At 40.7% G+C, this 288,358-nt stretch overlaps 2 protein-coding genes across 4 annotated transcripts; one reads left to right on the forward strand and one right to left on the reverse strand.

The window, feature by feature from the left end:
- Nucleotides 1-54,850: 54,850 nt before the first annotated feature.
- On the forward strand, nucleotides 54,851-134,956 carry GADL1 (glutamate decarboxylase like 1; the record flags this gene model as incomplete). Its single annotated transcript, XM_082311364.1, has 15 exons — nucleotides 54,851-54,881; nucleotides 63,135-63,304; nucleotides 64,114-64,240; nucleotides 65,943-66,033; nucleotides 66,738-66,844; nucleotides 68,302-68,417; nucleotides 74,142-74,221; nucleotides 74,337-74,391; nucleotides 77,827-77,943; nucleotides 84,163-84,227; nucleotides 84,489-84,570; nucleotides 92,171-92,370; nucleotides 96,798-96,849; nucleotides 99,903-99,992; nucleotides 134,783-134,956. The coding sequence occupies 15 exons, from the start codon at nucleotides 54,851-54,853 to the stop codon at nucleotides 134,954-134,956; spliced, it is 1,557 nt and encodes a 518-aa protein (XP_082167490.1).
- Nucleotides 134,957-152,102: 17,146 nt separating this feature from the next.
- Nucleotides 152,103-213,686, reverse strand: TGFBR2 (transforming growth factor beta receptor 2). 3 transcript variants are annotated; one of them, XM_082328654.1, is made up of 7 exons: nucleotides 213,339-213,686; nucleotides 185,899-186,070; nucleotides 184,052-184,242; nucleotides 170,135-170,934; nucleotides 166,095-166,236; nucleotides 158,082-158,209; nucleotides 152,103-154,550 (listed from the first exon to the last, which is right to left on the reverse strand). In XM_082328654.1, the coding sequence occupies exons 1-7, from the start codon at nucleotides 213,430-213,432 to the stop codon at nucleotides 154,371-154,373; spliced, it is 1,707 nt and encodes a 568-aa protein (XP_082184780.1). In that variant the 5' UTR covers nucleotides 213,433-213,686; the 3' UTR covers nucleotides 152,103-154,370. The 3 variants fall into 3 exon arrangements, with proteins under 3 accessions (XP_082184780.1, XP_082184782.1, XP_082184781.1); XM_082328656.1 differs by lacking the exon at nucleotides 213,339-213,686 and adding an exon at nucleotides 209,388-209,409; XM_082328655.1 differs by lacking the exon at nucleotides 213,339-213,686 and adding an exon at nucleotides 188,045-188,265.
- Between the last annotated feature and the right edge of the window lie 74,672 nt (nucleotides 213,687-288,358).

Consider the following 288,358-nt stretch of genomic DNA (forward strand, 5'->3'; position numbering starts at 1 on the left):
AATCATATTATTTGGGGCACTGGTAAGAAAACTTGGCCGGATATCTTAACAAGGCAAAGATTAACATTCACCTGGCACACACATGCTGGAATAATGAGTGTCTCTTCCTCGCAGAGATACAGATCTGAATAGCAAAGGCTTTCTCCTTTTGTTTGGATTTGCTATTCACCTCTGCTTTGATTTTATGTTCTGTAAAGATATTCCAGAAACATTTTTCTCTCTAATGACTAGCTAAATATAAAGGAAAGACTAAGTCTTAAATCATTCCTCTAAAACCCAAGCTATCTCTCTGAATATGTTTCTGGATTAAATAGCTTTTTTTCCTGCAATTCATTTTTTTCCAGTCCTGTTAAGTCTTTTGTAGTAATTCTAGAGGTACAGTGGCATGATATGCCTACCCATCACTAATTTTCTACATGGCCAAGAAATGTCGGGGATTTAATACTGGCAATATCTTTGGAGACCAATTCAGATATAAACTAAAAAGAATCCTGGTTTACAATTGATTTTAGTGAAGTAATTATTTCCTAGGCATCATTATTGTATACAGTAGGAAATGGGTACAGCTATTTCCTTAGAATAAAACAATTTGTGAGGCCTGTCATAAAAGGCTAAGAGAATACCTTCTTTGCTTCACATACCTTTTAACTGCCTCCATAAAATTTAAGGAATTGCAATAAAACTTGGGAAAGTGCTTTCACTGGTGAGCTCTATTTGACAGTACTTAGGAGATTATCTTGTGCTCAAAACCAATTGGAATGTTTGCGCATAAGGAATTATTTAAAATTATATTTCTTTTCTGGCCTTTTTCTCCTTAGCTTAAAATATCTCTCTCGGTCTGTCTCTCTTGCTCTCTCTCTTTCTTTCTTTCTTTTTTTTTTTTTTTTTTTTTTAACAGAAAGATCTTTAAACAGTTCGCTGCCTCCTTGGCATTTCTTCATTCTGCTTTTCATTTCATGTGAAGTCTCCTGGGCTCTGACCAGTTCAAAAAGCAACTTTGTAGTTTTCTACGGTAAATGACTGACAGTATTGGAAACTATGCTTTTTGTCTGACAGACAACTGCATTCACACTGCTAAGCATTTGGACTGAACTTTTAATTTAACCCTACCGACTTCTTTTTCTCCTTCTCTCAGCATTGTCTGTATTGTATTTCCCACCATGGCAAAGTATCTTCTGTTTCTGAAGCAGCTGCATTTTTTTCTGTGATCCTAAATCAGCTTTGGTGCACAGTTTGGGATCTGATGAAGACGTGCTTTGTGTATGTGCTGTTGTATATAATAACCTGAGACATTCATATCAAAGCCAGTTAAAAGGTGGCCAATGCCAGTAGAAATGGAGCTTGTTACACTTTGATAGCTGGTAGGTGACCGATACAGTGTCAGTCTATTTACTAATGAAACAAAATGTGCTAGTAAGAATATCAGTTTTGTGGAAATTGTAAGTAAAACAGCTAAAGGATGAATACAACTGGAGCTTGAATAACTCTCCCATGTTAGTGTCTCTGAGCCAAAGTTGTAGCATGTTGATAAGATAGTTTGGGTATTTTTTTGACATGCTCTAAATACTGTTGTAGTATCTCACCTTAGCAGAGTACTGTGAAGAGGTCTCATTAGTTCGTATGCTTAAAATTACACACATACTTCGGTGCTGCCGGTCCACCCAGGTCCAGATAAACAATGTTGATGCTTAACGAAGTAAAGAAGCCAGTCCTTGGTCCCACGTGAAAAGTACGGGCAATATGTAACCTTTCACAAGTACTTGATTCACTTTAATAATTGGGAAATGTGAAAAGGCAGAAATCTTTTAAATTAACAAGGTGATGAAATATTTGTGTATATATAAAATAGTATTAATTTAGTATCTTGCACAGACAGCATGCAATATTTTCATTCCAGTATAGAAATTTATGGCATTTGAAAGAAATTATTCTCTCTTACCCATATGTCTCTCTTCTGCAGCACTCGATTTTGAGATATGTATGCATTAGAATCTTAAACACTGTATTATATTTGTATAAGTTTTATCTGTGCATGTTGCAAGTAAGTGTATAAATGTCTCCTGAATGTTGTCAGTTACAGGTCATATCTTTCTTCGAAACGAGAAGTACGCTAATAGTATTTTAGAAGTTTCAAGTTCAAATACATAGTTCACAGAATATGATTCCAAGATGCCACAAACCTCATTAAAAACCCAGCTTTATTTTGTTTCTATATCTGCTTGCCTAAATGCAATCTGTAGACTGCAAATCTCGCATCTACTCTTGTTATATCAGATATGTTTCTAGTGTAGACTATAGAATACCTACACAGTGCCATGCAGGTCTTTTTTCTCTTGTGTGTCAAAAGATGGCATACAATGCCAGCGATGAACTAGGCTTGACCATCCTCCATTATGCTATCCTTTTACAGTCAAAGGATGACAACATATTCCCCTATACTTGTACTTGTCGGTACTTGCATGGCATACAGAATGATTCTGTACTATGCTATAACTAAGCAGAAAGCCCAGTTTATCTTGAGATTCGTTTTAACCACAAATGATAACTCTTCTCAGATTGTGGAATCCTGTGGTGTGCTTGAGATGCAAGGGTGTGTGGGGAGCCGAGATGCAAGAGGTGAAAACCTGAGACTGTAGTCTAAAGCAGCCTCAGGAACACCCTTTCCAAGCAAACATGAGCAACTCAAAGGAAACAGTGATGACTGGGACTGGGAGATATTGTATTTATATGCATACTTGCAGTATAATAAATATGGTATGAGGTACCATACACCATACAGTCAATATTAATAATCATATTAGCTATATTTTGTTATATTAGCATGATATAGTTGTCTCTTTATACATAAGCCTGATAAGGACTTGCACAAACAGAACAGGTTTTTTGCCTATATGCATAGTTTTAGTAAGATATTTAACCAAATAACCAATAAATGTATTTATTAATCATACAGAGCAGGTGAAGGCTAGCTCCTTTTGTATGCAGCTGCTCTCATGAGCCTTCTGGACACAGAACATGAGTGAAGATCATTAAAGGGCTCACAGACTGCTTAAAAGGATATTACCCTGTTTCTGTACACTGCCTATTGTAGAGCTCACACACCTCAGAATACATTATTACTAAATTACTTATTGATTCTGAATAAGGCATGTCAACGCATCTGCAAGTCTGATTTTATTTATGGGGTGGTTCTGAAAGAACAATGCAATTGATGTATCTATCTATTCAAGCCAGTGGAGAAAATTTATAATTCCATATTGCTTTCTGTAGTGGTTTAAAAATCACAAGTCAGTGTTTGAAACTTTCTTTTTGTATTTCTGCATGTACTCTTTTTTAGCTTCAGCTGACCAAATATTAATGTGAAGAAGGTCCCTATTCACCCTATCTTTCTGATCTCCCAAGTAACATGATGTAGTACATTTGTTTTCTAAGCAGCATACTATAAAGACTGCAGAAGCCACTGTAGATTTCAGAAGGTTCGTGGCAGTGCTGATGATAACATTTTGTAGACTAAACCTATAATTTATTAGATGGAAAGAGCAGACATAAGAGGCAGTCTGAATTGAAGAGGGTGCTGGGAAGTGCATGGACTTTTAGGAGAGGGATATGCTCACCCACTTCCCCATTCCATGGCCAGCATTTTTTCCATTATTTAAATGGTTCCCTGTCTCTGGCTGCCACTTGTCCTTTCTTCTCCAAGGTGCTTGTGTTTAATTTCTTAGCTTAGATTCTGTGGACTTTAAAAGACTGAAGGGTTTGTTAGGAGAAGGAATGGCAAAGGACAAAGACTGGAAGGAGAGGGAATTTCAAATAGGCAAAATTGTAAGGGAAGCAGGGATGATGAGATGATAAGGAAATTAAGACCTTTTCATTACGAAACTTTTCATTATGAAATCTTGTCACTTCTTTCCAGCTTAGTCTTCCTGAGATAGAATCTACCTGTTCTCTTGACATTCAGTCCTCTTCAATAGTGTCATTGATGTCATTGATGTTTTCTCAATAGCAGAAGAAATGTCTCCCCGGTCTTCAGTTCTCTCCATTCAGCATGTGACTGCAATTGGGCTTCACATGGCTGTGAATCTGTAGCTTGTCTGACTGTTATGATAATTGCATAGACCATTTCTTTGACTTTCCTAATGAACTGGCTTATACAAGCTCTCTGCTTTCCCAAAATCCCATAGTTGCCTGCAGTTCCAAGGCATTGTTTTTGCTGGCAGGTTGCAGTGTCCCTTTCTGCCTAGAATGTAGTAAGATGAAGCTTTTGCCGTGTCTTAACTGGTAGGTACCTCCTTGTACAAATAGCATGATTGTTTCTGAGCCACATTCGGCTTGCACCTTGTTATGTTTGTGGGAGAGTTTATAAGTAGAAATAAAATCTAGAGCTACGTTTATTTCTCTCAATTGGCTTCAACAGTTGTTGGTTGTGCATTTCTTATTTTGTCTTGTAAAATAATGAAGCTTTTGATTGACATTATTACACCAGGAAGACTAGAATTATGTTTAACTCCACAGTGAATACGCAGAGCTATAGACAAAATGTACAGCATTTTGACTATTTTTCATTACCTTCATATTCTCCCATCCTCGAAGAAAAGTAAATGAAAAGCAATGAACTTAATTTGGAAGTTGTAAGGTGCTCATATTCTATAGTGATAAGGACTTATAAATAACCAGATAACATAAAAATATATACCTACAAACATTTCAAGAATGTTTTCTGAAGTATTATTAATGACACATTATTTGTAATATTAATGAACTGTTGAAGATAATTTTTGTCATATCAACTTATATATTGCTACTATTATGCTAATCTTAATTGATTCTCTTATAAGAATTACAGTGGCTAATTCGGTATTCATAGTACATGAATTTCTTCATTAGCAATTATTTTATGGCTCATTTTAACTGTGAAAGGACATTTTCACTGCATTTTCTTTTCCTTTCTCTTTCTATCTTTTTTTTTTTTTTCAGTAACACCTATATGGAAATTCATCATGTCAAACTTCCGGAGAGCTCTGATTCTTGTCTCCCTCTTAGCCCTCAGCCTGTTAGCCAAGCAAATGTGATTCAGAGATCATATTGTTAATCCTCTGTTGCAAAGCTAGTCTGCATGGTGCTGCTAAGCTACAGATGTCTAAGCATGAAGGTCTGCAACGTACTGAAATGATGTTGTTGTCAGAATTGTTATTAGCACTGATTTCTGCATTTGCCTCAGGAGAAGTTAGTGACAGAAGGACCAGCTGACAGGCAGCCCATGAAAACCTGTGTCTTCTTATACCCAAGTGTCTCTTCTGGTAGAAAGTAGTCTTGTCCCAAGTAGACAGGGAGATACACAGCATTGGAAGCACCTAAAAGCGAGCACACCAAACTGCTCACCGAGAACTTCGTGCATGGGAAGGTGTCTGCTATTTCTCTCTATTGTGGATTGTTTTTTCGGTGGTGGTGATGGTGGGAGAACTATCATTTTTTGCAGCTTACATAAGTAAGTTTGTTGTAAGGCAGTGATATTTGCTGGATATAATCCGAAGGGCCAGCATTCGTCTTTTTTGCAGGGTGGTGGGTGGAAGCACATTTTCCTTGCTTTCCCTTGCTTGGTCTGAGTGGACCTGTTGTCCTTGCCATGTGTGCAGTAGTAAATGGAAACACTGTTCACTGATGAATGATGATGCTTTATGGTGGTAAATTTGACTCTTTTTATTTTTTTTTTCTGCCTTGTCCTGTCTTTCATCTACCTTCCCTTAAAGCGAGAGCAAAAGTCAGAAACATTTAGCTGATTGTGATTTTTTTTTTTTTTTTTTTTAAATGCTATTTAGAATACAGGTTCACTGGCACGTATGTGCAGTATATACTTCTGGTAAACAGAAATGGATCATCCACATATCAGCTCATTTTTCCCAGCAAGGAGATTTTTGAAGACTTAAAGAGTTGAAAAGAGCAGAGCAGGCGAAGCAAGGGATTGTTTTATCAATCCCTTTCACACTAAGCACGTGATGTTTTTCCGAGCAGTAAGAAATTTGTTTTCAAAAGATATTGTCAAGTTCACTGAGATTCATTGACTCCTGGTAGCAATATAAGCTTGAGACAGTAGTGACAGGCTTTCTTCCAGGACACTGCGTATCATACAAAATAAGCTTCCTTCAACTGGAATGATGCTTGGGTTATGGTAGCACTGTGAAAATCAACGGCCATTTAGATCAGCCAAGCCAGAAGTATGCAGGATTTCTGATCAGTCACGTACAGTTCCTCTCAGCTTTGCTGGTGATAATTTCCATAGGCAATGTCTGCAGGGGGGTGGGATCCGGCAGCTGAGCATCCCTGGCTCCCTCTCCAACCTGTCCTTCCAGGAATTGCAGAGAGAGCGGAGTGCTGCAGCAGTACTCGGGCACTAATTATTTTTTCCAGAAGTGGCTCATTTGGCCTTTGATTTTGAACTAACAGTTAATAGATGGGCCTGTTTCAGGACTGAGTGTGTTTTACAGTACTTGGCAAATGACTGCCTGACTCACAGGTATGCTTTGCAATTGCAGTGATATAAAACATCTCTCTGTTTACTCTCTTTATTCAGGATATGTGTTCACAAAAAAAATACATTTTTTTCAATACGGTGAGTGGTGTATTGGCATTGATAAGGTGAACTTTACAGAAAGTAATTGGGCAAATGTTATTATCACTGAGTTACAGGCAGGAGCTGTGTTTGCATTCAGCTGCATACGAGGTACGCCTACAGGGAGGAGCAGCCTGAGGCAACCTGGTAAAGTCTGTAGGGGCAGAGAGCCTACAGTATGGACTGGGGCAGCTGGAGCATGTAGGGGTCCATGGCTGTGTCTGTACTGCAGAAGAAACTAGGACCAGGGAATCAACTGTTGGGGCTGCTGACTGTCCCTCATGCTTAATACTCGTTTCGCAGCCTGGCACCGTTTTGTGTTGTCAGGACCAGTTTTGTTTTCCTTACCCTCAAACGATATCCTAGGATGCTTTGCACCTTCGAGACTTCTGCTACATCACAGAGTGTGCAACCTATAGCCTCAATTTCGTGCTGATAAAGTGTTATTTTGATGAGTTATGACACAGCCATCACATTATTCAAAATGCTCTGAACTGAGAATAATATGCAATGAAATAGTGTTTATGCATTCAGGCTATGAGACGACTACAGGGGACCAAAGGGAAACCCTGGGCCAAATATTAGGTAGGATGGCCAGGCAATGCCACTTGGGGCCTTGAGCTTTATTTAGCAATATGTATAAAGTCTGAATCCTCAGCTTGGTGCATCTGAGCTGATGTAAGATGCTGTCTGGTATGAAGTGTGTTATCTGCAGTCATTTTTGAGCAGTCAAATGAAGGTGGTAAGGTGGGCAGATCAAGGTGCTCACTGCTGCTTCTGAAAATACTCTGAGTTAAGCTGGAATCTCATAAACTGGTGCGGGAGCAAGAACTGAAATTTAGGACCTCCAGACTCCCAGTCCTTGTGCTCCTTGTCTCCAGAAAATGCTACACTGCAATACAGTAAAGGAGAAAAAAAGCATCCAAAGAAGGTAAGATTATGGTTCCTGATGACATACTGTTTCTGTCGTCTCATCAGTTCAATAGAGAATTGCAGTAGAGCAGGACTAGTTCTGCTCTCTGGAGCCTCTGGGAGTTTTGACTTTTTTTTGCAGTTGAAGTTGGACTGATTTCTGAAGTAATAAGAAATTTAAGTCAAATGCATTACTAAAATTATGTGTTATGGATGCATGAGGGATTAAAGAGTTTAAAAACAGTGATTTACTCAAGTCAGCCTTGAGGATCAAAGCTTTGGCTTTACTGCTGTCTCAAGGTGGACGTAGTACCTCATGGGATAGTTTCATGGCTCAGTGCAACACAGATAATTTGGCATTCAAAGCTGTCAACAGCATGGATTAATAAAGCACTTACAGTATCTTTAAAGTTATTATTGCAAGCCAACTCTCATACCCTTCCTGTGTGCAGCTGTAACTGTTTGTTTCTGAATGCAGTTTCTGCTTTTTTTTTTTTTTTTCTTCTTCTTCTTTAGGGAAAATATCCTTGAAAAGATGGGGATAGGCGATTAAAACCAGCAGGAAATGTATAAGGGAATTGTTGGTGGTCTAATCAGGGATTTAGAGACTCCAGCAGGGGAGAAGTATTTTATAAATTTAATACGAGGGTAAATAGTATTATCATCATTTTGCAAATCCAAGAACTTATTCAAGATCATTATTCATAGCCCAGGAGTTTTTGTGTTTCTTTTCTTAGCTAACTGCATCATGCCCCTGTCTCCAGCAGAAGGGCAGGAAGATGCATATAAACTGAACTTCTTAGCTGGGATTATCTCATAAGGCAACCTTAAATTTTGGCAGCAAGTCAAAGGTTTACAGCGCATCAGCAAATGAAACATGAGGACAGTTCATGGTACTACTATCAACTCTCTCTCTATCAACTTCCAACAAGCAGAGGTCAGAGTAATTATCTCCTTGTCACTTTTGGGGTCTTACTTTGTAGCAAATGAGGCGATCAAACTGTGCTATGGAAGAGCATTATAACGCTTGGGTAGTTTCAGCACAATGCAGTTCCCTTGCAAGGCTCCGTGGCCCTCGCACAGCAAGCTCCTGGCCTGCTCTCAGCTTGCGAGGAAATGATCTGATGGTCAGCGTGCCTCGTTCCTCTCATTCAGCCTTTTCCAAAGTGGGAAATATCTTATGTGCTTCCTTGCCATGCACTTGCTGGAACAGAGTTCCAATCCTTTCAAATGTGCCTCTGAGGAAATTAACACACCGCATATTGAACACTGTACTTTGCATGGGTTTGGCGCCTTAAGCAGAAGATGCTATAGACAGACCAGTGGAGTAATTGACAGATGTATGGGTAAAATTTAACTGCTAACTTCTAATGTACATATGAACATTTAGACAAATTGAGAGAAAAGGCAACATGACTGCCTAATTATTATGAAAAATGGTATTCATGTTTTGCACAATTATGACTATATCAAGCCTATTTCAAGCAACTAATATGCAGAGCTGATTCAGGAGAGATTAATTGGTGATATGAACACTTAAGCTATATAATTTACTCTGATTGAAGAGGCAATACTAAAATGTGGCATTAGCAGATGTTGGATGTAGTTTTGCTCTGAATCCATTCACTGAATATGCTAGGTAAAGCTCCCCTTATTCTAAACGATTAAGTACTCTAATCCCCTAGATTTGACTTGCATCTGTGTTTTGTTTCTTTGAATTATTCTCCAAATGCTGTTGCTGTAGCGATAGCCAGTTCTGTGATGAAATGAAGCACATTCCAGATTCAGCTGGTAAGGTCTGTATGGGGGCCCTTTGGCAGGACCGACAGGGTGCTTATTAAAAACCACCTGATCCTTTCTGTTTAATATTCAACACCATATTTTCTTTCTCCACAAACTCACTGGTCATCACAGGGCATGTCTCTGGGCACTCCACTAGGTGCTGTGAATTATTCACTGCCACTCTTCTCGCCCCAGAACAGAGAAAGTGCACTTTGTGCATCATGCTGGCCCCAGCAATTCCCTAAATCCACATTTTCCGAGAAGGAAGGGAAGTTGCAAGCCATCTCCTTAATTCCATTGACAATGAACTAGTTAAAAAAAATACACTCCTTCACTCAGAATTTCATCTGCAGTGTGGATGCCCCTGAAAATTGAAGTGTGAAATAAGGGAAGAGATAGACGAATTATTACAATATTCAAATACACATAATAAAAACTGACTATGATCAGAGTTCAGTTGGGGGCTGACTTTTTCTGCACGGTATAGTTCTATTTCATTCGCTATAAGCACAGAAATTACACCTGGATGCCAGCATACATGCTATGCAAATTTGCCTTAATACAGTAAAGTCCTAAAGTATTAGCAGAGCAGGATCCTATAAAAGCTGTGTCCAAAATGCCTAACTATGTGCAGTTAACACAGATATTAAATTGAATGCTCCTCTTACTATTATAAATGACTGCTTTGCTGTCTTTGTCAGCAGAGTTGTGGCATTCATCCTGTCACTAAGAATAAGAATAAGATGACCATCTGCATTTCTGCAGAGTGATGGCTACCCAGAGTGAGTTCAATAAAAGAAAATTATGGCTTTGTGCTTTGCTACAGCCAACAAATCATGAGCAGGTCTTGTACTGAGGCAAAAAATGAAAAATAACATTTTGTGGAAAGACTATTTATAGGGTACCAGCTGAGCAGACACTTGAATTGTAATACCCCCAAAATGAACATCATGCAAAGGTGATAAGTAATGACCTGTTCATGAGGAATTGAGCACGCTGGGTTGTTAGGGACACTGGTGGATATGTGTCATGGGAACACTAAAGGTATGCTGGTGATCTTTGTGTGAAACAGTGACAGTACGTGAACACCAGCTATCAGGCCATTTTCTGATCAGCTTCCATTTTCTTCCTTCAAAATAAATCTCTTTAGTGCTAGTTCAGCATATCATTCCTCTCCCTTCTCTCTGACCTGGGGTCTTCTGCAGCAGCCTATTCCTTTAGCCTGAAAGACTTGGTCTGGTTTAACCCCAGCCAGCAGCTGAGCACCACACAGCCACTCGCTCTCTCCCCCATGGTGGGATGGGGGAGAGAATCGGAAGAGTAAAAGTGAGAAAACTCATGGGTTGAGATTAAGACAGTTTAATAGGTAAAGCAAAAGCTGCGCACAAGCAAAGCAAAGCAAGGAATTCATTCACTACTTCCCATCGGCTGGCAGGTGTTCAGCCATCCTCAGGAAAGCAGGGCTCCATCATGCGTAATGGTTACTTGGGAAGACAAATGCCATCGCTCTGAATGTCCCTCCGTTCTTTCTTCTTCCCCCAGCTTATATACTGGCCAAGACGTCATACGGTATGTGATAGCCCTTTGGCCAGTCGGGGTCGGCTGTCCTGGCTGTGCCCCCTCCCAGCTTCTTGTGCACCAGGCACAGCATGGGAAGCTGAAAAGTCCTTGACTAGTGTAAACACTACTTAGCAACAACTAAAACATCAGTGTGTTATCAATGTTATTCTCATACTAAATCCAAAACACAGCACTACATCAGCTACTAAGAAGAAAATTAACTCTATCCCAGCTGAAACCAGGACAGTCTATTCTCTGTCTCCTGGAAATCAAAGCAGGTTAAAAGATTGCCTCAGGGACCCCTCAGAGGTGGTATAGGCCTTCTTTTTAGGGTTTGAATATGCCATATTGGAGACTGGGGTTCTCTGACCAGATATATTGCTGTAAAACCTCCAGTTACCTTATTTGTCAAGTAATAAAAGCCTTTCTCAGTGATGGGGACTCTAAAATCCACTGAAACCGAAGCAGGAGTTTTTGGTCTCCTGAATCAGCTCTTCCTAAAGGCAGTTGATTTCCTGGGTTTGTTTACTCTTCCAGTCTACTTTGAGTCAGTGACTGGAGCTCTAATGCTTTCTTCCCCATTTCATTATCCTGAGTAGGGGGTGCATTACATTCATGGCTTTGCAAATGAGCAGAAATATGTACTAAATGAAGATGGAGTAAATGCTGTGGAAAGTGGGTTTCTAAGTAGAGTTTTGACTGCCATCTCATAAATATTCATTGGGGTCTATAATAGAGTCAGATATTTTCAATATAGTAGTAAACTAAATTATCATTTAAGATCTGTTTGTAGCCATTTTCTCACATTAATAGGTAATAACAGTTTAAGACCAAATTTTGATCTGAATTTAGTATGAATAGCTTCAGGGGCCACCGATGAAAGCAGGTGTAATACAGATCATACTGTGGCTCCAGACATTCAGAACTGTACTCCTATCTATTTCTTGTTCAATTTTACAGTCTCTGCTTAAATACCGTGGTGATTGTCAGTTAGGAAATGCCTCCAGGTGGATTTTCCCAAAGGACTCAGCATGATGTCAATGGGAACAGTGCTTTGGAAAACCTCAGCTTGAACCAATATCGAAAAGGACAATAATCACTAGAATTCGGTTATCTATAAACACTATTAAATGCACCGTAGGGGAAAAAGGGAGCGAAGGGGGAAAATACTTTTTTTGAATCTAAAGTTGTTATTCTTTATTGCTAATTAATGAATGTTGGGACTGTATTTATTCTCTAAAGGACCACTAGATGTCAGCACGTATCTAGGCTAGCACAACTGGAGCAACAACCATCTGGTAGTAAAAAAACCCCTCTACCCTATAACGATGTAGTTTAGATAGCATACAGTCACTGGCCAGAATAGTTTTGTTTGACCTCATAAAGATTTCAGGTACCTAAACTGTAACAGTGACTGTTTCGGCCATCGAAACAGGGGGACTTTTGTGTATGTTACTGCTTGCACTCGTTCTTGTTTTGCAAACTAGATTCGTCGTCACCTGTATTCTGCCCGTTGTCTTTCAGGAAGCACTTCTCATGTGAAAGTCTACCAAGTGCAGCTTTATAGTAAGAACGGTTATTGGTTTTTTATCTAAAGCTTTCATGGCCAAACTTATTTTAAACATGAACATGACAGCTAATTCTGTTGAAAGTGGGGAAAACCAGAAATCTGAATAAACCTTTATACATAATATTCATAGCATAATACAATGTGCAACTGTTCTGTGAGATCGGGAAAGAAAACCCTAGTGTATTCTGAATGTGCTCAACTCACCTGTATTGCACGTAAGAAATAATGAAAAAAAATTATGTTATTATGCATTCGGCCTATTTAAAACGCATAGACACACTTCACTGCTTGCATTATTTTTAAGTTAGATTAAAAGCCTTCTTGATCAATTTTGCCACCCAGTAGTAAAGATTAGTATTCGGCCATATATATATATGTTCATATCCTCTGTATTCATTTACATATATCTAGATCCAGTGTCAAAACAAAGAAGAGTTTGGGTGATTTTGACAGGCAATCCATTTTTCCTAACCATCCGTGTCTTCAGGACAATTGTGTTTTGGAAAATTAGACATATAAACTGGAAACTGTCATTTAAACAGATTTTTTTTCTAATACAGTGGAATCTGGGGTCCTTAGCTATTCTAGAAATTCAAAGAGACACTACTTCAACTGCTGCTAGCAGGAGTTAGGGGACATCACATCACCACTGAATTGGGCTAACTGTAGTGCAACCCCTGCAGCGCTATCAGTTGATTAGTTATGAATAAAGGGCTCCATGCTCCTTATTTACCCCACTTCACCAGAGGCAGTCAGTTGAAGCATGTGAGCTAGCAGCAGAACAGCTTACTTCCCTCCAGAGACTATTGGAACTGCCCACTGAAGAGCAGGTATGGAGGGAGCCTGGGGATTAGATGCTTCAGTGGAGCACCTGAAGTTAGCTGGGGTGAATCTGGGCCTATAATACGAAGTTACTATGAAATGAATTGTCTCTTGGCCCATGAGTCATTTATTAGCAGTAAACCCCCCATTTCCTTGCTTCCACCATGTCTCTGCTGTGGTAGTGGCGCTGCGCATATTCCTTGCACTGAGTTACAGGTTCCTGTGGTCTCTGTGGTCCTGTGCACCAGATACAAGGGACTGGAGAAAAAGCAGAGAGACTTTGCAGCGGTGCTGGGTGGCTTCCTTCACCCTGCCCTTGGATGTGACGTGGTGTGAGGGGTCAAGCTCTGTGGGGACCTATTTTGCCCTTGTAAAAGTCACAACCATCCGATTTGCACTTAGCATATTTTGCCTGCCGTCCCAGCATCTGCCAAGGGTTTGCACCGTATCTTTTCAGTACGCTACTGGTGGGGGGCAGAACATTCAGCAGGTTGCCAAGCTTAAGTGCATTGCAATAATCAGCCTCTCCCGTGATGGCCGCATTGGTCAGAGCATCAGCCTGTGTAAGGAGGTGCTTCATCTTTGCAAGATCTTGTTGAGGATCTGTGAATTTTTACTTGGTAGCACTTCCTTCATACTCAAGTGCTGTGTTCAGCTTTGTCCCATTTTAGTGAATAATTGTTGGTTAAAAATAAAACCAAAACGGGGTTTTTTTCAGTCATTCTATTTTGCTGCTTAGGGCAGAAAAATATCTCCCTTCCTTCCTGAATGAAAAAGATTATAGCAACTGATTTTGCATTCACATCTCTAATGAGATGGAAACCTTTAGTCTCCAGTTCAGCCATTGAGTATAAATAAAAGGTATAAGCTCTATGGGGATCTGTTTTGTCCAATTCCTGACATCAGTTGCTTTTCCTGCTATAGGTCTATGTTTATTCCTGGAAGAACCCAAAAAGGATAATTTTGAAGCAGTTATCCAAGATGGTGGACACTGGGATTCAGAGAAATAAGGTATGTGTTTCTAACAAAGAAGATAATTAATCATTGGAAATCATTTGTGTAGAATAGTGGTGGGTCCTTGCTAATTTTTTAAATCAGGATTCAATATTTTCTTTTGAAAGATTTGTTCTAGTTCACTTGCACATAATCATTGGACTTGATGCAGGAATTAATAAAGGGAAATCTTATGGCTCTTAATATTTTGAAGTTCATTAACCATTAGTCCAAAATCATCAGTTCATTGCTGAGAGGAAATAGTTTAATAACAGTGTCAATGTACAGTCCTTGCTTCTCCGTGCCAAAACCTTACTAAAAGGGAATTATAGGATCAGAAATGGATTGATTAATTGTATATTATTTTTCTGAAATGAGAACATTTCTCCACCTACATGATATTCTCTTTCTATTTATGGCGTTTTATTGTTCTGTGCATCTTGCAAAGAGGCTTATTTGCTCAAAGTAAGGCTAGTTTCATCAAATACCCATCATGGCCACATCTTTTTGGACAGGTCTGTTTGGGGATGCAGTGTGCTGCCCTGTGTGTCTATAAACCCTGAATCTTTGTGTGTCACAACAGTCATGGGCTTAGAGTGCTTTCATGTCCTAAACCAGCATAGGAACTCTGAAAGTTGAATGACTGCACTAGTGAATCCCTAGTTATTAATTCTGGAGTAGTACATGTAGCTTTAAATGATGAATCAGACAGAATGAAGTTGGCCATTAGAGTGCACTTGATGTTAATTGAAGCCATGACTTATTCATTTGCATTTTTCCTTCCCACAAAGAATGTTTAAGTGAGACCCTTTGCTCCTTTTAAGATCTTGAAATCTGTGTCTAGCTATATATCAGAGAAGCTACTGATCACAATGGTTGATCAGAAGGTGCTTTGATCTGATATCATGAGCATGTATTGCAATTTGAACTTCTTCAACTTGAAAACTGACCAGAATTTTTGGGCAGCCTGCCTTTCTGTGGCACAGTTGTGGGATACTGTGGCCAACGGTGGGATACTGAGATTGTTCTGGGTCACTGGTTACACTGCATGTGAACAGTGTCTCCTTGCCCAAGGTCTACTCATCAGTCTAGTTATTCATCATGCACACATATTGCCGAAGTAAAAGGCAACCAAAGTCAATTTTCCGTATTTCTCCTATTTTATTTTTTGTGCTGAAGATAAATAAAGACCAAGTCGTGATGAGCACACCAGTAGACTGGTTACTGTAAATACATGCAATAAGTGATAGTCCTGGGCTCAGGAAATATTCAATTTACATAGACCAGGTATCTGAAGAATAGGAAAGGAAACCATTGCAGTACAGTGACAGAATTAGTTGTACATTACCCAGCAGCCAGGGGCCAAATAGAGATCCTATCTCCACCAGGCAGGAATGGACTGGCTGGAATTCCCCAAATATGAAAGCTTTGCAACAACAGAATGTCTTTATAAAATGCATCCTTTTTTATACCCTAGAAAAAAAAATCCTGCAGTATTGTGTAGTAAGGATATAATTTTCAATCAAGTTCTGCAGCTTGCTCAAAGGGTCTTCACTAGATTTTTTTCACTTTTCTGTTAGATTCTAACAGACTATATAAACTAGAGATTAATCTGGCCCATTAAATATGAAAAGATTATCACTTTTCTCATTTTTCTCACACTTTAGAAGTGAATTACATAGTTACATTACAATCATTCTGCTTAATTTTACTTTTCATGTCATTTTTCTCCCAGCATCAATTTTGTCCATATTGCAGCATTCAGCTCGGGACATATCTCACTGTAGTCCATTCTCTGACCAGTCGAGCCTGCAACAACAGGGAATCTTACTTAATTGGAAAGATGCACTGACGCAGAAAAGGTACGTGTAACTCCTTGCACTAGCTATACCTTTTAAAAACGCATCATTACAAAGATGACAAACTGTCATCTATTCTTTGATCTGAAAGATTTTCAGAAGCTGCCAGAGTCAGAAAGTAGAAGGGCTGAAGCCTAAAATGCCTTCCATGTCATGTTATGGAACAGATGTGTAAAGAATACAGAAAGCATCAGGTGAGAATTTTTAGAAGCTTTTCAAAGCAATCAGTGAAATCTGATTTAAGAGTACCACTTCATTTTGCACTTAATAGTGTTCTCCAGATAAACTGTATTCCAATATGCTTCCCAAAGTTAAATAATACAGCTACTGAGATAAATAACAGCAGAAGGAGACAGTCACAGCAAGTTATAGGCTCGGGGAACAGCTGTTTTCAGCTTAGAGTTAAAATGAAATGGCAAAAATACAGTGCATTATTCTATACCAGAGTGGCCAGAGGTTTTCAGCAAACTCCACCGTACCTGAAAGCTGTCAAATAATAAGGAAAATTAATCAGACAAGAAGAGTGGTTGGAAGAGTTCAGTGACCTGAACCCTACTGACACAACTTCATTTGAAACTGAACCTGACTGACACTGGACTGTGCTTAGCAGAGAAGACCAAGTGTAATGTGACATTAATTTTCCACTTTCTGAACTTGCTTGACTGAATGCACTGGAGCACTTTAATTCTTTACGCTCCCATCAGAAGGTTTTAATGCAAGAGTCCAGTGGTAGCCAGTCCCTTCTGTGGCCTGTCCAGTAATGCAGTGTGAGCTCAGGCAGTTCATTCCTGGAGTATGGTCCAAAATTTGACTGTGCTTGGCAGCTGGCAGTTGTGACCTCTGCCTAGTCTTATTTTCCTTGATCCCGATACCGGAGCAGGTTTCCAAGTTATCAACTGCAAGAGCAGCATTCTCCTGGAGAAGGAAAGCAAACCTCAGCCTAAAAAATACAATAGAATTACCTCAGTTTACACCTACTGAGAAGCATGCTAAAGCAGCTGTAGCTGATGAGCCTCTGTATTCTTAGCTCAGATTCAAATCATAATCAGAAACAGTTTTAAAATTTTGAATAGTATGGGGAGAAAAAGATGGAGATATGATGATATTTCATCTGAAAGGGTCTTGTAGCTACAGTCACCAACTGTTTAAAGATTTCACCATTCATATATCTTTTTTAACAGTCAGTTTCTTTCAAAACCTATACATTTTAGATTTGACACACTTCAGGCAGAGAGGTGATATCACCACGATACCATATCCCAAGCCTGAAGAAACACAAATAATGCTATAAAAGCTGCACACATTTTACCACCATCTCAATTTTTTACTGCAGAAATGTTGATTTAGTTAGATCTTTAACTGTCTTTTCCCTGTAGTATCCTCAGCATCCCAGTAACAAAGAACCAGCTGCTTTTCCCAGCCTCCATTTAACACTCAAACAGGAGGAGTCATGCTGTGCCCAGCATTATCGGGGCTCAGGAGGAAGAGATGGGAATATGTTCAGCCTACTTTTAAGGGTTTGCGTAGCAGCTTTGGAAATCAGTGGCAAGATTCACCCTGGTGTTAGGAGCTTGTATATATAGGCATCATTGCTCATCTAAAAGACAGTTTTTAAAGTGTTCTCCATAGCTTTCTCCTTCTACCACAATAAAAACCACAAGATGTGCTCCACAGAAATTTGGGGGCGGGGGTCCACTCCAGATATGATCTGTGCTCATTTTAGAGCCTGTTAAATGTTGAACAAGGCAAACGACTCTGCAGTTATTTTCTGGGACTATGGTATTGTGTTAAAACTAATGACTCTGATGGATGAAGGATATAAACATGACATTTGATGAGGATCTGACAAGCACACCTATCTTTGTTAAACTTAATGAGCTGGTGTTGTTAATGGCATTCTGAGAATGAGAATTTGTGAAAAGGAAAATGATTCTCTGTATTTGTTGATCTTTTGTAAATGTTCACTCCTAAGCAACACACTCAATATTCAAGATGCTCTGCTTTGTCATTCCTGCAGTAGAACCTTACTTAGGCCTAATTCATTTTTGGTTTAATCTCCCTGCAGTTGAAAAGATGCATGGACTGACTTTGGCTCATCATCCCTCCCACTTATGCCGCTTATGTTAGGTTTGAATATGAACAAGAAATAAGTGTTGTACAAAAGGGATACAGTGTAATGACAATAAATACTGTGTAGCAGAGGTTTGGGTTTTTTTATTATTATTAGGGCTAAAACGATAACTGTTTTCCAGAAACTTGTTTAAAATGACTATAAAATAAATGCTCTGCTCAGGAAAATGATAGAATGCAATTGGAATCAAAAGGATAATTTCAAGGGGATAAAAATCACTGCAATGCTAAATGGAAATGTCTGATGTATTTACAAGGAAAGACATTAGCAGTATGCTGTCTGACATTGCTTCTCATTGCCCAGTATCTCAAAGTCTAACTTAGGAAAGGTATGAAGAAATGGAGAAGATTTGTAACCCATAAATTGTGGGGGTCAAGTGTGTTTATCAGAGGAGAGAGGAAAACCTGATGTATTGTAAGTAAGTATTCTACAGAACCGGTAAGTGAAAGTAAGCTTTTAATAAACATCTGCCAGAAAGCACAATGTTGAAATACACGTGGTGGTAAACATTTTGGAATCCATAAGTCATTCTGGGCTGTATTCCTATAAACTAATGAAAACAATTTTGATGTACGTTTGACTGGTGAGCATTTGGCCACCCACAAAGTCATCTGCTTGAAAGCATTGTCTTTGGCATTGCTAAGTGCCTATAGCTCTAAACAAGCACTTATTAGAAGTGAATCCAGCATGGAAGTGTGTAGGGGAAGAGAGGTAAAGACCTGGGGTACAACTTAAACAGCATTTTTAAGTAAGACAATTGTAAAGCCTAAAGGCTATCTGACATTTGCCTGAACTGGCAAATTCTTTGAGGTGAGTAATGAGATGTAGGTGAGATTGGCTTTTTCAAACCGTGAAACTTGCAGGAGAGTGACTGTGAGGAGAATAAGACCCCTTTTTGTGTCTATGTTGGTGGCAACAGTGAGAGGATATATCTTCAGAGGGCTGTGATGCTGTAGGTAATGGAGCTGAACACAGTGCTCATTGAAGCCTAGCCAAAAACCCTGTTTGTCAAAGACACCCTGTTTGCAAATATTAAATGGATATTGAAAGCACGGTTGTGAGCAATTTGTATTTTTAGCAACAGGAAAGCAGGATAGAGAACTGTGGTGCCAAGATATAATATATGTAATATACACTTCTTCTGCAACTAATTATTATTTTCTGAAACTACTGCAGAGTTGTATGCTACCATGACTGAAAAGAGGGAGCTTTGTACAATGTTAACATCAGGAGATATAGTTCTAGTCCCAGCTTTTGCAAGAAATTAGAATCATTTTAATTCCAGTAGTGCTTAGCCTCCCCATCAACACTGGATTGCCTTTTAGACTGCTTTGCCCTCTTTTAAAATTGCTAGCCTAAAAAGATCAAAGTGCTTCGCAGGAGTTCAGGAAGTAGACGCCTACATTTAATTTTACTACTGTGAAAACTGAGGCAGATGAGTATGGTAGGCTGATTTTCTAAGTACTCCACTCACTTTAATGTGTCCAATAAGATAGGTGTCAGCATATGAAGTAAACAAGAAGCAAAAGCATCTATGACACCAATAGGCTAAATTTCTGGATTCACAGCAGAATACCAAAGCTTGCTTTCACAGAGTATTTTATTCTCCTCTGTATATTTTCCTCAGCAAGAAGATTGCATCCCTGTGGAACATACATAAACAACTAAAACAAAGATCTACTGTGGGTTGTTAAAAAGTGCCCAGATCTGATTTCACAATTACAAGGTCTGGATAATTTTGTGGCCTTTTGAAGGCTGAATATAGAATATGCAATCTAGAAAAATGGGTACTGATGTACCGCAAACATTAATTGGTGAATGTGTTGCCAACACAAGCTTGAGTTTTCATCATGTTGCTAAAAACCAGGCTCAGGGAGGGGAAGCACTCGAGAAATCAAACTGACAGTGTGTGAGATATCCTACATCATCAAGGAAAGCTGGCGAAGCAAAGTGAGTGGGCCGATGCGATTCCAGCTCCCGGTACCGCTCGCTGGTGTCCGTCGGAATGTGTCAGACGACCAAATATGAATGGGCTCCGGTGGGAGGGATGGCCTTTTCCTTGCAAATATTTCTTCAGCTCTTATGTTGCCCCTCAGCAATAATGGTTGGCTTTTTATAGAACACTGTCTGATTCGTCTGCAACCTTTAGGTATTTTATTGATTTAACATTTCTTCAGAGACGCAGTGAAATATACGACCCATGGACAATGTGATTTTTTGAAAGCCAATGCTGATGTCAGGGATATGTTGCCTGGTTCAAGCTCTGCTGTCTCTGGAGTTCATTAGAAGTTGTTTTAAATATGCTTTCTACTCTGTTTATGAACTACATTTCTTTTTCCACACTTGGTAAAGGTGCTGTTTTACACTGCCTTCGGTGTATATTTCAAACCCACTTGCTGAATTGAGTCATTTCACGGTGAACTAAGCTGAATGTAAGAGAAATATGCCTTGGTTGGGACACCGTGGTTTAGTATATCAAAGCAATAAAGAGCGAGGAACAGGTTGGGAGAACTTTCAGAATCCATTTTATTTATTACTTAAAAGTAATGAAGCAAAATGTAGTTATTTGTGCCCTCTGAATGTTAATCTGCCCAGCTGCTGAAATCACAGTGAAAGGTGATAGCAAGCTCTGAAAGAATTGTGTGTAGCTCGTCTGAACATAAGGCTAGTTGGCAGGATACTGAATCAGAAGCTAATGAGCAGGCAGGGCTGGGATTTTGTGTGTGATGGAAGTGGGTTCACCACATAAGGGTTTCAGAAATAGATGCGCAGCTCTGAACAGCCAAGTTTGTGTTGAGACACGGGCAGGCTAACTGTGAAAGCTTCTGAGCATGCAGCAGCCACCACTGACCATTTGATGCCAGTGTCTAGATGTAGCTCTAACTTTAGGTTTCTGTTTCTGAAAACTCGAGCCCAAGTCTTCAGGGGTTTTTAAATTGTGCTGCACAGGACAAAGTGTAGCAGAATAGAAATAATGGTATTCGCTGCCCTTTGGCAGATACTTTGTAATACCGACATGTCAGGCTGAGCATCCTTCAGCTCCTGTTCCTGTACATCTGTATGTATCAAAAGAAGATGTGTCTGAAGGAGCTCTTACTTTCTCCCTCCCCTTCCTCACACTTCCTTTATCTCTCCAGGCATCCCCACAGGTATTAGCATTGCAGCTGCTGCTATTTAGCCAGTAGTGCTGCACAGTCCCCATTCTTCTTTTCCATTGTAGAGATGGAGCAAGATGACATTTGATAAGCTTTGAGTTGCTCCTAGTCCACTGAAATATTGAGCCAAGAAGCTAGACGACGACGTAGTATGGCAGCACTCTTCCACACCATGCAGGGGATGGTTCAGTGATGGTACTGCATAAGCGGGCCAGAAGACTGGAGTCAGTGCTTGCTGGATTTGGTGGCGGAGGCAGCAGCAGTTGCTGCTGGAAGTGAACACATGATTAGCAAGATGTGGAAATAGCTCCATGTAGAAACAGAGGGATTGCCAAAACTGATGGGGCAGTTTCATGCTAGAGCCAGGACTAGTGTAATACAGACTGAAAGCAGCTGGCCAGCTGGCCTTTCGAAATTCTGGTACAAGCTGTAAATCAAAAGGTCCTCTTACATAAGCGGACCTACTGTAACACACACGGCTCATCTCTGAGGAGCTCTAAATAGCCAAGGCTGGAATAACCCCTGTGTCACTCCAGGTTTCTGCTGACACATGATAAAGTTACACTGAGGTGGAAATGCCATGGTGAATCAGACTGGAGCACAAACAGTAATGACTTCTGCGTGTTTGCTTAAAGCCAGGTGATAGCTGGTTTTACAGAAAAGCAGAGTGTAAGTGAAGTCTTCCTCATCCTGCTCTCTGCAGTGGCCAACTTTTGTAGCCAGTGAGGACTGCATGCATTGAATAGCTGGTGGTGGTTGGACTAGATTTCCCAGAAGAAAGTCTGATGAAAACAAAACTGTGGTCTCTACCCATCCCTCCTGCGCAGGCAGCAAAGCTAAGGCACATGAAAGGCAGTGGACGTTACAGACCCTCTAAAGTGGCTCAGAATTTGTCTGAGGACTTCTGCGGCCACACGCACCCTCCCCCCCTTTCTAACAAACCTGGTGTCTTAGAACTGATTCTGATGTGTTCATCTTTAAAGCAGGAAGCAGTGAGAACAATAAAATTGAATCAAAGAGTACTTGTTTTAGCAAGTAAATGGATAATAGTGACATTTGACATTCTTACGAGACTCTATTTCTTGAACATTTGCTTAATTATCTCCCCACTTTAAAAATTCTGTTCAGATTCTAGTTTAGCAGTTCACCACATAATCAGATTCAGCTTTTCTGAAACATTTTATTATTATTGTTGTTGTTGTTGTTGTTATTGTTAGAGAGTGCATTCTCTTGGAAATGTCAAGTGTGTTGTCAAGTATTGTACTAATTTCAGTTTCCTTTGTCACAGCCCTGGACTTTATTAAGAAACTACATACTGTGAGTAGGTCATTCCAGTAACCGCCTCCATCCTAAAGGGCAATGGGATCACTCGGATCAGAGGCCAGAGAATTTCTGTATAGTTACAGGGATTCTCTTAAGGTCCTTTTTAACTCTATTTTCTGGGTTTCTTGGATCAGCCATTTATGGCAAAGGTATCTTTGCACTCCAGAGACATGCTTTTGGCAATGAATCTGTCACACCTAATTATAGTTGTCAGAAGCTAGGCATTCATCAGGCTCCCTCCTAAGTTAATGGAGGAAGAAACAGCATCTCCAGGAGGCAACTTATCCCCCAAGTCTGTAATACTTAGGATGAGTGGAATTTCCCTCTGAAAAGCCTGCTTCTCCCAGCTGATAGAGGAAACACACAGGAAAAATGGCTTAGACTAGACATCCAAGATCTAGACAGCAGAAGTTAGGCAAAATTAGGCCTGCCTGAGGGAAGTGTCGTTCTGCACCTGACAAGTTTGTGCAGGTTCCAAAAGTGACAGGACAAATGCATGGCCTAGGAAATAAAAATATATCATCAATGGTTCAGGAAGCTGTAAATTGCTGATGGCTGGCATGGTACTTTGGGACAGCGTCGCTACACATTAACTCTGTTCTTGTTCACTTTCCCAAGCATCCCATTCTGGCCCCAGTCATAGAGAGGATTCTGGCAGGAAGGACCTCTGGCCACGCCTGCTGTGACTGCTACTACATTCCTGAATTCCACCTACATCAAATATTTCTTAGTGTTCACTCAGGTGTAGTCACAAGGGATAGATTTTGTGTGTGTTTGGAGGACTAGTACAAGGACTGTGTATCATCTGAGTTTCCTTTCTGCTTCAGATACTCCATAAACCATGTGCCATCCCTCTGCATGAAGTTGGCATTGAGTCCACAGAGTGTGAGTTGGTTTCCTGAATGGATGAGAAGGCAGGTGGCAAGCCAAAAAAAGCTAGTTTTCAAAGCCTGTGACTGGAGAATGAAAGACATAGATGTGTAAAGAAATATCCATATTGTAGATCTAGACACACATTAATGAGTGTGTGTCCTAAGTATCATAGCAAGGTTATAAGCTGCTGCTTACACACAGGACAAATCTAGTTTGTCTAGCTCAAACACTGGCAGTTCAAACTCCCTCTTAATTGCAAGATTTATGCCTTTGCCTTTATCCAAAGGGCTGATCTAAAGGAATGAAAGAGTAGTTCAGTCTCTTAAGTCTCCTTGCTTCTTGTTCTCATTATCGTAAAGGTAAAGGTGCCAGTTAGAGTTGGTCAGACATGTTTATAATTAAAGCTTTAAAATTTAGTAGTGAAGCATGTCTTACACTTTGGCACCTTTGGTTGCTCCATCAAATATTGTTTGTGATCTTCATAATGAAATGAATATGGTGGGGTGCTGAAATACTTCAAATAATTTGTCCTCGGGGTTTCTTCCTCTTGATCTCCATTTTTGTTTTAAAAAATTGCTTTCCCATGGTGCAATGTTTTGTGAAGTCCTGGCAGTGTCACCCAGTAGTTCAGAGATTAGTCCTGAGTCATCCACAGGATAAGGAGTCGCAGGTGTATGTTATGCGTGGCTGGAACGCCTCTGAATTTGCCAGCGTCTCTGCCCCTTGTCCCAGGGCCAGTGGAGAGTAAGGATGGCTCATTTAGTGTATTGGTGGCAGGGCACCTGGACTTTTCATTCATTCAGAACCTGGTTTTCCTCCTTTTGGAGTTTACTAGTCTAACAGAGTGATTTCATGTTGAGGCTTGTCTCCCAGCTTCCAATTTATTCCAATTTATCTTTAAAAAGACCAGGGAACATTTTGGTCCCACTGAATTTGGTAGGAAGAATCTCAAAGGTACTCCAAGTAGAGCTACAAACGTCTCTTCTCTTGCACCTCTGACTTCGTAGATGATCTTGCCCTTTCCCCTCTTCCTCTTCCTGCCTCCTTTTCAAATACACTCACGTTTTCTTGCAGGCATTTTGTCCCCTCAGCAGTCCCACAAGCGCTTTACATGCTCTGTACTCTGCCAGTAAGTGCCCACTTGGTGGTGGTTTGTGCTGGAGTAGTTTGCTCGCTACCCGGTGTGTCCTGGCAGGTGGGGTGTCCTTCTTCAGAGGGGTGAAGAAGCACCGCTGTCCTTGCACACAGAGATCAGTAATTTCCTTACCAGTGGAGCAGTGGCTTTAGTGCTCCCTCATTGCCTGCCTACTGAGACTGACAGTTCAGATTATTGTGTACATTCAGAGAGATCTAGGAAGAACATAACAAGTTCCCGGTGCCTCGGAAGTTACTCCTTTTACAACACTGATTCTGCTAGATAGGCATATGCTGTTTATAGGAAGAAAATGAATCAGTATGTGTTTGTTTTGAGAATACAACATCGTAGAATATATTTAATTTCATTGCAATGTTATCAACATTGATAGCAAATATATTTAAGGCAGAACAGAAGGGTAATGTATTTCTTCTTTTTCTCTTATCATCTTCATAACGTTTTCCTTTCTATTTGGTCCTGCTGCTATAGACTGAGAACCTTTGTGCAAAGCACGGAGACAACTTCAGCTCTCATCAGATTACTCAGTGCCTAGCAAAACTGGATTTTAGTGGGCGCTTTATGTCATGTTGGAAAAATATTATTTTGTGCTGCTCCATGGCAACATTTTCACATTCAAATTCTTGAAAAAATGTAGTTGCATGCTGAGTGGATCAAAAACCGGATCTCACTTTTAGAAGATCTATGAATCTTTTCATAATGCCCTACTGAAAACATTGATTATGGTTGTATGTCCAGCAAAGTTAGCATACCTTTTTGAATTAAAACAAATTATGAATCTTTCTTGAACCACACTTGTTTGAAGTAGCACAGGTAACCCTGTGCACATGATACTTTTTGGATAGTATGTTTCTGCTCTGTTCCACCTAGGCAGTCAAATGGAATTGAAAGGAAAATCCTCTGGAATAAATATAAAAAAAATCCACATAGCTTTTATGGCTGTGCCTACCAAGCAGTGAAGAGGCACAGCAGGAATACACTTACCAGAAAGTATCCTGTATGCTAAGGGCACTTCTGCAAATGCTTCAGAGGAATGTACAACACCCCTCTGTTTCAAAGCCTTCATTAAAACAAATATTTTTCTGCTTACCTGTGGCATTTCTGCAGTTTTTCAGAAAAGTATTCATATTTATCCTAACCTCTTGGGATGAAATTCAGCTCCATTGAAGAGCCAGGAAAAGGTATTGACAACACTTTATGTCTCACTTAAAGCCTTGTTTTGAAGGTTTAAGTGCAATTTTCTACACAGGGATGAATTTCATTCTCCAGTAGTTCTAAGTATGCTGTTAAAATTGGCTATATGTCACACTGAAGGGACAGCTCATCTCATGGTCCCTGTGATGTTCCTTAACCTTTTTTACACATACAGTATCTATAAAATGCCTTTACCCAGAGCACAATTGCATCTTGCTTCCTTCCTTCCTTCCTTCAATAATAAATAGGCCATATTTGGTTGGTCAGAACAATTATTGAATTTTAAATTAATTCAGCAAATTATGTTGGCTGAAACAAACAAACAAACAAACAAAAAAGAAAAGATAGAAATGTTGACAAGAATAGTTCTGATATTTTCCAAACATGAGTATTTCAGCGTTAGAGATTTGATTCAGAAAGGAACTTGGATACCACTTGCAACAATAAAGAATTTTCTCCATGAATAGCCCATATTCCAGTGGTTCTTGCTTGGGATTTTAATGAGGAAGGTTTAAATCCAAGCTGAACCTAAATCACAACAGTGGTTCTCACATCTTGGAAGAGCCCGTGCCGCTCATCTCTAGGACGTTGTGTGCTGCCTCCTCCTGATGTAACGTTTTCACCGCACAGTAATGCGGAAGCATTTCTTGCAGCAGAGAAGAGAGGCCAGGTAGCTTCCTTTACAAGTAGGACTTGAAACCACCCAGACTGATTCTCTTTGCCCCTCTCTTGTCAAACAAATATTGGAATATGCTCTATACTAAAGATAATATTCAAATTGAAAAAAGAAAGGTTTAGTGTTGAGTCAAAGTGTTTTTTTCCATTTCTTGGTTTGGTGGCTGAACCAGAAAAATTGGATATTTTTGCTTTTTGTTCATGACTAGGAAGAGCTTCAGAAGAATATGCTTTTAGTAATGTACATATTAAGTATGTGCACTAATTAATGTGCACTATTAAGTGCTAGAGCAGGAAGCATTAAGCAGGTTAAACCTTCGTTTAAATAGAGTATATTATGCAGACATAGCTATTTCAGCTGCAAACTCCCACCAAAGGTAAAACTGATGTAAAATCGTATAGACTTTTAATTAACAAGATATAGCTGAATCACCTTAATGGATTGTGGCAGTAATAGAACTGGCCTGTAAAAACCTTTTCTGAATCATTTTCCAGTTTTCCAGGAATCTGGATGTAGTAAACAAACCAAGAAGTGGGCCTGTTCAAATAATTAAGATAAAGCAAGTACTGAATAGCCCTCAGCTCCAGGTTCAGTGAGAATTCTGTCATTAAACAACAGGCTGGAGGGAGAACTATTAATATGCAAATGGCTGGTCATCCTCTGCTGCAGCTGTGGCATTTGGCAAGAATAAGGTTGGATTCAGTGCCTGAGAAAGGGATCTGGTAATGATAATTATTGAAAACCAGCTGTGCTATTTCCTTCATTAAAATCCTGCTGCGTGGTAACTTTTTGCAGATTCCCAAGAAGCATTGGTTTTCATACAGAACTTTATCTTTGTTGCAGAATCAATATGTTTCATATTGTGGCCATGGAAGTTTGCTGAAGTAGGAAAAATTGCACGGCTTTTGCATTTTTTTTTTTTGTTGTTGGGGAGTGTATCCTGGAAGATACCTGAAAGTATGTTCCTTAATATAGCCTAATTTTCCCCCTATCCAGCCTCTAGCCCCAGCATTTACAGCTCTCCTCTGTCCAGCAAGTCCAGTATGTCTAAAATTAAACTTCTGATAGCATTTTGGGTAGCGTGTCTTACAAGACTTCCCTACATACAAGGTATCCTCTTTTTAACAGTTGTATCAGCTATCTTAGGTGAAGTTTACTATATACCAGCTTCTCCTTCCCTGCCTGTCACCCTCAGGAAACAACATTAAGGGCTTCTGCTTGAATTGTTACCATTTCCATTGGCTTGCTAAGCACATTTTAAATGTAGGCTGTCATTTCTTTCTTCGCTTTCTTTCTCCCTCCTCTCTTTTCCTCCCTTCGTCTCCAAGTCCGTTTGCAGTATGTTTGTGGAGTTGTTCTTCAGCTTCATTAGAGCATTGATTTTTTTTTGGTTCATTTATCTAATTCCCAGTCAAATGAGGACATGGTACTTGTAAATCATTTAGTTTCTCATTAATCTCTTCCAGTGCTGGCTCCATTTTTCAGCTGTCTTCCTATTTACTATCTCTAGTGAAAAATATCCAGTGTTCCCATCGCTTGTCACAGGTAATGTCACGGTTGCTGTGGATCCATTGGCCTGAATAATCAACATGATTTTTTTTATTAGAAATCAAAATATTTGCTGTTGCTGTAGAAAGCTACATCTTAAATCTCATGCAAGGAAGTTCACTAAATGAAATGCAATAAACAGAAGATCTAAAGCCTGCTGTGTTACTTTGTGCCAAATCTTATTCATTAGTTTTTCTTTAACAATAGCTGTAGAATTTTAAGATGCTGTTTAGAAGAGCAGAAATCCCGAGAGCTGCATCCTTATGCCTTGATACCTCTCTGGCAGAGATCCCATTGAGATGAGAGGAATAAGGACTTCAACATACACTTGAGAGATGTAAGTATCAGCTTAGTCAAACCCACAGATAAAGAATTCTCTGCTGCTATCCTCTACTATAAAACACTGGTATGACATCAGACTTACAAGCTGCTTACAGGTAGATTGGCAGGCCAGGCAGGGTGCCTGCTCATATAGCAAATTAGCAGGAAAATAATTTTCTCCTGAAATGACAAAGTGCTTTTCAGGACAATAGGTGGTAACTCCCCCTTCCAGGTCAGCACCAAACAGTGCCCCAGCAGGGCAGGAAAGAGAATTAAGCTAAATTCCATGTTGAAGAGAAGGGTATCGTTGCCCATAGCCATTACATTAGTTTTATTGTTGAGGCAGAATGGGCCTCACCTTTAATGTTCCCTGGCCAAATCTATCCTTCAGCTGCATGAGAGGAGTAGACTGTTGTGCTCCATAACATTGCTCTGTTCTATATGACAGCTTTTCAAAATGGCTTTCATTGCATTTCAGAGATGTTTGCATCTTATTTCTGTATAAGCGTATATATGCTTTGTGATCTTTAGATCATTAATCTCAGCCACTGTTATTATCTTATTTTGAAAAGAGACAGATTTTGCCAATAGACTCTTGGTGTCACTCATCCTGACTTTTTCCATAGGCTTTGTGCAGTAGTCACTGAAAACAACTTCAATGCCATGGTTATTTTAATTGCCAGTCAGTGACTCATCTTCCTCTGACTGTGATGGGATTTAAGGAGCGTTTAATGTTCTCTGCCATGTAAGGGGCAGTTACTTAGCCAACAGAATGATAAGCATCTTAGACTTACTATAGATAGAGACGTTAGGCTGATAGGAGGGATTAAAACATGTACACATTTTGTATTTGAGACAGTAAATAGTAAATATTGCCTCTTCAAGAACAGAAGTCCTATGTAGGGAAAATCAGGCCACAGCATTCATGTGCCAAAAATGAGGAGACGGAAGAAATTGGTGAAGCTTTATTTGTAAGTATGCATTGGTTAAATTGCTGCCCCTTGCTGATCGGTCTAATCCTTTTAATGAGGCTAGGTAAGCAAAAAGGAGACAATAATGATGCTGACGACTCAGAGATTTCTCTCCTGAAAGAAAACAAGCAGACGATGGTTGTGTAAACACTACAGAACAGTGACTCTCCAGGTGTCTTTTTCACCTGTAAAATGGTTGCTGGATAGCAAGCTAACCAAACTCAGAGGCTCCCAGTGTCCCTGGGTACAAGTGCTAGAATACAAAGAGTGTGAGATTTGTTATGCTTCAGCCACCCTTCAGCTTGCAGTATGCATTTTTCTTAAGCCTGGATTTGTGTTGGTCCTTTTTTTTTTTTAAAGAATGATGCAGCAGCACAACAGCTCAGAGGCTAGGACGAGCACACAGAGACACTGCACTTTGTTCTGCTCTGACAGATGGGATTCAACCCATCTTTTTTGACGAAACTGCCCTGATCTGAATATAAGGGATGGTGCTTCTTTTACACCCCCTCATTCTGTTTTTTGTAAAATAACTAAAGATTTGAGGGGTATGCTTTGTATTCGGTGATCTCCCCATGGAAAGTCCTGGGACACCATCCCTTCACCAATGTGGATTTCACTGTCTATTGTAATTTTTCATTGCAAAATTTGTAGTCACTTCTATTGACCTGGGACTGCAAACGCCCTGGGGAGAATCCTGACCACTAGGTGACAGAGTCAGGTTACTTTCCTTCACCCAGTGATCTTTTAATTTTTTACGCAAAGTGAAGCAGACTCGGCCAGAGAGATGGTAAGGACTCCTGCCCCATAAAATAGCCAGACGCTTGTTGTAAGAGCAGTTTTTTGGAGAGGCCAGTTGAATCCCATCAGGCAGAAGATGGCTTTGAATGTGTGTTTTCTGCCGCTTCATTTGCTGAATTTACCACTAGATTGTGGTACAAAAGGAGGAGCGATAGTTCATCTGTTAGCTGTGCTTCAAAAGGCAGGAGTAACACTCTTCCTTTAGGCATGCTGATAGACCACCACCTGGATCACCCACCAACGGCAACACCAACTGGTGGGACCCAACAGGGCTTGGCACTCGATTGCCAAGGGATGTTAAGTACCTGTGTGCATGGCCAGAAGTACTCTAGATACTTGGGGAACACTCACGTTTACACTTGAGTCCCTTGAGGGACTTGAGGATTTACATACCAACTGGGGAAGGAGGCAGCCAGCAGTTTTATGTATCTTAGCTTCAGGGTTGGGTGGTAAATACAGAGACAAGTGAAATGTAGATGCACTAGCCTTTTTGTGCATCTGCTACTTAGTAGCTTTATCACTTGAACAACGTGGCCTTCTGCCATTGCAACCTCATGCCAAGAAAACCACAGTAATGTATGTTTGGTGCCAGTTGTACGAGTTACACAAAGAAAATTAGTAAGAGAAAAGTTTAGAAAATCTGAATTATTTCTGCAGGGGATTTTTTTTTTTCACCTGCAAGGTTTAATTAGTAGGACTCCAGATTGTAACAGTGCAGTGCTTGAAAACATGTTGGATTGCATTGAGACATGTGCTTTTTATGGGATGCTTTCATATGCAAGTTTTGATGATATAGTGAAGTTGTTGGAAAATCAAGCAGCATATCCTCTGACAGCTCCAGCTCATGCACACTGCTTTGGATATCGGAACCCATTTTGTTGCAGGCCAGAAAGTTTCACATTTGACTTCTTTTTCTTCATACAGTTCTTACAACAGTTTTATTTTTTGATTTGTCACTATAGAAATCTACATGGCCTTTACTATAATCTTGGATAGTTGTAGCAGGCTCAGTACAATGTATGTTCAAATGTACAAGGTAGGCAAGAATGTCACATGCAGCACAGAACATCTCTGTGCTTTGCCTGGGGAGCTGTTAGCCTGCTCTGCACAAGAAAGCAGAGCAGAGCACAGTGCATTTCACAGTGCATAAGGCTAGCTGAGCACTTGGTAATATTTTTCACTTTCTATCAATACCCTATAAAGCAAAAATGTTAGTATACATATTTCTAGGCAACAGTGCATTTTTGCACATTGGTAAATACCATAATTCTCTTTTGCTTGTCAAGATGTGCTACCTACGAGCGTGGGGCTTCAAAGGAGGCCATTTAAAAACATAATTTTCCAATCTGGATTGGCACTTACATGCCCCCATAAAAGCGAGTCATTGAGACTGCAATTTTGAAATCCTGCTAAAAAAGCCAGTATCTCTCTCCTGACGTGTCTGTGCACTTACTGCTGGAAACCAGTTAAACCAAGGGAATATTTATAGCACCAGTGAGAGAATAAAGTTGGTCCTTTAACTGTGACAGAGCCCATTTCAGTCCTGTCAGCTGTCTCCTTTCTTAGCTGAACATCAGAAAGCAAGTTCCATTGAATGGTGGCTTCATGCTGCTCTCTGCTGCTAGCTGAAGCTTCAGTCAATGTCAGTGTGAGTTGGTTATTAGACCCTTCTGTCTGTACTGGCTGCAGCTCCTCCTCTTGATCCCTGATCTCTTGCATCTAACATCCACTTGCTCTTTTGATTGTGTAATGCTTCATGGAAGTTTTCTAGTCCATCTGTGTGTAGGAGATTTTAAGTATATGCTAATTTTATTGTAAATTATTGACAAGATGGATACGGAAAGATCTGTTTGTATAATGCTTTTGATACTGGAGAAATCCGATCAGATGTTTTCCATCAAGGAAGCCTCTTGTCCTGTTTTTCCTTCTTTCTGTGCTTCATTGTGAGTGTCTCCTGCTTGGCAAGTGGTCTGAGAAACTGAGAACTAGCCCCCACAGTGTTCATAGCTGCAAATACATGAGGGATATGATCAAGTTTAGGCAGCTCAGGCTGACTCATTACGTTGGTGTCTGCACGTTTGGCTCTGGTGACTATCACCAATTCCTTCCCTGCCGGTTAGGGTGGGGAGGCCCAGTGAATGCCGTCTGAGACATGCTCAAGAGAGCCCAAAGAACAGCGTTTAACGCGGTTGGATATCATTAATTAAAACCGTAAGTGCATTTCCTTCGCTAAGCCTAGTAGCAATCCTTCTTTGACCTTTCAGTTATTGTGGGTTGGTATTAGGATTATTTTTAGGATGTTATTAGGATGATTGTCATTAGGATTAAGGGCCCCAAGCTCTTTTCCGCCTAAAATGATAATGTGTTCTTTTTATTTTAGATTAAGGAAATCACAGACCTGTCAAATCTCATGATTACTCAAAGGGTCCTGCCATTGCATCACATCTCGTTCTCCTCACCTGCTCGTCCTTTGTCTTAGCCATCCACTATATAACACCCTGCTCTTTCTCCTGCTTTGTGGAACCTGGTGATGGAGGATGTGCATGACCAATGTGATCTGTAATTTGCCTGTGGTGGCACCTGGTGCATGGGTTGGTGGAGGGGCAAGGCCACAGTGCTACCATGAAGCACAGATATGCTCTCTCATGAGATCCAGTATTTGAAAGAGACTTTCAGAACTTCTTCAGTAGGAGCCTTTTGCCAAGATCTCTCCGTGCCACAGGCTTACCAGATCCACTCCTCTATCACACAATGAATATTAGGAATGAAGCAGCTTGCAAAGACTACAAAAAAACTAAACCAAAACACACCAATCTCCTTTAGTGAAGGCTATGTGAATATCTTCCTTAATAGACAGAAGTGACTCTGATATAAAATGTTTCCTATGCTAGGAGTCTGAAGGCACAATGCACAGAAAACAGGTACTTTGGCTGCATAAATCACAGAACTTGAGAATATTACCAGTGTCCCCTATACAGATCCCTGTTGATTATCTGTGTTATAGAGAATATAGTTTTTATTTCCCTCCTGAAAATTGATCTTGTACACACTTGTCTGACATATGAACTTTCAAAAAAAATTTGATTTATTTTTTTCAGGTCCAGAGGCTGTAGTGCTGAGACCCTGAGTTCCTCCAGTTAGCTGCCAGAAATTAAATCCAGGCTCTTTGATTCATGACCATGTCTCTTTCCCATTATGCCTGAGCACTGATACCCTAAACACTAAATTCTGGGAATTTGATTCTGGTCTTCACAGTCTTGGCCTCTCCATCTGTGTGCACATACCCAATGGGTGCTATGTCCTTATATGCTCTGAACGGGTATCTCTGTTTAGGGATTCCTGTCTGATATTTCTGGGACTTGGAATTTGCTCTTTTGGATTCTCTTGGCAGAGAGACCTGAACTTGGCCCTTTGCCTGCTTCCTTTGGCCTTTAGCTTTTGCAATGGTATGTTCTTCTTTCCTGAGACCTGTCTTCATCTCAGCTGTCTGGGAGAACTCTGTGACTTTTCCCATCCTTTGCCCTCTGGTTTTGCAGGGACTCTGACCTGATTGTGGTCTGCACAGGTCACTGGTATTGCAGGGAATGGTATTTCTGAGAAACCTTGCTCTTGATATTCTTGGGTTTTTTTCAATTTCCTTTCCAAGTACCCATCTTAGCACCTTCACGTTTCACTTGGCCTCAATTTAAATCACATGCAACTTCATATTTTGCCCACTTCACAACATTTCATCTACTTGATGGTGTTAAACCAATTCAAAATGTCTCACAGATCCTTGATTCAGTTGTAACATTATGAAAATATCGATATGGAGAACATTTCCTGAAGAGGGATCAAAACAAAAGAGTTAGATACTCTCTTACTATTGTTTTAAAAAATACTGAATATTCACATTTATTGCACTTGGGCATAGATTGCTGGAGCTGAAAAATATCCTTGTTAGATTAAACATTGTGGAAAAAGTTCACATGAGATCATCAATGACTCCAAAATACAACAGTTAATTTGCATTTCCCTTCCTCTTGAAAAAAATGTAATTTGGTGATCTAAACTGTGATGATCTGAAGTCTTTCAGTAAAAGTTTTACATTTCCTGAGCAGTGTCAAATGACTTCCATTGTTGGAAAATGTTCTAGTTTTATCACACCTAAATATATACCTATTCTCTTTCAGAGAACTTTTTTTTAAAAATAACACCTCTTGACCACATGTCAGTTATTAAAATTGTTACAGTCTCAGTGAGGAGACTCACTGAGCTCAGAGTGAGATCAGAGCGCTTCATCTGGTAGATAAGCACACATGTAAGTGTACTGTGAAGCCTAAGACACATCCAAGGTTGGCTTCCCTCTCTGACTACCAATGGATTTGACACAAAGCCATCTAAAGGGCTTTCCAGGTGGCAATTAGTGTGGCAATCTGGCCTTAAGACAGGCCTCTGCTGCACAGTAACATAAAGATTGTGCAGGGCCAGTGTCTCTAAGGCTAGATAAGATGGGCCAGGGAGCTTTCTCTGCCTTTAGGCCAGGTAGTGTAGCCTAGCTCCTGTTCACATGGCTAAATTCTCTTTCCCTCTTCAAATATGATGACTGAGCTCAAATGGCTTAATAAGGACATACCAATATTGTTCCACCCCAAAACCGAGCCCACATAGGATGTGGGAGAGTAGGAGTCAGCATGGGTGAGAACTGGGTTGGGAGCTTGCTAGCACCTAAATGGCATCGATGATCAAGGTCCAGAACTCAGGTCAGTACACAGTCTTGCTTAGTTTACAATATATAGTTACTAAGATTGAACTTCTTGAGTATTTTAAGTGCTATTGTAACACATTGTAATGATGATCATGTGATGGCAAGGTCATAATGATGACAATTAGCAACAAGGCTGACCAGCAAGAAAAAGAACCTTTGCTATTAATGGCTAAAAATTTCCGGCAATAGTAAAGAAACTTTTTTGTGAAGAAAAAGTGTGAGTACTTACTCCACTTACTCCGTTGGCTTTGAATTGGTTTAATGTTCTGTGACTATGAATGTGTAAGTGGGGTAAGATTGGAAGACCTTTGCTCCCTCAAGGGAAAAAAAATGATGACCACACGGTGCCTTTGCCTTAGAAGTGTTGGCCAGTTCAAGTCCCGAGTAGCTTCTTTTTGGACCAAAATAGTTTATTCCCATGGAAACTCTGCATTTGCACATTGCTGCTCTGAGCCAAGTCCTTTCAGGCTTTTGCCTTGAGGTACTCTGTCCTGTACAATTCTGATCACGTAGCCATAATCCTGTGCTTTGGTACAAGCCTTCCTTTTCATTGCTAAAAATGCATGTTTTCCAGCTCAGTTATAAGATGGCCTAACAAATATATTTCCTGTAACCTCATTTATTTTTTTAATGGTCAGTGCAGCTGTCATGGTTTAACCCCAGCCAGCAACTAAGCACCCCACAGCCTCTTGCTCACTCCTTGCTGGTGGGAAGGGGGAGACAATTGGAAGAGTAAAAGTGAGAAAACTCATGGGTTGAGATAAAGACAGTTTAATAGGCAAAGCAAAAGCTGGGCACACAAGCAAAGCAAAACAAGGAATTCATTCACTACTTCCCATTGGCAGGCAGGTGTTCAGCTATCTCCAGGAAAGTAGGGTTCCATCACACATAACGGTTACTTGGGAAGACAAACGCCATCACTCTGTCCCCCCCTTCCTTCTTCTTCCCCTAGCTTTTTATTGCTGAGCATGATGTCATATGGTATGGAATATCCCTTTGGTCATTTGGGGTCAGCTGTCCCAGCTGTGTCCCCTCCCAGCTTCTTATTGGTGGGGTGGTGTGAGAAGCAGAAAAGGCCTTGACTCTGTGTAAGCACTGCCCAGCAATAGCGAAAACATCCCTGTGTTATCAACACTGTTTTCAGCACAAATCCAAAACATAGCCCTATACTAGCTACTATAAAGAAAATTAACACTATCCCAGCCAAAACCAGCACAGCAGCCCAGCAACAAATGTCAGAAATTTCAGTCTTTCAGTTGCAGAGGAAAGAAGCAGAAATTCAACCCATGGCATGTCAGGGATGGACAGAGAAGCACAGGCCTAATTAGCATTCCCTAGGTGATTTTCGTCCAGTTCATTTTTTTATATCTTGACAGCACAGTACTGTTTTCATAGGTCTCTGATCTGAAAGTCGTAAGTGTCAAAATGGATCAGTGTTCTCTTTCTCTGTGTCGTGACTGTTATCTTAATTTATTTTTCTGCTTTTAGAAGAATAATGATCATCCACTCACTTGGGTTAAAATATAAAGGCATCTGGGAATTCCAGGTCATATTTTTTGCTGGAAAATTCCACTTAAAATGTTTTCTGATAAACAATGAAGTTTATAATATCTTTGAAATATGTGGGGGTTTTTTAGTAATACTTGATCATGTGGAGCTAAGTTTTATAGGAAGAGCTATGAGGAAAGAGCTTACTATGGTACAGCTTTGTGTGTGATTGTCTTTGGCCCCAATCCTGCAAATTGACGTTTGCAGAGGGACTTCTCTGAATGCTGTGTAGAGGCACTTGAGGTCATGGAGGATGTTTCTGTATCATGTAATGCAAATCAACACATAGACCTCTAGGGTGCTATTGGCCTGCACTCACACTTGCAGATGGTGCAGAGATGCTAGCTTCAATCAAGCAATACTGCCGAAGAGCCACTGGTTATGGTCAGCTGCAAAAGGGTTCACTGAAGTGAGGCCTGGACTAAAATGGGTGGGAGTCAGTGGTCTACAATGTGCCATATTGAAGACTTTTGTAACACTTTCAATTCCCAGCTGAGTTGTTCACAGGAATGGCCAAAGTGTTGTCAAATGCATGGGCATAGTCCTGCAAAGGGGTTTGGCTTTGACATGGATCTCCTCAGCCAGAAGAAAAAGGTCCCTCCTCCACTCTCCATCCATACACCGAGCCTGTACAGTTTAGTAACAGGTAATAAGTAGTAAGTAGCAAGTAATAAGTAATAATTCCTTCTGTCAAGGGGGAGGCTCCTGGCAGGCTTGTTCAGAGAGTGAAGAATTGATCTATTCAGCCTGCCCCTGAAGAAAGAAGAGGATGGGAGGGTGCCCCACTGGGAGACTGCAGAGCACAGTCCTAGTGGTGAACCTGAGCTGGATGCAGTGAGCAGTACAGCTGAAGGAGTAGAGAGAGGCAACCTTGCCCACAAGCTTTCTTCATCTGGAGCTAGACTGCTAATTTCCTTTCATCACAGGTAGCTCTACTCAGACTATGGCCAAGCAAGGGAATGTGACAAGTGCTAACTTATCACCCATTTGGTGAAGCTGCTAGAACTGTGTGTTTGCAGTTAAGACTAAAAGTCAGTTGTTAAGAAAACAGCTGCACTGGTTTACGCTCTTATAAAGTCTCTTTGCTGTTTGCTCCCCTCCCTCTGCCAGCAGTTACTATTCCTGTAGGAGACCTGGAAGAAAGAAATGTGTACCCATGCCTCCACCATTCCCATTCACAGTCTGTCACCTTAGTGGAAACCCACATTCTTTGGTATTGCAAGATATCAGGTGCATTGGGAGATAATGTGATTTCGTTTTAAACTTGGTGAGTGGGGTTTAAACTAACACACTTCATGTTTAAATTAACTTAAATTTTAAATTACTTTAAATTAATTGAAAATCATGCTTTTGGTTAAACTCATGTTACTTCATTGTGAAGTTAAATCCTCAGATTCATATCTGAATACTCAGAAATGTGAGCTGTTGTGGAGATTTTTTTTCTGTATCTTGGAATTAAGCATTTTTTGCAGACAGAAGTAACAGGTTTTGGTACTGCGCCACCATAAATGTATGTTACTTCGATCTTTATTGCACCAGATCAAATGCTTCTATGCAAACCGCAAAAATGAAATCCAAGAAAATTGCCTTCATTAAGGTATAAATGAAACCATTTGCTGTACTTACAAAGACATTCCCAACCTGCTTTTGGCATAAAAAGTGTCATTTACAGCCTATCTTGGCACACACATCTCCTGCCTCCCAATTATGAATGCCTTGGGGTGACCAAGTAAGCAATAATTCCAGCTGCTCCTGACAGAAGAAGACAGTGCTGCACTGCATTTTTTTCTGATGACTGTATCTTCCCAATGAGCTGAAACGGGCTTTGCATCAGCAACATCTGCAACAACAGGGATTTAGAAAGTGGGTCAGGTATATTGATGGATTAGAGAAGGAGAATGGATGAAGGAGGGTGTGTGAGAGCACATGTATAAATGTGGATCTACTTTTGTCTTCATATTTTCCTCCATATACCTAGCTAATTGATTCAGGTCCTCCAGCAGTAGTCACAGAGGGGGTTTACAGTATAAAGTGCTTTACTCGGCACTTTAGTCACCATGGCTGAAAAATCTGACTCTGTTACAGTAACTAGTAATGCATTTTCTTGACTTGTGTGGGGACAGCATTTCTCCTTGTAATTCCTAAACTAGTTCAGGGCAGGATCTAGGTAACACTGATTATACTATTTGTCCTCAGCACTGCTCTTTACTATTGGCTGTGGAATTTTGTATGTGGCAGTGATGATAGGTTGCTTGAGATTAAAAAATGTCTAAAATAAGATGACAGATTTCAGGAGGGAAAGGACTAAGATCTGCGGACCAAGGATTACAATCAGCTAGAGAAAGAGGTAAATGGAAAACCTGTGTTGTTTTGAGTCTGGTGTTAATATATCAGGCAGCCGGGTGGGAGGACGTATTGTGAAAACATCTGCAGTGCGAAGTTTGATTCCCTGGGGTGAGAAAAGAGATGGTGGAAGCAGCAGCAGCTGCAGTCAGACTGAGAAATCTCTGCTTTTGTTGTTTATTTTAACAGCAATATTGAGCTTCTGTTGTGTTGATGGCTCTGGAAACTGTCTAGTTTTTTTCTTGCTGGCCAGGCAGGGCAGATTTGGAGCACGCTTCCTGGGAGCTGCCCATTAAGTTGGCTAACGCATAAACTGGAAGGGCCACCTAAAGGGAACAGGGATCTTGAAGGAAGCACCTCAGCCATCAAATTTAGTCCTTTGCAGTAGCAGGCAGCCCTGTGATAAATGTTTAGTACAGATAAGTCAACAGAAATGCTACTCTGTGTATACCCCAGCAGCCACAGAACACTTCCCCTAAACTTGTAAGAACACAGAAGTCCATAATAAAAAAGGCAGAACCACAAAAGCACACCATACCACAGGAAAAGAGCAGAAGAAATTGGGGCATTGCCAGTGTGTTCAGACTCTAAAGTATCAGGAGAATTTGTCCCTTAAAGAAGTCTAGAAGATCCTACAAAGTAAACAATCCCTCACGCTATTGATAGAGACCAAAACCTTCCAAGCCTTCCCTGCCAATCTGCTCCAAAAGAATTTTTTGGCCCCAAACCTGGTGACCAGCTTAACCCTCAATGCCTGAGCAAGATGCATCATGATTTGGACAGCTCTTTATCCTCCATGTCCATTCAGTTCTCTCACTGGCCTCTATCTTCTGAGACAGCTAACGAGGTTCTCTGTTAGTATCAGTTATGGATATAGTGATAGTGAGACACGCTAGAAACCGACTGGAAACAGACTTTCAGACCCATCTTATGTTGACCTTTCACTCACCATTACAGAGATCTTGTCAAATCTCGTAAAAAAATATTCTGAAAGTAAGCTAACTTTCTTTTTATGTTTGTTTGTTTTCCTGTTGGACCTTCCTGCAGGGTGAAGGAGAAGGGGCTCATTAGAGACTAGCACAATCTTGTTGGTTTCCTTTCCTATGTTGCCACCATATGTGTCTATCTTCTTTTTCACTGTCGTTATCTATAGTAGCAAGGATCAGGTAGAAAATCTGGCCTTTCCTATTCATTTTTATAAATTAAACACCTCCAGGTGGGACTGCTGTCAAACTAAGTTAACTTTTAGAGTCTTTATCATAAACAATGTCTCTTAACATTACCCTATGAGGTTTCAAGACCACTAAGGGCCATATGCTTCTAGCCTTTAAACAAAACAGAAGAAAGCAGATGTGTAGACATTGTAAATGAGAAATCAAGTGAAAGCTTCAGCCCATTCTTTACACCAAAAGGTTGTACATAACATTCTGGAGCAGGGCACAGCAAAGAGGGGGCTGTTAAAGAGTCCATTAGTAGTTATGTTGTCCTGGGGCAGAAACTGGTATTTCAGCACACAAATCACCAGGTACCTTCTAAAGAGAGAAACTGAACTCTGAGTTGCAAACCTTTGAAAGTCTCATGCATAGTTCCCGATAGGTGGGAAAGATTGTGTTTCTAATGCCTTAATATACCAGAAGTTCCATATTCTTTTTAGTGCTGAGTAGATTCTGGAAAACCCTGAATGCAGTCCTGTTACCATTTTGCTGTAACCTTTTTATTGAATTGATTTTTTTTACTGGTAAGGGAGAAATACTAATTAACTCTCTCCATTTTTGATAGCTTGCCTTATTATAAAACTAATTAGTGTCTGGCTTTTATTGTTGTGAGAATTAGAAAACTGAAAAAAGCCTCAGAGTAACAAAATTAAAAATATGAGATTTTTCTAATGATTCTGTGCTGGGTCAGACACTTATGTATTTCTTCCAACAAACTTTTATTTTCTTAGGAAAGGAAAAGAAAAGAGAGTACTCTTTGGGATACTTGAAGTTCCGTTACTGCACCAGTTCTTAAAACTAGCCTCTGAGAAAATGGGAGCAGTAAAGTCTAAAAGATACTCAGGGCTAGAATTGTTAAGCAAAAAATCCTGTTTGCTATCAACAGAGGTTTCTGCTTCAAAACTAATGGCACGATTATTACCTTCATCAACCAAAGCATCCAGAATGGAACAAAAGCCCTTATTGCCACTCTGCCACTGCAAATAAACTGAGTAAGAAGGGACTAGGATTAAAGAATATATTAATGGATTTGCAGAGAAGGGTCAAAAATAGTAGCAGTGTTGTCTTTTGATGGCCAAATACTGTAATAAAAAGAAAATGGCCTTAAAGGGTCATCTTGAAAAACTGGAAGTAATCTGAGATACCTCATTTTGTTATAGTGGGTCAATTTATGTTAGGGGATCATTATATTATTGAAATTTTATTGAAAAGTTCTAAACTATAGGGATTGACCTTTGAAGAGGAATCAAATAGCTACGTGATTAAGAATTATCTATATCAATATAAGTAGCCATATTTTAAAAGGCAAAATGCTGATTTCAGCTACTGATTTAGCACTTCTAAATACCAGAGGTAAGAGAACCTGTTTCAGTGATTGTGTTAGTTTTTCTATGTCTGAACTGCCACACTAGCACTAAAACTTTGTCTAGACAAACCTTTAGAAATGGGTTGCTTATGTGCAAGATGCAACACAGCTGATGTAAAATTACATATTTTGGGTTTTATGTTGCTGTTGACACTAAATGTTTGAAGATGGTTATGATTCAGGAGGGAATGTAACTGGTTTTAATGGACCACAGTTGGTTGTGAAGTATATAATTTAATGGCATCTTTATCCCTAAATGTGTTATATACCACTCTGTATTGCTTTACATAAGTAGGCACTAAAAGAATACGTTAAAATGATGCATTTTCTCTTTGTTTAATTTTTAACAGTATGTATGCTTATACATTTTAGGTTTATATACTTGTCAGAGATTCTCTATAGTTCGGTTTATTTGTAAAATGGTACTGGCATCTTTTCTAAAACAAGGTGGAAGTTCATTTTGATTTCTTTCCATTGCACTGCTGGCCTGCCTTGCATTTTGTGACTCATTTGGCTCCATTCTTTCTGATATGCCTGTAGAGTAAGTCTTTGTATCTGTATTCTTCTGTGTTGTCAAGTACAGAAGACGTCGCAGTCTTGTCATCTCTACTATTTTGAATATAACTGGTTAAGTGAGCAATCACAGTCGGCGTTTCTTTACCTGTTAAATCCAAAGAGACCCCAAGAGAAAAGACATTTTGGCAAAGAATGCCTTACAAGTTTGAATGGAGGGTGTCTCAAGAGAAAACCAGTTCTGAATGATTAAATTAAAAAAATTCTTGGAAATAATGAATCCTTCTTCCTGCCTGAGCAGCCCAGTACCAGCATACCTAACCGAAAGAGCCAGGACTTTGAGCAATTTTCCTCAAGTTGCAACTTTTGGTTGGCAGCTGACTAAGTTTTTCTCTAATTTTCTTCCCCCCAAAATTCTCAAAAATACTGTGTGAATCGCTGTTTTCAGGAGACCAGTTCACATAATCCTAACATCTAATAGCACTCCCAAAGTGTTTGATGAGGAAAGAAATAGCAGTGCACAGGCTCCAGTTCAGCTATTCAGTTATGAATGTCTTTGCCAAAGTGAAAATGTGGCTGAAAACAGTCAAAAGGCCCTCTTGTTGAAAGTTCTCCTGTTGTTTGTTTAGACACTGCCATTTCTACACTGGAAACTCTAGTTTCTTTTTTTATTAATATACTGTTTATATTGCAAAAGGTCTGTAGGTATCCACGTCAAAACTCTACTCCAGAATAACAGTTGTGCTACGCTCATTAAGTACCACATCTTACGTTATCAGCTCCTTCCTCAGGTAGATCTGTCCTAGCTTTGCCTCAGCTTTATCAGCAGAAACAGCTGGTGCCTTTCATGGGCGCCTTCTTTGGAGGAAGCCATCTTTCTAGTCCTTAAGAAGCAGAAATGGGTTACAGCATTTCAGCAACAAGGATAGGCTTTTCTCCTAGTTAGGGGCTGGGATTCCATTTCTTTTTGCTGTGTAACAATTTAAAATTACTGGCTCATTCTCAGTCTCAAAACATGAAATGTACTCCATGTGCCGGGCACTATGTTGGATGCAGGAGACGGGAGTTCAGATCCTCAATCTCTCAGGAGTCTAGTAGGTAACTTTCAGCAAGACGTTGGCATTGACTTGACCTTTCTGTACACCATATTGTCTGTATGCAAGCTGTTTTCTTTAATCTAAGAATAGCGACTTTTGAAAAGTTATGTAAGAGCTGAAGATGCTAAGAGGGGTGAGCTGCTTAGCATAATTCTTGTCCTGAGAGGTGCTTATATTTCTTGTTTATCTCCTTTGATCTCAGAGAAGATGCTTTGTCACAAACTAACCTTTTTCCTCACTAGAAAATTGTTGCTGGAGAAATAACTGGAAAGAAAAAAAAATTGCAGACATTACTTATATGTACTGTACTGTGCCCCACTCCCAATCATCTCTGCTTCTTGGTCTTAAGTTTGAATTTGCAAGGCCAGCTTGTTGCATACGTTGCCTATTTGTAGCCAATAATGTAGTTCAGTGTTTTGAAAGCTGCATGAAAACAAGATGAATCAGCACAGCCTTGAATTGCAATTGAATGTGTGTCCATTGGAAGTAACTGGTCACTTTACTTTCTGCAGGGGGGGCCTAAATATTAAAACCACTTCCAGTTATCACAATAACAAGGTTTGGCATAGCTGTGCTTTTTAACCAACAGTGTACAGACAGACAAAAGGGCCATTGAATTACTTAAATTCTGCCTCTGCTATCATGAGAGAGCTGATAGAGGCCAGAAGTGCCTTCTGGTTTCATATAGCTAATACTGTCCAGAAGAAGTTAGTCCTCTCCCTATGTCTGCTTCATTTCTCCTGAAATACAGGAGAGTAGTGAGCCACCTAACTGAAATTGGTTCTTTAATCTAAATGCAGTATTTACATTATTTAAAACATGTTACCATTAAAAAAATACTTTGTTCTGGATGTGGGCTGGTGACATCTGTTTGCTTCTTGCCTGTGCCTAGTCTCTGTATCCCAGCCGTGACATCAACTATTACAGTCCCTGCTTACAGCAATTTCATTTTACCTCAGACTTCTTTAGCCATAACAGGTCTTCACACAAATACAAGAAATAGTGCTCATTGCAGTGAAATTGTACAAGGTCACATCAGATATGAAGATGGCTCAAAGAAGCTTTTTTTTTTTTTCTCCCTGAGTGCAGTTTCATGATGCTTGATGTACACTGTACACAGAATTCTACATTTGCCATGCAAGTGAGTGTTGGAATCATTTCATTTGCAGAACCCACAGGCTCCTTCTTTGCTAAATAACACTGCTCAGTATGGTTCTGAAATTGCCTGCTGCTTTGCATCCTTCTGAATATTATGTGGTCCATGACTTTTGTTTTGCAACAGGAAAGAATTAATATAAAATCTGTTTTGAATTGATATTGAATGGGATCTTCATTCTTTTCCTGAAATTTACAGAGACAGAAAGCTCATGCATTAGCCCTCCTTACTTAATATGGTTTCATGCTCTGAAAGACGATGTAGACGTGTTCCACTTACACTCTGCAGTATCTGTATCTGCCTCCAAATGGTACCACACAATGCCCTGCATTGGATAGTGTTAGACCTGTCTGAGTGCATTTCTTGGCTCATGTTACCTTCTGGTGGCTGCAAGTTACAAAGAACAAAAATCCCGATTTTAGAAACAATAGTCATGCCTTTTATTTTATGGCTTGCTGATGTGACAATTACAGCTTTTGCCACAAAGGTATTTCAGGATGGCATTTACTTAGCCTGCTCAAAATTTCCTAGTTTTTATTCTTTTGGAAAATCGCAAGAGATTTTGTTTTTTAGGTGGGGAACAAACATGCTTTGGGGAACAAACAAGCTACTTTATGGGGAAAAACAGGTATATAGGGTTTTCTTAAGATTCCTGACACTACAAAATGTGAAAGTGGAGAGTTTGCCCCTTCTCTGCTTCATCACCTCTACTGCTGTGCTCTTCAGAATTTATTGGCTCAAGAATATCTAGTGAAGCCTGATTCAAAAGTATCTATAAAAGATTTTGGAAAAGAGCCATTGTGGGAGAGTCTAATTGATGCAGCTGATGAGTGAAATCCTGTCTTTTTACTAATCGCATCTTCAACTTTTGTAATCTTCATATGTGGATTTTATCTCCTAACTTCCAAGATAAACCAAGGACTGATCTTTGGTCTGTTCTGCCAGCACATACAATCATCTGTTACAGCCCTGTGCATGATAGCACTCCGGCTGCAGCAGTGTGTAGCTCTGTGTGGGCCATGTGCCAAATACCCAGCCTTGAGGAAGAGTCTGCAGCTTGCCTTGAGCATTGTGTTACTTTTGCTACTTCTTTAGCAGTATCCAAGCTTGCTAGTTTAAAGATAGCTCATACATGCCCACACTATCCACAGTGGCCGCAGTAGAGCAGTACCTGGTGTTTCTCTAATTTTTCTCTATCCCTCCTCTGTGATCCTCTTTCTCTTTCTATGCTTAAAATAGAATGTTAAGATTCTTGCATTTAAAAAATAAATAAATAAAAAAGCTATGTGCACTTCTAGTATCTTTTTGTTTATTCAAAAACATCAAATATAGACATATAATAAGGATGAAAACGCCTTGCTTTTATTAGCCATTTTTCCCTAGGCTTCTCTCTCTAGAACGCAATGAAACAGGCAAATGTGAATTATATAGCTATCAAAAGATTTTGGTAATGTTATAAACCGTAAGAATGAAGCTTGTATAGTCTTTTTCTTTGTAATCAATGAGATCTTGAGATAAAATTAGAGTCTGAGATTTGAAATATCCTGATTTTTTACAATTCTTGAACATGATTTCCTTATTGCTTCTGCTTCCTCTTCTGTCTGCCTGATTCAAATAGCAAACAGAAGCCCTGCTCTAATCAGTTGATCGTCCTATTTTTCATTTGCTGGAGTGATTTAATCCCTCTGAATTACAGAAGGGGCAAGTGACTTCATAAACCTGAGTAATGAGATTTGTTAAGCATGATTTTATCATGAGGATCTTTCCTATAGCACATATCTACCCCAGGAAAATATTTGATTAAAACGTAATGGGTGAAACAGTATGCTGATTCCCAAATCCTGCACGTTCCCTCCTCCTATGAGGTTTTAAATTCTTTTGCCTCCCACCAAAATCAGCATTAGAGAAGGGATATGACATGATCTCATTTGCCAACATTGATTAAGGGAGAATGTACAAGATGTATCAGTTATTCAAAAATAGTATTACAATTTTGAGATCAGGCACCTCAGGTAGTCTACCCTTTAATAATATATGTTGCAAGGCTTCTTTTATTAAACATGGGAATAATAACAGTCAGATCTGTAATTATCATTATTGACTTGAATCAACAAAAGTCAGTCTTGAAAGGTTGCATGTTCAAGGGTTATAAATAGCCCTATTTAGAGTCCCTTACACTTTTTTTCAAGAAAATATAAATGTGATTTGATTTGAATGCACAACATGGGTGTCTAAACTGGGTCCATAAAACCACGAAAGACTTGCCAGCAATTTAAGTGAACTTCTGTTTGAGCAGCAAGTGGGGATAAAGCTAGCAACATGAGGTTGCCCCAGGCCCGAGTGGGATGTCCAGCCCAGGCCTGCAGTGGAGTGGTGGTACCTCTTTTCAGTTACTCTGACTCTTTTAGGCTGTTGTTGTTGTCTCCTGCTCATCCTGCCCCTCGCACCACCAGCAGGGACAGCAGTGGGTTCTGGTATTTGACAGCTCCTTGCCCTGCCTCCTAAGGATGCAGAGGCTTTTGCTGCTTGTGAACTGCTCCCCGTGCTTTCCTCCATCTAGACTCTTCCTAGCATGTGTGGCCTTTGGACATCTGAATATGTGATGTCCAAAAGAAGATATGGCCTATGTGTGTCTCAAGGGAACGACATTTCATCACTCTGATATGCAGAATATAATATCTGGAAAGTGTCCTGTAGCCATATTTTGCTGCTTAAATTCAGTATTCCTTCTGCTGGCTTTGTTGTCTTTGCTGATGCCTTTAGGGTCTGAGCCTCACCTACTGATATTTTGTAGTTTTGAGCCTTGATGTTCTGAACAATGTGTTTTGCCAGCCAGCTAATGTAATATTGTTCCTTTGAAGGCATCAGATGCTGCAACTTGAGAGCCTAACTACTTCTTCACTTTACTGTATAGAATGATCAGTCTTCACCTTTGGTTGGCCTCCAGTACCAGAGCAACATTATTCCTCTAGGCATCAAAAAGGTAATGAATGCCCTTCAACCTCTTAATGCTTTTTCTTCCCTGTCTCAGTTACCTGCACCAGACTACTACTGTTTGAGTTCCATAGGTGATGTTGATACCAATAGAGGTAACCATGACACTTCAATTATTTATGCCCCAGGATCTGATTTTCACAAGCACAGGGATCCTGCAGCTTTTGTTTACTCCATTTGGAGTTGGGTATTCTTTGTAATTCTGAAAATGGAGACCACAGCGTCTCCTGGGGAAAAGACACACAAAGAGCTAAGACCCTACTTTATGCACCTTTCAGGTTAGATTTGCAAAAGTATCTGGTAATTTTGAAAACTTCCATCTTTAAGACCATCTAAAGAGCCTGGCATTTTTCTAAATAATTTCTAGAAGCTAGAACTATTCACTGGGTGCTAAGGTTTGCATACCAAAATTAGGCAAAATCTTTGAGTCTCTTTTGGATAAAATTGTTTTCTTGTTTGGAAAGCACCCTTGTTTTGAATTTTGGGGTAACAGAACTGAAAAAATGTTTACATGCTAACTCCAAAGTGAACTCTCCCTTTCCCCACTTTATTCTTTCTTCCTTCAGTTAAGGAATGTATTATTATTCTACTGTTCTGTTTTAACTATTTGTTTACAGCCATTGGTTTTCTGCATAATTTAGAGGAGGTTCCTTACTTGATGAAAAGGTTGTGTCTTCATATAACAAACTTCAGAGAGGGGGACAGGTCATGAGAACGGAAGGGGCACTGAGGTGAACGTCAACTTTATAAGCAGAAGAGAGAAGATGCAGGTTCACATTCTGGCAAATACAACAATTTAAGAAGAATGTTAGTTCATTAATGTTTAAATGTAGTTCTCAATAGTTTATGTGCAACACAATTCAGTTGTGTTGTCGTGGCTGCTTCCAGAGAGGTAGGTATTACTTGTCAGTGTCAAACCTTTTAGTCTTCGTTGCATACCACAGCTCATTATGGGGGATCATATTTTCAGGTGAGGTAACTTGATTCATTTATACACAAGCTGGGCAAGAAACCCATAAATATTTAAAACTGGTGTATATTTACCAGTATAGTAGTGCATATAGAATTAGTTGTCTGGTTTGTCTGCCAGCGTTTCAAAGCTTCCAGTTTAATTATCATGTTACCTAAGTCTGATGGCCAGTGTTTGTAATGGATTCATGCTTCTGCTCTTTCCTTCGGCTTCTCCTTAAGCTCTTCTGAGCTCCTTTGTGACCCAGGTGAATTGAAATCTTGTCCGCTTAATGCACTGACAAATGAAAATAGGTGAATAATGTTGATTGTCTTTTGATATTTCATACTCTGCTTGCCAAGAATGTCTCATATGCTGCAATCATTTAAAATCCTACACACTCGGGATAGTCATGTTTTTCATAGAGACTGGTTGGAGTTGGTTGACAAAGAATATCATCTTAAGCAGGTGCTCACCAGTAGCCATTCCTTCTTATATTTACTGCGTACAACAAGAAATAATGAAGTAAGATCACAAAGGACCATTTAGTCGTATGATCTGATCTCCTTTGTATCCTATGTCATTAAATTTCATGCATGTACAAGTATTGAGGGCACTAACCAGCATTTGGCTAAAACTTGCCTTCCAGAAAGACATCTTGTCCTGGTTGGGGGACATAAAACCATTAAGAATTTCTTAGTGCCCTTGTTAGCTTGTTCCAGTGATGTATTGTCACCTTAAAAAGAAAAATTTTGTGCTTCATTTGAATTTGTCTGACTTCAGTTTCTACCACAGCTTCTTGTTATGCTATTTTCCGCTAGGTTAAAGAGCTCTTCAGAATTCAGTATTTTTTTTCTCCATAGAAGTACTTATATGCTGTAATCAAGTCAATCTTTTTGATGCGATAAACAGATTGAGCTCTTTAAGTCTCACTTAGCAGCATTTTTCTTCAGTTCTCAAATCACATTTTCAGCTCTTTATCTGCCCCCTCTCCAATTTTTCAACATTTTTTTTCAAAACATGGGCAGGAACACTGTATACAAGATTGGTCTCATCAGTGATATATCCAGAGATAAAACTGTATCTCCCCTAATTCCTACTCCCCTGATGCAGATTAATCCTTCCTGTTACCAGTGTGAGAGCGAGCGTTTATGATGAGTTGGTGACTACAACCCCTAAATCTCTTTCAGCAAGTGCCATCTCCCTCTCAGTACACAGCACCTACAATCCTTCACGCTTGTTACAGGGATTTAGTTATAGCAGATGTATTTTGTTTGACAAGGCCCAGTTTGCCGCTCAGTTCAGACTACTTCACATGGTTGCTTGGTCCTTATTACCTTCACCCTTTCTCTCCTCTTTGTGCCATTTTCAGATGTGACCCTGTTTTCACAGAAACACACCCGTTCGATGAAGGTTCCTCACTGTCAGCTGCTTTTTGTCATCATTTAGGCAAGTCTTAGTCAATTTAACATGTGCTTCAATGATATCATGGGGTATGACATTTTCTTTCAGGCTGTCTTAAAGGTCTAAATCATCAATATGCGCTTAACCAAATGAGCAATCTCATCAAAGAATGGATTTAGAGAAGTTGGATTAGACTTGGTCTTCATAAAAAAGACTGGAATTATTTCTATTCCTTTCTTTGCAATATTTTTAAATTAAATCAGTTATTCCCATTATTATCTGGGGTTCTGATGTTGGCCCATATTTTCCTGTCATTGCAATTGCCCTTTTTGACTACTAGTATAACATTAGCACCCCTTTGGAATTTCACAAGTATTCCAAAGTTTACTAAAACAGGTGAAAGAGCCCAAGTATCTATTCTGGAACTGGGAGTAAAAGCTATCTAAGTTTGCTTATAGGAGAATGGTCATGATTTCTATCTTTCTTAATTACTAGCAGGCTGGAGCAGTTCTTCATAGTCCCCTTGAGATCCTTAAACTTGTTTCTTTTGTAGCACAGAAGTACTTATTGAACATATTTACATTTTCCACATCAGCACAAACCCGCTTACGAACTACATTTACTGATGGGCCAGAATCACCACTGGGTTTTGTTTTATTCCTAACACACTTAAAATGTCTCATTTGTCTAGCTCTTACAACCAGTTTTTTCCCTGCCTATTAACTTCCCATATCAATTTTTGATATTGTAACTTGTAATTTATATCAACTGTAATTGATATAATTTCTCTTTGTTTTCCATTTTATTTCTAACTGCTACCTTTGAGCTCTTATGGGAAAGTTACTGCCTTCTGTGATTGAAAAATCACAGTGGTTTGGCCATTTAATAGAGTCTTTAAAAGAGGCCCTTTTTTCGGTGTTCTCACCTTTTTGCCTTGTCAGTTCCTCTTACTGTTTTTCTCAGTTTGTGGAAATTAGCTCTTTTGAAGCAGCAGAAATACATAGGTTTGGTTGGGGCCGTCCTTTATTTACCCACAATGAATGCGGTCAGGCCGTGATCACGTGTTCCCAGGCACCTACGAACTTTTAATTTAGTGATATCTACCATTTTTATCTATCGCAATGAGGTTCAAATGCTTGTCTCCTGCAGTGCAGGGTATCTATTGGGCTACAAAATTACCTTCTGCAAATTGTAGAAGTTATTAATGACTTAATAGAGGCTGCAGTTGAAGCTAGAAAAGGGATACATTTGTTTCCTCACAAACAAGGAAAATTAGGATACTAAATCTGAAGAAATGTTTGATTCACGCCTGAATATTTCACCAGCTTCCAAAAATCTTTGCCAAACTTTAATCAGGCCTGAATGTTAGTGGAAGACATGTGCTTTTGGGGGCTTTGCTAGTCAATTTTTGGACGCTTTCAGACCTTCTTGTGACAACAGCACTAACGCCTCTTGTCAAAAAGAAAGCTTGTTTTCATTTTTTTTTTAAAGGTAGCAATTACGAGGAAATAAAGGGATGAGAATTAAGAAGGCCTGTGTCGCCTTGAATGGGGCTGGTGTCCTGGAATAAACTGGAATAAGGAGGTCAGCCACAACTCACTCGGAGGCCTTAAAATAGCCCTTAAGGGCCGGCGGTGCCAGGCCGGGCTTTGACGAGCAGCAGGGCGCAGGCAGGGCTGGCCGCGCCGGCTGCCGCCGCGCACCCCCCGGGAAGGGTTTTGAGGCACAAACCCTGACACCCTGTCACAGGCAGCGACAGCAAGGGCCCCCCCCCGACTTCGGGAATAAGGAATAATGCTCCCGGGCGTTAAAAACCTCCCTCCTTATTTATCGCAGCCTGCCCGCCGCCGGTCCCCGCAGACGGGCAGGGAAACCCTGCGGGCGGCTCCCCCCGCTCCGGTGCGCCCGGCCGTGCCCCGTCACCTCCACCCCCGCCGGAGGAGGCGGCTGGCGGCGGGCCAGCGGCGCCGAGGGTATTAATAGGCGGCCCGGAGGCAGCGCCCGGGCGGCTGCGGGTGTGCGGGGCGAAGGCTGCGGGCTGGGCTCGGCCCCGGGCGCGGCACAGGACGGCTCGGCGCGGGAGCGGCCAGGGCCACGCCGGGGAGGTGCCTCCCCTCCTCTCCCGTCCCGCACCCGGCTCCCACCGCGAAGGCGAGATGGAGGGTAAACGCCGCCGGGGCTAGAGCCGCCTCTCTCCACGCTTCAGCGGGGCTGCGGACCCCCGCCCCCGCCGCGCCTCGGGCTGCGGCCGCCGGGGCGGCGCGGTCTCGGCCGGGCGGAGGGGCTCGGGGAGGCGGGGAGGAGGGAAGCGCCTGGCTCTCTGCCCCGCTCGGGGCTTTCAACCCCTTCTCCTGCCGGCCGCCGGCTTGCGGGGGCTCCCGGAGCCTCCCCGCCGTGGCTACCACCGGGCCCGGGGAGGACAGGGACCTCGGGGCGGAGGAGGGAGGCAGGGTCGGTTCGGGAGGGGTAGGGCTGCCTTCGTGGAGGGCTCCCGCCGCGTCAGGAACTTCCCGGGTAACGTGTGGAGATGAGCAGAAAGGTGCCTGTTGCATATCTATCTATAACCTCCTTTGTTAAAGTGCAGCAGTAATATAGCCAGAACGGTTTAATAAGGTATAGAGTTTACAACAATTATTATAAAAGCGTTGCAGCACAGTATTTTTGTGGAAATAAGTGATCTTCAAAGAGTGGTGGCTTTTTTTTTTTTTTTTTTTTTTTTCTGGCATCAGAATAAAACAGGCATGGCAATACAGTGATTTGCTTTGGAGCAAAAGGTCTCGGAAAGGGAGAAGTTAATCCTGTTTTATAAATGTATTATCAAGTTAGCTTGTTTACCTGCATTAACAGGAAGGCCTTGCATCATTATGTAATGAAAAAGAAAAGTTGACCATATGTTTATGAAAGCTGGGAACATGGAAGACCTATGGCAAATACAATAATGAGACTTCTGTAGAAGCTTGGAAAATGAGAAGAGACTAAATTGTGGTATGCTTAGGCTTTAGGTGTGCCGTTATTTGCAAGGTTAAGAAATGAGGAATTCCTTGGTTTTGTGAGTGGAAACTCGTTGCTAAGTCAGAAAATAGTAAAAGTGTTTGCAGATGGCCGTCCCCCCTCCCACAAGATCGATACTCTTGATAAGAGTTTCTTCGCTTATCCCAAATTGGGAATCGCCTATGAAAACAGTCAAAAAGGCTTGGGATCTAGTAGGTTTCCTTTAGTTTTACCCTAAGCATGGATGAGACACTAAAAAAGTTTTTACTTCGAGGTTGAGAAAGTCCCTTAGCTTGTCTCTGAAAGTTCAGTGTCTTACATTCATGGGTGACCTAAGTCATTAACACTCCATTGGTGGAAAATCTTCAAACAAAATAATATATTTGAAATTGAGAGACTATAAGAACTCCGGAAACTGAATATTTAAGGACAATGATTCCGTTTTTCTTAATTTGCTGTAAATTGAATGAGCTTTGTAAAGTTGCATGACAACTCTAGTATGCAGTAAATATGTTCTAGTGTGCACAGTAGCTTAAGGCTGTACTGTAAGAGTAGCAGCAGCAGTACTGTATGAGTGGCAGCAGCTCCAAAAGTGATTCCCTTCAGATGCAGTTTATCTTAATAATCTCTCCCAAGACAACACCAAAGATAAGCTTCTACTGGTCACTAAGACTGAGATCCTGGTGTTCCGTTCAGTTGAGTAATAGCATTCTTGTTCAAATATTGCCCAAATTATGCTACCAAAAGTCTAATTTCCTTCCAAAACCATTGGCTTGTGCTGGTAAGACAGAATGAGTCTAGTAATAACATGATCCCCACCCTTGTTGCTGCAGGTTTTTCAGTCCTTCTACCTTCCTTATGAGTAGCATCTATAACTTATGCCTCCTTTCCTCTCATCAGAAATTCTTTAGTCTCCTCATCCCCTCTTCTTCCCTTTACCTTTGGTGATTTGCTCTGTTTTCTGTCTGGTGAATGAACTTCATGTCAGTGGGGTGGTGAAGGAAGTTGGGCTGCACTGTAGCCTTTGCTGGGGATGTTGATTGTAGCCTGATTATTTGTGGATTTAGGTGATTTGGGATCTGGAGGAAGATTTTGCTCTTTACTCAGATCCATTGGAGAAATGAGGCTCCGGTTCTTGAGGTGGTAAGGTCTTCGCTACTTCCTGAAAGCTTTTTTCCTAGCAAGGTTGCATCCACACTTAAAACCAGATCTTTCTGGGTTGGTATGTGCAGTCTTTGTCCTTTCAGTACTGATTTTGTGTGCTCTTAGCTGGATCTTGTTAAGGTTGTATGGGAAGACATTTGGGAGGCACTTCCCTGTTGCAGCAGTGGCGTTGTGTTTGCTTTGCACAACTGGAGCAGCTGGCAAAGTGGACACAGTTGCAGTGAAGACTTGGATGTGTTTCGCAGTGCATAGAGTTATCCTTGCAGTGGCTGCTGTGGCTGTGAATGCAGTGGGAGCACTCTTGGGTGGTGACATTGATTTTTAACACCCTTAATGTATCTGCCTAATTTCTCTCAGACATTATCACCACTGTCCACAAGGGCAGCCTTACTGACTGTACAGGGATGGGTAAGAGGATTCTTTAGGCTATGCCTCCACTAACACAAAAGATAGCAAAATCCCACGTGTGAGTGGGCACCAAGTTGTAGATTCCTATGCCTAGCTGCAGAAACAGGTCGTGACTGCATATATCCTTCAGTCATTTGGCATCAGGGTAGCTTTCCAAGGTTGTTTTGGCAGGAGGAAAGCCCGGAGAATTCTGTATTTGGAGAAAAAAAATAAGTGAGATATTCTCTTGTGGGCCATAAAGGCTGAGTCTGTTAAGCAGAGTCTCAAGCAACTTGTTACTAGCTCATCAGATACAACAAATAGAGTCGGAGCTGGAAACCGCAAGAGGAAGGGAGCAACCAGCATTTATGCAATATGTTGCTTTTTAACTTTTTAATTGCTGGCTGCTCAATGTGTATATGTTAAGTTTGGGGCGTTATGTGGTTTGCATCTGCCAGCAGATGGGAGATGAGTCAGCAAACATTTCTTTCATGTAAGATGTTGCTGTGTTGCCATCTCAAACAGGTGTAATGTGAAGCATGGTAAAACATACTGGAAGTTAGAGTGACTTTAAGGCTCTGGTAATGTGACACTTGGGTTAGTATTTTGGTCAGAGCAGAGGGATAGGATCTCTCCTGTGTCTTAAAATCTGATCTGATAAAAAAGATACTAGGATCTTTGCTAATATCACTTCATCAGAAGAAGGGAAACATAGGTTTGCAAGAAATGAAGTTTGCATCAAATAAAGCTATTTTGTGTGAGTGCATTCATTGTGCTTTAAAATTAATAAGAATTTTCTTGGCAGTTAATGAACATTTAGTGAAGAAGCTTAACTTGACATTTGAGAAGTTCAATAAATTATTTTTTCTTTCTTGATTAAGGCATCTTTTAAGCTGTCACTTATACAAGCAAGAATTGTCACTTTTTAATGCATTGGGAGATCTTGTTGCATACTGATTCAGCTATTATTGCCTATTAAACAGTTTAGATTTCATGAGCCTTAATTTCCCTGCCCTTGGTTATTTTAAGCAGCCTGCTTCTATAAAGGCCATTCGTATTTCCATAAGCATTTATTACATGTTCAAGACACAAAAAAATGGACACATTGAAATACATGTCTTTGTATTTCTCTGACTTACCCCCCTGCCAAGGTCAGATTTGGCATAGTGAAGCCTAATGTTCATCCCAAATGTTTACAGAAACTACCTCTTCAGGCTCTGCAAAAATCAAAAGTTAAATTTCTTATGGCCTTTTTTGCTTTGTCTCATGTCACAAACTGTAGAGGTTGTTGGAGGTAGTTGTTTGTAAAGCATTGATAGCTCAAGGATACTAAGCAGGACATGGCTAAATTGGAACCATTTCCCACCTTTTTTTATTCTCCTATCTGTGCACACAAGTTGTCTTATTTTACCATTAATGGGGTTTGTACATGTGCAATGAGGGAATAATAAATATAAAAGGCAAATGGTTGTTATTTGGTGGCATGTCAATGGAGGTTGTTTCTGTTGATGATTATTGTTAGGGCTAGTCTTAGGGTAATAAAAGGTGACTTTGACCTGGTTCAAATGTATGTTTATCCATCTCTATTACTGTTTCTTGAGTATATGTGATCTTGATTTTTTTAAATGAAAAACTTGTCAAATGTCAGCAAATAGAGGTGTCTTTAAAGAAAAAGTCACTGGACCAAAGGTTTTTCAGTGCCATAAATATGATGAAGAAAGTGGTTCTTAGTGACCAAGTTTTTTTGTCAGCGAAGTAGCAATAACTCTACAAAGTAGCTGGTTAAATCTAGATAATTTGGAATAGCTTTTGGCTCTAAAGCTTGGATGTCCCTGCCCTTTGTCATGTCTCACCTTATAGTAAGCTGAAAAGCCTCATAATTATGATCTTATCCATTGGCAAGTGTCGGGGTTTCAACAAGAAAGGTTGTCTCATAAGCAGCTTGGTGTCCCTCCGCTAGTTACACTGCAAGACAGCTTGTGTCTCATTGAGCTTTTTAAACTAATTTTTCTCAAGCTGACCTGCTCCCTTGCCAGGGCCAATATATCATGTTAAAAAGCTGTTGAACCTGCCTGAAGGGGAAAGAGCAAGCAACAAACACTGTATGTACCTGGTATTTGGTTGCAGTGCTGATGCTGATCTGAAATGACTGATTAAAGTTTTGGCATGGTCAAAAAAACCCCAGAATAAGTTATCCATCTTCTGTCTTCCTTAGAGGAAAAATGGAAGACTGGGATCATGGGTGAAGTCAGACTGCAAGTGGTGTGGAGACTCTGTTTGGGCCTCTTTCAGCTGCCTTGCCTGGGCAGGGATCACATGGTTTCATTGGTGAGCCCTAGCATGCATAGCATGGTCAGATCTGTGCTTCTACCAGGCATCATCCAGGCTGTTGCCCTCAAAAAAGACTGCCAGTGTCTTCTGCTGGGACTTGCCACGGTGTATTGTCACCCAGCAGCTTGGCCTCTTGCAGCTCAGGAGCGGTTTCCCAAAACCACATAGGAAAATCAAGGCAGGCGTGACCTGGACTGATGGGTCCAGAGCCCTGCTGGGTCCCTCATCTGTATGACTGGTCTCTGCTGATCTGACCAGCAATGTTATAATAGTCTGTGCAAGGCAACTTGCTCCATTTTGAAAGTGGATTGAACTACTTTACTATATATAATATGCTAATAAATTATGAATGTCTTCGTAGGAACTAGTTCAGAGGATGTAGTGGGCTGGAAAGTTACATCCCAATTTACTATGCACTAGCTTCCTTGTGTTAGTAAGTAAGGGTGTATCTCAGAGCAATGTTGTAGACATGAATTAGTGCGCAGTAATTGGCAATCCTTTGTAGGAAACAGAAAATATGAAAGTGTTTATGATGTTAAGAAAAAGTGAGAAGAAAAAAGTTGTTTTGACTGTAACTTGAATGTAGAGGTAAAACTTCCTAAAATGAAATTTAGACTTTTCATCTGTTTTTACATTTTAACTTGCATTGAATCCCATAAAACTCAGTTTTAGTAAATTACTGCTTTCTTAGTTGATTTTTGAAAGACTGGAGATAAAAATTGTTTTTATGTTATGACTAAAAATATAGTTCTTGCATGAAATTACAGGCTGTCATGGACTCTTTTAAATCAAGTTGCAGGAATTCCATTTGGGAAAAAAAAAAAAAAGTATTTTCACTTCAATTTTTTCCAGTGGGAAGCAGCGACATCTCAGGGATTCTTTATATTCTATGTGGGTCACACATATATTCGCCACTTCTGTCTGAACTCAGCCTCATGAAGTTGTTAACTTTGCTATCCCATGCACAGTGCCTGTGATTGACTTGGATGTTGCAAATATATTCACTTTCCCCCAGAAAAAGGAACATTCATTAAATGTTCATTATCAATGTGCAACTTCTAATTAAAATAAAAGCCATTTTGTTTCTCAGATGCTCCCTACACTGTTGGCAGATGTTAAAAATTAGAACATGTGAGCTGAGAGAATCTCATTGGGGTCAGGGAGTTGGGATTTCCATTTCATAGTTGGCATCTGTTGATTCTTAGCTTCTCATCAAGGTGAATTCCAATTCTCCACAGCCTTTCTTCCTAATTGGAAATGTTACAGAGTGAATCATTCCTGCAGTTACTTGGTTAGAGCATTGAGAAGTCATTATTGAATATTAACATCAATTCCTCACGTTTGGCTGCAGAAAAACTCCTGTTTCTTAACTTTTGTCTGCTTCTTTTTTTTTTTTTTTTAGCATATCCTGCCTAGTACTGTTGTGTATAGCAAGCACTTGGCACTCGGTGAATGGGCACGACATGTCACGAGCATTCAACTAATAAGTGTGTCCCCTTGGGACTCTGGAAACCTCTCTGAAAGCAGAACCTCTCTCCTAGCGCAGACATTGCATCCCCTGTCAGATATTCGTCGCTGGGGCTCCTCTCCAGGTTTCTCTCTCTCCTCCCAACCTTGCCTTTCAGAATGGGAAATTCAGGTGTGGGACGGAGAACAGGACCCGTTTGTTGTAGTGTTGCCAGTTCAGTGCTAGCAGCATGCTCAAAGAGTCTATTGAGGAGCCTTTGAGCCTGGACACAAGACTTTTGTTTTCCTCGGGTCCTGCTCTGTAAAGGTCACGTTTGCATTTGCACAGTCAGAGGATTCCTGGGGTGGGGTGGGGGGGCTGTTGCAGACCTTCTGAAGGGAAGCACCTAACTTGTTCCCTGTCCACAGGCTTGATCCATAAACCTGCAAAACAGGAACATATAGTATAGGGACAATTGCAGGAGCCCTACCATACCCGTGCCTACTTTTTTTTCATGTGGATGGCTTTGCCAGGACACCAAGTCAACTTATACACTGGATTCTAAGAAACCCGCATCTTGTTTACTCGACATGAGGCCTGAGAAATCAGTTTACTAGGAAACAATGTATTTTTGTTTCTAAAGCCACTGGAGTGGCTTTATTTCAGTCATAGACATACAGAAAGCGGTGATTAGAGAAACAAAAGTGTCTTTAAAGGTTATGTATACCAAGGGACTCAAATAGCTGCATAGTACGGGACAGGTTTGTGGTTTAATACTTTGATACACGATATGGCACCACAGTAATCCATTAAACATGGTAATGTGGAGTCTTGACACTGAAGTTCACTTGTTTTCTTTTGCTGGACACAATGAAAGAAAATACTGAGGTATTCTGAAAGAACCATGACTAGATCATACAGAATGAGAAATTTAAAATCTGTTTCTGATTAATGTTGGCAATTATTATTGCATTTGTTACAAAGCAGAAATCAGCCTTTATTCAAAGCCAGCCTTTTGCATTCTCTTGAATAGTCAGTGGTGTTAGTACAGTGTAAACTGAACAGGATTTGGCTCTGGCATTCAAGCACAAGCTACTCTTTCACAACCACCTCCCTCTGTTTCTGCCTTTTCCTTGTGAGCAGTAAATCTTTCTGGGCATTTTATTCTGCTCTCCCAAATGTTGTCAGAATGTGCCAAGTACAAGGTTCCAGTTTCTTTTTGTAGTGCAAGAATTTAGCAGTGAAAGTTTCTATATGTTTATGGAAAGACAGATGCAGCTTTTAAAATACTTGGTAGTGCTTACATAAAGATACAGAAACATCTGAAAAAATGTTTATTTTTCTGTAAATTATTTCAACTCCAATTAATTTATGTTTTCTGCTGGGAAAATAATATTGATTATAAAAATGAAATGCTGGTTGGAAATCCTTAGGCTTCTGTAATAGAATATTTGATTCAGGATGAAATGTGAGAATTACAGGCTTGATTCTGCTGCTGCTGAAGCCAGTGGATAAATGCCCAATTGCCTTCAATTGGAGCAGGATCGAGTCTTCTCTTTTGCAGAAGAGTATCCTGAACAGTCAATAATCCTTAATCTCTGATTTAAAGCACTTCCATTTGGTAAACTTTTAGTTCTGTTTCAAGCCTGGAGCCATTTGGCTGAAATTGCATTTGATATATCTTCTGGAAGTCTGTTTTCTGAGTCTGTTTCTGTATTCTTAAATAGAAAAGAATATATTTATTGCAGCCACATCTCTAGATTGTTTGCCTATCGTGTTTGAAAATGAAAAAGGTATATGTGACAAGATGCTGTTTCTATGAAGTGAGCTCCATATGGAACACATTCCCTCAGTGTAATCAGGTGTGTTTGAGACAGATATGTAAAAGGCCCCAAATTCTTGGAAAACAATGTTTTGAGTGTTTGAGGTATGATTTTGTTTGTTTGTTTGTTTTTTTAAAGAGGCAACATGAATGATCAGCTCATAAAGATAGTCTGTGTGTTTCTTTGCTTGGATGCTGAACTCTGAGGTGTTAAAGGCATGCTATTTAACTTGGGTACTGTGACATAAAATGTGCACCTTGAATCCTTCTGGAGCTTTACCCATCTAAAATATAATAAATGGGTCATAGGATCTTTTAAAAAATGTGATAAAGAGAAAAAACAAATCTTACGGAAATTCAGATTTTTGTCATCTGCTTAGTTTTCCTCAAGGTTTTTACTGCAACCAAGAGGAAACACATTTATTTTTCAGTAAAGAAGAGTTTGGAATTCTCATAAGAACTCCAGAAGTCAGACAGTTATAAGTAGAAGATTAAGTATCACAGGATTTGCAGTAAAATCATGAGGGATGGGAATAGTATATATATCAAACAGTGGTTTGCAAAACCTGAAGACCTTTACCTCAGAAAATGTGTATGTTTGGGGCTTGATTTAGCTGCTGATTGTGAAATAGTTGTTCCTATTAATTTCCAGTAATAGTCTTATGGTATGTTCCAGGGCAGAATTTAGCTCAGCAAGTTCAGATTGAAATGCTAAGTGAGAACCAAAAAATTGAGAAAGTGGTAAATAATTGCAAGGTGTATTATTTCATGAAATATAATGTGGGTTAAGTCCCGCACTCTTTGCTGGAGCCTTACACAGGTAAATTGCTGTTAAAATGAAGCTCTTTTCTCTCCCTTCCTTCTGACCCTTTTGCTTTGCTTTTCTCTTTCATAGAGGCCCAGATGTGTTGGGACTAGGGGTAGACTATCACCCATTTTCCAGTGGATATTGTCTTCCTCAGGCTCCACAAAGTGTCCTATGGAGACTATAAAATTGTGTGTAGAGGCGAACAGACCTGCTTCAAACAGGGAGCTGTTGTTGGACCTATCACCCAGCCCCCTAAAGACCTGGTAGAAAAAGTAATGTAAAGTTCTACTTTTGCTTTTCACAGAATCCCTTGAAGAGATCATTGTAAAGTCATGGAAGTGCTAGTATCACATCTCTGTGCAAAAGTGTCAGAAATAGACCTGATGGAGACAACAACAGAAAGCTTTTGCACAGCTCAAAAGGTAGTTAGTGAGTTCTCTTGCTCCGCTGTCTGTTCTTGTCTCCTTCTGATAACGAAAGGAAGTATCAACGTCTGTGCTCTGCGATAGATATTAATCTCCCATATAGTTTTTTTTAGATCCTGTTCTCTTTCCCATAAAAACAAAACACCTTTGACATACATGGAGATGGTAGCATCTCCAGGTGATGTTGAGGCTGAGATTCTTTTTTGTTTGTGTTAAACTCTGGTTAGTACTTAAGGCAGCTATTTATGCATCAAATAACTAACTCTCAATCCAAAAATAGTTCCTGTTCTCTCTTCCCAAAGACCTGATGCCTTCCAATTCCTTGTTAATACCCGGTGTTTTAAGTCTTGTAAAGCTGACCTACTAGCTTCTGTTTTCAGAGAGAAACCTCTAAGACTTTTTCAAAGCTGCAGTTTCTGTACAGTGCGTCTGCTGTGGTGTGCTGGGAAGCATGATGAGAATTGACAGTTTTGACGTCTGTGATTTTCCTTCTTTGCCTGTTGAAGATGTAACACTTTTTACCTGCTTGTTCCATACCTGTCCCACAAGAACATTTATGCCTCTCCTATAACAATGTGCTGAAGGCTACTCTGTTCAGCAAAATTTAGTATATGGCCCCTTTGGAATAAAAATAGAAGTAATTTCAGAAATGCAGAGGGTGAGGGTCTCAGTTTTGTCATCAGCATTATGGGAAGCCTGAGGTTCCATCTCATGTTAGAATTTTATCTTGTTTGTCATATCTTTCCTGGTAAGTGAAAGTGAACAGAATAGCTTCTCTGAGTCATCAGTAAATAAAAGCTCGTGGGATTGACAGGATCTTTTTCAATCAATGGACCTCGAAGTCATGCACCTTTCTAGGCAGCATTGTTGTTCTTCTCTATCCTCCTGTGCACAAGGAACTGTAATTATGATAAGCATGATGAATGTGTCAGACTGCAGTGTCTGCAGTCTCCTGGAAATTCAGTTGTTTGTTTATACCTGTGAAAAAGCTACCTTTCTTCTGTGCTTTCTAACTGGAGCAAAAAGTAAAGCAGAAGATAAAGTTGTTTTGGGCATAGAACATTCTCGTTTATACATCTTTACCCTTCCACCATCTTCACTGTAGATGAAGATGACCTTTCAAAGTAATGCTGCCTGACTTCATAGATCTTAGCTATTCTAAGGCGAGATCAGTGGGCAGATGCTGTCTGTAACCCAGATAATTTGGATACGGTAGTTACCGCTTCTCCTTTCGGCGCTATACTGTTTCAAATGTCTGTTCCCTTGATATCTCCAAATGTATCGCTTTCATCTTTAACCTCATGTTGATTAAAACTGGAGTCCTGATCTTGCCGTATGAAATCAATACATGAAATAGATACATGGTTGCCGCTATTGGCCAGTGTCGTATAAGCCTCTTGGGTGTGCTTTCAGAAGTAATGTAAAGGAGGAAGTAGCAATGTGTTTATGGAACACATCAGGAGAGTACATCTTGTGGATAAAGGTGAGGGAGAGGAAAGAGATCATCGTTGGAGAAGTGAATAAACAAGATACTCTGCACAATAAATTACTGTAATTAGTGACTGAGGGCACTTAATAAGATAAGAGCAGGAAGGAGAGAAGTACAGGTATATTGACAGCCATCTCAAAAGGTTTTATCTTCATGGAGCATGGGTCAGTGAAACACTTTGCAAAGGACACAGAAGACTCAGAGCAATGGGACTGGGTGGTAGGAAGCAGCAGCATAAAGATATGGGAAATGAAGCTGAAAAATATTTCATGAAAAAAGGGGAGCAGGAGGGATGACATGTGGAGGGAAACACTTTCAGCTAAGAAAAATGCCTATTATCTTGCCCTTTATTTCTGTTTATTCAGCTGTATCTTGTTCTAGGCCAGAACTGTATTATCCTCTGTGTTTGGAAGATGCCTTGCATGCTTTTGTATACTACAGAGAGCAGTAGATACCATACAGTAGGCTATTATTACCTGCATAATAACAATCTATGTTTGAAGTAACACGTTGGGTTTTTTGTCTGTAAAGATTCTTCCACCAAAATCTAGGATTTTTGTACATGTGAAAAGTCCATGTGAATTTTTTCCTTAAGTTGACTAAATCTTGAGCAATGAAATAATATTTTTTTTAGTTTATGATTTAGTTGTCCAAGCCTTGCTCTAATCGTGAGTTATTTATCTTACAGTTGGTGTTTGCAAACAGGAGATGCTCCAGAAGAAGAATGCTGTTTTCGTGGATGGGGTCATCCTAAATGGTCCGATAATGGACTCAAAAGCAGGAGAGAAGTTTGTGGAAGAGGCCTGTAAGATTATAATGGAAGAAGTCATCCAGAAAGCTAATGATGTAACAGAAAAGGTAAAGCCATAGAGTGTTGTTGAGAATTCATAATGGAGATAAAGAACAGTAAATAAATTTTTTTCTAAACTGTATTTTATTGCATTTTAAGTAGCCTCAAAATTGCTTCTAGTCTGTGCCTGGCTCTGAAATAAAAAGACAGACTTACAAATTAAGAAAGATCATATTATAAAACCTTTCAATAACATAATTAGCATACATATTTGCCAGAAAATAATGAGTTTTTTCATCTTGGAGTACAATGGTCACTTTCTTTGAGATGACAAATGGGTGTAGTGTTTTTCTTGTTTGAGGTGGGGGAAGTTATTTGTTTGCTTCTCAGGGGCGCTGGTATTGGAGAAGGAGGAACAGTAGATGTGGTCCCACTGTGAAAGAGCAACATTTTATGAGGTTGCAATGGGTTTCTCTGAACCCCTGCTTAAGAGTCTGTATGGGAAGAGGAGCTGCAAATGAATCACGCTTGCCTTTGGGCATGCACTGGTTGCTCTCACCCCTTGGCAAAACAGCATCTGAAAATGCTGTGATTACAAATCCTTAGCTAAGGACAGAATTAGACCCACAGACCTCTTGCTTTTCTGCCTTCCCAGCATTCCCCACTCTAATTTTTATGGTCAAGCAATGCCTGAGACACCATAAAACCAAGATCCCATGAGACCAGTTTACCAGAGATATTTTCTGGTGGCAAGCTATCCTGCAATGGGCAGTTATGTGAAACCAGTGCTGAATGTGGTGCTTACCTTCTACCTTTAAAACCCCTTCCTCTTGGCTAACCTGTTCACTGCTGGTGTCTACCCCCTCCCCATCACTAGGTTTGTGAATGGCAAGCCCCCGAAACACTGAAGCAGATTCTTGACCTGGAAATGAGGGACACTGGAGAATCTCATCAGAAACTCTTGCAACTCTGCCGGGATGTTATACAATACAGCGTCAAAACTGGTAGGAATGTGATTTCTAGTGAAGTTATTTTGTATGCTAACTTAGGAAGACAAGATAATGTTTACAAAGTTCTGTCACCTTTCAGGAAACCGGGAGTGTGAATGTTTGTTTTCTGCCTGCCTATACAAGTACGCAAACATTTGGCCGTGTTTCCCTTGTTTCACTGAATGCTGGCCACCATAGGTTTGACTAAAATGTGTGATCATGGCAAACTAATCGAAAACTAATTCCTGTAATGCCATTGACATTAGTGGTAGATTCTGTCATTTTGAAGCCTTGTGAAAGTCACCTAGACAGGTATGATAAAACAGTCTAGCAAAACAGGCAGGAGAAGGACTGTTGTGTGTGATTCCCTGCTGTCTGAGTGGTGGAGTCGCCAGCACTGCCCTCATACGTTCTTACTGATGATTACCCTACATTTACTATTGTTCTTTTTGAGCAATAGTCTTACAAGGTGTTAATTTGCTGATAGGCAGTAATTCCTGTTCCAGACACTGTGAGAAGAGAGCCTGCAGTGTTTCAGAGACAGTACACCACATCTCTGCAGGATTAGTTCTCTACAGCTAACCTTTCTGCAGCATGTGTAGTATAATTCAATCTTAGCGAGAAGAGATGAACAACATCTGTTCAGGAAATAGCGCTGTGGATCAGTAGCTCAGGATTTCAGATGTGTCATAGCTTAGGCTGTGTTTTGGAAGGCGAGAAGGACATTTGATACAGTTAGTTGTGCATTTTCAGGGCATGTACCCTGCTACAGTCACTGTTGCTACAAAGCAAAACCGTAAAATAATTTTGAGAATGAACGCATGCCTTTGAAAACCGTAGAAAAGTAGCAATACTGATCTACAGGGGGAGTGCACTCATAATATGCAGATATAATTACTGAGTTACTGGAAGGTGTTCTGTTTATTTTACTTTTGGAAATTGCCTTTAGATTTTCATTTGTTACACTATGTCACCTTAGAAAAGATACTGTATATAAAAATATGCTGTGCAAATGGTCTTTAATCTAAGTATAAACATTTATTGAAGCCCCAGATATAGAATAAATGGAGCCATACAATTTACCTGGTTTTGCATGTAAAAGTACTATGCTGTGGATTAAAATTTAGGCGGTGATCCCACTGCTGAACTGACTTGTTTTTATAGTCAGCAGTAGTACAGCATTTTCTCATAATTAGTTATATCAGTGTTTCAAGGCAGGTAAACAAATCCTCTTGTCATTTTAAGTCTGCAGCAAGTTCTTCCAAGCTGTTATACTGCTTCTCTCTCTCAATACTGAGACTTCAGGGGGAGCACAGGCACAGCTGTCTGGGATCAGCAGGTTACTGTATTTACACTGCTTAGCAAAATTTGGCCAAGCATCCATCGTGGCCTCTCAAGACCACTGTTAAAAGCCACTGTGTATACTCAATTGTCAATCCCTTTTCTTTTTTTAATTTGTAAGGTTTGCGAACAGCCCACATTCATTCTGTGCGCTACTTACATCTCTCAAACCTTGTTTTGGGACCTGAAAGTGCTTATTAAATTTACTTTCAAAGGACTGTGTAACCTAAGAAAAGGGTAGTAAGTCCAGAAAATACTGAGGGAACAATGGAGTGAATTGTGGTTTGCAGTGATCAGTGTTCAACTGAGAGGGCCTGTGATATAGTCTCTTTTCGTGTATATCCTGTCACTGCCTGCTTTTCATCTGTATTTTCAGGTCATCCAAGATTTTTCAATCAGCTGTATGCTGGAATAGATTATTACTCGTTAGTGGCTCGTTTCATTACAGAAGCACTGAACCCGAGTGTGTAAGTGTAGTTCTTTGTCCTCTTGATGATGAATTAGCATGCTTTTTGGAATAACAACTTTTCTTGCTTCCCCCCACTTCTGATTTCTGTTTTCAGTGTTACAGAGAAGGTAGGAATTGTGCAGGAATTTGGGAGAGAAAACAGTCTGGATTGGCTAAATAGCTCACAAGAAGGTTGGCTAATCTGATGAGCCCTTTTCTTCTAGCTTGTGAGGTGGTGCTCAAGAGGAGAGACCTTTGTTTTTCAATGCTTTTAAACATAGACTTTTATCTTACTTAGTGCATAAAAATGAATTAATCATCAGACTTACTCAGTCGTTCATTTCCTTTGAAGTATTCTGCACAGAGTTGAATGCAAATGGTTACCTGTCTACTGTTTACTTGCAAATGTAAAGCCCAAACAAAAAGTAATTGTTGCTTGCAATAGATCATTATAGCTGAAATTTAAGCGTGTGACCTATATTAAAAGCAAACTCTGATTCATTACTTTGAGAATGGAAATGTCAATGTGATGCTATCAGGAGATAAGCAGTTGCTCTACTGGGTCAGATCCATAGTGTTTTTAGTTTAGAGTTCTGCTGATGGTGATCAGCTTCTGATAAATTAGAGGAAGGTGCAAGAAACCTTTTATTTAGTTTTAGCAATATTCTGTGGCATGAGTTCTGTAGTCTTGATACCAGTCATGATGCTTTTATTTTTGTTCAGATATACATATGAAGTATCACCTGTGTTTCTGTTGGTGGAAGAAGCAGTCATCAAGAAAATGATTGAGTTCATAGGCTGGGAAGAAGGTGATGGTATATTTAATCCAGGTAGGAACAGTTCAGATTTCAAGCTGAGTCATTATAAACCAACTAATACCAGTAATTTCATAAACATTGGATTCGTGTAGAATATTTGAAAATGCATGCAAAAATCCAGTGATGCACACACACAACGATTTAATCCAGGCTTATTTTACGCGTGTCTAGTAATAATTCTGTGAATCTGATCAGCGAATGAATGAAAGCAGTTCTACATTAAATATAGTTATGTGGAAATTAATTGTGTGTAACTGATGCCCTTCCTGACCTTATTAACAACAATACCAACAGCCTCATTGGACTGAGTCAAATTGGTTGACAGACAGGGAGCTGGTTGACATGCTAGACACCAGCCAGTGGTGCCTGAAGGCGCTGATCTGTGTATCCTGCCTACCAACTGTGGGAGCCAGAGTTTATCTTAGTGGGAGTGTCATGAGCTTAATTTCTTTGAGTTTTGTTAGTTTTTTTTAAATGTTATGATAAGGCCAACCAAACAAATATTTCTTAAGCTTCTTGATAATGTTCAAATGCAAAAAAGCAGCGTAAAGCAGCGTTCCAGCCCACTGTATTGAAATAATGAAACATAATTATATTATTCCACCGATTATTTGGATAACAAATTATTAGGCTAGACGTAAAGCTTTTCTATCTAATTTGGGGGTGAGAAGTTAAATGAGTATATGGATTTAAACGCCCCTCCAAAACCAAAACAAAGTCAGTAACTCTAGCCTACATGTAAGTAGTAGAAAAATAAACTAAAAATCCCCTAATTTAAAAAAAAAAAAAAAAAAAATATATATATTCATGGTATGGATTTTTTTCAGGTCAGATTTGATGTGTATTTTCAGTTGAATCCTTGCTTTTGTGGCAGAATTGCTTAATTAAAACTTTATGAGATACTGTCAAAAGATAAATGAATTCTACTTTTTTGTGCTAGTTTTATGTAAGGGTTTTTCTTATTATTTTGGTTTTGTTCTTCTAAGTGAATAAAACCTGTCCAGATCCTTACCTTGCAGATCTTCCAGTTCCCACTCACTGTGTTTTATTTCTAATGGCTTTTTTCTCCCCATAATACTCTGAGGGCTGGTTGCCCAAGAGATCTCCTAGGCTCTGTACGGTGCAGCCACAGCTGAGCTCAGTGCAGGCAGCTGAGCTGGCACTGCTTCAGTGTAAATGGGAAGGAACTGTTGCAGGATATTCTCTGTTGGGGAGGACTGTTTGGGCACAGTTCTTATTCTTCAGGAAATATCCCCAAAGAGCATTCAAACACGCTCTGTTCTCATGCATGCTGCAGAGCCCAAGGTTCATTTTATGTCTGTAGGCTTTTGGGGAGGAAATAAGCTATGATGGATTCATCTATAGGCTAACTGTATGGTTTATTTTTTACCCTAACAGGTCAAGCACTCAGATGCAGGACAGGTGCTAGGACTGTAGCTAATGTGATGTTTGCATGTCTCTTTCTGCAGGTGGCTCTGTTTCTAATATGTATGCTATGAACTTAGCAAGATACAAATTTTGTCCCGAGATAAAGGAAAAAGGGCTTTCAGGTTTGCCAAGACTAGTCCTGTTCACTTCGGAAGAGGTAAAAATAAAATAAAAAGCTTTTTGAACTTTATTTTTCAATGGCTGTAAAATTATATAATTTGCATATCTGATGGGGCACTGGTACAATAAATTTGTCATCAGTATATGATGTGGAATGTTAGAGCTAAGTGGAGAAGTCTGGTGGTAAATTTCCCTGCAGAAACTTCCTTGCTTCCGGAAAACAAACACAGATGTTCCTGCTCTTGGAAGCTGCTGATATAAGAATAGGTTGTATGTGGGGCAAACCTGAAGCAGAATGCATGTGGCGTGTTGTGGAGGTCTGCAGCATTTGATTTCCCACAGCATAAAGTCTAGCAGGAGCCATAGGTAGGTTTTGGATGTCAAAGTTTTTTTCTGCAGGTTTAATTTGTACTAAGCTGAGCACTTGTGGACCTGTGAGATGGTCTCTGCAGCTCTCACTCTGCCCTATGTCTGAATACAGATTGGTTGTGGTACAGAACCAAACCCACCATAAAGCATTTTGGAAAAAAATGCTTCATATTTAGACAGTTCTTCTTTAAATAATTAAAAATATGTGGCTAGTTTTAAAGTTTTTGAATAATATCTGCCCAAACTGCCTGTGGGAAATTGAATTATATTCATACATTTATTCTGAAGCTAATTTTTTGAGGCTTTTTTCTCTTGCCTGTCCATCCAAGTTTGAGTTTATCATTTGATTAGTACAGAGTTGTTATTAATTCTGACTTCACTATATAAAGGCCCCAATGGAAGTGAGAACCTTGTTGTACTAAGAAGTATATAGTTGCTAGAATAATTTTAGCTCTTAAGTTTATGCTCCAAACAGTTTGCAGTGTAAATAGATGAGAGGCTTATTTTGAAGAGGCCCGAGGGATGAAGGCATTGCATAAGTTGTCCAAGACAGCACATATATTTTGGAGCTGAATCCAAATGTCCCAAATAAAGGGATTTTTTTTTTTTTTTCCCCCCCGGCAAAATATATTTAGGTTTTTTTCTTTCTGAAAAGTGTGTATATGAAATGACATGCCAGTTCATACCTAATCCAGCACATTACATCTTAAAAATAGCTAAGGAGGAAAAAATGAGGTTGAAACATGTTCCGTCAACGCTTTTGAAGTGAAGCACATAAAATTTTTATCATGAAGTAACATTTTATTTCACTTCAAGATTTAACTAAGACATATACTCTTGTACTCTAAAACAAACAAGCATTTAATTTCATGACAAAAGAAATTTTATTTGACCCCCAGAGTAAATTATTTTGATGCCTTTGCTTCACCAGAAAGACCAAAACCATAAAACATAGAATTGACCAGGAAAAATAAACTGGTAAATTATTTGTAAGGCAATGTGCTTGATCTTTAATACTTTACTTGATTCACAAAGCCATGTTGTCTTTAGTATTCAATAACCACTTGCTCTAAAACTGCCACTTTTAGTAGTTAGATATTGTGACTGTTGTCGAATATCTCTAGTGTTTATTCATGGTTATGAGGGAGGACATGAGCATGTTCATATACACTTATTTTAGATCCACCTGTACTAAGTCCAGGTTACGTTACCTTTTGGAATTTTTGTTCAGATATGTCATATTGAGAATATATGTAATAAATAGCCCACACTGATGATAAGTACAGAAATGCTTCTTTTATTTAGCATTTTGTGCCTTTTTTTTTAACTGAAGGGTACCTGGAGAAGCAAAATGATCCTGGAGAAGTTAACAACCTGTGCTTATCTTTGACGTGAATCAGGCAAACAGTGTTGGCGTGGAGAAGCCATGAGGCTATAATGAACTGAGAGTATTGATAGGGAGTCAAAACACATGGCTGCTCAAGTCACTTGTTTTATTTTAGGGCTTGGCTTTAACTCTGTGTTCAAATGAAATTATTTTGCCTTGAGTTGCCAAGTCCCAAAGTTTCAGTCTGGCACTTGGCAGACTGAAAGTGTTGCCTTGCTGTAGAGCAGGGGAATGCATGGACTTGTCAGTGACTTAATTTTATGTGATCTGGGGCTATGTATTTTTTTGTATGTTCTTGGGTAACATGAAGGTGTATGTTTAACGCAGGGCCCACCCAAGGTTCTCGCATGCTCTGTTTGGCCTCCAGGAATAAAAAGGCTCCCTGTTCCTGCAAGTAAAATGCTTAGCTACTTAAAATTATGGTGATACACAATGAACACTGTTTATGCTACTAGTCCGTAGTTCTCTTGCTGGACCATTACAGAGTAATTACTCTTGAGACAGTAGCAGTAGTAGATAAATTGTTATATCCCACTTTCTTGAGGCATGATTTGTGGCTCTGTGGGAGCTGAATACAGTTGTAGTTATAGATGTCAGCCCACCTTTTTATCGCTTTTTGCTGTTTGAGTCCCATCTGAACTTTATTCTGACCCAAGAATGTATTGCATTGATCTGGAAGGTAGAAATCTGCTAAATTTGAGGTAACTGAGGGTAGAAGAAGATGTGTAAACAGTTGAAATGTACATGCTGATACGAGCAGTTTTTTTGATGCAATGAAACTAAATTCCTCCCCAGTGCAACTTGATCATGAAAGTAATAAAGTGAGAGAACACATTAACTCACCATGTCGTCCCCTGTTGAAATTACAACAGACAAAAATGAGTAATAAAACAATCTCATAATAATGTAATTGCTTTATGCAATCATGTTTCTAGGAAACTTTTCAAAATCAAGAAAATACAAATTTATCTTCTGTTTTAATGAGCACAGGGGGAAAGTACCTTGCCTTTGCAAATGTTATTAGGAAATGAAAACTATGTCTAGCTATAGTTAAAACAGTACAGCAGCACATCTTTAAATGCACTGTTCTAGTTTGAACTTGTGCTCAAAGGCATTAATTTCTTGCTACAAATGACTACAGATTAATAATGTGTCCAAACAAACAAAACTGCAAAAGACATGGCAAGAGTAATCTGAACTCACAGTATTTAAAATTATGTATATAATCTAGATACAAATAATACTTTTTCTCTGGATATTTCTTTGTCTTTTTTTGGAAGGGGAACTGTGAACAAGTGAATTAGTTGACACTGTTGTGACTGGAGCTGCTAAATGTTCTCTGGTATATTTTTTTTCTTAAAATGATTTGGTGTAATTTAGCATAATGGCTTCTAGTAATGATAGTGGGGAAAAAAAAATTCTTGTATGTTTTCTATCAGTATAATTGAAAGACTACTTTTTTCATCAAAGAAAGCATATTCCAAGTCTATGTAGTAGCATAAGTCTTGTCCCTTTTCTGTCCTACTGAAGACCTGACAAAATTTTCCAAGAGGCGCAGAAGTACTTGTGGAGGCAAGAAATAATGTATCTTGCAGCTTGTTTTGTTTTGGTATTCCCTTTGTTCTTCTCTTTCCCTCTGCTTTTTGGTATAATCTCTCAGGTGCTCAAGCGTCTTTTATCTTTCTCCCAGTCTCCCGTACCACTTTTTATAATAAAATGCATGATTTAGTGATTGCCTGTTTACTAGCATACTGAATTTGCAGGTCTACTGCTTTCTCAGTTTGGAGCAATCAGATTATTACTGGTGATTCATACCTTTCATTTGAACCTAATGGATAGAAATCAGTGATGGAGGCAACTTGTATTTTAAGTGATTCACTAATCAGTTGAAAACATCTCCAAACTTCTAATGAACAACACACAGCCACTCTACAATCATTATGACCATTATTGATGTAATGTAAGACTAATTATCTACCTATGTATCTTGTTATTCTTGTAACAGTCTAAATGAAGGATCCCTAGAGGCTTTCTGGATGTGTCATGTTACAAAATTAAACTTTCTTAAAACTACCTGATAGCATCAGGTAGTGTCTTTGTATGCCTTTATTTAAAAAGTGGGTGATGGTGGAGGAAACCTTCTTCTCAAAAAGATGATGAGCCCTTTGGGATGATCCATCTCATCAAAATAAGCGTGACAGGCTTTAATACCCTTAATATATTCATGCCCACACATTAAAATGTTGTACATTTTTCATAATTATGTTCTGCAGTAACTGCATTTGTGTGAACTCTCTGGAAGAAAATGGAATTAATTAACCACCTGGCTTCACCTCCTGTATGAAAAGTAACAATTCTAGACATCTTCATGGTTGCTGGAGTATGCGTTATTTTAACTCTTCAGTAATAATGTGAAAAACAGCCAATTTTATTTTTTGAGAAGAGCAGTGATAATCCGAAGCTTGGATGATCTTGATTCTCAGAAGAACTGTGTAGTCCTATGAAATGCTGCATACTCTCAAAACTGACTCCATTGCTATGAGTGGGTAGGCAGTTGGCACGCTGCAGGTTATTCAGACTGGTTTTGACATCTAAAAATATCTTCAGATTAAGAAGGTTACTGTATCTTGAATTCCTAGACTAATCTTGAAGATGGATTAAGCCAAGATCAGCATACACTTATTCTGGAATAAGACAAAATGTTCTTATGCTTGAATAACACTATCCACAGTAGAACAGGTCCTTATAGAGGTGGATGTTGGAAATATGGTAAGATATACCTTGAATATTTGTTTAACAGAAAAAAGCTTGTAAAAAGTACAGAGTGGCCTGTGGGCTTGAGTATCTTTCTCACCAGAGCCATTTTACCACATTCTGATTGAATAAACACCCATTTCTAACATCCTTTGAGCAGGTGAAGGGGCCTCTTTTACACTCACTTCACAGGCTTCAGACACTAATGCCCTTTATTCAGTACAAAGTGAAAAATGGGCTGCATGTATCTGTACTCATTCAAAGACATCTCTGTGATGAGACTCAGCTAAAGTTCTTTGCTGAAATAGTAACTTCATTTTCTGCAAAATGCAGACAGGTCCAGACTGGAACCTTTTGCAAAATCCATATTAACTTCTGAAGATGTGCTGAGTCCTGTCTAAAGTCCGCTTGCTTTCATTATGGCTTCTAAGATTTATGTTCATGTGAACAACCTTCACAACACTATGATTTTCAGATCCTTTTTCAGAGGTAGGGCTTTGAAAGCCTTAAAGTCCCAATTGTACCAGATCTAAAGGCTTTGGTAAGTCTTGGGACTTGACCTCTTTGATCCTATGAACAGAGTTGCTGGATCAGGCCAACGGTCAGTTTAGCATAGTATCCTGTCTCTGGCAGTGGCTAACAGCTGATGTTTAGAGAAAGCATATAGAAAAATTACAAGGATAAAGTGGTAGAGGCTTTAGATATATCATAAGATACATCCTAATTAAGAGTCCAGTTTCCAAGGACTGGCGCTTTTGGACTTTCAGACCTATTAGTTGCTTCTAGGCTGTTGAGTTCAGTAGCCTTTGGACCTTTCTTATGTATTTCCTAACTCTTACACTCATTGATACTTTTGACTCAGTTCTATTAAAACATTTTGAAGCAACAATTCTTCCCTGATGACACTTCAAAATTTCTACTTTTCATTCTAATGCAGAACCAGCTTTAAAAAATTGTATGGATTAGACCTTTTATATTTTATTTTTTTTTAAGCCCACACTTTAAACATGGTGCATATATTTTTTTGTCTTATTTTCCTCAGCCTTCAGTGTGTGTCAGTTGTTAAATACAAGATAGTCTTAGTGCTGTGTAGCTTTGTGAGTTTGCTTTTTGTGTCAGGATATGCTGTTGTCATGACTGTTAGCTACTATTAAATTAATTTCAGTGTCACTGTTCCCTATGCTAAGGAATTTATTTCTTTCATTTTAATTGCATACTTAATTTTTTTTTTCATGCCTCTCTTATTTACAGTGTCATTACTCCATGAAGAAGGCAGCCTCCTTCCTGGGTATTGGTACAGAGAATGTTTACTTCCTCAAAACAGATGAAAGGTAAGCAAGCAAAAGCCATGGCTGTGGTCTCTGAGCCTTTTTAAAATGCAGTAGTGCTGTACATAACCAACCTATTTGAATGTAACTGAAAAAGTTTTAAATCTGTGTCCCTTAGAGGTAAGATGATACCTGAGGAACTGGAGAAACAAGTCCAACGGGCCAGGAAAGAGGTGAGAGGGGGAGAGAGAGCATGAAGGAGAGGAGGAGTGTATGCAGACTGTGTGCTTGTGTCTGAGTGAAAGGAAGGAAAACTGAGAGTGAGTGGAATCTTAAAAATAGGGCAGTTAATGTAACAGTGTCTTTCTTACAGGTGCAATCTGTTTGCCACAAACTTGTGGAACAAGCCAAGACTTCTAGGTGCTACACTCTTACAAGGGAGAAAAATTCCAGAGGGTGTTTATTACTAATAAAAGTCCTGAGTACAACACTGCTCTGAAGTATTTAGCACGCTTCTTCTAGGATTTCTTTTGTCCTTGATCCTTTTTTAAATGGATGCAGTATTTGTTTTCCTTAAATGATAAACAAAAACTGTAGGTTTTTCAGTTAATTACAGCAGCTATTGCTCTATCCTCTGCAGTGAGCAAGAACTGTAACATGTGTGTCAGTCTCTAAAACTATTATACAAGCTACAAATGCTAAATTTGGTCCTTTCTAGTATTGTATCAAGAGTGCAGAGATTCCATCCTGTGACTCTTTTCCCCCAAGGACTTCGCCAAGTATAAAGTCAAAGGCCAGCATTTGGAAATGTACTGGTGTGTGTATTCGGACAACATTAACATACATTCCCACAATCTTTAAGACAGCACTTACTATAGTCAACATGATTTATTTCAGAGAGCTTGGAGGACTGAATGTGAATTCTAAGGCACAGATCATCTTCTTGTGGCTTGGTTAGCTCACCTTATTTCTCACTTCCAGTTTGTATCAGAGCAGTAGGATTCAAAGCTCAGCCTTTAGTCCACGATCTGTGAATACCAAGTCAACAGGTGCAATGTCCATGGTGTGGACGATGCCTACCATGGAATCCTACCTTGGGAAACCTACTTTTGTGTCTGATTGATAGAAGAGCCAAGGCAGTGCTGTCTTGTCATGCACTGGCATGGGCACAACAGCTTTCGCTAAGATCTGATTTAGATACATCTTCTGCCAAACAACCATCTCTTCTTTGAGTTTCACGCTAGATAGTGTAACTATTAATACATGGTGGCCCTAATAACCTAGCAAACTCTCTTGCTTGCCTCTTTCTGTACTTTGCATTATTTGTGGAAGACAACCTGTACTTTACTCATTTGAGCAGGCTGGGGGAAAAAGGACTGAAATAAAATGGAGCAAGAAGAAGCAGGCTGACAGGAGAATGAGTTCTTTGCTCTTGCAAAACCAGAGTTCTTGTTTGTTGATGTAATAATAAATTTAATGGCTATTTGAAAGAAATCATCTGGCATTTACGATTTAAAAAAAAAAGGTCAACCTCAGTATGGTGCTCTGCAATTTAAAAACAAATGTTCTATATTAAAAAGCTCAGCTTTACAGGAGAACACTATTTCACTTGCATTTTAATGGAAGTTACAGGTTTATTGGAAGGTTTTCATTTTATCAGAGCTTCAGTAAGTGTGTCTGTCCTTGATAAAGTGCTACTTTACAACTTTTACAGAAGGACACTTCAGTGAATTACAGTAAATATTCTAATGACTCTAGACAACAGAGGATGTATTTGTTAGTGACAGGAGCACAAAATGATCACTGACTATGAATAGCAAGAGTCTGAGGTCTTTTTTAGAGAATTTAGTCAGGAAGATTTATTTAACTACATTGTCAAGAATAAAAATTTAATTCCCTTTGTGGGAAAAATGTAACAGTAACAATCTTTGGAATTTGTAGAGATCCTAGACTGGCCCCCATATTCAGTCATGTTACCTACTGGCTGCTGGGGGACCTTTGACTTTGATGTAACTGCAGGAGAAAATTGGCGAGAACACTAACAGAAACTAAGTGCAGCAGATATATCTTTGCCTCACTTGCAAGTGTTTTGTACTTGAGCTTCAGGCTGGTTTGTAAGTTTGATTGACTTTTGTGGTACGTTGTACTAGGAATGAATGACCAAAAAGTTAATTATATGGGATTAATTTAAATTCATTCCAAGGTTACTTTTCACTGCTTTAGCAATTTGTAAAGAAATTTTAAAATATAAATAGATCATAATTACGTACCATTCTAACAATACTCTACACTGTTAAAGGAGTATAAAACTGTCAGAGTGTAAATGTGAATCAACCCTGTTTGTCTCTGTAGTAGATGTTTAAAAGTGGCAACAATTTTTTTTTTTTTTAAAGAGAGATCAGATTTCAGCTGAAGTGAAGATACATAAAAGACTAGTGTAGAGTTTGATTTTTTTTTTCAGCTGATGTCTGATTTCAGTGAAGCTACATTGAGTGACATCAGCAGAGACACTTACATCATCTGAGAGATTTAATTCACTGCAGATGAACTCCAGGGATCCCAGATTATACAATTTAATAACATCTTCAGTTCGTCTTCAGTAACTATATTGTTGTGCTGCGGGCCAGGTGCAGAAACGTGCAGAGGAGCTCCTTCTGCATGTATTTGCCAGCAAGTGAGACCGCACAGTTGTTGCTAGGGCTGGTACCCTCAATTTCATGAAGTTGTTTCAGACTCCACCAATTCTTTTCACTGTTTCAGTTTCTGCTCCGAAGTAGGCATAGGCACATACATCTGCAAGGGTAGGTGCCAGCTGGTATATGTGGCCTAGGCTGCTATGGTAATTGCACCCCTGGTATGAGTTGAATGGGAAAGCAGTGAGCAAAGCCACTGAAACCAAAATGGATGGCTTGTGAAGATTGTCTGAGACTGCAACATGACAATAGTTTTCATTATTCCACCTGTCTAACCTTGAAACTGTCTGAAAGGTCTCTCTCCTAATATTCAGTTACCATCTACAACCCTTCCTATTTTCTAGACAGAAATAGGAGCAAGACAACAGTGCTTTGCTGTAGACCAGGCATTGGGATCAGGTAGCAATGACTGTCCCAGTCACTGTCTGCGGCGTGCCAGTGCTGCCTAAGGCAAATCATGTTCCCTAACTGAAGGTTCCTCTTCACCAGGCGAGAATAGGGACATTGTAGAGACACAGGTGGAACCCCTAGAGGGATGAGCCCTTTCCTTGCATGGGTAACCTGCTGGCTGAGCTAGTAGCTTTATTTTATTCAGCAGAATAGCAGCAAATATGGTAGTAAAATGTGGAAGACTGAGAAATTACAATCAGTGTATAAAGAGAGATGTCAAATATCTGGTATGTTTTGATCTTGACAAAACTAGCATCTGTCAAAGCAGTCTGAAGCTGGTGAAGTCTGCCCTGGGATGGTGTTAACTGGAAATGGAAAATGCCTTTTTTTTTTTTTTTTTTTTCTTCTTTTTTTTTCAAAAAGAGTCAGCACTTTTAAATGCAGTACCTTCTGCTGGGAAACTAAAATGTAGACTGTCGCATCGTTGTCCTACATTCCTAGACCTTTTTATACTTTAGCTCTGCAGATATACTGGAGGAAATAAGCAGTGCAAGTGACAATTTTTTGTTTTGAATCCTATTGCAGGGGTCAGCACCATTTCTTGTCTGTGCTACAGCAGGCACAACAGTGCTGGGAGCGTTTGATCCTCTGGATAAAATTGCAGATATCTGTGAAAAGCATGGCCTCTGGCTTCATGTTGACGTGAGTTTGTATACTGTGTATTGTTGTTTAGCATTGCTTTTTTATGATTGCTATTTTTCTTTAACTGTTGATGTTTCTTTGTAGAAGTAAGTTGGGCTCTCCTAACTTTTTATTTTTTTGCATAGCGAACAGAAATACATTCTCATTTGTCTCTGTTACATGTGCCGAAAAACAGCAAATAATTTGGCTGTGACAAGCTGTCAAAGCTATTTTGTCATTGTCGGGTTATATTTCAAAATTATTTTAAAATCAATTTCTTCTTCTTGCTACCTCCTAAAAATGCTTCAAGGGTGATTATATACAAATATAACTTTGGATTCTTTCCACATTCTATTGGAGAATGGACGCATTAGAATTGTAGTGTATGGTTCATACAGGTTAAAATAAAGGTATATTTCTGACTCAACCAGTCATAAATTATTCTGTTTCATATTTACAGGCTTGAGTTCCCTGTAGATCTCCTTGCATTTTCCTAAATTGTTCAGAAAGTTTTCTTTTCTCATTCCTTTATAATTTTAGGTTTAGATGTTAAAATCCATTCATGAACCTTTTTGGAATAATCATTGAGCCTTTTTATTACCTGAAAGAGTTAGCTCTAAATGTGTTTTTCTAAAACTAGATCTCTTCATATTTTCTAAAATTGCATTCTCTTTATAATTGCAATGCCACAAATCCAGAATGGCTAGATTAAAAGCAATGGAGCGACGAGAGAATCTGGAGCAACATTAATGGAGAGTTTTAGACCTGCTCTAAATTTTTGAAGTGTTTGCATAATGTTGAGTATCTAAAGAAAAATCACATAGGCAGCGATGTGTGTTTCAAGTAAATGTCTCACAGACGTTAATAAATAAAGTTGCTGTATGTGTAAGTCAAAAGAGTTTTCTTATTGACTTGGAGGCAAAGATGCAGAATTTAGCCCTAGTATTTAAAGTGCCTGCAAAGCCTCATCGTGACTGTGTGCTGGGGAGAATGACACAGATGATTTTCAGCAGAAGCGCAGCGTTCACATTAGGCGGTAGTCTCTTGCGTGCCTGCGTATAGTCGGTGGAAAGAGCAACGTATTCAGAATCTGTGTTGCATCTTAGGTGAGTTGAATAGACGTGGCTGGAGCCATCTCCAATGGCTGTAGGAGGACAATGAGTAGTCACCTAACATACTCCCTGCAGCTGAATCACTAAAATTATGTGGGATGAGCCTGGGCCATATTCTGAACTATATACTTCATAGGCAGTTGATAGTGTTTTGTAAAGAATTAACTTTCTTCTTCCAGTTTTGCCTCATGTTAAACTAAGGTAAAAATGTCAGTGAATATCTTAAAGTTAATTTTCTGTTTGAGCAGTGACTGTAGTTGTCAGATGTTAATTGATTCCTAGTAGAAGGACAAATGTCCAGTAATAAATTGGGTTTATGGTCTGGAAAACCAATTGTTCTGTTAAGATGTGATTCATGTTATGAACCTCTCAGTGGTTCTCAGGAGTTCTGTCAGTACTTTTTCCATCTTTTCTTTCACCCTCTATGAAGAGTTGAGTGGATGGCTGTTCCTTTATTTTTTGTTTAAAGTTTCTAGCTGTATTTATATGAGAACAGGATATGGGGAAAAGACAGAAAGCTTTCCACGTAAGTGACATCAGGCATACATGTATATACAAATGTGCTATGGTAAAATGAGCAGACTGTAATTCATAATGTGACCTTTTTTTCACTCACAGCACCATTAGAAATAAGCTTACTAGAATAATATGTGGAAAGGTACTGTGAGACCACGCATCTGCCATTCAGAAACAGTGTACAAGAAGCATAGTGAAGAGTTGGATTTTTTTCTTTGTTTTTAAGCAAGCCTACCTCCTTCTAGCCTTATAGGCAAGAATATAATATTTTTGAGAGCTTTGAGGATCTACGTTCCTCTGAAAGGCCTGGTTTCTTGTTGAATGATTTACACGTTATGCAATCATATAACATAAATGCAGTTATTTATGAGTTACAGCAAGTGAGTACTGCTGTTTGGGCCTGCTATAACTTTGGAGGAAAAAAAGATGCAGTACAATTAAAGCAAAGATTAAAAAACAGGGGAAGTTCTGTCTAATTTAGGACTTTTTGTGTATCTTTCATGGGAATCGGGATTATCTACTGCAAATGGCCTCAAGAGCTGTTTATAAGAATATCTTATATGAATGTCAGTGGTGTTATTTCCAGATTTACACAGATGTATCTCATTTCAGAATATTTTCTGATCCCAAAGATTGATATGTTTGCCTTAGGGAGACTCTTTTCATTAAATATGAAATGATAAAGCTCATGATTCTTAAGAAGGGCAAAAGGGAGAACGTCAACATAAAATCAGTGGGTTTCAGGAAGATAAATTTCAATAAAGTCAGAAATAGTAGATAAGCTCTTACATGGAGACAAACCTGAAGAGGAAAAGGGAGTTAAGGAAAAAGTTGTTTTAAGAAGATGATACCAATAAGCCCAGGCTGTCTCAGCAGTCAAGCCATTCAACAGCCTAAGCGCAGAGACTATAACCAGGCTTATTTTGTGCACATCACAGTATTCATACACACATTCAAGTTGCTTATTGCATTCTGTCATACATCTATGATGCCTTTCTTAATGACTTGTTTTGCATCATCAATATGCACTCAAGCTCCAGCACTTATGTATGTCATGTATTGTGTTCATGTAGCTTTAAATACTATGTATGAGTATTTCTTCCCTGCTGCTCCTTACTTTGACTTTTTTTCCTATGGCTAGACCAGTACAGAAAATCAGGTTTGGCCTATTAGCCTGTGCTTAGCTAGTTAGTTTAATCACACTGTGAACACTGTGATTCCCATCGTTCAGCTGTAAGCAGTTTGTTGCATATGAAACACAGTAATTTTCTCATACCTAGTGACCAATTACATTGCATGGGATACAAGTGATAATCTTTGTGTTTTGAGCTACCCTGCATTGCTGTCATCTGGATTTGTTGTAAACAAAATGTGTCAATCTAGTTTGATCAATCTACCTTCCTTCTGTAGTCTCGTGGATAGAGGAGAAGCAGTTAACTTTATTGTGTCTTTGCAATATCTCATCAGAAAGCCAGAGAGACATGCCACGCTGCAGCTGTGGTAGTGAGTGAAAACCTGGCTGGAAAATCATACCCAGAGAGCAGTTACCAGTGGTTCAGTGCTGAAAGGGGAGAAAATTTTGAGCAGGATTCCACAAAGGTCCATCCTAGGTTAGAAGTTATCTGGTATTTTCATTAATAACTTGGATGAAAAAGAATACGCTGACTAAATTTGAAAATGACATAAAACTGCTGCAAGAGGCAGTGGGAGGACAGGATTAGAAATCAAAGAGATCTTGACAGTTTGGAGAAAAAAAGTGGAAAAACTAGGCTACAGTTCAATAAAGATAGAGCTCTAAGTTTAAGCTGTAATAATCAACTGCGCAAACACAGGCTGGGGATTGTTGGCTAGACAACAGATCTTCAGAAAAAGATCTGAGGTTTGCAGTACATCACAAATCAGCAATTGTAGGCATTTTCAAATAGGGTTAAATGTCTTTCAGAATTGAATAAAGAAGATACGTAAAATAATTCTCTCTTTCTTCTTGGTGCTCCATCTGCTTTATCTAGATTGTGTCCAAATAAAAAGCTACATTTCAAAAAGGGTAAGGACCTACAGGAGAAACATTAGAAAATAGTAAAGCAGTGAGGATAAACAGAACCATATCTAGAAATTATGACCAATGAGGAAAGATTGAAAGCACTGATGTTATTTAAACTAGAAAGGACAATGAGACAATACGTAATAGTCTACAGATGCTTTAAAAGCTGCTGCAAAAAGGAAAGGAATAACCTGTTCCTCTGGCCACTGCAGGTATGACAAGAGGTAATACTGTTTAGGACTGACATTTTAAATCAGTAGGGTTCTTACTGTTAATCACAACTTAAGTGGCTAAGTTGTGCAGCCTCCACCATAAGAGGTCTTTAAAACCAGACAAAGCCAGTGATCCTCTGTCTTCTTAGGTGCCTTCTTGTTGGTTTTGGGTTTTTGCCAGCCCTGGATCCTTAAGTGCTTGGTCTTTGAACTGGGTAAAGAAGCATGGAGCACAAATTAATCTTATAGTACTGAGTCTCAAGGAGAGATTGAAAGGTGGTGAAGAGGCCTAGATCTCCACTACTATCATGCCTCTCTTCCAGATCTTCAGCAGTAATTTTAAAAACAAAGGCAGAAAGCAGTGCCAATAGTGCTGTGGAGGCAGCAATTGCTGATGTCTCTCTGCACCTTATTTTTCACTTTGATACTAATCACAAGCTAGGTGTGTTCATTGATTAATAATCTCTAGAAAAGTGTTTGACAGAAATGAGACGGATATGGCTGATCCTGCCTTTGGGGGTGGCACACTGTTGGGACGACCTCTTGAGGGCCTTTCTAGTCCTGTTTTTCAGAGACAGTGTGAAAATGTCAACTTTTTCAAATACAGACACCTTTGGATGCAATTTTTTTAAAGATTTATTATATTTCAGTGGGTTGCTTATGAATTATGAAAATCAGGGAATAACTTAGTGACTATTTTGACTTTATTGAATCATAGAATGAGAAGAGTAAAATCTGTCTGTGAATAGGAAGATCAGTTTGATCGTCCTCCCATAACATGGCTATTTTGGGCTAGCTGGAGAAACCCAGTTTCAGTCATGGTTCTATCACAGGATTACGGTGAAGTTTGAGGCAAATAAGTTCATGCCTTAAGTCCCACGTGTAGATTGAGCAGCAGCCCTTTCCTTAGTGAGGGTGTTGTGAGCATGACAACATAAAATATGATGTGGTGCATTAATGTGCTGCATTAATGAGAACGACATGTGTTAAGACAAGTTATTAACCTTTTATTTCCCTTGTGAGCTTTTACTGTTCCTGTCTCCCAGAGATAACAGGTCTTATTCCTAATGTATGGCCTATGAAGCAAATACTGATGCTAAATTCATGGATCAGCTATCACATCTGTTTCTTTCAAGGAAAAAAAGGAACAAAAGTCAAACAAGCATGCGTTCTCCATGCTTAGATCAGGAATCTTCACATCAGTGATTTCTTCTTCATTAGCCCAAAATGTATGAATTTTTTTTTTAAATAAGCTGAGTCCAGGTGTGTTTGGTGGACTGATGCCCCCTGTGTGTCTCTGAGGAGCCTTTCTTATATCACAGGAGATTTGTTCAAGTGGATTCTGCCTGCATGAACATTGAAAATCCTTTTTTTATATTTAATAATTATTTTTCAAATGCACTGTATGACATGTCTACCATTTTTTCCATGTTCTCCCCACTCCACCCCCATGGACAAATATTATTGTTTGAGAACTGAAAATTCATAGTAGCTGGTGTGTGAAATCTGATCCTTGCATAATTCATGGATGAGAATCACCTTCCCTGACTCCAGCTGCCCAGAAGTTAAACTTGGGCAATATAAGCTTGTTACCTGGGTTCCTTCTATAGTCCATGGAGAGAGATATCTGCAAAAGGTGTCACCCAAAGACAGGTGTCTAGAATAGATAAGATGACACTCAATAAGGAGTTTCAGTGGAGATCTCCTCACTACAGAGAAGGCCTAAATTTCTCTTAGACCACATACCTACTTCTTAGATGACCTGAGGGAGATGTGGTGAGTCTTACTCCATTTTAATGTCAGTTGAATTGCTGGTAACAGAAATGCTGCTATTGTCTACTCACTGACTTTGCTTTTCATATCCAAACTGTGTGGAAAATCTGAGCCTGAACTTTGCAATTGGCAGAGATTATCATTCTGTGCTCAGTTTCCCTTGTGAATGTCTTGCAAAGGAAACAGCTAGCAGGAGGAAGATATGCAAAATGGGGCTTTCTGCTCCCACTGCTTAGGTTTAAGCTGGGGGACAGGAAGCACCTCTGATTCAGTATCAGGAATGGGCCTGCTTATTCAGGGACACTTGAGTTCATGCTCTTGCTTACACAGAAGGGACAGTGTAGTTTCTGGCTCACATAGTGGCACAAACCTTCGGGTCCTCCATTTGAGGCATAGTCCCAGGCTGACATCTTTATTTCAGTAGATGATACTAAAGGTAAAATTTAGCCCGCTGACCATGTAGTAAATTAAATTTTAAATGAGATAAAGCATCTTCAGAAATTATTAGTTGAAGCATTATCAAAAGAAATATTGTAATACATGCAATACAAATAATATTGTCTTGGCTCTATAAATGTTCCAACAGGCTTCTTGGGGTGGCTCGGCTTTGATATCAAGGAAGCATCGCAAACTTCTTCATGGCATCCACAGGTAAGTCAGTTTAGTTCATGGACACATTTACCAGGGACTGAGATGAAAGTTGTATGGCCTGTTGGCATCCAAGAGAGTTGCATTTTCCAAAACACGTATTACTATTAATTGGAGAGATTTCTGAACCTATGGGTGGGGGGAGGGAAAAGATGGGAAACGTGATTTGTCTGCTTAGATTGTGTTTGGCCATTTTTGATTCTCTAGTACCTGTGATTATAGGTGCAATTTCCACCTCCCTTTCTCCATTTATAAATTTCACAGGGCTGATTCTGTCGCCTGGAATCCCCATAAAATGCTGTTGGCAGGAATCCAGTGCTGTGCTTTTCTGGTGAAAGACAACTCTGTAAGTCTTCCTGTCCTTTTTTTTTTTTTTTTTTTTTTTTTCTTTAATGCAGTAGGCTGTCATTGCTGTAATATGGAAGTGGAAATAATTAGAAAGCAACTGCAAGTCAGTTTTACTACACTGCAGTGCAAAGGCTGAATGATATTATTTTGAATTTCACCACAAAATTAATAAAGGGTGAATAAGAGAGAGGGGTCAAACTGATCCAAGTCACTGTACTCACCAGTGGTCAAACTTTGCAGCTGGTGCCCTTGCTAGTTAACTCCTGTACATGATTTGCATTCAGAATTGAGTATTTTGTCACCTGGGTCTGCAGCACTTAAGCACTGAGCTCATCAAAGCTGTCAGAATAGCTGTCATCCATTGGGACTGCAGCAGTACTGCATCTCTGTTTAAAGTAGGCAGAGCTCCTCTTCACATCCCCTTACGTGGGTGCACCAGAGTGGGAAAGGAGAGGAATAGGAGTCAGAGCACATGCAGGTAAAGGTGCTGAGCCTTCTTTCCTCACTCCACTAGTTCTTCCTCACCACCAAGGTGATTTAGGCTTTCCAAAAGCCATGACTAATTAAAAGGTGTAGCAAGCAAACAACAGAGCTCTGGTCTCAAGTGGCACAAAAGTGAGATGAGTCTATAATGTGGTAAAAGTCCCTGCTTATATCTTTGTGGAATTCTTCTATCTTAATAAAGAAACCAGTAAGAGGTTAGTTATTTCAAGCCCCATACCAAACTCAGCCCTGCTAAAGCTTATGTCCATTCTCCACTATCAGGGTTGAATTCTAGCTTATACTTCATAGGTTATGGAACCCCTGAGGTTTGCATCACTATTTTGTGGCCATGGTTTGTAAATCACTTTTATAAATCTCTGTCAAAACAGCTGATAGTTTCCATTCAGCTGCTGGTGGTTAGCTGTCCATATAATTGGTTACTAACTCCTGGTAGTAAGATGAAGACCTGATGAGGACCAAAGATGCTAATCAGTGCTCTCTTGGAGAGCTGATTGCTCCAAGGCAGGGGTGAGACATGGCAGGACAGGAAAGAGAAATGTGCCTCGTCATTTCCTTAGATTGGAGTCCGTGGGATTAAAGAGGATTAGATTCCAGGACTACCTGTCCATCACTTTATTCCAGGATGAAAAACAAGTATAATGAAGTTATTGACTAAGATTAATATGGTGTCTTGATTGGAGGCTTGGGAAGAATTCAGTGCTATATTTTTAACTAATTAGACCCAGTACATAGATATAGCCTCAGGTAATGATTAAACTACTTGGGCTGCATAGTGGAAATTTCTCAGGAAGAAAGAGGAAAGAAACGGAGAGGAATGAAATATTCTAGCTGCCCTGGCATTTAGAGTCACTTTACAAACACTATTCCAATTTCAGGACTCTGGCAGCCTTTCTGTATTCTCCTTCCATGGAGTGTAATGTCTGATAGAGCAATCCTATTCCACTGCTAAATCACAGCTGGAAATACTTGTAGAGATGAATTCCAGGCCATTGAGGGGTGAAAACACAAGTATTACTGATCATACAATCAGATCCTGTTGTACAGCGAGACACATTCTGGAAAGTAGAAGACTTCTCTGCATGGGGAGGAGAGCGCATTTTACTTTATCTTTAATTCCTGGAAAATTGGTACTTCCATGTTTTGTGCGTGTGCCAGTGCAGTCTTTATATGCAAATAGAAGAACATACAAATTTGAGTACTTTCTTATCAGCTTTTTAAAGTGTTGGAATATAAAACTTCAAGAAGAAAAGATTAAATGCATCTTTAAGACGCTTCGGCAGAAAGGCCTTGCTTCACTTTGATCCTGTCCATACCAGATCTGGAGCAGGCAGCTGGACCCAGTTTCCCATTAAAAATGCTATTTACATGCCAGTAAGACTATGGAAGAGTACGTGTATTTGTTCCTCACTTTGGAGATTGTTCCACTGCTCCTAAATTACATAAATACCTATGGCTGCAGATGAAGCATACATTTATATGTGAACATAATTCTTTCACACTGTGCTTAGGATGCTTCAGTGGGAGCTGGAAGTTTGGCACATATTGCTCTGCTAGTGAATGTTCAAGGACCTTCAGGTAGTTTCTGAAGTGGTGAATTCTGCAAGAAATCAAAGCAGGAAAATATTAGGCATAGACATTAAGTCCCATTTGTGAGTCAAGCCCTAGCTCCCTTTGAAGGTCTGATTAAAGGAGTTTTGTTGTCCTGTCTTCCCATTTGCTTTGAGGTCCATTTGGAAACAGTTTGTCTCTCTTTCCCCCCCACCCCCCCCTTTTTTTTTTTTTTTTTTTTTTTTAAGGTATAGATTGTTTAACAAGCCCAAGCTTGGTATTTTACTTTATGTATGAAAAGGTAATCTTTAGAAGGAATCACCACCTTTCTAATGTAACAGTTAACACCCTGATTTTCTATTAAGAAAGGTAGTAAGTGACTGGTTTTGTTTGGTTTGGGTTTTTTTTGCCACATAGCATCAATAAAGCTATGTGGTTTAGCAGTGTTAATAGGCTTAAGACATGGCAGCTAGGTTATTAGCATGAATCTCTGAATCTGAATTCTCTCAGTGCCAGGAGGCACACAAGGCGCGAACATCGTTCTTCCACTTCGATCGGTCTGCGGCTGCATGCTCTGGAGTCCCAAGGGCCATAGCGCAGTCTTCTGTTGTTTTTTTCCTCAAGACATGACCGATCCAGTTCCATCTCCTCCTCCTCACTTCATTACTGATTTTCTCCATCTCTGAGTTGATGCTCATTGTTTCTGCAACTTTTTTTTTTTTTTTTTTTTTTTCTTCCCGGGAGGAGGTAGTTGGCCTCCTGCCCAACCCCCATGACTTGGAGGGCCAGTGGTTTTTCTGTCAGGGTGGCCTTCCCTTAGGCTGCGTTGGTTCGCGGCACCTTCTTCAATTTTATCCGGTGCACCCTCCAGAGAGGGATCCCCTATCCACCACCCAGGGGACGCGCCTTGTAGCCGTGCAGCCCCAGCCGAAGGTATTAGCATGAAACATTGTATTTAAATATTTTCCTATACAGGTTTTTTAAAAAAAAAAAAGGATAAGCTGCAGTGAAATGCTGATAAAAGAGTATCTTCCAGCCTTAGTGAAAAAAAATGGTAATGATTTCCAAATAAGGTAGAGATAGAAAAGAGAAATACATGTTTGACTTGATTAGAAGGGAGAAGCGTTTTCACCAAAGGGAAAGAGAGATTGGTTAATCCTCTGTAAAAGTTCAGATCAATGACAGTAGTTCTTCAGTGCTTAAAGCACTCAAGAAATGCACAGCTATCCCTTTTTCACTGCCATACCCTGAATAACTTTCATCACTTCTGTAATAAGTGACTTATCAGAAAACACTCGTATTGCTGTGGTGTGAATTGCAGTGACTGTTTAAACACAAAGCTAGATGGACTGATATTCTCAAAACATTGGTGAGTCACCTTTGTTCTTATATGTTCTTAAAATGCTTTGAATCAGTCTTGGGTTGTACATGCAGCCTTAAGACCACAGAGCTACTCCAATTTGTCCTTGCTATAATCCATATAAATGTGAATACTATCGCTGTATAAATAAAGAACTAATATTTATCACCAACGCCAAAGTTCAGTGACTCGTTAGAGTGTTGCATGAGGTTAGGTAATTAGCAATCAATTCTAGGTAATGAGCAGAATTTTCACTTATTAGTTAAAAATAAAGTCTCAAAGAATGTAGCTAATGAAATCCCAGTTTAGCACAGAATATAATTGATTGAGGTGATCATGGTAGCTATCTATAGTGTAATCTCTTCCTCATCATTAGCAGTATCACAAAGATGTCTACTTCCCCGATTTCTTTCCAGGGCAGCTGCAGGAAATACTCTAATCCCATTGCTTTCTGCTTGGGGTTAGTACCACTGAGAGCTCCTTCTCGCCTCTTGAAGTGAATTACAGGCCTTTTGCATTGCACTGCTTTTGAGAATTTTCAAGTATGCCGTTCAAAAGATTATCCTTATTGCTTCAGATGAGGCAAATCAGGAAGATGTTTGTTTTGGGGAAAAAGATGTTTTGTTAATGAAATTGAAATTCACTTTTAACTAGCAATAGAAATGGAAAGAGATTAGAAGGCGTGCTATAGGTAAGTATGTTCAGTGAGAAAAATATGTTGAATTATGAAATGAGCTCTTTTATATATTGTTTTCAGTATCAATAATTATTCATTTATTTGACATTAATTAGAACACACAACAGCTATCCATAGACTTCATCAAAACCAAAGGCTATTTGAAACTTCATAGTGGACTGGGGCCTCCATGAAAATAGTATTTCCATTTCCCAAACTTCAACAGCCCCAGTATAAGGCAGAGCCCTACCATTAGTCTTTGTGCAAAGGGCAGAAAGATAAAAGATGCTGAAGAAAGGATCTCAAACTTGTCAAATGGGGCAGTTCTAATGAAGTTTTTGCAATTCTTCTGAACAGATGGAGCAGCTCAGTTACTGTGTGGAAAACTGTTGGGGTCTTCTTGGGACTGAGAATGTTGAGTTAGAAAGCATATTTTTTTTTTTTTTTTTTTTTCCCTTCTACTTTTCCATCATTTGACTAGGAAAACTGAGATGACTTTTTATGTCTTCAGTATGTTTAGGTCTATTACTTTTGAGATGTCAGTGATCAAGGAGTAATTGCTTTCTTGAAGATAAAATTTATCTTGGATTTTTTTCCTCTTCTGTTATCCTCCCTGCCCAAACTCTATTCTGCAACATTCCCTTTCTCTTCCCTTCTCTTTCTCTTCCACCTTGCTTCTTGCATTGGTCTGGTGTATTTCTTTCTTTGTCACAAAGTCTGATGTTTGTTTCTTCTCCCGTCTGCTCTAGTGAGGTGCTGGAGGATGTCATTGTACTTGCCTCTGGAGATTGACAGTAGGCAATATCTTCAGCAGGATTTCTTGAGCGTGTTGCGTTATTAGTAAGATAAGCAGATGGAAAAGGATCATCAAGCCAGCACTTCTTGTCAGCTTTGGATGCACCAGGAGAGTAGGACAGTACCCGCTTTTTTTTTTTTTTTTTTTTTTTAAATGAAATATGTTCCCAGGAATTTGAGTTCACTCAGAGATATTGAACTATTTGTTCTTGTTGCATTTTCACTCTAGAGCATTTGTTTTTAAGCTATGAAACTCTGCAGCTGTACTGTGATCTTAGGTGAACTTCTCAGTCTTTCTGTAATATTACCGAGTTTAGGTTTCTTGTGACAAACAAAAGTTATTATTTCTCAGACGACAAGCATGAGGGGAACTAATATCCTGTGATGTCCTCTACTGTGCAGCTGTATTATATTCTGATAAGGCAGAAGATAGTCCCACATTGATCAACCCTGCTATACACTCACTGCAGAAACACTGTGCAAAATTTTAATGTCAGTAAGGGACAAAGCAATTAACTTAAATATGTGGATGTTGCTGCCTTTTTTTTTTTTTTTTTTTTTTTAAATACCATGTCTCATAAACTTGTATTTCCCCTGAAAATCAAGGTATGGAAATGTAAATGAATAGGGCACAATGGCTCTACAGACATCTGCTCCTGTTGTGCAGCTGCTACCCAGAGAACACAAAGCTGTAGAAAAACTGTAAAGGATGGATGCTTCAGTACTTGACTTTTCTTTGGTTTCTAATGTCATCTCTTGCCTTTCTTTTTCTGAGAAAGTTGGAAAGTAGGTGTGAGAATCTTATATACTGCAAAAAACTGCACCCAGCATTGGCTTTCCAGCTACAGCTATCCTGTGCTGCAGCAGCACATTATCACTCTGATGACTGCAGAGGGAGAGCAGCTGCCGCCCCTTTTTTTCCCAAGCCGTCAAGTAAACTGTCTTTTCACAAGGCTGAATGTGCTGGTCCTGTGGCTAAAGAGTTCAGACTGAATTTGCTGTCCTTTTTGCAAGCCAGTGAATTACAATGGGATTGACAAGCCCCTACAGAAGTTGTGGAGAAACCTTTGGTTTCTCCTTTTGTGCTGTATGAATAGGTGCACAGGTTGGTTTTTTGTTTGTTTTGTTTTTGGTATTGATGGAGGGAATTGAAATGGCTAGGAGAGAGGGAGACCTAATCTGTATATGCCAGTGGATTATTTCTCCTTTGGATTTTTTTTGTCTTGACCTTTTTTTCTTTATTTTATTGCCAGTTCCAAAGTTACCAATAAAGTATTGTAACGTAGATCAAGAATTGTACCTCTGTTATGGGAATATGACACTGATTAAGAATGATGTCAGATCCTGTCTGTCATTTTAAAATCAGACTTGCAGCAGATGCAGAAAAAAAAGATGAAATGTGAAATTCTTTTTCAGTTGGTTTAAATTGAAGAGTGATGTTGAATTGGAAAATGAATTGTGCTCTCTGAGATACTGTTTAGCAGCTTCTCTTATGCTGTCCACTTCTGTTCCTTGGTCGGTTCTGCACAGACGACTTCTGCTTCAGCTGTCACTTAAATACATGTTTTCAGATCTGAATCAGATGCTGTAGCCATTTTTTTAACCTCATCTGAATTTCTATTCTAGTATTATCTTATAGATTGTGGTTTATTTTTCTTACCCACTCTTAATATCACTGACAAATCTACAATGTTTTCTGTCTCCTGGGCTCCTTGCAGGGTCACCCTCATCTCTGCTCTTGTAGCCTGCTTTCTGCCAGCCCTTCTCTACTTCGTAGTATTACAGAGTATACTTCAATATTTCATTCTTCAGCCAATGGCCAGTCCTATGCCTCTTCTCTTCCCCTGCACCTTTAAACATATAACAGTCTCTGTGCTTTCTGTTTCCCAGCTTTGTTCTTTGCTGGAACTTGCCATGTTACTTATTTATCTTTGTCTGTTTTCTGCTGTTCATCTCTGCCCAGGTAGCCTCTCGGAAGTTGGAGGTTGGAGATTGCTGAATAAAAATAATTTCATTAACAAACCATAATTAGGGTATGCTAAAGTACCTTTTCTGAGGTTTATTTTCAAATGTTAAAATTATCTGAACTGTGAAAAGAGACAAACATTGGGGCTGTACTTATCTCCTCGTGGTGTTTCCACTCAAACAGTCAGATAGCCTATGCTAAATCCTCAGTGACTTTATTTTCTGGTAACGGCTAAACATTTATTTCTTGGGGCTAAAGAAAAAAGTTAGTTGCCCACCTGCAAGTAACTGTGCCATATATAAAGTTCTTCGTTTGAAAAAGAAAGAATAGATTGAGCTATGTGTGGATATGTTGTTCTTCCAATCTATAGACTGGAGCAGTGGACATAGGCTACTCCTTCTCCTCCCTCTTTCCCACCCATGTAGTCTTTGGGCAACTGTTTCTGTAGTACCCGCTCCCATGGTTTCTTGAGATCTGAGTCAGAATTCCTCTTCAACCTGCAAGTCTTCAGTGACATTATGAAGAAAATAATAACAAAAAAGTTTCCTTATTGTCATTGCTGACTTCACTGAATTCAGGTTCATCCAGGGTTCTTAAACCACACCATAAGCTTTGGATACTTTACTGCACATCCAGTTCTGTTTTACTAAGCAGTTGGTACAGACAGGAAAAAAAGGCTTTGGCTTGTGAAGATAAAAAGGTTTGAAAATGCTTATCATCAATCTAAGTCTCTATTGTGTTTCTCATAGGGCCTCCTGAAGAAGTGTTACTCTGCTAAGGCCGCATACCTGTTCCAGCAGGACAAGTTCTACGATGTCAGCTATGACACTGGTGACAAGTCCATTCAGTGCAGCAGGCGTCCGGATGCGTTCAAATTCTGGCTGATGTGGAAAGCACTGGGAACCACAGGCCTTGAGGAGAGAGTAAACAGGGCACTGGCTTTGGCTAGGTACCACCTCGCAATTTTGAATATGTGTAGTCTGTTTAATTGACTGAAATGTTGATGCTGCTGATACTCCATATCCTGGAACAGACCACATTTTTACTTTTGTCCCCTCTCCTTTTGTTTGTGTATAGTAGGAGGAACTAACAGCAATAATAATTAGTGTCATCACATTTGCTACAATATTTAATAGTAATTATTACTTTTAGCAATAAGAATAATGTTGGTAAAATAGAAGTCTAAATTAGACTATTGATCTACATTGTTTAACATTTATGTTGTCTGAACCAGACATCGGACAGGTTTACCAATACACCCGCTTCTAACTTGTAACTGTGTCTTCTGGTGTTAATGTAAAAGCACCCACCCCTATGTGCCAGGCTCTGAGCTGTGTCTAGTAAGAAGTGAATTAGCCATTCTTCTGTTCACTTCATGCCTCATGACTGAAGAAAAGCAGAAAGCTGATGATGTGGGGGAATTCGTATGAGGACGCTGTTAATGTTAGGATATAGTAGAGGTATATGAAGTCAACTTGTTCTGAGATACTGCTTGTTTTTTCTCCACAAGTTTGCTGAAGTTCTTAATGCTTACAGGATGTTCTGTTAGGGACTGAAGCAACTTTTTCTTGTGATCTTCCCCTCGCTTGCCCTGTTCAGTTTTACTAAGTTTTTGGTCTTGCAGAACTGAGTTTCACAAGTGAATTCTGCAAAATTTTTGCTAGAAGGTATTTCTAAAGTGATGGTGATCTCTCAGTTTCTGGGAAGAAACTTCCATACACAGGTTGTTTTGTCTTCTGATAGAAGAAATAATATTGAAGTAAGATAATGGCCCATTAAAAACAATTCACTTGAAGTATCATATTTGTTCAGAATTAGTACAAGATGAACCACAATGAAATCTTCACCAGTTCCTGGGCTAGCTACACACTACCATAAGTCAAATCATTAATATTGAAAAACAGTCACCCATATCATATTGCCATTTTATTTTTGATATGACCTACCAAGTCAAAAGTAATTGAATGTTTACTCCAGTGCAAATTAAAGGAATAGTCTCGCTTTAATGAAGTCGCTTAAAGAAAAGGTAAAAATACCCATGACCTAAACCCAGAGTGGATTAGAAAGGAATAAAAAGAAAGAGGGAAAACCACAAAAATCCAAATGAGCTGTGGCTTTTTTCTCTATTTTATTTCTTCAAAGCCACTCAGTGTTTGTCTGGTTAAGTGTTCCTTAATATCTTCTGGTTAAATTGCACCTTGTTTTTGTTCTGAAGCATTGTACTGTTCTGGGTTTGTACAGAGTAAGTAATTCATTCCACTATCAGTAGGAGAATTCAGCCCTATCAAGGTCACTGCCCAAGGTCGTTTGACTGAGAGTGTAGTGATTAATGACCTTTCTGGGATCAATACTCTCTTTAAACATTAGGATTCAGCTGGCAGTGCTTCTAAGGAGTGTCTCTTTTTGGGGGGGGTGTTTGTTTTGGTTTTTTTGTTTGTTTGTTTTTTTTGTTTTTTTTTTTTTCTTTAAGAAGAAATTTAATTCTTAGTCATTATCTGATGAAGTATATTCTTTACAGTAGCTGCATTGCTATCTTGAGTTTGCATGGATGTGGGCACTTCGCAGCTGAGGCATCAGGTTTACTGGGCACTATGCCAGGTTTCCTAACTACTCAACAGCTGTGCAGCCTTTCTCCTGATTTGTTACAGTAGGTTTTACTTTGATGTTGCAAAGACAGTATTTCAGTGTTCCTGAAACCAGACTTGGATTAATTCTGGAACTAGTCCATTGACTATAGAACTTAAGAGCAAGATTACTTTTTTTTTTTTCTCCGTGGCCAGGCAGAGCTACAAAGGTTTTAGGGTAATTACAGGCATGTATTTCTGTTGCATCAAACTTTGCTTATTGGCTAGTCCATTAATTTCTTCTGGTTCTGGAGAAGAATCATGTTTTCAGTGTATTAGATGTCTCAGGAACATTGTGATGCTACCTATTTGGAAAGGCTTATTTTTAAAATACCTACAGTAGAGCATCCTGCTGATCACTTCAGAAAAGGTTTTGCTGGGTTTTTTTCCCCCCAGTTATTTTTGATGCAGGGATGTTGCTTTATGAAGTACACTAAAAAGAAAATAGAAGTAAACTGCTTTTAGAATACAACTATAACCACCTCTGCGTTTTATGCTTCAGCATCTTTGCAGTTTTTCTGATTCCTCTTCTGACACCCACTCTTAGCAGACATATGTCTACTTTCATGGCAGATCTCCACCCCTCATTTTCTGCAAGGCTTAATCATAGCAAATACCACTTCTCTGTGCACTCCAGTCCTCACTGAGACTCAAGCCTTTCTGACGTTCTACAACCATGACACGATAATAAAACTCCACTGTCAACTGTGGAAAGATGCACAGAGTAAATTGCTCCACTGCCATCAAATGGTCCTGGCAAGATAAATCATGGCTGATGGATTTTCTAATGGCTGCCTTCTTAGGCTATTGGCAATGTAGTTAAGAACATGATTAACGATGTTGTGAGCTTGACCGACATCAGGTATCCTATGTCAGATGGTCGTATAAAAACCAAGGCACTTGTGGTAAGAAGGAAGGGTATTAAGCATTGTAAAATAGCTTTAACAATTCAAGACCTCAAAAAAAAAAAAAAAAAAAAAGGTGATCATACATAGGTTTCTTTTTCATGATTTACTAAAAAAAAAATAGAGGGCCACTGTCTTGTGAATAGCCTGCTGATTTTGCTGAATGTTGATTTTATGGCACAGACCAGTATCTTCTAATCAACAGGACAAAAGCACTGAGCTTGTTTTACTTAAGACAATTCCCCTACAGAAATAGGTTCCCCCCAACACGCTCACATGATAGCTAGCGTCCTACTTACCTTTCAGCATGCCTCTCTTTCAACCTAAACAGTAGTGTGGGCATTAACAGCCATGTAACAAACAAATGCATGCAGTAGGATCTAAATGGTCGTGGTAGAAAAGACCCAGAACCTTGACTTATAGTGAGAGGAAACATCTCAACAGCACACAGTGCAACGCAGCCCATAGAGCTGCGTGCCATGGGAACTGGCACTGTACCACAGCAATCATTTTGCAGGGATGTGTGCTAAGAGGTAATGAGTCACACGCACAATACTTGTTAATGATAAACAGCATGACAACTCCCCATGCTCTGTTTTGAAAAATGTATACCATCTAGGGTATTGTTTACTGCCTCCCTAGCTAACCTGTTTCTGCAGCACGTCTGCCGAATAGCAGGCGTGGCAGATACAACTGTGCTAGATGTGTCCCTGTGGGGGCAGGTTTCAGGCATGTGGATAGAACCAAGGGGGGTTATTTTGACAATATTTTTCTTCCTTAAGTAGTGGATAAAAGAATTATTTTGTGATGACCAGTAATGCAGTTGCAGGCAGGAAAATGCCAAATAAATGCAACAAAAGAACAGATTTGTACACAGTCAGTAGTTTAAGTGTCTCAGCTTTATTAGTTAAACAGCAAAATCTTCATGTAGAAGACTAAAATTCTGTTGAAATGGAAAAGCTGTGTGAATTTGAGGTGATTTCTCTGGAGATTTCCTTGGGAAGGCTTTGAGGGGGGAATAAAGAGAGAAGTCCCAGCTATGTCTAAGTGTCCTGTTTGCTTCAGAATTTCTGTGTGATGTGTGCCATGGCAAAGTTGAGGTCACGTTTTAAAAAACTTCTATAAATTGAAGCTGTTTGGATCCAAAGGTTTGATTTAAACCTGTTTTCCCATTGAAGACTTCTGTGTTTTTCATACTGACAGGTGAAAGAGAAAAGAAATACTTGTTTCAATGCGTAGGATGCCCAGGGATTATTGTGCATCAGCAGTGGCTCATTGAATGGAAATGTGCGCTGTTGTGTACAGTATGGAACAAGGCAGCACTGGGAAAATTGCTGAGCTTGAAGTACGTGGAAACTTTTAAATTCTGAGCTAAACTAAGAGGTCCTAGTGACAATAGTAGTGCAAGAAATGTCAGGGTGACCATGAAATAACATGGCAGCACAGAATCAGCACTTGAGAAAAAGAGATGGAGGAATTAATTTGTAAAGAGCAACATGAATGGAAATTTACATTGAGAAAGTTCACAGCCTGATGCAAATAGGATCAATTTGTGCCATGTGGCTCCACTGAAAATCTGTGCCTGAGGACAGAATTTGGCCTCTCCTCAGTGCTCCTTGGCTGGCAGTAGCCTTCATTTGTTTCCAGGAACTGATAGCTACTGCATTTTCACAGCAGGTAGAAATGAGGTTTAACTCTATGGTTTCTTTAGAGGGAAAAAAAAGAAAAAGAAAAAAAAAAAAAAAGAAGGAAAAAAAAGAAGTGTATACATATTCAAGACCTTTTTTGTTGTCGTCTCTATGTATTGTTTTGTTCTATGCTTTAAAACTCTGCATTTTTAATTACAGGTATCTAGTGGAGGAAATCAAGAAAAGAGAGGGATTCCGGCTTCTTTTGGAGGTAAGTGAAAATGGAACTGAACTTTTGTTGGGGGGAAGGGAGGTGTCTATTGTTTTATTTTGTTCTTTTTAGCCAATTGCCAATTTGTATTTGAAGTATATAATTTAATAAGTTTATGTATTGGAGATACACAGATATGATTGAACACACATAACATACTCTGTATTCCCTACAGTCACTTTACCTATTTTCCTAGCTTCTGGGCTTGCATTGCCTCAGGGGGTATAGATGGAGCACTTTTCTGTGAAAGTGAAGAGTCTGGCTGCAGAAAAGCAGTGCTTGCCAGACTTACGGATAAGAATATGTGTTGGATGGAAGAAAATTTTAATCCTAAAAATGGACTTTTCATCATTAAAGTCCATGTTTTTTTCCTGAATTCTCTTTCTATACCCATCTTCCTGAAAGCTACCCAAAAGTTGTGGTTTTCACCCATCTTTGCTAAACCTGTCAGGTTATTACCTGTTGGTGATCTTGCTTAGGGGAGAGTGACTAAAGGGGGCAGAGTTAAGCGCTATTTTTCCACCTATCCTCAGCTCTTTCGTTAATAAGGCTAATATCTGGGGATGTTGCAAAGACCTGTCATTTTCAGAAAAACGGTCTGCATTGTTGGATGTGTATGTGTATGAAAGACAGCTGGAAGAGAGCACATGGAGGAGGAAGGGAAACGGAGTAAGTGCCACACATGGAGATTTGGTTTACACTTGCTGATGCCATGAGCATTCCAGGTTAGGCTAGAAGAAATATGAAATATAAAAAATATTTTATACTATTCATACAATATAAACTTTTCCCTTTAACTCTGAAAACTGCTAATTTGAAAGTGCATGCTGGGAAACTTTACGTGGAGTGAAGAATTCTGGGCCAGCAACACCTGATGGGGTTACTGAAGTGGCAAGTCTGTTAAAAAGCTCTCCATTATTGTAGAGCTTAGCAGAGAGCCCAGATCCACTGTAGATGTGACCGCTGTTGGTGAGAGCAGAGACTGCTGTTTAGTTCCTGCAGGAATAGGACATCCGGATTAAAAGTCGGATTGGAGGGAGTGCTATAGTATGGGCAATAAGAAGGAGGTTGAGCAAGGGTTAAGAAGAGGTTTTCAGGAGTGCAGGAGGACAAGCAGGGAGAAATCAAAGAAAGACTGCTGGGAGGCAGCTAGGCCCAGTTATGGAGCCCTTTCTGAAAGGAAGTTGGACTTCGGACAAGAAGCTCAGGAAGATGATCCTCTGATACGTGCAGTGAGGAAAGCCCTGTAATGAGAACCACTCCATGGCCTGGAAATGCCGCTCGTGCTTGAGTCATCTTGAACTCTTCTGTGGTATAATTGCTTACCTGCTTGGACACGAGCGGCGACAAGATAACCAGAAATAGAGCGAAGCATGGCTGGGGGTAGTTAAGTTTTTCTAGGATAAATGGTATTTTCAGAGGGGGATGATGTATTTGATGTGTGAAAGGAAACTGAGATAATCAAGAAGGCAATATAGGCAATGGCAATATGGTAATATATGCCATCTGTCTACTCCTGCCATCTGATTTTAAACAGTTTTAAAATAAACCCTGTAACAGCAAGCCAGTGCTTGCGCTCATGAGGAAGTCTCTGCCTTTTCAGGTCTGTGTTTATGTGTGTACTCAATGCATGCTCTTTGGGAAAAGAAACGGGACTTTAAGAACTGAGCTTTATTTCATTCAGTGGCAGCAGGTGGCAGGTTTGCAGCTCTGTTCCTGCTGACAACGATATTCTTCTTGATGATTAAATTGTATTTAATGCATTCTTTGAAGCGAGGCGGAAAATGATATGAGCAGTTCGCAGTGCCCTTTCATGAAAGAACACGTCTCAGCTGGTGGGCTCTCCTTGTTCAGGAGACTGCCTGGGATTGTAATAGCCTCATTCACAGTGGGGCAAAGAGATGGTGTGACCCAGCTACCAAGCTCCCTTTTAACTTCTTTTTTCTTTCAACCAGTACTAATGAGGATGGCGTGTGGGAGGGGAGAGGGGTGTGTGAGTTCATAATCTATATTATAATCTAGACCCCAGTTAAATACTGTGTTGCAAATAATGCAGATCAAAATTGACGGAGTGGTTTTATGGGTGCTGTTGGATGGGATTAGAAGGCACATTGATTCCTTGTGCTATTGCTACCTGTAGAGGTAAAAAAAAAAAAAAAAAAAAAAAAAAAAAGTTCCAAATTAGCCTGATTAGCCTGGACTGGTCTGCTGGGAACATTTTCTCAATCATATATGAAACAGAAACCTCATAAGCACAAAATGCCTTATTTTATAATGCATGGTGAACAGCCATTCTTGGTGGGAGTCTTGCAGCTAACTCTGCTGAATTTAAAGGCAAAATTTCTCTGGAGGGAAGCAGAGATGTGGAGTCTCAGTCTTTGCTCAAAGGGCCTGCTTAGATATTGGATAAGATATATCCAAGATATGGCACGTACCCTGCAAGGGGTCCTGAGATTCTTATAAAATGTGGAAATTGAGAAAGCCAGCATTAACTCCAGCATCATGTAGTGGGCTGTTTGATATACGATATAAAAGGACATTGGCATTGTTCAGTAGAAAAATGACTAGGTGGGCAAGTGTTAAATGGTGACAGAAATTGAGTTTGTGTGTTTTGTGTAAAATGCCTCATAGGAAATTTCCGTTTAAAAAAATACTAAAAAGAAAAAGTATTCTTCTCTTTAAAGTTGCTTCAATTTTGAAATCTGTAAGTTACGTCTCTATGCTTCTCTTACGCTTTTTTCCTTACCAAAGTTTTTAGTGAGCAAAGCACAGTTAAATATGTATATAGGAAGAAGAAATGAAAAAGGAACCCCAACAGGTTTCTTTTTTCTGGCAGCAGGAAGAGAAGTGGATGATATGAAAACGATTTCTAGTTTCAAAAAACGGAAACAAAAGGTGAGTTGGAGAAGGAAGTTTTAATGAAAAGGGTAAAAACTCAAAGGCTTTTTTTTTTTTTCCCCCCGAAAATAAAGCAGAACTTTTTGATGAGCTATAATATGTATTCCTGTCCCATTTGTTACATCTCATAAGCCATCACTTGTTCTCTTGTTTAGCCGGAGTATGCAAACGTTTGCTTTTGGTACATTCCACCAAGCTTAAGAAAAATGGAGGATGGACCTGAATTTTGGCAGAAGCTACACCAGGTGAGTGTCACATGAACAGTGTTGTCTGTAGCTTACTGTTTTATCTGTGTGCCAGATAAGAATGTGAAATAGCCATTAGCTTTGCTCACCATTAACCTATCAGTAGCATGGGGATTTAATCCTTAAATAGATGTTGGTAGGATTTAAGTTTGTTCTCTGTTTAGACAAGGCTAATTAATTTTTTTCTTAATGTAAGAGATGCAGGCATTTACAAGTATTCAGCTTACTATCAAAGCTGTTAGCAGCTGGCAGAACTGAGAGAAGAGGAACAGTGTTGTCTGCATCTCTTGTCTAGACAGAGTATTCATTACCTGTTTCAGACACTTAACACTGTCCTTGGAACTTGTCTTGCATTATCTATGATAATCTATGGTAATGCAAGTGAGGAAGTGCTTCAGAATGCATTTCTGATGTTAAACAACCCGTAAATGATGACAGGAATACAATGGGAAAAACTTCATTGGTGAGCATTTTGGTAATTCTGGCATCCTGGTAGAAAATCATGAACATCTTGAAAAAAGCAGCAGTAAAATTTTGAAGTTACTAGTGGGGAATCAGTAGATAAGACTTAATTAAGAAACCAATAGACACTATGGTATTATGTTTTACTGAATAAGCTATTCTGTGAGGAACTAAATTTAATTCATTGTTTGCTCCTCTCTGTAGCAGCTTTAGTGCTCTGCATTTATTTTTTCCTAGTATTTGCTACTAGAATTTAACTAGAACATAGTATACTATATATATACTATATATATGTATATACAGTATGTATACTGTATATACATGCTATACATACTATGTATACATGCATACTTCCTATAATGTTTGTTCTCCTTTCAGCAGCTTTCCTTTCACAGGAATTGTTTTCAATTTATGCTGGATGCTGGTGTCTTTAGGGGTGAGGTTTTCCTTAACCCTGTTTGTATTGTTTTGGAAAGTATATTTAACTTTTGCGGTACAAAGCCACGCGTAGCCACAGTGTGGACACAAGGGGTTTGCATTTACCATGCTTTCACAAAGCATGGATGGGCTACGATCCTTTCATATGGGGCTTCCCTTCCTCTTGTTAGAGTGGAAGGTCTATACATATATACATATATATATATATGCATATGTATGTATATACACACCCTCACACAGAGGTGTGTAACAGCTCCTCTACCCATGGAGGAGTGAGGATTTGGAAGGGAGCAATGGGAAGGCATAGAAGAAATAATGCTACAACTACCACCTTTTGATTTATGTATCTAGGGAAGGGACTGAGGAGGGAAGGGATGAAGCACAACGAATGGCTTTGAGCACACACATTGTGAGTGGCTTTTTGAGTGTAACTTACTGGTTCTTTGCTCTGATGCTCTATGGTGTTTCCATTCAAGGTGGAGAATAGACACCTGGCTTTATTTTAAGTACTGATATAGATAGACTGACCCTGGAAATGCAGATTTCCTAGCCAGTGTTTTGTGGGAGAGGACTTGGAGGGAAAGGAGCTTGCGTGCAGTTTCTCCCAGAACTGAACACTGCTGCCGATCTCAACAACTCCTTTCAGAGGCAAGGTGACATTTTCTTGCTTCTTATGCCTCCTCTGACAAAGTACTAAGAAAACCAAAATCCTAAAACATAACCTATTTCTCTCCTCCTCACTTAAGCCCAAAAGAAAACCTACCACAAAACAGACGAAAACTCCCTAGCAAAGCAAGGCACCGAACAGTGCAAATTTCTCTCTTGAGGGATGGGGAGAGGAAACAACAAATGATGATTATTAGTTGCATTGCTTTAGGCACTGCTGGGAAGTTCTTCGGCATTATGGAAATGAGCTTGTTACACAACTAAAATATGTTATTTCACCTCCCAGATTCTCTACAGGGACAGGTCTGGAATTACTTTCCTTTTTGGATGCTGAGGGCCAGTTTGGGGTGCAACATGTATCGGTGAGCAGATGAGACGACAGCACTGGGTCACAAAAAATAAGGCTGACTTGACTTTTCCAGCTAATGTCAATTTGTTCTAACACTGCTGATGCAAACACCATAGTCATTATATTACTATTACATTAATCAGTACAAATATATGGCTGGGCAAGAAGCAATGCATCCTGATCAGCAAGGTGTAAGTGATAAGAAGATGAAGACTGGAGAGGTTGTTGCATTATGCCATCAACAGGCAGATGGGGATGTGTACAGTTTCTTGACTACAAGTGCTTCCTGAATATTCCCATCATTTCACTAAAATGAGCATTAAAATGTTTTAATTCACAATTTGTCTTTCCACACAACATTTTAACATCACAGTTATTCTGTTTATCCAGAAATCAATTTTGCTTCTTGGTGACCTGCATATCTGACAATAATTAAGGAAATGTATGTGTTAAAAATCCATTGAGCAAGTAATTGATTTTATTCAACTGCTTGTTCAGCAATATTGTTCAAAATAACATGCTGTCTTCTAAGGTTAGTTATGTGAGTTTTAGTGCTGGTGAAACTTGATAAGCAAATAGCTCTGATCTCAAGCCCTCAGCTTCGTGGAGAATTTGCATAGTCCTATGCAAAATAACCCTGAAGGTTTTCTGCTGTACTGGCTCTTCTCCAGCTTCCATGGCCCACTTTTTGTGGAAATGTGTCAGGGCTGACTGGATTGCAGCATGATATCTGATTCTGATGTCAGTCTTCTAGCTGTCCTACAGAAACTGTGTCTCTCAGAAGCTTTTTTTTTTTTTTTTTTTTTTTTTTTTGTGGTACACTGTTTGTTTGTTTTAAATTCTGGGGCCTTGGACTTCAGGTATAAAATTTGCCCTCTTCAGAGTCTCCAACACGCAAACCAGAAAGGTGATGGGAAAGAGTGGCCTGAAGGATTTGGGCCAGCCACTAACTGGTCATTTGAGTCATTGCCTGAACAACATGGTGCTGGGGAAGTACAGAACAGCATAAATGGTACATTACTCTGTTACCCAATGAAACTGGGAATCCTGTGCACATCCACAGTTTTACAACACTTTCATCTTTTGGGATTACAGCAGGATTTGGTTGTGTAGTGAAACTGGTTCTACATACAGTACAGCAAGGCTTTGGATGCAATTGGGTGGTCCAAGATAGCCCTGAACAGTTTGCAGTACACTGAGTGCATAACAGACAGCATAACCCATAAAGGAACCTGTGACGTAAGGTGTTTTTCAGTGATGTTCTTCACAAGTGAAGAGGGATTATTTCTTGTAGAAACCATACAAATGGGCACTCTGGTAACTGGGGAGCTGCTGTACGTTCAACTAGAAATATTTGTAAGTGGTGTTATTTTGTCGTTGCAAACCGGGGGCAGTTGTCTCTGACCTGGAACTGGCATAATTGACGGGATGAAGGAACAATTGCTTTGCCAGTACTGTATGTGCCCCCTAGTGGTATTTTTGCTCCTCTTCCTCTTACGACACAGTAAGATTTACTTTGTTTACTGCTGAGGGTGGTCAGTGCATCACAGTCACAGTGAGAAACGCGTGACTGGAGATTACAAGCCAGAAATGGAAGTGACAAGAGAAGCAAAAAATTTAAGCCCAGACCATTCCAATTTTCATATTTTTTCCATTACTGCAAATATCCATGCACATTCTTACTTGTAACAGTCTTTTCTTTAGAAATTCAAAGGTCAGCTTTCTCGGCTCATGCTGGAGTGTTTCCAGATGACGCAGAATGAGCTGGTCGTTAGTAATACTGTCTTTGGAAAGCCTCCTGGCAGCACAGAGGGTGCTAGGGCACAAGGAAAGGTTTGGAGGGATGCGTCTAGAACTATTGCCATCCTGTTGCTAACCCAGCCTGTCAGCCATGCCTTGTGCATTCTGGATCAGCTTATAGTCTGCTCAAACTCAGTGTGGTCTGGAGGACTAAGAAGGAGACACAGAAGTAACCATCTTTAACAGAGCCCTCCTCCTGCGGGAGCCTGGCTTTGCTGAAGGATCCTGGAGCGTAACTGTAGGTAGACTACTGCATATTGAATACTGCTTAGTAAAGAGGGCTAGTGGTATATTGCAAAGTACCACTTTAGACCTCAAAATTGGGGTTATAAAAGTGTCAGTAGGTTCCTGGTAGGTCTTTTATGCTTTACTAAACTTTGCCTGGTCTATAGTTCTAAACAACATATGCTGGAGTATCAGATTTCCAATGGTTCAGTAAAGCTTTTATACGTAGTTGTTAGCTCCAATTACTCAAAATTCTAGCATCTTAGTCTCGGACTCTACTTGTGTGGTGTGTTTGGGGTTTTTTTGTTTTGTTTTGTTTTCTTCCTGCCCTTTTGTGGATTTTCGGCCAAATAATACAAAATTTATTGGTTGTATTAGAAGGCTCAGGATACAATTTCATAATGAAGCCTGTATAGCTTGGAATGTCATTTTTACCCCTCACCTCTCCCCGTTAGTAAAAGGTAACCTTATTCCTGCCTTCCCCCCGCCAAGAGAAGAATATAGCTGTCTGCTATCTGAAGGCATATTTGTAAAATAGCCTGTCATGCTGACTGGTATTGTGATACATTTATATAATGAGAGGTTTTATATCAAAGCAGAAATGTAAGGAGGTTGAAGTGGTGTTGCCTTGGCAACCTCTGAATCTTGTGGTCTTTGTGGTATAAATCAAACACTAATCAAGGACCCGATTCAGTATTCTTTATGTATTCAAAATACCTATTGACTACGGGATGAGGTTTGAATGGGAAGGGAAAACAAGACCTCCAATTGGTTCTATTAATAATGTTTGCCCTGTATATTTTGGAAGAACAAGAGAAAAATGGCATAGATTATAACCACAACATTAAATGCAGCAAGCCCAGGTTTATGCACAAGAAAGGTCCCGAACATGTCACGGCAAGTGTATTGCTACCTGGGGTTTGTGTGCAAAATGTTGTTACTTGAATGCCTGGCATTCTTGTGTACTATACTTTGAGTTTTTCTTACACTTGAATGAGAAAACAATTAATATTTTAATGTGTGTGTTTGAAGAGTAATGGTAGAGACCCCTTTCTGTGAACTTTGCTTACATGAGTAATTTTTATGGTAACAAGTAGCCTACTGACTCTAGCATCTAGCTCTGTTTGACATGGGTTTCTGTGGAGGGCCGCATCAAACGACAGGAAAATCAATGGTGAGATTTACACAGAAGTATATGGGAGTTAGATTGGCTAAATCATTGTGACTGGCAGATCTGGAGCTGTTCATCAGTCATTTGTGAATACTGTATGTTGATCTAATTGTTTCTGATCCCATGTGGTTTCTTGTTGCATTGAAATAATGTAATCATGTAGAAATGCATTTGGAAAAGAACAGAAAGAAAAAGAGTGGGTCAAGTTCTGGGTTGTGGTTTTTTGTTTTGTTTTTGTTTTTTTTCCCCCCAAAATGTGAGGATTGTTAAGAGATGGTGCCATCCCTTAACCTTTTGCTTTCTCTTAAAGCAACTTACAAATCTGTTGTGGACTTCAAGAAACAAAAATCTAGAAGTGGAAGAGATTGCTTTGGCAGGTTTGAACGAAAGACCTTCCAGGAGGACGGATTGTCATTTCAGCAAATCAGATAGGGACCTCCAAAAGGGTTGTCTGAAGAAATTTGGTTTGTCGGGAAATTCCTCAGGGTCAACAGAAGCTCCAGATTCATCCTATATAGCTTGAGGCAGTTACCCAAGGAAGCTGCTTGAGGAGTTGGCACGGTTTCCTTCAATTTTTAACATGGAGAAAGAGAAGGGGAACTCCCAGATCATGACTTAGGCAACCTAAAGTCAGAAGCACCCTTGGGAAAGACTTGTCGGTCTTCATTATTCAGGAGGGGAACCTTAGGGATGCCAGGATCCTACCTCGGCTGCTTTAGTTCATAAACACAAGTAAGAAGAACCCAACACTAAATCCTCTGCATGCTGTATGCTGTTTTAGGCCTCTATTTACAGGATGCTGGAGGGAAGAGCTGCAAAATCTCCTCCTAATTCAATGGGTCCAGCTAAATTCTCAGTATTGTGTTCAAGAGGGACAGAAATGCAGCATTCTTGGAGAGGTGAGACCAGGAGGCTTGGTGGAAGCAGGGCTGTAGGCAAAGACCTTAGGGGAGAGAGGCACAGTAAGCCCTGAAACTACAAAATGAGTAATAGAATAATAACCAGAACTTATGTTGTAGTGTGACTATTCCTCAGCGGAGGATGGTGCTCAGAAATTTAATAATAAAATAAGCAGTCACTTGTTAAAGTAACATCTCTTATTTTGCAACTAATAGTACATAATACACAGCAGCAGATGAATAAAATCTTTCTAGTTTAGCTGCATATAAATGACTGTTATTGTTAAGAAGCGAGATCTGAGCTCTGATAAATGAGAAGGAACAGTACAGTGGAATATAATAGCAGAGGAAAATTATAGCAGTGTTTCAACACCTTGTTAATGAGGGATTTGCACACTTTCCCTTTTAATATGATTTTTTTTTCTGCAGTTTTATATAACTCATGAGTACAAAAGTGTCTGTAGCTGTTAATTAAAAAAGATATTTAGCATGACTGTTTTAAATGTCTCTTCTGTAGATTTGAGTTGTAAGAACACAAAAATAATGTGCCTTTTTAAAAAAATTGTTAATTCAAAATAGAGTACTTTGGGTTTTGACTGCGTATCTGCACATAACTGGAATTTATGGCTTTATTCTCTGTTATATTTATTCTTGCATGAGTATTGAAGTAGTAGTGCTAGACTAAGGGGCCAAATTCACTGTTAAAGTTTCCATCAGGAGAAGTAGGGATCAATGCGTTTTACATTGATGGTGTCCATCTCACCTTAGCATTAGACCCAGGTGCTGGCAACATTTCAGTATATATTTTACACTGGTGGGGTTGTACACTGGCTTAACTTTCAGACACATATTATGGTTTGTGAGACTGGCCTGATCTCATGCTTGCTCCTTGATGGGATGACTGGCATATCAGATGTGTGTATGGGAATAGAAAGGATGTATATTTGTATGACTGTATTGTAACCTACAGTAGATGTAATAAGGCAAGGCAAAGATGTGAACTGCTTCCAGCCCATGCTTTCTATAATAGCCTTAAGTGATATTTTAGTAATTCATAATATGGCAATTGTAGAGACTTTTGTTCTAGCTCTCTGCTTTGCCCCTCTTCCAGACTGGCTTTTCAGGAGTGGGTAGTACCAGTTGGGCTCCAGTTAAAAGAATTCCTATTCATGCAGAAATCTTTACTTTTTTTTAGGTCAGTGGTACTGTTTCAATTGAGGCAAATAGGCAAGAATCAACATCACTAAATTACCTTCCACTTCATTTTAACCATCTAAGTTTTGGCCTTTAGATAGTTGACTGTTTATATTCTACGCCTCAGTCCCTTCCCAGACTTGTAATATCAGGTGATATCTTGAATTGTTGGTATTTACATCCCATACAGCAATAATAACACATCTGGCAGCAAAACATTTCTATTGTAAGAGCACTGTTACACAGCTGTTAAAACTACCCCTCAATTCTCGGAACAAAGAGAAGAAACCTAAATGGCTTTGCTGCTGTATGGTTTACCAGATGAGAATGGAGGGCAACTTTTGTCAGAGACTTACCATTGAGCTGTGCATGTTCAAGGCCCACTGGGGACTGAGGTCTATTGATCCCTAGTGCTCAGCCTACAGAAATGATTGAAGCTGTGGGGAGGGAATCTGCTGCAGCTCCATATGTTGCATTCAGGCTGAACAAGGATTTCGTCTTCCCTGAGCCACCTGCAGAGCAAGATTGCTCAGATCTCCAGAGGTGAAGTAGGTTTCACACTAGTTGTTTCTTGCCTGAAATCCTTTTAAGGGTAATGGAGGGTCCAATCATTTCTCCATGTGGTAATACACATAATGGCATGAAATGAAGCTGGAGGGGATAGACAAAGTGGAGAAAAATATTGTGAGGAAATAAAATCATGAGAGACTGATAGATTCAAAGTAAAGGACCCAAACCTTCCAGGGAGATCAATGGAAGAGGTATTTTCATCACAGTATGTAACACTCTCTGAAAGGTACCTTAGCTAGCTCGGGTACTAGGAGCAGTATGGCCACATGTAGGTATGGTACTTAATTCAGGTTAAAAACTCTCTCACTAGGACTAGTTAGTTAACATGACTGTTCTTTCAGGACCCGAGTGAATCACCTACAATAGTGTGGTATGTTTTGTGTAGATATACTCCCTTCTTATAGGGGAAGCATAGGTTCCACTTGTCCAATGTCTTAAAAATTTTGCATACTGGCTCGTTAAAACCTGAGAGTCGTTCTAGCTTTCAGTTCAGATATAGAAAACAAACAGGCAGATTTCAAACTTTTGCACTGTTAAAAGTTTCACACATAATAAATATTTCTGTTTACATACAGGAAGCATCTAAAAAGCCTTATTTTCTAACTGAAAGATCACAGAAACAAAGGCCATGGGGATTCAGTGGGACTGCATTCTCCGCTTTATTGCCAAAGATTCAATTGACTAAAGGGTGCTTAAGCACTGCATAAGCACTTCTTGCTATTTCTGTGTGAACAAAGACAGTACTATTTAATTTGTGTGGCTTTCAAATAGAGACAGCATGTTACCCAGGGCAGTGGACATTTTGCATCCATTGTTATGAGACTCACAGATTGTAGAAGGACCAAAACGGTAAAACTAAACCCCATTTCTTTTCCAGAAAAGTGAATTTGGGGGTGGATTAAGTGGAAGTGGCACGGTTCATATAAATTAAGTAGGCAGTTGGTGACATACCTTAGAAAATGGTTCTCTCTGTGTTTGTGAAGACTTGAAAAGGTAAGATATCTAAGTGCTCCCAGTTTAGAGATAATGGTCATCTTGATTAAAGGGTTATACTAGGGTAAAAGTGAAGCATTGGAATGATGTATCCTACTATGAATGACTAAGGGAGAAAAGCAAAATAATGATCATTGCTGCGAACACAGGAACAAAGAATAATATAGCATTTTCTGTTATTAGTAGCCTATCCTTATGCTAATAGGGAAAAACAGCTAATCTGAACACTAAATCAACTCTATGACATTTTTTAAAAGCAAGCATTAAACTATTTTCAGAGTATAGGAAGCCAAAGGAAATTTACATTGAATCTGTCCCACTAGTTAACCCTTGTTATATATTTGAAAGGCGGGTAAATTAATGATGAATTATCAATATTTTACAGATAAAATAAGGAAAAACCAGCATGGACGTAAAAGCCTCTATCATCTGTTTTTTGCATTAGGGGTACTTAAACATGTCATCCTCACTTGTACCTCATCATTTCCAAATAGCATAATAAAAATAAGCACTTTTTACTTGGAGTCATGTTGCCACACAGAACAGTATTACATTTTTGTTCATTACTGCTATAGAAATGAAAAAATACATATTTTGTAATGCAATATTGTTCATATGCACTTTTTGAATATAAATATGTGTGTGTGCTCATGTGTACATGTGTATATGATTATGTATTTATATATTGAGATCATGTAAAAGAAAATTATTCTTGAAAAGGGAGAGGATGTAATAAGGCATAGTATTACTGAAGTAACTAGATTCTTAGAAAAACTTGTTAACAGAATCACAGAACAGTTGAGGCTGGAAGGGACCCATGGAGGTCACCTTGTCCAAGCCCCCTGCTCAAGCAGGGACACCAACAGTTGGTTGCCTAGGACCATGTCCTGGCGGCTTTTGAATATCTCCAAGGATGGAGACTCCATAACCTCCCTGGGCAACCTGTGCCAGTGTTTAGTCACCCTCACAGTGAAAAAGTGTTTCCTGATGTTCAGAGGGAACCTCCTGTGTTTCAGTTGGTGCCTGTTGGCTCTGGTCCTGTCACTTGGCACTACTGGAAAGAGTCCGTCTTCTTTGCACCCTCCCTTCAGGTGTTTATATGCAATGATAAGATCTCTCTATCAATCAGTCTTCTCTTGTCTAGCTTGAACAGTCCCAGCTCTCCCAGCCTTTCCTCATAGGAGAGATGCTCCAGTCCCTTAATAGTTTTCATGGCCCTTCATTGGACTCTCTCCAGTACGCCCATGTCTCTCTTGTACTGAGAAGCCCAGAACTGGACACAATACTCCAGGTGCGGCCTCACCAGTGCTGAGTAGAGGAAGGATCACCTCCCTTGACCTGCTGGCAGTGCTTTGCCTAATGCAGCCCAGGCTACACTAGCCTTTTTGCTGCAAGGACACATTGCTGGCTCATGTTCAACTTGGTGTCCACCAGGGCCCCTACGTCCTTTTCTGCCAAGCTGCTTTCCAGGTGGGAGGCCCCAGCATTTATTGGTGCATGGGACTGTTCCTCCCCAGGTGCAGGATTTGGCATTTCCCTTTGAAATTCATGAGATTCTTGTCAGCCCATTTTTCCAGTCTCTATTGTCTGTATGTTCCAGTTTCTTTTAAACATGGTCAACATTTTTGCTATCTTAATAGTCTTTGGCTACTTTTAGGAAAAAAAAATGAAACAAAGAACCCTTCAAAAGCAAACACAACTTTATACCTCGCAAATAAACACTTTCTAAGAAATGGTGACCTCTAAATCTATGGTTTATTCTTTGACAAAAATACAGTATGCATTCTTAGCCTATTTACAGTCAAATATTTTCCATTCTGAGCTATGGCAAATTGCTGTGCCCTTGACGTATTTTGTTGGTTTCAGCTAGTGCATCCGGATTCCTGACTACATAGTACTTGTTTGCCCAAACAGCATATATTTTCCTCTGCTTAAATAGGACTAATTACTCTTCCTTTCCTTTGCTTCATTTTGGAGTTAGAACATACTGACTAATATTTTAAATGGCCTTTTGTGCCTGCCTGTGAAGAGAACTGCTTTTTATAAGAAAGCAGAGTTTGAAGACACTCAACACAGTTAATTTAGTTCTGGTTGACCCTATTGACTGTGTTCTTGCAAAGCAGCACTGTGCTCCTGCATATCTGTGCACCTCTTCATTATGCTCTCTCAGTGCCATATGCACATTAATAACCAATGATGGAAGAAAAAAAAAGTTTGAGTTACAGGCTGAACTCCAAACTACAGCTTTTCTGAAAGTGTCATAGATCATGTTTAATAGCCTGTGGATCAAAATGAAACCCAATATACATCACAAGGGAACTCAATAATTGAAGCATCCCGGGAATGTCTAAGTACTGGAGTCTTGAGGTCACTGGAAGCTTCATACTGTGCTCAGTTTTTACCTGAATAAAAGCTGTCTCCTCCCCCCATCATCTTTTCTTTTTGTAACAAATGGTAATCATATTTTAATGCACTGACTGAAATGATTTTATCTGGCATTTTGGGGAATAATGAACTCCCTTTTCTTCCGCTTCCACCTCCTAATTTTCTGTGAAATGAGAAAAACAGTCATTGAGAGGTATTAGCATTTCAGTGTCTCCAGTACACTCGACTCACGGCTGTCTCCTCTCTGTGCTGGGTGGCTGCAGAATGGTCCCACCGGGGCACTGAGCATGCTCTCTGGGTCTGTGAAGCTGGTCTGCACACCAGCTCTGAATTTACTGCTTTCATATGAGAAGCCCTGGGGGCTCTCTGAAGGATGGTAACTGGTCCCTTGGTGATGAGAACGCAATAATTTGCAACCCTGGGGCTGCACAGGTGGTATTGTGTGGGTATGGGGAGGATGTATAGTTTTGTCTCGGGAAAACAGCAGTCACTGAAGGGTTTTGTGGAATTGGTGCTCTGTGGTTTACACAGGGGATAAATTCTACTCCTATGTGAAGGAGGTGGAAGAAAGGTTGACTTTTGCAGCATCCTACTGACAGAAAAAAAACTTGGAATGAAACTGTAGGAAGCCTGGCCAAATTGAGGCCCTTGGGTCTTCCTTGAGTTGTGATCGCAGGGCTGCATCATGTGATTGTAGCAGCACTGGGCTGGTGCGGGGTGTACTGGCTGATCCAGAGCCCTTGGGGTTAGAGGCAGCGAGGCAGCCGTGCAGCCCAGGGCAGTCCCACCCCACGGTGGGCGATGGTGCTCCTTGAGGACCATCATTGTTTCGCCTTGTGCCTGTAAGCTGCTCCTAGAGCTGCCCTTCCTGCAGCTGTCCAAGCTGTGGCTCCCTGTCCCTGTGAGGATTTTGGTATGCAGTTCAGAGGATCAGGAGTTTTGTCTTTTCTGATATACAGTGGGAGTTTGAACTGAATGGGGTTGATGACTGAGGAATGCAAATGAGGGAACAACAGATGATTTTTAGGTGGACACTTGCAGTGAACATTTTAGGGTGCACTAGGGACTGATGAGGTGACTGCCCAGCAGACCCTCTGCCTTATTACGTGACGGTTATATATATTCCTTAACCTTGCTAATGCTTGATATTTTGGTGCTGAAGGATATATGCAGGATAAAAGTAACATCTGCCTCTCCCATTGGTCCTTTGCATAGGGTGAATCTCATTGAGAATGAAAGCAAAGAATGTGGCCAAACAAAAATTATTTTCAGCAGTTGTTTAATTGTTACTGCATGATTTTTCTTGCTTTTGCACACAGCAAAACTGTGAAGTGGAACGGAAGCCACCATTTCTTGGCTGGCACCTCTTTAATTGCAGCCTTTCCCTCTGCAAGGGTGTGGTAACAGGAGCTTCTTTGAATGCTTTAAATATTGTATGAAGGTACTTGAGTATCAGAAATTGCAGGTGGGCTAAATGACGATCTCATGAATGAATAATGAATGCTAGTGTCTGTTGGTAGTGGCCTTTTAAACGAACCCTTTCTACGCTACACAATAAAGTTTCCTTCCAGTTACAAATCCTTCTGGTGGCATCATGACCATTCTGCCCTGCCAGCTGGTACCTGCTGTGGTTTCTGAATGAACCAAGTGTTTTCTAGTATTCTGTTAGTTTTGGCATGTTCAATAAATAACAGCAATGAATTGGCTGTAGTGCAATAATAGTGATTACAAGATAAATAGCACAGTGATTTTTTTGGGGTCATTTTATAGGGAATTGGACAGAAGGAAAAAAAAATCTTTGCGTTTCACCTTTAATTAATGGACCCCTACAGCATGAGTTACTATGTATTTGATGAAAAACAAGATTAGATATCTTTTTCCCTTATCAGCCAGAAAACAGAAGCTGCTTAACAGTATAAGCCTTTATTTTGCCTCAGAGGAAAGGTAAACTTCCACTGTAGTCTAAAACATGGGTGACAATTTCAACACTGGTTTAGCCTATCTGGGGAAATACTTCATGGTATTTGTTGTATCAGGTATAAGTGGGGAGCTCCTATGTCATGCAGAGTTGCAAAGGATATGGGCATTAGGGCATGTGCAATGTTTCTAGAAAAGAATGACAAACATACCTGGGTTACAAATATTTGATGAAAGAATTGTTTAGTGGCTGTTTTAGGGTACAGATGAAACATTTATGTCTTTATGCTTCTGCGTATGTTGGATACCTTATGTAGATTTTGTGGAAGAGTGGTAGTGCATGGAAGTGTCCTTACTTTGTTCCTGGTAGTCCAAAAGATGCATTTTTTTGGTTGCTGGAATAGGAGTGAAAGTAGTACAGAGGAAAGCATGCTCTCTGCCAAAGGGCAATGAAGCTGTTGTCCTTTCCTTGCCGTTCCCTTCTTTCTCTGCATTTCCCTGCTGTTTCCTGCAGCAGCAGCTCTTTACCAGTACAATGTTTGTGCTCTTACTCTCTGAACAGACCATGTGTGCTGGAAGAGATGCATCTGGACATGGGATGCAATTCCTCCCACCTTTCCCTCTTTTGGGGAGACCAGATGAGCCAGCTGCAGTCGGTCTAGAGATCTGTGGGAAGGCATCAGCTGGCTTTACCTTTTTCCCTTGAAAGTACACTTAAACTGAACTGAGCCTGCCGGACAGGAATGTGTTAGCCATTGTTTAACAAGCTTTAGGTTGCTGGATTTGATTTATAAAAATAAATGAATAAACTAATTTACATGTTGGCAGCTGATTTGCATCTAGCCATAAAACTGGAGCCTATGATCAAAAAGAACTCAAGGACAGAACGAATTACTTGGCCACCTCTGTATTTTGGGGACTTTTCTCTGGGTAGCCTGGCAACTTTTGTATAAGCACATCTTCTAGAAAGGCATCTATTCTTGACTGGAAAATATCAAGGAACAGTAAAACTACCATTTTCCTTGGCACCTGCTTTCAATGGCTAATTAGCCTTCCTGTATGAAAGGAGATTGAGAAGGGAGGAAAAAAAGGTGGTGAAAAAATACCTTTCCACACTAAAATAGCCTTCTCTACTCTGTTTTTCCCTTTTCACATGCTCAGAAGCTATCATCAAGTCACCTCTCATTCTTTTATTTATAAACTAAATAAATAGATCCACATCTTTAAGTCTTCATTAGCCATTCAATCATTTCTGTGGCTGTCATAAGCATCCTTCCAGTTTTTCTTTATTGTTACAAAAAAAAAAAAAAGTGAACATCTGAACTATGCATTGTTTCCAGCACCTGAGTTTCCACTACTGCATGTGGAGATAATATTGCCTCCTTAATGCCTGTGCACTTGTTTACAAAATCGTAGATGATGTTAACGTTTTTCTTCTACTGTATTTCTTTGGGAGCTCAAGCTGCCGAGGCTTTGTAAAATATAAATATTGTGATGATGAATGCTGAAATGAAAACTTCTCTTGTGTGTATAAGTGACTATTTCAAGAACACAAGAAATTGTCAAAATGTCTTGGGTTTTTTTTTTCCCCACTGGCCCATGGAAAACAGACTGACATGCCAGATTAACCAGTGGTCCTAGGATCTGGGGATTTGTGTTTAAGAGCAACCCTGACTGTTTTAAAGCATCCACATAAATGACCTAATTACAAAACTTCGTAGTCTGTCTCTTGACAGAACTTTTTAAAGCTGATTTTGGCTCTGATGTAGAGTGAAAAGAATTGCAGAGAAATCCGTTTCTTGCCAGGAAGGATTCTTGGTTTCTGATATGTGACCTGGAAGCTCATATGAATTTTCTTTTATTGTGGACTGCTACAGTCTTTTCAGAGTCACTGCTTTTAGGCTAGTCATTCATTCTGAGCTGTCTGTAGTTTTTTTCCTACATTCGCAACTTACCTTTTGGCTGTATTAAAAGCCATTGCTGGGGTGGGTTTGAGCACTCCAGGTCTGTCTTCCTCCGTTTTCTCCCTTTGTGAGTCTCTCACTCGCAAATGGTATCAGCTGTCATTTATTGACTTCCAGAAAACCAACAATGGCAGTTAGCATCAAGGCTAATCCTGATCTCTGTGGAGCCTCACTAGCAGCAACGTTTGATTGATGCCCTATTTACTACATGTGGAGATATGCTAGTTAGTCAAATCTTGCTTAGTTTTACTTTATTGCTATTGTGTGGTCCTAATTTTTTGTGCTGTTGCTGTGTGAATTGTTCCTGCTATTTTTCATCTAAATGGCTTGTGTGAGGCTTTCTTATTAATGCTCTAAGTGCAAGTAAATCATCAAGAAAACTTGTAATATCAGCAAAATAATGAAGGCAGGCTGACCCAAAAAAATGGTGTTTGGCAAAGATATAAATGTAACTGAACACAAAAGACTAAATTTTAAATCTGTTTCTATCAATTTTAAAATGCCTATGTATTCTTACCCTTTAATTCATTATAAATTAAATCCAGACCAAGTGTTTCTTTTTTTTTAACTTTATGTTCATATTGGCTTAAGCATCCTTATTTCACTAGATCCATCTCCTTACCACTTCTAATGCTGGTGCTTGTTTTCTGAAATTTCCATGGTATCCCAAAAATTATCCAAAGATTCAGTGAGCCTTTTTTAATCTTGGGTATAAGCCATCCAGGCCTGTAGATCTAAAAATTTGCCCTCAGTAGATCTTTAACATCCCAATAGCTTCTGATGGCTTGGAAAGTTCATCAGATTTGTGGTAGGAATCCCTCCATGCAGAAATTGAAAGCTTATTGAACACTTCTGCCTTGCCTGCATTTCTAATGATTAACCATAGGTAGGACTTCACTCGTCCCTAATGTACATACTAAGTGTTTCTTCTTTACTTAGTCCTGTCAGTCAAGGATTTCCTTTCCTTCTGATAAATTTTCTCCATGTCACATTTGTATCGATTGCTATCTGAGCTGTTTCCCCCTTTCAACTTGTTAAATATTGCTTTGCTATCTTCACTTTGCCAATAAACCAGCATGGGCTTTTATATAAAGCTGTCTTCTTTCTTGATTGAAAGATTGCAGCTTTTGGCCATCTAATCTCTTCTTAAAGAGCTTTAACCTTTCATCTATATTTTCCGCCTGAAGTTTTTTGGAAATTAAGTCTTTTGAAACACCCTTTGTGATTGGAACCATCCTTTTCCTCTGGCTGCAGTGAGTATAGTCAGGTTGTGATCAGTTCACAGAGGGAAGTGCTGATTTACAGACCAACGATTAATTTCTCTGTGCCACGATATGTTTGGAAATGAAGATGCATCGTCCTGGGTCCGCACCACCACTGCTGGTGAGTTGGGACAGGATGCATTGCTGTGCAAAACTGATGTTGTATGAGATGGGGACTGTCTGGGCATGCTAGGTCAGCATGTGTGATAATGGGATGGGGCGACTGGGGAAGAGAGGGAAGGCACAGACAGTTCTGGGTATCCGTGTGTCTTAGCTGCTTGAACGATGCCTCGGTTTGATTAATATCATGCGGTTTTCTACAGAGACCCTGGATGTAGCATCTGTGCTTGTGAATCAGGTTGATTTTCACAATCAACACTAGCTATGTGGTAGTTGTGTTGACCTGGAGGGCTCACTGCTCAAGCTGCCAAAGCGCTCTGCTGGCAGTGGCTAGGGGTGGTGGTTAGCACCTGGCTGTAGGACCTGCACTGCATGCCCGACTCTGGAAACCACGGATGGGAAATCTGTAGTGCCGGTAGCTGTGTCAGGGCTCAGAGCTCTGGTCCAGCCAGATGAAGAGCTACTTGTGAGGATTACAGCTGGAACATGTGTTTTTTCCAACAGAGGTTTTTAAGCCGTAGCTAGTAGTAAAGCCAGCTGACCATTGGGGGGCACCAGAACAACAGTAATATGTTGGAACTGCTAATTAGTGCACACGCTGTTAATGTCTATTTGGTGCAGTCAGGGAAAAAACCCTATGTTTGAGGAGGGGAGGAAATTTCTTCCAGTTCTTAAATCAACATGATTTCCTCAGTAATACTACCAGCTCTGTTTTGAAGGCATGAGCTGTTAAAGAATAAACTATAGCAAGCACAAATTATCTCCTACTCTCCAGGCAGCACTAACTCACTCTTTCTTTCTTTCTTTCTTTCTTTCTTTCTTTCTTTCTTTCTTTCTTTCTTTCTTTCTTTCTTTCTTTCTTTCTTTCTTTCTTTCTTTCTTTCTTTCTTTCTTTCTTTCTTTCTTTCTTTCTTTCTTCCTTCCTTCCTTCCTTCCTTCCTTCCTTCCTTCCTTCCTTCCTTCCTTCCTTCCTTCCTTCCTTCCTTCCTTCCTTCCTTCCTTCCTTCCTTCCTTCCTTCCTTCCTTCCTTCTTCCTTTCTTTCTTTCTTTCTCCTTCCTTTCTTTCTTTCTTTCTTTCTTTCTTCTTCCTTTTTTTTTTTTTAATCTTTTGTATAAAATTATGTATTGCTTACAAAGTTTAGACTAGAAAGTTATTTTGAATAAGATATTTTGAATAATTATCACTGCAAGGTCAGTGTCTAATAAAATATGAAACTGCTTGTAAAGATTTTACAGTTCTCTCCTTCCTAGGCATTTGAATGTCCTATACGGGGTCTGAATCCAGTAAGGTTCAAGGAGTTAGTATACAGTTTTAATAGCAGTTGAGTGTTGTTTTTTTGGATGTTTGGTTTTTTTGTTTTTTGTTTGGGGTTTTTTGTGTTGTTTTTTTGTTTTGTTTTTTTTTCTTTCTGAGTGACAATTCAGCTGATGGTCTGAACTTCAGACATGAAGGGATACCTAAAGACATCCCTTCTGGCTAGTTGCTCTATGTGGATTTTAGCATGGGTAGATATTGTATAAGAGTTACTATAGGCTTCTGGTAAGTCATTATGTCAAAGTATCTTTGCTCCTTGACCTGGCCTCACAAGGATTAGCAGGAGTGTGCCTGCCTTTATTGTGGGGAAAAGTAGTATTTTTCCATTTAAAAAGAAGGCTCTTCTGCTGTCTACATGCAAGTGCTTCTTCCAAGTGTGTCTTTTGTAATCTGCAATTCCTCTTGCTAATCTTTCATGAAAATTTACACTGTTATTATTTAATATTGAAGGCATGACCCTGTTTCAGTAAAGATGTATTTTCTATTTTGTTTTAGCCTTTTCAGGTTCCTCAGTGTGAAGACATTGAGTTCCTGTGTGTTGAGTCACAGGATGCTTTCTGAAAGACAAGGCTACTTGCTTGGCCAGTGCTGTTGGAAAGCATTGTACAAGTTATCCTGAGTCACCTGCAGTGATCAAAACCTAAAGCTGCCAGGGACTTTCATCCCCAATGGTATTGGCAGGCTTCCTTTGTCCAGTTGTCTTACTGATTTACTGGTCTTGAAGTCCCCATTGTGTGTATCGATGTTGAAGCACCATCACAATGTGAGTTTTTGTTATAACAAAACACACAATCCATTTTTTGCATGTAATATTTCTTACAATCTTGACTAAAAGTCAGACAAGAATGAAATGAATGTAACATTTTGACACCTGGAAAAGACACAGAGACTTGATGAAAGGACTCCTTGCCTGAAACCATGTTGCTTTTTCTCACTATGTAATTTGGCCTGAAAAAGATACTACTTCCCTGTGCAGGTCTTGCCTTCCTTATATCCCTAGACCATCACAGTCACAGCACTAGTAGAAAACGGTGTCATTATGAAACATCTGGCTTTCATCAGGCAGCTAGGGACATCTGGAAATTCCTGCTTTTTCAAGTTCACTAAGCCTATCTGATGTCTTCTAAAAATGATGAAAAGAACTGTTAATCCTACCGTTGCTTGACTTTAAATCGGGAGGTCACTCCTTAAATTTGTGCAGTTCCTCAATGCATGCACTAGATGGTGATCAAAAGCAGCCCAAGGTGTACGCTCTCTTCTGCTTACCAAACTCACAGTTGACAGTGGAAAATGAAGGCACATGAGACTGACCATTTTTCCTGCCAAGCTTTTCAACTATTTCCTCTGTCCCTGAATGATTAATCTATTTAGCAGAATCCTCTTAAAGATTAAGGTAGAAACAAAAGTGTTTAGTGGTGCTGCTAACTTCATATCTCCTGTTGGAATCAGTTGTTTGATAAACACATAGTTAGTACTTTTGTCTGTGTGATCACCAAATATTCATAAAATATCCCATAACTCCAAGCTGGGATTAGTGTTTTTTCCACAATACAGAAATTCAAATATACTGGTTCTTAAAATAATTGTTAGGGACTGAAACCCAGGATCTGAATGTAGAAATTGATTACTGGTGGTTTGTACAAGGTAGTAATGGAGAAGGGGGAGAACTACTGTGAAAACATGATTACAGATTTTTATAAGATTAAAAACAAACCAAGGAGAAACCATTTCCCTGCTGCCCACCCTGAACTTATAAAAGCTGCTCTAATCCAGTACCTTGGGAGTACCTTGGGCTTCAAAGGGAAAGATTGCAAGACGTATTTTGGATTCTATAACTGGAAAAATGAATTCAACTGAGGAGAATCAGTCAAAAATATTCCTTTTACTAAAAAATCAAGGTATAATTTTCAGGAATGGAGGCTGATAGATGGATTTAGACAGATTACGGACATGGGGAAAGCTAGTACAATACTGTGTAGAGCGATGGTAGGTAGAAAATATCAAAGGTGCAGTGTTTAGATAGTAGACGGGAATGTACAACACACAGGACTGTACGATAGCCATTATGGGCTAATAGCGTAGTTCAAATAAACAGTTGAAAGGAAGAGGGTGTCACGTAAATAGTAAGTCTTAATAGCTAGGAGACTTTTTTTGTCCTCTGTGTACATCTGTAAGTAAGGCAGCAGAAGCCTGTCTCAGGACTAGTGCTCTGAGCCACTCTTGTGCATACATTCTTCCTCTGGCAGGGTTAAAAGCTGGTGGAACCAGCCCGTTTGCTGCTCCAGTGGTCGCACAGGAGATGGCTATGGCAAAAGATACCGTGCTGTGGAGCCACCTTCACGTGCGGAAAGATGGAGGAGATATGACGATGCATGGAGCAATGGTATGGCTTAAATTAGGCTTAAAATGAGAGTCCTCTGTTTTTCTTCCTGAGCAGAACACAGACACTCAGTACTGAGGCCTTATCCCAGAAGCTGGATAAAGAGATTCCCCCTTGGGCAACAACCTCAAGTTAAATATTTGTAACTCTTTGTGACTTCTGTGAGGCAGGCAGTGAGGGCACAGATCATCAGTGGTTATGAAGCTGGATAACAGTAAAAAAGTATCTGCTCACAGGCAATTGCAGGGTTAAAAAGAGCAAAACGAAATTTGATGCAGCTACAACATGTTTTACACTAGTGATCCATGTAGCAATGAGGAAATGCATGGAAAAGCAAGATTCCAGACAACTGAGTTGATGATATGATTCATACACTGACTTTTTAACTCAGCACTCAGCCCAGTTATAATGAGAATCATCTGAGGGAAGCAAAATGACAAGTCTGAAGCTTGTAGGAGGGCAGTAGCCTGTAGCAACGCTAGATGTGGAGAGTCAGTTGCTCTGTAGCACGTTGGAGAGTTGGAGGTTGTGCCATGTACTAGATGGAGTTTTTTCTTTGGCTTGTTTTTTGTGTTTGTGTTTTTTGGAGGAGTCTACTGCAAGTCTGACTTTCATTCTAAGTTGGTCCTACACAGCTGCATGTATGCGCTTGCATGCGTGTAATATATGCATGCAAATAATCTGTGCATACGTGAAAAATGGATCTGTGCATGAGCACATAGCCAGCTTGGCAGCAGTGCACCAAAGGGATTTGTATGCATTAAATTTATAAAAACTGGCTCTGAACCTATGAAAGGAAGTAGCATCAACACAGCAAAGGCACGCCCTTATTATGGTGTTAGCACGTATTCTCACAAATATTCTTAGTTAAAGATGGCTCTTCCTCAAACAGAATCAGAACTGCAAACCTCACATTGTCTCATTCTGTGCATTTTAAGTTTTTGAGCTCAGAGAACTTAACATACGGTAGGATAATGAGGTAAAAGCATTTGTGGATTTAATCCTAGTCTGAAGTTCCTTTTCAAATTCATGCCAGATGAAGCCAGATGAACCTCCACCCCAAAGGCAGAGTTTTCTCGTGATCAGTATGCGTGTGTGGGACCAATGGGATGCTCCTGGGATCAAATGCAAATGAGTTCTTATGTATAGAAAATGATTCAAAGCGCACGTCCCCACAATTTCAGTGAAAATTGGCAACCACAGAAAAGACTTCAAAGCAGTGGCAATTCAGTGCAATGTCAGAAGGTGGCTGAATTCAGGTGTCCTTGGGACCCAGGGGGCTTCCTTTTTCAGCGCAGTAGATATGAGGTCACTGTGGTTCCCTGTCCCCAGGTCCAGTGACTACACACAATAGGTGCACATGTGCACACGTGCGTGTACACGCACACACAAATTACACAGTATACCACAGCTGGCCACATAGATCAGCACAGAGAGCAATGTCTTTACTGGCACCCCCATAAACATGTATAACGGTCATACAGATATGAACAGTATGAATCACCCAATTCTCTTCAGCTGATAAGGACTGAAATCTTGTGGGGTAAGTATGTGCACATTATGGTCTCTCTGCTAGCAAGTCTTAAATACTGAGTCTGTCCAGCTGCTGGCACCTTGATCTGCAAACCTCTCAGGTTGCAGGCACTCAGATCTCTTATCCTGTTAGCTGGCTTGTCCATCTTGAAGTTCACTAGTGTTCACACATCCACAAAGAAGAAAGAAATAGGATTTAATAAGAATATAGGATAGTTTGCTGTGTTCAGTGCAGGGTTCAGCTAGGTGAGTCTACTGACCAGCAGTCTGTTTGTATCTGACTGCCCTGTTTATTTTCTTTTCCCTCTACTTTCCCTGCACTTGTTCCTCCCCAGTCCACCTTGACCGCTCTCTTCCCATACTTTTGGTCCTTCACCTAAGCATCCCATAATACATTTTCTACAGTCCCAGAATTTCCTTCATAGCCTAGAAACAGCAGAGGAATGTGGGATTTAGATATCTTTGATTTGAGATAAACTGTCTGCATTGACTTCATGTTACTTTGCTTTAGCCGTCTAAAACTTAGGCAGAGGTCTTCTACTGAAGCCCATGGAGGAGGAGAGAAGCTTTTCCAAATTGAGCCCATCTATCTTAGATGCCTGCTGTAGGATGAGGTGAATCACTCTCTGGAGGTGCCTCATTTTCTCCGTTAATTAAAGGCAAAGCCTAGATGACTAGCTTAGGCTAGATGTCCAACTTTTAGACTGCCAAAATGATAGCAGTTGAATCCTGCTTTCCACATTTTACCTTCAGTGCTGGAGGCCATGTCTTTGGGTAACACATGATGTACAGTTCAATGCACTTAACAGTTCCTCTCAAGCTATTAGTCTCTTTAGGTGTGAGACTTTTACAGAAATAAGCAACTACCATCTGTAAACAATGCAGGTCCTGATGGAAAAATACTGTCAAGGATCAATATAAGTCAATATACAGAGCTGAAACTTGGGAACTGTATCCTGTATTACTGATGTGTGTGGCATAAAGAAGGTAGAACGACCAGGATTTGATTTTCTGTGATCCCTCGTGTCCTCGCTAAGTCTTCACCAACAGTGAAGTTCACAGCAGTCACCAGCCCTAGGTGTGTGCTCTGAGTGCATGGAGGGCTAACCACTGGAGGAGCTGTCATCTGCACTGCAAGTGGGGCACTCTGCACTGCACCCTGATGCCTGAGTTCAGCTGTGGTTCCTTCAGGAAGGAAACCACTTTGACCCAAATGGTGGCAAGTTTGTGTGTACTCTGCAAGAGTATTTGCAAGACAAATTTGCACTAGGAGTACCCTGTCCTGCTCACTAACTCACTAATGTACCTGAGTGATGCCTAGCTTTGGCAGAGAGTTGTGGTTAAGATCTTGGTTGTTATTTCCTTTCTGTGTGCCTCAGTTCCTTCCAGAGATTAAGATCAAGATGATAGTATTTCCTCTTATCTATGAAGTACGTTGAAAAGTGGGGATGGAAAGCACTGTAAAACTCCAAAATAGAAGGAATTTTTCACTTATACTTAGGAGTATGACTCCTTTTTCTTTTCTCTTTTTCTTTTTCCTGACAGCAGCTAGTTATTGATTTGTGTCCCTGCTCCTTACCTGCCTAGTGCATGAATAGTAGATGGATGTGGCTTCAGGAGTATCAGGTTTTGAAGACAAATGAGAAAGTTTAAAAAATGGTGTAGCTTAAACAGAGCTTTTGATTCCTTAGCTGTGTTGGTCCTGGCAGAAGAATGGAAGGAAGGTCTACAGCAGCATGAAGGAAGAACCCAATGAAATGTACAATAATATAGTCATGGTAGAGAAAAATAAGTATTTCTATCCCCAGATATTTAATTTTATTGGAAATTATATGATTTAATTATCAAAGCACAGTAATTATGACCCATGCAGTACTAATGACTATTGGCAACAAGGCTCATGAGGACACACAATCTAATTAGCTTTAATGGGATGGATTTAATAATACATTGGATTAACATCTGTTAGAACCAAGTATCAAGATTTATTGTTCTCTGAATAAATATTGACCTCTTGCTCTCAGGTCAATAAATCTTAAGCTTGCCTCCACTTAAATGAGTATCTATTTATTATGTTAGCACTCTTCTGTTTCCTATCACCAACTTCAGTAGAAGGAGAGGGGAGCTGTGCTTCCCTCCTGCTGCATCAAATGCTTCTTTAAGAAATGGCATGAAAGCATTGAATTTGCAAATAGAGGAAAAAAGGGTTGAGGCCTAAACTCTTTGTCCTTCCTTCACATAAAACTGCCCTTCCTTACTGTTGCTTGAGAAGCAGAAATTTCAGAAATGTTCAGAAAAAATCAATGGTTAGTAATGCCACAGAAAAAGTGTGTAGCTTTCATCATCTGCTCAATTAAGCAGCCTTTATATTTTGTGTGATGTTGTGAGTGGTGTCAGAAATATTTGGGGGGGTGAATGGGAAGAAATCCTGCTCCTTCATGTGCACTGAGATACAAAGTTTTCTCTAGGACTTCAGATTTCATTTTGTGCTACAGATATTTAAGCACAGATTCCTTTCTAACTGTAGGCGTCTCAAGAGGACTGAGATGGAATATGTTTCTTTTTCATGCCTACAAGGGAGGAATTTCTTGTTACTCTCCAAAGGGGTCAGTATGGTCAGAAATATCTACAAGTCTTGCAAAATGTCTTATAACCGAGAAGAGTTCCTCTAAAAGCAGTAGAAAATACTTGAGATTGATATCCATTCAGTAAACATTTAGACCTTCCTTTCAAATTTAATAGACTTATAAGGAAACATGTGTTAGTCTAACACTACTGCAGGTGAATTCAGCTATAAAACTCCCAGTGACTTCAATGACACACTTCTGTAGGTGAATGTTGATTAATATAGAGAATTTTTGCCTGAGCCACTGATCAATCGGAGACTTTATACATTTTGTAGGAAGATTATTTGTATTTATTGAATTCCCTGGAACTTTTTTCATAAAGGAAGTGAAATCTAGCAGACTTTAATGGATGAGTTTTATATAGTAGATCGTAACTGCTTTCAAAGATCAAAAGATTGGTCTTGCACGCGCGCTCTCTCTCATAAAAATATATATGCTGGTGCAGAAGCTTCACAAAAACATGCAAGTTTTTCACCTTTTTTCACCCTGCTATTCTTTTGCTTCTAATTGTACAATTTTTACCTTTCTGATGTTATTTATAGGTAGCTGTGGCACTAAGGGAAATTGTGGCATTTGCCATGGTCCAGAGTGAATACTCGGTCAGACTGGCGAAAGAGTAAGGTTCTCGAAACAATTTGGTGTACAGGATTAGAGGATTTAAGCTGTGCCTCTGAATGCTAAGCCATATCTATAGGGGTGTAAGATAGACCCGAGGTTAGCAAATTTTTTTATTCCATGTATTCCTTTTCAAGTAAGTATATTGTTACAAATCTCTGCAAGAGGGATGCTAAATTTTGAGCCCAGTGTGCCTTTCCCCCTCCAACTGTCCCTAAATTATCTAGGGATTGACTGCAGTCTAGTTCCATTTAGCTAAGATTTTTATTAGTCATAATTACTTATATTGTGGTTCTTTAGTTTACAAATACTTTTAGGTGCAAACCATTGTTTTCCCTTCATTTTTCTACCCTTTTAGACTGCAAGAAAATTTGCAAATTTTGAAACCCTAGGGATCGGGCTTCCTGATTGTCCATGCATGTAAGCACAGAGGTTTGTAACATATGTTGCATTTAATGTGTGGATTAAAAAAAAAGGGAAAACATGCTCACTGGGGATGAGGAGAGGAGGAAGGCTGAGCTGGAATGAACATTGTCCTGGGACAAAATGTACCTGAGGAAAGTGCTCTTGACTTTGATAGGGCTCCATGTGGCAGGGTTTGGTGGCCTTTATTTTGTGTCCAGATTGGGCTTTAAATAAATGGTCTCAGGTAGGCAAAACAACTCTAATAACTGAAAGTTAAGACACCATCCCCTCATCCACCCCAAGAGACTGTAAGCAGCCTCTGAGAAGGTCATTATGATGTTTTTAAAGGAGAAAAAAAAAAGACAGAAAAGATATCTAGTTTTGTTGCAATACTAATTTTTTTTACTCATTACTGTTCTTTGATCCTTACTGTAATGCAAGTACAGAAGGTGCTGCTACCTTATGCCAGAAGCTGACTTGTGCAAGTAGTAAATAATATCTTAACAGTTGGAAATCATTCCAAATTTCTGAAGCGACATTCCTTTTTTTACACCAGAAGTGTGTCGAGTTTTTGAACTTGTGTCACCATGTAATGTAATCTTCCTATGGTAAAGTGCTCCTCCCAGCCCCAGACATTCACATTGCACTGTGATTTCTGTTTTCCCCCGATGGAGTAGAACAGAAGCTCATCTTTATGCATACAAATTAAAATGGATATTTTTTTTGTTAGTTACTCTTGCTTTCAAGATGACAAGCTACCATTTCATCCTGGATGGAGAAGGGCAGCTTGTCTTTGGCAGGGTTGAAAGACTGGAAAACCTAGTCACTAAAATGGGAACTTAACAAAATATTGCACAGAAGAACCTCGTGTATTGCTATGAAAGCATTTAATAGAATTATTTTTATAAAACCAGTAGCACTCAGCTTGTGTTTAAACAGATCAAAGCACTGGATTCATAGCATTGTGTGCTAGCCTTTGGAGTTTTCTTAATACCTACGCTTTCCACACAGCTTGTTAATAAGACCTCAGTAAAGCAACACAGAAATGACAGCAAAATAGTATGAAATCCACGTGAATTGTCTTGAAAAGCCACATGTGCTGACAGAAGACATAGGACTGTGCACCTGGAAAACCGTGTTGTTCTCCAATGTACATTTTCGTCGTAAGTAAAAACATACACAAACATCTTTAAGTGCTGATTCTGTTCTGGGTGCTGTCTGTTCTGGCTCTTCCTTTTCAGAGGCAAATACCATTAGTGTAAAAGCCTTTGTCTGAAGGCTATTTTTTGTTGTGTAAATAACCGGCTAAAGAAGTCATTTAAGGCAATAAAAATCCAAAGCTAGCCTGCCATCTCCTATTAGTCAGGTCATTTTCAGTGGTTTGTTGGGTTCATTAATGTGTCTTCTGGCAAAAAGCAACGGGTGAGAAGATGATCTGCAAAATATGATAGCGTAGACATACTGCACAGCTCTGAGTTGAAGGTGCATGGAGAATGTTGGTATTGGGACAAAAATACAGCAGCATCTGTTCTCCTTTGATATGTTAGTTGCTCCGAAGAATGTGGAAGTGGTTACTGCTATTTTGACAAATGCGCTTAGTTCTCCTTTTGTTGCCTGGTGTGGCACATGGGGAGCACTGGCGCAATAGTGTACGGCAATAATTTATTAGTGGTTTAGGGATGTGGGCCCAGAACAAATTCTAGACAAAAGAAAAACATGTTTGGGTTTTACGGAGAGCCTTGGCTACAGGAACAAAGCTGTGATTGGGTGTGCAAATATTTGGTATTTCGATTGTCCCGGTTGGGGTGACAGCTGACAAATGGTCTGAGTTTGTTTTTAATTATCACTAAAAGGGAAAAAGCCTGTTGTTTTAAAGCCAGCAACTGATGTTGCAGCACAAGGCAAGAAAAGATATTTAACAGCGGAGGATATACTTTCTCAGTGTTATAATATGTTGAAAGCACTATTACTTCCAAATATTTATAGTATTTTGCTAGTTTTGAGATTACAACCAACCAAGGAAAGTGTTTTGCTCACTTGTATTGCATCCAAGGATCGATATTAAAATGCCAGCTACTGTTCTTAATACTGACTGGTATCATTGATATCGAAGTTATCTTCTGCAGTCACACTGGGAAATGCAGCAGATATGCTGTGACAGATGTTTGAGAGACCTCTTTGGCACAGGAATTATTTAATATATATCATGCTAGTGTACAGAGCACCCACAAGGTATCAGTGCCGATTACAATAGATGTATGTACGCATAGAGACTTCACTGCCCTGAAGGGTTATGTGCCTCCTGTGAAGGGAAAAAGAAACCTGTTCCCCAAAAGAGATGGACTGATTTTTCCAAACAGCCTCTGGCAGGGTTAGGGACCAGTCCTATTCATTGAGTCTGTATCCAGTACTTCAGCCACTGTGCTATCATTTAAGCAAGATAAGAAACAATATTGTGAAGACCCACTGAAATTAATAGCCCATATGTAAAAGTTTAAAATTGTGTCCAAATACTTCACTGAATTGTTTTGTTTTGTTTTTTTACTTTTTTTTTTTTTTTTTTTTGTGGCAACTGCTGTACAATGGTTGTTTTCTTATGAATATAGATTTATCCAAACTGGTCATTTCTTGCAGGAAGCATAACTTGTCAGACTTTGAATAGCCAATAAGTTGCCTTTTAAGTAACAATCATGAACTTCCAAATGAAAATTTGCCCCTTCTGGGGTAGCCAAAATAGATTTTTGTGGTCAGATGAGAGAGACTGTTCTGTACAAACTTGTCTTCCACTGCAAGGAATAATTGAGGCAAGAACACAAAATGTGTTTTCCATTTTTGTGAAATCATGAGAATGTGATCTTTCCATTTTGTCAAAAGGGTGACTTTTTTTGTCTGCTAGCTACAAATCTTCAGCCAATTTCTAGTGCAGTATTCGGTACCTCGGAAAGTTTCATCAAGGCTGTATTTGAGGAAGAGAAATAGTTTGAGCTGCTAATATGCTCCTGTCCTTCCAACACCGTCTAGCCTGCTTTTGTGGATCCCTAGAAAGGTTATTGATTTACTGCAAGTGTGGCTTTCTCTGGTAAAAGCCGAAGGCTGTTTGCAAACTGCCACCTGAAGCAGACACATAAGGAGGAAATTTAGATAATTGCATTCTGCCTCCATTCAAGTCCCTGGCAATTTTGAAATGAATTTCAGGAGGAGCAGAATGGGGTCCAGTGGCTGGGAGTCGCTGTTGCCAGCAGCTGGAATAGCTCTTCAGCTTTATGTTGCATAGATGTTCAGTGACCTGGGAACCGTCCAAAAGATTTGGAAAAAATGTTTCTGATAGCAGTTGCCAGTATTAACACCAGTTTTTATAGGCATTCTAACTTTGTAGCACTTGCTGGGCTAGCACGTTTAGAGTCATCCATACTACTAGAAGCTGTTCACAGGAGATTTCCAGCCAAATTTTGCCGACAGAACAGGCAGTCCCATGAATTTTCTCACACTTTCTGTCTTTTCTGGGGGCCAAAAATTCTACAGATGTTTCAGTTAAGCAGTGTCAGCGCTTTTGATCCCACATATTTATGGTTGTACAAATAATGGATTTTTTGGTTTGGCCATTGAATTAGGAAACTGGAAGCAGTTCTTGGTTTTAGTTGACCAGAAAGAATTTTTGTTTTCAGACAAGCTAAAATGCAGCAGTTTGCTTAGGTTTGGTTTCCTCAGTCCTTTTCTACTCACTGCAATAAAAATGGGTCAATTTCCAATTGAATTTAAGTTTTAATGGAAAACAATGTTTTGAAACAAATACTCAAAATATTTTTCATTTAAAAATTTAGAAAACCTTTAGGCTTTTCTGGTTTCTGTATTTTTCTGGCTAATGCTATCTTTTCACTTGGGCTATTTGTCAAATTCACAATTTTTTTTCCCCTGAAGCAAAATATTTTTGTAAATTCATTGCTTAGCAAAATATTTTTACCCAGCATTGTTATCAATTTACAACTCATTCCTGTTCCCTTAGTGTTTAAATATAAAATTTGCAGAATGTTGCTTTTAAAGAGTATAGCCTCTAGCCTACAGTTTGGAAAAGCTGTTGTGATATGTCAACATCTGGTATGACTAGGCTAATATGACTAGAGTCTGTGACAATGACAGCAGTACAAGTAGCATTCAGGTAACAGAGGTACAGTCTTAGAGGCACAGAAAATCATTTGTGATGGGACAGTTTGAAAATACTGGATTAGGTCTAAAATGAGATCCTTTACAGATTAAGGGAGGGCACAGAGAAAGAAATTCATAACCAAGGCTGGACATAGTCTTCCATTATCAGCAAGGTATTCTGCAGTTGTTCAACCTAAGCTTTCTTGCACTTTCAGCATATCTGTTAATTGCAATTGTCAGAGACAGCATTAAAGCAGAAAAATAAAGGGCTAATTAAAACCAGTAGGTGCTTATTTCTTTATTTAAGCAAGAAGAACAAGGTAGCATATTTGTTGGGAAATTCTGCTTCTCTTTAGGACAACTTATTTGGCTCTCCATACCCAGCAGCATTAGTGCAGCTGGGGTTGAGGAGTCAGTAGATTTACCTCCAGTGAACAAAAGAGCTACCTTACTCTTTTCTGTCCCTTGTCATCAGGAAGCATCAGCTATTTTGGACTAAGTATAGGACTTGAACTATAAGCTGGTAATAGTGGGGTATGTATTTTAGAAGTTAATGGGATTGTGTGATTTGAAAAACTAGGCACCTGGTTATCTTCTTATGATGTTTGGGTTTTTTCGTTTTGTTTTTTTTGTGGTTAGAATAAACTTTTACAAACTAATTCTAATTACAAATGTCCATACTGTTCATCAGGAGGCACCTGACAGTGAATGAATTCCAAAGCATAACACTGTGCCATGACTAATGGGGTGGGAACTTCTCCTATTTAACAGAGCTGCTCTGGAGATTTCACTTTACACGAGAAACCCACGTGCTAGGAAATTGTTCTTTGCTTAAGAACCAGGCTCACATAGCTTGACGACGATGAGAATGGTTTCGGAGACCTTGCTAGCTGGAAGAAGAAGAAATTGTCTCAAATAGGTCTTTCATCAAGTCCTCTGGAAGGGTTTTAAGTGTCCAAACTTGGGAACCAACTCTTGGAGATACTAGGTACATGCTTCTCCTGCTGAGAATGTGCTCAACTCTATTGGTGAGTCAGTCTTTAATGGTGGTTGCTGAAGTGTGTTATGCAGTCACAGCCTGAGCTTGGTGGAAATTCTTGAAGTGTTGGAGAAACTTGCATTGAATACCATTGATGAGTCAATTAGGAGGAGCACCGTGGTTTTTAAGGTATTGCCCTGTGGTATGATTGTGCAGAACCACTCTTCTCAAGGATAATTGAGATATGGAGAGGGAGATATATTGCTTTCCTGATCCTCCTGGTGCGCTAGATACTTCAGCTGTAGTGTCCAACCTGGTCCTGGCTGCCTATCACACTGCTCTCTGTATGTGTACGTGCTGGGAAGGAACATTGGCATCTTCCATGTGAACATCTATGAGGGTCAGCTGTGGTCTGGACTCTTGATAGAAATAGCTTAAACTTTAGGGCTAAAACTTTCTGTTGTTTGTAGTGTGGCTGAGTGCTGGCTGAGAGTGGGAGAAGAGATTATCCTGTCACCCAGGTAGATGGAGAACTATGTCATTTTTGCTCTAGTTTAAAAAAACTCTGCTATTAATAGTAAGGGAAGCACGAGGTATTACAGCCTCTGTGTAAGTCTGCACGGGGAGACTGTGCTGCACCTATCAGTCCTCAGGCAAAGCAGTTTCCTGGGCCTCTGGTTGCACAGTGCAATGTGAGCAGCTCTGCTGCAGGATGGCCTTCCACGCACTGCACCTCCTCCCCACCTTCCTAGGTGGAAGAAGGGCATGTCTGACAGCTAATACGCAGCTGTAGTGAGCATTTGAAATAATAATCTCCAGGATGGATGGGCAGGAGAGGCCAGTGGTGGGAAGCAAGAGGTGAAGGGAGCAAAGGAGAGAAGAGGACTTTGTTTTTAGGATATGCTACACTTAAAATTCCAAGACTGCTTCACTGACAGGCCACATAAAGAATTAGATTTACAATTTGAAGTAAGCTCTGTAGTAAAATAATTGGACTGGTAAAGCAATCTCACTCTCACTAAATTGCTTTCCGAGGAGCCTATCCTGAATGAGGCTGTGCAGCTCTTTCTGATATTTGAGCATCCTCAGGTCTCATTGACTTCAGTGGGAATTAAACTCATTGAACTGCTCACTAGGCAATTAGTTCCTTATAGGTCTAATTTTTCTGCTGCAAAGTGGTAGCTGCCTTTACCTTCAGTTAGCAGTCATACCCTGTGCTCCTCAAGTCCAAGCCTTAGCGTGCATGTATCATTTAACAGTTCTTTTGTGAGACATGTACTTAAGTATTTGTGCACATATTCTGTTCCTTACTGCTTTCTGTGGATAGGATCCCTGATAGTTTTGTTACACTGACTGCATCACGTTAGCAAACAGAACATGCAAAATACTTGATGGAAAGTCTTTCCAAAAATAATCCTGTCAAAAGCCCATAAGACAGTTTTATGTTTTGTTTCTTTTAGGTAGGAAGAGTTTGTTTTGCCTTCAAAAAGGGATGGATACACTTCAAATTAAGAGGACAACTTCATTAGCATGGAGGATGAATAATAAATGAGATAAGGAAAGTGAGCTTTTTCTACCTTTCCTTTCCATGAGAGAAGACCTCCTGAAATGCAGTGTATTTACAGTCCTCAAATTACTGAAGCTCTAAATGTTTTTGCTTTCATGGTCTCCATTTGTGCTACTGCACATTTTGGGATGATGGATTGTGGAGCACTGGGTGTTGAGATGAAGAGAATCAATAGTGTGATACAAAAGATGAAATAACTCTGATGGAACATCAATAAAGGCTAAAAGTTGCCATAGGGATTTGAATCTTAAAGAAGAGTTTGAGAAAGTATATTAAGAAGAATTCACTTCTCCGCTTGCACTTGTAGTGTCTTTATTCCATGAGCAGAAGTCACTTAGGGGTTCTTGTCAAGCACAGAGGTGGAGAAATTTTTTCTTTTCTGTATGTATACGGTGCCCCGTACAATGCCTCCTGGACACGATGTCTTCTGAGTATTGTCACAGCGTCATTGCGATCGCGGCCTATACCTGGCGTGAATAAAAATGGAAGATTAGAGCTCTTAATAGCCTCGTGTGCTGTTAAAGGGTTCAACACATGCAAACTGTAGGAGAAGTAGGAGAGTTTTTATCATTCCAAAGTTATTCACTGTTTAAGAGAACAGGTGTTGCAGGTCTGTTCACTAGCGTGCATAACCAGGAGTGTTCCCAACCAAGAGTTTTTCCATTTGACTCCACCACTGGCAAATTGTGCAAGAACAATTATGAAAGGCCCAGATTTTGCCCTAGTGTTAGCACTGCACAGTACTGCATTCAGCAATTTGTTAGGATGCAGTTTGGAATATTTGGTCTGAAGTAGAGAGGATTGTTTGACGAGTACATAATTTTCGAGGCAAAGAAGGCTGTCTCATGCAAAATAGCTACCATCTCTAAGCAGAACTCTAGTGTTTTGTTTTGTTTTGTTTTGTTTTTTCTTGAGTATGGACTAAATGAGGTTAATCTGATGTAATTCTGAGCTATAAAACAAGAAAACTGAGGAATCCTTGAATCATTTGCTAGGCAGACAGAAACCCAGGTGGGTGATGGTATAGGGACATATTTGATTACTTCTGTTTCTAAATGATGTACGCATTGCAGATACACAGCAGAATTGTGTTTTCATTGGTAGCTTTCATTAGGATCTTTATGCAGGAGGCGCACCTGGAGCTCCACGTTAGATTTTATGGATTTTATGGGAAAAGGTGCTATTGAATGTGACTGAAGGTATCACAGTATGCCTCTTAACATTTCTGTTGTAATTCAGTGTTCCTGTCCTCATTGTTATCTCCTTGTTTCCCAAATGTTTATCAGAACTACTTTCACAACTTATTTCTCACCTTTTGCTTGCAGCAATATGCAGAAAAACAAAATTCTGATTGCCCATTGCATTCTGAAAGAATATTCATTGCTTTCATATACATAATTCATAATGATGTCACACTCTGGACTTCAATTAGAATTCTGACTCTATCACTCTCATAGTTTAAGAAACAAACACTAAATAAACCACATAGCTTTGTGACAAAGATAAACCAAAATCAGAGAGGCAAATTAAGTTAGAACCATAAACACTTCTCCTCTGAATTCAATATAAATCTTGAAACAGTGGTAATTTAGACATGTACCACTAAACAGATATGGGAAAGCTAGGCTGTTAGTGTTGAAGACCTTAGCTGTTTCTAAGCAAACTGCATGGGACTTGCCTACTAAAATGTGCCATGTAAAAATAAAGCTATTAAGGCAGGGTTGGCATCATCATTTTTCTTTTGCAGATCAGGTGGTAGTTTCTGGCAGTAACTTTTAGAGCTGAAACAAATTAATGCAGAAATCAAGGTTAGGTCATACACTTATTTGCTCAGTTCAAAGTCAAACCGTCACAAAAGGAAGAACAGGAATGCACTGTTCTGAAATACGTTAGTGTTATTAGTAATATATTAAAATGCAACACATTTTTAAAAATACTGCTTCTGTCAAAATACTTATTTATGTTGAATTCTGTCTTCCAAGGAATAGAGTACTTAATCCAGCAATGCATTTAAGCTTATGACTGATTTCAAAGATGAGAACACAGAACAACTCACACGCTTAAAGTTAAGCACAAGATTAATTGGACAAGGTTAATAGCCCTGCTGGGAGGAGATCAAGTGTTCAGCTATAAGGACCTGACTCTGCCAATCTTACTCATGGGTTTTTTTGTGCAGTGAGACATCTATGAGATTTCATCCCATTCAACACAAGAGTGGTGTAGCCAAATGCTACTTACGCCTTAAATCTAAGAGGTGAAATCTTAAGCTCCAGGATCAGGCCTTCTCCCTTAATATTTCATCACATTGACTTCTTTGGCAGCTTAAGTTTCACAACAGTTCAATGGAGTGTCCTCTAGGGAGAGCGACTTTGCAGATGTGGAGAAGGGCTATCAAGGGCAAGTAGTCAGGTTTAGCCTAGTTAACACAAGGAGAGAAAACCCACCTTTTACCAGTTGCAGTTGATGTTCTTCCTGAGTTCAAACCTTTGATCTGAATCAGGAAGACTAGGAACCTTAACCCAAGCTTTCCCATGTCGCAGATGAATGTCCCAAGCAGCAGGCTTTTGAGGGTTTTAGATCTTGCTCTGATTCTGCCAGGAGTCCCAGAACCTGAGGTTCTCAGTGCACAGTCTGCCTCTAAACCTGCAGGTCTGAGCTTTAATGTTTCTTGGGGCAGGCAGTGGGAAGACTGGCAAGGGGTGCAAAACTCAGACACTTCAAAAAAACTTCGTAAGTCACAAAATACAGTTCCTGCCCAAATCTGCTGTATTTCTAAGTGTGACATCAACCCTTTTTTGTCTCTGCTTTCAGGTTGCTCCTATAATTAAAGAAAGGATGATGAAGAAGGGCAGCATGATGCTTGGGTACCAGCCTCACCAGGGCAAAGTCAACTTCTTCCGCCAGGTGGTGATCAGCCCGCAAGTTAGTCGAGAGGACATGGACTTTTTGCTGGATGAAATTGAACTGCTTGCTAAGGACTTGTAGCTGTAGCTCCACAGCACCAGGCGCTGCTCACGTGATATTTATGGTGAGAGAATGGCAGCAGCGTTCTGGTGCTATTTTGTGAAAGGTAGTAAAAAGCTTGACATATAGTTTGGAAACTGTCATTTTACAGAGTGATGTTGAGAGCTTTGCAGGTAGAACACCCCCTTCACAGGAAAGTATTTGCTGATGAGGGCTGAGAGTGGCCGGGGGCAGGCCAGTGCTTGCAGCACCACTGCCACCATTCTGGGAAGTGTTTCCTTGAGAAGGGAGCACTTCTGAAAATGGTGTCTATGTCCCACGGAGGGCAGCTATTTACGGAGTGCCTGTGCACAGTGTAGCTCAAACTGGTCACTTACACATGCAGGTGATACTCCTCTGAAGTTACTGTTAGGAGTGGACTTAGCTCGGTGAGCTTTAAAATATATTTTCAATATTTTAGTGTGGTACGTGTTTAAAGGTAGAGGCCTGGTTGGTAATTACACTGATAAGACTGAACATCGTGGACTTGTATGAAGCGTTCCTCAAGGCCCCTAACTAGATGGATTGCCCAGGTTTTCCACCATGAGCACATTCAACGTGGGGTTGTACAGTCGCCGTCCTCGGAGGTTTGCAGGACCCACCTGCACAAAGTCCCAGGCAACCAATATTGACGCTGCTTTGAGCAGGTGGAACTAGATGACCTATAAGGTCCCTTCCAACCTAACTGATTTTGTGATTCTATGAAATACAATGATTGGGTGCAGTCACTGTTTGCCAATGTTGCCCACCCAAAATACCACCACCACTTTAGCAGAGCTGAGAATACTGGAATAGCACTTAAAACTTCTTATCTCTTTGTTAAACAGAGCTACATGTCATTTCTGAACTGCTGTTCACCTTCCTCTGTTTTTAAAGTGTAAAGATTTATTTGGCAGCTTTTAAGATGCACTTTAAAATTATAACAGAGAAAAAATAAATATATTTACCTGAAAGATATATATTTTTAATGCATGGTGACTGTATATTGAATATAGCAAAATTACATATTTGTCATTGTCTGTCTGTATTTGCCTACAGATTTGAGATGACTCAATTTTATGTTATCAGTGTATAATTTATATTTTGGCACTGAGATTAAGGTGGTGGTGATCAGTGAAACCCTGCCTGGGATTTTAGGATATGAACAGTCTGAGTATTTTTGGTCAATCTTAAATTGCAAAATTAAATTCTAAACTTTGTGTTAAGAATTACAGTTTACTTCTGATCTGTTTTTATTCTATAAAATGATCCATTTTATGACGATAGAAATTTATTTCTTGGGGTGAAGTTCTTGCAGCAAACTAATGGAAATAACCATGTCTTCCACCTTGTAATCAATGCCTACTTATCTTCCATGTTTTGATGTTTGTTCCTTATTCTGTATTTGAGGTCACGCTGACCAATATGAACCTTTCTGCTCTAATGTTTTCTGTCCTGCTGAAAGCTGTCTTTAAACACAATGATTTCTTGTTTTCATTTCCTACATTGTACTAGGATCCAACATTGCGTGACATTCCTACTTCTGATCTCCAGGATTAAGATATGGAAAATTTAACAAAGTCGTGATACCGAGGAGGTCACACTATTAGAGCAGTAGATAGGAGCAAGAGTCACTCTGCAGCACTTGACAGATGCCTTTAGCGGTGTCCTGGAAGTGAATATTCTTGTGCTATTATAGTGAGCCACTGGACTTTAAGCCAAAACCCACATTGATATTAACATAAAAATGAATATAATGATGTTGTCCCTGGATTTTGCCCTGTAATACCCACAGTTCACTTTATCATTTATTGTCTTGTGCTTCTGGCTATACCAGCTGGGAAAGCACTTAACTAAATTCAGGGCCCATAAGGCTCATTTAGCCTCCCAGCCACACCGGGTGGAGTGCAGAGTACGCAAGGGGTGCTGGAACGATGGGATGACTTGCTGTTGCTTCTCGAGTTAGATAGGACTGTTACCCCTTCTCCTTCTCTTTTTTTGACCTTGAAGGGAAAGGCAGAATATAGCGTCAGGATGTTTTGATTATGGTCCAGATTCTTGGTGAGTACTTGATTTTTGATTCAGGGGGGAGCTATGTCACCTTCTGTCAGCTAAGAATTTGGTCCATGCTGTTTTGTGACACTGCTACCATTAAAAAAGTGTTACTGTCTTGTTTCTCGTCATGTTGTTAGTGCATTTCTGTTTCCAGCTACTGTGACACTTGCAGCCCATGTCAGACTGAAGTTATCAGTTCCTTTCTGTAGCAGTAGTGGCTATAGTATTTTTAAATGAGAGCAAAATGGAACTTTTTTAATGTTTGCAGAAAATAGGTCTCCGATCAACATGTGCACTGATTTCTTCAAAGGTATAGGTTAACCTTCCAGTGTGATGTGAGTACCTTATCTCATCTCCTTATATTTTCTATTATTGCTGACCCCTTATCCGGTCCCAGGTGCGCAATATGACGGTCTCATTTCAGGACTAATGTCATTTTCTCATACTTACCTATTTAGGACTAGTATGTACAAAATGTCTATTTTGTAGCTGGTGATTTTAATAAAAAGTGAAGTAAATGACACCCTTATAAATAAAGGTTGTGTTTGTCATTTGTCAATCTAAAACTGCAGACACATATATGCATGAGCTCTCCAAATGGAGAAACAACAAACTGCCAGCGCAGCTTTAAAATGTGAAACCTAGTCTAACCCTGCTTCAGGATGTGGTTTATCTGTGTGCTGTGCCCATATCATCTTTAATAAACATCTTGGATGAAAATGTGTCACAATTTATCTTACTCCTCCTTTCAAATGCAGAAGTTAAATCCTTTTTGCAGAAATGGCCATTTTATTTATTTATTTGCTATTCTAGCTAGATGGGATTGGCCCATGAGCTCACTATAGTAGTTACCGAGAAGTGCCATCCCTCAGGATGCTAAGCCAAGTTCTGGAAGTAATGAGGTACGGTTATAAATCAGTATAAGCTGATCCACTGGCTCTTTCAATCTTTTTAATTTCTTGTGTCTACTTTTAATAATCTTTTTTCAGCATGGAGTTTTAGGAAAGGAAGGAAGTATTTAGACAGAAGGGATACTGAGGCGGTTTTTAGTCTCAGTTGTGTGGATGCATCTTGTGAGAACTTTGGGCATTTTGTGCTGTGTCCATGTGCAAAATCACTCACAAATCATTGTGCCTAGAACAAGCAGTCCTGGTCTCAGGACTTCGAATACGATTTTCTGTGATAGATTAATACAAATCAATACAGTCTGGTTATGTATGATTTCAGTTCTTCTAATTCTCACTGAGTTAACTGGAAACTCTTGCTGGATTGAGCCCTGAGTTTTATCGCTGGGATCTTTCATTTCAACACCAGCAGTTTGGCACTCAGAACATCGCAGTTATCTATTCAAGGTTCATGCCTAGAGATTCAGATTTATCTTTATTTCTGTGAGACTGAATCGAAATGTATTTTCATTTGTATCCTTCAATGATGCATTAAGATGCTTTTCAAATATCATTTGACCCTTAAAGGACAAGTAATGTCCTTTAGGAGAAGCCTGGTAGAACTGGTAGAGTTGCATTCCCAGAATGCCACGTAAGAGTGTGTAAAAACCTGTTATGTGCCTGCCATTTCCTCGTACACACAGATCACAGCATTAGTTTATATTCAAATAATTTTTATTTTTAAATCCTTGGGTAGCATGATTGGGCTTACAAAACCGATACGAAATGTTGAAGGCAGAGGAGAAGAATAATTCAGAAATACTAAATGATAAGTCTGCTTTCTCCTATTATGTCACACATGAGCTCTATGACAAGCCAATGGTGAGCTGAAAGTGTCATTTGAGTCCCCTGTTTTCAACAGCACCAAATCTGCGCAGCCTCTCTTCCCTGCGGCCTACTTCCATGGGCTTTCAACCGGAGAGGGAAGTGTGTTCATCCTGGAAACCGCTTGTAGGTAAGGCCCACTCACACGCCTGCCCTCCCTCCTGTGGCATAATTGGTAAATGCTATAAATCATTTGAGCTTATAAGCACTGTGTCTAGTACAGTAACTGCTAAATATTGCTACTGTTACATCCCGAAATAATGCAATTGCACACATTCATTATGTCTTAATTGCACATGCTAATTGCAGGTTAGATGCAATCAAAGCAGCACTGCCTGGCAAATGCACTGTGCAAACCATGAGAAACCCTGGTGGAAGGGTTTTCTGTCTTTAAATTGAATCTACTCTCCCACAATTACATGTTTTTGCTTCAGATGTACAATTAGATGTTATTACTCTAATTCTGTAACTACACAATAATCAACCAAAAATTACTTTGAGAAGCAAAACAAAACAAGGAAATTTGCACAGCAAGAGGTACAATAAAGAGAACGTCAAAGGTTTCGAGGCAAACCCACAGAAGGAAACAATGGTCGTGCGAACGATTAACCTCTGCTAAATCCATTGTACGTGAACGTGCGGCATGGCTGTGCTGCAGGAGTGGAGCGGTGAACCGGTACCCATCGTGGGGTCATCAAAGAACTTGCATATACCCCGACACCGCAGCAATCTGCCCCAACATAGCATGGTCCATCCACTGATCCTAGACAAGCCCTTTCAGAAGGCAGGACGCTTTGTAGTACAGTAACAATTTTTGTTTGTTTTAAAGCATTCTCAATAATAAAAGTGATACTGAAAGGGTAATCTTGAAAAAGTCCAACAGAGGTGACCACTTTAAGCCTTAGTAGCTCATGTACAATCAAAGCACAATGGATCACATTTTTAAAATTCATTAAAAAAATCAGTAAAATCTTTATTTTATGAAGGATAAAAGCAAATAATAGAAAGCGAAGGACATGGACCCTTAATAGTTCTGTCAAACACAGATGTTCTGTTTTGATGAAATAATTTCTTTCTTGTGAGTAACTTGGAGAGTGTTAATTTCTGCAGAGCTATTTAAAAATGGAAAGTATGATGAAAGCACTCCCCATGAAATAGCAGAGGGCCATGAAAAATAACATCTGCCTTTGGGACTGTGCGGTCTATATTGTCCTCTGCACAGCACTGTTCTTCCAAGAAACTTTCACCCAGCTCGTCATTCTGGGAAGTGACTCCTCAAATCTGGCAGGCGCTGGCGCTGGCAGCTGCAGCTTTGTGCATCTTGCCTCTTTTGTGCCAGGTGATATGGATTTTTACTCTTGCTCTGTTTCTGTGCCCTCTCTCATGCCTGGACGTTTTTTCAGAGGGAGTCTTCCGGTATTTGGCACCATAGGAAAAATGTCAGAGTAGCAGAAGGGGGAAGATTGAAAGCTGAAGCAAAAGCAGTGTTCAGGTTGGTATCTTGAAGTGACATTTTGCCTTCTCTTTCTCAGCAATGGATTTGTCTAATGCTCAGATGACCATCACTCACTGCTCCCGTCAGAACTATGGTAACACCAAGATCAGGACTTCACTGTGCACTGTACAACATGGGAAACCAATTTAGCCTTGGGACAATAAATAAGACAAAGGGTGGGAGAAAGAAATGTTGGTTGTCCTATTTTACAGAAGAATGATGCCCAAGGAACTTAAAACTTCTATTTTTGTGAAAACTTGCAATGTGGATTTAGAAAAATTGTTGAAGGAGTCACTACCAGAAGACAGCCGTGAGTGAAAAATGGGACATAGTGTGATATGGGCTTAGCAGAGGGAGATGGTGCTAGGCTAACCAGAGAGCTTTCTGGGGAAAAAAAAATTATTTTCTAGGCTGGACTCTTACAGTATTTGATGTGGTATCATTTGGGAAAACGTGCGTGAGATGGGAAGCAAGATGGAAAAGGTAAGGTAGGTAGGACTATCTAGTGAAAGATGAGGACGACTGATGGAGAAAGGAAGATACCATTCAAGTACTGATATTGATTCTGGGCTAATCTAGCTTCATACTGTCATCACTGACCCTTTCAGAAAGATCAGACTTATGTTCATGACATTTGCTGATGAAGCTATGTTGGAAGTTTTAGAGTTTGACATGCATGAAGAACTAGGTGATTTTAAGAGCTTGTGGCAGGGGAGACTCAGTCAAACAAAGTGCAAAATCTTTGGGAACTTGCAAAAAGCTGCAGGAACTTTTTGGTTAGAGGTAGGATGTACTAAACACTTGGGAAACAGAAAATTGTGGGCATAAGTATTATGATGGCATAAATAGAAGTGTATGAGCTAAGCCTAAATACCATATAAATAAAGTCAGCCAGCCAAGAAATTTGGTGGTAAACATCAAAGCAGATCTAGTCTCTCATCTGGAGCATGGCAGCAAGGAAACCCTAGCTGGGCAGCACTCGGTGGTTAGTCCAGGCCTCTATCCCCCAGCTCTGTTGTCTCGAGCTGCGAGCAGTGAACAGTGAGAATATTAATTGGTTTTACAGAGCCAAAGAGCAGCGCTGCCTAGTCGTGTGCTCCATCTACTGGTGTGTCCTCTGGTAACCAACTTGTGCCACACACAGGATGTCTCTTCCAAAGAGCCCTCTTGGACATCTCAGATGTGGCAGCGGAGGGAATTGGAACTAAAACTTCCTGGGATTTTTCAGACAAAAATGATTTGTCAGAAAATGTTGCTTTAGGCTTTAGGCATTGGACTAGACTGCTTAGGCATTGGAACAGACTGCCCAGGGAAGTGGTGCAATCACAGTCCCTGGAAGTGTTCAAAAAACGTGTGGATGTGGTGCTTAGGGACATGGTTTAGAGGTGGACCTGGCAGTTAGGTTAACGGTTGGACTCGATGAGCTCAGAGGTCTTTTCCAACCTTAATGATTCTATGATTCTATGACTTGTTTGTCCTGTGAAAACATTGGATTTCAATGGACTTTAAGGAAATACTTGCAGACCTGTGATCATTTCTTGTCATCCTACCTAAATAATGATGGGAATGTGTTTCCATGCTGTGTAACCCATGACAACACTAGTGTGTTTGGGGCAGCCAAGCTGAGCAATGGGGAGCTCAGGGTGCCATGAAAAATGCACTTCCCTGACTCTGAGCCCCTCAGCTGAACAGTGATTCCTTACTCTTGCTCCTTACCAAGGTTAAAAATGGACTCAGGAGCATGCAAGCCGCTTTTAAGCTGTATGGCTTCAGAGTGACGAGTTTCCAGGCTTGATTTTATTCTGAAGCAATCCAAATGTCTGGGTATTTTTAACAGTTTCCTTTCCGTGAGAAATATCGATGTTCTACAGTGAGTTACAAAAGAGGATGTCCTGCCCCCGTGCCCCAGCACATTTTGGAATTTCCCATAGAACAAAATTTCCAGCTTCTGGACCACCCTGAACTCAGATCTTTGGAGACACAAACTGAACATAGAACTGCAACCCCTGTGGCAGTAAAGGATCTCCAACTGCCATTGAAACAATATGACCTCCCTCCTGAGATAGGATCAGTGATACCAGAGAACTAGCGTCTAACCTTTGCCTAGTCTATAATTCATGACCAAAATTGCTGGACATCCTGCAGCTTTCCCATGATGTTTTCTTAATGGATAATCTAGATTTTCCCTGCTTTGCTTGATCTCTCCACCATGATTAGGGCCAACACATATTTCTCCTCTTTGCAACTTCTACGTATTCAAGGAAAGATTATTATCTTATTGCCCCTTAACCATCTTCTTTTCTAGTTCTGAATACAGTCACTCCTCCCACATTTCCTCAGAGGCCACTTTTCTAAAAGTCTTCTGATTATTCTGCTGCCCAAAATAAGACAGAGCAGTCCTCTGAAACCTTGTCAGGGTTTAAAAGAGAGGCAGGATTAGTTTGTACATCTCTCAGCCACCACTGCTGCTTGTACATTGCAGTGTGATGTTCACCTTCTTTTGTAACAGCAAGATGCTATTGACTCGTTAAGTTTGTGATCCACTCTGAGCCCTAGAGCTTCTTTGGCCAACAACTGCTCTACATGGCTTTTCCCCATTAGATCTCTGTATGCTTAATTACTCCTTTCTAAGTGTCCCCACTAAAGAGGATCACATTTTTTCACCAAGCACAACATAGCTAGCTGGTCAAGGGAGGTGCTCGTCCCACTCTATACTGCACTGGTGTGGCTCCACCTCACGTACTGTGTGCAGTTTTGGGCACATAAGGAGGACATCAAACTATCAGAGCGTGTCCAGAGGAGGGTGACCAAGATGGTGAAAGGTCTTGAGGGCAAGACTTACAAGGAATGGCTGAGGTCACTTGGTTTGTTCAGCTTGGAGAAGAGAAGGCTGAGGCGTGACCTCATCACAGTCTACAGCTTCCTCAAGGTTGGCAGTGGATGGGGAGGTGCTGATCTCCTCTCTCTGGTGATCAGCAACAGGACATGAGGAAATGGTATGAAGCTGCATCAGGAGAAGTTCAGACTGAACATTAGGAAAAGGTTCTTTGCTGAGAGGGTGATTGGTCGCTGAAACAGGATCCCCAGGGAAGTGATCACGGCACCAAGCCTGTTAGAGTTCAAGGAGCGTCTGGATGACGCTCTTAGTCATACGGTTTAGTTTTAGGTAGTCCTGCAAGGAGCGGGGACTTGGACTTGATGATCCTTATGGGTCCCTTCCAACTTGAGATATTCTATGATTCTATGATTTATTCAATCTGTCAAGAACGACTTGAATTGTCAGCCCATCCTGCAGCACACATGCAGCCTCTCACAGTGCAATACAGTTTGCAGATTTAATAAGCATATATTTTAATCCATCACCTAGGCTATTATTTAAAATACTGAATATGGGCTAGACCTGGGTCACTGTGGAACTGTACTCAACATCTCCTAAGGACCTAGCCAGCTTTGCATCCGCTCTGTACTTGAATTTAGACAACATTTCCCTAGTTTGCTAATAATATCACTTGAGGTGATGTCAAAAGCCTTTCTAAGCTCAAGCCATATGATATTTATTGTATATCTTCTCCATTTTACAAGAGCTACTGCCCTGTAGGAAAAAAACCCCACATGATGAATCCATGTTGACTGCTACCCTCTTCTCATTGTTTTTCCAGTTGCCTTCAAATAGTTTGATTCCTCCCACCCTCTGTAATTTCCTGAGATGCAGGGACCTGAACGGGTGCCCTGCTTCTCTCACCCCCGTTCAAACGGTAAGTACCACCACTGCCCCTTTTGCAAGATGGGAGCAAGCTGGGTGATTGCAAGAATCCTTTCTGGGGCATGTTGCAGCTCGGAGAAATTGGTCCTCAAGTAGTTGAACCTCAGGTTGGCTGTGGATGAAGCTGAGGCTGGAGGGTGCTGAAAGGTCTGGCAGGGCCACGTGCCCAGGTGCTGATGCTGCAGGAAAGCAGGGGTCTGGGAAGGGGAGGATGGATGACCATCAAAGTTTCTCCTCAGTACAGAGCCATGATGTGGCTGGGATGTGTGTTTGGATTTGGAGTTGGACAAGCACTCCCATTTTGTGCGGGAGAGTCAGGGTAGTCAAAGACAAGCATGAATGGATCTGAGACTGCAAGGATGAGTTTTGTCTAGATCAGTCAGGCTGAAACAATACAATATACTAAGTGTTTTCCACCTTTTTCTTATCCCGTGCTAGTATGAGAATTAATCTTTTATTGTCTGATTGCAGCTAGAGAGAGGACTAATACAACCAAACAAGTACTAAACATTTTGGCCTTTCCAGCCACCCTTCTTTTCAGTTGTGCAGTTCTTCTTGAAGGGATTTCTTTTCTGGTTTTTTTAGTTTGGTTGGTTGGTTGGTTGGGTTTTTTTTGGTTTATGTTTTATGTTTTTCTTCATAAAAAATACCCATACTATTTAGTTTGCTGTGTTTCTTTAGAACTGGAAGACAAACAAAGACATTGCTCTGGTCCCAGAGTATTGAGCCTGATGAAGCAATCATATAAGAGATATTTGCATAAGACGTTAAAAAAAAAAAAGCCCCGTGCCCGATTAAGAGCCCTTCCCCCATAATTATTGTCTTAATGAAAGAACTACATGCAGCTCACAATACCTATAATTTCGTTTTAATTACTCCTGGAAGACAATTAAAGCAGTTATTTAAAAATGCAATTCTTACCAAAATGGAGTCACAAGCATACACAAGGTATTCATCAGAGCATTTAATATCCTCAAGTTAATAATTTTATTATTGCCAAAATGTGTGGCTCAAGCAAGAAATATGTTGCTATGATGGCAAGACAAATCATTCGCTCTACAGCATTCATACATTCCAATTGCTAATGCATTGGCCGCACATACAGAAAAGGAGATTAAAAAAGATGAACATCATCATTTGACCTGTCTGACCCTGTATCCAAAGCTTATTTCATGCATTTGTCCATGAAATAAATTTCCATCTCTTTTAGAAGCTAATATGATTGATTTTGCACATCAGGGCAAGTAGTACAAAAACACAGAGCTCCAGCCTACTCAACCCATGTGGCAATCAAGACTCACTAAGGATTGTCAGAATTCTCATTGGAAAATTGAAAGGCAAAAATTTCTTTGTAAAAATCCATTTTATTTCTCACTAGGATTTTTGAACCTGATACTCTGTATCGTTAGAAGCAATGTGAAGACACGTAAAGAAAAGAACAACCACTCTTTAAGCTAGTCTGTGATCACTCTCCATATATTGGTATGAAAAGCACATTGTCCGTACTAAAAATCTGCCTGTAATCCATAGATGTAATAGGTCAAAGTGCTGAAGTCAAACCTATTGACCTCAGGATGTTACAGCGGGGTGAAGGGATGGTCTTACTAAATGTCTCTTAATGTGAGCACATGAAGGCACATGGAGTAGGCTTCATCTCTCCAAGCTTCAGCTGTCTGACCGTTTGCTGCTGGTGCTCAGACTCCCTCGTGGCTCCCTGCGCAGCCCTGATCCCACCGGGGAAGGGCCTGCCCTGCCTTAGGAGCCAATTTTTGGCCAAGCTGCTGATGTGGTGAAGGTCATGAGACTCTGCAGCATCCATCGCTCGCTCTGGGGAGAGTTTTCCTGAGAATGTTTTACATTGAAAAAAATGAACCGTCTTCTGCCAAAATGTTTTCCTCTAGAACTAATAAAACCAAGTTAGACTGTTCCCCAGATGAGGAATGAATTTTGTCTGGTTGTGTGTCATGGATACAATAAACAGTTTATACTTGGGCAAAGGCTGTGTTTAAGTATGGCTGAATCCTGTTTGGTTTACTGTGATTAACCTAAACAATTTATAAATGGATGAAGTAAGTTAATTTAAATTCTTTCTTCCATTTCCTATGACTTTGTTAAGATTAGGTTCTTAAAAGCAACCATTCCAGAAATTATTGCAAGACAAGCAAATTAATGTTAACATTCCTACATTAAAATGAAATTGCCTTAATTTTTTTTCCTTATTTAATAAGGCTTATGTGTCTTTTCCAGAAGTACTCAGGCTACACAACCTGCTGCTTAATGGGAGATGCCATTAATGCCTTAAAACATGGGAGCATTTCACTACTATGCCTTTTGAAGCATTTCAAGAAAAATTTCAGCCTAATCCCTTGCAAGTTGCTTTTGCAAACTCCTCCTCAGTGGTGAGGCTGAAGTGTCGGTGACGTTGTCATGTTACAGAAATACTGCTCCTGCTTCTCATGTGGGGATTAGATGAGCAAAAGGGGTTGTAGCCACAGTACATGAGCAAGTCTGTGTTTAAAGTGTACGAGGCTTAACAACTGGAAAATTAAAAGTCTTGGTATGAGATTTATGTCCCGTTCAAAACCTTTTAGCTAATTAAAGGTATGGCCTATTTTCTTCTGCCTCCAGGAGCACCGGATGGCTGATGGAAAGCGAGTATCATCGCAGTTGAAGAGAATCGATACTCTGGCTTTAATTTCACCAAAGGAGGAAACCTCACCTTTCCAGAAATAAGGCTGGATTCAAGTAGCAGCAGTTATCGTCTTTCACTTGCTAAGTGCCTCTCTTATGGATGGGCTGCTCCTGAATACGCTGTCTGTTAACCCACATGCTGCAAGTTATAATTCTCCTTGGTGGCAGCACCACGTGGCTGTTTTTCTTGGTGGTGTGTGCTGATGGGCTTTGTGTTTTCTTTTACCAGATCCTTTCGCTGACAGCCTTTAGTTCAGTTTTGTTGGATCAAAGCTGAAATACTGTTTTTGTGATTCCAGGCATTCATATACCCTGTACAAATGATTTTGCTCTTTCCAAAAATAGTGTTTTTTTTTTAAAAAAAAAAGGATTCTCAAACAATTGTTGCAATGATGCCCTGAAAAGGCCCAGAGTAGGCCTTGTATTTTCATCTCGATCTCTGAAGCAATATGACCCTTGCCACTTCTGAGTCTGGGGAGGCATTTCTTCTTATACATCATTGCCAAATGATGTAGTCCCAATTTAAAAGATCGATATTTTTATCATCTTATTTTACTGGGTAGTCATAGCATAGCCAGCCTCACTAGATTAGTGCAGAGATCCTCTCAGCATTCACATACATGTATAAGGAAGTCAGTAGATAAAGAAGACCAGCCTTTAAGTGCTAAACATTTGCAGCCACCGACAGACAGATGTTTATCTCAGGAGAAGTCTTCTGTTTGAGAACAAGAAAGACAGTTTTCACCTTCAAGCAAAAGCAGGAATTAGATGCAATCAATACCTTCTGCAAAACATTTTCTAACCTTAAATGGTCTCCTACAAGGTTGAAGTGTGAAGACCCTGGCATATTTCTAACAGAAGGAAGTCTATTTCTGGAACGCTTTGTGTGAGACGGAAAGTGCTGGGTTTGGGCTTTGTCGGGGGGGGGTGAGGAGCCCCACTTCTGTAACTCACCACACAGCTCTGATAACATGTCCTGCATCCCATGCCGGTTTAGCTCATCCTAAATAAAGCACTCCCCTAAACTCTGCACGCAGCCAGCCTGTGGCTGAGGCATGCTGCGAAAACCATTTCAAAGGTCCTTATGTTATGCTGGCAGGCAACTGAGCCGTACACCACAGAAAACCCTGCTGCAGCAGGGGTGTAAATGTTGTAGGGGCATTTTCATTCCTGGCTCAGGGGGTGGGATTCATGGAGTGGGAGGTGAGAGTTGAGGGTGAAGCGGGGGGGGGGTAATGCAAGTCACTCGTGCCCGTGGAAGCTTCACCCCAGGGGGTGCCAGGAGGGGACAATGTGGTCGTCTTCTCCTTCTGGAAACTAAGGAGACAGCCCTGGTGCGGGGAGCCTCACTCAACCACTCATGCTAGAGCAGGAAGCCAGTGAGCCTGGCCTGCGACATGACCACTATCTCCATGCAAGTTGGTTAGAAACACATATGATGTGTATTTCTTTTGGGCTTTGCTTCCTCTGCTTTGCTTCTACCATAAATAAGCAAAGAGCCTTTAAACAGCAGTATGCAATGGTTTTACTCAGGTGCTGTTTCTGGAGGAGGACAGACCCTGGAGGTCAGGACAGTCGCTGTTGGGGAGAGGAGTGGGCCAGGGGGCAGAGGGTCACTGGAGGAAGGGCACGGCTCCAGCCCGAGCAGAAGTGAGGATGAGGTGCCCTTCAGGGGACTGTGGAGGGCTGAGCCTGATGTTTAAACCCCAATATCTGATGCAGGTCTTGTTCTGAAACACAAATACCGTGAGTTGCTTTCATGAGAGAAAGGCCAGCACCCTGATCCAAAACCAGAGGCAGGAGGGAGTGTGCTGTGCAGCCCCACTTAGGCACCTGAAGGTGACTGGAAAGAAGAGAGGAGCAGCAGGGAGGGCAGGGTGGCAGCCTGGGCTTGAAGCCACGGATGGGTGAAAAAAGAGCCGGGTGAATTGCTTTTTGTTTCTTCTTCCACAGGAGAGCCTTGCTGCAGTGGAGGAGGAAGAGGGGGAGTGCTTTCAGCTGTGAGTGGTCCCTCCTGTGACACACACGAGATGGCTAATCTGGGAAGAAATTCCAGGGATCTTTGCTCTACCTGCTTTCACATGGCAGCACGTTTGTGAAACAGGCGTTTCAGCAGTGACAGTTTAATCATGCCAATTTAATCAGGTGACCATTTTATTTTTTTTAAGAATTCAGCTACATAAATACAACTGTCTGAAGAGATTGGTTTATCACCATTATAACAGAGCAAATAATTCACAGCAGATAATTTATGAGCTGCCTTTGTCTCTTCATGAAGTGATTAGATGGTGCTCAAGGCATTCAGTAGTCAAGAGTTTTAAATCTGTTTCCTGGGCTCGATCCTCCCAAGAGCCTCACAATTTGGTTGTATTTCAACAATCCACTGACTTTGTCCTTAGCTTTCTGCCCATGAGCAAGGTCTTGCAGCTGCCGGAGGCCAAAAATAGGTGAGAGCTGCCAATATCTCAAGGCACTGTGAGGAAATGTTGTCTGGACAGCGGGGCTGGGACACCATGGGCTCAGGCCAACTGGGTCTTGTGGGTCACTAACCCAGTAGGACACAGGTGCCTGAAAAAAAAAACCAAAAACGCACCAAAATCCTGGAGTGAGGTGCAGCACTTTGACCCAGGACGAGACTGGAAGTTTTGGCAGCCCCCCAGCAAGAGCCTTCTGAACATGCACATGGTGTGCACCCACTTGCATGAATATTTGCCAAGTAATAAGCAGCATGAACACAGCCAAACTGCATTCAGGAACAACAAGCAGACAGTCTGGAACAGAATTCGCTCCATTTTCTTTGTGGCCAGAGGGAAAAATTGCCATAGGCAGCGTTTTATTAAAAACATAATGCCAAAAAAAAAAAAAAAAAGCAAGCAAGAGAGAAACAGGGCTAAGGATCAGGAAATAAATTAATCAGTGTTCCTCTGGAAGCCAGGGAAGCCCTTGGGTCCCAGCACAGCTGGCTTGACAAGAGGACAATATTGCAGGTGCTCTGCATGTGGCTCAGTTTGTTTCCAGGAGCATTCAGAATAATGATGTCTACATGGCTTGCTTTTTCTTCCCCCCCCCCCCCCCCTCCTCAGGAGCTGGGTCATGATTTTTTTCTTCTTTTATTGTTCATGTCTGTGCCAGTAGCAGTTGGGATGTGAAATCCCAGTTGTGCTGGGAATTGTGTGAACTGGTAACACAGAGGCCCTCTGTGCTGGGAAACTTTGCCATCCAGTTTAGACCATTGCTTGGTTCAGAAGTAAACCCAAGGACTGCCTTCTGCATTGCACAGCTGGAGCCTCCTTGCTGTGTATCCTGGCCATAAAATGGTGAGTGACATGCTAATTAAGAGCTGCTCACAGAAGGATGTTGAATACCATATTTAGGATAAGAAAGGTGGGCAAAAGCCTTAATTGAAAACAATATTAAAAGGATATAGTGTACTTTATTTCAAGGATATTGTGTACTTCATTTCAAGACTGAAAGGTCTCTGGAGTTTGCCTGCTACAGTTTCTTAATACACTTTCTTTTTGCAACACTTGTTTGCCTCGTTATGCCAAAAGGATTTTGCCCTTGAGCCAGTGTAAACAATCTGTCAGGGCCTGAAGACCTTCACCAATATGCAGTCAGTGGTGGGGACTGGTGAGGGGTGGCCACTGCCACCAGTGCACCAGCAAATGCTGGGGCTGACCACGGTGATGCTAGGCTTGCCTAGGGCTCAGCAGGGTGCTGCTGGAAATCATAGAGGTGTGGGCAGTCAGGCTTTGCATGCCTGTAGGGAAGCTGAGAGCTATTTTTCTGTCTGGCCTTCACTGAAGGAACAGCCGAGAAGCAAAGGCTGCACTGTTAACATTTGCTGGGAAGGGGGAGGCTGTAGAGCATCCCACCGTCCCTCAAGGTTAGAGCAACTACAGCAAGGCTGGTGCTGGCAGCGCTGCCTTGCCGCTGGCGGGGGTCCTGTCTTGACCCGTCCCCACTGCGCGCTCGGCGGCAGCCCTGCAGCAAGGCTGCCTGCAGGCCCCTCCATGCTGTCCCCAGGCAGCTGGTTTCAGCCGGCTGCGAAGCATCCTCACTCTGCAGCTTGATTTATAGTCTGGTAATATGGGGCAGGGGGTAGCTGGCTTAAAGGAAGAGCTGGTCACCTGCAGCTGTCTGCCCAGGGGGGCACCGAGGCAGGGCCTGCTTCACAAAGCCCCCGCTTGCCAATTTTAGACTGGATGTGGCCTCTGTGCTTTGCACCACACCTGACATTGGCTACGTGTGTTGCTCTCTTCAGAGCACCAGGTGCCCAGAGAGGCTGTGAGATCGTTAGCGTTGAACATCATACTCAAAATTCAATAAGGTCTTGAGCACCTTGATCTAAGGTTTTGAACAGGAGCCTGGACCAGATGACCAGCGAGGCCAGCGCCTGGACTGGAGGACCCTGCCACCTCAGTTATTCTGCAATTCTGCTTCAACTCATGAACGAAGACACCTGGGTAGCTGTTTTGGGAATCCCCACTTGAAGGTTCAAAGGGAGATACTCAGCGCAGCCAAGCATGAGCTCTGGTGGAGGTTTTGGCACCAAAATACATTCTCTGAAAAAAATGGTGTTGCCTGCAGAGTCTCAGATGCCTAAATCATGGACTGCATCCTCTGTAAAGGCTTAGAGTCAACCTAAGTCACACTCAAGGCAATTTTTTTAGTGGGGAGGAAGGTATGTATCTCACTCTTTGTTTAGTAGTGCTTGTGTTCTGCTTGTCTTCCATGGGAGGGGTATCAACTTAAAAAGGTGAAAGCTCTGAGTGGAGAGCAATAGCTTTAAGGCACAAGCACATTAATCATACACTTCTCAGTGACACAGATTTAGTGGGCTGTCTTCTGGCTCACTTCTTTAATACCAGCACCAAAACGACTGAGGTTTAACTAAGGCCTTATCATAGAATCATAGAATCATTTAGGTTGGAAAAGACCTTTAAGATCATCGAGTCCAGCCATTAACCTAGCACTACCAAGTCCACCACTAAACCGTGTCCCTAAGTGCCACATTTACTGAGAATTGAGCGACCTAAAAGTAGGAGAGCATCAGCTGTGAACCCTCTTCTCCCTCCCCTCCCCTGAGACTAGTGAAGGTTTCACACTGCAGGGGCTAACGGGCCAGCAAGTCCGGGTATCCGCTAGGGCTGTTCTGCTGAAGGGCGGGGTGGAGATGGCGGGAAGGAGTCGTGAGCAAAGCAGGGCACATGCCACGGCCATCGGCCATGCTGAGCATGACATTCAGGCCCCTGGTGGGAAGGAATGGGCCTGAATCATTTTAGGATAGGGTTCATTTTAGGAAGAGCCCTCTGCCTGTTCTGGATGCTCCAGAGGTGAAAGACAAACTTGAGTCGGTGTTATTTTATTTGCTCCAATAAACATTTGATTTATACAAAACAAAACAGTCAAAAAAAAAAAAAAACCAACCCAAAACTGTTTACAAAGCAAGTTAAGTGCTTGAAACATTTGATATACAAGAGTATATATTGTTCACATTCCTATTTCATACATGATGTACAGGTGAAATATTCCTTAAAAGAATAAAAATTTTCCTTTACATGTAGTAGTAAAAAAAAAAAAAAAAAAAAAAAAAATTAAAATGTCAGTATTGTCAGGAACTACGGGCCGCCGTTCCTTTACCTTCGGGGTGGATGGAGGAAGAGACAGGGGCCGCGCCGTTCCCTCTCCCCCCGCCCGGCTCCGGGCAGGGGAGGCGGCGGCGCGGCAGCAGCGCGTCGCTAGAGGGCAGCGGGCCCCGCCGCCAGCGGCCCCGCGCCTCGGCCCGCCCGCCCTTCTTTTTATTTTTTTATTTTTTTTAACAAAAAAACCAAATCCCCCCTAAAATTTTACCTAGTGTCCTCTGAATTCCACTGCAGTTGTTGAGGTTTTGCCCCGCTCTGTTTAAATATTTCTGAGTAGTTTGGTTAAAATGCAAAAAGAAAAAAAAAAAAGGTGGATACAAACCCATTTCAAATAAAATATTTGTCATCATAAATCTTAACTCCTATTTGAATAAGCATGTTTCCTATTGATTTACATGGCAATGTCTTCTAGAGAAATATCGATGTTTATGTCAAAGGTGTTTAATAAATGGCACCAGGTACATCTGTACAGGACTGGTTTGTGCTGGCTGCATTTCTAATTTCCAAGGCTGGCTTACGTGCCATGGAGAAGAAAAAAGTGAAAAAAATCACTGCAAAACTCCTGAAGACAAAATTGTTAGCATTTATTAAACACATTGCTGTCATTTATATAGGCTCAATGTGATGTCAACAGTCTTAAACATTTTGGAGAACTGAAAGAATGTAAGCAATGTCTGAGGGATCCTTTGGGAATAAATCATCTTTCTTGGGTTTGGGGTTTTTTTTCTGTTAATTGCTGACTTGCTGAGGGCAGCCCTATATGCAAGCAGTGCTGAGGGCAGGATATGCCATTAACCTAATGCTGCGGAGCTTTCCCTCACCTCCAAAGTCCTTTTGCAAAAATAAAGGCGCTGGCTGTTGTCTCTTACTTTTCTCTAGAAAGTGCGGAACAGAGTCAGATTGTGGTGTCTCAAGCAATTAGACATGCTGTACGGGGAAAAAAAAAGTTTGTTCTTACAGCAACACAATCAAGGTAAAAGGAAATAAAAAAAAATAGTACTGCCCGCACTCAGAATGCACAGCAAATATAAAACATCTGCTTGGATTATTGCTGGCCCTGTCTTGTTTTGTATGGGTTGGGGATGGGGGTGGGAGGAGGGGAAAACTCAACCCACTGATATTTTGCAACCTGCTTGCAAGCAGCGTGAATTCAAAGCAATAAACTTATAACATTAATGACCTCTGTATGGAAACACACACGTGGGAGGGACCAAACCTCCTCGCACTCCCGTTCTGGGACACTATGAAGACACCGGGGTTAAGGTGAGAGGGCAAAGGCATCCCTGAACCTTCCAAAATGTGCTGCAGACAGGAATGCATAGGTAGAACTGCAGAGCCAAATTGGCCTGCCCGCTGTGACACTGCTCCTGCAACTGTCAACTGCAGGGCCACAGCTGGGTGGTCACAGCACATGCTTTGAAAGCCATCTTCTTGTTGCATATTATCCCTATCTTTTTGGCAGAGCGCTTAGTGCACAATTGCTGGTGTCGTGCTATGCCAGTCTCCCCAGGCTCCTTCCCTAAGGGGAGGGATCTCTAATGCACTGGTGATTTCCTGGAAGCACTTTTTTTTTTTTAACTCTTTTTTTCAGAGCATGGCTGTTTATAGATATATAGATAGATATATATATACATACACACACATTTTTATATATATATGTATATATATATAAAAATAGCAATTTCATAGTTATATACAGGCATTAATAAAGTGCATAATGTTATTGGCTATTTTCAAATCTCATTTCCTGAGGAAGTGCTAACATACATAGCTCCTCCTACGACATGATGCTGGCAGCCAATGCTAGGGTATGACACCTACTCCCTGGCTTTTAATTCCCACGAATACATCTCCCTGTCCGGAGCCGGAGCCTAAAGGGAGTAGTGACAGCCTCAGTCCTCCAGGAAGCAAGTCAAGGCACCGATCGAGACTTCTTCCTTTGCCAAGGTGAACGCATCTAGGAGCGACTTCCCTCCATTTCGGAGCTCTTGGGTGTGCGCTACTTGGCGGTGGTCACGGAGACGTCTTCGGGGATCTTCTCCTCCGAACAGCTTCTTCCCGAGAGCTTGTCATGGTGCTTGAGCTCGCTGAAGCGCTCCGCAACGCACTGCGCAGTGAGCCGGGCCTCAGGGTCATGGTCCCAGCACTCAATAAGAGTCTCGCACACCATCTGAATGCCCTGCAGAGAGCACAGAGAGAGCAGCCGTGATGGGGCCAGTCATCGCCGAAGCCCGCGCGTGAGAGTTGCTTTAGTGCCCTCTGAAGTTCAGGGGGTTAATCACGGGTGTCCTGGAGGTGCTTTATGGGCTCTGCTGCTACTGTCATGGGGGCATGCTTCGCCTTTTTTTTTTAAAAGAAACCCTACTACAATATTTTCAGCACTTTAGTTGGTGCTGTCATTTCTGGGCATATGTTCTGATACTTTATAACAAGAAAAATGTTGCTTTGGAAAACTGCTATAGAATCAAGTAGGGTTTTTTTTAATGAATATGATCAGAATTCTTCGATAACGTGACTTCCCGCTCAACCCATGCCTTTGCGTGCCTGAATTCTCCTTGGGTTTTTTGAACAAAATTCTGATTGCCAGCAATATCAGCCTTTTCATCAGCCCTTTATGAATTCCTTGCAGACTAACTGAATCTATGTGCAAATATGGGCCACAGTCCCACAAACACTTAAACACGCCACTTACAGATGTAACTATTTAACCTTCATTTCAATGCTGATGCACATGTTTACAGGAGCAAAAACCAGTTGCATCTCTGTAATGCATTTTATAAACATGAGGTATTTGCCAGGAAATTGTGTGCTTTGCTTTATGACACTAAAAGCCCATTAAGTAGGATTTATCTTAAACTTCTTATTTAAAAAAATAACATTTCACAACACTGCATTAATTGCATAATTTACCTAATTGGTGATGTTGACTGATGTCAATGTTAATAGCAGAACGTTATTGTCTGTACACAAATAACATTAGTTTTCTGCTGGCATTGAAATTACAAGCAGTAAATTAAATTAAATATTAAACATTAACTTGAAATCAATAGTGCAACAAATCTCATTTGGGGGGGGGGGAATTGTAATATGTAAATTCATTCCAGAATTTTATCACGATGAATAATGAGTTCATTACAAAAACACGACTGCAGAGGAAGGAAATGAATATGGAAGAGCCATTAGAGTAAGAGCAACTTCTATGGAGTTCAAAGCAGATCCTCAGCTGCTGCAAACTGTCACGGCCCCGCAGAAGCCGATGCGTCACTGCATTTTAGATGGCGCAATGTGAAACACTGAAGGGATTCAGACAAAGGGAATTAAATCCACCTTCATTAAATGTCCTGTGAGTGTGTTATCAGGCATCCATTTCCTGCCTTAGACTCTTCGCTGAACCCTGCTGAAGCCAGCTGTGCCAGTCCCAGTGAGACACAAGCACAGATGCGTGGTTCTCCCAGTCTGTGGGGTGCCCTGTACTGGGGCAAACTGAGGTTGGGGTTTTACACGGGGAAGAAATCTCTGAAGTTGAATGCAGGACACCTAGGTCCAAATCCGTGATCGTTTTACTGGCTATGTAAACCCAGAGGCGATGAAATTCACAGTGTATCTATCTTACAGCTCTACTCCAGTATCTCGAGCTGCAGCTCTCTGCACACTCAGGCTTGCTGCCACGAGAGCAGCTGCAGGCCTGCCTGATGCCTGAGCACCACGGGGATCCCGAGCCCGGTGCTTCCCCTGCCCAGGCACCCTGGGCATGCCGGCACACCTACGCTTGCCGCTATGCCTGGCTGTGCATGAAACGAGCTCCTGGACGCTCCTCTCCAAGGCATAATGGGCGGTACTGCCTGTTTCTACTGCCACGTAATGCCGCAGTGCCCGCAGGAGTAACCTTGTGCTGAACGCAGACAAATCTCTGGGCTGCCTAACACTGCCCCAGGCCTGCTTTAAGTGCCAATGACTCTTGCTTTATAGGGGCTTTCAACACCTTCTATTACATGTACATCATCTGACTCTTCCCAAATGCAGAACTGAAATATTTGCTGACCTTGTCTGCCTTTGCATTAGCATAAGCAGTATCTTTCTTTCATATCCAGCAACAGATTGGTACTAAGTTAGATTTCCTTTTGCTCTTGAGAAAACTGTGATTATCCTCAAGTTTGCTGACCACAGATCTTCCTGTTGTTCTTGTTTCCCTAATCAGTTCTGCACCCTCCTTTACTTTAATTTTTTTCACACGAGACCATGTCTTTTGAATACCCCAAGAAATCTTCTCACGCTGTTCCTAATTTTAAGCATTTTCTACTATATATTTTTTATCTCCCAAATGATCTGGCTCATGAGTCTTTTCTGTTTTGTTAATTGGGCTCTTCTAAAGTACCACCTATATTATTACCTGTTTGGACTTCATTTTGGCTTTGTGGAAAACAAACAACTGCAGTCAACTCATGATCCCCTTTACCAGCTCATCCACAATTTTTATAAAATTTCTGCAACTAGTTCTTTTCTATAAAGATGACCGTTAGTATAATCTCTCCTTCCCAGCTCAACTTGTAATTTAGAAGATGGTTGTGTGTATGGCTCCTAGAAACGTCAAAGGCTTTTTAGTACTCCTAACATCAGATATCCAGGTGTCCCTCAAAATACAGCTCTGCTCCCTAGTTAAAGCATCCCTCCTCAATAACCCTGCTCATCACAGATGACTACTTAAGGAGCAAGTCCCTGTCATCCAGGAAGGGGCTGCACTTTGCCATAGTCATCAGGCGGCAGATGCGTTGTTCTTGGTTGGAAAGATGATTGATTTTGGACGCTCACTTGGCCTCTCCTAAGTCGGTGTTAGACTGTGATTTTAACATCTCAACTGGAATGAAAAAGGGAGTGTTACATTGCTTCTGATGGAAATACTAGCTGATCTTGGTTGCCTGGGCTTTTATAAACGTTCATAATGCTTCCCTTTTGTCTGTAAAGACCACTCAACATATTTCATTGACAAGTGGAACAACCAAGCCTCACTTTTCCTCTGAGACGATTCTCATTTTATCTCTTCTGATAAAACTGCTCAGAGCAAAGGTGAAGAAATGCATGCCTTTGGCTTGTTTCCATTCCGTTTCATCTACTGAGAAATCAGGCTGCAACTATCGCCTAGGAAGTGCAGCCATGGTGTCCATGAATGGGGAAAGCTGACAGAGGGCTTCACGACATGCAAGGGAAATGGACTGCTAATGCGCAACCTGAATAAAACCAGACCGGCTTGCTGAAGACTCATTTCCCTTTTCTTAAACCTGTCAACAGCTGGGATACAACTATGACTGCTCTCCATGATAAAGTACTGAGATTTGTTCTCTCTGCTGAAGGGGCCCATGTGCAAAGTTCTTCTCTTTGACCTTTCAGAGTCTGAACAGAGTGTGCTTTAAGGCCCTAATTATTCTGTGGCTGTCTGGATGATTGTCGGGTCTCAGGTTTCCAATCTTTTTGTTTTGATCACTTTTAGATTACACTGGGGGGCAGCAGAAATCCCAGGGCTTTCGGGTAGGCACAGTGCAGAGCACTGTGGTGTCTGAACCACGGCAGCACCGATGTCACCACATGACAGAGCTCTAACCCGTGCAAAACAGAGGTCCAGCCTTTTGGGCGGGACACTGAGTTAAGGCTCAGGCCTCAGGCAGCAGCTAAATATATAGCGCAGCTCCCAGCTGCTCACATGTGGTGCTCTTACCTGATGGTTAAGCCAGGAGCTGGGGATCTCGGGTCGCCCTCTGTCTCTTAGGACATTGTCCTTCATGCTTTCCACGCAGGGGTGTTCTCGCACTTTAGAGCCAAACGGGGGCTCGTACTCTTTCACTTCTGCCAAGAGAATAAGCAAACACAAGGGTATTCAGCTGGGCTGCGCTGGTGCCAAGTGTGGAGGGAGCTGGCTGTTCTCTGGAGGAGTAGGAGCTACTGATTAGCTGCTCAGTGCCACTGTTCTGCTTGACCAGCTCCAAACAAAGCAAAGCCAGTTGGCATTTTCAGAAATGTTTCAAATGTGTTTCTCCCACGCACCCCCTCCCTCCCCTCTTTGTTCCTAGCCAACTAAACAATTTTCATTTAAACCCTTCAGGACATAATCATATTAGCAACAGTCAGAGCAGCAGAGTAACTTATAATGGTTTGTGAGCCTTTCAATCTGTGCTGAGGCAAAACACACAGGAGCTTCAAGGTGAGTTTCCCTTGAGCCAGGCTGGTTCCCCTTAGGTCCCCTGGAGTCCACACACACTTACCGAATATAAAATAAACTGAAATCTATCTAGGTCATAATAGATGTTAATGTGCCAGATTGCTAGGAGGAAACAGTTGTTTGAAAAGGACAAAGATACAGTAAGGAACAGTGCTGGAAGCTGCCATGCTGCCCTTGCCTATTACTGAGCCGCGTTCCTTCGTAGAAAGTAGTAGTCTGCTCTTATTTTAGGCCTCTTTCCCAAAATGGGTCAGTTTTGGCCCATGATGTAGGGGGCACAGCTTCCTGAAGGGGCTGCTGCCATTCTAGTTTTTGTTTGCATGTTGCATATTTTCTTTGCTTTTCTTTGGAGAGAGAAAGGAAGAAGCAGACATATGGGACCTTTGGAGAAAACTCAAGAAATCTCTGAGAGCGGAAATATTATAGTAGATGCTGACACAGTGTAGAAAATGCTGTGGTTTCTTTGGGAACAGATGGAGACTTTACTCACAGGCCTAATGACTTGCTAGTATTAGATAAAGATTTATGAAGTTGGCCTGTTCTTCTGCCTCTTACTTCTTTCTAGGAATTAATTGAGGGCAAGAAAAACTGAAGTGTAATCTACAAGGCAGTCTGAAGAATGCATGTGAGTGCCCAGAAGATGTGTGAAAAGAGATGAACAAGACGGAAGACATAGCACTGTTGCGTAATGTTACGAACGAAGTTCAAATGCAGTGTCCAGTGCTGCTCACTCCTCTCAAGGGGCATTTTACGGTAAAAAGAAGCTCCGAGAAGGGTGATAACAATGACTAAAGGCCCAGAAAAAAATGGGAAGAACCTCTAAAGCTTGGCTTTGTTTACTTTGGAGAGAAAGGTAAGGGGTCATATAATAAAATACTGAAAATAACTAACCAATGATCAAGATAACACAGGTCAGACCCTTCTGTCATGTCTCATGATAAAAACAAGGTAGTATTGAACATAACTAAAAGGTGGACTTTTCTCCAAAACCTTAGAAGCAGGCTGTAGATCTCACTTCTGCGTGATGGCCACGAGATGAAGACTTTATCAGGCTACAGAAAAAGAATTTCTAATGCTTAAAATGAATAGCCAAGTTACGATAACAAACATTTTTGAAGGGATAATAAACCTTGTGCTTCAAATGTTCAGCGCTTACAGATCCAGCTGCAAACAACTGTGTGTGCAGTGCAGCAGATCACCCCGCAGATGCCTCCTGCAGAGCTCTCCTCCCTTCTACCGAACCATCTGGTGCTGGCCACTGTCCACACAATGCTCTGGAGAGTGGCTGTAGTCCCGAAACACAACTCCTATCTTCTTATACGTAAATCACTTTCTTTAAGACTTAAGGGCTAAAGTCTGCTTCGCTTTCTTTCCTCTACAAGAAGGCATACCAGTTTCACCCGCATTAATCTGACTTAGAGATTACTCACCCAAAGTAAATTTACAAGACTTTAGCCCTAGAAGTTAATTGGGAAGTTGCCATCTTGCTGGTCAGGCCTGGATTGCTATGTAGCGGATGCACAATGATTACAAAGCAGATACCTCTACCTTCAAAGCTAACCAAAATATTAAAGTTTGCTGGGAAAATTTAAATAGCATGACCTAGATGGCCATTTCCTACACCATCTCCATCAGTCATGGTTTGATTGTGGTAGTGGTCATGGACACCAGCCAAGGCTCTAAGATCTTCTTGCCGTATGAGGAGTCAGAGAAGTCCGAATGTCCAACATAGGGAAGCTGCTGCTGCGGTGCTGACCTGTTCCCTCTCACTGAGCTTAATCCAAAGGCCATTCAGGTTCATGAGATGGTTCAAGTGGGGGAAGGGAAAGCCTTCCTGGGGAACTGATAGGTTTGTAATACATCTTCCCTGTTTGAGAAATTCTTTCTATGCTATGAGCATTCCTCTTCCAAATATAGAGATTGAATAGGTTTTTCAGGGTTTTTTTGGGGGTTTTTTTGGTTGTTTGTTTTTTTTTTTTTTATGGTAAAGAAAGACAAATTGAGGCCAGATACCAATTCACTGTAATGACTTTATAGTGATACAGTTGTGCCTTCCCTCAGTTTGAAAACCATGGAGCATCTTCTTGCTATTTATTACCTTGCTTCTCCATCCCTTAGAAATAAAAGCCCACTGAATCCTCTCGCAGTAAATCATCCTTATGCTGTGGAATCTCAGGTGTCAGACACATTTTGCAGTAATAGCTGGGGTTATTCATGGATCATGTTGACGTGCTACAGTAGATGTAACAGATGTCAGTTTGAGGTAGGTTAAGATGTTTGTGCCTAGCTGCTTCTGCACGGCTGTATACAGATGCTGAATTTATTTTTGATGTCTTATATGTTTCTTTCGATTGTTTTTAGACCAGTCAGGCACTAATAATGACAGCTGGCTGAAGTACCATAAATACCTCAGGTACCATGAACTACAGCACCCTTAGTATTCAGTAATGGCAGAGTTCCTTCAACTTTAACCTCCAGCATTTAATCTTTATGATTGTGAGCTACCTTGCACTAATAATCACTGTACCTCTGGTTTCCTTTGACACTGGCCTGGCCATAACTCTCAGAAAGGCTGGGACTGGACTTTTAGCCCCAAACAGAGACATTACTGAAAATCTATTTGTTGTGCCTGATGAATGCTTCGGAAAATTTGGCCGTGGGTTCCTCATGAAAAATACACCTTGCCCATGTAATCTCTTTCTACTCTAAGCTCTTTGCAGTGAGATTCTCTTCCTTTGGGTCACAACAGCATACCCGCAAACCCTGTCGACATTCCATCATGTGATCTGTCTTACTGATTTCTGTGGGACAACTTCTCATGCTGGAAGATGAAGGCTCATTTGTAGAATCCAAGCAGGAGTGAGGTGAAAGAAGGCCATCAAAAATCAGCCGTGAAGCACACTCCACAGCAGTGGGCTTGTTTTTGGGAACTTTTAGGTCTTTTTGAAACGCCCCTCCCTTTAGGGTTTACAGGGGGAGAGCCACAGAAGGGATAAATCCATCGATGGTAGAGCTACTGTGACAGCTCATGCACACACAGAGGTTGTGTGTGTGCGGATTGTGTCTTTCTTCATGCTAGATGAATTTGGGTGGTCGATCTACTTAGCTGTTGCACAAAGGGATAATAATGCATAAAGCAGAGGCTCAAAAGCCATTTCATGGCCAGGCTTAAGGAGCTGTCAAATGCTTACTTCACATTTTCCCTAGGTTTCCCCGTTCCACTCCTTCAGAATATGGATGCTGGCTGGGAAGGGTGAGGGTGCGTTGGGATGGGTGAACTCACTGTGCAGTTTCCCTTGCACAGACATGATTTAAGTGACTTCACATCTGATGATCAAAGACATAGCCACTCTTCCAAAGGTTTGGGAGTGCACAAGCTCTGCCATCAAGGTACAGTTACAGGCTGCTTAGTCAATGTGTGCTGGATCCTGAGGTGGGAAAGTAGAGGAACACAGAGCACATCAGCACCCAACATGGAGCGTAGCGCAGCGATCTTGTTGAAGCGGGCTTGCTGAAGGACAGCACTTGCTACCTTAAATGTAGTACTGTGGTGACACTTAGAGAATTTCTAGGACATGACTTACTGTCACGGGGTGACACTGCACTGTGTGGATGTACCAGCTCAGGGTTATATGCCACCACAAGCCAGCGCAGTGCAGACATGCCCTAATGGGGCTCCACTCCACAGGAGAGGTTTAAATCAGGCCCCAGCTGCAGCCACCTCAGGGCCCAATGCACAGGCACAGCCCCACTGTACAGGCTATCAAAATGGCCCCTGCCGCCAGAAACTGTTACCTCTCCACGTCAATATGATGAAAGCTGAGCATTTTACAAGGTACAGGATGCACAAATGTTTAGTTACCAAAGCGTGGCTCTTGGCTGACTCTTTCCTAGTAAGCGTAAGATTAATCAGTTATTTTATTCACATTAAACACAGCCCTGGTAAAGCAAGGCTGCCATTTCAAATGAAGCCCTGCTGCTATACCGAAGCCAGCCACCACTCCAGGCAGTACAATACTGCACGAGCAATGTCGCCATTTTCTGTGGGGTTTCTCTTCTCCCTCTTCACCAACCCCGTGTATCCAGAAGTTCCCGTTCCTCTCATTCTCCCCTGCCACCCCCAACAGTCCCTCACCCGTAGCAGCTCCGATACAAAACAGATGGTTTTCTTTTCTTTCTAGGAGGCTGTCAGAGAAATTACACTTGCCTCAGTCGCCGAAGCTGTGTCGCTCTGAAAGCAAGTGGTTGAGATGAAAATTATATTTCTTGCAACGTGCAGCATCTGGTGCACAGCTGTTGCGCTGAATGAAATACCAAGTTAACGGCAGCGTGGAGCAGTTGAAGTTCTCCCCAAAGTAGTATTGCTGAGTTTCTAAATATGCCTCTTAAATTATACTCCGGTGAAAAATCAGTCAAACTCGATCCTTGCCTCTGTCTCTCTTTCCCTTGTGCCCCATTTCTGCTTCTCCATATTTAGCACAACAAAGTAACAATGAACAGCGTGGCCTTTCTCGAAAGCTGATCCCCACCTGCTTATTTACTACGGCAGCTTCACAGTATGGATTATGCTGCTGGGTATTTTTGTTTAAATGTCTGCTGACTGAAAAGGCCTGGCATAGCATGGAGACTGTGTTTGACAAAGCTGCTGTAGTGAAAGGACCTGCCTCCATCGCCTCCCACACTCACTGAACACCTGCACGCTGACAAATGAATCCTGAGAGCTCCCTTTGTAAAAGAAATGTCACTGTACCTTTACATGGCTGAATGGCAATTAGCCACCCCCCATGCTTCCCTCCCTAATTAAAGTTGCTAATGCCGCTGCCTCAGCTTAGACTACCACTCCTGCCCTCTAAACTGCCACAGGTTTCTCTAGTGTCAGGGAGCTGAGACCACAGTCAAGCCTGCCCTGCAAAGACGGTGCCTACATCTTTTAGGCTCCTTGGGAAAGGCTGGCTGCAATCAAGTCAGCCTACTCCAGCTTATACGGGAGGTCATTCCTCTCCATGCCTAACAGTTTAGGAAGAAAAGAGGGGTTTGCGTGAGCGGAGGCAGCTCCTTGGGAAGGCTGCGAGGAGAGGAGGGAGTCTCACAAGTGACAGATGGAGAGAGAAAGCAGAGGGGGAGCTGTAGTCATGAATCACTGTAAGGGTATTTCACCAGCTGGTTGCAAAGATAGCCAGACTGCAAGAACCAGGGGAAAATCTAAGAAGGAAATGAGAGAAACCGTGCAATGCTGCTGCAGCTCAGTACCAGTGACAAGTTAAGGGAGCTACATCCTGGGAGCTGTATTTAACTGCTCTGGATGAAGACAGTAAGTCCAAGTTCCACCCCACACAGATCTGCCCAAGTACTCCTGTGGTTTTGCTGGGGACTTCAGGCCCTGGAAAGATGACTGAAATAGGGAAACGAAATTCAAGAAATGTGTTTCTGGAGGTGAGGATGACTGAGGGATGAAATGAATAGGGAAAATCAGGATGTGGGTGGGGGTTAAGCTCCACCTTGAAAGCAAAGGGGATGCTAGGCCAGAGAAATCTTTCCTTTTCCTGAAATGACTTCAGCTCTTCTTCTCAAGGTTATAATGGGTCAGTCTTTTCTAGCTAACACGCTGGTGATTTTCCTTCCTTATGAAACTCCTTTTATATCCTCTTTTAGGCAGTTGCCTTCTGAGAACAGCAGCAGTAAGGTTTGCTCTTGCCACAATCTCCATTTCACTGTACTCAGCAAATATGAACAGGAAGGGACTCAGGCATCAGCAAAGATAAAAGACTCCACAGTGAACAGCTCATATTTATATTAATAAGGTGAGTTCCTGAATGCAAGAAACAGAGAGAGCTCAAGAGACAGGGCAAAGATCCCTTTTCTCGGGTTTTAAATCTCCTCAGCCACATTTACAAAGTGCTAATGAAAGGCTGAGGTTGTGCCAATGCATTTAGAAACAGGCATGACCGCAACAGTTAAATGTGGATAGGCTTGCCTTGGAATATGCCAGACTGAGGTTCAGTTCCTGAAGCACCAAATGTTTTTTCCCTGAAATGTTTGACTAGAAAAGATTTTTTTTTCATGCTTTTATGCTAGCACTAGCTGTTTGCACACATACTCGCTTTGTAGCTTTCCTGGCAGGGTGCAAACAGGGGCAAACCCGTTGCCCACAGTCCAGCCCACCCAACAAGACTAAATGCTGGTCAGACATAGGAGGAGGCTGAGGTGGAGGCATTCCTCCTGCCTGCACACGGACGCCATGATGCAGCCACCCAGACACTGTGCAGAGTGGCTTCAGAGACCTCCAGGGACACCCTTGTGGTATCCCACGGATGTTAGTAGAGAAACAAGGAGCAGCTATGCACATCTTCCCATGGGACACTGGTTTCCCTCCTGTACGTTATGTTCCCTATACTCTAGTGCTCTAGCCTGTGAGATTGTCCTGTCTCTGTGGCAGCCCTTCGAGATGCAACTATGCCAAGTCCGATGAAAAGGGAGCCTCTGTGGTTTTGGAAGAAGGGTAACAAATCAAATCATCATCACATATCTACTATAATATCCACATTAGTGTTACCTTTTACAGCCCCACTTCTTAGACTGCCTGTGAGAGCCATGGACCATGCAGCAGTTTTTGTTAGAATGAATGTTAGACAATACCACCAGACTGAAGAATTTTATACATAACTTAGTCTCACTTTAGTCCCTGAAGTAAGGTGAAAATCTTCAAACATGGCAATATGTAATGCACATATCTCAACAGCAACTTTTCTGATTTCTAGCACATAAGAGTGCTGCACACTGGGAATTCTGGGGCAGCTTTAGGCAGAGCAGAAATGGAGATTTTGTTTCAGTGAACAAACTATGAATACGAACAAGCACAGCAGCTCTTCCTGGAGCTGCTCTGATAGTCAGTTCCAATCATTTTTATTTTGTTACTGCACTTCATACAACAAACATCCCTTGATTTCTCATATGGATGATCTCTTGCAACATCACAAAAAATGATGAGCAGCAGCTGGGGATTTTAGGAAAGCAGGAAGATTTCTGTATCACTATGATGGCTCTTACTGAAACGATCAATTAGTAAATGTGACACTTAACTGGCCCTCATTAGTTTTCAGAATTAAAATTCCATGAAAGTAAATGGGAGGCAGTTATCACTTCTTGGTCTTAATACTTCAAATTGTCTTATATTGCCAATCATTTTGGGTGAGGTCAACCAGACTGAGTCAATCCATGGCTACTCAAGATGTTACAGGAAAAAAACAGACATTAATTACCTTTAAACGTGGTCTACCTTACAGGAGATTTATCCTTACACCATATTGAGAACCAATTTTCTCATGCTCTCAGGTCCTTCAAGCCTGCTCAGGCACATGTGCATCTCATACTACTGAAGGCCTGTTAATTTACAGTATCCAGGTACACTAGAACAATTGGCGAGAGTTAAATAGAATCATCCCCTCCCCAGACAACCACAAGAGCATGTCTGTCCAAATATACCTTAGAGAGAAGAAAATGGATGGCACTTACCTCCAACGCCGTTACAGCGAGATGTCATTTCCCAGAGGACCAAAGCCATGGAGTACACATCTGTTTGTTTGAAGGACTCCATGTTCTCCAGGTTCATCCTGGATTCCAGAACCTCAGGGGCCATGTACCTTGCTGTGCCAACCTACAGGATAGAAGATCGGGGAGAGCTCAGGAGCTGCAATTGTAATTCATGTTTTGGATTCTGCTGTGATTTAACTTCAGATTTCACAGAAACAGTACCATTTGACATGTATCCAAAAATTCAAGCCATACTTGGCACAGGTCATATTTTCTGCTGCCAGGGGAATCTGGCATTGTCCTGACTACCAACTTACTTGTACCTCCCCTGGTAAAGAAAAAAAAAAGCCCTTTTTAGTTCCTTAAGCAAATAATTTTAACACTAACAAGCTTTCTCACTCTTTGGCTGTTCACAGATAAACTCTGCCCTTTGGGCCTGAAGCAATTGCTGTTGTCCGAGTGTCTTTCAGATGAGCAAGAAACACATTGTATTCTTTTCTGCTGCATATTAGGGTCTTAGCTGTTCTTTTCATGGTAGGCTTAAAAGGAAAGTGGTAAATGCAGGCCTGGCAGAAGAAAGCAAATACACAAATACTGAATGCAGAAGCACACATTTGAATTGAAACCAAAAATCGGCCCCTTTGTTTGAAAAGCCATTCTCATAAACTTTATTCATACTGAGCAATTTTCAGCAATGATTTCAGCAGCTTTGCTGAGATCTAGATTATGACATTGCATTACAGAAGGCAAAGTTTAAATGTCTGGTTTTATCATGAGAAAGGATTTAAGGAAGAATTTTTGGATCACTCAACAGTTGCTCTCAAATTATAAACTCTTCACAGGGTAGGTATAGAAAATTTATCCCCCTTGAAAAACTGCAAACATAATAAGTCTTTGATCAGGCAAAGACAGTTTCAAATTGGAGACTGGTTAATCACAGAGATGAACAAGCACCAGTGGGTGATGCAGTAGGACCTGTGATTCAAATGAGCTATTTGTAGACTGCACTACAGCAATCACTCCAGAGCCCAGCGGCAAGCAGGACTGCAAAAGATCATTTCAGTTACTGGGTCTGCAATTGCAGGCATCCACATAGTAAATGTACAGTCCCTGAGACAGCCCTACAACATCCATTTTACAAGCTTCTGTAAACATCTTATCACCCCAAGCTCAGGGCAAATGGGAAGAAGTGCCACAAAAAGTGCAATGCACTGTAAGAAGACAGCAGGAAAGATCAAGGACATAGCTTTGTCATAGGACTCTGCAATGGCAGGGAATTTCTGCATCAAAAATATTCAAATGGTTGTATGATCAAAGCCTTTATAAACAGAGGACAGAAAAAAACCCTGTGTGATCAGTCCCCAAGTTAAATTCCCTATTACATGGTGAATTTAAGGCCAAGCATGTGAGCAACAGCCATACGCTGAATGGGTACTTGGGACACTCATGTCTCAGCACCACTGAGTTGGCCAGCATCTCCCACTCCTACAGAACATGAATGTATGGAAACTCTGCAGCAGAGGCTGTTCCTACCCCCCATCTGTTCCCCAACACAAAACTTCTTCCCCAAGCAGATCCCATCCAAAGCTTAAGATGGGTTACCTGTACACTATGGCCCACAGTCCCACACCCCCAAATCCTGCTGATTTTAACAAGAGTTAATGGTGGCTAAATACAGATTCTTAAGCATGGCACAAAGTGCTGTTCTGTTCTGGCATTTCACATTCTTTGCAGCAGTGAAAATTATTCTGCAGCTTTGCTGGACAATGGAGGATCAAGCCCTGTAACTAAAAAGTACTGCGGGAAATGCAGAGAAAATTTAAAATGACTTGAAGAATGGTATCAAATCAAACCCATTTCCAGCCTGCTTAGGATTTATCATGTGTTCCACTCTGCCTGTGTCCTTTTATCTGCAGATTATTAGGTCTTTGGGTCAAAGATACTTCTCCTGTATCTTGCAGAAACCTGAGCCTTGAGTCTCAAAGGCATTTAAACTCCAGCAATTCAGAGTTGGTTGCCCCTCTGGAGTCTGGATATGCTTTCTCTTTGCAAAGACCAGGCTGGTTTCAGTTCTTGCTTCTCCAAAACTTCTAGTGAGGGACCATCTCTCTTCCTGTGGTACATTATTGTTTTTGTGACTTTTGGATCTTTTTTTACTGGAGAACTTGCGTTTCTTTCAGCTGAGTAGATGGGAAAGAAGATGGCTTTGTAACCACAACGACTTGCCTTGAATATTACTAAGGCTGACCAGAGAAATGGTAAAATACTTATCCTCTTCTATGTATTTCATTGGAAGCTAGAGGTTTCTTTGATTTAAGATTTGGATCAGCTCCATTATATACCTTCAAAGATTGAAACTCCTGGTGGGAAAGGTTTGAGTCAAAGGGTAAAGTTTAGAAATTATGCATAAGGCAAATTCTGGTGCAAGACCCCTTTAGCAAAAGCTGCAGCACTGAAGTTGGCACGTTGGGGAATTTGAGTGGGTGGTGCTTGTGTGCCCAGAAGAAATAAGGTGGAGGTTGAAGTGGAACCACTTCACACCATCTTACTCCTCATCACAGAGAAGAATGACACTAGCTGGATCACCCTCAAACAGATTCAATGAAGCTAAACAAAGTAAAACAGTAGGCCTCAACACCAGTGCCCGAGAACACTGATGCCAAAGCAGTAACCTGCTCTGGGCAGCACTGTACTTTGTCATCAGTGTCGGTGTGGACTGTGGAAGTGGCAGTATCAACACTACCCTCCTACTTCCAAGTGTCTGTGAGCAATGCCAGAGAAATCAGCTTAAAATATGGGTTGGCTTTAAGCAATCAAAGTGTCTGTGGGGTTGAGTTTCAGAGCCCCTGCCTTACACTGCCAAATACTCTGTTTTCACTTTATTCCAAATGCAACCAGTCTTATGACTTACAATATGGTATGACTTCCCTGAACTCCAAAAAGTTCTGGCATGCTGGAGAGAAATGATATGTAATTGTGAGTGGTGTTCGTGTTATTTTAAATATGGCTTCCTTCATTATCATTACTCCCGGTGCTGGTTAATAAACCCTCTCAAAATGAGATCGAGACAGTTGCCTCTCAGTAAGGAGACTTTCAAAGACAGATCTTCGTTAGATAAACAACAGCAAAGCTCTCATGAACTCAACTGTCCCTGAAAATGTTCTAAACCAAAATATTAGTTCCATGTGAAGTAAAAGTCAGTGTAAGCGCACAGGCTTGATGGGACCTATGCATGAAAATAGAAATATAAAAATACATGTGTAAATATATGCATAATTAGATAATTATGAATTAATTAACAAATGGTCTGAATTTACATGGGAATTTTCATTAGAAGAGCCAATATATAGAGATCTACTTGAAAAATTTAGTCTTCAAAGCATTTATAAACATCCTCCTGGCATCCTTGTGAAGCAGATCAGTATTATCCATGTCACTTAATTGAAAAAGCAACATCAGGGCAATTATTTTTATTTGAGATTCTTGCATTTGTTCGCATTTGGAGAAAGTGCCATAATCTTAAACATATTTTTGGCCTTTCAAAGTTATTATCTATCGCTCTAGTTATCTGCTGACGCCTCTCAAAGATAGAAGACTGACTTCACATATGCTGGGGTACACCAGGAGTGGGTCTATGCACACAAAACTGTAATGCCATCAGGCTTGAAAACTGTGGCACAACCTCTCAATGTGAAGCACATCCTTATCCTGTGTGTGTGCACTGCAGCAGCACCACAGTCACTAACAAGCTCATATACACTTAGTATGAGTGTATGAAGAGAATGGTTGCATCGTATACATATGCAGCTCTCTGATCATAACAAAACCTTCATTGCATATTTCTCACTGTTGCTTTAATGTTAAGTTTAGAGCCTCTTTGTTTATAAATATTGTCACCTTAATTTTTTAAGATTTTAAGTAAATATGGCAACATGGAATTCTTCCTCTTTTCACCCCAGGAACTGACACAGTAACTATTACAACACCCCGCCCCCGCCCCCCCCTTCAAACTTTTAACTTACCTGCCCACTGTTAGCCAGGTCATCCACAGAGAGAGAAGGGTCCAGTCTCAGGGATAACCCAAAGTCACAGAGACAGCAGGTTAAATCATTTTTCACCAGGATGTTGGAACTTTTTAAGTCTCTGTGCACGATAGGTGTTTTGGGGCGACCACAGGGTGTGTGATCACTGTGCAGATGGGCAATCCCTCGGGCCAAGGACCCACCCAGTTTCCAGAGGTCCTCCCAGCTGATAATGTGCCGTGTGAGATATTCCTGCAAGTTTCCTCTAGCATGGAAGGCAGTGATCAACCAATACTGTTTACCAAGATCTGTCTTACGCTCCTCTGCTGTCAAGAATTGGAGGATGTTCTCGTGCTTGAGGTTTACATCTGAAAAAATGTCTTTCTCAGTTTTCCAGGAAGCATATTCTTCATAGGGGAAAATCTTGACTGCCACAGTTTCATACTGCTCCGATGTGTTTTGCTTCAGTTTGGCTTTATACACTTCAGCAAACCTTCCTTTGCCAACAACAATATCCAACTCAATGGGCAGCAATTCTGTGTTGTGGTTGATGTTGTTGGCACAGGTAGAGCTGATGTCTGAGCGGTCATCATCTAACATAATGGCACAAACATCACTGCAGTCCTTATGATTCCCGGGCTTAACATTCTTCTCCCATGCCTTGTTGAGCTTTCTCTTCTTATGAGTGCGGTAGGCATAAAAGATAACAATCACAGCAACAGAAATCACCAGTAATGGGACAAGACTTATGATTGTGACTTTGGAAATTTCATCTTTCTCCTCTGGCTTATGAGGCTCATCTGTAAAGAACAGAAGGAAGGCATACATTAAATGATATAATAGCTTTATGTATACAGGAGGCTGTCAATAATTATAATTTTTATCCAGAGTGCAATACATGATCTCCTCCACTAACAGTAAATAATACAAATTATCACTGCTTTCTTACCTCAAAATGTTGGTTTGTATATAGGTCTCCACTTACCAGGACTTCCCTGTCTGCTTATTTTATAAAAAGCCAGAACTGAACGAGCAAGAACCTAATGTATTTTAATAGGTTTGTCCTTCTCTCAGGCTCTTAATATATTATGGACAAAACCTTCGCTTTCCTGAATACAATAGCCTAAGTCTCCTGCACTTAACTCTGTCAATGTATCCTTGACAGATCTGCCCCTTTAACGAGCAATTACTGGAACACATTAATTTTTCTAAGAACTGGATTGATAAATAAATAGACAATGCAGCATGTGAATTTCCACTTGCCCAGTTATCACTCCAGATCCAGTATATTTCAGTGGGATCCATGTAAAGACATCTTCGGGAAGCCTGTCCGCACAAAACTACCACAGGCTAATATTCAGGCACAATATGTATGCCTGCATACACATCTGAAAAACAAAACTCGTTCTCATACTTTGATGTATGTGAAAGAGTGTTGCTAGAACAAATTCAAACACCTGCGTGTACACAGGTGTTTGAATCCTGCAGGCACAATCAGGCATGTATGGCACATCTGAGACCTGTCACCCCCCATGTACTTTCTACATGGATTTATGTAACTGAAAACATCCTCTGTGTCCCCCTTGCTGGCTGTACACTGGCTGCTCTGTTGTAAAGCAGCTGACGGTTCACTCCAAACTCCTCAGCTGGTGCAGTCCACAAACTAACATATTCTTAGGTGGACCACACAGGGATAGGGAATAGAAGAACAAAAGACACATATTCTAGAACAGGGAGATGTTCTGGGGATGGTACAGAGCATTATTCTAGAGGCGAGAGCTTCCCTGTCACCTCTAGATGTGACCTTTCTAGTTCAGTCTGGGGTATTTTTTAGGGAAGGTAAACAGTTTAAGAGAGAACAGTTTTATGCTGAAAATAGATTAAAGAAGGAAGGTCAGAGTTTATCTGAACCTGATTTGATTGGAGACACAGAAATGTACTCTCCCAGCCTATTTCTTCCTTTGAGTTAGAGCAAACGTACTATATGATCTTTCCATGAGGGAGGGATTGATTGGAAGAAGCCCCGAATGGACTAAAACAACTGAAGCTGCAAGCAGAGTTAGGCGAGTAGCTTGTGTCGGCAGCATGATGCCAGAGACGCTCTGGCGGATGCTTACAGCAATGTCACTGACTCAGATTCTGTATATCAGGCCAAATAAGCCAATAAGAAAAAGAAAAGTTTAATAAGCTCTGAAGGGAGGTTGCCACTAACTACATTAGCCGCTAACCTGTTTCCCCTACTCTGTGCCTCTTAAAAATTAAGGTGAGCAATGCTGAAAGTGGTGGGCAAAAAGAGTTTACACTTAGAACAAGCAGTACGTCTGACCCTCCAATTTCACATATAATCAGTTTCCCATTGGAAACACAGTTAGCTGGCAAGCAGCAGGACCCATCAGCTATTCAAAAGGCAGGTGATGGACCATCTAAAGAGTATATTCTTCTTTATTTGGAAGAAGGCCTGAATCCTGAACCAGGATGTGCTTCCTCTGTTTGAAATGTTCATCAACCAGATGTAGAGCAAGTAATTCAATCCCAGCCTCTCACAAGGTTTCAAGGAAGAGGAAGTGCCTTTCTAGCACTGACATTCCCAGCTAGCACAGGTCAGTGGCATTCACTAGCAGCACCTACAAAGAATGTATTTCCTTCATTTATGCAAAAAAAATCTTTTAAGCCTATCCCTTCTTCCATACCTGTGCAAACCACAAGTCCTTATTCTCAAGTGATTTCCCTTGGCAACAAAATGTTAGTAAATTTTAAACTTTTTAACTTTTAAAGAAAAAAAATACTTAAAAGTTCATCACAGATTACAGGCACCCTTTCTGCTTCTCAACATGTTGAAGAGGGGAAAAAAAACCCCAGTTCTTTTATGGCCCTTACTGGAGGAATATATGTAGGAAGTCCAATGTCACTGTCAGTAAACAGAAGATTTGCATTGCTTATTCCCATGTGCATTCTTCACTCTCAGAAAATCTGCTTTATAAAGAACTTGGGAAACACCCCAGTGGAGGAGAACTGACTACGTTGTGGGGTGGCTGTTTCGGAGTTTTGGCTGCAAGCAGGCCACAACTACATGAACACAACTATGATCTGTAACAATCAGATAAAATAGTTTTGATGAACGTTTGGGGTGCTGTTTTGTTTTTTTTTTCTTGACCACAGAAAAGCATGCTTGAAGTTTGGACTCTGTTCTTGGAACTGAGTAATATGTCATCTATATCATACGGTATACTTTTAACAAAGATGAACATGCCTCTTTAGGGCCCTTTAAGCCCTTTTTCTTTGCCACAGAGCTGCAATATGTAGCCTAGATATTTGAAATACAAATGTCTTTCTAAATGAGGGAGAAAAAACCCAAGATGTATTAGTTCTCTTTCCAATTTCTCCCCATGAGTCCAAGCAGTAGGAGGTAGTTGGGTACATATTCAGCTTTAACTGAGAAGAAACTCACCCAAAGCCGCTACTCCTTGACTGTTATGGCTACCTGTCTGAGGGTCTCCAGTCATTCCTGTAATGCCCTAGACCAGGCTGTATTATTTTGGCCTAGAGCTGAGAAGTCTCCGGCAGACTTCACAGCCCCTTTGGCTCTTCCTCTTTTTGCACAAGAGAAAGCTCTGCTTGCGGTGCAGGGGAATTTCTGGGTAGAAGAAACTGTTGATGTTGCAAATGTCACTTGAAAAAGAATGAAAAAATTTTTTTAATCAAAGCAGAAGCTGAGCACTTCGGCCACTTCCCCTGAGCACTGTATCATCCTGCACCCCTGCTGCAGAGTGACACATCCGCTTCAGCACCGTCCCTTGGAGGAAGTAGGGAGGCAGGGGGTGAAAAGTATATGGCTGCACATCCCCACCTGAAGCAGCAGGGATGAACGGTGTGCTCGTTTTCAGTTTTTAAGACACTAGACAAGTCCCACTCAAGGCTTGGGAAGTGCAAGAATGAGCACCCAACAGGGAGAACTGGGAGTCAGTACTGACAAGGCTGAACCCTGAGCTTAAAAGAAGGGGACTAAGCTGCCTGCCAGCAGAGTTATAGGGCAAAGAGCTGGTGGCACTGAGGGCTGGTCAGAGCAAGGCACTTTTGGAACTGCGTTTGACTTTGACTGCTGGTATGAGCAGAACAAAATCAGCCCTTCCAGCACAAGCTAAAGTTGGGGTACTTCTCTGTTGAATCTGTGTAAAAAGACAGGGCAGGATCAAAATTCAGAGCATATCTGTATGTTTGCATAGTGGCTAGCCAACATTTTCTGGCTTGACTACAGGAATCTAAGAATAAATATGTTCATTTGCTTATAAATAAATACCTATGACTCAAACCCCATAATTTCAAAAATGGAAGTGCAGCTTCCTCTTTCTGAGCACCAGAATGAGCAAAAGCTGGCTGCACAGGCAGGCAAGGAAATGGTTAAATGAAACAGCCTTTCAGGTTTTGCAAACATGGTCCTAAATAACTTCCCCCACCCAGAACTATTATTTAGGTGGATCAGTCCTTTCTTAAGCTTCAAAAGAACCTATTAATATAGCATAACAATAGAGAAGTTGAGCTAAAAGAAAGCTTCCTGTCTGCGGTTTAAACTAAGCACAAGCCATCTGCACAACCCTTAACACTACCCAAGCCTTTAGGGAATAGGGCTCAGGTGCCAAGGAAAATGGAAAGGCTGTACAGCCCCTGTTCAGTCAGGAAGCTTCAAAGCACAACAGTGCTTTGCCTGCAAATTCTTTAGGTTTGACTGGGTGCCTTTGACTGCTCTTCGCTGTCACCGAACTTTGGAAACAAGAAATAAAACAATGGCAAGAAAATTAGGACCCGCACTTTAATGCACAGGGCAGCAGAAATGCACAGCCAGTCCTGACAGAATTACTTCAGTGCTGTTTGCTGCTTGTGTGAGTTCTAAGGTTGCTGCTTATTCAACTGCTAGTCAAAGCCACACAGCAGGGTGAGAATATATTCGATATTGGCAGAACTCAGGTTAAACGTATCGACACTGATGTACTGTAAGCTTGTCTAGTGTCTTAAAACCCCCCAGAAACACACAGTCACAAAATATGGGCCCAGAGCTGGGACTGTGATCTAGTTATTTTGCAAGCTCTTGAGAAACAAAGCAGCCCTTTGAGCTGACTGGAGGACGACTCTGTTTTGCAGCAGTTCTGAGGTTTCAAAGTTCGGTTTCAATTCCACACTGGAATGAAAACTAACACTTTTTGAATGTTTTTTGCATAAACAGAATTCTGTTCAAATGTTGCAATTTGGCAAGAGATGTGAGTGCTGAATCCCCACCAGTGAGGGGACTAGTCTGGGGTATGGGAGCTCCAAGTTCAAGTCCTGCTCTGTTTGGTTCAGGGAAGAGCTTTTCATCTCTGATTGATTATTTTGAATCAGGGAAATGTGAGTTTGAGCCTTACGTGCGTACCAATTTCTGGGCAAGACACTAGGCAATAAAATATGGAAAACTCTGCCCATCTCTTTAGCGGTACTTTCTGGATGAAAACTAATTCCCTAAAATGTTTCATTTTCAGTGAAATGAAGTTCCACTCTGAGCAGCTGTTTGGGGTAACTTAGTTCATCTCTATTGAAGAATTCTCAAGTGACAATGAAATTCTGTAGGTCAGTGTCTCATGCACCTTCCCGATTTTGGTCTTTTTAGAATTCAAATGGCTTGGAAATCTCCAGCAAAACATTTTTAGATAGGAAATGTTGATTTTCAAAACAGAAACTCTGCTTCTGACATTCCTGTACTTTTCCCTGAAACCCCTATCTTGAGGACAAAAGTGGTCTGAAAGTTGATAAAATTTTTATGTTTAAAAACTTCTGCTAAATTTACAGGCATTGTTTTTTGGGCTTTGTGGATGGGTGTGGGGACCTTTTTTATTGGGGGGAACACTATTTCCTTAGGGAAATTGTTGATCCTGACACAAAATACTTGGAAATAATCAAACTCAAATGCTGCACCTAAAACTAACCTGCATTTTTTTATCTTGGCAGTTTCTTGGAAGCATTGTAATTTTCCATCCTTACTGGAGATGAATAATTTTTTTTCATCTTAATAGTTTTGTGGGGCAGGAAATCAGTTCCACCCCTCCCTCAGCTCTATGCTGAACCATCTGATGTCAGACGACAGAGATTAGTAGATTTTAAAACCAGAATGGCCTCTATCTTGCTATCCAGTGGAAAATAAACCCTGACATTTCTTGTAGACTTCCCTGAAAATTAAATTCCTGCAGCCAGTTCCTCAGTTTGACAAGAGTTTTTTTGGACTAGGTAAACAAAGTCTGTCAAGGTGTGCTGGTTTAGGCTGGGATAGAGTTAATTTTCTTCACAGCAGCTAGTATGGGGCTATGTTTTGGATTTGTGCTAACAACAGTGTTGATAATACAGGGATGTTTTCACTATTGCTGAGCAGTGCTTACACAGAGTCAAGGTCTTTTCTGCTCCTCACACAACCCCACCAGTGAGTAGGCTGGGGGTGCACAAGAAGCTGGGAGGGGACACAGCTGGGACAGCTGACCCCAACAGACCAAAGGGCTGTTCCACACCATATGACATCATGCTCAGCATATAAAGCTGGGGGAAGAAGAAGGAATGGGTGGATGCTCGGAGTGGTGGCGTTTATCTTCCCAAGTAACTGTTACGCATGATGGAGCCCTGCTTTCCTGGAGATGGCTGAACACCTGCCTGCTGATGGGAAGTAGTGAATGAATTCCATGTTTTGCTTTGCTTGCGTGCACGGCTTTTGCTTTACTTATTAAACTGTCTTTATCTCAACCCATGAGTTTTCTCATTTTTACTCTTCTGATTCTCTCCCTATTCCCACTGCAGTGGGAGTGAGCGAGTGGCTGTGTGGTGCTTAGTTGCCAGCTGGGGTTAAAGCACAACACAAGGCCAGTAACTTGCATTTGAGCTGTACATCTTCATCTTTTAGTCTAAAGAGGATATTGCCAGGGTATTCAAAACACAATATCTGCTGAAGCAGCCTCCTGGAGAGGCACTAGCACCAGTAGCTGGCAGGTCTGCCTGGCCTGCTATAGGTGCTCAAAGATAGTGGAAGCGACAAGGTAAAGCCACCTCTAGAGCCTGTTTCTAAAGCTGTCTTTCTAAAGCACTGCCATCCTCATGGCTCAGAATTTGGGCCCTAAGGATGTTTGCTCAAAGGTGTGAGAACTCACGCACTTGACCTTTTGGTTATTTCCCAGCCTGAATGTTGCTCTACAGTCAACATACGGCTGGCAAACCAGGCCCAGCCTTCAGAGCACTTAATGCAGGCCATTGCCCAGTGCCACCACCTACCTCTTTTCCTGAGAGGTAGCAAGGCAAAGGTATGAGCAGTTTTGGAGAGCTGTGGCACACTCGCTGCTGCTCTCCCCTGGGGGCCAGCAGCTTTGCCCTTGGCACATGACTACTCATGATCGGCTGATCGGGACTCAAGACATCTCTGTTATGCCCGGGGAAAATCCCCGGTTATGTGACCCAGTTATACGGGCTACATGTGGGAAGAGTCATGCATATGCATCCATCACCTGATGGGAACGGCTGCATCTTAGTCACGGGGGCGGGAGGCAGGCAACTTGATCGCCTCTGAATGGCTTACTTCAGTGAAAAGGCTGGGCAGCAATGATGTAATGGATATTTTATCTATTGTAAGCAGAATTTCATTTTTCAACTGATTGCCAAGTATGCTATTCAGCACCCAGGAGGTTTAAGAAACTCTTAAGCTCTAAGACAGAACAAAATAGTTTGTTGCTGTTTTATTCCCTCACTCCTGGCTAGAAAGTGTAATTCCTTGGTTTGCTGGCAGAGCACCCATTTGTTTAAAATCTCCCACCCCTGGATGCATTCCCTTCTTATCTCTCCCGTTCTAACAGGTCACTTCACTGTGTGTACATGGCATTTCTCACACATTTTGACTTTTGTAGCTGAGCTTTCCTAATCAGTGATACGAAAGCCGACATACTCTAACTTTACATGATGTGACTGTGTTTCTGTGATACATGCCTCAGTTATACCACTCAGTGTCTGCTGCTGTTTGCTGGTGGTTTTCTGGAACAAATCAATCTCTCCAGTTTCAATATGTTCCAACAGATGCCACACATTAACCACTATTTTTATTCTCAGCCTGAGTTTCACCCCTCCAACCTTTCCCAAAATATTATGTTGCCAGTGTTAGTTACAGTTTGTTTCTGTCTGTAATTATTAAAGTCTCTTCCATGACAACCTGATAAAAGGTTGGCCACATTCCCACACTTATTAAGCTCTCAAGTGATGCAAATTGTAACAAATATGCCAACCAGACTGGAAGAGCTCTGCCTAGTTTGTTTTTACACAAATCTGTAACTTAGCTCTGCATGGTTATTTTCCTAGGAAGCAAACAATATAAATAATACAGAGCAAAACAAAATTTTGGCTTCTTTTGCCTCTTTCCATTCTATTTCCTTTCTATCCCACTAAGTGAATCAGATGTTCAGTATTAGCCTGTCCTTTGGTTACATGCAGCTGCAGGCATTGGGTGGGACTCTGTGGCTGCAAATACCTAAGAGGAAACATAGAGAACAACGCCAATATACAAGCGGTGAGAGGCTCTGTGCAACGTTATGTAATGCTACTGACCTCTTTTATGGGGCAGCTGGAAGACAGTTACCTTCTGAACATGTTACTTGGATAACAGAAAAACAGATTAATGAAAGCCTTTGTTAAAATCCACTTGGAAGCAGTCCAGCTGTAATCATCTCCCTTCTGCTGTTCCTTGAGCACTGGACAACTCATCACATGAGTATTTATGGCCTGGCGGCTGTTTGTGCACAGGTCTTAAGTCTGCTTTTAAGTCTGAGATCCTCCTATGTAGTCAAGTAAAATCACTAACGCTTTGACTCTAGTAAGGAGAGGAAAAGGAGAGAAAGAAAGGAAAAGACAGGGGCAACATGTTAGAGACAAGCGAGAGATATCAAGTTAAGGAAATTCTAAAACATTATCCAGATCTCCTGCAACCTGGGCACAGGACATGGCATTACGCAGGCATGCTTGCGGCGGTTCAGGCAGCAGAACAATACCAGGTCTCCCAGGTAACAACCGTACACAGTGAGCAATCACAGCACTCGACACACTGCAAATCCATAGGCTGTAATTCATTCGGGCAAATGACTCAGCCACAATTGATTAATCAAATACTTACGTCTCGTACACTCTCAATTAGCAAACTTAGTAAAACCATGATCGATGTGAAGATTGTTAGCGGCACAACACCCTCCCCTCCTCTGACACACTTCCCCAATTAGCTTCATTATTCTCATAAACTCTTGCTGACGTGTCAGTCATCTCTATTGCTAAAGTTCTGATATTTCAACTATCTGGATGATTCTGGTAATCATTAAAACTTGTATACATTGTTGCTGCTAAAGGTTTCTCCCATATTAGGACTGGGTGGGGTGGGAATGCCCAAAGTAATGACCTCATCCTGGCAGTAGGTGAGGAATGAACAGAGACTACCTGAACAATCCAACAGGCACCTCAGTTGCAAACTACATGGAGATCTGCATAGCATGGCAAGACAGGTGGGGATGAAAAACGATCACCATGTAAATTATTAGAATGACTCTAAACCAAATAGGGCTAGGCTACAGGTCTGCAAATCCTGTTTCCGCATTTTGAGATCTCTGCATTTTTGCTCGGATTTGAACTCGATGTCCGGGATAACAACTGCATATATAACAACAACAGTACTTAAAGGATTCGTTTTCCTGTCTGCAGTCTCCAGTGCTGGGGTCACCGTTTTGCACGCCACTGAATGAATGTGTCTGAATGAGCCTGCACAACAGGGAGAAGTTGCACTGCATAGCAGGTAGGTCATGCACTGAGTAACGTGCAGGTATTCCATTTGCTCAGCTACAATGAGTGCCTGGTCATCTGCCCACGGAGAACGGGTCAGACGTGAGGGTGGAAAGAGCACAGTCCTACTTGGTCCCTTTGGGTAAACAAGCCTTGACCTCAGCCAAATAGCTTAGGATTGTTAATAAAGAAGAACTTTGTTAGGCATTTGTCATGCTCGCACTGGCTGATGAATAGAGGTTGTGAGATGGTGTGGCGAAGGGAAGACTGAGGAACAAAGCTGCCCAAACACCAAGGGAGGCTTAGAACTGTGCAAACAGCTACAGACAGACCTGGTTCATCACAACAGGTCAAAACACAAGAGGGCAAAGCAAGATGCAGAAGATCCATCAGACTCAACTAGACATCAGAGAGGGAAAAACCCTGGTAGTCCAGTCCTGTACTCATCTTTTCCATGACAGCAGGACTAGGCCCCTGTCTGCCATCTAGCCAACTTCTAGCCAGACAGGGCCTTTTTCCCCCTGATTTTGGCTAATCTTTTCCAGTGGTTTTGGTCATTGGCTTTGCCTTCTGGTAACACTGACATTAGACATTTGAATAAATAATAATTAAATCAGACTGGCATTGAGTTTTGCTGTGAGAAGCATTTTTCCACCAAAGCTGCTTGCCAGTCACCCACAATTTTGTTTGGCAAAAAAGAGAGGAATTAAAAAATAAACACAGAGTAGTCAGATTTGCAATGGCTACCTGTCTCCTGTATATTATTTCTCCAAGGACTACAGAACATTGTTTGGAGTGATTCTGCGCACAGTATTTTCCACTAGCTGCCCGTGGCCTGAAATGCCAGGGATCTGAATCAGGGTCAGAAGCCCCCTGACACAGCAGAACTACAGGCATGTTTAGGCACATGCTTGACTGTGTCTTGCTTATTTTGCAGATTGGCAATTTAAATGAAAGTCAATACAAGAAACAGGCATTTGATTTGGATGTAACTACTTCAAACATTTCCAAAGCCACACTTGGGTGAGTCACAACACCTCTCACTACCCAAAACCTTTAGATGTTTGTGTCTAAAAATGAAGTCAGGAGGTTTACCCTTCACAGTCAAGACTGATACAAGCCAACAGTGCTATAAACCAATTCTTCTAAAAGCAGTAACAGCTCAGCTGTGAATCACTGAAATGCAGTGACTAACCTCTGGTGGAAATTAGAACTTGTTGCCTTACCCGCAATTTTCTTTCTTACCTCAGAAACACCCAGAACAAACTAAATCTGGTCTGCCTTAAGTGTGCACCCAGGAGGAAGAAGAGCTAGAATACTGATCATTTATAGCAATAGTTTGAAAGGAAAGGCTGCGATTATCAGGTGAAAAATTACAATCTTTTTTATTGTCTCAGTTTCTGCTAATAAATGAGTACAATCACTTTTTGATCAGGCTTTCTAGCTTTTGTCCGCTCTCTAAAACTATAGGACGTGCAAAAACACTGCAAAAATTCGTGCTCTGGTGTACAAGAAACGTAGAGAGAAAAAAAGGCAGGAACAATGTACAGAATAGATCTGGATGACAGTCATTCCAAAGGCAAAATTATTACAGGCTATTATCTAGTTGTCTGGAGGAGCCGTGGACCAGCTGGCTGTGATGTTCTGCTCAAAGTTAAACACAGACAGGAAACCGCATGTCTGATACTGTAAAAATCGTTTGTCTTCCTGCCATGGCTAACCAGGCAAGCAACCCAAAGGGGCTGTTTTCATTTAAAAGAAACACTAATCCACGACAATAAAAAAGGAATGACAAAGCCTCAGTTCTCCCCCCCTTCCAACTGGAGTTAATGCTTGTGTTTGTGAATGAACTGGAAATAGTACAAACTGAAGTTTTACATTAATTTTTATCTGTAGTTATTCACTTCCTACATGTGAATGCAGGGCACAGTTTTCATGAGTCACCTAGAGTGCTTACAGCACATGACCTAGAAGGAAAAGCTCCACTCCAAACAGTGAAAGGAATTAGGGTAAAAAGACTGGGTTTTAATCTGTACTACAGCTCCTTTTAGGCTGCTCGGGAAGTGCGAGGGGGGCTGCAGAGTTGATGGGAATGAAGGCAGCTGGTGTTGAATTTATAGAACAGTTTTCATAAACATACACACAGAAGACACACATTTGTCAGAGCGATTGTATTCAGCTACGTAGCTCCAGGAGAAACAGCTATAACGTGACTAATTTATAACAAATTAGCCCAAATCCACAAGGGCGTGGTTCACTTTGTATAAAAACTCCAGACAGTCGACACAGTAAGATCCTTCCACTGAGAACACATTCTCATCGATAAAATCAAGGCAATCTGTTAGAATTAGGTTCTGGGTCTACCACCTGTGCTCCCATCAATGCCAGCATTTACTCCAGCTCCTTTAAAGCCCACCCAAGTAAGGGTTGGTCATACAACCATGGATCAGCAGTCAGGTTGTCTGGTTTCAAATCAAGCTTGAGGAAGGGAAGAGGAAGAAGGGAGGAGGTGGCACCAGATATGGACAGCCTGGGCCAAGGGAGGCAGACTTTCTAGCTTGCTCTTGGCTAATCTGGAAGTGAGATCTAGAAGCCACTCACATAGTTGTCCGCCTCAGTGCAGTCACGCACTGTTTCCCAGGAGTGGAAACACAATTCTAACCCTTCGTTATCTCAGATAATGAGGATTTGGTTATATCCTTTTCTGAGGAACTTACAGGTGATAAGGATGGGTTCTGCGCGCCATACTCATTTAGAAGTGTGTGCACACAATGTTCTCCACAGGAGGCCTCACACTCGCCTGCGAGAGACCTGACTTAGTCTCAGTAAAAGAATCATTGTGGTGTTCTAGAAGTCACTTTCTGGCTCAAACAGAATCCAATGCATAGCGTTAGGAGCAAGGCCTGTTGAAGCCTTAGACTGCAAGCCGTGCACTTTCACCTACGTACACCGACCACATGCTGAACTCTTACCTAGCTACATGAAGGAAGGCCCTGAAACCGGTGCAAACCAGAAAGATAAAGTAGCCACAACCATCGGCAGAAGCTGCAACTATTAAGATAAGGAATGTCCTGCCTGGAGACAGGGAAAGGATCCAATAAGGAACAAGAAGACCCCAGACCCAAATATTACTATTGGACCAAACCGTCGCATGAGGGGAGTGGAACATAAACTGTAAGGGTATAATTGCCCAGGGATTTCTTTGTTCGGAGTCCCTCTCTGGAGGCACCTAGCTCGAGCTGCTCTTCACCACTGTACCACTCCATAAATTTGCCTGGCATATGCCATGTCGGAGACTCTGCTTTGGGGAAACCTAGGGTCAAGCCTGAGGGGAGAGAAAGTGCCCAAGGGTGAGTGTGTGTGTGTGACTGAGGAGTCGAAAAGAGGCACCCATCAGCTCACGGGAGCTGCCCACTGCGAAGGGACTCCGATCCTACCAGTTAAAGTCTCGGGCGGTGTGTGTGCGACTCCCTGGATGGTACAGGAATGCTTGGGCTCCTTTAACAGTGGGATCCAGTAGGTAGGAGAAAATAAAGTGAGGTGTGTGTGTGCACACGTACACATTTGTGTGTGCAGCATGAGGTCCACCAGCACTGTACACAGCTGCACTGCCTTTACTATATTTGCAGTGGCCTACATAGGCATTCATGAAGTAGAATGGGGACAGGTTATGCACCCGTGATTTGGTCTACACTCAGATTTCACTGGTTTAACTGAATTCACATACATGTCCTTGTGCCGTAGTAAGCATGAGGTAGCATATCCATCAGTGAAGGAACCTTCTAGCTACTTCACGCCCACCACAGAACAAGTGCAGATGGTCAGTTACAACAGAGAAGCTGACTTTTAAGTGCATCGACTTTTAAGTGCAATGTCTTGAGCTGAGTATTAGACTTACTTCAAAAGGAGGACAGCCTGGCAGGAAGAAATACCCTCTGAACACAGAAAAGAAAGGTTGAGATTTTACAAGACTTGGAAAGGCCAAAATATCTTCCGCCACTAGAAGTTTTCCTCTACAAAATGTGATTCCAAAGTCCACTGGTATGACACAGTTAGTATTACTTGCAAGGTATAGCCTAGGAATGCAGTGTAAATTATCAAACCTACCTGATGGAAAAATGAGTATATCATTGCATTCTTCACCTGTACAGGAACACATGAACATCAATCCCCCATCTTCCTTCTTTTCCCTCATCGAACACTGTTCTGAGCTGGAGTCATCCAACATGTGACCATACAGTGTTTCCTGGGGATCATGGCATATTGTTTCTAATGTCACATTTTCATCATTCTGTCTCCTAAAAATGAAAAGGAGAAAATTGAAATCAAAGAAGGAATATTTTACAAAGGGAGCAGACAGGACTGCGCCTGCCCAAAATTTGCTCTTTTGAGAACTCAAATGGGATTTGAAGAGTATCATATGTTCTTCTCTAGCTTTCCTGAATGGGGTAAATTTGGCTGTGTCTGGGCTCCTCACATGGGAGCATCTGTACAACGGCACAGCTATTCCTGTATCGTATTACCACTAAGCTCCAATGAGTGCCTTTGAAAATCTCACCCAAAATTATTCAAGCTAATGCTCAATGAACCACCGTGAACTTCAGAATATACTTTTGGTTTTTGTGGTCACTGTGCAGACAGTAAAAATCTGTGGGAAATTATGATAGAAACTGAATTATTTCCTCAAAATCTGAGGGATTTCTAGTGAGTTGGCCTTTTCATTTTGCTTTTGAAACCTACTTTCTGCACTGAAGGAGTTATCCTTACAATTTTTTTTTTTTTTTTTTTGTAAATAAAACCAATACCAACCATAGAACTGGTGCAAGCTACAGTTGCTTCTCTGTCAGGGAAATATTTACATCTGATAATCTGGACCATATTCCTGTTTTGTCCTGGTCCACAGATTTCATTTCATTGACACAAGACTCGGAGGCAAAGAGGACTTTAAATACAGTTCTCAACTCATTTGCCTTTTGGATAAATTGGCATGAAAAATCCATAATGTATCTTAAATTGCACTACAGCCAGTTTGTATGGCAATAACAGACACTGACCACTTACTAAAGGAGCACAGGACAAATATGGAACAGCACACTGAACTGATCCTGCATTTCAAGTGTCTACTTCCAATTATGCTGAACATCTCTTCAAGTCAATGGACACAACTAATCCCTCAATAAATGAATTAACGATGTCTTTCTGTAAGTGGTTCTAATTATGTTCCTAAATCAGCAGCAATGTTGCAAATAGCTCTGTTCCTTTTGTCCACCTATGAACTCATTAAAAGTGTTTCTGGTTTTCTTTGGTAGGATTGGCTTACCATTTATGGAAGGGCAAAACTCCAGTTTTCAGACTGGAATGCAAGTTTAGAGTCAACAAATCCTAAAAAGTGTTACAACTCATTTTCATATACTCTTGATTTCTTTGAACCTAGACATACGCTATATAAAAAGCACCTCACTTACATCAGAGTCACTATATACACAGAAGTTTTTTTTACCATTAAGAGAAAGTATTTCTACCTATACACGGTAAATAAGCCTCTTGTGATAGATCTACATGATCTAGTTCACTCTGAAACCTGAGGGAGAATTGCCTTTCTTCAGTAAATGCCACCACAATCCTCTCTGAGTCTCAAATCTGTTTCTACTCTAAGGGCTGTGGGTGGATGCAGCTTAATGGTTTGAGCAAAAACATGCCTCTTTTCCAATAACAGCATAAGCTGGAACAGAACTGCTTTAGAAGAAAAAAATCCCCAGAACATTTCATATCAGAATTGTTGTTAACCTCAAGCAACTCTCAGTATGCTGAGCAGAGATATGAGTTGGAAGTGAGAGTGCAAAGCCTGGTGAAGTAGCAGGGACATTCTGAATATCAGAGCAATCGAGGAAAGTACTAAGTAATGATGAATGAGGGCGTGCTCCCCTCCCCACCTGTATGAAAAAATAACTTACCATATAGCGACACAGACTTCACTATTCTTCTCACAGATAGCAGTGATGTTGCAGTTGCTCTTGCACTGACGTTGGTTTGAGCAGGTTGTTACTTTAATGTCACAGAATTTGCATAGGTTCGGGATTTGCAATCCATTTGCCTTATTTCTGTCTACAGGTGACATAATTTCAGCTTAAGAAAAAAAAAAGAGAAGGAAACTCAATAATGGTAGATTATCACATTGCTTTATTGCTCATTATCAAGATAAGGTTTTCATCAGCAGCAAGCATTCCCTCCCACCTTAAATTAGAAAATCTTTGATCTTTCACAGCTCCCAATTTTCTTTACATCAGGGTGAGTGCCACAGTGTCAAGACCAGGTTAATCAAAGTGAATTTGAAAAGTAAAATCAACTTCCATTGACTTCAGAGGGAGCCAACGTTGCTTTGTAATTTGCAGAATCAGGCTTATTCTGAGTCCAGTTTGCACTGAAATAACTCCTCTGCAGTCACCCATTTGCATTATTCACAGGCAGCATATCTGTCCCTCAGGTACAATATATTACATCATGGTCTGTGTGCCAAAGTAACTGTGGATACCATAGTGGGAATGCATGTTAGGTGGGTGACATCATTACGACATGGATCATGACGAATTTTACAAGTTTGTCTTTACTAACCTGAGGCATAATCTAGGCGTCATCCCTAATCTGATTACTGTTCACACAGAAAAACACAGAGCTGGAACTGACTTTTAACTTAAGGTAGATAGTCTGCCAGAGGTTGTGGGTGAAACTCAAGCTGGAAATGCAATAGGGCATCTGTGCAGCTCATGTAATCTGCTACTGGAGTCTTCCTGGGCTAACTCAAGGGGACTTGAACTCAAACTAACTTGCAATGACAGTCTGTCTCATAGAAGTCTACCTTGACCCAACAGCTACATTACTGCACCCAGGTAGTGAAGAATTAACTTGCTTACTGGTTCCGAGTCTTAGTCTTCACCATCTGCTTCAGTGTGGCAGCAATAAGGGAAGAGATTTTTTTTGTCCCAGTGTATGAATTTTAGGAAACATATTTTTAGTTCAAAAAGTATTTTGAAAAGCCAGCGTGACTACAAGCAACAGAAAATGCCAACATAAACTTTTTTCTAAAGCTAAAATGAATATGCAACTATCTGAAGTGGAGCAGACTATCTACAACAGTTTCAGTCTGACTCACTTTGTAATATATTTGGAAAAGTAGGTTGAACCACTTTAAGGAGATACTGGGCTTCATATAGCACAGCCCTTCTCTTGTAGCCACATGCATGTTAAAACTATGTTCATATTGCTCTCTGTGGCCAAATGTCGCTAGTCAACCGGTAACAGGCTACCAGGGATTTGTAATTTCCTCCTCTCTCCTCCATTAGCTGAGAAATCAAGTTTTTCCTTCTAGAACTTCACTATTTGCTACCATTAGAATATTTTATTACAGGAATTAAATATGCATGCTTTTTCCAAAAGGAAATAAAAAAGCCTCTTGCTAACATTTTCAATGGATTTCTGAGCCACTGTGAGGGACTGAGAGAAAAGTCTTCCCTCTTCATCCAAATCACACATCCTTCTCATCACTTGCACGCTCTGGTTCTGACCTAAGGTCTCTGATCTTACTGCCATTGTAATCAGCGGCAAAACTCCCAAAGATTGTAATGGTATAGAAGAAGCTCCTACACAGAGGGAAGGGTTATGATGAGCTCACTGGGAGCACTTTACTTGGGTGTAGAATGCTGGCAGTATGTTACGGGCTGGCTGAATTTTAAGCCCTAGGTAAACATTTCTTGTTCTTAATTATTTGTGTTGCAAGAACTCCCAAAAGCCACGCAGAAGAACAAAGCCTCATTGAAGCAGGTGTGGTAGGAACTCAAAAGGTCTTGAATCTAGTGTTCTATAAAATACGTGTTAATATAAGCATCATTATGGCAAATTCCTCCTCTCTTCTGGATGGTACCTCTTATTTACCACATATTGAAGAGAAACCAATAGCTGTATTGATTTATCTGGGTTCCAGTAACGATAAAAACAACGTGATAATGAGGGACTGTCCCTCTACCCACTAAGAGAGAATCTATGGGCCTAAAAGCCTGGATGAACAATACAGACAAGTATCAAGGGAGAGATGAAGTGACTCACCCAAGTTCACACAGGAAACCCGTGGCAGGGTGCCAAGCGGCTCACAACCGAGCACAGGGGAAAGACATCTGCTGCTCAGACTGCAAAGACTTTAGCTGCATCTACACTGCTTTCAGCTCTGAGCTCACATGGCTCTGTGTTTCACTGGGCAGCTGTGTCGCGATGGGTGCCACAGACACGACTCAGTCCTCTCTAGTGCCCGCAGCACTGGGGCCAAAAGCCACATGAAGGCAGGTCCTGGCTCATTCCTGTGCCGTCCCCAGCCATGCCAGGTTCTGCCAAGACTCACCCACTGGAACAAACATATGAAAATATGTTTGGACCTCTTCCAAGGAGGGATCTCCAATCCAAGCAACTTGATTTAAAACAAACAAACAAAAAACCAAACAACAACAAAAAAACCAAACAAAAAAACAAACTCTCTGGAATGCAGCAATCCACTGCAAGGTCACAAACCTTAAGTTTCTAAGTTACAGCGGTAGGCCTTAGTTCAATTACTAGCAAAAGGCTGGGTAGTTAGGCCCAGCTAATTTCTGAACAGGTTAAATTAATGGCGAAAGCTAATGGGGTTTTAGGACTTCCAGAACTGACTACACTTGAATTTTCTTCCAAAACTTTTTGTAATAGAGGCTAACAGTGCAGTGCCTCTCTATTCATTCCTCTGGCAGTTCAAGGTACTGGATAAACTGCCCAGGTGGACAAACTTTCTTCCAAGCTTCAGCATCTGATTTAAAGTGAGATTGCAGTTTACTTTCCTTAATACTAGCAGGTCTTGGTGTGTTGTTCATTAATACAGCTCGGCTTTGCCCACTCTGATAATGCAACTAGTTCCAAACTAACCGGGTTAAAGCCAAGTTTGCCTTTCCCCTATCAGACTGATGCTGAAATCAACCGCTGCAAAGGGCCTGAGATTAAATCTGGAATCAGATGTGAACCTTAACATCACTCTCTTCTGATCACAGCCTGCTATTAGACTCTGAGGACTTAGAAAGCCAGGAAAGATTCATCTCCTTCCAAGTCATGTGAACTCAGACCTGTCTCTAATCAACAAAATCCTGCCTGGATGACAAGTTGGTAGGGTTCTTCCTTAGGGACGTGTATTCACTCATTCCCTGAGGGGCCCACAAGCAGTGAGTGGTTCACGACCAGCAAGACTGCCCCTCTTTTTGTAGTCACTTGAATGTCCATCTCTAAAAATGCTTGAGTATCCTGTTGCGCACATCATACCACATGAGCCAGCTCCTCAAGGTTTTGTCCCATTTGGACAACCGAAGTCACTTGAACACTGTGGACAGAAGCAACTTTTCATTTTGCATGGAAAAAAAAAGTGGATATAATGGGAAAGTCAACAGAGAAAACACAGATTTGCAAATCTGAAGGAAGCCATCCTAAAACGTGTGCTTGTCTCCTAAAATGTGAGTTTTGCCATCTATTCTCTAATGTTAGTTTTCTTATTTTGACTTCTACAGGAAGCCTAATTCTAGCTTTCCTTGCTTCCTTGTCCATGGAGAGGGCTCCAAATAAAAGACTGCGGTTTCTTTGCTATGAAGCTTTCAACCAACCAGTTCAGCATAGAGAGTCACCGTGGTTAAAATGCATGGACCATGCAAGCCAACATGTGGGCTGGATATTATGGAAGGGACATCAGAGCAGCCCCATAGGAAATATCAACTCCAGGGATTCTGGTGGAGCCAGAGTTGCAGGACAACATTTTTACTCTATGGTTCACATCTTTTTTGTGATTTCTCAGGACCTTATAAACAGTACGCCTCATCCAAATCTACTGACTGTCTTGAAGTTGTTTGCTTTGTGTCTGTTGTTTGTAGATGTGTAACTTTCATTGAGGCCTCAGGCTATAGTTTACATTCCTCTTATTTTTCAGTATCATTACAGAACTCTCAAAAGCCAACAACATTTAAACAAAGCCCAAACCAACATGCTGTCTTTTTGGGAATATCTACACTGGAAAACTTTATTTATGTCTTAGGATGCATTTCAGAAACAGCAGCCAATTTCTCTTACTCCTATCTTGTAAAAATAGTTACTGCATTTCTCTTCTCACATCCAGTGCCTCTGGCACATGTATACATATAAAATAGCACTGCTGAGCAGACAGATCTCATCCCTTTAAAAAAAAAAAAAAATTGCTGAGGGAGATGTTGGGATGGGAACTCAACTACTCAGCTGCTGTGAAAGAATTCCACCTGATAGGAGAGGCTTGAATTTAAGACTTCACTACATCATGGAAATCTGCAAAGAGGAGGATGCCTTTATCAGAAAGCCTTGGAGGGGATTGTCCTTGTTCTCCCAAAGAGCACAGCTCTATGACATCACGTCTCAGTGGCTGGAAAGCACAGTAGCAGCTATGAAGAATGCCCAAGCTGTATTATCTTCTCATCCAACAGAAAGACACCAGGTTTTGCAGGAACAGTACTAAAGACAGCATTTTTTTCTATTTTGCCTACCAGCCCCAGTACACAATCTACAACCTCAGCAGAACTTTGATAGTGATGAGGACACTGCCAGCATCATGAAAGTGGAGATGTGATGATGCAAAAGCACATTCTTTCCCTCAACTGCCGGAGGGAAGGAGTCAAGGAAAATGAGTGATCTGAGCTTTGCTTTTAAGACTTGAATATATCCTGATGGTTATTCTTAATTATATTGATTATGTTCAGTGCAGTAATACAAGAAAGAAAAGACAGAACCATAATCAACCCCAAGGATTCAAAAATCATAAGTTACAAAATCACAAGACTAGCCAGAGAGATCGTGGAAATAAAGGAACAAAAAAAACCAAACCCAAGACCCAACCAAAAACCAACTGCTGGGTTCTCCTTTATTTGCTATTGCTGCCTGGACTCTTAGAGTGCATTTGAGTCATGTTTTGAAGCTTTGGTCATAAGCAGGAGGGTTGGAATTAGTCTAACTTACAAAATGAAAAGATAAAAAGAAAATAAATCACTGAAATCCAGGAGCTTGATCTTCAAGAAAAATGTCAGCTATCATATGACTCATCATAAAATCACAGGAGTTGGCAACACTGCAGATCACCTAGTAACTCCCATGGCAACACCTTCAGGGGTAACCCTATGAAATATGTATTTTCAATTTCTCAGTTACTGCTGCCAATTCCGGGCTTAACATCACCACGAGTTGAAATGGAGTGTCAGTCTGTGACACATACTTCCATACTCACATAGTTCATACTGTCTTGGACTCTGCTTTGGGCTGCAGTCCTTTATCTCAACTATGGTTTACCCCAGTCGGATTACCATGGGCACAGGACTTTTGTGACTGTTTCTATTAAGATTAACAACAATGATTATCAAGAGTGCTGAGACAGCCTCTGTAAAGGCAAATATGAGCTATCTTTTACATACAACTAAAATATGTCAGAGGAAAACAGGTTCCATAAATGTTTAGCTCACCAGATATTTAACAGTCCCTGTGGCACGACTCCAGAAAACCACATTCCTACAGATTCTTTTGCAGAACCTCTCTGCCTCGACCTGTATCACAGATAGTCACAGATCACTGACGTCACCCTGGTCTGCGCCTAGCAACTTACTTCCTTTTTTCCCTCCAAAGGTGTTTCACCTCTTAGGTTTCCTTTTGATCTTCAGCCTTCCGGCCTAGCACAACAGCTGCCTTAGTCGGTGCTTAAAGACATGCCTTTAAGTGTACTGATCGCACCTTTGTTTGCAAAGTGGTTGGGACCTTCGTGTCGCTTTCCTGCCTGATCAAACCTCATCGGGGCTCTGCAAAGGTTAAAGACCAAAATAACTTCCTTTTTATGAACACACTTCTTCGTGAAGTATTTGGAGGAGATGCACGTCATGGCTTCTCCCTGTCACGTAATGGCTCTTGCCCGTCATATGAAATAAAGCAAGTCACACCTATCGGATGGCAACAATACAACTGTTAATGCAACGAGACACACATACAGCCTGCAACCCATCCTATCACAAACCAGCCACTATGAGATGAAGGGAAAGAAGGGTCTGGTGGGGCCCACAGGCCTTCAAACAGTTTATGTGGGCTACGACCTGCTCTTCAGCCATACCCGAGAAGTCCACTAGGAAAGAACAGGGCAGACTAGGTAAGCCGTTCTGACAAGCTAGACCTAGCCAGAAGTAGTTTGGCCACCCCCAGCTGAAGGAAGGCCGAAACAGAAGAACTGGTTCACAGCAGGAAGGCCACAGATAGACTGCACTGAAATCTGGGAAACCACTATTTCCCACCTACCGGCAGGCAAGGAGCAGAGGAAGGTATGTGCAGAAGGAGAAGACAAAAGGAAAAGGAGCACGAGTTAGAAAATGTCATTTAACTCGTCTCTGCAGTGGAAGTGCCTGGCTTTTAACAGCAAGTGGAACTGGCAAAACTTTGCTTTAGGGATTGCTGCAGGCACTGACACAGAAACAGAATCAAATCTGGCAGGAGCTGGGGGGAGGGACACAACCAGAGAAAATAAGGGAGGGAACAGCTGGAGATCTTGAAGATAAAAATCATTCTTTTATTTAAAGCATTAAAATAACACTATTTTTATCCACTACTTCCAAAATGAGCTAGCATTGGCAGTTTTAATCGTGGGCTGGGCTCTTCTCGCTGGTACAAGGCATGGCAGCAAACTGCCTCAAACACACCTAAGAACGGAGCTCGCTGCCGTGACTCCTGACTAACATTAGTGCAGGTGTGAGGAGACTCCAGCTCAGCACTTATAATAGAAGTGTGAACACATTCTGAAAACAGGGAATAAAAATAACATTATTGCGATGTTTCAAATAATGAGATGGATTTTTACCTGCAGATTTTTAACTCGCTGCTCTCTTCCACATTTTCTGGCCACTGTTTAGCACTCCATGGTAGGTGGAACAAAAGAATACTGTCTCCAGGCAAAAAGGCTGAAAAAAAATCTAAATGATGGCTTCCCACAGGGCACTCAAAAGGACATTTCATCTTCTCCTGATTTTAACCCGCAGCCTCCCTAACACAGCCGGTAAACAGCACACAGCACTGGAGAACCGTATGTGATATAACACGAAGATCAATTTATTCAACTATGACTACAGGGTCTAGGGTTTTTTCTGCATAATGCATTAAGTTTGGAATTTACCAGAAGCTGTCTTTGGTGTTTAACTCCTTCTGTGGCTTCAGATATATAGTGAGTATCAAGTACAGCAATGCTCATCTGGTTCACAAGATTAGGAAAAGCAGCTTTCCTGCTTTGTTGGAATAAGCATGATTCATGGTTCAGGACTGACATTTGCATAGCTAATTCTGACCTGTCCATTAAAAAGCATATCCTACAACTTCACCTCCTTTTGTATTCTTGCCTGCCCAGTGAAAGCCGCCATTACTTCACTTGAAACAGAGCTGAAAGAGTATAAACATTTCAGCTTTGTACAAATATTATTTTTCCAATTTATATGCTCTGAAAGCAGACAGCAGTCATTCAAGCATTATACAGTTATTTCTGTGACACAGAAGGAAGCAAAGATTTTTGCATGACAGAAGAGTCTCTGTGGCAAAACCCCCAACATTTAAAACATACACAATTAGGAACAATTCTCATTCAGAAAAACACAAATGTGCCTCCACTCTCAGCTACAGAGCCTCACCAGAAAACCATGTAATTGAATCTTCTAAGTAGGTTGAATGGAGTTTCTGAACGCATTGTACCTCTCCCTTCAGCTAGTTAAGAAAGCCTGTTTACAGAAACATGCTTCTCTCCACTCCTGCCCCCTCAACAGTCGCACCACCACCACCAACCTACTTCAAAATATGATAGGGCTCTTCATTCTTCATAATGGTGTTGGGGAAGGTGAATCATTTGTCCTGAAAGAGGCACATATTCCCTCCAAAAGTTTAGTTTATATTTCTTCCCTTTATCTCTCACTACAAAAGAAATGAGGAATGTCCACCTTAAAGAGTCATTCAACCCTATTTTCAAGGGCCTATTCATTAAACTCCCAGTTTCCAACAGGGAAATTCAGGAGTCCACCCAGTACAGGTGGTACAGTACTTTAGGACATTTTCTAATAACGTTATGCCCAAGCTATTTCTATTAGCTGTGAAGTATTCCAGAGACACATCCTGGGTCTTCAGTTTATCTGCAAGGCTACTGACTGTGCTCAGTGCCACATACAAACCGAAAAATCCATGAGATCATAAAAAAATGGATCATATTCTTAAGGTATCAGCGCTGCTTACCTAAAGGCATCCCTTTATTACTTACTAACAGTCCTAAGTGTCTGTCTTGTGATATCTGCTTAACACAAAGACAAATCTTGTCTGCTTTTTTAGGAGCATCCTCACGGGACAGGCTACAGGTGGGAGGAAGGCAGAGAAGTTTCGAAGTCTATGTCACAGGGCAAATGACTGCACCTTCTGCTAAACTTCTGGGCAGCAGAACGCAGTAGGATCTACCGTAGGGGCAAAGAGGCTAACTTCAAAAGTGTTATGAGCTTCCTGCTGTATTGTATTGCCAAACCCTGCCGGCCTTCCCATGGGGAATTGCAGCTGTGGTACCTGTGATGGACAGAGTAGGTGGGCACATGGGTACAGTTCCTACTTCTCCCTTACACAGACTACTGTCGTGCCGGCTCATCACCGCGACACCAGGGCGGGCAGCCACACGGCATGCTGCGCAGATGGAGTCCTGCCCTCAGCTCCCACAGACCACTGCACAACCAAAGCCACAAAGAAATCAAAAATAGTAACATACTTGCTTGGCCAAACACTCGCAAATGACACCCCTACAGGGCTTTACTCATATTTAGTATATGGTCTTGTCATGCTTAACTTTCTGAATGGCTTCAAGTAACTAAGTGCTGGCCTGGCATACACACACCACCATGTGAGTTTAACTGATTAAATTAAAGGGGTGGAGGTTTTACGGCTGTGCATGTGGATCTTCATATCCTTTTAAAGCTGATATACCTCAGTATAAGTTATATTAGGAACAAGTCTAGCCAGTGTCAGAATTGAGAATTACTGCACACAAAGTTGCTGTGGTTTACTCAATTACTTTTAAATCAACTATAAGTTCAAGAGGTGTGAATTCTGTATGCGGAAAAAGCTTTCATAATATTACTTTACTATCTAACTGCAGCATTTTCGACAGGGATAAGGAAGGTTAGATAGATGTCAGAAAATCATCTCTTCCAAATGCAAAATGGTAATGATTTAAAGACTGAACTCTACGCTGGCAGCATGCAGCAACTCAGGTGGCAAAAAGCCAAATCCTTCTCCTGAAACTACAGTTAACTCTTGCTAAAGTTAACTCTTGCTACAGTTAAACTCTTGCTAAATGTATGTCCACTGGGCTCTAATGTATTCAAAAGAGCAGACTAAGATAACTAAAATGTAGAGGAAACTCTGTAAATAATACCTAAAAGTAGCTGCTGTACCTTATGAAGAGTTAATGCAGACAAGCAGATGTTTATTAACACTGTTCTTTCACTCAGGAGACTGGCAGGCACTTGCAAACCCTCTCTGGTCTCAGAGAAGAACCTCCAGGAAAGGTCATGAAATATGTTAGTTTGGGAGGAGATTTTTGTTTGCTTTTTAAAGCAGTGAAAATGAAGCACAGACATTAAGACTGTGACAAATCACACAAAACAGGAAATTCAAAGTTACATCTGACTCCCCCAGGTTCCCTTTGATACAGCTAGCTTGCTTTGTGAATCAGAAAAAGTATCACTCCTGTATTTGCCATTTCATGCTTTTATTTTTCATTTTATTTGCTTTTAGTAATATCCCCTTAAAACTACTGACACACTTTCCAGACAGGTTTTGGAAGGCATAAGGCCATACCCATCTTTCCTTTCAAAAGACTCCTGCCACATGCAGCTTTCCAGAGCCCTCAGTGGATCACTCCTTTGGGGATGCCACTGCAGAGCCTCCTTCACGCTCACAGACCTTTTTCGTTTTTAGTGTCGTTCCTTTTTGGTGCAAGAAAACATGTATTTTGAGAACAACAATTGTCTGCCTCATGGAGAAGTCCTCAGACCATTTTAAGAAAAATTACTAATTTGTTTCTTAAGCATTGTGAACGCAGAAGATCTTCCCTTTTCCTTTTCTCTCTAGTGAGGCCATACAGAAAACATCGGCACAAACAGCTTCAGTTTGCAAAAAACAGCAGTGCTGCTCCTCTGCTCTGGTTATTTGTTCACATCCCTCACTGCACTGTCTCCTCCCTCACAAGAGGAATCAGACCGCACCTTACCACACCTCCCTCCCCCTCCAAAAGGCCAGTTTGACCCAGGACAGCTCTCCAGTCTAGACAAATATCTGACTACACAAACACAATAAAGAATGTGGTATGAGGAGCGGGAACCCACGGCTAGGGTAATGCAAAATTGTATATTCCAACAGCAGCAGCACTGCTGAGGGCAGAGAAAAAAGTCTCCGTGGATCTACGGCTGCAGTTACTTCTGGGGCAAGGTCAGGGTGCCCACCGCACCAGGGCATGGGGGACCTGCTGTCTGCTGCTGTCTCCAACCTGAGCGCAGTCTGCTTTCAAATGCCACTTGCCCTGAGGCAGGAGATGTCACAGCCCTTCCAGGAGAAGAAACAAGGGCTCTGCAGTTATTCTTTTCTGCCAGGCATTGTCACTGCAAGGGCAGAGGGGACTTGCCTAGGACTCATCTGCATGGGCTATGACACTTTGGGGAGCACTCCAAGGATTGATGTTTCTCCCCAGAAATATTTGCAGAGGCACCTCAGGATGGGCCCCATAGCTGTTTAAATCCACTATGAAAGTAGATGAGAAGTTATTTTGACTTTGAAGTGTAGAAAAAGTATTTTTAGCATCTCAAGTCAGTTAACAACATTTATGGGAGACATCTGAGAAGACAAGTATTACTCTCTGTGACTCTTTCCTCAGCAGTACACAGACCTAGCAGATGTCTCCTCTTCACAGGATGCTGAAGGAGTCAGAGCAGTCTTGTTTTGAGAGTACACTTTTTTCAAGAGACAAGACTATATAAATGGGACAGATAGTACTATGAAGCACAGATATCCTCTGTCTGAAGTGAAACATCTGATTGTGCAGCAGATCTGTCCTGTGAACACAAAAATAAAATTCAGCCAGTCACCCTAATTCTGCCTTGTTTCAGGGAAAAAGTCTGATGAACATTTACCTGAAACTACCACTAGTCCGGGAAAATGCTCTGTAAAACCAGACAGACGAAAGTATTGCCTGAGTTTCAGCTTTTGCTCTGAAACTTTTGCTGAACTTTAATTCCCACCTCTGATTTCAAAGGGCTTGATTCTGACTGCACTTCCTTTTCTGTAAACTAGAAGCAAGATCCTGTAGACCAAGGAACAAAACCTTAGTCAAACAAAGCCAAACCTAAATAATGGATTTGGGATTTTAAAAAAAGTCATAAGCAGTCTTAAAATGTAACACAGTAATTGGAATGGGCTGCATCTGTTCAAATATCAGGTTAAGTGTCACATTCACAAGCAGGAAATACTTCATAATTATGAAGCACAAAGGGCACAAATAGCATAAGTAAGACATAAAAAGATTTTAGGTACAATGGCGTGGTTTGGAGTACATAAATTGCAGTCCTACTGTTCAGTGTTTTATTTTTACCTACGTGGAGGAATTCAAACTAGAGTTCCTCGATCTTTTTCCATGCACAACTCCATATTGCGCCTCTGTACTGGCCCTTCACAAGTGCACCTTTTGCGTCAACTGCTGGAGCATGTTCAAGTCACGAGTTAGGGGGTGCTTTGTGCCTCTGACTAGGACCCACACATTCTTTAAGCATGATCTCAGCAACCTATACAGCCAGGATTGGAAGTGATCGAGCAAACTGGCTGAAGCCACAGCTCTTAAGTCCACCCTAAGCAAGGATGGGCTCTGCATGGGGAGAGCCTCTATCTTGTACAATAGAAAACTGTATGTGTGTACGACAGTTGCTACTGAACCAGATCAGAACTTCTATGGTATTTTATAACACACTAGTAAGTATGGGGAGAAGCTGTGCGCACACAAAGACTCACAGCTGCCCATTCAAAATAAGCATTTAAATGGATTAACCAGACAACTGTGCTTTCAAGCTGGCAATCGTTCCACAGTTACATGATTCAGAGGGACTTATAAATATTTGTTTTTCCAGACAAAAGGAGGGTATTAGTGGGACTTTTTAAAAGTGCATTCACTGCCACTAACCTTCCCTCCCAGCCATAAACAAACAAACAAGGAAACAAAACAAAAACAAGGATGTGTTTAGGGTGCAAAATTTGTAGTCACAGTTTAAGACTTGGGGATTTTGGTTTAAGCTTAATATAAAAGACAACTTACTAATGTAAAGAGCATAAAAGACCTCATTTTGCTTAGCTTTTCAAAGACCTCTGAACTTGAGGAATATGTGAGAGATCTGGAATTTAAGTTAAGGCACATCCCCTGACCAAAGGGCGCTCCTACTATGGTACAAGTTTACAATATCATCTACAGATTCTGGTAAAACAGAATCCTATGCAATTTCTTTCTCTAGACTTGAGTATAACCCATCCTTCCTAGTCTATTTGAAAAACTGTTTCCAAATAAGAAGTCTCATTTAACAAGTCCACATCCTTTACACACACAGAGGTTTCTCTGTCAGTCACTGATGGGTAAACATGTTTATGCGGAAGCTCTGTCCAGAGCTCCTTTTCACTGTAAGGAGCCATTTTCCCCCAGGAAGATAATGTTTATGAACCATTCTGTCCCCACACAGCAAGTTTTGAATGACAGATTCAGAAAAACAGTATGAAAGAGAAATGACTCTCTTTCATAATCCATCAGCTCAGCTAAAACAGTAAATCAGAGGGAAGTTAGACTCAAATGTAATCCCTTGGGAGTAGAATCACTTTGAATGGATTTGGGGAAAAAGACACATCTTTCTCAAATTCAGTAGCTTGGATGGTTATATTTGTCTCTGTCAAGTTACATGCAAAGAAGCACAATAATAGAATTTAATACCCTGGGGATATGTTCTCTTGATAGATGCATCTAACTTCCACAACCGTTAATGGGAATTATATACTGAGTATTGAGAAAAGGGCACATGCATGAAAATACACACTTCTAATGATATTCAACCTTAGGAAAACTTTCTTTTGCTGACTTCTATTGCAGAAATCCTACTGGTGTGGCATGCTGTTACAGAGTTATCAGATTTCTTGGTAAAGAAGTCTCTCCACCAACAAAGCAACATCTCCCTTATCTGCCAAGGGTAAATTTGCTAACATATCCCCCCAGGTATTGGCTGTTGCTTTTAATGCATTTGCAAATGACTCCCTCGAGTTACCTTTGAGACTGTGAATCGGTAGCTGGCAATACCATCCTGCTGAAATAAAGGAAAGAGTTGTCAGCTACTTCATTTCTATTTGAGGCTGAAATTTTACTGCGCTTAAAGGAAAATAAAAGCCATGGGTGAAACATGCCCATTCTAAAATAAATAGGATTTTTACTCATAAATACATCCCTTGAAAGTTCACTGAAAGGTCTTTATCTTTGCTATTATTTCTAAATCACATGTGCAAAGAATTCATTCACTATACTATAAAACGGATTATTTTAAGGACAGTCTTTTCCGCATGTGTGCATGGTCCAGCAGGTAAGCCCCCACATTAAAAAAATCAGCCCTGGACACTAAAAAATCTGCATGTAGGAATACAACAATTCTCTCTCCATGCAACAATACAACATTAGCCACTGCTTTCGGCAGCCAGCCCCCAGCCGGGTCGGCTGGCGTTACAGCATAAGGTGAGGACATTTCCTACATTAGAGGCAGCTCAGTGGGAAGGAACTTGCCAGTATAAAATGTTTAGTCTACCTGCCTGAAGATGTGTGAGGGACTGCAGACTATTCCACTTTGTTTATGATGAGGCAGAATAAAATTGTAAATAAACTCAGAATGTGAAATGTACACATGGAGTTGGATTTCTAGGGTTTTCCCCTCCCAGTTGCTCCTGATATGGTCATTGTTTCCGTAAACCCACTCTTTCAGGTTCTCAAGCTATATCTTAAGTCATTCTCAAGACCATAATCTTTCAGCAGCATTCCAAGACAGCATATACACTGACAAGCTTGATTAGAAAAAATATTGCAAAAAAGAAACTGATTTAAGTGTCTACAAAACAATTACTTCTATTGAAGGAATTGTTTCAGGGAGAAAGCTGGGAAGAGATAACACAGAAACACAAGACCAAGCCTATCAAGCAGCAGCTCAGAAGCAAACCTTCCATTGCCTCTTAATTTTCCTCTGAATATCTCAAATTTCATTCAATTACTTCAACAATTTTTTCTAACAAGTGAAAAAGCAAAATATGATGACACTTCACAAACTTTTAAATGGTGCAGTTCATTTCTGGCAACAGCATAACATTTCTTTATCCTGCTACAGCAGGACAGAAGATGTTTACTGTCACATGTATTAGGGTAAGATCTTCAGCAGATGCTAATCTGCGATTTCTGAGTGCTGCTATGTCAAATTATACTAGCTGATGTTTAACAGTTTAGAGTCACTGAATGTTTCTGGATATTGGTCATATAGCACATCATCATCCTTCATCTGGAGGGCACTTATTCAACTGTAGAAATCGGTAATAGTCAGCAGGATGTCTAAGGGCTTCTATGAAATGCCTTGATAATTTTAATCAAATGCCAAGTGGATTAATAATTATGTCATGAAAATACTATTTCAACAACTGTTATTGAAGAGGCTGTGCATAACATGGCCGTAGTAGCTGAACCACTCAGCATCCTTCTAAACATCAGGAGCCAGTTGCATGCTTCGTTATGGTTTCTGGTGTAACTGTTCAGTGACATGGGCAGCTCATTCTCTAAAGCTGTCACTTTGGCGTTTTTCATAAATACTGCACTCGTGTAGAACACAATATGTTTTAAAAAGCGTTCTCACAAGACACAAAAATTCCAAGCTTTCCAAACACAGTAATAGCTTAGGTTATACCAGAGGAAAGTGCTCCGTAGGAATAGAGACATTTTTTTAATTCCTTGGATGCAAAATTTTATAACTCATGCATATTTGAAATATCCTTGCACAGGATTAGTTAGCAGAGTAGCTTAACTGTTTGTAACTTCTGGAGATGCTAGCCCTAGTTCTGAGAGGGACGTGAGTGATACCAGCCTGGTGGTGGCAAACTGCTGCATCACAGATTCATAGGTTACAGGACCTCTATGTCAGGAAGGGCTGGGATGATATTCCCAGTCTAGTCTTCTGCAAGTAAAGTCATTCCACTCACCTAGTTTTGCAAAGACCTAACTTCTCTGGGTATATATTTAGCAAGCAAAACCCTGTCTTGATTTAGAGATTTGCACTGGGAATTCCATCACATCCCTTGGCAGGGTTCTAATCATGAAATTACCCTGTTTGTTAAAAATGCACACCTTGTTTCTGGAGTGATTTAGTTCACCTACAGCTTTTATTTGTTGGAATGAATGCTTGTTCACCTTTCATAATCTCATCCGCTGCAGAGGCTAAAATATCAAGTTAGCACAGCTTAACACCTTATTCTCCATCAACCAACTGTGGTGAACTTCCATGTGAGCTCTCCTACCCACAGCTTAGCATTCTGGCAGAGCAGATTTAGCTAAGTTGCACTACCTTACATTTGCCTCGAGGCAAATGCTCCCAATTACTGGTGTTTATGTGATGTGTGGTATCTTATTAAGGCATGGCAAACTGCCTGCATATCTGACCAAATCTGTATTCAGCCAGGGACTAGCAGCTGTAGGTACCATTCCTAATTCTTTTGTTCTTCATATGTTCAAAACCACAACAGTCTGTCATTTTCAAAAAGGCAGGCAATCATTAACATTACGCTCTTATCTGAAAATGCTAAAAAGGCAGTATGGTTCCCTAAACAAACAGTACCACCTCCTTCCTAACCCACTGCAGGCCTAAGGACAATTGAGTGGAAGTTACTGCCCTGGTCAAAGCTATCTACGCCTCAATTTCAAAAGCACAAAATGGAAACTTAAAACAAAATCCACCTTTTAAAGGGAAGAGTGATACTTGTACAAGTAGTCTAACAACTCATGCTAAGCAACAGCTTGGAAAGGCAGGTGTTAGTGTTTTCTATTTCAAGCTATGTGGTTACGATAGCGGTAAATGTGCCCTGTCATTAACTTTCAAGGGTAAGGTACTTCAAATAATTAGTGGTTTGCTTCTAGCATTTGCTACCCACCTTCACCCATGAGAAGGCCAATACGTTTCTGACTTCAAACCACCAGTAGGTATGTGCCTGACAATCATACTGCAAGTCACCAGAACAAAAAAGCCCAGTTAGGGGAAGTGCAAGTTGGCTGAACCATGAATAATATGTAGGTAGACAACTGAGGGAAGAGTTAGGCCTTAAGTGGTCAAACTGAAGCAAGCTACCAAAGCTTCCTTGTGCTTCACCATTCCCTGGCAGCTCCTAGCACAGAGCCTTTTAACCTGAGAAAGACAGGGGAGAAAAAAGTGCTAATTGTATCTTACTGAACTTGGCAAGATATTTGAGGCTGATGAGAATTTCTGGATGCTCTAAGGGCTTTAATCCAGAATTTCTGTTGAGAAATTACTGTCTTTGAACCTCAATTTCCCAATCACAATAGAACAGTGTTGAAACAATCTCTGTTCATTTCCCGTAAGTTATATAATTGTCTATAGAAACTGTAATTAACACATCAATGTATTATTTTTTTGACACGTTAAGCAGAACTAGTTGAAACTGTGGAAATTCGGATACAAATAACTGTACTGAAGTTCAACAGTGGCATCAAAAACACAATGGATGGCATCGTGGGAAGCTGGAGATCCGGGTTTGGGTCTCCAGAGACTAAGAGACTGAGCCCAGGCTTCTCACTTCCCAGCTCACTGCTTTTGCTCACTGCAAAAGCTGTTCTCAGTTACAAGTCACCAACACGTCTTGCCTCCTCCTCCCATATAAAAGAATGAGCCTGTAACTCTTTTCAACACGTACGGAAGGAAGCTTCATGCCTAATAGAGATACTTTGATATCTTCCTTCTACAGTCAAGTGCCTAGTTTTTAAACAACTCAAAATCTACATGGGATATGCCTGGGCCCTCATTCTGAATCCCATGTTCCTGGATTTTGGTGATTTAATTTGAATCACATTTTTATCTTCCTTTATACGCATTAAAGACAGGGGACATGTACATATGGGAAGCTCTAGGCTGCTTCTTATTGCACTAATATTCATGGTACCAGTGTGGCCTCAGGGAAGAGTGGGAACAGCAAGACTCCCAGCCAGGCAAAAATTTCAAGGCAAAAGTATAAAATGTGAGAAGTAAGGAGTGTGTGAGAAAGGAGTTGAAGGAGAAGGCAAAACAATGATGAAGAAACACTTTCTAGTTGTATTCCCTTTTCCAGAATAGTTCACCAATCTTTTCCTGCTGAACATCTTCCTGTTTCTATTACCTAGAGACAAAGAGAGAGCAGATATGGCTTTAGTTACAACCAGACAATGTGGTATTGCTGTTTACACGCAAACTTGGGCTACGCCAGCTTTGCAAGCCTGATGGCCTGGCACTGTAAATACCAGATGAGAATACTACAAATGCAATAAAAGGATCAGCTTCCCACATTTTTGACTTAAGGCAATCCCTTGTGGTAAAGTTGGGTGAGGAAATGGAAGAACAGACTGAGGGGAAGAGGGGAAGTTCAATAGCCCAGAAGCACGTATTGCTGACCTAGTTACTTTGTGAAAGCTTCAATAAAGAGGCTTACGAAGTCATGACTATTACATGGTCCTCTCTGATCTTTTCAGGAGGATGAGAAATGGTTGTTTTCAGTTTAAAAAAGAAAAAAAAGATTCTGTATGTAAAGTCTCTCTTTGTTGTGCTGTGAACTCCCTGGAGAGAATATCAGTCACCCTGCAGGGGCTGGAATAATGAATGAATCCATCAGGGAACAGGCTTTCTTCTCCTCTGACATGCTTCGGGAGACCACCCACACACACGGCAACCCTTTCTCTGCAGAGTGCCGCCTCTACAGCCCTGCCCAGTCTCAGCCACCAAGGATCCTTCCTCTCAGAGTCCATCACTGATGGAGTTTAGATACTCTCAGGCTGAGGAGTGGCATGACCATGGGCCTCCCACTTTCTGGGCAAAGGCTCTAACCACTGCAGGAAAAGGAGGCAATGCAACCGTGAAAATCGGTAATGGGAACTGTGGGGAGGTATAAGGTACACAGCAGGGCAGCTGGCCAACTGCCACAGCACAGTCACTGCAGAATCATAGATCTCCTTGTATGCAGGAGACAAATGAGAAGGGTAATTGCTGCATGCTTGCAGGCAGAACCAGCCAAAGGAAATAAAGGATCAGCCACCACCTGCATATGACAGCTCTTCTCTTGAAATCTTCATGGGTTCCTGATCACAGATTGACAAATTTGTGCTGTTCAAAACCTCATTAAATTTTTCCCATTAGCGAAACACACAAAGATTTACTTCTTCATTCCTGTTGTCTTCCCATGAGTTTCTCAAGAAGAATGGGACGCCCTGGAGTCATGACCCGGTCATGTTACAGGAAAGCTTAAGATAGGTACAGAGCTGAGGGGGGAGCATCCTGAGAGCAGGAAGCAACCAGCTATCATGAAGTCCAGAAACAACTCAGCGTTGGTCAGATGCTGAACTCCTGCACGTGAATTTATTGTCATTCCACCTTATCACTATTGATAACATAATGAAAAAGGTACATCCTTAATTATGTATATTTTTACAATGCAGCCCATCTTAGGGTAGAAGATAAAAAAAAAGAAGCAGCAGCCTATGTAATGTGTTGCTCAGCATAACAGAGAAAGGCTACTCCACGTTAATTAGTAGCTTTACAGTGAGTTGAAGTAAAATAAACTAACATGCAGCTACAGACCTCCCCTTAGCACTGGCCTGAAATTGCACAATGGATACTGACTATCTAATGAAGGAATATTTTAGGAGTCTAGCCAGTTAGAGAAAAATCTGGAAAGGGAAAAAGTCTAGTTACATCCACCATATTTCCCCAAGCATGCACTTTAATGGACAGAAGTTATTCACACACACTACTTTCCTGGAGCACTCTAAGTGCACAAGGTATGATAAGTCCTGATATAACTATGACTTCAGATTTGCTCCAGCCACAGAGCTCCCAAAGAAAGCATATGGAAGTTAGTCAGGACAGCCAGGTAACACTAAAAACAGGGTAGCAGTCAAAATGGTAAGAAATTTCAGCTCCCTTTGAGCACTAAGACCTTTGTTAAACTGTTGCCTAAGTATTACAGCCGTGTTATCAAAACCACTGCTGTTCTACAGCTTTATGTAGTGACTTGTCAACAGAATCTGAGCTACTAATTAGACCTCAAGGATCAGACCAGATCAGCATCTCAAGAAACAAAAGAATCCTGGACAGCTGCTTCTGCTGCCTTCCCTGAAAATAACCAGAAGTGATAATCCATTAGTAATCACCTGTGGTCTGTTTCAAAGTTCACCCTCTTGTACAGCAACATTAAAAATGTACTTATATTAGTTCATGAGATGAAATCTACAAAATTACCACATTATCATCCAAAAGCCCCAGGCACCACCTAACCGTGCCAACAGGTGCCGTATATGCGTGATGTGCTTACTCCCATTCTGGGCTGCAGAATCCACAGCAGGATTAAAACTGGAGGGAGGTGGCGCACCTGCATCTCACATCTAAAATATCTAGACTCAGGAGAACTACAGGTGAACTCTTGGAAAATTTAACTGAACTGCCTTTTCTGTCTAAGTCAATAAAATGAGTACCGGCCCACTTATGACCCTTCTGGGTGAAACCTTAAACAAAATTAAAAACCACATCCACATTCTGAGGAGGAGTTTGCCCCTTAGTCCTCATTTCCCATTCTCCACTTTGCTTCCTTATTAATTACACCAGCACTAGCAGCTTATCAGTGACAAGGCAGCTTCAGTTTTCATACAGCTTGGGAAATGTATACGAGTGCTTTTGAAGGAAAGGTCTCGATGAGAAATCATCCCTCTTACGGACTACCTATCCCAAATAAATTCATCTCCATCCTCCCAAATTCTCCTCCCATGATTCTTCCTGGGCAAAAATCCTTAATGGTACATTACAAGAAGTTTGGAAGCATCTTCTTTCCCTCGACTGCCTGAAATCTCTTCCTAAAGTTCTGAGGACTTCAAAATACTGCAGTCAAATTACTCTTTTGCTCCAAGAAAGAGGACTGGATCACTCTGGCTCCTGTAAGACTGATATCACAAAAGCCCCCTCAAGGGAATTACATCTCATAACATACAGTTGCCTATTATTTATTCCACGGCCAGATTCTCAGCTGGTATAAATCAGGGCAGGTTCCTTGCCTTCAACAGAGTAAAGCTGATTTATGCCAGCTGACAGTCTGGCCCCGCATGCGTTCCACTTGCACAATGCTAGTTTTTAAAGAGGCCCATTAAAGTGCCCCAGGCACATAAGAACCACACTTGGGTCTTTACTTGGAAAATGTTGCTCCGAGCAGTAAGACTGTGAAACCTTCCTGCTGCTCTGCTGTTCAAATGCACTTGCTTTTCTAACAGAAGGAAGTCCCTAAGCCCTGACAGAGCCACCACAACCTTGAGAACAAAAGATGGATTTTATAATGTCTTCTGCGTAGATGATTTTTTTTAACTGAATTTAACTGCTGAATTAAATGAAGCCCACAGGTATACCAATGCAATGTTTTGCAGGAACCGATCAACTGCACAGAAGGCAGAGGCTATCTTTCAAAACTTGTATTATTGGTGACTATAAACGAGCCAGAAAGAATATGGTGTGCCTTTCATACCACTGGCTGAGCTTACAGCTTTGGCTGCTTGATAAGTCTTTCTTTTTTATCTTAAAACCTCAGATGTCTACTTACGGAGCAGGGCAACAGCTCTTTTGCAGGCGTAGGCCGAAGTCCTTGGGTACAAACAGAAGGTGTACAGGAAATAGAAGACAGCTTTCTAATATCTCTAGTTCCAGATTACCATTTCAAAGGCACAATGTTAACCCTAGGTGTCATTGTAGTGGTGTATCTGCTGGGTTGTAAACTGAAGGATGCTTTAAGTGTGAGGAAGCAGACTCCTCTATCTGTTCCTGAAATTTATTAATTTCAGTCAAATTTTTGCCAAAATACTATTCTGGATGAGTGGAGAACTAGAATCCTGGAATCAGACTACCAGGACTTAGAAATAAAAATTGTGGTCCCTTTGCATGACAGAAATTTCTGAATACAGCTTGTTATTATGATATGAAACAAAGACTAGAAGAAGACACCAGTCATCCAGGGCACTGCCAGAAAACGAACACGTGGCTACAGGTCAACCTAAAAAACACTGTCAGGAAAATGGTTTTCCTACCCCACTGAGTGCTGTAACACTTCATACATTTTCATATTCACCACCAAAGTGAAAGCAAAATCATTCGAAGCAGTGGATGGGGGGTGTTTGTGCATGCATCCACGACGAGAGTGACAGCCCTTCAGTATCCTGGGGAGAGTGGATAGGGGGAGCTCTAGATTCAACTGCGCACCCTATGAGCCAGACCAGGCACTTGATCCAGCCTTTCTTTCCTCCCCAACCAGTGATTATTCTAATTATTGATTAACGATGATGTCTCTCTCTCTCTCTCTTTCTATATCAGAAATTCCATCCTGGACTGGGGGGGGAGGTTTCCTGATGAAAGTTTAATGGAAACTGGTACATTTCCACAAATTGTTTTAGTTTTGACAAATCAGCATTTTCCCATGAAAAACAGTGTCAAAAACTCTCAACCAGCTCTAATTCTAACCAGATTAACTCAGGGATGAATGCCAGCAGGAAGTTCTTGCTAAATACCAGTTGTTTGAGCAAAGGAAAACTACTCCTTCCCCAGACGATCTTCCCAGAGGTGAAAAGGCTTTAAAACTCATATGAAAAAAAAAGGACAGGTAGTTCCAGCTGTAACAACCACAATGGCATTTAGAGCAAGACAAAGAGCAAGGAAATGGCATATAAAAAAAAAAAAAAAAATGCACAAACGTGGACAAATCGACAACTAGTATTTCTCCTGCCACTGCTAATGTTATTGTTTCTTGAAATCTGAAACAGTCGCTAAACTTCGCAGCAATGCAAACAAATGGACATTAGTCCCCGACTCAGGAATCCGTACGGACTGCAGGGCAAACTCCTTAATACATGCTCCAATTTAAATTCTGCTTAAATCCATAGAAGTTAATGGACACAAAAAAACTATGGCATGCCGTCACCAACAGAAATAGAATGAAGCAACTCCTGGTGAGATATGTTAGCTCTAACTACTAGTTTGGATGAGTTTTTCATCAGTCGATGGTGTTTGAAGTGGTTTGCTCTCTCTAAATATCTTACCCTAAACATCTGTACACTAACTAAATCTGTGTTCTTTCAGGCAGTAGGATATAAATGGTTGTACTCAACCAACGTCAGTGCTGCTGCTCTGTCGTTATGCCAGAATGAAGACATACTGTGAAAAATAACCGTTGAAGACTTAGCTGGGCCACTGAGAACCCAATCTTGCAAATACTTAGTATCAACTCATTGCTTACAGTGGCATACAGGTCAGCAGCATTTGCCTTAACTACAAATGCCCTGCCCCAGTGTGTATGCCCACTCCTTGCTGTAAAAGCAATCTATCCCCTGTAGTAAGAAGTTTCTCCACTCTTTCTTAATACAAGTCTTACCACTTCCACCTGCCAGTGAAGTTAAACTTCAAAAGGACTTCTAACTAGTCTGTCAAAAACAAGGCATATTCTTTCTGATTTATTTTGGTCTATTTTAACCTTCCAGAATTATGGTTCATAAAAAAGCACAAGTATTTTGTCATGACCTTTTATTTTATTCTTGATTATTAGAGTTTTAAAACCAGTTCCCATTATCCTATAGGAAAAAAGAAGTGAAAAACCCTCTAACTCCAACAAAATTTAAGGCTAAAGACCTATTAAGTAAACCAAAATCTCAGCACTAAATCTCTTAAGACTAGGACATAGCCAAATTTCTTTCTCACAACAGGACTGGCTCTCTACTACTCCATGCTGGAAACCCCATGTACTCTCCAACACCTGCACAGAACTGGTTGGTATCTTAGTCCATTTTACTGAGTTTGCAATGCTCTGGCGACACAAACTAGCTAATATCCCTGGGATTTGCCTACCTGGTTAATGCTCCCTGAGTCAAAGGGCTCCTATGTGGCAAAGGAGACACAGCACCGCTGGTCTCCCATGCGCCTCAGGACATCCCTTCGTTCCTCTGCTCACCAGGTGCCAGTGGGACCGTGGGGACCATGGGCAGACCAGGACTGTAACAACTCACCTCCCTCCTGCTGAGCCCAGGATCGTGGGGCCACAAAGGTGGCTGGAAGCTCTGACTTTCACTGTGCCACCAAAACTCAAGTGTAGCCATGCCAGCCAGTGTGGAAACTGCACGGACGACTTTCAGATCAAAAGCTGTCATTGCACTGGTGATAGTATTTCATACCTAGCTGATACAAATGCACCTGGTTATGCAAAATCCAAGAGAGTAACAAGTTGGGCCCAGCCAGTTGGTTTTGCTCATTCTTGCAATACCGTAAGTGAGGCACAGCTCTTCTGAAGTCAGAGGAGTGACAGTGATACGAAGTGAACGCCAGCAAAATTCATATAGCACAGACATACCTTATTGAGAAAAAAAAGTTCCTATGCCACAAATGCAAAAATATCATCTTAAAAATATCCTGCAAAGGAAATACAAGCATGGGAAACTCCAACAACTGGTGCTACGGTGATACTACACTCTCTTCTTTCTCCCCTCAAAAGAGCAACTCCTTTCTAAAAGCCTAGTCCTGAACAAAAAAAACCAACACAAAAAAAAAACCCAAAACCAAACCATGAAGAATTTTCCTTCTGGTAAGAGCCTGACACTGTCTTTGCTCCTAAGTTCAGAATTAACCTTGTCACAATGACAACTTTTATCAGCCACTATTATATGAAACTGTAACAATTCATCCCAGAAAGGAGTATTTAATTTAGCCAAACAGCATTGCTTCAAAATGTAGATCATATAAGAGTAAGTGTTTATAAAATATAAGTGAAAAAATATTATGAATATGAAAAAATCTGAATTATTCCATTGCCCTTTTTTTGAAATTACTTTTGAAACTGTTTCAGGAAACTTATATGCTATAACTCTACGTAACTCCACTGATGCTAATGGAACTATATTCATTTGCACCAGCTTAAGATCTGGCTCATCATTTTTTAATAGAAACCATTCCTATATGGAATTCAGCACCTGAATATTATAGAAGCGTGTTAATGCCAAGGAGCTCAAAATAGCAATTTAAATAAATGTGATTTTCAAAGTCTCAGGTATAAAAGTCTTAGAATTCAAAGGTACCCCATGAATAGAAGAAAATGCAACAATATCTCTGTTCTCTTCCTACTTCCCTCCTGAAATAGCTGGAAATTTGCCAGTTTTAATGGGGGGCAGGAATGCATTTTCGATTTGATCATGTTACAAACATGTTCCACCATGTTACGAAGATGTTTGTTCTCATACTTCCCTCTTGCAAATATCTGAAGCTCTAAATTTGATTTTGTTACTATAAAATTAACTGCCTATGATATGGCTTTTAAAAGATAAGGAGACAGTAATGCAAGTAGAGTTTGGCTGAATGGAGAAATTAAGTTCCTGATGTTCAGAAATGAACAATTATTACACAGATTATCCCAAAGAACAAATTTCTGGTTTTGATACCCCAAAGATAAATTACAGATTCATATTCACTTGGACACAGCAGCATAGATTTCTTATGTGGGCAACTGCTGGTTTGCACTGCCATTTATTGATTAAATGCTCACTATAGCATTCACAATCATTCCAAAAAAATAATACCTTGTCCCTTTAGTCTATGAAAAAAATATCAATTACTTGTGTGTAGTATAGGACATGAGAACATCTTTTTCAAAGTAGACAATTCCTCTTGGACCTGCTCATGTATTTGTTTTTTCAGAATCTTTATGGGAATATGCTATTCCTGTCTAATATTTTGCTGTGAAGAATGTTAAAATGAAATTTTAGCTAGGGCTTTCACCTCTTCACCAACAAGAGCCAGCTGGTTAGTAGGCATACCTGGGAAGTGAGGTCTCCTGAGACTGGTATTTCTCCTGCCTCATCCTCACTGAACTGCTGAGCTATTGATTATTACAAAGTAGCTCTTTTTTCTGTTTTGTTTTTCCCCAAACATTTGGCAGCTCTAGTTTTCATTTTGATGCCAAATAACAACTAATATCCAAACCTCACAGTTTCTGCCCTCACAGAACTGCTGTTTTCTGACCAATTCTTCCTGTTATACACACAACAGAATCCTATGGTGATTATTAAAACAACTTTTGGAGATATAGGATAGATTATCTGACAACAGGTCTACTCAGCTTTAGTTACTGTAGGGTGTAGAAGAAGATCAGTATGAAAAATGCTGAATTGTAACCAATCTATATATCTTTTTTCCTCACTGGACCTACGACAAGAAAGAAGAACAAATTCTTAAGCTATGTCCATTTTTAAAATCTACCTGTAGTTTGAGACTGTCTATACTGTTTGAGTGAAAAAAAAGCATAATAGTAAATAACACAAGGTTAACAAAAGTGGAGCTTTTTCATTTAAAGCATTTTGCAATGGGAATCTGCAAAAAATTTGGGGCTGGGGTCAAAATAAAAGCCATCACTAGTTGAGTATGATTTATATTAATCAGAAATAGTAAAAATATGTCTCAAAATCAACAAGAAGCTGCACACCTCACACTTAATATCATTTTGAGCCCTGGGACACCACAGTGTCTTATTCTTAAACTGTTTTTTTTCATCTGCCCTAAGCTTCCATGAGTAACTTTGCAGGTATGTAAAACCTGTTGACTTTGACAGGATTATTAATGAGGCATGAAGTTATTCATACTCAACGTAGCTATTGGCAGTAGCTATACAAGAGCTATCTAGTTTATGTTGTTATGTTTTAGCAACAATTTTGAGATCGTTATTGACCACGAATGGACCACAAGGGAGAACCAGAGGGCACAGAGCAAAGTTTGTAGAAGCTCAGGTGTCTGCACATCTTACCTGAAGACTAGAAGTAGACATGATATCACAAGACATCTCAGAAATCTACCTAATTCTTCAAAACTGTTTCAGATGTAGTTGTGCTGCAATCTGATGTTCTCTTTTTAGGTTCAGCAGTTGCACTGCAACACGATTTAGGGCCCAACTTTGCAGTTACAGATGTTAGTTCACATATGTGGGTTAGTACGGGTAGGAGTGAGATCGAAAGCTCCTCAGGGCAGGGACCTTGTTTTTGCAGCAGCACTTTAAGCTCTTTGTACATTCCAAATTATCCTATGAAGAATATTGCAAGCCACAGCCTCAAAAACCTATCTAAGGATGTCTTGGTTAAAACAGAATAAGGAATGTAAAGTATCATTAGAAGTGAATCAAACAACATGAGCACTAAATGCTACAGGAATGACTGCTACTCTCAGTCCAACTGCTCACAGTCACGGCTTAATTCTGCTGCAGGCAGAAACTCACATGCAAAATAACTTTTTGGTAAGCAACTGCTGATCCCCGCAGCACAGGCCCTCAGCTCTGGGAGCCGCCGCGCACTGGCTCAGGCCATGTAGCGCCCGCGGCACCTTCTAGCCCCTCTCCCTATGGGAGTGCAGGGCGAGCTGCTCCCCATCCCAGAGGGCAAGGCAAAAGCCGCGCCGGGGGCTGGATCCTGCACCCGCGAGCACGCACCGAAGGGGGCGGGAGGCGCGGGCCGCGGCCGGCTGCTTCCCCCCGGGCCCGCTCCCCCTGGGCCGGCTGCTTCCCCCCGGGCACACGGTGCGGCCCGGCACCAGGTGCGGGAGCTGCCGCAGCAGCTGCAGGGCCGGGCAGCCGCTCCCCCCGGGGACAGCAGTCGGCTCCCGAGCTGCCCTCTCCGGGCTCCTCCGGCCGGACCGGACCCTGCAGCATTTCCTGCCAAAGCCTCTCTTTTCTCCCCCCTCTTCCCTCCACGGACGGACCTCGGGTTTTGCCGCGAAGCCCCCAGATTCCCAGTCCTTTCTTCCCCGCTTACTTTCCAGCAGGGCAAATAAACAAACACGCTCACCCCTCCCGAAATGTTTCCAGCCTCAAAACTTTCTTAGCAACCGCGTCCCCCCCTCCCGCGGCGGACGCCTGCCTCCTGCCCCGCTCCTGCCTCCGGCCCCGGCAACTGTCAAGCGGGAGCGGCGGGCCGGCGCGCACTTACCCCGAAGCAGAGCGGGGACCGAGCTGCCCATGAGGACCCAGAGGGAAACGCGCAGAAGCAGCCGCCGCAGGCTCCTCGGCCGACGGGGAGTCATCGCGGAGCCGGATCGGCATAGACGGCGAGGCGCGGGCGGGGCGCGGGGGGCGGCCGGGCCGGCCGGGCGGCGGGGGAGGCCGCGGCGGCGGGGCCGGCAGGGCGGCGGGGGAGCGGGCTGCGCGGCTCCGCTGCTCGGGACTGCGGGTGACTCACTGAAAACTTCACTTCGGCGCTGCAGGGGAAACAGGAAATCTTAAACTTCCCAAACAGCTGGGCAGGACTTTCTTACTCTTACAGTAGTTCCTTCTCCCCCTTCCCACAGTCACCCCCTCCCCTGCGCTCGCCCGTTTTCTTTCTTTCTTCTTTTTTTTTTTTTTTTTTTTTTAACATGAAACCTCACCCAGTTTCGTGTCAATCATCTGCCAGAGGCCAGCCCCTCTCAGGTCTGGCTCTCCCACCACAAGCGCGCCGGGGCCAGCCCCGACGTGCAGCCCGGATCCCTGCGCCTGCCTCCCTCCCGAGGCGGGGACCGGGCACAACCACCCGCCCGCGCTGCCGGGCCCCGGAGCGGCGGCGGGGCTTGCGAGGGGGCTCAAGGTCGGCGGGAACCCTCCAGCTCGGACAGGCCCTTCTCCCCACGAGCTGACAAGGGCCCAGTCCTGTCATTTGGGGCACGGGGGCTTCCCAGATCTCCGCCTTGCATCCGTATCCCTGTCCTTATCGATGCTGCTGCAGCCTCTTTCCCCCTCTGCAGACCTGGTATCTGAAAGACGGACGTAACCCCCAGATGAACTAAAGCAGGGGGCAGGGGAGGTTGAAGTCAGGGTAATAACAGGAAACGTTCACACAGACGAGCTGGGCACTCAGCCTGCAGATGTTGAAGCTGACTGCAACAATTGTCACCTGCCTCTTTTTTTGCATTTTGCTCCCAAATGGGCTGGATGCACACCACTTAGTCCCAAACGCTGCGTATGTGACACAGATGAAGTTCATCTCCATTCCCCTCTAAAGCAGATTTAGCTTTCACCGGAGATTTTGCCTTCTCCAGAAGGGAGAAATTGCACATAGGACTCAGGGAGTATGACCACACCGGTGATGCCAGCTTTGCATGGCCCAGAGAGAGACTATAAGAACCATTAGACTCTCAACCTGAATAAGGCCTGAGCTTTCTGCCAATATAAATCCAGCCACTGCATAGCCAGCAATTGTCTTGAGACTCATTTTTGGTTCAGAGAGTCTTCCTTCCTCTCTGAGTTAAATGTCTGGGTGTTGATTGAAAGGTAAACTGATGCACATGGGAATAATTTGAGAATGCCTGTTCAAATTTTGGTTTTTCACTTTCGTCTTGGTTACAACACTAGGTAGAGGTACAGATTTGGGTATTTCAGAAAAAGGGCTAAGGCCTCAGGGGGAATATACGTAATCATGCTCTGAATGTCCCAGATCAACTCTGTATGAATTTAGAAATGTTTGCCTAATGCATTTAATTGGCCTATAACAGACATAAAAAATCTCATTGTGATTTTATGTAAATTTAGTTTTAAAAACTCCCTAAATGCATATTTTCACTGTGCAGTCCCAGTTTATGGTGCAAGTTCTCATAAACCTCTCCAAGAGCGTTTTCCTCTCCCGCACCCCCTTTAAATACAGTCAAGATTCACTCAGTCGCCACCTTCCAGAGGTAAGAAAAATGTTGAACTCCCCTTTCAGCACAGACTGGAGTGTTCTTATCAGTTCCTGTGCACCAGCTCTGTGCTAGAAGCTGGCTGTGTTTTCAGTAATCCACTTAAACAAAAGCATTTCTCAACCCCCATCAGTATGTATCCTGTATGCTGTATTCACTTCTCTCTCTCCTTGTAGCTGTCAAGCTGCAGGTGCCAAAGAGTTGCTGTTTGCTTAGAAAGTTGGCTGTGTGTACTGAAATCTTCTGTTAGTTTTGGTGACTAACTTTCAATACGAAAAGAAGCTTAAAAACCGTTAAATACAGATTTAATGTTACTATTTGAACTTGTCACAGTCCAGGCGTGACTTGGCAACCTGGCCTCTGCCTCATTTGCAACTCTCTCCCTCACACAAGTGCTATGGCTCTTGTCCTACATGGGCACCTTCTGACCAGCCTCTCTCATCCCGGGTCTGGGAGTAGGAGAAGGGCTTGCAGGAGATGGAGGCCTTGGGGAGGGCTGGTCTCACATCCCTGACTGCAGCCTGGCATCACAGCCGCTCTCTCTCACATGAGGTGATAAGGCGCATGTTACCCAGTAAGTGAGGAGTTTGCTACAAGTGCATTTCAGAAGTCTGCTATTTCCATTTAAGCATTGTTTCTATTTCCACAGACACATCATGCAGTGAGGATTGCGCTACAGCTGCACTTTGGATGTTCAGAGAGCCCATGAGAGTGGTAGGTGCTACTAGAAAGTTTTTGGGTGGAAGGAATATATCTTACCTGGATGTCCTCAGTGGAGGAGTAACTGTCACCAAAGGTCAACATGGAAGTTGAAGTAAACCCCAGTTCGGTTCACAGATTTGTCCCAGACAGGCTTATTAACAAAAGCTCACATCCTGCCTTTTTGAGTACTATAAGCTTCCCTGTTAGGGCCCAAATGCAGCTTAATCAGGATTTCCTGGACAACCAAAATATATAAAACAGGAGTAAGCTGGTAATTTCTTCACATTTCCTTGTTCATAGTTCCCAGTTCCCTATTTGCAGATGGCAGTTTATTACTTCTAGATTGAAACTGTGAATATTTAACCTCAGCCTGACTGAGGTAAGAAAGAGCCGGCTTCGAAGGCTGCAGATTAAAGCTGTAAATAATTAACTCCAGCCTGACAGGGTAAGGAAGGGTCAGCTCATTTCAGTTCACTACTCAGGAAGGCAAAATATTGAAGCACTGAATATTGTGTTTTCTTTCTGAGCCTTAAAAAGAGATACCGAGAACACAAACAAGCTAGTACCTCTTGTATCTCAGGGCCTCCTAGTGAAGACAAGCAAAGTGCTTCTTGCTGCAGTTTTAGGTACAGCTTTTTAAAACAGTTCGTAAAAACTACTGAGTACAAATGATCTCTCTTTAGTATTCCAACGATTTCTCAGCTTGCAGTATCATATTTCTGTCAAAATCCTATGCGAACTACAGCGTTACTCTCACACGAAGAACGCTTTCAAGCCTCCACAAAACTTGCATTGTTACTAAAAACTGTTGTTTCACTGTATAAAACACACATTTTTAACCCAAAATCATTCTACCCACAGCCAAGAACTGCCGATGTGCCCAGTAAAGCCATTATTTTGATTAGTTTATTAGCTCCAGTGTTGCTTTGTTTAAGAATCCCACAACAAGCTACTTCCCAGATCCACTGACTCAGAATGAAATAAGGCCTATATGGCTGCACTAGCACAACATAATATTCATGCCTATATAAAGCTGACATATGTGGCTTGGGGTGAAGACATCTCACCCTACTTTAGCTGTCGGAGTTAGGCTCGGAGTGAGGTTCCAGGAGACGGCGGAGACAACCTAGCACCTTTCCTGCCGTCTAAAGGAGCAGTCTCATTTGTTTGACTGTAGTGGGTTAGTCCCAGATCTGGTTCAAGGACCAAAGGATGGAAGACAAAGGCTGGATGAACAGAACTGCCATTATGGTGGCAGCAAGCTATTAGGTCACCTACATTACCTCAGTCATCAAAGGATGGAGAGGAATCTAGATATTTTAAAAACCTCTAGACACATAAGCTGATGACAGAAAGCATAGTTAGCCCAGACATCTAGTTTTTAGGTATCTGATGTTAGATGACATGAAGCCTAAAGAAAATGTTCTTTGAATTGTGTACATGATATAATGTAAGCTACAAGATGCTTTACTGACTGGCAATCATTGGAATTGTTGCTTTTGATTTTTGTTTGGAATGAAACAAGGCAATCGGGTACATAGTATGCTGATATTGCCTTGACTAAACTATAAATTACATAACTGGAATAAGTAGTTTGACCAAAATAAAAACATTGATGACTCTGAATAAGTTTTGTCATAACTACTTCCAAAAGAAAAACAGGAAATCTGCATTGAAAAGTTGACACATCCCATTTTGATGTTTTTGGTATGAAACAGATTGGTTTTTGTTTGGAAGCACCCAATTAGTTTTGAAATTTTTTTGTTCTCTCCATGTTACATGTAAAAACAAAACATGGGAACAACATACAGCACTTTGATTTCACTGCAATGAAGGAAGAGTTTTATTTTCAGGGAAATTATGGCATTTCCATTCAAATCAAAGTCAAATTTCATAACCCTGTATTATTTGCAACCCCAAACTTCTGTTCCCCGCAGTGCTCTGTTCACAAAGCTGACATTGGCCCGCTAATTTTCAAATTGAGGGTTCTTGGCACGCAGTATTGGCCTTTCAGTGTTCTCGATAAAAGCTCTGCCTGTCTTGTGCATCATTTGCTGAAGAACACATAGTCTTCTTTGGAGTAGTGTTAAACTGTTGTGCCTTGTATCACTGCTTGCATCGTATTTCTCTCTTAATTTAGGTTAACATAGAGCACAGAATTACAACTACTATTAAATGCAGTTTTCTTCTTTTGCATAATCACTGGTTTCAACTTGTTACTAATAATTTGCACCATTATGAGAACACACGCAGCCTCAAGCAAGGACATTTACAAAAGGTTACATTCATTGCAAAATGTTTTGAGAGACTCATAAAAAGTGTTTGGACTTAACACAGCATTATGCTTATCTCACAGATATAATCAAATTAAAACATCTGTTGTGTGTAATCATCCATCAGAAGGAGGCAATCAGCTTGTTATCAACTCCTGCATACATCAGAGGCAACAAGAATAATGTTATCTTCAAGATTTATCTCAGTAATGCTTTCTGTACAAATCTCCTGAATGACACTTAGCAAAATAAAGTTTTGAAATATTATTCAAATTAGCACTAGACTCTCAGGGCACTGCTGTTCACGTCATCTCTGACTTTTAGCTGAAATGCAAATCAACCATTTTTAAGCTTCACTGAATTGGCTTGTTCTGTGTTTACTGTGTATGTATAAATACCCCCAATAGTGAAAACAGAAGTATGTTAGCGTCAGAAGAGATATCGTTCCCGCAGTGCTTCTCGCCCTGCCAGAAGCAGGAAGCACCATTAATTTCACCACACAACCTTTTACATGAAGAATTCCATGCTATTTTTCCAAAGCAAAGGACACTTGGAGAATTTTGTACTGTTTTCTTCGGTTTCTTGTACTTCTTACAGTGGGTATCTGAGCTGGGGAAAAACCTTGCACATTTCCATAAGCATGTTCTGTCTTTTGTCTTAACTCTTTTACATGTACAAAGAACTAGTAAAACTAAGTCTAGATGAAGTCGCATTTTTAAAAGACATGGAACCAAATTACTACAGATATGCTTGGGCAATAATTTAAGTTGCTCAAAAATATGGTTACCCGTGGAATCTGTCTCCATTACCACATAATTTGTAGTATTTATTATCATCAAAGCTTGTTCTTTTAGGCTCTTCATTAGAAAGAATTTGAACATTGGATGCCAAGCCTCAGAAAATACCTGAAGCTATCAAAGAACCTAAGTAGCATAACACAGCGGCCTTTCTGTTCCATTTTTCCCACTGGAACAAAAGGGAGTTGTGAATCTATGATAGAGTATATCCCTAAATCTAATCTGAAAGAATCCAAATACTTCAACTGCAAAGCCCCAGAACCAAGGAAAGTATCCTCCCACCCCACCAAGCAGAAGATCATGTCTGTGTTATTCAGGAATGCAGTACACTGTTGATGATAAACTGACTCATTTGACCAGGATCTTTAAATAAATTTATTTGCAATAGCACAGCTGTTCCTCTCAGGAAAGAAATGCATGGTTCCATAATTTTTATCTGCAAGGCAACTTTATGATCTGTGGTCACAGGAGGTGGCTACTGTGCTTTAGAGGTCAGAAGCAAGCAGTACAGGAGGATTCAGAATGCCTTGGGAGTTGGGTATTGTTCCAACAGAGCTGACCCTGGAACAAATGGGCTAACTGTGGATTGCAAATAACTCAGCTAATATAATTCACTTCTGCTACTTTCCTTTTCTGTGACCGAGACCATTACCAAATTAGCCTGTGAGCCCAGTTTTCAGGCTGTGCACAGTCTCCCACATCTTCCAGCTGGTATGACATCTCCCCAGCTGGAAGATGCTCTCCGTGCAATCCTACCAGCCCTGAATGTTGGGCAGGCATTTCCCTTCACAACTCAGGCCAGACTAGCCAGGCTACCATCGATAGCTTCAGTTCTTGGCTGGAGCTGTCTAATACTGGGCAGTAAAAATTACATAGTGCTCACTCAATAGGTGTGAAGGATACCAAATCCATCTGGTAGATTGGGACAAGCCTTGGAGGCATTAAAGACTTCTGCAAGGATCAGGGAGAGGTTTTTAATCCACAGCCTCAGTGATATTCAAGGCTCTTTGCATCACTATAACAATATAGGGGCTATTAGAGAAAGCTTTAGTGCAATTTACACCCATTTTATTACCCTTTTACAATATTAAAGTGTTATAAATAGTCCTTAACGTAACTGAGAATTAGATGCTTTGCAGTTAATAAAAGATGCATGATTGACTCCACCGTCTATGGAGAAATAACGCTATGCTTTTTCTGTCAATTTGGCATTTCTGGAGCGTCAATTCCCCAGGTTCTACGTCCAGATATTGACTGCACTGAGGGAAGAAATGAGCATTGCTGGTTTAAAGTCAGCCTTCCCTTCTATACAAAGGTGCATAACATTTCTCACTCAACTTTGCCCTGTCTGTAAGAACATTTTCATGTCTCTGGTGACCTATGGGTGGAGAAAGTAACTTGGTAATTCTCCTGCCTACTACAAATCGAGGTGCAATTGAGGCTGATGAGGGATGAGAGTGTAAATGAATATTTGTTGTCTCTTCACAGGCTTAAGGACACATCTTGTCCAGTGCTACCACAGTTTGATCTCTGAATCATGCAGCAGTTGGAGCCCTCCTGTCCTGAGGGACTGCTGCCCATCTAATATAAAAACGGCTTGGAAATTGAGGAGTTTGTAGGCTTTATGGTGAGGTAAAGAAGACAGCCAGGCAATGGGGTGGGATGTCATACAGAAAAGTGTAGTCATGATCATTAGTGAGTGAGGAGATCCATTAGTGATTTTAAATCAGACTGAATTTTCTGAAGAGATTTTACAGTACTTGCTATTTGATGCATGTATTTGCTTGCATAAATATTAGCATAGTTTTCATCTCAACCTTTCCCTGATAATTTTTTACTGTGATTCAAAAATAAGAAAAGATTGAAAAATCAACTTCAGTAATCTCCATAACAAATGAAAAATAATTTACAGCTGTCTGCATGATGTTACTCTTGTATGATTTCAATGTTTTTCCTTTAAAGGGCATGCTGTTCTGAATTGGCATGTCTGTCTTTGCTTCATTTTGTTGCCTTTTTTTGCCTCCTTTCCTTGGGTTCCTTTCCCTTATTTCTCCTATTCTCTAATATCTCTTTCCTTCTTTTCTTTCAGTTTATTTGTTCTGAGCGTTTTAATCTATCCCCATCTACTTTTCCTCTGGGTGTCAATTACAGACTGCTATTTTAAAAATAAATCCTTTTTTTAACATCTTTGCAATCACTGCTATTTCAAACTGTGGTACTGTTAGACTTAACAAGCTGCTTCTTCAAAAGTGTGTCTGCTTGTGTGTTTGTGTGTGCACATTAACATTTCGATCAGAAGAAAATCCTATCAGTTTCACAACTAGCAACAGCCACACTCAGTTAATTTATCAGTCGTAAAACTTCTGCGTCTAATATAGTGTCTTTTAGTCAAAGCCCAGAATAAAGGGCATTGTGAAATGGTAGTAGCATAATATACTTCATAGCTCTTTTATTTGCCCTGTTAACCACAATGAAGAGTCCCAGCCCAGGCTGGTCTCCATTCCCTTACCACCCTCAACAATTTCTTCTAGCTATTCTCAGATGTGCTGATAAGCTGATACATAAAGCCCTGAAAAAAGCCACAGCACCGAGGTCCACTTTTTCTACCACTGCAATCATATACATGTCTGTGGAGCTGGCAGGATGTAGCTGAACTGGGGCTGGCACTGCAGAATGAGCTTGGCCTCCTGTGCAGAACCTGTTTCCACTCCTCTCTGATCTGCTCATGAAGCTCGGTGGCATATCAGGGAGTATCGATCCTGTTTTCACTTCAAAAACGTACTTATTTTGCAGCAAGGACACAAGTTGACTCATGTGAGAGCTGAACATCTGCTGCTGCTGTCCCACAGTTTGCCCTGGCTGTGAGCTCTTCCACCCTTCCCAGGGACTGGATCATTAGCTCAGATGAATGCTGCACCGAGACACACTCCCAGACTTGCTTGACACACTCTCCCTGGGAGACCCAGAGGGGACAAAGGTAGATTAGGCTAAATTACACACTCAGATCCAAGTTACTAGAGCCTATGCTGCGACTGCAGTTAAGACCCTTCTTACATGCAACAAAACTAGAAGGTAAAACACCAGCAGGCTTTATCATAACCCAGAGTCGTAGCAGGATGTTTCAGTCTCGGAGCATCTCCTTTCTGTCCTGCCTTCCCCCCTGCCCTTAATGCATTCCCTCACCTGCTCCTTCCAGTTCCTGAGTCCTCCCTCTCAGTCTCCCCGCTGCTATTTCTAGCCTCTCTGAGTTCCTGCCAGCTGCCACTGCCTGCTTGGCCCACTCAGCCCACTGCCCGGCTTGCTGGGCAGCAGCCCTGGCTGGCAGGGTTTGACATACTTGCTTTGGGTTGCTGTGCCCCTCGAAGGAATGCTGGGGTATGTGTCCCTGCCTATCCGGTATGGATCATCCTCCATGGCTCTTGTGGAAGCTTTTACATGGTATTTCATGTAAAGTTTCTTAAAACCAATAAAGATTCAAGAAGAAAAAAGCAATCTGAAACACCCACTGGGTCATTGTTGAATTTCTTTCCTTACTTAGCTGCAGTGGGCAAAAGAATTTAAAAGGTAAACCTGATTTTTAGCACTGAATTGCTTTTAATACTGCGATTAAAGTTTGCTGGTGCCACAGTCATATAATCATTGACAAGAGTTTTTTCATCACTGCCTTTCTACATCAAAAACATTGAGTAAGTGCTGTCTTGGACTCTTGAAGAACTTGGATATCTAGCTGCTGCTTATTGATTAGTTTTGATGTTGTTCATCCTCTTGGGTGTTGGTGAGAACAATAAGAACCTGGCAAAGAATGAATTTACACAGATAGCTCAAGTATTGTTCCTTTCCTTCCCCACACCAAGCCAGACATGCCTGTCAGCCCATTTAGTACACAAGCTCCAAAAGTCTTCAGTCAGGCAGAACATTCCCTGAAAGTCACAATTCCTTCCATGTGCCATGACAAATGGGGCCAGCTGCGGTCATGTTGCATGATACAGCTGGAGCATGGAGCCAACTCCGTTGCCTTCCTGTTTTCTGCTTACTGTCCACCCACCTCCTGGCAAAGGAAGCCATGCCTTTCAAGGGGCTTCACTGGCAACCAGAAAGCAGGCAGCTCATGGAGGTGACAAAGGGAGCAAGGTACCATTTTGCGTGTTCTACACAGACATGTAGACCTTCACCGCATTGAACTGCAGTCAAGTAGCCGTAAGTGTAACTCAATTTATAATCTTCCACGAGAGACAATGGCTGGAGGTAACCACTAGAAGGACCTGAGTCTTTTTTTTTCCCCTGGTGTTTTTTCAAAAAAAATTTTTTTTGCATTGGAATAAACCACTCGGGCTACAAATTATCACAGTTGCACCATGCATGCCAACAGCCTGCACCTCTCTCCAGGGAGCCATATGAGCTTTCTAAGAATCAGAGGAAACCAAATGATTCTCATAGACTAGGAGACACACTACTTTTTGTGAAGTGCTCAAAGATCCTCAGCTGGAATGCATGGTGGAGAAAGAGACCCCTGGGAAGCATAGGTAAGTTTTTCTCATGAGTGATCATTATGACCTAAAAAAATAGTGCCCTTTTCTTACAGCACTGAGCAGATTTTTAGACGAGGATGTATATCTATTCTTATTTTGGTTGTTGACTTTTGTGTGTGACACATGAAGGGACAAGATGGAGGCTAACTCATACCTCTGTGGATATGTTTTCTCATGTGCAACATGGAAGTAATAATTACTACCCCACAGTGTGGATGAGACATATATTAGGGTACATAAGGCATACTTTACTTCCCAGGTGGAAAGCACCATAAATGATATACGTACTTCATAGCTCTAGTATGTTTTCTTCTACATGGCCTTCCAGCTGCAAACATTCTCTTTGCAGTGTTCATGTTGATGACTCTTAAGAAGACACCTGCAGTATCAAATGTGATTCATCTGGGGCATGCTAACATCACCACTTGCTACTTGTAACTTGGTGCCAATCATAGACCGGCAACGTAAGCTTCCAGGTGTGAAAGAAGTGGTGACAACTGAGAACTAGCAGGTGCTGATAGAGTGTGTAAGCCAATATGCGATAAGCAGGAACCGGCGTGAACTTTGGTTTCAAAGCCTAACATGTATTTTGCAAAGGCTGCATTTGCAGCCCGAGACAGGAATTAGAGGTTGTTTTGCAGCAGCCGCAGAATAACCTTCTGCTATTGTGCTACAAAGGATGCACACCACTTTCAGCTTTTGCAAACCAGTTTACCGCAGAGACTTCCTTGTGGGCTTACCCCTGCTGTGTTGATACTATTGTACACAGGCAGCTAGGCTGCTCAGAGTATGCAGCTGGTGGGGGGCTTTCTGCCTCCTTTTACAGCAGGCAGCCATTTCTGGCCTTCATCTACACCATTTTAGGAGATGGGCCCCAAGTTGTAAAGTCTGAATCTGGATCCAAACACAATTTTCTTCAGCATTCACAGGAGATCTCATCCTAGGTTTGGGCTTGCTCCATTCAGATCAAAGCCCAGATGCAAAGCTTGTCTTCCAACCAAAACTTCCTCAAAGCTTCGGGGTCTGGGGTTGTAGTTCTAGTTTAGCTCAATTTCTAGATATTTTTGAAAGCACTATATGTAGAAAATTTAAGACCAGACCTTTGTCTCACTGGAGTCAGTAGAGTGTTGCTTTCTTGACACCCATTTAAAAAAGGGATTTAGGTCATATAGGTAAGATCAATGCCAACTGGAGTTTTCAGGAATTTTCCTACGTGCCTAATATTTTGTCGCCAATCAGACACCTTAGGTCTGTAGATATCTCCATTTTGTGATCACATTTTATTTCATTAGACACATGGCCTTCTCTACTTAGTATTAACGCAACAAACATGCCAAAAAAAAAAGTCTTCGTTTGGTTTGACCTCGTACATTCTAGTAGTTGCTTCTGGGGTGGTGGGTCATTTCCTCTAACAGATTTAGCACTGAGATAGGATAACAGATGAGAGTGGACCACCAAGCCTACCAAGGCAACCATTTTAATGTTTCTGCCATTGTGTAAAGCCAAGGTCCGACCCAAGCAGGTGAGAGCTGACGGTGCGCTGAATGGCACAGAACACCGGTTGTCCAAAGGAGAGGACAGCGATGTACACAGAGCACAGCACTCCTCAGGCTCTCACAGGAATTTTTAGAACAGTTTTTGCTCTTAGCTCTATATTGGAAAGGGTTTTGGAAAACATCTTGCTCTAGGAAAAAGAGTCTTTCTAAAGCATATGTTATTAGTTATCTTTGTTTGTTTGTTTGTAACAAAATTAAAATTGAATGGGTTGTGCTCACTGAGCAGCATAGAAACAGCAGTTGGCTTGAAATGAAATGAGCTCAACTTGAACATGCTCAGCTTCAGATACATGTTAAGCAATTTCCTGGTAAAAGTGTGATAAAGATTATTTGTATAAACAGTCGCTTCTCCAGCCGTGTAGAAAGAAACACTATCAGTAGAAGAGGGTGGCTGTGGTCACTGTTAAGCAGTCTCAGTGACCTCTGATTACTAACCTAGCACTCCTCCACAACACTGTACGGTGCTCCTGGACTGTTGTCAGCCTCTGAAACACACCAGCGGTTTCTGTTCAGTCTGTGTGAAACTTTGTTGTGTTGGATGAAGGAAATCTTCATATATCTGAATTTTATTTCAGAGGCTCAATAATGACAGCAAGTTTTTAAGTGCTGAGAAAAGCAGCAAGAGCAAAAAGACTCTACCAGACTTTAGAAATCAGAACAGAGCCCTGGGAAAATCTGCAGTTGCAGCAGTACCTGTCACATCAAGCTACTATGCATGTAGGCTAGGCTGTCTAAAGAAGCAAAGAGGAAGAAATTCATGCGGTTACTTATGGTCACTTCTCAGCTCTGTTACTGCTCTTACCATGTGAGTAGAGGCAAGAGATTTAAGATTTAAACACATAAAAAAGGGTTCTGCGAGGAACAATCTGCTAACTGTCCATGTCACTGGACAATAAGACACCTGGAATACTTCCACATTTATGAAAGGGGCAGGGAGCATTTTTGAAGGGGTCAGCCTCATAATACAACAGTGCTGTGAGGCTCACATAACTATGTGGGACGCTTTCCAGCAATTGGGAAGTGGGCAGAGAAATACCTGGGTAAAGTGAAGTCCATTGTTACCAAGGTTATGTTTTTAACTCTTTCCACATATTGGCTTTTCTATAAGCAGAAGTTCCCTAGCACTGTGAAATGCTTCAGGCTTTTATCCAGAAAACAGCTTCATTACAGTACATGCACAAGTCCTTAAATAAGGGAAGAATTGAATTCTGTAAGAAATCGTGATGGTGAATTGTTCCCTCCAGAGAAACAGCAGTGCACCCCTGTGCACCCCTTCCAGAGCCATGAGGACAGCCCTGTGGGCAACCTCTGCAGAACCACCCCCAGCACCACAGGGCAGAGGGAGAGGCGAGCCCCTTCCTGCCAGTGAAGCCTGTCCTTCAGTTGTGCATTGCCTTTTCTAAGAGAGTTAGTGTCTCTACATCTTCTACCGCGAAAAGACTGTTCAAGCTGACGGCAATACTTCAGTATGGGTATGCATACAATTCATAGAAAAATCTTTCCTTACCTTAACATTGAAAGAAAAAAAAAAGCAGATTTTAAAGTTCTGTGAGCTGCTTGATATTTGGGAACAAGCCAATATTTAGCTCGTTTTCTCTTTCATAAACCATACCTTGTCCTGCCTTTTACATCATATGTCTTTCCTTTCCTGTACCGTACCTTCCAAAAGTGCTTTAAAACTCTTAGTATGTGTCATTTCTTTTAGCAAAGTAAGTTCAAGCAAAATAATCTGCAATAAAATTGTTTTAATTAGGCAGAGAGTTGTTGGAGAGACTACCAAGGGAAACGAGAGAAAAAGTCCCACCCCTTTTTAACTGGGTGGAGAGATGTTCTTGGAGAGTTACGTGCTGAGAATTAATTTGTAGCATAATGTCTCGGCACTGTACAATATTTTGTTTGATTGCTGTGGCAGCAGACTTATATACAATGGCTTCACAGAGAGATTAAAGCCAGGAAAACAATTTTTACTGGTAAGAACTAGAAAGAAATGGTTCATCAGTGACAATAAGGAGTTCTTCAAGGACTACCAGTTTACACACGCAGATTAGCAAGATTTTTTGCAATAGTGCCATCTGGCCTTCCTTTGGAGAAGAGTGCTGTACACATATGACTTGTTCAGATGGAGCACTGCACAAATGCGTTGTTTAAAACTGACTGATATTTGTAATGAGGTTAGTGTTCAAGCTCAAGCACTTTTGCAACTTGCTTAGCACAGTTAGTTCCACAGGTGACAGGGTCTCAGTCTCTGAGCTGTGGCAAAGAATAAAATACGGGCAGTCAAATTCAAAGGTGTCCAACCTTCTTCCTTGAACAAACCATGCCTTTCTCAGAGGTTCTTGAATTGTAATCAGAACCAAACAGATCAAATCAGTGTCTTAAGAGAGAGATCTGTGGATTTATTTATCTTCGCTAATGTCAATCTACATTAGAGAATCGGGATTCAGTGTGAATCTTTCTGGGAAGGGTGAAGGCATTAGTGCTCCTTTAGCTCAACTAGCAAGGTGCTGCTTTTAATACTAAAGCAAAATACTAAACCTTTTCCCAGGGACTGTAACTATTTTACTGTTATTTACTCTGGGTGACTTTATAATCTCTAATGTCAGTGATCCTAAACTACTGAAGTCTTACCGGGTAGCAAGAACGCTTGCACTGGGAGCGTGAGCAATTCATATTGCTCAGCTGATCAGGAATGTTGTTTTCCTTCAGTGCAAGCTACAGCCATTGGATCCATGCATTCATTTGTTGTGACACCCCTGAGAAATGACTCCTCTGTGTTGCTGTTCCACAAAGGAAGGAAAACGGAAGCAGCAAATATAGCAGGTTTCCCTGATCTGAGGAAGCTGCAGAAAAAACATTCTTTATGGTTTCCCTAAGAGGATCTGTTGGATCAACCAGCTTAGTCCCATATTCCCCAGGAGTTCCTCTTACCCATAACATTAGAACGGACTGAGATTAGGTGAAGGCTTTTTAGAAAATTTAAAGAAATACATATTTTGTATGCTTTGAAAGGGAATGGAATTTCATTCCCTAGGCATCTTCCATTAAAATAGTTTAAAAATATTTAGAATTTTCTCAAGCTTGTAACTTTCTGGTTTTACTGCCACTTCTCTTCCCGCTGCACACCCCATTTTGCCCCTAAAATGATGGAATGGAGGAATACTCAAAAACACACTAAAGTTTAATTTCAGGCTGCCCTGAAGAATCTTCTCCAGGTTTGAATAAAACAAGAATATGATTTTCAAAATAATACCACTTTCTCATTAAAGAAAATACGCAATTTATTTTTTCATTAACTTCTTAGGTTTTAGAAGCACGGGCAATAACTATGGTGACTGTTATTACTATCCTGCTATAAAGAACATAGCAGCTTTTATGGCAGGGTTCAAAAGATTAATCAGAACAGCTGGAGATAGAAAGAACAACATAGGTAACTGTAAACAACTTGCGCCATTAACTTGTTTTCTTAAGTTATTTTTCTTGTTGATGTTTTCCACATCCAATAAAAGTGATTGTATGTAAATGAAAAAATATGGCATTGGAACTGCCGTATATTCCCACCTTCAGAGACTGAAGAACAGTGGCATTTCCTTGTTCTCATCAGAGCTTTTTCATCAATTATTAGTGTTCACTGTTACAAGGACATACAAATGAGATGAGGACATTGGTGCTAGCTATTGTACAAAAATACATGTAAGTACAATGAGAGTACAGCTATCATCCCAAAGGGTCGTAGTCTTACGAGGCTGGATGAATGGCGAGGGACAGAATGACATGTCCATGGTCATGCATTAGCTGTATTGTAACAATGTCCAAGGTCTCTACAGAAGGATGGTGATGGGGTAGAGTCTTCTGTGCTAAGCAAAATACGAAACTAAAATGAATTATTTGAGTTAAACCAATGCTGTGTCTCCATGGACACTGTTAGATAGCTTTATTCCTGGCTTATGTTGTTATAGATTAATTCAGAGTGGGAATGCACCTTCACAAGTAGGAGAGGGCCACCTAGAATAAGACTGAGAAGTCTCCATTGATTACCCTCATCTGGAGAAAATACCAGGAGAAAATCATACATAACCAATGAGCAGAAGCTCAAAAGAGATGCCTTTGAAATTAGATACTTTCTTTTAAAAATTGTGAGGATGACCGATCATTGGACAAACTGTTGCAGGCAGTGGTGGATTCTGTATTTCTTGATGTCTTCAGACTGAGAAGATAGAAGTTGCAACAAAACACAAGTTACTGGAGTAAGTTAGAATAAAAAAAAGTGGGTCACACTAAATCAACTTAGTCCTTTCTGGCCATAAATTCCAGGAATCTCTGAAAGAGTGTGAGAATAGTAGGAAAAGTGTGGGCAGCAGCTCTACCTTTCTAGCTCCAGCTGCTTCCTCTCACCTGCTGTGGGCTCAGAGCAGAGCACTTCTGTAATCAATGGCTACAAGGAAAGCGAGGTTCTTTAGCTTTCTTGTTTTGGACCAATCTTTCCTCCTCTCTGAGCTTCTCTGCCATTTGTACCAGGCTCTTTTTATTTGTATAAGTTTGGATTTCTTGTAGAAAGTCCTCCATGTATGGCAGAAAGGAAGAGCCATGGCTTCACCCTCAGGGGGTCTGCCTTGGGACAAACAAGTTCCATCTGGCAGGGATGTAGAAATTTATGCTGAGGTATTTCTGTGAATTGTATTAATTAACCTCATACCAAATGCCTTGTCTAAACTCTCTGGGCTGCCCATTCTCCACAGCAATAATCCCTATGCATGGGAAAAATGTTCTTCCCATGAATGGCTCCCACAAGTAATGTTATAGAATCATAGAAGCATTTAAGTTGGAAGAGACCTTTAAGATCAAGTCCAACTGTTAACCTAGCACTGCCAAGTCCACCACTAAACCATGTCCCTAAGCACCACACCTACACGTCCCTAAGCACTACACCTACCAGATTGGTGACGGAAAGAGAAAGTGGGGGAGAGCTTTACAGACACACAACTGCTCTCTTGCTATACGAACAGTCAAGGCAACAACCCCTGACTGGTGTGAAGGAGCTTTTAATCCTCCTCTCCATAGAAATCTGTTAGCCACAAATTTACAGCTGGCTTTCTGTCATATGAATTCCAGTCAGGTCTATTGCTCAGTTTAATTCAAAGCAGCTCCATTTCCCAACTGGTGCTTCACAACTTAGGCTCCAGCACATCTCCAAAATCTGAGTCTGGTCTATACAGACAGGTAAAACTTTTGGCCATGGGCCTTATAGGTCTACAAGATATTCCACAATGAAAAAGGATGGAGGGAAGACAATTTGCTCATGAATCTTCCTTGTGACGGGAATACTGACTCAACAGAGATTTATACTTTGAAGGCCAAAAGCATTTTTGCTATGCAATCTATATACTCTTGCATGCATTTTGAAGTCTTGGCCTCAGTGCAGTAACAGTCTGTGTATGCTCACCTCCGTCTAAGCCTTCTGCATCAGCCCTTACTGTCCTGCTCTTCCAAGGAAAAATAAGCATTTTGATGGAGTGTTCCTTTCAGTTTAGTTTACTTTTATTCACATTCTTTACTATCGTATGAAAACCACTTTCTCTACAGTGGTTTGACCTGTACTCCCTTGGATTTAGTCACTTGTCAAAATAACCCTAAATGTTAAACTATTTCACTGTTTCAGAAGCAAGCTCTAAATACCCTCCTTCCACCCTCCTGTTTTTTAATTCTAAATGAAACAGTTGCCTTTACTTCACTAATTCCAACATTTTTGTTATCACATCAGAAACATAGTATCTTAAGAACCTCAAATCGAATTTGAAGCAGCCAAGATCATCTCAGTATTTAAATATATCAGATATGTATTAATATATATCTGATGTATTTATATATTAATATATATCTCAGATGCATTTTGAAACAAATTGTATTCCACAGATAGCCAAGTGAATAAACCACATGAACTGACTTTTGCCCTCAGGAGGTCACACTCGTGGAACTTCAGAATTCAAATTGTTTTAAAACTCAGAGTACTTGAAAACCTTTATGGCCTCCCTTGAAATAAAAGTAACAGAAGCTGAAAAGAGCCTGAAGGTGAAAACAATGAGCTACTAAGACTTAAATCCTAAACAGAACAAGGTACTATCTGAGTACTTTCCACAGGACAACAAAAGCAATAGTGAAGCCCCTGGTTGCCTGGATGGGATTCTTTGCATATACTCTGTGGGATGAACATCCATTAAGTTCTTTTTGGTGCGGGAAAGCTGGGAGAAAGGAGGAAGGGATTATGGACTAAAAACAGCTGTTGAATTGTGTCATATATGGTAATAAGCCCCTCAACCCCCCACCCAATCACATAGGGAAAACTGCAATATTTCATGAAGATGATCAGAATCCAGCAGAGCATTCCACAGCAGGATTACCTTGGCAAGAGGTGCAGACACAGCAAAGCAAAACCAGATTCATATTGTGAGTAGTTCTCACACATTTTTTCCCAAGCCTCCTGATCTAAAGCACGTCAGAGGTATGCAGCTGTCCCTGACATTTCTTCAGTTGCTTTGAAAATGATGGCCAAGGCTGTAAACAGGTACTGAGAGAACGTGGAAGCCTGCTGAGGGACTTGAGTTCAGACATACTGTGCTAAAAGCACCTTACACCATGGAAAAAGTCAGCAGTCACCTTCTGGATCTGTTCACAGGTTTTGAATTCCACTCCCGTTACAGGAGTTCAGGCTGTAGGTGACAACTGCATGAATCACTGGGGTGAGATGCCCATCTATAAGGAAACGACAGAGTTTCCTAGTGAGCTGAAGGTGAGAGAAAACATTTCTGGAAATTGCTGCAAATTTGATCATCCAAGTCCAGTGAGAAGTCAGCCATAACTTTGATGAATAAGGGCTGTATATCTTTGATGAAGGGTGGTGACAATGTTTTGGCCAGCTCTTCAAAGTGTTTCCCCTTTCAGCCAGACACACTTTGGTCTTGCCTGGATTCAGCCCGAGCTGACTGTTCTTCATCTAGATAGTTACTAGTAGGCATTTTGACATGGTGGAAGTGATGGTGGTTGCATTGCTTGACACTTGGTGTACAAGAAGACAAACAAGACGAGGTAAGCTTGGGTGGACACACTTTGCAGTAACTGGGAGGTAACTTATATTAAGGCAGAATTCCCTTCGAGGTTATTTCACTAACACCCTGGCAAAATCTGTAGCCATGTCATGTACTCTGGACACTTAGCAAAAGGTGCCAACCCTCATCTCCTGGTACGAGCTCACCTGCAAGACAGAACTGAACCAGAGGAGTTGGGCTAATGGGGATTAATTGGCAGAGCCTCCTAGTGGAGACCTTCTGTATAACTCCTCATGACACAAAATACATCAGAAGGCACCCTTTTCTTTGAAATAGCTATGCCTACGCTGTGTGGTTGGTAGGTTTTTAACAGGCTGTGCTGGCTAAGAGAGATTTTTTCCCACACTTCTGTCCTGTATGAATATGCATGCAAAACACTGCAGTACAAGCTTGCTTTTCAGAAGGGCTGAACATCTCAAATGACCAGATTTTCAAAAGCCCCGGGACCCATGCAGGAACCAAAAAGAAGCTTTCCAAATGGAATAAAACAAAACCCCCTTTGGCTCCCATGAGAGCAATAGGAATCTTGGACAGTCTGTGACTGAAACGGCCCAAAGGAACTGAGCTCCAAGAATCTGTCCCTGCATGGGGCTACTAAGTCCTTCCAGAATACATCCTTCATTGCTGCAGCCCCATACTTAGGTATGACAAAATCACCACTAGATGCATTTAGCTATTTATAGGATATTGATGAAACTAGTGGGTTCTCAGATAGTAAATCTGAGACTGCCATCTGCCCAGTGTTCCTGCTTTCTCAGTGCTTGTGTACTGTTCTTTGATTCTGCCTAATGCACATTCTTGTTGCCATTGAGGTCAAGAGGAGTTTATTGTTACAGGTGGCCACAGAGATTGTACCTACAGAAGATGGTAAGTTGAGCACCCATAGTGCACAGCTGCTTCATAATGAATCAAAGAAATAAAAGCAAGGAGAGGTTTAAGAACAACAAAAGATATACTGGTCAGTATTTCTCCGCATTATACTTCTGCTGAGAGGGTGTGTGTGAAATATAAATAACAGCGTTCAAGAGCGCTAAATAAACTCTTCTTTTGCTTTAGCTGAAGATTTGCAAACTGAAAATAGTGTCCCTTTTGTATGAGGAAAAATGCTCTAGATTGGAATAGTTCAGGAAAATCTGCACAAACTCAAACTATTCCCAAAGACAGAGAGCAAGTCCCTGAAAAATTTGTCCCTAAATTCACTATGCTGATTGCACTTGCCTACTACTTCATTTTCTCTCCCTGCAGTTCATCCATATTCTTCAGACTTGCAGTCCCAGGATAATCAGTGTTCGCTCCTCAAGAAACTGCTCATTCCACAGTGCATGTAAGCAGTATTCTCTGTGAGACTTAGGAGTGTGCCGAAAAAGGCAAGCTGTATGTTCAGTTGTTTGGTGGGCAGAAAGTTAGTCAATGGCTGCTGTGTGCTTCCAGTTTTGGAGGTTTCCTATCTTTGTTTCACAACACAGCCTGGAATTACTGGATTCAAATAGATGTCCATACTTCATGGATTCTTAAAGAACAATTTAATACTTAAAGCTGAGACATTGAACCCCTAAGACAAAGAGCACTACTTTTATTTATGGATAGATTTTTTGCGAATATCAGATAATACAAATTGGAAACCAGAACTATACCATATCAGTAATTTATTTTACTTGGTGTTTAAGACATATGTAGGCAAGAAAGGGAGAAAAATGGGGGGACTGAACAGATGATGGGGACTTCAATATGTCTGTTACATTTCCAGAATTCCTTTCCCGGTAAGACTTTGAAATCTCACAGCTGCTGCTCTTTTGCTTGTATGATTATTTCTCCAGCTGTGTGGAAATGCTGCAAAACCATTTTGTGACCTGTCATAGAAAATATTTTGACTCAACAATCAATGACATAGAAGTTCTTGCTAAAGGGCATTGCCTAACTCTGATGTTAGAGTGGATAAAAAAAATATTGCAGATTCTCAATCATTGTACTTGGCACTGAGATATTTAGGATGCTTTTTCCCAGAAAAGTTGCATTCTTTATCCTTTTAAGAGTTTTGAACCTAGTTCATCCTATCTCCTCTATGCTTTAAAGCCCTAGTTAAGGAAGGGGTTAAAAGGTAGTTAAGGGGGAGTCTTTCTCCTTCAGTGAAGAGTGATTTCTGGCCCTGTACTATGTTCAGGGATAAAAACCCTGCAAATCAGAAAGAATTTTTTTTGAACAATACACTTTATGGTGGCTATCCAAGTACCTGAGAAAATGAAGATGGAGGAGAGCGAAAAGTGATCTAGGAGAGCTATGAGGAAGGAAAAGTCTGGGAAAGTGCTACAGAGAAGTAATTCCAGTTGCTTTATAAATGCTTCCCCTGATGGTTCCAGGTTCTTTTGCAAAATGTCTCAGTTATCAAGCCCCGCAAAGAGACAGTTCAGCCATTCCTCAGACAGAGCTGCCTGACTGCTGGCTGCCTGGCAAAGTGGGGAGATGCTCAGTGATAGCAAGTGGCTGCTGAGCTGCCAAGTAAGGCCAGTGGTCTGCAGCATGGCGGGGGACAGAGGCAGGCTCACTTCAGCTCTCCATGTTGCTGTGAGACGACACCAGAAGTCTTGCTAACTCTGTTTTCATTCAAATCTTTCCTTTTTTTTTTTTTTGCTTAAACACTTCTTGCTTCATAACCAGTAGGCTGTTGTTTAAAAAACATTCTACTTCCTCATGCTTGCCCTGTGTTAGCACAAGTTAAAAGAGCCAAGCTCCCAGACTCTGTAGCACAAATGTGCATCATAGGCCTTGACAATGCTTGACAAAACAGTGATTAATCCTTCATAATTACAGAAAAAAAGGAAAAAAAAAAAAGAAATGTAGAAGGAAGCCTGACTACTTGTCTCCTCAGCCAAGTGTTTGTCTTCTATCATCTTGTGATACCGCCCCACAAGATCAGGCTATGACCTAAAAATGTTGCTTCTCTTTGTAGTCAGTCTTCAGGGCATAAGCTCATGGTTGGAGAGATCAAGACGGAATCCTGTCGCACACATGAGTACAAGAACAACATTATATACCTGGCTAAGTGCACAGCAATGTTCGTTCACTTATATCTCAAAATGTTGGCTGTGTCTGAAGGCAGGAAACCAGGCTAAAATTAATGAATTTTTTTGACAGGAAATTAGGCAAAACTACTGCTGGTAACAACTGCCTACAGATTTCCCAGCCTGCCTTTACAAAGATATTGAGGAGGAGATACAAAATTTGGCAAAGGAAATGATTTTCAGACAGATGGTTTCCCACCTCACTTAAGGCTGTCTTTAAGAAGCACCATTCAACACTTTCACAAAAATGGTGCTGCCTAGCTTTTGCTTCCCATAAGAAAAGGCCCCCAAGGGTCACTTCTTTTGACTTCTTCCAGTAATACTTGCACATATAAGAAAATCCCAGGGTGACAGAGTCCAGACTGACAAGGCACATTCTATGGTTACATTGGATTCATTTCTTAGAAAAACATCACATTTTCTGTAATTTGTTTCATAATCTGGCATTTAAGGTCAACTATTTACCCTGAAAAGAAAAGAAAAAGGGCAGCCAATTCGTGGATGAATTATACTGAATTCATTGGAGTTTATCAAGATATTAGTAGGTGCAGAATTAGGCTGTTGCCACTGTTTTCAAAGACCTATTTGTCTGAACTAGTGCTGTGCTTCACAGTTACTCTAGAGGGTCTGTCTGGAGTTAGGGTCCAGGACACTAAAAAAAGGTATCAGAATCTGACCCGGTGGTGCTCTTGTTCAGACTTTCAGTTTTGCACCCAAAACTCCTGACTGGGCTGCATTTTCACTGGAACTCACGTGGGAAAAGTAAAGAGAAACAGGGCTATCAGAGACTAGGAAGGGACAACTGGGAAATGAGGATTCAGTGCTTGAAGTGGGATAGAATTCTGAATGCATTTCCTTCCGTCAAGCTTCCTATGAAAAAGTAAGGTGGGATAAGCCAGGATGTGGATTCAAGTATGGGTGATAATTTGCCTCTCTTTTTTCAATATGCCAGCAGTAAATGTGGTTTATCAAGGGATAAACCTTGATGTGGCACAGTGACCTACTCATCTTTCTACAGATCTTAAGTATCAGAAGTTGATACTGTGCAAAAAATTCACAAGCGTAAAAATGGCTGGAGCTTCTCAGGAAGTCTATATGCCAGAGAGGAGCCATTTGACAGGCTGGCTTGTGCCTGCAGACTGTGTATTTGTCACTAGGAGAATAAGTTGTTTTGCCAGAGAAGAGGAAGAGGAGCTAAAAGGAAACAATTCAGTTACCTAAACACAGTCAACAAGTTCAGTTTAGATGTCCTAGAGTATCTAAGACATCCTCATATGACACAGGCCCTATAAGACATTTCAAGACAGACAACTGAAGGCCTTAGGGAATACCCTAAGGCATTGAAATGTCTCTGGACACCTATGTTTAGATGAGTGAATCCCACCCTCACAGTCAAATAGAGCAGCGGAAGGGATGTAGTGAGCAGAGAGACATCCGAGATGGAAAGACAAGCCCTACAGAAGACAACCAGAGTATACCCACAACAGTCTCTGCTAGAAAACTGACAGGATTAAACAGCTTATTATAGGAAAGGAAAGACAAGATAACAGTGGAGAAGAGGAAGAGGGGAAAAAAGAGAAGAACAACTTTGTTCACAATACGGACAATCTAGCAAAGGGCAAAAACAGGCACTAGAGAAATATGTCCTGGAAAGGGGATATGAAGGGTAAGGAGCAAAGAGATAGGGTAGATCTAATTCAGAGCAACACGTACAATCCACCAAGTTCAAAATAGGTGAAGTAATACACTCTGCTCCATAAAACTAGTTTCAAGTACTTTCTAAACAATTTCCCTTGAAAATGATAAATCACTAGTTTCTACAGTGATGCAGAACATGCTTTCTTAAAACTTTTCCTAATTCTTCCATAAGATTTCAGAAACCCTCAATTTCTCTTTGTCACTTCCATACCACAGCTAACATGTTCCCAGACAATGAAATTAAAAGGACATGAACCTGACAGTCTTTAGGATAAAGGAAGAAATCACACAAGAGGGAAATGGACGAAAAATTACAGGTTTTTCATTTTTTCCCCTGAACAATCCAGTGGGCAAAATTCTCCCAGGAGTTCTCTCTCTGAAGTAAGGACAATTGCAGTGCTGTAATTAGGACAGAAAGATTACCAGTTGCCTCTAATTACATTTTGATTTCTACTATTTTTTTATGGTTCATTTTTCTTTGAAAGCTATTATTCACTGGAATGAGCCTGAACAGCTGTGAGCCTTTGTTGGTGATGTGGGTTAGGAAATACCACCATTCGAACTGATTAAGTGTGCACATTCCACTTGTCTTTATCTCATTAAATTGTAACACAGAATACACTGTACACACTGCAAAACACACAGATCACACACGTACTTGTAGGAAACTAGCACTTGATAGCTAGAGACACCAGGCTTGCCTAACCGTCACCTGGGATTAATTCCCACATTGCACAATACATATCAGTTTCATAGACCTCATAAAACTGGGATTAAGATTTCAACCCTATATTAAGGTACATGACATATTTTCAGGTGTTTTAAAAATGAAAGAGAGAGCGCAAAAAAAAATTTCTTAGGAGAAAATGTGGGGCACAATTAACATTACAAAAACCTCCTTATCTAGGCAATATGGTATTTTGCCCAGTGCTCTATGTCAAGAGGCAACAAACTATCTGAAAGGGTTGCATCAGGATGTAATTTTCTTCTCCCAAAACGGAGATTAAAACCTGCCTAGTAAAAATACACCAGAATCCAGGCCATGTTGCACCTCCACGAGAAAGTTTTACCGATGGCATCTCAATTCTTTATGAGACAATGGTTTTGAGCTCAATTTAGATTTAAACAGAAGCAGGGAGGTGTTGCCTTTTACAGATCTCTCTTTTATGATGTTGCTCCTAGCTCTAGACCACATAGCATGAAAAAATGCCTGTGTGCCGTCTTTGGCTTTCCTGCCTTTCTTGTTGATCTCTGTTGTGGACTATTGCAGCTCTTAGATCTATTCTTGGTAAATGCAATGACTCAGAATAAAGTTTTATTGTGCACTGTATGTTTCCTATGTGAATAACAGAAAAAAACAAAATCCTGATACACTCCGTATCCCCTATGCCATTCCTATGCTCGGCTTGCTGCAGCGATAGGGACTAGTCAAATATTAACAATCTTTAAAGCCTTTGCAAATGCCAAGGCTGTTTTGCCTCAGGGCAGAAATTATAAAAACATTTTCTTAATGAAAAAAAATACTTTAAAAGCCTGATTGAGTGCCACATATATGGAGGTCAGGTTATTCTCCAGTGAACTGCACTAAAAAGCTCAAAGCCTCATTTAGTAATGCCCAGCCTGCCTCTCTTAGCCTGGGTCAGTTGCCATGGCATCTGCACAGCTCTTTAAAATGAACCAAAAGCCAGTGTAAGCTACATCTGAGTCAGCTCAGTGCCTGACCTAACAAAAAAACTGTTGCCTAAAACTGGGCACTCCTGGTTGCTTTTACATGAAGCATACTAGTTTAAGCCAGATGATAACACTGTCAAGGCAAGATGGTGCATGTAACAGTTGTGAGCAATAAAATAATTAATTTAGCTACTGCGCTTGTCAAAGAATTAGAAAGTGCCTTTGTATCATAACACCAGGTGTCAGAGAAGCTGGCAAATAAAAACAAAATAATACACCAATGCTCAAACACACACGTATTACCCAGAGCAAAAGGACTCCACAGCCTTTTTGTATTGGGCAAGGGTTAAAACTTCAGTTTTGTCTTCACTCTGATGTTTCAAAAAATACACAGATAGGAAGCATAGGTTTCCTAGGAAGGAAGGAGGTGACAGAGACTGTGGTCACACAATTAGTGCTGATGTGGCACATTTACCTCCGGTCAAGTGATGCAGAGATGCCTGTTCAAGAGAGGACCATGTTCACCTCCAAAGGGATGTCTGGGGTCTCTTTTTATTAGCTGTTCATTTCTCAGCATGTGTGGGATCTCATTCAATGACCAGGTTTATTATAGATTTTGTAAGGGCAGGAAAAACAGCATGAGAAACAGAGGCCAACAGTTATGTTTCTCAGGCCTCTGATCAGCCCCTGTCAAACTCATTTTCCTGCCAATAACAGCAAAAGAGTGTAGTGCTTGAGTGCGTAATAGTGGGAGTGAGAATTTATAAGCACATGGAGAAGTTCCTCCTAAACTTTTAGGAGCTACTAAAGATTTTGAACATCACCTTTTACTGTCATGCAAAATACTGGGCATCTCCTATTTCAGTGCAACATACTGTCTCTTCCTAAAGTAATCACTGTTAAACCTTCTTTGCTATACATGAAAGAGAAGGGGAGTTTTGTCTTGTAAATTGTCATTTTTTTACAGTATCATGGGTGTGTTTTTTAAATCTACCTGAACTCACACCTATTTCTTCAGTCATTCATAACTGCTATAGAAATAATAAAAAGTGTACATGGTTACAAAATGGAAGTAGTAGGGAGTGTCCCTGGGTCACTCGCCCATGCTCCAGACTCCAGTTTTAAAAAACAGGGACTGGCCATATCCTGCTGCTAGTTCTGCTTCTGTTACCATTTGGGTCTAGAGAGCTAGAGGTGAGTGACGGCATCTGATAAAGAACTCTCTTTTGCTGCCCAGGTCCTCAAAACCACAGAAAATGCCCTAGCCTTACAGCCAGGGCTCAAGAAGGAAAAATGTCACAGGTGTAATCTATCAGGTTCATAATCCAGGGGGAAGATACTCACATGAGGTGAACCAAACACTGCCTATTTGGCCCTGCAACACCCAAGCCTTCTGCACGCCTGCTAATGGAAAAAGCACACAGGCAGATGCATGCAGGTTCCTTTGGAATGCTCTGCCCACTGGAAGAGAAGAAATCTGCCTTTCACATGAAGTCATTTTGCCAGTGTTTTGAATAGTATTTTCCGCGTGTTTTTTCTATGAGATCAGCAGTCATGCCCTACTGTTCCACATTATCAGCCTTTTTTTTCCACCCTGTGTTTTACATTAGCAAATCGGCCAGCTCTGAGATCATATTACGTAAGTTTCTTGTTTTCTTTTTTCAGTTTCTGTGTTTCTCTAGTTAATAGGAAGTGGCTCTCCATTATGGCCCAGAGATGATAAATGGCTTCCTTTCCTCCTTTGCGTGCGGCTCAGCTACGAGCCCATTGTTCCTTGAGCTGCTCTTTCCCAGTGCTGCCAGCCCCAGGCCTGTTGTGCTTCACAGACCAAGAACCACACCAGGGACAGGGCAACCATGTCACGAATTTGTTTGGCCCTCACCAGCCGGAGGCCCTTGCAACAAAGAACTGTTTGCATAATATAAACGCGTTTACTGCACATGATAAACTTTGACCCGTAATTTTGGCCCTGACTAGAAGCTAGATCCTCCTGTAAGTAGGGGTCATCTCACCTAACATTAACCTACTGAAAGATAGCTGTCTGAGCTATTGATCTGGTTACTGAGGCTTCCTCTGTAATCAGTGTGGAGGAGTATTTAACCCATCCGAAGTGGATGACTTTTCTCAGGAGGTGCCTACTTGCCACTGGCTATAGAGTGAACTGAGGCTGCTACTAAATTAAACATCTACTTTCCAGATGACTGAAATGATATGATAGGAATTCCATCTTACATGGTTTGCTGCACCAGTTGAAGCCTGATCTATGTGCACAAATCTCTTCCTCACACTGTAGCCTAAGACATTCAACACTACTTCCATTTTCTATTTTGAAGCTGTTGTATGACTTTCCTTTTCTTCTCTCTCATTAGTGGAACTGGTAAATAATTTGCAACAAATCACATACTTCAATGAAATAAAAAAATTGGAAATGTTGAATCATTATTGCCTTATAATCATTAAATTTCTTCTCAAAGAAAATGTGGACAATCATTTGGCTGTCTCTGCTATTTGAGATGTTACGAGGGAGTGATCATTTCAAGCCTAGCAATTCTTGCTTGCATATAGAAGTCTGAAGATAATTTCAGATTTCAGCCTGGGAAACAAATTCTTGTGTCCTGCAGTTATTTTTAAAACAAGGCTGGAATAGTTAGAACTAGATGGTGTCACAGAACAAAACACAATTGTAACAACTGTTAAAATGAGATGCCTTATTGGCAAAGCTCAGGAGACAACAGCCTGTAAGAAAACAGTCTACATTACATACATGATCTTCTCTTAGTGTCTTCACTGAGACTCTTTTCCTGAGAGTCCTGGCCACAGCACCCTTCCAAAGAATCTGGAATCTCTTTTACCTTCCTAGCATCGTCTTCATGTCTTGCTAGAAAGTGAGTTGCCTTCCAATAGGCAATTCTAATGCATTACTTCTTTCTTGTCCTTCCTATGTTTAAATTTTTTTATTCATATTTCTGTTCTGCGTGGGCTGGGATTTCCAAGTCTGTGTTCCTTGCAATGGAACAGACTACTTAGTCAGCTGATATTCTCTATCCCATATGTTAATTGGTCACAAAATCCAAAGGTTAGAGCTCTGGACATATTTCAGCTAGTGAGATGAGTAAAGGAAATGGGATGTGTCAGAACTGATACTTGGGTCTCTGGCAGCTGAATACTACAGCAGCACGTGCTGGTGAGAGATACTAGACAGAGGATCTGTTCCACAGAGGTGTGCTGGTAAGCTGATTTAGAAGCCGTGCCTAGACACAGCTCCAAACAAACAGGGACCTGAAAGCTGGCTCCAACTCAGCAACCTGCTGACCATTCAGCTAGGCTTAGAAAACATTTTGTTCTAAAGCTTTTAGTGATTTCTATTTTCTACAGGAAAATATCCACTGATTTTATTATTATACACCTTGCACTCAACAGAGGAAAAGATGAGGTGATTTCTTTGCAGTCTGAACAGTTGATTTAAATACTGAATCCTTGTTGGTAATTTGGCAGTGCTACTGATAAACTCCCACAAATTTCAGAAGCGACTGTTCAGAGAGGATGACAGGCATTAGCATGCTTGGCAAAAAAAAACCCACACTGATTGCTCAGCACATTCCTCCCTGTTTGCCTTGTCAGGTTCTCTGGAGGAAGCATGTTGTAACCACACTCACAGAAATTCCATTTTGGTTGCAAGATCTTTGCCCACTCCCCACTCTAGAGAAAGCTACACCATCATTGGAGTAAAGTTACATCCAGAACTGTAAGGGAAGTAAAGTATTCAGGAACATTCGTCTTTCAAAAAGTCTCTGTAAGAATGGCAGCCAGTGTCTCCTGAGGTTTAGACCTTCTTCCAAAATTTCTGTTGCAGTTTCCAAAGCTCTGTCTCCAAGGCCCTGTCTGACTGATGCAAATCTGTAAGATCACATCTGTTTAAAGACTTTCCTTAAGAAAAACTACACCATTAATGCACCCTCCCCAACAGGAGTACTTACTAGCTAAAAGAAGCTTCTTCAAAAGTAATAGTTTTCAGGAAACCCCAGAAGCGGAAGGCAAGATGTTTGAAAATACATGCCTAGTCCAAATTATTAGGGAACCAAAAATTCCTTATTGCCTTGAACAGGAATCTCCATCAGCCTGACCAGTGGTCAGATGCAGCAGGTCCACCTTCTGGCTAAGGAATCCAGAGATTTACAGGATTAATAAAGTAATTCTGAGGTTTTTAGGTCACTAGCCTTTTTCTGGCCTACTTTGGTAATGACTAGAAAGCATTATCATCACTGAAAGTGACTGTGTTCACATTGATGTCCATGGTGGGTTTATGCAACTTGAATGGAATAAGTTTTTTTTTTTTTATGGAAAACGATGATGGTCTTACTCTGTTATCTGAAGAAGGCAGACAGCTCCAACATAAAGAAATCAAGTCAAACAAGAAATATGATCATAGGTCAGAGTGGAAAAGCCCAAACATCAGGAGTGTATATGATCCGTGGCAAGACAAATGAGCATTCTCTAGGCTTGTCAGTCTAGTATCCTTCACAAGTGTAGAAAAAGTCAAAACAAAAACGAAAAGGAGGCTGGGAAAATTTCCATCCTTACTATTGTAAACCATGCACAACACCTGGAAATGCTTAGGATTCCAATAACAACTCAGAATATAGCTTTTTTTATGAGCAGTACTAGTATTCTTCTCTCTATTGTTAATCTGAGCAACATAGCCTGGCAAATACTATAAACATTTCTGGAGATATTCACTCAAATTTTGCTTCACCCAGACTCAAAGCATTTATATTTACTTTCTTGGGTTACTTTCTTCCCTGGGGACAGAGCCAGCACCAGAGTAAATGTCACCCTCTGAGAATATTAAATGATTGACAACTAGGTTATGTCTAAAAAGCAGGAGAAAAGAACACTTATCTAATGCAACTATAATGCCCCTGTAATACTCAAGTATCTGTGTCTACCACTGACAAGTGTTTTTGTAAGTAAGTCAAACACCAAAACTCAGAATTGAATACTTGGTTCCCCTGGATCCATTGCACATTTTCTTTTCTTCATGTTCCTTTGTTTCATTCTTTAAAACAGTTATTACACAACATATATAACAATTCATTAAGGACTTACTAGAAAAAACGTACTGTGGATTCTCCCCCCAATAATAGTATTTAAGTATCGTATCTGGGCTGGGCTCCCCTGAAGTGATGCTCGTGCTTTGTTTCAGACAGTCAGTTTTTCTTCTAAAGCTTGCTGAAAACTTCTGTTTGCAGCAATGCTCGTAATAGCACAGTCTAATAAGAGCATGTCTGCTCAGACCTACCATGCCACCCTGTAGTGTTTAGTTGTGTCCTCCTGCTCTCCTGCTCATCCACCCCTTACATTGGGACAAGGAGGCATCTGATGCCGGGCTGCCTGTGTTTGTGTTGTGTTCGCACAGTGCCTAGTCCCACAGCATCCCTGTCCATACGCCTAGGCTCTCTAACCTATATGACATACAACAATAAAAACAAGCCCTGCCTTCTACTTACACATAAAAGGCAAAGAAAAGTAATGGAAGTAGTCACTTATAAAATATTCACTACAGGAGAGCTTTAAAGTTAGTTTTGAAGACAGGCGGAGTCACAACTCACTAGAGAAGCCTAGCCCCTAGAGAGGAGCCTGCCTCTAGCTCAGGCCAAGGTGAATTTTGGGTGGGAAACAGGACAGGCTCAGTGAAACAGGAATATTGGCAGTTACAAAGGACAAGGGTCAGTCCTTGTCAGTCCACACATTTTGTAGCCAGGCCAGCTGGATTTGATGGCAGCCTACTCCGGCTACCTGAAAATTCTGTGCCAGACAATTTCAATAGAGAATGGAGATTTTTACAAAATGAAACACAAAAAAGTTACCACCCACACTGCTTGTCTTCCTGCAGTATTTACCACATGATATTGTCATTTGCTGCTTACAGGGTACGACAGGTTTCTGCACCTATGCCAACTTGCAGAAGTTACAAATGAGAAAGGTGAAGGTACTGGTAGCTCACTGTATAGCAGGTGAGTAAGGGGGTGAGTAAAGAGGCAGTATGGAGTTGTGTCACGGGCACAGTAACAGCTCAAGTGAAATAACTGGCAGTACGGATGCTTACACAGTCACTTCAATGGCCAAAGGTTCTGAAATGATTGGAGCAGGTCACATCTGAAACTTTCGCGTTAGCCTGTCTACACACCCAGGAAAATGCAAGTGCTTTGGCTTCACCCAGGTCTTTTTCTTTATAATCAAGAGCTAGAATTGGATTTGAGATGAAAGCCCTTATTCTGGAAACCAGTTTCGTGCCATAGAGCACTCTCCATAACCTGTGCCAAGGCTGCATGAGTGCAGGTCACCTGCAGCTGCAACTCTGGTATTGGACTCCTAAGTACTCGTTTAACAGCCAAACATGCTGTGACCATGTCTTTGAACAGGGCTTATTTCAGCGTAGCATTAAAGTTTAAATTTCAAAACAGCATATCCCTCAGTTAATGTTTCCTTTAGCCTTTGATGTCTGTTTACTGTTCCACATACCTGTTTCTATTTTAGGTCAAAGAATGTTTGTAGGTATCTAAGAGTATACATATCTAAGAGACTATTTCTGCATGGATAATACAGAGGGTAATTTTAGGTCTAGAACACATACTGAGAAGTGGACAGGCTGCCAAAAGGATTATAAAACCAGTCATGTGTTTTTCAAATCTAAAGGACAGGCTTCAATTAAGCAAAGCTAGGTTCAGCTGTAACAGAAATCAGTGCCAGGTAGACAAGGCTTCTCCAATCCCTCTCCTGCCTCATGCACCCTTCCCATTTTGTTTTGTTGGCCAGCTATGAAATGAACATTTGTTCTGAACTTGCAGAAACCCCTGCAGCATGACGGTCTACGGTAAGGAGTTCTAACGTAAAGGGTTTCTATATAGCTGAAAGGCTAGTTCGGTGCAAGAGGCATGTCAGAGGCTGGCCCATTGCCAGGAAGATAACCTACCAGTTGGTATTCTGGAGCTCACTTGCATTAAACAGGCAGGAAGATGCTGTGTATTTTACCATTGTATAGGCTCTGACCTTGTGCCAAAATAAGCTCCTGAAATGGACGCACAGCGCAGCATCTAAAACACTGCACTGTCCCAACTGCGGTAAAAGGAAAACACTTTTTTCCCTGTTGCTATGTACTTTGGCAGATATCCCATCCAAAGAATTGTGCTCAAAGTACTCTGGAAACACCTGCCAGGAGACTACTTGGGAACGTTGTTTAAACAAGCGTACCTGCCAACTTTCCAGCACTGTTGACTTTGCAGTACCAAAAACGCGTCCTATTTTAAAACAGACTTGATGGATAACAGGAACTGGGCCATAAGGACGAAGCACAGAATGTACTTAAAAATTTGCTTGTAATTTTTGAAGCTGCTCAGAGTAAGTAACTGTCTAATGTACAGACATTTCAATATGTAGCAGTACATGTGGTTGGACTTGAGACAGGAACACATACGTAATAATGGTATGTGTTGACGTTGTGTGAGGAGAGGAAGGATATGTTTTTCCTACAGTAATTTACTCTAAAAGGGCTTCCACATTATTTTATGCTGATAAGACATCCTTTTAAGTGTGTGTGTACAATATTTTTAGTAAAGCTATAAAAATTTGCAGAGGAAAGCTTTCATATACAGTGTTTGTTCTTGGGAGAGGTCATGCAGAAGCAGAGGTAAAGGCAGTAACCACCTGCCAGATTTGTGCACTGAAGGGAAGAGAAGGCGAAGAAAGACAGAGAAAAACATCCTTTTTATACATAGAGACTTAGCATGCACAAATATACTGCCAGAGCCAGAGTTACCAGGCAATGATGAAAATATAGTCTGCTTCACTAACATTAGTCAATGTACAACACATTCCAGATCTTCTAATGGGGAAACTGAATTTCCTGCCATCGCCACAATTCATGTACTTCTTCTATTCCCCCATACAGTGTGTTTATTTCCAGACATGGGTAGCTCAGTGTCCATTTACTTAAATCCCATCTGGTCCCTTTGAGGATTTCAGAGATCTGTTCACACCTTTGCTCTTGACCCACTCCTAACATGTCCTTGTGTTGGAGAATTTGAATCCCATAGCAATTTTCTAGCAGTGAAGCACTGTGAGGTTCTCCCACCCCTCTCCACTAGTTCTAGCAATAGCCTCACTCCACATACTTAATCTCTCCAGGAAACTTGAGCAAACACAGAAAACGGCTCTCTAAAGGATCCTCTCAGGCACAGGGAGGAGGCTCAGACTCTCTGAATCAATCATTCACACTATACAAGTCCAGTCATGCAATAACTCCAGGAAAGGCTGCATTAGAGTTCTGCTGACCCATGGATGTGCCAAAATGCTCAAATCCAAAGTTGCAGTTAACCCCCCAAAACACGCAGCCATTTAGTGAATGTCCATCAACAGGGCACATGGCAAGTTCTCTCAAGCTGTTTTACATTTCTGCTAAGCGTTTCACATTGACCCACAGGAGTAAGGAATACATCTGCCACTTGTAATGAAGTATTTTGTGAATTTTAAAACTCTGCTCTAACCAGCTAAAATCCACTAGTTGGCTGAAATGTTCTTTATGTCCAGATAAAAAGAAACTGTCTGCTGTGTCAGCACAAGTATATAACTCCATCCTGAAATATTTACAGCCTTTTGGGGCTGCTTTTCTCCAGCTGAATCCAAAGGAGTTTTGCCCAAAGACTACTGCCTTTGTAGGTCTATCTATATCCAGCTTCTCTTGAATGTCAATGGAAAGACGCTTGTTGACTTCAGTAGGAGCTGGATCAAAGTCATAATTCATGAGACAAAAGGCTCCAAAATTTAGCTGCAGCTATTCCTGCACTAATCAAATACTGTTTTGGGTAACATTTGTTGCTGATCTTTCCACTGCAAAGGTGCCTGTGCCATCAGAACAGAGTCTCAGCTGTTATTCAACAATTTAGAACACATTCACAAATATTAGACATCTTTTCTTCACATAAGGTGCTATAGCTCTATTACTTCATCTTCCTTGTTGCACAGGCACAGATATCACTAATGATTAGAGCAGGGTGAGTATTGCTTGACCAGCTCCATGGAGAACACTGAAATGCAGAGCTCTAAGCTTGGCTTGAGGACCTTTGGCTTTTCTTTTTGCAAGCATCCATCTTTCACGTGCAGTATACTGTCAAGGACAGAATTGATATCCCCAAGAAAGCAGCAGACCCATGAAGATGTAAAAACCTCCCAAATCCTTAATCAACCACTGAAATTCGTAGATGTGTGGCAGGGACAAGTAAAGCCAACAGAATGCCTGTGCTTGTTTAGGTCATCTTTTTTATTCTAGGTAGTGGGATTGACTTAGCTTTAAATCTGGCTTCCCCTTCCTAATGTGGCATATGTGATTCCCTTCGCTGCCATTGCAACCTCGCCCTGGGTAGCTCAGTATATCTTCCCCCATAGTGTTTGTTTGTTTGTTTGTTTACTTTTGTACAGGAACACTACAGCATTTGCTCTGTTTTCTGGCTTCTGCCTCATCAGATTGTCTTTTCTTCTTTTGAACAATATAGAAACCAAAAACACAATTGTGTTTCTTAAAAATATTTTTAGGGGTAATACTGCTTTAAGTAAGATATTTATTTTTAAAAGCCTCTATGGTATTTTAAAATATTTAGTTTAGTGCACAGAAAATCTATGCAGTACTTTGATATTTCTGCAAGGTTCAGATCTCTGACTTCATGGGAGGAAATTTTGTTTTAGTTATTATGAGCTCTTTTATCCATTGTCTAATTCTTGTTTCCTGTATTTTTAAGTATAGGAGATTGATGAATTAAGTTGATTAAAATCAGAAAAATGTTATCTTAAAAAGCTAAACATAATTTCTGAGGTGAACTGTTCTATACATAAAATTCTTAAGCATGAGATTTTTGCAGCACTCTGACACTGAAATGCTGTCTATTATAAGATATTGTGCTTACAAACTCTGAAAGATGCTTGAGATACTTGGCTCAGATTTGTCTTCTGTGTGTAATGAAACCATTTAGGCAACACGATAACAGATACTAAATTACTTCAGCAAATATGACTGAGAGGTGGAGGCTGTATTCAGTGCTATTTGCGATGAAGATCAGAAACTCACCGTTCATATTGTGCCTATCAAGAACTCAAACAGCTATTATGTTTCTCATATTAAATTTTGCATTTAAAATTCTCTTATCTATGTCTGAACCTACAGTGTGGCAGTTGTATGCGAAGCCCTTTCCTTAAAAATAGGGCCATTTTTTTTTTTCCTAAGAGGAACACTATTTTGCAAGCAGTCACTGAAGACAGTTGTAATATTTCTTGATAATTTAGTCAGGAAAAGTTTAATCTTTCACGTAAGAGCACACTGAATTTTCTGAGTGGGGCCTTGGAGAAACAGGAGTCTGGGAACTAAAGGCATCTAACCAAAAAGCCTCTCTAACCTCACCAGAGGTTTTGTGAGACCAGTTTAAGAATTATGAAAGGTTTCCCCACTTTATTGCTGGGGTGACAGTTTTGCTCCATCACAAATGCTTTTATTTTCCTTCCCCCTTCTTTCTCTCTCTACCTTTAATAGTTGAGATGGAGCTACTAAAGATCTGGTCACTTTATTCAAGCAGCAACTAGACCCTAGTGTTCCTTTCAGAATTGACTGTACTTGAATTTAGCCATAAACCCTAAGTCTGAAATGCTGGCTGAGCTTGGCAACTTAAAAATCCTAATAATAGGAAAAAACAGATTCAGCTAGGAATTACAGAGCAAGTTGCTGGAACTTCACCAAAAACTAGTGTCAGACCTGTCTGTGCTAGGCAACTGTCACTGCAAGAGACTGTAGAGCCTTTTGGGGTAAATAGGTCAGAGCAGGGTTGCTGCCAGTCTAGTGAGAACCTACGACAACTTGCTCAGCATGGCAAGAAGGAAAGAATACAGAGAGTAGCATGAGGAAGTGTGACACGTTGCTGATGAACAGGCTTTTCTAATCCTAAAACAAAACATTGTTGGGGTTGCTCCAATGTACACTATTGGCTGGTGTCTAATGTTCACCCTACATCATTTGAGAAATCTTTGAAGGACAGGATAAATCTGCACTGGACTTCATATCTCCATAGCAAAAAATTAAGATGAATGGGTGTAAGAACCAGCTACCTTGGTCTTATGCCATCTGAGGACTTCTGGATATTACACACAATTTTGGCTGGACAGCGTGAGCTAATTTCAGCCCCCTCAGTAGTAAAAAAGGAAAAGAGCCGTGGTAAAGAACCTGTTATGTTTTTCACTAAATTATTAGAAATAATAATAATTAAAAAATACTTTGTAATATAGCCCATAGAAATGCAGTGATAAACAGCAGGGAACCAACCATATGTACACCGCAAAAGTAACTTTCTCCTACACTATTACTGACTTAGTGTTTTTCTACTCAGGCCAAGAAGCAAAGCAGCAAAGCATCAGGTCCAAACCTGAGCATACATCTAAGGAGCACTGGGCCTAGACCAATATCCCCAGCCAGCCAAATCAAGTGAGAAGAGCATACATGTGAAGGGACCAGCTCTCACACCCGCCATGTACTGTTCTCCTCCCCATCGCCTGCCTCTGCTACTGGTTGTGCTCATGGCAGGGTGGCTGTGGCATCTTGAAATAGCAGGAGGAGAGAGGGAAGGAGGGAGAGGGAGAAGGGGATCATGTGGCAGTACCAGCAGCAGACGCCTTGTGGGTGCAGGACTTGCCGGATGGCATCCAGACAGGGCATTCCCTTCTCCCTGCCTGTGGCTCTGATTGTGGCATGTAGCTGAGGTGACATTTTGGTGACTTCTTACATGCCTGACAGTGTTAAAGAGTTTTGCTGAAGTCACAACAGTTTGTTCTTCCATTGAAAAGTGCTAATCAGGTTCTTTTCCAGCAACTAGCTCCAACAGCATTGGCAATCACCTTTTCATTTATGGCCGCTAACCTGCTTTCTTAAAGTACATTTTATTTAGTAACCTGCTGTTTTGTAATGGCATCTGTTCCATTATGATGCAGGTGCAGATGCAAAATTTAACAGTTTTATTTATTCACAGATTTTACATCTTTAGCGCTTCCTCTATTTGCTGCACTCTGACAGGCAACATTATCATAGTTTACTGGGCATAAAATACTAGTCTTGAAACAATTCTGCCCTTTTTTTAATGAAGATACTAATGAATGTGGAAAATGTCTCAAGTTAATTGGTTCTTCTCAGAGGGACTGGAATGGGGAAAGGAAATGACAAGGGAAATAGGTATAAAAATAAACCATTCTTGTGCTCTAAATTTCCTGATCTCCCGGAATTTTTCATAAGCTGAAGTAAAGGAAAAACCTCACAGCTGGTGCATTTATGCATTTTAGATGCATATGAATAGGAATATTTATGCTTTAAAATACCGACATAATTTTAAAACACCATTTTCTAATTGCAGCTGATATATGCTTCATGTGTTTCTTGGCAGTTTCATTTGGAAAAGACACAGGGACCTCAAAAAGTGTAGGATTTCATTAGGAAAAAAAAAAAGTAGCACAGACTGCTGTATATATTGAGGCACTTGCCAAGGCTATGGGCAATCACAGGAACAGATAGGCCAGCCTACTTCCCCCAAGCTCCACCTCTATGAACTAAAACCAGGAACATTTGCTGCCTGGGACAGGACTACTTTTTTGAAGAAAGCCGTATGTGCCTAGGTAAAAAAGAACAGTATGTGCTTAGGCTAAGCCAATCGCCCAAACTCATTTTCCATAAACAAGGCTCTGCTACGGAGACATAATTCTGTTTAATCCTGTCTGGATGACTTCATTTGCTAAGAACTCCAGAGCTTGCCATAGACCATGTGATTCACCCAGCTCCATTCACTCTGGAAAGTGGCTCTCCTTTTGACTCTGAAGCAGCAAAAAATCATTTATCAAAGCAGTAGAAGTACTTGTCCCAGTGGATCATGAATACCCTAAAACGTGTATCTCTCTTCCAGGAAAAGTCTTTCTAAACCATTGTATTTCATTGACTTTTATTCTTTTCCCTTTGTTTTAAAATAACCTCAAAACCACTTCCAACATGGATTCACAGTTATTTAGTGATTCCAGCTACCGGATACTGTAGTGAAGAGTTTCATTCTGAATATAAAAGAAATCCATATTTTGATTTCTTACCAATGTTATATTTTAGGTGCGTATTACATAACTGCTTCATGCAGCAAATAATTTTTAATTAACTTTTATGCATATCTTTTTTTTTTTTTTCTTTGCTTCCTTTCTGCACCCCCTTACTCACAGCATAAAATCTTTTTTCCCTTCCATAAAAAAATTATTTAAACACTTTTGGAGTGAATGTAATGCTTGCTGGCTTGGAGCAGAACTAGAGACCAAAGGCCTTTTTCTGCAGCAAATGTTGAGTTCTGACAGCACCACAGCAACCTTTCCTGACACTATTCCTCAAGCTCTCTTGGAGTTCAGTGGGTTGGGGATGAGGCTAGGAAGCAATGGCTTCTCCATCCTACCTCCCCAGGTGACTCCTCTTAGCTCCCCCACTACACATCCAGTAGCAAAGCAGAACAAACTGGATTTTGAGTGCCTTTACGCCTTATGTCCTAACTCTCTGTGAGCTAGCTCTAGCATGCAGACAACATCTCAACTGAGAGGTCAGGACTGACTCCAGGACAGTGCAGGTTTTGGCCTTGAAGGCAAGGCTTTCAAAGCTGCCAACGAATGCGAGGTGCCACATGGGCTTCTCAGGCTGAACTTCTTTCTACCATGTCCTTGAGCGAGAAAAGCAGGCCAGGGAATAACAATCCCTTGAGTCTAGTTAAAAGATTCTGGCTTGTAGTGTGGGAAATGTCTCAGTGCTATTCCATCCTGAATACTGCTTCACTGCACTGAACAATCTGTGTAGAATCTGTTTCTTAAAATACAAAATGGATGTGCTGATTGTAAATTGTGGATCTGTTTTTATTTTATTTTTACTGAACTTAGGAGTTTGGCTACATGATTATGAATAGGAACTGAGAAAACCACTAGAACTATTCAAGGGTGGACTCCAGCAGTAATCAGAGGGCAGTGACTATTAATGTGAAAAAAAATCTGATCTGGAACATAACTGATGTGAAACTTGGCAAAATCTTCAAAACCTGAATTTGTCATATCTTTGCTGTGCAACAGAGTGCAGTGCAGGGGGCCCAGAGCTGGAACAGAATAAGGTAGCTCAGAAATATCCACCGTGGTGCTGCACCAAATACTGCTTTGAATGGCTTGACTGCGTTTTGCTAATATAAATTCATTCATGTTCACAGTTTACACCAAGAGGCCTAGAGCAAGTTTTCTGTTAGTCTTAATCCATTGTCAGGTTCTTTTAACAGATCAGGAAACCAAAACAGATACCATGCCTTAAATCTGGAAAAACCTGTGATCTCTTCCAAACAGGAGATACTAAACCCTAGATTGAAACAATTTGTTACTCTCACACTTGGACCACAAATTCCTGGAACTGAAAAACATTTTCCAATTAAAATTTTGTCATAAGTGATATACTAACCTTAAAAATTTTAGTTTCTGTATTTTTTTTGACCAAAAAGAAAAAAAAAAAGAAAAAAAAAAATCAGTGGAAGATTTCAAATCACCTTCTGAGAGCTGACTAGGGTGTATGGATCTGAGGGTCAAGTTTCTCAGGAAGGGATGAGGATGAAGAGCAAACATAGGCATTGACTATTAGAAACAGCTGAACAGAAACAAGGCACAGCAAGTAAGGTGCTCTGCAAAATACCAAGATATAGTCAGCCAGTGCTAAGGAGGTCTTGTAACATAATGTATATTCACGTTAGATATTGGGGGGCGGCAATTTTCTTATGAGGTGCAGTATACCGTAGCTTACTTAAAAGTTTTGTTGTTTCTCCTGTTGGCTTTGTATTAATAAGGCTTTCAGAGTGTGTTTGAGTTTTTTATGACCCCAACTATTTAAGCTTTGTTGGTGTTTGTTTGTTTATTGCTGCGCAGTTGAGCTGATCCCACATTGTGGGACAGTGTCTCTTGCAGAGAGATCAGTATCTCATTTCTGCATTGCCTCCTTTTGCAGGCTTGGCTTTTATTCCATTTGCTAATCTCACTGAGATTGCCTGTAAATCATTCCCATCGGGGCTGTTTTTCTCATTTTCTTCTTTTGTTTCTAGGGTATTTTCCTGGCTGCCTTCCTCTAAGGAACAATTCCTGCAGCCAGGCCAAAGAGCTTCTTCAAAAGAGACTTATTGAAATGCCTCTAAAAACTGAAAGGAAGAAGACAAAATATTCAAACTTGAAACTGTCTTACTCAATACAGAAATAGTGAAAGGGAGTGAGAGGTGGAGATGCCTTAGGAACTAAGCAGCACCACCACAGGGTTGTACTCAGTCTCACAGCACACCAGCCCTGCTGCCCTTGTACAGGTTGGCATGCAAGGAAGTGCTTAGTTATTCAGCTGCCAACTCTCCCTCAATGTCACAATAGTTAACTTACCTTCTTTTCAGATTTTACAACGCAGACATCCATACCTTCAGATAGCCTATATTGTCTAGTAACTCCATAAAGCACCATGCTCTCTCACACACTAGAATTACACGCATATACAGATATGTATACATATGTATACATGTACTGTATGTATTTTTTTTTTTATGACAAATACTGTCATCAATATTATTAGAAAAGGCTACAGCTTGGAAAGAAAAATGTTACATATTAAAATGTGAATTACATACTAAATCTATCTCCTGCTACATGAGAATTCGGAAGAGTTCCCCACCCACAGTGTCACAGGCTGAGCGTATTCTGTGCAGAAAGATGTTTTTTAATCAGGTTCTGCAGGTGAAAAAAACCCAATAAAATCTGTTTGTCTTTTTCACACCTCAAAAAATGAAATCTGTTAAAAAAAATTAGTAACAGATGGAAAAATAAAAGACCAGATTTCTGAAGCTTATGAAAAATAGTTACAATTCCCAGTTAACCCTGCATTTCAGTGGCAAAAAGTATCAGACTTGCCTAGGCATTTTGAAACTCCCAACCAAAAATACTACAAACAAGATATGGTCTACGATCAAGTCATCATCACAAAATGGACATTAGGAAGAGAGGAGAGAGAAATAGTTTTTTTGTCATTCAGATGAAGTGTTTAGATATAATGCACATGAGTCAATCCAACTCCTCACTGGATACTGAAACAGGGACTCTGGCCATGATAAGCTGTTCTTCAGAACAACTTAATTGGAGTTAATAGGCTGGACCTTGAAGGGCTTGCAGGAAAAAACTCTAATGGTTTGTCCCCTAATTAACTCTCCCAAATATGTTGTCCAAAATCCAAATTTTAAGAACTTGGACTACTTTATAGTTTAGCTCTTTTCTCCCATCCAGCTTGTCTTACTGCTTGAATAAAAAAAAGAAAGCAAAAGTCAATTTTTGGGCTAATAGTATATCTTCAGGACAAAGAGGGAGAGACCTGCATCTTGACTAAAATTTACTTGTCACTGGGGTTGTCTCTCTGCAACTCTTGTGAGTCTACCACGAATCAGCCCAGTTAAAATATCATGCTATACATCTCACTCCTTGCTGCTGCCATGACATTTTGATTTTAGGAAGAATAATGTCAACCCATGTCAGCTGGGTTTGCTTGGTAATTTCTTTTTTCCTTTTTGGTCTGTGTGTGTCTCACTTTCCCAGTGTCTTGCTGATGGAAACTCTTGTACTTTTGCCTTTTCCCCTAATATTTCCTGTAAGTCTCTTTTTTTAAATGACATTTGATGTTGCAAAACAAATGAGAAAAGGATATACTGTAAATACCACATTTCAGTTAAAATTATGTGCCTGGAAAGAGCTAAGGCCATTTCATATGAGAAGTGAAACTGTCCCAGTCCCACAGCTGGACTAAACATTGATGAGACACAGAGCTCTTAGCAATTGCTGGGGTAAGATGAGGTGCAGTCCCTAGACATTTTCCTAGATAACTAGAATGCACAGCATTGCAAGTCAGAGATCTCCCCTCCATCCTTACCTCTCCAGTTTGCTTCCTTCACCTAAAACTGATCCGTATTGCCCACAGCATGGGGCTTTTATCAAAAGGATTCAGCAGAGACAGGGCGGGGATCCTGTTATGGCAGGGTGTGGTTTTTCTGTAGTTGAAAATACTCATCCCTCCATTGTATTTACAGGAAAAGAAAATCAATCTTTTGAGCGTGTCCTCATCCTAACCCAGTTGCTGCACATACAGATAAGAATGAAATCCAAACTCCCCCCCTCCCCTAGGCTTCACCTAACTGACTGTAAACCTGCAGATCTGCCGTGTACACTGAGATATTACTTGTGGTTTAGGAAGAGAATCCTCAAGGAAGCAAAATCTTTACAAAATCATGGATAAATCTGGATCAAAGTATTATAATAGATTTTAAAACAGGTATCTGAAATAGGTAATAGTAGAAATTAGGCACTATTGAAGGCCAATAAGTTAAAAAACAGATCAAAACCCCACTGTAAGTTTTATTCTAACTCTAAATAATCCTTATTGGGAATATGGAAAGCCATATAATCCCCAAAGCTGGTCCTCTCTCTCAGCTTTGACACAGGACTCATGCCCAGACCTTTCCGTTCCTGACTTTTGCTTGGCTTCCTGCTATAGATGTAAAGCAAGAGACTACAGAGCCTCACAGCAGTGGGGAGAGGGGGGGAAAGGAGCATGCCCTGGGGCTAAGCTGCAAGGGGCATCAAAGCTGCAGTCCAGGTTCATCCTCTGGCAAAGGGAGATGCTGAATGAATAAACTGGATGCACAAGAGCTTTGCGGGACTCCCCCCAGTCCCGGACCCCAAGAAAATTTTTCATTTTTTTAGTACTAACCATAATTGACAAACTGATCCCAGTTTGTCCATGGACTACACCTCCAAAGGTCCTTACTCCAGCTCCACAAGACTTCCTCCTCCTCACGTTTCACCCCAGATGACCCAAGGGGAGGATTTATCCCATTTACTGTACCAGCTGAGGGGCAAGGAGGAGCGAAGGAATCCTCCGCAGGTGTTAAGGCTTTTTGTGCGGGCTCCACTGAAGGGTTGGTGCACACCAAGAGACCCGCCTGGCTCAGCAGCCACAGCGCCAGGCTGCGTCCCTGCAGAGCGCTGCTCAGATTTGAAAAGGCAGCGTAATTTCTGGACTCCCATGTGGCTTGCCCCGCAGAAAATCTTTTCTCTCATGGGGGCCCAAACTGCATAGACTTAGAGAGAAACAGAAACCAGATAAATATGGAAAGAGCAGTATGATTCTTACTCTACAGAAGCTGCAAGAATACAGTTCTCCTGGTCTGTCATACAGCCACCACAGCACAGGGGTTAACAGAACTCCTTGTTGATAGATTTTCCTGTCTATAGACTTGTTATTTCAGGGTACTAAAAATAGTTTCAATGCTAAAAATAAATTTTAAAGTGTTCTTAGCTTATTCTTAATACTTAAAAAGCTATTTGAGTAATTTTTTTTTTTTTTTTTTTTTTTTTACAGACGAGGAAACCAAAGGGAGTGATACAGTTCAGGTATTTTCTCAAAATGGTGGAAGAATTATGGGGAAAGCTCTTATATGAACTATGTAATGGTAGGTGCATCAACACAGCTATGGAATAAAGCAGATAGATATGACCATTTTTGACAGCATGGTCTGAAAAAAAAAGTTGTATCATGACTTTTCTACTAATTTTTTTTTTTTAGAAGTTATAATGATGCCTTTTTTGTATGCCCCCCGCCCTCCCCTGCTTTTTCCTTTCCAAAATGAATTATTTTGACCAAAATATGACTTTCCCATGAAAAAAATTCCTTTGGTCAAAAAGGTATTTTCGCTTTTGTTGAAAAAATGTTTCACAAACACACGCAGAATAGTTCCAGTCAAGAATTCGGTTTCACACTTACAGTTAATGCTACCACATTATTTCCCCTCACACATAGTGCGTACAACCATGAACAGCATGGTTATGGCATATGGAAAATATAGTTTCATACTGTTTCATAGAGCAGCATTCCTCACCAGAACTTCACTACCCAGAATATTAAAACTTAAGGCACGATAAGGTAGAAACAGCCAGGTAAATGCTACAGAGCCAGAAAACAAAGCTGGGAGGACTTTTTTTCCTGAGGCACTGTGCAGATGGAGGACAGGCAACGTGCTTGGCAGAAATGAAGTCGTCGCATTTTTTAAAGTGTGGGAGGAAGCTTAAGTGAAGGTATACAGCCAAAAGGGGGATGAGAAGATGGAGGGAGTTGTCCTGGGGAACAAACATGCCTGAAAGCTTTTAGTAGCACTGCCTGACTTGCAGACTCAGCAGCCCAACATATAGCCCATCTATAGTGCGTTTAATAGCACTGGTGTATACATTAGTGACAGCCCCTGGAATACAACCCTTTTTCTGCTCTGCTATCATGTTAAGCTACCGGATGGACGTGTTTGCATAAAAACATTAAAATACAGCATTGAAAACATGCAGTATTTACCAGGAACTGTCAGCTCTCTATCTCCTACAGCCATTTTGCTTCCTCACATATACATATATTTACATCATTTTCAAAATGCATGTTATTAAGCTGACTGTTATGGCTCCTCTGGAGTGGTTACCATCTATTATGTAAACATATCACTGCTACAATTTATAACACTCCTGTTATTTACTCAATAGAATGTGTAACCGTTCCAAGTGAGCCATTACCGTCTGCCACGTAAAGTAAATCCATCTTCAGCTGCTTTTGCAAGCATGAGTTATAACGACACTTAACATTTCAATAGTGCCATACACGTTGGAAGATCTCAGTGCGCCTTATAAACATTAATGAATGAATTTAGATTTAAAAGCAGTCCCATGTGGCAAGAATTAGAGCTAAGCCAATAATTCACAACCAGGTCCTGATTCAGGAAGAGGCTTAATCACGGACACCGACTTCAACGTGGCTGCTTATGTGTTGGAAGCTTCACATGTGCCCAAGTTCCCAGGTGACTACGAATCTGAGGGGTCCACAGCATTCATTTTTCATCTCTTTCTGTTTGCAGAACATGATCAGCTCACAATCTTAACACAGGAGGTCTCTCTGCAAACCAGTCTTAATTCTGTAAGACATTTGGTTTGAATTTCATGCACACATACACCACACCCCCCCACACCCCCGCAACCACACAGTGAGTTCATTCTTTTCAGGTTCCTTGTATTTTGTGCTAACTCTTCCCAGAAGAGCGTTTCACCCGTTAGTCACCCCACTGCACGGTGTTCTTAGAAGTGCTGGGGGCAGGCAGACGGTAAAGTCAAGCAGAGCTTTCCTCAGCTGGGCAGCAAGGACACAGCTCTGCAATCAGACATTTCTGCTTGCTGGAAGTTTGGAGTCTTGAAAGCGGTTAACAGAGAGAAGACCTGCAGGTGTCCAGACCAGAATGTTAAAAACCCACACGTGCCCACTGCAGGACAGTGCAAGGACAGGGACATGGTAGGGAACAGTAAACAAAAATCACTTCTGGTTACTGATTTTTTTCATTTGGAATCCAAGCTTTTGCGTTTCTTAGATATGCCATGACCAGACGGTATTGCCTGAACTTATTTTCTCACAACAGCTCATCTAGGAATAAGGGAAATGGAAGTGAAATTTCATACTAACTTCATTAGGAACATAAATACAAAAAGTCAAATTGTCCTCTGAATTACACTGGCTACTGAAACACTAAAAGCAATGGAGTCACAGTAGCACAAATCGGAAGAAAATAATGTATTTTTATTTGATTTAACTAAAAAAAGTCCAAAACTCTTGATAAAATGTCCTAATAAATACAGTCCCTATAATAAATAGTAGTGAATTAATTTAAAAGGGCTCATGAGAGACATCAATTTTGATACTGTTAATGTATGCTCCTGTAACTGTGAACTGAGGTAGCATGACCTATGCATGATAGCATTTTTCTACGAGAGAAGGCATAGTGAAGTCAGTCAAGTTTTTGCACTTTAAGAAAAGGAAGAAGTATTTAAGCTCTAAAAACTATCCAGGTTGCTAGTGATGAGTTATACTGGGTTATATTTTGTTCTGACAAACTGTTTCTAAACTGCATCAAAACCACGTAAATGTTCTCTAGAACATATATACTGTGCAACTACTCTAAGTAGCAGAAACTGTACAAGCCTACTTTTGATCATGAACAAATTTTAGAATTGAAACTCTGGTACCAAAAGTATTTTCAGGAGCAAATTCCTACACAATTTGGTGCACAGATATCATATTATTTACTGCGTTTCCAAAGGTGCCAGACCGCTGAAAGTCTCCACGAACACCATTTCAGGTTCATATGCATATATATGTGCCTTCTTAGATCATACATGGAAGCCAGGTTGCACGTGTATAGTGCATCAAGTAAACACTGGTTGGAGAATTGACAGATGTGCTAAAACAGTGTGTCTTGAAACAGCTTGACATTCTGTGGGCTGGCAAACCAACTGCAGGGGAAAGCAATGTGTAGCAGGAAAACGGCTCACAGAAAGGTTACAGTTACCCCCCCCCATCATATCCTCTTCTGTTATTTACTGCTGCTTATAGCTTCCCATTCACCCTGCAATGATACGGGAAAATGCAACTTCTGGAAAATTGGTGGAAGTCACTCCCTTAGCACTTAATGAACCTGGTTCTTGTCTGGCAGCTGATCGACCTTCTGCACCTCCATTTAAATCCATGGAGCTTAGTTTTGATTAACACTTGCATAACCAAGGTGAGCATCATTTCCATAGTCTCTCACACCTGATATTGAATTTTCTGCAGTGACTGAGCAGAGACTTCCGTGTAAGTAGCACTCCTTGCATTGAAAGCTGAATTCTGGGCTCCATGAAGTTGATGACAAAATGCTCACTGCTTCTAATTTTTTTTTTCTGTTTTTTCAAGGATATCTAAGCAATTTAGAATGGACAAGTGCACAGTCTTACAGTACAGAGAGACACTGACGTGACAGATGAAGATGAATGATACACTCATAAAAATAGAGAACTTTGAATATCCCTTCTTCTGTAGATTTAATTTAAGTCAGATCCTTCAATATTGTATGGATGTGGTTTATATTAAAGAGTTTGAGAACAATCCCTAAGCAGTGAATTGAACACTTTATCATTCAAAAACGTAATACAAAAGCAAGTTAAAAATACAAGATATGAAAGACCTGGGAAAAAATTAATGGTCATGCTCTCATAGCTCCTAATGATAAATGATGTCTCACATGTAGATTGAAAATCACTTGCCTTTTGCTTATGATGAGTTTTTCCATTTTAGTTTACTGAAATAGAAAAAGAGGACCTGAAATATTTCTAATTACAGGGAAATTCTGAACTGGAAAATATATCTCATTTCTTTACATGCCTCTTATTGGTTTTCTGAGAGATACATAAAGTGCCAATTTGAAATCCAGCGGATGTGGATGGATTCCAACTCCCTCCAGATAGCAGTGGTTTGTATGCAGCTGGGCCCTGTGTATTAGCAAACATGGTTATCTGAAACGTAAACGTATGGGTCCTTTGTACTATTTCTTTGAGCACAGCAAAAGACATAAGAAAGGTTTACGTTTGATCTTTCAGCATGAAAGGTACTGTGGGACTAGGCGAAGGAACCTCCCCCATCAGCACAGGTTGTGGGAATGACCCTATTCCAGTGCTTCTCTCAGCTCCCACTGTAATGGCACTCCTCTAAAATGGGAACAAAAGACACAGGCAGAGTAGGGAATGCTAAAACTGTATTTTCTTTCTCACGGCCCATTAACAAAACATACTTTAGAGAGGTCTCAATTTACAGTGTGAGCCAGGCAGACCTAAGAGCACAAAAATACAGGAAAATCAAAGAAGTCGTTTAAAATCTCTCTCTTTCCCCAGTCTCGATACTAACCACAGTGATTGAAATCAAAGAACATGGTTAATGACACTGCCAGCAAAGATTTTCAAGTTAGAAATGCTGAACTTTTTCATTAGGCTTCTTTGAGCAGTAGTTGAATCAGTTGACTTCCAAGGGTCCCTTCCCAATTATTTTTTTCTATGTTTCTATGATGGTTACATAACAATAGATCTACCAGTGAAAAGAATCAAGTGACATCAGCTTTTTTTTTAATCCATCTTCTACTTAGGAAACTAACTTCATGCATTTCAGGAAGTAAAGTTCAAATGAGAAGACACAGATCACAATAACTTTCAAAAGACTAGCTTCCAGAAAACTGACCTCCTCTTACATGTGTTCCCATAATAGTGAAGAGATTTAGAGAGTCTATTTTCCTTCCTTTTGCAATCATAAAACTTCAGACTTAACACTAAGGCATCCCTGAGTGGTGCCTTCCCATTTCATTCTTTCCCAAATGCCTTTCAGGCCACACAGCACTTTAACTACTTCTTTTAGCCATGTAGTTTTGCAGCCTTGATTCCCAGCACTATTCCCCTCTGCAGAAACAGATCGTGTTCCTGGATGAGAAATTTCAAGGGCATGTCACATACGCTGATGATATCTCATTGTGCTTTCCACACCTATTTTGGGCACCATCAGATTTGCCTCTTGACTATATTTAATTGGGTTTTGATATCCTCCTGAAAAGACTATGGTTGGCATTATTTCCATCCAAATTCAGGGATTTAAGTGAGGGCCTGGAATTAGGAGCATATTCACCATCTGTATTCAGCAAATGGCCTTCTGGAAGTCCTTAACCACCTTCGCAGACAGAGCATGCAGAACCTTAGGTGCAAAGTGTCAGACAGTAAAGAAGCTGCAAGGTTAGAGTTGATTATCCATTTGAAGAAAATGCAATGGAGCTAATAATCCCGTGTGACCACCCAGATGCTTGCAACTAGGTTTATTTGCATGTTTCATGGAATCAGAGTGCTTGAGATTTAACAAGACTAGTAGTGAGCATGTCAGGGAATAACATTTTTCTTCCATTTCTGTTGCTGCACAACTACTGGCTGTAACAAACATTAGTGTTTATTTACTAGAATTTGGATTTCACATTCCTACTAATCATACTTTGCCAGTAGAAGGTGCAATTGTTTGTACTGAACGATGCACACATTAGCCTACTAGTCTTGCTCATGTAAGCACACTACTGAATTTTTCTGCCAAGACATTGGCTTTATCGGTATACAGTAACTCAACATGCTTTGGATTTGTTGCCTGTAGTTTTGGCTTGAAAGCATAGTTTGAGCTTCTATCAGCTCCATCTCTTTTCACATCAAATCCATTAGAGTGAATACAATGGCATGAGGTAATCACAATCACCGAAGATGAGATTTGGCCCAAAACTGATAAATGGTCCAATCACCCTATAAAGCTGCACAGTATTTTTATATGACAGTTTTCTTTTTGGCTGAATGGAGATGACTGTAAGGAGAAGTGGCTTCCTGGCAAAATCTGAAGCAAAGGCCAAAGTCTGATGACTTCATATTTGTAGAAGTGGCTCCAGGTAAATTTATTCTTAAAAGCATCAATTTAATTATTGCAGTTACAGCTTTTTCTAAGGAAAAGAGAAATACAGAGGTAGAGTAGAATAACCAATGAGAAATGGCACCTTTATTTTGGGGAAAAATATCTGTTTCAAAATACCCAGATTTAAGGCTTACCCAGAAATTACTTCTGTGGGTTTTGAGGCTCCTAGAAAGTGCTTAGATGCCTGTGAGATGCAGAGAAGGCTCTACTATCAGTACTGAAATGAGTCACTCCCTGGTTCTGATAAAGGCTGAAGGAAAGGGTCTTTTCATGGGATCTGCAAGACTGCATTTTTCTCTAATAAAGGTCGTTACTGCCTATTGACTAGTAACATCTTTGCACAGAAATGTGGCTAGGTGGTAATGGGATCCACATTGGAGAGAGCCCCCCATACAGGGACTCTATATAGGGGGTCTCCACGTGGTCTGAAGAGCCACTGCTCCCCAGCTCACTTTAGGATAGGCCACACCATGGTAAATATTTCTGGGAACTTAAAGACCCCCCTCAAAGTGGACTGTTCTGGTCATATTTCCCTGGTCTTGAAAATGAAGTTTATCTCATATCATTTTCTTTATAGATTAGAACTGTAATTAAGGGGCTGATTCTGCAAAATACAAGCCTCCCTGTGCCCCACTGGTTCCATCAGTATGGACAATGCTGAGGGTCTTCTAGGCTTTATATGAAATACAAATTGCTCCAGCTGTATTGCCTTTACCACTAGGATCCCCAGGATTAAACCATTCAAACCTCCTTGTGGAACAACCATTCCCACTTTGCCCTCTTTATCAAAGTTACCACAGACACAGGATTGTATAGCCACTGAGTCTGGGTCTGCTTTACAGCATGTCTCCTAGAACACCACTTTGGCTGTATAAAGTGTTGATTACTGCACTTCTAGGGCCCTTTGCAATATAGGGATAAACGCTTTGCATTTTATTGCTGCCAAATATAGAGGACTCTCTATAGATTGTACAATATCACTGCAGCTTTTTTTTTTTCTCTTCTAAAAAAATACATATATATGATAAGAAGAGAGGCATCATCCTGCAAGGATCCTGCCAACTGATTCCATATCCACTTTTTTTCCTTTAGTGCTTCTGAGAAAAACAGATCAATAGGAAGGGGGGTTCTGGGGAAAATCTAGGGTTTCACTTTGGAAAATGGGGCTCATCTCACCTAACTTCACCTATCTTGAAGAAAGGCAATCCAAAACTGTCACACAGGACTACTCATCCTCTCTTAAGAGAGGTGGGTTGAATTACTCTCAGGAGCTGCCTGCCTCTGTTCCTCTGTCTCCAGACAGAACTAAGATAATTCATGTAGATTAAGGGGCAAGCCTTAAGATGGCTGAAGTTAAGACGTAATTAATATGATCCAGGTATTGAATCCCGCTTCTTGCATGAGAGAAAAAAATGTAAATTCTAGTGAGTAAATGACAGGCTGTATTTTCCTTTTAATGCAGGATACAGTTTCAAGGAGCTTTTTATACCCACTGTTTCTAATCTGGGATTTAAATGATGAATTCTTGCTTCCTTGCTTGCCTAATAGATTTTGCTCTTATTTACAAACTGAAAAGTCTTATGCTCAATCCTAATATTTTGTAAACCTAAAGGCATTATTATGGATATGAATAGACACCAGAGAACCAGCCTTCAGGCTGGAAGGAAAATGAAGTTCTGCAGGGCTGAGGGAATATGGTCTGGCAAGTGAAACAAGGCAAAAGAGAGGAAGGCAATCTTAAAGATGCCTGCTGATAAATACTTTTGTGACCCTGTTAAGCGATCATATTCACTCTGGAGTCAGATTTGTGCAAGTACAAATCTAGGAAAAATGCCAAACAAAATTATTTCAGTTTGGGGAACTGTTTCTCATGCAGAATACTAAAAACATAAAGTACCCCTCCCCAGCTTTCTATTTTCTATTTCTCTGGCATTTTTACAGAAAGCATTACAATACAATAGTAGTGGCGTTTTCGTAGCCATGACGGCTGAGCAATATTAGCGTGAGTCTGCCTGCTGCTTCTCCCACACACCAGAAGAAAGGTTTGCGTGTGTGAAGACTTGTCTGTGTTCTCCAAGTGTTTCAGCTGGTCTAATGCAAACTATGGCCTCTCCCTTCAAGCTTGAAGTTGCTTCAAAGAGAACATGCAGACACCTTTAGTGTCAGAGGTTACTGAACAAGACCAGGATCAATGCTTCCCTGCAAAAAGGCTTAGCAAGAATTGAATGCACATTTCAATCCAGCAAGCAAAAAGGCAGGAGCAGTGCTGGGGGAACACAACAGCAAGCACAGAATGTGAAGAGGACTTTGGGAATAACACCCGACACCTGCAGCCTCACTAGCAGGCAGATATTCAGCTTTCTACAAAAATGACTCATATTAATTTGAAAGTGTAGAAGAAAAGCTTTGGCAGCACAGTGAAAGAGGCAAACTCTCCTTCCATGGAACCAAAAGGCTGTTCTTTAGAAAAAAAGCATATTCGATGTCATTTTAATTTCACCAGGATCATTTCCTAAGATCAAAGATGACAGATCAACATCACCCTCTTAACAAGTGCTGTTGAAGAGCTATAGCATCACTCACTGATAAACAGATAATTTCAGATCTGTTAAAAAGCTCTAATTATTCCAAGTCATTTATGGACGGAAAAGGTGACAACGGGATGTTAGGGAGGGGGTGGCAAAGATGAGATTTCCAAAATGCTCTGCTTTTTCCCCAAAATTCTTTTCTGTAATTTCTGAGAGCAATGCTATTTCTTAATAGAAGTAGCAGTTGAAAAATCCCAATGTGAGAAAAGTACAACATGTGGGCAAGGTTTGGCAATACAGATGACTGCATCCAAAACTCACACCTCTTATGATTTGCAGGCAAGTCTGCATCCCTGCATTCATTACAGCTACAGCTTATTGTGATTTTGGCTGTCAAGGCATCAGCACTCTGCTGGTCCTGGATAAAAATAAAATGACATCACAGAAAAAAGACACTTCAGATTGCCTCCAGCTATTCTATCCAGCTCCCATAGTTCCTAAGGCTGCAATGCTGTGGCCTCTAGCAAGGATATTCCTGAGAACACCACATTAAAAGTTGACGTTTCTTCTCTGTAGGAAATTCTAGACTTTTTTCTTCCTTCTTTGGAGTAAAAAAAAATAGACATTTCAAGAGTTTCCCATGAAAGTGAAAAGTTCGCAAATATTTTGTTTCCAAATAGCTAAAATGACTGATTTTTCAAAAATGTTGAAGACACTGAAACTGGAGACCATGACAGACTCTTACTTGATGCCCAGCTCCTAGGGTAACAACAGGGAGTCAGAAATGGCAAAGCCCCGAGAGTCCATGGGCGAGGCAGCAGACTGGGAGTGTACGAATCAGTGTTCCAGCTCACTGGCAAAGGTGTCCAGAGTCAGGTTTTTACACAGAGCAGGCTTTTTAGGTGGCTTATTTAAGTCCTGCTTTCCACATGAGCCACCATCAAAAAAGAGAAAACAACATCTCAACCTCTCTTTCTCCCAAATATGGAAGGAAGACTCTTCTGGGCAGAATGAAATGTTGGAGTTTGAGAATTTGTGGTGGTTTTTGGTTTTTTTAAACTTTAAATTTAGGTCAATTTAAGAAAGAAATGTGTTGACTCTCTTTTTCACTCAAAGTATCTGTAAATTACTTGTATGGATATAAATAGCTATTTTTTCAGGAAAAAAAAAAAGGCAATTTATATCTGGAAAATTTCAACAGTGTCTACATGAAAGCCCTGAAAGAGGCCCTCAGCATGAGCTCTCAGCTGCACAACAGTGGGCCAAACTCCAAATGGACCAAAGGCTCCTTGGGCTTCTGGCCTCCAAATGCCTGTGAGAGTTCCTGGCAGCTATAATAACCCATAGAAGTCCCCTGGTGCTGAAGAAGTGACTGTTACCGGGGTCTACAACCTCCTGCCAGGCAAACAAGCATGAAATGATGAAAATCTCCTTACAGTTTGCCGTCAGTTTGCTAACACTGACAGAGTTCCACAAATCATTCCAGATGTGATGAGTCACCATTTTCTGACAAAAAAATGGTTTGACTGGAGAACATCCAACCCATTCTATTCTTGGGATGGCTAGAAATTCTGTCGTACTAGACTTCCTCTTGTTCTTTGACCTACGACAAAACACGGCCACAGCTAATGGAGCCCAGAGCAGCATGCTTCAGTTTGTCGGGCCTCCAAGCACATTTCCCACGAGTATCTCATTTCAAGAAGTACCACTAGTTTCAAGCTAAAAGCACCTTCAGCACTGCCATATAAATGTGCTATCCCTTTCACTGTGACTGCCAAAAATCTTCACCCTCAGAAACAGAGTTAAAGAGCAGAGATAACAGAAAGACCAATTTATATTAAAAGAATTCATCCAAGTGCAGTTTACTTTTCAGAATGACTGATTTTTTTAAAGATCCCTAAATTTTTTCTACAACTGAATCTTGGCAGATGGAGAGGCATGTACAGAGTCTTACAGTAAACTGGAAGAAAGTTAACGATCCCTTGAAAATCAGGTATTTCCCAAAATGTGACTTTGACTAGCCTAGGTACAAGCAATACTGTTTTCTACCCTTGTTAGTAAGGTACCTACCCTCATGTGACTTGTTAAGTGTTGCGCTTATCTGTCCATCCAGTTCCCAATAATATGCTCAAACAAGCATGGCAGAGTGACGGCAGTCTCAGAGACATTAAGTTCCTAGCAGTTTCATGAAGGCTGGGTAGAGTCAGACTATCAGTGCCTCCCAAGAGGGAAAAAGGTGTAGTGTTTATTAGATACCAGAAAGTCTGCAATATCAACCCCCCCCTGTAAATGACTCCACTGTTGGTAAGGCTTGAGCAAGACCTTACCTCTTGGGCTGTGAAGTCAATCACAAAAGAAATTTGTAAGAATCAAAGTGTCCTTCCCTTTTGATGCTTACAGAAAAAAAGGGTTTTTCTAATAGAAGAAAGCAAGACAATGTTACTAGAAGATTTAATTTTTTTCCAACTTTTAGCAGACCAGTCTTGGTCATTCACTGCTTCTTCTTCAGTACAAGGATTAATGCAATTAGAAGTTTGACAGGTTTGGGTAGTTACAGACTTGAAGTCAATCTGTCTGAGACAAGGTGAAAGCAGCTCACACAGGCAAAAACTTGGCTATCTTTTAACAACTCAGTCAGCCTAACAAGATATCTACCACCTCCATACTGAAGCATTCTTCAGTCATTATGTTGGCATAGCTTGCAGCAATTTTGAAGGAAGCTTTGTAAAAACAATAGATGGCAGAATAACTGTAGAATTTTGCGTGAACAGCAATATTGTCACCTGTGTTGACTCTGGTTTTGGTAAAATAAAAAGTTATATGAAAAATGAACATTTTGTCATTTTTTGAAAGACCATTGGCACAAAGTCCCCTCCATATTTTAGATGAAGTGATGCACATGCTCCTACATTGCACAAAGGAGAGACAGGGAAACCTGGAACCTCCTGCAGCAAGCAAGAAGAGGCCCAGAGCAGATACTGAAAAGACCATTATGATTTAAATCATTTTATCTAATTTGGAGAGCAGAATGTTTGAATTGCTAAATGTTAAGAAAGCAAGCAAACCATTCCAAGATCCTTAAGCGAATTACTGACACACAGTGTAAAATCTGCAAGGACTCAGCAGCAGTGTAAATTTGCATTTCCATAGTCATCCCTGCTGAGATGATCTCAGATGAAACAGTGGGGTCCACGTATATAATTTAGTGCAGAAACTATTCAAGCCTGCTCTAGCGAAATGTGTAGTATAGTCAATTATTTTTATGCATCCTTATTTGCCAAACGCTGATGTTCCCTAAAAAAAATTCTAACCAATTTAGCTTCATTCCTGCCAGGAAATTAGTATGAAATGACTACTGGCTTTTTTTAAGAAGTGTTGTCTTGACTATTCTGATGTGTTTAACAGGATGATGCAGTGCAGCAGATGTTGTTAGGACCAAAGCAAAGAGAAGAAAGTAACAATCAGGACTCTGACCTTATGCTCTTGTTTAAATCCATCCTTGTTTAGCAGAACATTTAAACACCTGCCTTGCTGACTCAAGGGCCAATGGGTATCCACTGCATATCTAGTACTTGCTTACACAACTCTCTTTTATAATGTCCAAGTACCTCTCAATTATTCACTTCACAACACACTTGATCATGAAATATTCATTCTATCACTGGGGAACTGAAGCATATACGTTTCCCCTTTTTGTGGTTTCCACCTATGGCTGGGTCCATTGCCTTGGCCAAGGGGTACACAGTAGCTCATGTTGTCCCTGCTTTTGCCTAGCCACACCCAACACCAGCCAGTCAATTCCACACCGCACACCACACAATGCAAACCCTGGCTCCACAGCTGTCCCATACACCTCCATTTTTCCTCTGTCAAAGGCATTTCTAGCACATGGCTCACGCCATGCACAACACTTGTCTGCCCTGTGCTTGACATGGCAGTTTCCCTCATTGGACCTTAGTATAGATCACATTTAGTTTCAATGGCATTTTTAAACTCCTCTAGATGAAGCCACTCCACATCCCTGTAGGTGACCAATATCACAGTCATGAACTCACCTATCTCATGTGGCATAGATTGAGAAACATTGGCATAAAGATCCCATCTCTCTTCCAGGTCCCTTGTGGTCCCTATTTTGGGTTAAGACATCTTAAAAAGGTTCTCTAAGCATTAATCTCTCTATGCTATTGCAGGAGGTCACGTATTGTTACGATGCTTTCTGGAATGACAGTGGATGACCAGACTGGTTGGAGCACCAATACCAGAGGACCCTCCTGCCCAGTGGAACAATCTTTTTTCAAATCCTATGTAGCTGCTAATTTTGTCCAGAAAGAGGCCTAGTTATTCCATTCCAGGTGGAATCTCAGGATTGGGCTAGCAAGCAGACGGCGCATACAGTCAGGGAAACGAGATGCTGAAACATAGCCAGGAGTCAATCACACTAGTAAGTGCAGTGGAATAAAAGCAGATCAAGCAGTTGGTACTGACGATCCTGTGCAAGTCATTTTGTGCATTTTACTTCAGACTTGAGTTGGCCTGAATTCCCAGACTGAATGTTCCCACAGTTCAAGGCAGCTCTCTCTAGGTAAGGTGTCCCACAAGCCCAAATGGGCCTCATAAGACTGCACAAACCAGACACCACCAGAAGACCTAAACATTGCAGCATTTACTGCCTTTCATTTGCATATGGCAATAAGGGATTTGTGACAGGTCACCAGATATAGGTCTATAGCAAAACTGCTCATCAAATTCAAATTTCAGTCTAACCACTGGATTATCCTTTGACCTGGAGAAGAGGGTTTAAAGCTTTATCAGTGTGTAGGTGGCAAATGGAACAAGTGGTTATCTACACGCACAGAGCAAAGGTAGAAAATATGGTTAGCAATGACATTTTAAGCCTTTCTGTGAAATGATCCATTACTAAATATACCTTTTCTTTTACATACCATATCTGAAAGGGGGATTATGATCAAAATGTCATTTTTAATTGTATTTTCTATCCTTGACTTTGTAACATTTAGAACAAACTCAAACTCTTTTCCCCTAAAAAAAGAGGGGCTGTACTCTTCCCAGGCATATAACATAAAACAAATTATTTACAGCTTCAGGAGAGAGATTTCTTTTTAATTAGTGGTATAATTAGTGAATCCTTAGTGTCTGCTTTTACAAATAGTTAGTACTTTGTAAATTCTTGTAAATCTGATTTTTACATGATGATCTGAACGGTAGCCATGTAAACCCAAGCAAAAATGAGCTGTTTTACAAGACAGACAGAAAGGCAGGAGGAAAACGTATATAAACTTTGCCATTACTTCATTTAGGATTTGGTACATATGGTCCCACATGGAGTTTAGTACACAAATAAAAAACTGTTTAAGATACTACTTTTACCAATACACATGTGACCATAGAGAGCACGAACAGGAAGAGATGTATGTGCTGTGCGGCAGACAGTGTGAACAGAAGGTGAATTCCAGAAAAACATTTTAAAGGAAATGTGTCACTTTCTGCCATTCAAGTATGTTTATTTTGACTCTAGGAAACTTAGAGCTGATGTAATTTTATCAGATTTTTTTTTTTTAGTAATCTGAAAACCAGAATCCCTAATTTCAGCACTAATTTTACTGTAACTGAACAGAATTAGACACAAAGAGCAGAATATTTTTATCTTCTGACGTAAGGACAGAAGCTGCAGCTGTTTCAAAGGTACTAAAACTTTTGCATCTCTAATCAAGGACAATGGTGTAAGAGATTAAGAACTTAAGAACTTAAAAGGTGAAGCAACCAACTGCATTTGGGCCACTTATATGAGAAAGGGACGCTGTTGTGTTCCTCTGCATTTTGGACTTCTTGATTAAGAAAGTTTTAGAGCAAACTCCTAGCCTCCTTGAAGTCACGGCACAGCTGCCTGGACCCATCCTGTATCAGAACTGCCAGCACAGTACAGTCTGGTAGCACCAGATTATATATTAGGGAGTAAAAGCAGGGAAAGGAACTATGGCCGTGACTTGTGCTCCTAAATCCATCAGAAGTTAGGCATTTTTGCAAATATCCTTCATAATAATTTATATTGTGCAAAGCAATCAAATAATTTCCTTTAGCACTGAGACTCATTTGAGAGGGAATCAGCAATCTTGTAAAGCTTTTTATATTGAGACCTATGCGATTTTGTTTGGATTTGCTGAAAAAGCCCAACTGAAAAAAGCACCAAGGTTATTGACAGTGTCTTCCCTCCTTTGCCAGTGGCAGGAAGTCTGGGGCAATGAAGCATTTTAAATTTCAAATCTTAACATTTTCATGAAGAGGGAATATGCCAAGACATTAGGGAGAAAGCAGTTCGTACATCAGCAAGAGCAATCTTTGAGGCAGAGCAGTGACTATTATATATCTGAAGTTAACCATTTCAAGACACACAACTATCTCCTCCAAGCACAGAGTGGCTGTCTGCATTTTATGCCATCCTGAATGTCTAAAGAACAGGCACAGCAAAGCAAGCATGGCCTGCAACAAAGAACCAGAAGGAAAAAGGTTTGCAGGAAAGAGAGAAAGTAGCAATTTGACAAGAATCTGATAGTTTAGACTCCTAAGGCTTGAGGATGTGTCGAATTATCATTTTTTTTCTGATTTACGAGACATGGACAGATGTTTGAAGCCACCCTCCAAGTCAGCAGGAGTTTTGCTATTCACTTCCAGAGGATAAGGAACTCAGAACCTCATCACATTAATTCTTCTGGTTCTTTAGATACAAACTTCTGTTTTGATGTCTTTGCATTGCATTTCTAGGTGAATTCTGTTTCAGGTCCAGACAGTATTGTCAAAGTAGTGCAAAAGCAATATTGCTACACTAAGGTTATATATTTTTAAAATTTCCAGGTGGAGCTAATAGCCCAATCTACTGATTCCAAACATGACACAAAAGAAAACAGCTTTTATTTGTATCATTATTGTTAATAGTGGCTCGGGAATCCCAAGCGATGGGCATCTATTTATAATTTTATGTGGTGTCAAATATTATTAGGGAAATACTAATGCTTGCTGCTTTGCACCTGCAAAAGTCTCTATTTTGAAAAAAGACTTTTTTCCTCTGTCCTATTACCAGACAAAATGTTCATTGGTAAAATTACCATTTATGTGACCATAAAATCAGAATCAGGATCCAATTCATAAATTCCTTTGAGGTAGGTAAATATTTTTTCCATTACACAGAAAAGGTAATGAGTTGTGTAAGCTGAGCGATTTTCCCTTAAAGGCACATCATTAGAACCAGAGAATTCTTGTATTTCATTTTATTCATTTCTCTACCATGTTCTATTTCAAACTGGAATTCTTTGACGATTTATACTAGGTCATGTGTGGACAATATGACGGTGAAGTTTATTTACTTTCTCAATTTTTCTTCCTGTCTCAATTCATAAACTGAGTGGCTTTTATAGCTTTCTAATAAGGAAGGCCAAGCAATTGCTTGATGGCTATGAAAAAAACACAAATCAAGATTTCAACATCAATTGAAATTGAATTTTCTCAAGTTATCTTGTCTTCAGTGTGTTAATTTTCTTTAGAAATATATGTGCAGTTGTCTTCTTCCTTCCCCTCCCCATCTCAGCCTATTCTTGTCCTTCCAGATTTTTGCACTTCATGTGACAGGGAGAGAAAAGAACACACAGATACTTAAGGTCATCTTCATAATTTTGTACTTTGACAACATCTCCATCTACTTTCTCCTTGTTTCCTCTACAGAACTGACTGAGAACAACTCACTTTATTATGACCAACACAAACAGAGACATGTCATAGAATCATAGAATGGCTTGAGTTGGAAGGGACCTTAAAGATCATCTAGTTCCAACCCCCCTGCCATGGGGGGAGACACCTTCCACTAGACCAGGTTGCTCAAAGCCCCATCCAACCTGGCCTTGTTCAGGATCACACCGACGGTGGTGAAAGCCAGTTTTCTTCCCTAGCACAACACTGAGTCCACCCTATCTCGCTGCTAACTGCAGAGCTGAGGTAACTACACAGTTTTGGTAAATCAAAGTGAATAATCAGTTCCTCAAAACTAAATAGGTATTTTCTAATGAAATATAGGCTTGCTAGGTTCTTCCAGCTAACCTTACCATCTCAACATCATCAGATAAAACTTTCTGAAGTTGGTCTATATTCATTTCAACACTCTCTTTTTATTTCCCCCATTCTAGTAATAAGAGCATCTAAAAAGCTTTTCCCTTATAAACTAGCCACTAATTGGAGACTGCTCTTTGCCTTAAGGCGTCTTTTTATTTTCCCTTCCCCTTGGCCACAAGAATGCAGCTTTGGGTGCCTGGCCATTAACTTGTCTCTTCCATCTAAAAAAAAAAAAAAAAAAAATATATATATATATATATGTATCTGTTCCAACATCCCTTTTTAAGATATTTCTGCCCTTTGCTAGCCATCTTATTCCATTTGGAAATGGAGGAATGGGGCAAATAACATTTAACATCAGTAAGTTGTGCTTTGGATACTTCACAGCTGACTTAGAGTTTTATTTTCTAAATGCTTACAAAGTTTTACCTCTGGAAGGTAGAGTCTATTTGAACACGTTAAGCACTTGGTTATTTTCACTGACAAGATCAATTTGATACCAAATTAGAAACTGTCTAACCTTCAGTAGTTTGAACAAAATGAGTGTTAAAGAGATAGAGCCTGTATTTGTTGAACTCAAAGTGAAAACATTTCTAAACTCCAAGTAACATTCCTGAGCTCACTCATACTCAGATTACCATCAAACATTTGATCTTGTTCAACAATGTAAGAGAATCTCAGTAGCCTCTTAGAGAATTTTCCATAATGCAAGATTGATGCTAAACTTGTATGTGAAACCTCAAGCTGCTCCCTTAGAAGACTAGCACAGGAGTGAGGCCAAAGAAGCTGTAACGCTTCAACCATTCTGGGTCTCAGGGTTGTTTCTAAACATGATGTGAAAAAATAGAAGTTGTTACTCTCCCCAGTGGGCTGCTTTAACTTCCAGCGCTGGCAACATTATAACTAGGCTAGGCAAGGAACTTGGTGTGTTCCAAATCAGAACATCATAAAAAAGCAAAAGCAAAGACAAAAAGTGAATTTTTAGTTAACCAGGAATATTTGCAAATGAGTGGGGTGAGGTGTGTGGAAATCTGCTTTTTGTGGAGCATGGCTCCTTTTCTTGAAAAGCTTTCTTAAAATATTTCTTCTTTTAGATAACAAACTCTCCCCTCCTTCTTTCAAGAATATTCTGGACAAGAAACTCCAATATTTTTGTGCTCAAGTCAACATTTACAAAAACGGAATTTTGACCAGCTGTACATACAAGTATAGCCCTGTTCCCAAGAGGTCAAGTGTGATAAGCATCTTACAGTGATTTTTAGCCAGTGCACATCCTGTATCTTTCAACACAATCAAGCAAGCACAACTCATTTTTTATCAATATGGTTTGGCTGAATGTTTCTGGAGCAATGCTGTAAGAATGTGCCCACATCCTCAAGAGCCTGGGTTTTAACATAATTTGATTTCTGAGAAGGTATGGCTGAGACTGATGTAAACTGCACTACTGTTCCTGCTGAGGGATTTCTGCAAAGCAGTTTTCTCATGCATTCTGACTTAACTGTGAATTATTCTTCAGGAACGGGCCTCATTCAGAGGTGCTGAGAATCCACAGTTCCTCTGAAAGTTAGTGAGCTAGTGAGTTTTTTGCACATCGCTGTAGGATGCTAACATTTTGAATGCTGCTTCAAATCATACCTACCTCAGCTGACTGTGTTTTCTGCTCTAATTTGGGATTTGGCCAGAGCACAACATTCACTTCAGTCCTATCTTGACATCAACAGTTACTTACATTTCTTCATTATTCCACTTTTACCAGCTGGCCTATTATATTACAACATGTCACAAGGGACTGTATCAATTACATGGGGTTATACTACATCTGTGAGCATAATGTAAAACCGGGGTTGGGAGAATGGGGTTTTCTCACAACTGTGGGCAAGCAAAATGGCAGGTTTAAAAGAGGGGATGCTAAACAGTAAATTGGAAGCCTAGAGATCTCCTGATTTATGAATTACTGTTATGGGAATGAGTTATGTTACCACAAACATATACCAAGCAAATATGCAGTTAAACTGCTTGAGCAAGTCAAGGACTCTCTTTGCTTATCTATCCAGAGGCACTCTGGAAGCTTAGGCTTAATGTTTGAAGTTGAAAAAAAATAATCCTTAAAAGCTCTTCAAATACTCTATTGTGTAAACCGCAGTGAATAGAATTCTACTTCTAAATGAAAGCGCCCTGATAGGGTGGGGGAAAAAGCGCTCAACTTCTGTATTGACTTCATATCACTGAAGAGGCTGTCAAATTCTCTAGGTAGATAAATCCTGAGCCAGAATAAAATGACTGTGCCAAAATGTCTCCCTTAAACCATAGGGTAGCATACGACAAAAGAAAGACTTCAACAAATCTGAATTAATTGCTCTGAAAATCACTGTTTTCCTTCTATTTTACAAATCATGAAGCTGTATTTATATTTTGTGAAGGTGTATTTCATGCAGTAATACTTTTATGCCCATGGATATTACTAAACAATATACATTTGGAGAGAGAAACCAACACCTGCATCTTCTACGTCCATGGGTGCAGAAGAAAATGGTACAACACATATGACTGTACTGTGGCATTTAGTCTGCTACTATTCAACTACTGCTGTGAAGAGAGCTTTTGAGAAACTAAAACAATAATGTTATTATTGTCACCAAACAATACTGCTCAAAGAATCAGTGCTATATATAAACTCCTGAGAATGTTTTCATCAGGTTGGGAAGCCAAGTCTTTGTGAGGCTGAAAAGAAGTTTTAGTAACTGAACAAGTGTCCATTCTGCACTGCATTCCCCAAGGGTTACAAAAATGGCAGAAGGCTACATAGTTTATGGCATATCAGCATTTTTTTCATATGCAGAACTAGAAAAATGAAAATATATCTTTGTTTTATATGGATTTTCTTTAGCCCTCAGACTACTGAGCTATTCTTCAGATGCCTTTCACTAACAAAGACAACTTTTAACAGAGGATTGGGCAAATTCCTCAGGCATTAGAAGCATGGTTGATTAAAAAAGCCTGCATTTAGTAATTAAAACAGTGCAACTAATCCACAACTTGAAATATTTTGGAAGCATATCATAGGGTGAATAACACAGCTGTCAAGTAAAGAAGAGCTCTTCTCATAAAGGATCACTTCACAATATGAGCATCTCCAGATCCCCTCCAGCTATAGTGCACTTTTGCATAGTTGGAGATTTTTAATATTACTTAATAACCAACATAAATCACAAAATTTCATAACAGTGCAAGATTTCCTAGGTTGGTTTAACACTTACAGGGAGCAGCAATTTGCTGTATTATCCAGCTAGTGCTTACATGCAAGTGGTTTTGATTCAAGCAATGTAATGAAGGTGGGGTTTATATATTGCTGGTCATCCTTTTGTAAGAGCTTTGCTATTCCATATACTACATGGCTTAAAACTTTAGATTATGTAATTAGTCATGACAGATGCATCAGGAGGAGTGTGGAACCCCCAAATTGATATGAAACAAGCCTCAAGGAACCAAACACTGTGAACTTAATAGTAGGAAGTCCCCCTTTCCTTTTCTGTTATCTTGCTGATGGACATGGTCTGCTTTCCTCACATCTGTACTGCTTTATCAGAACACGCAAGTCTCACAAAACATTTCTGGCAGCCTCAGTAAGAGCACCTGCTATTTTTCAAGCCTGAATGAAGTGAAGGTATTTTCTTATGTAGATTTTCAGTCAAGAAAGTAATAAGGGAATGTTACTCACATTTTTTTCCCCAAATTTCTGTTACTTCAGTCAGCAAATATGTTAATCTCTCTCAATTATGTTCCTCTCTATCAGTTATGGAGGAAAAAAGGTCTTGTTTGCTATAGAGCAAAATAACGAGGATACTTATTCTGTGGCAGGCTTTTCAGAAACCATGACTGGGGCCACAGTCACCAGGAAAGCTGCTTTACTTGTGGCTACCATCAACCATAGCTGGCTCTCTTCATACTCATTCACTCACTCTTCACCACAGGAAGGCAAACTTGCCACACTGGAGGTATTCAAACCTGAGGAGCAGCCATTACTCCCAACTGCAAGAAAAGGGGAATCACAAGCGACGGGAGTTCCTGTGTGTACCACTGATGTCTGAGACAGAGATTGCTCAGCACCACCTTACCAAGCTACCAGCAGGTACTACTTTGCCAGTTCTTCTCTTCAAGTTGCATCAGTCTTCAAAGACCCTCAGTCACAAGAGGAAAAATACAAGAAGGTCTTAAGGCTCACATGGAATTCAGTCCAAGAGATAAGTAACACATAACTAGCTAGCTCATCTAGGCCTGGCTGGGAGGAGAACAAATTACTCAGTTGTGAACAGGAAAAACGTTACAATGCATTTTGGGGGGATTTTACTTTCAATATCTTTAGGCGTTAAGAATAAATACAGAAAAATACGGGAGATTTCATTTCTATTATCTCTGTACTATGCATATTTATGTAATATACTACAACTGACAGTATCTGCTAGCACCTTCCTATTTAAACTAATCGCACTGAAACTGATCCATGTAAATTACACAGCCTCTTAACAAAGGGTGCATTACTGCTTACCTTTACCTCCTACAAAAACAGCTCTGCAGATATTCTCAAATTACACAAGAATACAAATGCACATAATCAAATTGGATCACACTAAGATGAATATTTCTGCATTAATTAAAAGGCACTACTAAATCCCTCCAACATTCCCACAACCCTTCAAAAGAGGTGAACACAGTTTCTCTGAGAAATTTTCCGTGCACTCCCAGTTGTCTTCTTGGCACTCAAGATTACAAAAATGGAAATGTAAAATACAGAGCTGATGGGATATAGAACTATAACACAGTGGTTATTTCTAAAGGAATAATACAGATGAATCACCAGGCTCTTAATTGCTATTAAATTTAACCTGGAATTTTAAGAGTAAAAAAAAAAAAAAAAAACAAACAACCCAACCTTTTCCTCAAGATTACTTTTAGCCCATTCAAAGCCTTATCTCTGTTACAGTATCACAAGAGAAACACAAATTGCATTGCAATATGTCAGTAGAAAGGTAAGCATGGGAGGTCCTAGCTGGTATCAGACAGTGGAAAAGCTTAATTGGTATTTATAACTGCAATAGAAGATGATTGCTGATCTTGGCTATTACAGAGTACAAAATGAACACTTTCCTCCTCAGCATATAGTAAATTGTGCCTATGCATGTTTCTGCATATATTATGTTGATGACATTAAATAAGAAACCCTCATTTCAGAAAAAAAAAAAAGTATGAATACATAGACATATCTGAGAGAAAACCTCAAGAAGTTGGTGGTTGTGGGTCATCTTCGTTTGTGCACATTCTCTCACAGCCAAACAAACTGCATTAGGATGTGCCTGCTTTCACATCACTATGGAGGTTACACAGCTGAACACTGACCTCCACATTTCCTTTTCCTCAAGACGGGTGGCATGGGAGAAGGCTCTGTTGGCTTTCACCCAGGTAGAGACCGCCTACCTCCAGGCAAACAGTTGGCTGGATGGCCAGGGTCAGAGGTTGACTCTTTGTCCTTAGTGACTTGATTCAGGACTTGGCTATTACACAGCCCTTATATTCTCTTCCTTGTCTTTTCATGAAATTTGTTTTGGAAGCTGGGACTGAATCCTTCATGTATATGAAGTCACGGCAAGCTTTGCTTTTGGCTTTGGTGGGAGCAGCATCCTGTGTGAGCACACTGTGAGCTCTATCTCCCTTTAAACTTGCAACATGTCAACACATTTTTGCAGCTCTATAGAAAGTACTGTAATCTTAAAACAGATGCTTGTTGTAGATAAGCACAGAATGGCATATTCTGTGCTGATTCTAAATCAAAACAGCGCTATCTCTGCAAGCTATTAAAAATACTTTGGTTGTCTTCACCAGCCAGCAGCAGTGTAAGGGATATTCTGCTGCTAGCTTGGAAAACGGTCAGCCATTTGTTTCCTAGAGCCAATATTACCTGCCTTTCTCATATAATAGTGTTCACAGTACACAAGGAGGAGGAATGGAAAACAGAGACTTCTCCAAACATTTCCATTGTGTGCTCATTTTAATCTCTGGGAACCATCAAATAAAGAGAGGATTTTATTTTGCACTCTGATTCCCAACTTGCTTTGTTTTTAAATCAAAAAAGAGTCACTACCGCTTCACTCTGTGTTCAAATTCAGTGACAGCTTTCAATGCATTATCTTAATTAGGCTTCCAAATTTGTTCATAAGCTGTACAGGTCACAAGGAGAATTAAAAACAAACACTGGTAATGTATTTCTGCATTACTTCTACAGGCAGCTATATTTGACTTGCATCCAGAAGCAAAGCTAGCAGGATCCACATGACTGGAAAGGGCATCAGTGAAGTTTCACATGGTTTAAGCTTCTGGAAGCTCTGCTCTGAACTCTGCAGTGCCTCTGTTACTTTGGGATTTGTATGAGAGATACAGGCGTAGTAACTCTCAAACACCACACAGGTATTAGAAATTAAAAGCTCACCCCTAAACTGCATAAATTATTTAGGCAGTGATAATAGTTGTGTTTTCAATACACATAATAGATTCCTCCTTCGTGTATACTCCTGGAGACCATACGTTAATAATGCCTCGTCTACAATTTTCATAATTATCAGAAATTTTGCCCTCATTCTAAAATTTGCCACCCTACTGCCCCACACCCCCCAAGTCAAGTTTCAAAGCAAGGGCTAAGATGTAATTTCCCCTAAGGTTGTGGTTACGTCAAAAAGAATTTTATAATTATTACAATATTCTGTGCCTTCCAGGAATTCAAAGACAGGCAGTTTTTCAGCAGTTATGAGACAGAACAGAAAACTCACATTCCTTCCTCAGTTTTTGCCATCTCACAGCAAAAACATGACCAAAAAAAGAGATACATCATCATGATTCAATGGATCTATCAGTCAGAGCTAAACACATAGAACCAAAGTTTATTAGTGATTAGTTCCCAGCAACCCATGCTGATGATTTTAGCTCATCAGCAGCTCGGGGACAGAGAAGAGCCAGCCAGAAATACAAACACACACACTTTGATTCCTTCCTGGATTTTCTGTGGAAGTACAAGCGCAATGGCTTTTTCAGATTTGCTGACTTCTTAAAGTATTTAAAAAATGCTTCATCAAAAAATACCATTTACTACAACACAGATAAAAAAAATAATTTGAGGAGGCTGCTATCATCCACGTGAGCAAGCCGAGTGAGTTTGTGGACCTAAACTATGAATTTTCAAACTTTCGAGTGTTCGATGGCTTGTGAATTTAATCTTAATTCTGAATTCCCTGGGCTTTAAAAATCCATGTATAAGTACCTTTCTGCTAACTACAACATTCTTGTAGGAGTCTTACTCTGTAATTTACTAGTGTTGACACTGAAGCCAAACTTCTTTCACTTAAAAAACAGGTTTGTTAAGGCATATGCCATTTCTGGTACCTTTTGCTTTAGTGCTTTGCTCTCCTTTTATGCACAGTGAAGACTTTTACACAATGGTGACTATCAATACCTTTAATCCTGGCGATGCTACAGGCAGAGAAATGAGATTCTTTCTCCTGCTCCCCCAGGCAGTTCTGTAGGGTGGCAGATACGACGTGCAGAGACCTTGCACCAGCTGCTGCAAATTTTCTGTGGACCAATTAACAGAAGACTTCACTGTACAGAGCTGTCAATCTAGATCTTTTCACAAGTGCTACAATAAACTTCTGAAAATGACTGTCCCAACTAAGTTATTGTAATGTCAAATACCGCATGAAGTCCTGTAAATGTTAGAGTAGCAGACTGTGGTCGGGACACCGGCTAGGGGCTCTGAGGTGAGATTCAACCTCAGGGCAACCATTTGACTTTTTTTCTCTCTCCATTTCTCAGATGCTATTGACCTAAATACAGAAGAAACTGAACACAGAACTGTACTCCACTGGAAATTACAACTATTTTTTTTTTTTTTTTTTTTTTTTCTAGTTTACAGTCAGTCTGCATATCACGAACCACCAGCAAGTTCTGTTACATTTGTTAATTGCCTTAAAATTAATTTTATTATTTAAGTTGCCATGATAACCCTGTATGTAGCCAGGGGAAAACCCATTCCTTTAGGAGACACCTGAAAGATATTTTTTACATGTTTTCAAGCCTGCAAAGTGAGTGGTGAATGCTTGCCATTCCAAATTATATATAGATACAGCCTGTACAGTCTTTTCTGTGGTATTGACTGTGAAACAGTCACCACAACGTTCATCTTAATAAATAAATAAATAAATATTTCAAAATGTATTCAGCCTCATCATTCCATTACAGTGAAGCATTCCTGCATTGACTTATCATTTGTCCGCATGATTTCTCATTTCCGACAGTGGTATTTCCTTTTGCGATGAAATAATATTGCTATTATTTTCTCACTGTAATGTAGGGATCCATTTTACATATAGCCCATTGAAACAATTCTGGTCTTTATGTTAATGAACATTCAGGATCACAAAGTTCACCCAAATCATTCTCTGCATTTCTGTAACATTATCTGCAAAGTAGTCTTTGTGAAGAACTTGGAAACATCCTTTTTGTGAATAATGAATTTGTCAAAGAAAAGTAATGATAAGGCAACTGAAAGTATTCTACTAGTCACAAAGTTTTTCAAATACTTTTGATTAAAAATTTGCAGAAGTGTCAAAAATATTTAAAAGTTCCATTTAAAACATTTAGTTAAAAATTAGAGAAAAAAAGCAAAGTAGAAGGGCTAAAAAGTGATTAAGAAACATCAAAAACACATAAAGATTTGAAGACCTACCCTCTAAGTATGGGAAATACTAATATAAGAATGCATCCTGCGGAAAAGTCCATAAAAGGAAGTAGTAGTCAAAGAGTGTTACTTAAATACAATTGTTAAGTATAAAATAAATACCCTTGTTAAATATAATAAATTGTTTAAATAAATTTTGATTTTTTTTTTAAAGTTAAAATTTGTATCTGACAACTCACAGCTGTTAAGAAATACATAGTGCAATTTGTTTTGCTGGATTACCAGAAGCATTTAGTTATTCATCTTGCAAAAATGGTTTCTATTTTTTATTATTTTAGTTTGAGACAACAGAAATGACTAAGCATCACTGTAGCTGAAGAAGCTACAGGATTTTCATGTTTTATTAAACAAAGATTCATAAGAAATAACACAGATTTGGAAATTTAGAGAAGGGCATTAGAAATCTAAGGTTAATAATTTTTAACTTTAGTGCTATCAGGAAGAAATAAAAATTTAATTTTCATAAAGCTACATGTTACCTTTCAATTTTGATATCTCATTCATCTTTTAATCTTCCCAATCTTGGAAAAAATAGTATAATAGCAGAAACAGAACATTTTGAGCAGCAGGGAGTTTGAGAGTCATACTTTTTCACTATATTCAGTTGCAATCAGAGTATCCTGAATGAAGATTTGCCTTTAGCAGCCAATACACCAGCTGGTCCTGGGATACTCAGGGTCTGATGGTCTGATCATGTATTTAGATGTGTACTAACTTACAAGGACCACTAAGAGTTTCATATCTGCAATAAAAAAATATCTTAAAAAATGACTCTTGCCCTTTCTACTTTCATGGTAGGTAGCATAACGATGAAAAGAATGAAATGGAAAAGGTATCTTTTAGGGCAGAAATCTATTGGGAGATAGTTGCATATATTACATCTCTCAGCAGGCAGCCAAATCATTAAGTCTGAATAGAGTTCCTTGCTGCTGGAAAGAAATTGGTGCAGAGAAATCTATCCTGCTTGCATTTTGATTCAGTTCTTAGCATAAGTGCAAGTAGCCTAAAGATTTGCCTGTGCCCTTCCTTCCCTCCAAGATAGCAAGTCCTCCCGTGACAGCACCTTCTGGGGTGACAGGGTGAAAGTGCTGTGCATCACTTTGGGCAGGGGCTATCCTTCAGTTGAGGCAGGTCTCAATATTGCAACAGAATTGTGCCAGGCAGCGTAAAGAACAAACTAGGCTAAAACTTGCTCCTTTGATGCTGTATGTTGTTGATCAGACATGCTCAACAACAGAAAGGAGGAAACGCTATCTAGAAATATAGGGAAAACAGCCATATATACAGAATCACCTCATCACCTGTAAACAGTCATCAAAGCTATCATTCCGCCAATATACCAAGGCAGTTAAACGCGGGGGCTGCAGCTGCCTCTGGAAGGTGCCAAGAAATGCAAAACAGTTTCTCTTTGCAGCAGCTGTACACAGGGTAAGTAAAGTTTTATATCAAGAACTCCAACCAACTTTCCCACAGTGCTATTATTTGCAGGCTGTTTTGGAGGTGCAGCCTGATGGAATGGAAGGTGCAAGAACCTTGAACAAGAAGCAAGTATGGCTGCGAACAAGCTAGACTCCAGTCTAATGGTCTTCTACCCTTTTCTCCAATAGTGGCAGAAAATAGCAGCAAACATAATTTTCACTAAGGAATCTGAATTATTTTTAAGTTCACTAAGTTTCACTTCCTTGGGTGCAGTAGGTTGACAAATGTCAGCAGCAATATTTAAAAAGAGACAGCAGATACAGCAAGAGTGTCAGATTACATAGAAGCAGTTAATGTTCAGTCCCAAAAAGTTTCTTTCCTCCACACCAAATTAAATCAATGAGATTGAAAATTAATGTTAACTCATTTTCCATATTTTAAACAAACAAATAAATCCTCACTAACCTGTGAAATGCAAAGTATAACAAACAAAGGTCTGGTTTAAGCACTACTATACAAATAAAAATGAACACATAAGCCTCCTATAGAATACTACAGAAAACCTGCTATCCCAGCTTTGCAATGTGCCTGGCTATATGAACAGTGACTTAATTACTAGCAATCCTTTTCACATGCTGCTAATTAGTTTCAATTTGTATTAAAAGCAAAGCACCCCTTAGAAGCATTTTTCAGGAGGAAGCCCTAGCTATCTATGATACCTGAAGTGTGCAGACAGTGAGTTTTCTGTAGGTGCTTCATACAAGAATCAACAGGTTAACAACGAAGATACTTACCTAATTCTGAAGCCCAAGCTTTTGGGTCAAGAAGCAAGTTCTATTTTCAAACTGTACTTATAAAAGTCCTGAACTGCAACTTACTCATATCCTAGAGCTGTTGGTGACTCAAAATCAACTTCTTCTGAATGACTGGCTCTGTGTAATATCAAAGCAGAGGTTCTAACAGTCTCAAGAATAAATAAAGTAGCACTTTCACTTCTGTGAAAGTTAGAGTGCTTTGTGCCTGTTGCCAGAACTCTGTCCTGTATAGATAAGCTTGGCTGATATGATCCTTACTGATTTCTGTCCATGTCACATAGAAGAGTAGCATTATTTTAACAGAAGAAAAAAGGAAAAGGTAGGTATTCTCTGAACTATCCTTTTTACTTTTGATAACTATTATGATATTATTCTCATCAAAACATAGAATTGCTACAACCAGTCATGGAAGTCCTACTTTGAGAAATCCTGTTTCCTCAAACTTTGCTACACATCCTGCATAGTGACTTAAGGACACTTTCTGTGTAAATACAGAAATGGTAACCCCTGTGAGGATTTTATGCCCTTGTTTCCAGACAAGATTCTAACCGGTCCCCCTGAAGCTAAGCAAGCCAACTGAGGAAAAATGTAGTGCAGACCTATAGGTTCTCCCAAGGCTGTAGAAAACCTCACATGGCTTTTCCAGCTGACTTTGCAGTTGATTTATAGGCTGTCACCAAATCAGCGGTCAGAAGCTGACACAAAATGTCTTCTGCAAGCTTTGATTCCTTATTCATTATAATGTCTTCTTCATTTATATTCTATTGAACCAAACAACCCAGGATTTCCTCTCCCTTTGTTGGATAGCTTCCTGTCCCTGCAGCTGCCTTCTGTGATGTCAAAACATGAGTTAAGTGTTGCCCGAGGATTATGTTGCCCAAGTCCATCCAAATAAAGCAGATTTGAGTGTTTAATCCTTTTAGCACCTCTGAATATCTGAGTTTAAACAGCAAATCTCCTGTAATGAGGCAACTCCTCCCCTTCCCCAGACAACTTCTTGACAAGTAAAGATTCAGTACGATTTGCCTTGAATCTTACACATTGCAATATATTGAAAGTTTCCTGTTATCTTTTCCCCTTTACTGTTGCAGAAAAAGACTTTTACTGCATCAAAGTCTTATACAAGCAGGTTTCACTGTAGGTATAATTACATATCATTCTTGCCTTCCCATCTGAGCTAAATCAGTTCTTCTAGTGGCAGAGTCTGTACTCTGACTCTGTATTTGAATAAAGCATCAGTTGTATTGAATGTGCTGGAATTGGCAGATGGTTGGTCAGTCTTTCAGTTTGATATTAATTGCTTCTTTGAGATCCCTTCCAGAGAACTGAGGACAAAATGCATAGTGTCTTATTACATTAAGAAAAAAATCACATCTGAAATTCTTTGATGGAAGATTCATCTGCCTGGCAGACAATGCACTTTCTCCTTAAGAGTTGAAAAAACAACTAAAAAATTCCATGATTCAAAGATTATCTCATTTTCTTCCAGCGAGTAAAAAAAATCAGACATTTTGTTTGGAAGAAAAAATAATTTTTTTATTACTATTTGAACAATACTTGTAACTGATGAACAGTTGGTTTTTTTTTTCTTCAGGAAGAAGGTCATGTAATTTGTTCATTTTTATTATTATTATTATTTAAATTCCTCACCACTCATTTATGAACGTGTTCAGCTGTGTTCATGTGTGCCTTGTAATGGCTCATTTTGAAGACTACAGTAGCAAGCAGTGGCAGCATCAGGTAAAATCAAGAATATTTAGCACTTGTTTTTAATGACTGGACGTCTAGAAGATGAACTAGACATCTGGGATGAGGGCTATAGATCTGCTCTTCATGTATTATGATGGGTCCAATGCTGGAGCCAAATAATTTTCTTCAGGTATAGAAGGTACTCCCAGGAACTATCCAACATACTTGTAATTGTATTCATACTTCACATCAAAGGCAATTTTTTCCTCAATATATTAAATGTATCTAGCACCTGAAAATCATTATGTATGATTTAATCTCCAATTCATTAGTTCACAGATATGTAAAATGTATGTTGCATTATTTATTCATTGGCCATTAGAAATGCATAAAATAGCTGTAAGCTTTTTAGAAGTGTGGCACCCGTTCTTCTGATAGTTATGTATTGCTATTTCCATCATAACAATTATAGCAGGTGCCAAATGGCACCTATTTCTTTTTGATAAATGGTATCTTATGCAGTATTTAAGTAAGTAGTGTGTCTGCTCACCCTAAATATTTTTTAGGAAGAGATAATCAGTTAAAACTGGAGGCTGTCTACTTCTGCCACTGTAATGTTGTACCAGATAAGCATGCTAAATGTCTTGTTTCAAAGACAAGTCTCTCTCACATCAATGGACACAAAATTCCTATGCCATTCCTATGTTCTTCCTTCTGCACTTTTCCCTGAGTCCTCTCCACAGTGATGTTTTCTTCTTCCATAAGCACAGCGGACACTCCAGTTTTCTCCTCCTCCTATCCTACTTTTGAAATCGCAGTGGATAATACCTGGACCTCACGCTCAGACACTACAAATCATGTATGTTTTAACACCTGCAGCCTATTTACAGGCAACTGGGAGGTACAACAGTAACACACCTGCTGTTTCTAATTTGAGTAAAATCCTCTGCTGAGTCTCAGGGCTAGATCCTGAGCTAGCAAGAATCACATTAGCTCCATTAATTTTAAATGGACAATATAAATTTACACCAGCCAAGTCTTTGACTTCAGAAAGCCACAAGGCCTCTTGGCACCTCATATGCTTCATCTGGAAAGATGGATAAACCTGGGACCAACTCTAAAAAAGAAGAGATTTTGCCTCTAAGCTGAGCTTTCTTAGGTAAACAATAAAACTGACCTAGTCGTATATTGCTGCATTTTGCTCCACAACTGCAAAAATACACATTAACCAGATATTATTGACATTGGCTAAGGCTCTTCGCTTAATATTTTACTACAGTAAAATATTAAGCCCACATGGGAGAACCAGTGGAACAGCACTGACAGCAACTTGGATACTGTGGGCTCACCATTCATCGGCTCACATGGCTACATGGGAGATAGGCCAGTCCGGTTCAGAGGAGAGCAGGCCTCTTGGACCCTGTCTGAATGCTGCAACCTTGAGCTACCTCTGCCCAGGTGGATATCACCATCATTGGTCCTCTTTCCTCTCATCTGCTTACCCCCAAATTAATTCTGCTTACAGTTGTCCTATAAGAAGAAAGCAGCTGACACAAAAGAATTCAATGACAGTCTTCAAAGCACCAAAACAAAGGCAGCAATATTAGCCATCCTTGCAGCTGGCTCTTAAAAGTTTGCTGGGCTCAGCCATCATTATTATGCTTGTAGACAGAGTGTACAAGCTGAAAAACTTGTGATGATGACATCTTCAAATAACTCCTGTGTCATTATCATATGGTATTGCATCAAGTCTCTTTGGGAAAAGTAGTTTTGCTGCTCTATGTGTAGTAGCTCTCTCTGTAAAAGGTATCATGCTTTTCCCATTCAGACCCACAGATAACACATTCCTGTTATGCTTTTGACAATGACTTCAGCATCTCTCTCCTGCTACCTAAGTACACTGACTCCAATAACAAGCCAGGTACCAAAAGCAAAGGGGCTTTAAGAATGAAAATCTTTATTACAAAGATAAGGAAGATGTTCCCTAGCTACAATTAATGGAGGCACACTGGAGTGATGCTCAAGAGTGCTGCTCAGACATGAAGCAGCCATACCGCATATTTGGACACAGAAAAACAAGGTGTGACCTAAGATGCTGAAA

The sequence above is a fragment of the Platalea leucorodia genome (genome assembly GCF_965183815.1).
Source record: "Platalea leucorodia genome assembly, chromosome: 1".
Classification (NCBI taxonomy): domain Eukaryota; kingdom Metazoa; phylum Chordata; class Aves; order Pelecaniformes; family Threskiornithidae; genus Platalea; species Platalea leucorodia.

Coding starts and splice junctions, on each gene's coding strand:
- TGFBR2 (XM_082328654.1), bottom strand. CDS start 213,432: ATGACTCCCCGTCGGCCGAGGAGCCTGCGGCGGCTGCTTCTGCGCGTT. Junction 184,243..185,898: donor GAAGTCTGTGTCGCTATATG/GTAAGTTATTTT, acceptor TTTCATTTTTAG/GAGACAGAATGATGAAAATG. Junction 170,935..184,051: donor TATACTCATTTTTCCATCAG/GTAGGTTTGATA, acceptor TGTTCTTTACAG/ATGAGCCTCATAAGCCAGAG.